This window comes from Notamacropus eugenii, chromosome 3, assembly GCF_028372415.1.
Source record: "Notamacropus eugenii isolate mMacEug1 chromosome 3, mMacEug1.pri_v2, whole genome shotgun sequence".
NCBI classification, from domain to species: domain Eukaryota; kingdom Metazoa; phylum Chordata; class Mammalia; order Diprotodontia; family Macropodidae; genus Notamacropus; species Notamacropus eugenii.
In genome coordinates, this window is record NC_092874.1 from 287,354,601 (window position 1) to 287,598,393 (window position 243,793).

The window sequence follows — 243,793 nt, forward strand, 5'->3', positions numbered from 1 at the left end:
GAAGGTCACAAGGACACTTATTTGAAGCTCTCGGATCTGCTAGGATGAAAGGAAGTGCTGAGCTCATTACTGTTCCTCTGGGTCGCAAGCCTGGGGCTGAGCTGGGAGAGGAAGTTTTGACGAAAAAAGTGTGGTCAAGCTTCAGCTCTGTGACCATCTGGTCACTGGGACCAACCAGCTTCTGCTACAGTGACTTTGGAGAGTTGTCTTCTGGGTCTTTTGATGTAGGAATAAAAGCCTCTTGGTTTTGATCTGTCCGGGGGTCTTACATTGTGCTTACAATGTGCTTACATTGCTGGTTGTTCGTGAGAGAAGATGGTCACAGGCTCATGGGTTCAGAGCTGAAAGGGACCTTTGAAGTCATCTCATCCAACCACCTCATTTTCAGATGAGGAAACTGAGGCCAAGTGACTTGTCCAAGATTATGAAGGCAATAATGGAAACCAAATCCTCAGAATTTAGCAATTTTTCCCTTGGCTACAGTGTCCATCTTGTCCAGCCTGTATCTAAATAGGACCACCCTCCTCAGCATCCCCTGTAAGGTGATCAACAGCCACCTTTGACTTGAAGACTCCTGGGCACAGCAGAGCTCACTCTTCCCTGAGGCAGCCCCTGTTGCCTTTGGATATCTCTGGTCATCTGGAGGTCTTCCCTGACATCTGCCCTTCTGCAAACTTCTCCTAGCACACCCACTTCTGCTCTCTGGGGCCAAGCAGAACTGGTCAGTAAGCACTTATTAAGCACCTACAATGCACCAGGGGTTGCCCCTTTTTCCTCTGCAGTCCATCAGGATTTGATGCCGGCTCTCACATTCTCCTTGAGTCTTCCTTTCTCCAAGCTAAACACCCTCAGTTCCTACAACTGGTCCTCAAAGGTCTTAGTTTAAAGACCTTCTTCATCCTGGCTGACCCTTTCCAAATACTCTTTAGCTTCACCATGACCTTCCTGAAATGTGTTGCCCAGCAAGGAACCCAACATTCCCGATGTGATCTGACAGGGGCAAGGGACAGCAAGACCACTTTGTGACTTGTGTCTTCTCTAAGCCTCAGTTTCCCCATTTGTAAAATGAAAGAGTTGAGTTAAATGACTTCTGGAGGCTCTTCTAACTCCTGATTTGTGATCCTGGACAAGTCCAGGGGTCAGTTTCCTTATCTGTAAAAAGAGGGGGTTGGGCTAACCCTAACTCTTCTAAATCCATGATCCTAAGTCAGTAACTCTACCTGGGTCTCAATTTTTTTTATCTGTCAAATAAAGAGGTTAAACTTACTTCCCTCCAAGGACCCTCTCAGCTGTAGATCTAGGACCTTATCCTGTCACCATGTTGATATCACCTCCTTAGTTCTGATTGCAGTCTTCCTCAATGCAGCCCATAGTCTGGTAAAAGCTAAGATCTCTTAGATCTTAGAACTCATGGCATAAACCACTTCTCTTGCTCCCTGACTCACTCCTGTTGGGGCTTTTCTCTTCTGGCTAAAGAGTTGTTGTTGTTTTGTTGGTTTTTATTCCTGAACTGTGAGCTCCTTCCTGAAAGGAATAATGGATTGTTCCTTGGAAAGTAAAGGAAGGAAGGAAAGAAAGAAGGAAGAGGTGAAGGAAGGAAATAAGGAAAAAAAGGGAGGAAGAAAGAGAAGAAGGAAAGGAGGGAGGGAGGAAAGAAGGAAGGAAGGAAAGAAAGAGGGAAGGGGGAAGACAAGGAAGGAGAGAGAAAATATTTTAAAGCAATGTCAGAAGTTTTCATGAAGTTGAGATTTAGTTCCATTTCTCCATTTCTTACTCTTAATTTTCTCTTCATGTCTCAGTTTTTGGCACAGTCAGAGGGAGCTTAAATGTGTCTTTTTACAATGAAGTCATTTTTGTAATCAGCTGGGGACAGTGAGGCTGGTATGCCCAAGGAGCTCAGTAAATTGCATTAGGAAAATAAATAAGAGGGAGGTGCCATGAAAGTCCATGCCTGGAGGCTACTCATCCTGGCTGTGGTAACTGCTGGGGGAGGAAGAGAAGGCCCCGGTCTAAGGAGTCCTGGATCCAGACAGGCAACCTGAGATGCCAGCAGGATCCCCTGGAGGGATGTGAGGTCACCATCTGCATTCTCACAATCAGGATGGGTCCCATCTTTGCAGAACCATCAGACCTTCCAGTGCCCTGTGCTCTTGTTGTGATTCTGAGGTCTAAGGGAATATGCAGAGCTATAATGGTACTAGACCTGGAGTGGGGAAGTCCTGGGTTCAGATTCTGCCTCAAACACTTACTAGCTGTGCTTCTGAAAAAAACTACTCTGGTGATTGTGGGGAAAATTGTGGGAAGAAAGGAAGGCAACGACGTAAGACTTGGGGACCAGCACTAGCCCAGGCAATTAACCAATCAGCAAGCATACATTAAATACCTACTGTGCTCCATATACTGCACTGTTTGCTGGAGCTACAGGTACGAAAGTTGGATAGTGCCTGCCCTCAGCTTACATTCTAGAAGAAGAGACAGGTTATATCTACACGCAATATATGCATACAGCGTAGGTGGGAGATCACCTCAAGTTATAGGGACCAGGCAAGGCATCCTCCAGAAGGTGGGAGGGAAGCCAGGAATTCTGTTGAGTCAATCAAGAGCATTCCAGTCCTGGAAGGCTGCTAGTTTAAAGACAAAGAGACCAAACCTGTAAAATCATCACCCAAATATCCCACTGTAATCTCTTCTTCCTCCCTCTCCCAGACAACCATCTCTTACATCAAAAAACAAAAACAGAGAGGAAACAGTTGAACAAAACAATCCAGGATATCTTTAAAAACTCTAACGTTATATGCACCATTCCACATCCATAGTCACCCACTTCTGTAACCATGCAAAAGATTTCTAAATCCAGACTTCACAAAAACTGTGGAAATTGGAGACCCCATATCCCTACCTGCAGCCATCCAGCTTCCCAACAGAAGCAGGAGGAAAAGTATTCAGCAAATTGAATTTAACTATGTGCAACTGAAACATGAACCCAAATTCCAAATCGACCACATGAGTTTGATGAATGAAACCGTAGCTTTTCTTTTCTCTTGACCCTTGAAGTAACCCTGGAGTACTTTGAAGAGTATGTTCATTGAGCTGATTCAAAGCAGAACAGAACTCAAATATTTTTGAAAATTTGCTGAACCGAAACAAGACTAGAACAATCTCATATTCTCCTCTCCAAACCCAAAGACGCATTTTTGTAACAATAATGACAATAATGATTGTAATAAAAGCTTAGCTTCTGCCCTTTATATGAATCCCCAGTGCAAAATCACATGAGGATCAGTTGAGAGAACTCGAGATGTTTAACCTGAAAATAAGGTTGGGAGGGGAGATAGAACTAGGAAAGGAGGTACGATGGGGTATATTTGAAAGTACAGAAAAGTAGCAAGGAGTCTCGTCCAGTGGCATCAAATTCAAATAAAAATGAATGGCTGCATGTTGACTTGGAAAACTACAAATTGACATTATCTGTGTGGTTTTGTATTTTTATTTATTTTGTTAAATATTTCCCTATTGCATTTTAATCTGTTTCTGGTTCCCAGGTATTGTGGACCAGCAGCTTTGTTCAATACCTCTAGCATAGTGGATAGGGCCCTGAACTTGAAGTCAGAAGGACCTGGATTCAAATCCCACCTCACACAATTCCTGGTTGTGTGACCCTAATCAAATCACTTCATCTCCCTGTGTTTCAGTTTCCTTATGTGCAAAATGGGGGAAGGATCCAGTGGTCTGGAAGGTCTTTTAATCTCTAAATCTATATTCCATTAGATCCAAAATCTGTTAAATAAGGGAGTTATACTAGATTGCCTCTGAGATCCCTTTCCAGGTCCATGATCACATGAGCGAGAGGTTGGAAGTTGAAGAGGGGGGAATTGGGGCTGAATGGGAAGAAATGCTTTCTAATAATTAGGAGTATCCAAAGGTGGAGTGGGTGCTTTCAAGGTTGAGTGGCCACCCCTCCTGGGAGGGCTACAAGGGGAGGGCAGGGATATTCTAGAGGGAATTCTTGGTCAGGGATGGTTGGAGTGATTTCTTAGGACTCTTCCAAATCTGAGAGTCTGGGACTCCATGAAGAAGACATTCAGTCTGTTTGTCCCCCAGTCACTGGGTGGAGGGGAGAGAGACAGAGACAGAGACAGACAAAAAGACAGAGACAGACAAAGACAGAGAGAGGACAAATGGCTAGAGGGGAGAGAGAGAAAGAGAGAAGATGGATGGATGGATAGATTGGTAGAGATGGATGGATAATAGAAGGATAAGACAGCTATATGCAAATATATACATTTATATTTTACACTCTCATATATATGTACACACATGTATTTTCACATACCTATATATGAACTTGCCACATGTATAAGCTTGCTTTCTTATTAGATATATGCATGTGTATAACATGTACATATGTATTCAAGGGGGAAGCTAGCAGGCAAGCGCAGTAGCCATTCGCAAATGCTGACTAGTACCCCACATAACCCCCCAGGACCAGAATAGGTGTGATCATTGGTGAGGTGAAATGAAACAAACAAATATGATATAATTGAGGGTGCACTGGACTAAGAGTCAGGAGTCCTGGATTCTTCAGTTTATTCCCTTACTGTTTGTTTATTGGTTTAAAAAAGAGTTTAGATTAGTCTAGAGCAGGGGTTCTTAAATCTAGGGTCCAAGAACTCATTTAAAAAAAAAAGGATGATAGCTATTTCATCATAATTGGCTTCCTTTATAATCCTATGTACTTTTTCTGCATTTTAGAACATGAGTCTTTGAAGGGACCCATATAGGCTTATCCAGACTTCCAAAGAGTCCATGACACACTAAGAAGGTTAAGAGCCCTTGGCTTAGAGAGTCTTTAAGGATCCTTCCAACCCAAAATATCTTTAATCTGTGAATATTATAGAGGTCAGTCCTCTGTCATCTACTCCAATTAAGAAATGATGTCAGATGACGAGGATCATAGATTTTTGAGTTGGAAGAAACATGAGAGTGCATCAAGACCAATTCCTTAATTTTGCACATGAAAAAACTGAGGCTTGGCTAGGTTAAGTGCCTGCCCATGCTCATCCAGCTAGCAAGTGGCCAAGGAAGGATTTGAACTTGACTTTTCCTGACTTCCAAGTATATCTCTCCATCCATGATGCCATTCTGCCTATCAAGCATTGACTAAGTCTTTGAGCAGTGAAAAGAGGAAGTGAAACACACAACCTTGATTGAAGGTTTTCTCCTCCATAATTTCTACATCTTTCACCGTCTTCCCATAAATCTGTCTTGGTTTCTCTTCAAGACAGGAATAGCACTACCCACAAGAGTGCCTTCTTTTCCAAATTGCTGGAAGCCATGGTACCCATCTTTCCGGGAGCTGTCCTGCTCTATAAATACTATGACTGTCTTGGTCCTTTTTATCCAATTGCCAGTAAGCCCTGACCAAGTCCTGCAAATACCAGGACAGAAATGGTTTCTTCCTCTTAAATTAGGTCTTTAAATAATGGACTTCTGTAGACTAAAATACTGATCACACACGTGGACACCAAATATTGTAACTGAATGTTAACCTAGGAGATACAATGGGTATCCAACTCAGGTCAACAAATATTTATTAATTGCCTACTAGTGCCAGTTAAGAGGAAGGAATACCCTGTGACCTACTGTGTGTGTTCCATGACTATCTTTGTGATGCCAAGAAAACCCAAGGAATGCTTCCAGTGGTGAATTTATGGGCAGATATGGGTAAGAATCATTCAGGTTAAGCCAACATGGATAGGTTGCATTGGACATCATTAGAGGGAACATAAATTTCTGAAATCATAGGTCAAATTGGAACATATGCTTAGAATTAGAGACCTGGGTATTTACAGATGTAAATGACACAATCCCTTCCCTCAAGGAGATTATACTTTAATGGCAGGGGGATGAAAGAGGGAGAGAATGATGCAAGAGGTAGAAACAACACGTTGTGGGGAAAGCATCATACATGGAGTTGGTTTCAAACCTTGTCTCTGACACCTCTTACCTGTGCAAGGTTACTTCTCTGACCTCAGTCTCCTTCTTTGTAAAATGAGGGAATTGGATTGAATAATATCTAAGGTTCTTTCTAGCTTTAGAGGTATAATTCTACAATGTCATCGGATGTTTTCAATGCCACTAGGAAGTACGTATTATGACTATTGTTGGTCGTATTTGCAAAATATAGACAAAATCGCTTAATGAATACTTGTTGGATGGGTGAGTGGATAGATGGGTAAGAACCTAGATACCAGGTTTGGAAGGGGCATTTGTCCTGATCTTTGAAAGGGACTATTGTAGTATATCATGTGTGTAGTGCTAGAAAGGCTCTCAGTGACTATCTAGTTCAGCCCCCTCATTTTAGAGTTGAGGAAACTGAGGCCCAGGGAGCTCATGTGATTTAAGATGATTTGGTGGTGGTATTGTTCAGTCTTTTTAGTCATATCCTACTCCACAGAACCCTATTTGGGGTTTCCTTGGCAGAGATACTTGAATGCTTTGCCATTTCCTTCTCTATCTCATTTTACAAATGAGGAAACCAAGGCCCAAGAAATTGACTGACTTGCTTAAGGTCTAGAAAGTACTAGGTATCCTAGAAACTAGCAAGGAGTTTGGCCTTTTGTTCTCCTTCTCAGTAGATCTGTATGAAGAGAATAGACAACTCTGGGGGAGAATAGGAGGGAAAGGGGTCATTAAAGACTTCTCTCTTGCCCTGCCCAAAGGCAGGGGGCTGGAACCAAGGACCTCTCCAGATCTCTGCCAAATTCTTCCCTGCTCTTTTGTGTGAGCTTCCTTCCACGGAGTCAAGAACACTTTAGAAACATTAAATCCCTCCTGTTTTCACTATCCATCTTAATCACATGTCAACCTCAGCCAGTGTGGTGGAGACATTTTCCCAAGGGCAGACAGTGGGTCAACTTAGGAATCAGTAATGGAATCCAGAAATCCTGGATGCAGTTCAGATCCCATGCCTATGAAGCTCAATTCTCAACTATAAAGCCCCAAATTCTTTGTTGTTTCAGGAACATTTCATGTTTGACTATCTTTAAAAGCTTTAGCTCATCAGTTGACTTTGAGGGGCTGTCCTGACTAGATTCTTCAGGGATCCACAAAGCAAATAATGTTGCCTGTATTATTTCAATCCAAAAAGCTTTTATTTATTTGTTTACTTTTAAAATATTTTATCTAAAATTTTGAGTTCCAAATTCCATCCCTCTCTCCGTTCTTGAGACAGTAAGCAATCAGATATAGGTTGTGTACATGTACAATTATGTATAAAATTTCCATATTAGTCATTTTGTTCAAAGCGACTCCAATAAAAGAAAAAAATGAAAGAACAAAAACTAGCATGCTTTAGTCTGTATTCGAACAATATTGGTTCTTTCTCTGGAGGAGGACAGTATGCTTCATTAGTCCTTTGGGATTGCCTTGGATCTTTGTACTGCTAAGAATTAGCTAAGTCATTCACAGTTTTTCATCACACAACCTTGCTGTTACTGTGTACGATGTTCTCCTGGTTCTGTTCATTTCACTATGCATCAGTTCATGTAAGTCCAGGTTTTTCTGAAATCATCCTGCTTGTCCTTTCTTATAGCCCAATAATATTCTATCACAATCACATACCACAGCTTCCAACAAGCATTTATTGAGCACTTATTACATGCAAGGGACTGAGTTAGGCACTTAGGTCTCTTTGAGGATCTCTGTAGGTCAAAACCCATCTGTAATTTGGAAAAATTCCAGCAAGATATCTGAGCATCAAGGAGATGAAGTGATTCATCTAGGGCCACACAGCTAGTGAGTGTCAGACACTAGATCCCAGCAAAGCTCCCTATCCCTCTAAACTATAGTCCATTTCAGACCCTGGGGAACCAAAGACACAACGCAGCCTTTGTCCCTAACAAGTTCACATTTTATAAGAGGATAAAACATGTAAACAGATAAGTAACTATAAGATAATGTAAGGAGGAAGAAAATACCCAAACTGGGGGATCAGGGAAGACTTCCCAGAGAAGGCAGCACTTGAGCTGAGGATTCTAAAAGGTAGAAAAAGAGCATTCCAGGCATAGGGCATAGCCAGTGCAAGAGCACAGAGGTGAAAGATAAAATTCCTGAGTCCTGGGGAAAGTAGGCAAGCCAGCTGGCTAGAATTTAGAGTGCTCTGAGATGAATCCTCTGAAATAGCCAGTAGGGGTAGGCTGGAGCCAGATTTTGGAGGCTAAGTGTCAAACAGACTAGTTTATAGTTTCTTCTAGAGCCAGTAGGAGCCATTGATGTTTCTTGAGCAGAGGAGTTATCTTTTTGCCCTGCACCCTTCCTCAACCTTCCCGTTCTTATTGGGGTAGAGGAAGGACATCTCCTAGAATCTTTGCCATCCATACATGATTTCCAAAACATCCCAGCATGGGGTTATCAGAGGCTCTATATAAAGACCTCCACTGATGGGGAGCTTGCTACCTCTTTGGACAACTCATTCCATTTTTGAGTAGTACTAATAACTAGGAAGCATTTCCTTAAATTGAATCTGAAATTTACCTCTTGGTAACAGCCAGCTTTTGTTCTGTGCTTTTCCCTTTGGGGCCAAGAAGAGCAGATCTATTTCCTCTCCCACATAATCTCCCTTCAAATGCCTGAATACAGCTGTTACATCTCCTCCAACAATTTTCTCAGCCAAACAGCAAACTAGAGTTTTAAGAGACCTTACAGCCCCTCTAATAAAGGTGCCTCATTTTGCAGATGAGGAAATTGGGGATCATGGTGAGAGTGATTTGCCCCAGGTCACACACATAGTACTCCCCAGAGGAGGGATCTGAACCCAGGCCCTCTGATTCCAGAAGGTGCTGCCTGTCCCACAAAACCATGCTGCCATCAGTCTAAGCCCCTCTGATCTGGTTTGGAGTCCCTTCCCATCTCATTCCCCCTTCTCTGGAAACACTCCATCTTGTTCACCTGTTCCCAAAAAGGTGATGATTTTAAGGGGTACATGAGTATTTCAGTTTTGGGCAGCTCCAGGGTTACAGGTTACAGCAGCATCCATCGCTCTGGATGATCTACTTTGATTCATGAAATTGAAGGTCTTGTATTGACCCCTTCCAGAGAACCATTCAGGGGTCAAGTTTCTAACAAACACAGCACTCGTTACTGTGGTACAGAAAAAAAATGAAAAATTACCCATAACCTAGAGTCTATTGCTAGAGGAATGTGACCCAAGTCTTTTGCCAGATCACTTGCTCTGATTCCTAGCTCAGGGTTCTTCCCTCTTAGACCAGGACTAATGATTTTCTAGCCTTTGAAGATACGAGAGCTTTCAACAGAGCCCAGAATCTTTCTTCCCTTTCCTTCTCAAAGAAGGTATAGTGTCTAAAGTGCTTTGCAAATCTTAATATTAGCTATTTGTTATTATTGCTGTTATTTTCATTTTCCTTCTTAGGGATCATAGGCTTCATAGCCTTAATGTTGGAGAACCCAAATCCCTTATTTAACAGATGAGGAAACTGAGACCCAGAGAGTTTAACTGACTTAAAACAGAATCAGCATACATTTAAGAGCTTAAGGGGACCTCAGAGGCCATGTAGTCCAACCCTCTCATTTGATAGCCCAGAGAGGCCATGTCACTGGTTTGAGGTCACGTGGGTAACCAGAAGCAGGATTTGAACTCAGGACCTGTGGTCCAGCTTTATGAGGCAGAGGGGAGATGCTTTTCTTTCTTGGTCCAACTACTATCACTGTCCTGAAATTCAAGAGACTGGCACCCCAGAGATTAGTGCCAAGTTCTCCCAGTGCCTACTACAGCGGCACCTGGCATTAATAAAGGCAAAATCCCTCCTTCATCTGGCCTGCCTTCCCATTGCTTTATTCTCAGATTCATTTTCTACATCTCTCAGCTGGACTTGGCCCAGAAGTGTCCAACTTACAGCTGTGCCCCAGGTCTCACCATTCCCTTCGGAGGGCAATAAAACCTTGTTAATCCATTATCTGTTTAAAATAAAGCATAATTTGGAACAGCTGCTGTCCCCAAGAAAATTGGTGCCCTTTTGTTCTCTAAGAGAAAAAAAGCCATGAGAAAATCCAGAACTCGTTAATTCAGTTTCTGTGGAGGTAGTTTTTATTTTTCTTTTTATTACTTTTTTGTATAGAATAGTGAACTGTAGAGGATGGGAACTAGGAGTAGATTATTCAAACTTTATTAGATGAAGGCAACATGATGTGATGGTAGAGTGAGTATCAGGTAACCCTGGGTTCAGAACCCATCTCTGACACTTGCTAACCATGTGACCTTGGGCAAGTCACTTCTCTCTGAGCCTGAGTCTTGTCTGATGTTAACTATTTATACATAACTCACTGGTTGATGGCTCTTAAGGAGGAATGCATTTCATGAGATCATGAATTTAGTGCTAAAAGGGACTTTAGAAGCTATCCGGTCCAACCCACTCATTTTGCAGATAAGGAAACTGAGTCTCAGAGAAGTAAAATTATTTTCCCTAGACTATCTCAATAATGATTTAGAGCTAGAAGAGAGTATAGAAGTCATATGGTCCAGCCTCTTCATTGTACAAACTTGAGCAAACTTGCAAAGCTCTTTATGAATATTACGTCAAAACAACCCTTTGAGGCAAGTGGTTCATGTTAAGCCCCTTACCCTCCTTTCGCTCCCTCCCTCTCTCTCTTTTTTACAAATGAGGAAACTGAGACCCAGGGTGGGCAAGGGACAAGTACCACCTCTAGGACCACATAGCTATCTAGTAAGGGAACAAAGAAGGGAATCTAAGGTTTCATCACTCCAAATCCAAGTTATTTCCATTTAGAACCACCTTGACAGGTTCCAAATAGATTCTACGTTATGGGTAATTTTTAATTTTTTTCTTTCTGTACCACAGTAACAAATGCTGTGTTTGTTATTGGTTAATGATTGGTTCTATGTGTTCATCCTTCATTGCCGAGAAGACTGTGCCATCAGAGAAATGATGACATGACTTGCACTTGACTTTGTTTTGAGTGAGGGAGGGCTGTGCAGGTCACCAGCCTCACTTCTCCTCCAGAGCCATCTGAATCCAGTGACCAGATATTCATCAGGATAACTGGAGATGACCCAGGCTGAGGCAACTGAGGTTAAGTGACTTGCCCAGGGTCACACAGCTGGTGAGTGTCAAGTGTCTGAGGTGAGATTTGAACTCAGGTCCTCCTGACTCCTGCACTGGTGCTCTATCCACTGTACCACCTAGCTGCCCCAATTGGTTCTATACTGATATGATCACAAGCCTTTGAAAGAATGACTTCTTGCTCCCCTTTTGCAGATAACTCTGTCCTGTTTAACTTATATTTGTGTAGTTGTATTATTCCACAAGTGTGTATCTGCCTGTTAACTTGGGGAGAGAACGGATAGGGATGCTGGTCAACGTATGTTGAGTTGAAGAAAGGGCTCTGTTTATGTTTATCCAGTTTGTCCAGTTTATTTGGCATTTGGTTTATTAGACAGAACTTTAAGTAAAGTGTTCAATTATGAGAATGCCACCTGGCAAGAGGAATGCCCATCAAATTTGCATGTTTTAAGAGAGGGAGCCCCCAGCCCTTGGAGTCTCTGAACCATCAGCCAGCCATCTGCCCTTTCTCATATGATGTTCATTGACCAACTGCCAATGTCTCTTAGCAGGAACTTCCTAATAAGATTGGCCTGTATCTTGAGGGAATTTGTTTTTCTTAATAGAAAAATTAGTAAGACCAAATGTTAATTTTAAATGCTGCTGGAAAAGAATGAGTCTGTGCCAGTTCCAATCTGGAGACCAGGGTGGGGAGCAGATTCTGACTGGGTAGGGAGAGGACCTTGAATGCACAGTTATGAGCTGCCCCAAGACCACTGTGCCCAGGAGAAGGTATTGAAATACAGGACCAATCTGAACTCTCCAGGTTAGTTGTTTCTTGTACATGACATTCTATTTCTTGTCTCCTTGCCTTTGCATGAGCTGTGCCCTATGCCTGGAATGCTTTCCTTCCTCACTTCTACCTGGCCCACCAAGGCTCAGCTCAGATACCACCTTCTAAATGTGTCTCCCACATAGAATGTAAACTCCTTGATAAGGATTGCTTCCTTGTCTGTATATTCTCAGCACCTAGGACAGAGCCTGGACTAGACTCTTAGGAAATGTTGGATTGATTGATAAGGTCGTTCTCCACCACTATCACTGCTGCTACCACCACCACCACCACCACTACTACCACTCATTCGTGCCTCTGCCTGTCCTCTGTTTATATTTAATATGGGATATGTTTTATATTGACTTTGAGCAAGTCATGCAATCTCCAGGGGACCAGATAACTCCGTAAAACCAAGATCCCACAGTGGGTCTTATCTTCATTGACTGTGAGATTTCTCACCAGAATTGTTTCCATTGATGACATCATAGATCCATTTTAAAAGCAAAACAAACACTAGCTTTATGTCCTCATCTGTTTTCATGTCTCCTTTCCCCAACTACGATGTATATCCCTTGAGGGCAGGGACTGATTTAACAGTGCCTGACTCAGAGGAAACCCTGAAATGCTTGTCCAATTTGGCATCAATCTGACCAAGCTGTAGAATGTAGAAGCAAAGATAAGACTCAGTGTTGGAGCCAGACCAGGGATTCTTCACCTTCTTCATGTCATGGATCCGTTGGGCAATCTGCCTGGTGAAGCCTTGGGATCCCTTCTCAGAAGCATGTTTTTAAATGCATAAAATAAAATACAAAGGATTACAAAGGAAACAAATCCTTATTGAAGTATAGGGATCCAAACATTTTTTGAAACCAAGTTCACAGACCCCCCCCAGTTAAGAACTCCCGAGTCTAGTCCTTTTGACATCATGTGGCTATTTACCATTTATCCTTTGATTTCTTTTTAAACATTTTTAAATTCACCCGAATTAGCCTGTTCCTTGTTTCTCATCTAACATATTAGTATGAATTAGTTGATGGGATTAGGCTCAAGAGATTAGGCCCAGCTTCTTTTCCCAAGAAGATGGACAAGAGTGGATGAGATTAAACAGGTACATTTCACTGCGGGGTAGGAACCTACTACTACTAATAACAGCGACAATAATTACAATAGTATTCAGAACAATCAAAAGGAAAATAAGATTATAACCTATCCCAAGATCATTTCTATCTGAACTCTACCAAATGAGATAAAATAAAAAATCTCACAATAAGAGATTTGTTATTTATATCTGTATATTTATATACTTAATATATACATATATACACATGTACAGTATATGTGCATATATATGTGTGTATGTGTACACACATATTATACACATGTGTACATGTTTTATATATGATACATATGTGCAATATATGTATATTTATTATATGTACATGTAATACATATGTATACATATACTTATACATGTGCTTGCATATATTATATATTGTATGTGTATATGCATATATACATATGTTATGCATGTGTATGTAATATGTTATATGTGCATATTGTAGGTATGTACATGTATTGTGTGTGTGGTATGTCATATATGTATATATTATATATGTGCATGTATAACATTTTATATATGTATATATTATAATATGCTATTATCCCCATCATTCTCTCTGATACCGGAGTTGTCCCAAAGATGCTTCTAGTCAGCCAACAGAAGATGAACAGACATCTCCAGTGCTTTCATTTGGTCACAAAAAGCAGTCATTTTATTCATTTGAAGAAATAACCATAAAATAATAATAGTGACAACAGTGATTTATCCTGGTTCCATTTCTATCTGAACTCAATTAAAGGAGAACAAGAGTAAAACACAGCCATAGTAACACACACAGTTATATGATCCTTTCTGGTTTGGGGAAAAAGAAAATGAAGGCTCTCATCAGAGTACCACCCAAGAAGAAAATCCTGACAACTCAGGACACATTGGTCCATGTTAGTCCTTGTTCTATATCCAAGAGCTCCAGAAGGTCATAGATTTTGAGCTGGGAGGGCTCTCAAAAGTCATCTTGTCTAACCCATTCCTGAACAGGAATTCCATCTACTCAGTCTTTAACAAAATGGTCATCCATCCTCCACCCAAAGACCTCTAATGACAGGGAATAGATTCTATCAGAAGGCAAGCCCTTCTACTTTGGGGACTCTAAGTCAGCAAGTTTTCCCAAGGACATCCAGCTTACATCTGCCTCTCTGTAACTTCAACGCAGGCCCGGTTGGAATGGACCCAGTCATGGGGCACAGCTGTTGGGAAGGAGGTGGTGTCAAGGACAGGCTTTGCCTCTTCCCCAGACTGGGCCTTGTCAAAATAACTGACAGATGTCAGCAAAAAAAAAGAAAAAAGAAAAAGAAATTAAGATGAAAAGGAGAAAAAAATCAAAGAAGGGAATAAAATGTCCCCAGAATGTTCCTGGATTTGCCAACCATCTGCTACAGCCTCCTGTCCCTTTCTAGTCCGGGTCCCCAGCAGAGAGTTCCAAGGTAGTCCTTCCTGCTTCCTTTGGGCACAAAATCATGGACTTACAGGCTGTCAGGGCTAGAAGTCTACTTAGAGGGATTGTAATTCAAAGTTTCCATTTCAGTGAGGCACCCTCACATCCCAGCTGCCTTGGGGGTTTCTTTACTCCTAGGCCAGTCAAATTTCAGCCGTAACAGACAGTGGTTGAAATGAATTAGCAGCGATTAGGACATAAACTACTGATGCAAATTAAAAGAAAAGTTCCTAGAATAATAGGCCATGGACTCATAGCCTGGAAGGGACCTCAGAAACCATCTGGAACAACCCCCTCATTTTACAGATGAGGAATTAGAAGCCAGGAAATGACTTAGGATTGGAAGATCATACATCTAAAGCTACAAGGGACCTCAAAGACAATATAGTCCAATCCCCTCATTTTACAGATGAGAAGAATAGGATCTGGAGGAGTTTAGTAAAGAGGAAAGAGCTTGGGATTTGGAGTCAGACAATCTCATTCTGACTCTGTCCCTACCCACATGACCTTGGCCAAGTCACCATCCAAAAGCCAATAGAGCATGGCAGCTCCACTAGTTCCCAATAGAGCATGGCTGCTCCACTAGTTCCCATTCTTTACAAATCATGTCCCCTGCTTGTAAATCCCAGCTAGGACCTCCAGGTTCTCTCTTTCAATGGGTCTCACCAAAATACACTTTGTCTTTGAGTTCTATCTTTGCTTTTTTAGCTACATGACCTCAGTTTCCTTATCCATAAGTTAAGTAGCTGTAGTGAGGCAACCAGATGAAGGGAAAAGAGTTCTGGACTTTCAATGAAAGCGGCTGCCTCTGCTACTGTTCAAACTTAGGCAAGCCCCTTCCTTTCTCTGGGATTCAGTTTCTTCATCTGTAAAACGAGGGCGTTGAATTAGATGACCTCTAAGACTACTTCGTAATTCAAAATCCTATGACCAATCCAATCAACAAGTACTTCTTAAGCACCTACTAAGACACCAGGCACTGTGCTAGCCCCTAGAGATAAAAGTGAAAAGCTTACATTCTGTTGGAGGAAACAAGTGCATATATAACTATACACAGCTTAAATAAAAAAATTAACAAATCCAAATAAATACAAGACGGTTAACTACAAGCTAGCTCGGGAGAGAGGGCCACTAGCAGGTGAGGAGAGATTAGAAAGAGTGGTAGTGCCTTCAACAGAAAGAAGGAAATTTGAAAGAGGGGAGAATCTAGAGGAGGAAGATAATGGATGTGACCACAGAACGGGCCCTAATGCTTTTGGGGAGATAGCGCTCATCCATCACTCTTATACCATGTCCAGACAGATGAGGAAACTGAGACACAAAGGGGTGAGGTGACTTGTCCAAGGTCACACAGATAAAGGTTCCAGTGACTCCAGTGTTAAAGTTTTCCATTGTATCCTTGTTGCCTCCAGGATTTTAAATAAATTTTATGCTGATTTTCTTTTTCTGAGACCATGTTGTTTCCTCATGGTTGAAGTAAGCTCCTCAAGGACAGGGATTATGTTAATTTTTATTTTTTTATCCACATTCCCTAGTCCATAGTAGGTGCTCAGTCAATGCTGTTTGAAATTTGGCTCCAAAGAAAGGATAAGAGATTACACGTCCCAACCCTTTCTGCAGAGGTGGAATGCTGCCTCTAACGTCACATTGAATTGATGGGTTGATTACTTTTGTTGAACTGTGTTGTTTTTTCTCATTTTTTTATTCTTTTTTTTTTCTTTTAAGCGACTGCTCTCTGGGAAGGAAAGGAAAGAGAACCATATTGGGAACTAGAGGAACAGGGAGAAAACTAGTGATCTCAATGATACAGGAAGATCTCAGATGAAGGAATCCCTACCAGTGATGTAGGTCAGCACCATTTTGCCAACACATAGCTTTTTATGGTACCTGGTACATTTTCCCAGAGCCAATTGAGCACCCAATAGTTGTCAGAGGCAGAGTTTGAACTCAGGTTTTCCTGGCTTCGAAGCCAGCTCACTGTCTACCTCAAACAAAAGCAACCAATTTTTATAAAGAAAAAAACTTGTCATTTCAGAAATACCAATGGAGCACACATCCATTCATAAGTTAGCCCCAGGTCTCACCACATAACCAGCCAACATTGGCAAGACCCTTGTTTCCCCCTGCTCCTTTTTTTATATGCCCAGTATTTCTTACAGTAGCTGGAACATAGCGAGTAATTGATAAATGTTTGTTGATTGACACCCCCAGTGTTTGTTGAATGAATTGTTATTCAATTGTGTTCAACTATTCATGACCCCATCTAGGATTTTCTTGGCAAAGATATTGAAGTGATTTGTCATTTTCTTTTCCATCTCATTTTTTTACAGATGAGGAAACTTAGGCAAACAGGGTTCAGTGACTTGCTCAGAGTCACACATCTAGGAAGTGTCTGAGGGCAGCTTTGAACTCATGAAGAGGAGTTTCCCAGTATTCTAGCCACTGAACCACCTAGATGGATAGACAACGATAGACAGATGATAAAACAATACTGCACATTCAGTGTGTTAGAGGACTACGAAACAAAGTGCTTTGTGAGATCCAAAAAGCAGCATTTTTATTAGCAGGAGAAATCAGGGCAGTTTTCTGGAGGAGGTGGTATTTGAGCAGGTTTTCAAAGATGACCAGGAATTCAGCTGGCAAAGGGCCATAAGACGTTGCATTCAGAGTCAGTCTGGTGTTTTTGTTGGCGGTGGTGGCGGTTTGTCCAGTGGGGAGGGTTGTATATGTTAAGTCTGAAATGCAGCCTCTTACGCTACTGACACGCCATGTTAATTTGTGATCCATCCTGGTGAAATGCTGATAAATAAGCAAATGTTTAAAAAAAATTAAGAACACCTTCCTCAGAGTTCTATGAGCATTGATCCATCCTTCGCTTCATTCATCCTGCAGTGTCTGGCAAGGTGCCATCCAGCTTAGTTGGGAAACAGCCTTCAAAATGCTTCCTCTTTTCCTTCCTCTGAGAGTAAACAACTGGATTCATTTTTATCATGTCCTTAACATGAGATTTACCAATTAATCTTAGGAAAGACCCAAGGGCAGTACCAGCTTGTTTAAGGCTAAGTCCATAAAAGAAAAACAAATGAGGAGTCTATTTTGTCCTTCAGTGTCATCTCTCTGCCTCAATCTTCTCAACGGGGTGGGGTGGGGATGTCTGTGTGCCAGTCATTCATTAATTAATTCATTTGTCTAGCAACCACAAAGCTGAATATGGAGCCCCATGTTAGGTTCTGAGGACGATGGGAAGAGTGGATGGTTTCTTGTCTTTCAGCCATTGGCTGCAAGGATGGTCTTATTGCAGAGATAAAAATCAAAAGATCATAGATTTAAAGCTGGGAGAGGCCTGTAGTCATCTAATCCAACTCTCTCATTTGACAGCAGAAGAAACTGAAGAAGTCTGGGTTAAAAGGTAATTTGATCTAAAGGGGGAGGGGTTGGGATAGCTACGTAGTGCCCGCCATAGTACACAGAGCCAGGGACTTAGAATCAGGACTCATCTTCCTGGGTACAAATCCAGCCTCAGACACTTACTGTGTAACCCTGGCCAAGTCACTGAACCCTGTTTACCTCAGTTTCCTCATCTGTAAAATGAGCTGGAGAAGGAAATGGCAAACCATTTCAGTATCTTTGCCAAGAAAACCCCAAATGGGGTCAGATGTGATTGAAATGACTGAACAACATGACTTTTTTTAGGTGAGCCTTGACAAAGCTCACCAAACTTTCCTTTGAATCCGTCTTAAAGGATTTGTATGGTGTGAAACAACAAGCCCCACAACTTGGACTCAGAGACTTGAGACCAAGTTATAACTAACTCTCCCACTTACACCACTTCAGGCAAGTCATTACCTCTGTGGGACTCAGTTTCTCTCTCTGTAAAATGTGGAGATTGAATTAGATCACCTCTTGGGCTATTCCCAGCTCTAAATCTTTGATTCTGTGACCTGGCTTCATGTCCTGTCACTGAGCCTTACTACCTGTGTGATACTGGGCAAGTCACCTGGGCCTTGGTTTCCTCATCTGTAAAATGAAGGGTTGGATTAGATGTCCTTTGATTAGATGTCCCTTCTAGCTCTAGCATTCTGTGATTCTGTCTCCAATAAGAAAAACATGTTTGAGGTTTCATATGAGATTTTTTTCTAAAGTTTGCCTGAAAACCCAATAGGTTACATTCTCCTGTGACATAAGGATGTAGTTCTTCTATTTGTTGTCAGTGGGCTGTGGAGGAGGGTAGCTTAAAAAGAGATAATAATAAAAATAAACATTTCTATGGTGCTTTTAAATGATCTCACAGCTGTGTGTGTAGCACAGGTTTGTAGGAAAGGAGGACTTTGGTCCATGCCTGTGATTTCTTCCATGCTGGCTTCTCTTCAAACGGAGGAGTTCCTTCCACGAATACAGATTGCCAAGCATTCTTCAGTTTGCCATTGTAAAGACCTGGGCGGGGGGCACTGAAATCTGAAGTGACTTGTCCAGGATCATACCTCCAGTGTGTATCAGGGCCAGAACTTTTACCCAGGTCTTCCTGAGTTCAGAGTTCTCCTTGGAATCCATCTTCCACACTGCCTGATTGCCATGATATGGGGTTAGCCCCATTTTGTAGATTACAAAACCGGGGGCCAGAAGGAAAGCAGTTTATCCATGGTCATGCAGCCAGTATTTATCAAAGGTGGGATTGGATCCCTAATCCTTTCTGACTCCAAGACCCACCTTTCAAATGCTCTCTACCAGCACATCAGTTGTGGTGACTCCCATTTTATAATAGATAAGGAAAGTTCAAGATGAGAGGGAAATTTACTTGCACGTGAGCATAAGGCAGAATTCAAACCTAGCTCTTCTGGACTCCAAGTTTGGCATATTAACCACCCCCTCCCTTTTTAAAGGAAGGATAGTTAAAGGAGAGGGGGTGGAAGAAGCTGTAAGGCAAAAACTTGGAAAATATGCCCCTAATAGTGGTCTTGGGGGGGAAGTCCCCCAGGGCTCCATGGAAGGGAGGCTTAGCTCAGGAGTCCCAACTTTAGGGAACAAGAGAGAGTTGCTATTAGATCTCGGTGAACAATTCTGGTTCAGACAAGCCTCAGCCCCACCATGGGGTCCCTCCAGCTTCAGACACAGGCTCTGAAACAAATATTATCACCCTGTAAAACTCCACCCCCTGCACAAATAGCTCCTTTCTCCCTGCTGAATGAATGAGGGTAGTTTCTCTCAATTTATGGGGTGATGCCAATTGGAGCCTTGGATGCTGGAGCAGCAGCCACTGAGTGGGATTTGTCTGGGCTCCTGCTCAGGGTGGGGGAGGCAGGAGGCTCTCCTTTCTACTGCAGTGGGTACTGGGGAGGGGAGGGTTGTCATGCTGGACAATCTCTTATTGTTCTTTACGAACCAACTGGTGCCCCCTTACCACCTCCCCCCAAAAGCAGACTGATTAACAGATCTCAGGCCCCACTGGCTGTTCTTTGCTTTTTGAGGTCCCAGCACTAACAGGGAACCCCCTCCTTCCCCCAGCTAGCTTTGCCTGGGATTTCCTGCCAGCAGGGAAGACAAATCATGCCTTGTAAAACAGTGTGCCCACTGTGCTCAGAGAGGTGATCCTAGGTAAACCCTTGGCCAGGTTGTGTCCACAGGTTGTTTTCTATTTAAAGTCCTCCGAGGGATACCAACGGGTTTGAGGGGGACTAGTGTAACCCACATTCAGTTGGTACTGGTTTTGGGGTGAGATGAACTTGCCCAGACTGACCCCATCCCAATGCACATCTCCTACTTCCACACCTTTGTATTGGCTGTCCCCCATACATAGAATGCACTCCGTCCTCACATGTCTCTTTGAAAACTTAGGCTCAGCTCATGGCTTTCATGATGTCTCCAGTTGATAGATTTCTCTAAGGCTAGTGGATAGAGTCTGGACCTGGAATCAGGAAGACCCAAGTTCAAAATCCTGCCCCAGACACCTGGGCAAGTTTCTTCATCTGTAAAATGAGGACAATGATCACACTTACTTCCCAGGATTATTTTGAGTTTAAAATAAAATACTATTTGCAGCATGCTCTGCAAACCTTAAAATACTACAGAAAGGCCAGTTATTATTGTTATAAATCTTAAAGCGCTATGCAAATAAATACCAGCTCTTATTTACAATTATCAAAAGCTGGAAGGGATGCCTTTTAGCCCAACAGCCTTATTTTACAGCCAAGGAAACTGAGACCCTGGGAAATCACGTGACTTACTCAAGGTCACCCAGTGTCAGGGGCAGAATTTGAATCCAGGCCCTCTGACTCCAGAGCCAGTGATTCCCAGTGATGTTTCCTGCCTCCCTTATATGTGACCCTGTATTCATTGAACGTAGGCAGGCCATAAATGTTGGATGCCTGGCAGTGTGCCCAGCTTCATTCCAAGCCCAGGGAGAGAATTAGCTAATGCCTAGTGTGGCAATGACTTTTCTCTTCATTAAGCATGGCCAGAGGTAAGGGGGTCTGTGAGCCACAGTCAGGATTCACTCCAAAACCCACAAAAACACACATGTAATTAACCATCAATTAACCATCTACCTCTGAAGAGTCATGGCTGTAGGGAGAAGCACAGAATGATCCAGGGGGAGGGGAGTGGGGTTCCAAACTAGCTGTTTATCCCAGGCTAGGTCAGTGCCTGACTAGAGGTTGCCCAACCCAAAGGTCAGAAAGCTGTGATTTTCCTTGTGAAGTGGACAAAAATAAATGCCTTTGAATCCAATTATCTTCATTTCCTCTTTGCAGAAGTGAAGGATTCTGGGTTTGAAATACTATGTATACTGTCAATCACAATTGGTTTTGCTTAAATCTTCTTTCCCCACTCTCTCTTTTAAAAATTTTTGTTTTTATAAAGGGTGGCCCATCCATGAAGATTCAAAGACAAGAGATGTACTCACAAATAAAGGTGACAAGAGAAGAAAAAATATCAATTCATATAAGAGTCTTCCAAAAGATTAAATCTGGAGCGCATTTTAGGAGTGGATGTGGAATCCCACTGTCCCCCTTAACAGTGATTGTCCATAAATTGAATCAATTGTGTTCAATTCATAGAATATTATGAGATATATGTTCCTTACTCCCTATTGCAGGGGTTCAAGTTAAGAGAGGATGTCAATGTACTTTACCTGTAGCTCCTTCCCAGGTCAAATGACAAAAATATTGCTGTGGGAAAGGAGGAAATTGACGCCCTCTCATTTTTCACATTTTTTCCCCCTTTTATTGTATGTTATTACAGACTCAGCCCCATGGAAAAGATCACTGGGACTGAATCAGAGGACTTGGCTGTGCCACATGCTATCTGTGTGATCTTAGGGGAGTCCCTGTCCTCAGTTTCCCTATCTGTACAATGAGGGGTTTGGACAAGATGACCTCTGAAGTCCCTCCCTCCTTGTCCTGAATCAAAGATTTGTTTCTTTCCTAGGAACAAATCCTAGAAAAGAAAAAACCTCCTAGGAGGTAGCATGTCAAGTTCAGGAAACTACTGAGAATCCAGTTTCATTGTATAGAGGGGAGTAATTTGAAGTAAGACAGGAAAGGGGAAGCTAAAACTAGGCTGTTGTCTTCGATGTCATGTTCAGGAATTGATATTTTATCCTAGAAGCAGTAGGGAGTCACAGACAATTTTTGAGAAGTGGAGTGACCTGGTCAGATCTATGATTTAAAAAGACTGGGGGGGGGGGAGCTGTAGATAGATTGGGGAGGGAAGAGACTGAAGGTAGGGAAAGCAATAAGGAGGCTATTATAATATTTCAAGTGAGAAATGATATGAACCTGAGCTAGGGTTGTAGCCTTGTGACTCAAGAAGGGGATGAATGCATTGCGTTCATTTTCCAGGTACATCCAACAAGATTTAGGAACCAGTTGGACATGGATGCAGTGAGGGAGAAGGAAGATTTCAAGGTAGAATTTTAGTTAAAGACACAAGTAGGCATAGAAGAAAAGTCACTGGGTTTGGAGTCAGGAGTCCTGAGTTCAAATTTTAGCCTCTGGTCCTCAGGTTTCTCATCTGTGGCACAGAACGGTAAGATTAAATATTTCTAAAGGTCCCTCTCCACTCTACAAATCTAGGATCATAACTCTAGAGCCAGAAGGGACCTCAGAGACCTTTAATTTTCCAGATGAGGAAACTGAGACCCCAGAAACATCAAGTGATTTGGCCAGGGTCACACAGGTAATAGGTATCAGAGCTGTGATTTGAACCCAGGTTCAAATCCAGCTTCAGACACAGTCTAGCTTAGTTGTGTGGCCCTGGACAAGTCACTTAACTTCTGTTTGCCTCAGTTTCCTCATCTGTAAAATGAGCTAGAGAAAGAAATGGCAAACTATCTTTGCCATGAAAACCCCAAATGAGGTCATGAAGAGTCAGGCATGACTGAACATCTAATAACATCTAATCCTAAAATCTGCTCTATGCCCGTATCCCATTCCCTCTCAGTCACTAAAGTAAAGCAGCTGTGGGATGGGACTGGGGCATGGGGGATGGGCCCAACTCCTCTGTTTATAACCTGTATGACCTCAGATAAATCACCTGATGGTTCTAGGCTGGTATTTTCATCTGGAATTCATCTGGAATATGGGGTGATTGTGAACTAAATGGCTTCTTAGGTTCCATCTAGTTCTAAGTTTGTGATTATATGTTGGGCAACTGATTAACAAGCATTTATTAAGTGCCAGGGACTATGGTGGGAACTGGGGATAGAAATGAAAAGATTGAAAGAATCCATAGTCTCGAGCCCATATTCTACTGCGTGCCACCCCGTTCTCTTATTAGATTCTTCTAGTTGTTAGAAAGGTTTTCTGGACATCAAGCCTCTTTGCAACTTATTTTCCATCGGGGCAAAACATAAACATAGCTAAGTATGTGCAGAATAGATACAAGGCAGCTTGGAAGGAAGGTAAGGCTTCGTGGAGAAGGGTGGTTCTTGAACTAAGACTTGATGGAACCAATAGCAGAGGTAAGGAAAGGAGTGCTTTCCAGACATAGGAGATGGCCAGGGCAAAGGTCTGGCGGTGATAGATGGTGTGCTGTGATTAAAGAAGAGAGAAAGCCTCTAAAAGGGTTTATTCCTCATTATAGCGCTGAACCCCCTCCCTCCCACCAGCCTGGGTTCTGGGAATCCCACCATTCTTGCAGTTAAGTACTTCAACTCTCTGTGGGAAGGCAACAGACCTGCCGCCATTTTAGTATCACCTTCACTATCACACACACTCCCACTCCCTGAATTCTCCCACTGGTTCCTTCTCCCTCAACAAGCCCCCATTGTGCCCCTGGAGTCATTAACACAAATCTGAACCTTCCTGTAGCTAATTGGAGGCTGGTATTATGGGACTGACCTCAGACAGAGGCTATTTATAGAAAAAGCCAGACTCAGTGCTAAGAAATCTCCCCCATGCCCCCATAATATCAGCCTAAGGATGTGGGACTCGCCAGCCTCAGTACCTTTTCTTGAATTGCTATGGGTGCCCCATTTATTTTAAACACTCTTGAAAATGGAGATGTGACCCATCAGCTCTCTGCAATAAGCCATCAGGCTCTGAAGTTGAAGGAGGTGTGTGGAAGTACCTAAGCATCTTAGCCAACTGGTTTCCCAATTCCTGTGGCAGCTGGTCCCCCACCGCCATGGGCCTGGCATTGCTGTAAAGCCCATCCGTCTTCTCCGGGCCCCATACGAGGTCTGTTTCCTCCCTTGTTTTCTCTAAGTCTGGCTGTGGTTTTCTCATCTTTGCCCAACATCCATTTCCTGAAGGCAAAGTGAAAATTAGTCAGGCTCTTTGGTCAGAGAAGCATCTCTCTAATCACCAGAAACAACTTCCCTCTGAAAGGCTCTTGTTGGGCCTTCCTCACCCCCAGATCCCCCTTTATCCCACCATAGGCCATAGAGAGTCGTAGAGAGAGAGCCCTGATTTTAGCATCAGAAGACCTGGGTTCATATCTCAGTTCTGCTACTGACTATGTGACCTTGGGGGAGAATAAGCTCACAGATTCAGTCTTGGAAGGGACCTCAGAGGATGAGTTCAATCTCCCTCATTTTATATTTGGGGAAACTGAGACCCAGAGTGGTGAAGGGACTTCACAGGAGCTGGAAGGGACCTCAAAGACTAACTTCTTTCATTTATATGTGAACAAAGAGACCAAAGGGAGGTTAAGATGACCTAGGATCAAAATATATGTGCATATATGACTTAGGATCCTAGAATCATGAACTTAAAGTTGGATGAAACCTCAGAAACCATCGAGGACAACCTTCTCATTTGAGGAAACTGAGGCAAAGGAGATGAAATGATTTACATGAAGTCATTTAAGTGGTAAATGGGATTTGAATCTAGTGTCTCAGACACCAAATTTATTCTTTTATCCACTGTGTCCTTATTGGACAAACCGCTTGGATTCTGAGCCTCAGTTTCCTCATCTGTAAAGTGAGAATCCTGCCACCTCTCTCACAGGATTGTTGAGAAGACTGTGCTTTGTAAGCTATATGAATGGGCCATGAATCTAGAGGAAGGAACCCACAGGGTCACCTAGTCCAATCCATTCCCCCATTTTACAGATGAACAAACAGCCCACAGAAAGGAGACAAAGTGACTTGACCAACTGACATCCCAGCATCTTGTTGTTGGAAGGACAACTCAATTCAGTTTAGTTCAATGAGCAAATTAAGCGATTCCTCAATTGCCCAGGGTCAGATTACTAGTAAACTTCAGTTAAGATTTTAAGTCCAGAGGCAGTGTTCTTTCCACAGTATACCACTATTATTATTATTAAAGGATGGAGATCGTCATGCCTCATCTTATAGAGGAGGAAATAAGACTAGCTCACACTTATATAACACTTTATATTGGCCATCTCATTTGGTCCTCACCGCAGCCCCAGGACATTGGTATTATTATTATCCCCATTTTATAGAAGAGGAAACTGAGACAAACAGACATTTGGTGACTTGCCCAGGGTCACACAGCTAGGAGTTTGAACCCACATCTTATAAGCTAGCTTTAAATAGCACTGTGAAGTTTGTAAAACATTTCACACGTATTATTTCACTTGATCGTCACAAGTGTTTCTGAACCCCTGTAGGTCATCAGCCAAATTCCATTTCCTATCCCCTCCCCACCACCTGATTCCTTGTTCCCATCCCTCTCAACTCTTCCACCCCAAAGTTTCAACCACTCTGGATGGTAGGCACTATTATTATCCACATTTTACAGGTGAGGAAACTGAGGCATGGAGTGATAAAATGACTTGCCCAGGGTCACATAGCTAGTGAATGTCTGAGATTGGATTGAACTCAGGTCTTCTTGATTTCAGGCCCAATGTTCTATCCACTGAACAAGACTGAGTCTTGTCCTCCATCTACAGGAAAATGAAGCCTCAGTGATGTTTAACATCACTTGAGAGTTAGCAGTTAAATTTTTAGGAGGCAAAGAAGGGCAGTGCAGATGATCAAAAGGATGGATCTGCTGTGGTATGAGAACATCCTAAGATCATCAGAGCTCCCATCTGAAAGAATGATGACTGAGGAGGTTGTGATCAAAGGCTCCCGGATGATTTAGGGGATAGGCTGACTTGTTTACAAAATGAGAGAATCCCAGACCCTAACAGACATCCTTTGGAGGTGGAAGGAAGCAGCTGAAGAAAAAATTAGGGGCAGTTATTCCTGTACATGGCAGGAGGTAAAAAATATATGTAACTTGTTACCCCCGAGAGGTTGTATGAGCTGAAAATTTAAATAGACTGAGGAGAGGTGAGATCCGTAATGGTGTACTGTGCTGTGTCTGGGCTTCCCACAAATCAACTGCATACGTACAGAATGGTGGAGATGGGGTGAGACCAACAGTGATTCATGGGAAGAAATTCTCGGGGTCTCGGGAACCACAGTTTAGTGCGAATCAGCTGGAAAAAGGTAGGCTGGATCATTTCAGGAAGGTGAGGATCCCACCATCCTCTGCCCTGGCTGGAACACCCTGGAGGCAACAACTGGCACATTTTTGTCTCTGAATTCCCAATGCCTAACATGCTGCCTAGCACATAGGGACAGTCGTTCGTCCTGTTACAGGGAACTCCCAAGTGAGGAAACTCCCTCTGTCATTGAAGGTCAGCATCTTCTCTGCAACTTAGAATCACAGAGAATGACCTAGAGCATTGAGGTTAAGTGATTTGTCAGTTAACAGCCAGTGGATATTAGAAGAAGCACTTGAACCCAGAGCTTGGTGATTCCAAAGCCAACTCTCTCTCCATTATGACCTGTTGTTGTCACATCCCTGGCACAGAGAAGATGGTTAATGAATGCTTTTTGATAGATTGATCTGTAAGATCATGGAAGATAGGCTTCATAAAGGCATTTTTGTCTTTTATATAGTCACAGTACCTGCCAAATAGTAGGTGCTTAATATTTGCTTGTTGATTGTGTTCAGTTTTGGGTGACACTTGATAGGATGATGATAGACTAAGGTGTTCAAAAGAAGGTCAAGGTCATCTGAGAAGTCCCCGACTTCCTCCAAGATCAGCTCAAATGCCACCTTCTGCAGGGAGCCTTGTCTCCTAGCCTCCCCTGGTCAACACTGTATGTACCTAGCATGTACCCCTGGGCTAGATGACCTCAAAGTTCCCTCCCAGCTTGAAATCCCATGATTCCCTGATCCCTGTTTCTGGAGACATTTAAAAAAAAATAAAACTAGTTTCATGTTGTAACAGAGATCAACAGGACACACACTTTCTTCAGTAACTCAGTCAGAATCACTTTCAGGATGGGAAGGGAGCTCAGTTTAACTCAATACAATTTGATTCAATGAGCTGAGTCCATGCCAAGCACTGGTCTAGACCCTGGGAATACAATGACAAAAACCCAAAATGTTCCCTGCCCTCAAAGATCTCCCACCCTTGTTCAACAAGACAGTCTACACAGAAAAGTCCAAACCAAGTAAATGCAAAGTAATTTCGGTGGGAGGAGGGAGAATATAGCCCGAAGGACTGGGGGAGACCAAGAAAGGTCTCTTATAGAGGAGTCGCTTGAGCTGAGGCTGGCAAAGAGTTTGTTTCTAAGAAGAGGAGGTGAGAAAGGAGGGCATTCCAGGCAGGACAGCCTGTGTGTGCAAAGACAAACTAACAAGCCATGAAATACCTTATTTCAGGAACAGAAAGTAGGCACTAGGAACAAGTGTGTAAGAAGAAGATCATCAAATCACTCTGGAAAGAAAGCTTGGGGATAGATTGTGATGGTTAGCGGAGTTTTATTTTGTCCTAGAGGCAATAGGGAGCCATGGAGAGTTCTTAAGCAGAAAGTGACATGTTCAGAGTTAGTAAGATGACCTAGTTCTATCTAGTTCAATCCATACCCATAGTGACCAGTGCCATCTAATTCAATGCATACCCGCTAAAAAATTCTTTCTACCTTTTTCTCTGTAAGGGGTTGTCCAGTCTCATTTGGTGTCAGCTGTCCTTCACTCTCATCTCCCCTGTGTTCTGAGTCTCTGTTAGGCTCAGCATGCTCCAGTCTAGAAGCAATTCTCCCAGGATGATTCCTTGGTCACATAGGGAAATAGAGACCAGTGTTTTGGGCAGCCCCAGCACTAATGCTGTTAAAGGGATGGATGTTCCTGGGAATTGGAGGTAGAATCTTCTCATTTCCACTAAAGATGAATCATCGTGACTGCTAATTTCAAACAGAATTAAGTGCTAGGGTAAGCAGCCAAGTCTCAGCAAAGTAAACAGCCCACTAAGCTTTTGGGTGAGCCAGAACACAGTGAGCTCTGCTTGGCAGTCACATGGTCAGTTTTTTTTAAAGGATCCCTTCCCCCCTAAAAAATTACAAGTCCAAGAGAAAATCAATGAGTAGAACTGGAAATTTATGAGCACACACATACAAAAAGGAAATCTAATGAGGGAATGTATTTGTATAAGAATATATCTATCACAGAGAGGCAGGGTGTGGGTCAAAGTAGAGTAAGAGCTAGCCTTGGGTCCGGAAGTCCTGAGTTCAAGTCCCATCTCTGACACGTACTGGCTTTTTGACTCTTATCCTTTTAATGCCCTACAGATCCTCAGTGTTCAAACAGTTACCTTTTGAAATGCCTAGTGTGAATCATGCATTGGAGCTACAAAGGTCCACAGTCATTTCAATGTTAAGTGTTATATGTCAAACCCTCCCTGCATCACCGCCACCACCATATTAGCAAATGAGACTATACATTGTGGATAATCAGCATCACTGGAGGAAGTTTCTACATCAAGAGTTTCCATATACAGATGAAAACAAATGCCCTCCCCCATCCCATAAAGTGGTTTTGTTTGTCTTGGGTAAAAAAAAAAAAATCAGACTTGGAGAGGGCACAGTATCTGTATTCAGGTTGGGGGTGGGGTGGTAATATCATATGGAGGAAAAAATCGACCTTGTTTTGCTTGGTCCCCAGAGGGTAATAATGAGAGAGAGGACTGCAAAGTTCAAGGGTGGGTTCTGGCTCAGTTCAACAAGCAATTATTAATCACCCAGAATATTACTGGATTAGAAAAAAACACTAAACGATACCTTGCCTTGGGGAGTTTATATTCTACTGGATATGTGCTTTCAATAAATCAATCAATAAGTATTTATTAAGTGCCTACTGTGTGCCAGACACTATGCTAAGAGCTAAGGACACAGAGCCAAAACAAAACTGAAGCAGTTCCTTCCTCCTCTCCCCCCCTCCTGCCCCATCTCCCCCTTATTCCATGCCTTGTACTACACTCTTGTGAGTACATAGCATCACAGTTTCCCTAGATGCTTGAGGGTGAGGACCCTATCCATGATAAAAAGGACAAAGATTCCTTTATTCAGAATTCAAATCCCACCTCTATTACTTATTAGCTCTGGAGTCATGGGCATACCACTTAACCATACTAATCTTCAGTTTCCTTGTCTGTAAAATGGTACTAATACCACTAGTGCCTCATGGGGATGCTTTGGAGATGGAGATCGGGAAATACCGCGTGTAAAACCATGGCAAAGGAATTTATTGAGGCAGTATGGCAAAGTGGGCTCCAGCCTTGGAGCCAGGAAGACCCGACGAGTTCAGATCCTGACTCTGAAATGTACTGCATGACCATGGGCAAAGTCCTTAGCTTCTCTAGGATAATAGTCCTTTGAGAATGGAAGGTCTGGGTTCAAAACTTACATACATATAACTGCGTGATTCATGCAACTCTGTGACCATGTCTAGCATCTCAGTGCCCCCAGGTGAGTCTCTAGGACTCTAATTCACAGATAATTCCTTTACACGTTGATGAAATCATACTAGCAGACCTTCCCCCGCTTACCCCATACTAAGATACTGATATCTTATAAGGCAGCAATAGTGAACAGAAATGCTAAATGAAGATTAACCCTTCTATTCTTTGACCATGGGCAACAATCAGATTCTTTGTTCCTTAATTAATTCAGATATTTTGTTGTGATGAATCCTGGACTGTAGAGTCAAAAGTCACCCTGGAGGTCCCCTAGTCCAACCCCTCCTAAGGAAGCAACTGAGGTTGGCAAATGGAAGTGCCATTTGCCCAGAATCACACAGGGAATAAGTCACCTCACTCCAAAACTCTCTCTTGGGTTAAATGACTTTCCCAAAATCACATAAAGTAAGCAACAGCCAGCATTAGAATCCAGAGCCTCTGCCTCTAACCCAGCACTCTTGGCATCATCCTGTAATATTCTCCTCCCAGCCCCTCATTTTTATAGTTGATCAAGCTACTTCTTAGAGAGGGACTTGCCCAAAGTCTGCCAAGTGACCTTCCACCTTCCAGGATGAATGGCATTTCTGGAAGGTGGTATTTTCTGTTTGAGAGAGGAAAAGGACATTAAAACACCTTCCCTGGTCTTGACTTCCTCTTCTCTCCAACATTATTTGTTTTGTGCTTGGGGGCAGGGAGTCTCGATGGAATTCCTTAGCTTCTGTCTTAGACCTGCTGTCTGTAACCCTGTAGGGGATTGGCCAGTCAAGTCACCTGGTGTTGTCTGTTGGGCTCCATGAGTTCTGAGGTTGAGGGCAGCAGCAAATAGCCTGAGACAGAGCTGAAGTGAAAATTGCTTCAGGTTGGACCTTATTATTCTCACCCTCTATCGAAGGCTTTTCAAAAGAAACAAGAAAACACAGGAAGGATTCAGCCTTCTCTGTTTTAGAAGCTTCACACCTTAGCGAAGCAGACAAATTATGTGTCAGTCTGTCTAGCCGCATCTGGAGATTTCTTCCCCATCCTCTGAATTTCCTGTAAAAATGTAGGTGTTGTTTTTTTAATTGCTGCATCTCCCAATTCTCTTTTCCCATTGATATTATAGTAGGCAAAATTGATACCTGGTCACCTCTGACAGTATGTACCTCATTATGCACCTGTGGGCCCCCACCTTTCTACCAAGCAGAGAGAAATAATTGGGGTATGAGGACCCAATCCCCATCAGAGCTCTGCCTGCCCAAGGACCAATTTGTCCTCCTGGTATGTAATACTCACAGGAGACCCACAACCCACTTCTCCCAGCCTTCCCTCTCCCTCACCACCTTTCTTTTTTCTTGTTTAAAAATCCAGATCTGGCCAGACTCATCCTGTGTTGGGATCAGAGTTTGGAGACGGCGGGGTAGCCCCTGGTTCCTGCTCCCACAGCACACTGGGGGCCTTTCATAGCGAACATCCCAGTTTATAGTTGTATTAAACACATGAGCTTTGTTTAAAAGAACCAAAGTCTTCTGTAAATGAAATGCTAATCTCCAGCTAAACATTTACGTTTGGCTCCAACCCTTTGAACCTGGGGAGCTGAGGTGGACTGCTGTTTCATACTTGAGTGCCAACCAAGCCCCAGGACACCTGCAAGTTACTGGATGCATGCCATCTTGAGCTGGACTGAATAGATGCCAGTCACTGAAACCCTCGGTATGCTGTGGGGAATATCCCATTGGCTTACCGACCAAGGTCTGGGCATCTTATCAGAGAAAACAAGCCAGAAGGAAAGAGGTTGTCTGTGCCGCTATTTTTAAGAAACCAACCACCCGTTTTATTTAGGTTAATTCTGAGGCCAAATCCTCTGAGATCCTAAAGTGGTGGCTGTTTTGGGTTGTTTAAGCTGTATTTGGTGCTTTTTTTAATAGCTCCATCATTTCCTGATGCCCTTATCCCCAAATTATAATACTGTTTCTTATAATAAAGTGAAGCAATTAGCTGAAATTAAATAACCATCCGCTAATCAAACTAATCATATTTGATGGTGTACATGCAGCATTGCAAAGCCATAGTCTTCCACCTTTAGAGAAACAGAGCATGTAAGTTTCATCCTCTGTTCTGTGGAACCAAGATTGAAATTCAGTATGCATCAGCCCATACAAGTATTCCCATGTTTTTCTAATTTCCTCATATCTATCATAAGTCAATTCCCTTCTCTGAGTCTCAGTTTCCCTATCTGTAAAATGTGCTAGTTGGACTAGATGTCCGGTATGGTTCCTTCTAGACCTGTGAGTTCAGGGCTGTAATCATCTTCCATGTGAGTCAGATATATGTTAGTCCAGGATATTCATAGATCAGTCTTTTTAGACGTTCCCCAATCACTGGTCACCCACCTTGTTTCCAGTTTGTTTTTGCTACCACAAATAAAGCTGATTTATTTGTGTTTATATTATATATATAAATATACATAAAACATATACATTTATCTATACGTGTATATGTACATATATACATGTATACACGTATTTCTCTGTACATGTGTATATATACACATTTATAAATAATCGAATATATAATATACTTTAATACATATATTTGACTGAATATGCATTGTTGTTATCACTGAGTCAAAGAGGATGAAAAAGTTAGCCATTTTTCTTGCATAATTCCAAGTCATTTTGCAGCTAGCTCCATTGCATCAGACAGTGTATCTGTCTTCCCAACATCCCCTGTAACATTGATGATTTCTGTCCATTATCACCTTTCTCAACTTAATGGTGTGGTATATTGAATGGGAGGATGTGAAGGGGTGGGGGGAGGAGTCAGGAAGACCTGAGTTTAAATCCTGCTCCCTCTATTTATCAGCCGTGTGATCTGGGTAATTCACTTCCTTTTCCTCAGCCTTAGCAGCAATAGCACCTTGTGGTGTACTTGTACTGCTTGGCAGACTTGAAAATGCTACAGAAATGGTTGTTGTTATCTTTATTAGCCACTTTGCTGGCAGGTGGGGGTAAGGGAGAGGAGGTAAAAGACTCAGTTGTTTTCATTTGCTTCTATTTCATTATAAGTGATCTAGAGCCTTTTTTCTTCTGGATTTCTGTTGTATGTTGTTTTTTAAATCCTGAGGGTATACCAGAAGATGGATTGTTTGTAGCCGTGGTGGGCAGTGAAGTGAGAAGGTAGTGCTTCCTCCTACCCCATGCACACCCATGAATCATCACTAACTTCTCCTGATGATCAAAATGAAAGACATTTTTGGAACAGAAGATAATTCTGCCTTGGACTAACTGACAGAGGCTTTTTGTAAGAGCAGAAGTGGAACAGAGAGGAAGGTAGGTGGCTGAGAGGGAGATTAAAGCCTTTGGATAAGAAAATGAGACTCTGGGATCAGCCTTGATATCCCTCTTCTCTGGGCGACATTGGATGCTCCCTTTGGGAAAGTAACCAACCTCACCCAAAGTCAAAGATAGCCCTTGGATTTGATTCCTAGCCAAAAGATTCATAGTCAGTCAATCAACAGACGGTTATGAAGTACCTGCATAGTGGCAGATGTTGGGAAGGAAGGAATGAAGAAAGGGAGGGCATTTGAACGCCTACTATGTGCCAGGCTCTATGGTAGGTGCTGGAGATAAAAGGCAAAGATGAAACCATCCCTTCCTTCAAGGAATATATGTTCTCTTTGAGGGAGATGACATGTCTTATACCCATCTAAGAATATATAGTACACAGGTAGTGGACTTGTAATATTATCATTATGACAAACACCCTCTGCCAATGCATGCCACCATCTAATCTACCTCTTAAAGTCCTAGAGAGTTACCTAAAATAGTGAAGTCAAATAGAAATAGAATAGAAACAAATAGAAACAACCCACCTGTTGATTTAGAAAACTACAAATTAACATTAGCTATGTAAGATTGTATTTTCATTTATTTTGTTAAAGACTTGTCAGTTCCATCTTAATCTGGCTGAGCCTTAGGGGAGCAGGCTGGCTAGTGCTGCTCTGAAGCAGAGCACTTAAAAGTGATCTCCCCAAGGTCACACAGCCAGGATGGATCAGAGGTAGCCCTGCTCTCTGTCCACCAAGCTTTACTGTCTTTTGTATAGATATACACAATACAAGGTTATTGGGGGATGGGGCAAGGCGGTAGCAACCTCGGTGCTGGTGCAAGCTGGGGCAATATGACAGCATGGCAGGGAACCTTCCCAGAGGGTGGAACGTATATGGCTAAGGGATGGAAGAGGCCAGGTGAAATTTACCACTTGTCGAAGATGAGGTTTTGGCAGGAGAACAGATACATAGTTCCAAATTGACTCCAGCTGTTTTACCACTACATGTTATTTGCCTGGTACCTCCAAATCTCTGGGCTTCAGGGAGATTGATGGAAAGCCAGCAGCAGCCAGTCTATTTGTTGGACTCCCAGCCACAGGATGGTGGCTTTCTGCTTCCTGTTTCCCCATCTGCTTGGCCCCACCCTCTCCCCATGACTTTTTAAAATCCCCTCTCTGTGGACTTTGTTGAACACTCAGCTTGTGTCTATGTTCAGAGCAGTATGTGGAGAGCTCCCCTTGCCTGCCCAGAGCTAGAAGGAGAAATCTCAGGACCCTAATTCTCCCTAATCCTTTAATTCCTGGGTGACTTGGAACAAGTCACTTTATTTCGTCTATGAAATGAAGAAAAGAAAACACCTGAGGGCTACCGAGAGGACAGGAATAGAAGAGAGTCACTGGACTGGGGAGTCAGGAGCCCAGGGTTCTGCAATATTCAATTCGGGATTTTTCCACATAAATTAAAGGATTATGGCAGGTGATTGTAGTTCATCTTATTTTGTATCTTTCTTTTTTTTAAATCAGTGACTTCCCAATTTACCTCCCCATCCAAAGCTTCCTGGGAATGAAAAAAAAGCTCAGCAAAGCTATATAGAAAAACAACCAAAAGTTGATTCATTTAAAAATTCATAGAGTCTCAATCCCTTGATTCCACAATGGAGCAGGACGAGGACTTGCCCGGATGTCTAGTGATCCAGGTTGTTTAAAGTCCTGACACTGCAGCTCATCAGCTATGGTACTGATCAAGTCTCTGCCCCCTCTCTGGGACTGTTTCCTCATCTGTAAAATGAGGGGGTTGACTTTGGAAATCTCTTGGTAATCTCCCAGCTCTTATAATCTACTATGATTTTTTTAAACTGGTCATTATATTAACATATAAAGTGCTTTACAAATATCTCATTTAGCATTCACAACAAGTCTATAAGTTTTATTTACAATTATTTAATAATATATAATTATAATTTGTAATTATTATTATTAACACAGTTATTATCTTCATTTTATTGATGAGGAAACTGAGGCCCACAGAGGTTAAGTGACTCTCTCAGGACCACACAGCCAGTAAGTATCTGAGATGAGATTTAAACTCAGGTCTTCTGATTCCAAGTATCTATCCACTGTCTAGCCAGTCACCTCCCCAAAATCATCCCCAGTAAAGAGTAACCATGCCATTGTGTCTAGTTTCAGAACTTGGCCCAGGGCACCATCCACTGCACCACCTATCTGCCTAATGTTTTATCAGGGTAAAGAACACCCAGTGAAGAAGTCTCTTACATCTGCAACTCACAGTCTTTGAGAGATACCTAAGTAACCAAGAGGTAAAATGATTGGCTCAAGGTCACATGGCCAGTATGTATCAGAGACAGGACTGAAAATCTAGGCCTGCCTGACCCTTGGGCTAGCTATTTAGTCTGTGTGTGTATGTACATACACACATACATATATGTGTATATATGCATATGTACATCTGTATATGATGCAGTTTAAGGGTTTCAGGAACCCCCCAAAGACCAGAGTACTGGACAGGGTCATCTGGAATGAATTCAAGCATTCTTTAAGTCAAGTTGGCAAAGGTTTACTGTAATGACAATGTGGTGGGCATTCCTTAAGGAACTTGCAACTTAGCAGGAACGATACTAAAGCTTGTATAGGAAAAGGAGTGGATTATCTGGCAGATATTCTAATTAGGTGATAATTTGCAGCCTTGGTCACAGGCATCATTCACTACTGGAAACCAGAGGAAGGGGCTGCTCAGGGGTGTATTTTTGATCTGTTACATCTAGCAAGATAACTTTGAGAGCTGATGTCTATAGCTTGACCTCTGAATTGAATATGATAACTTTGGGAATCAATACTTGATAATTCTGTGGTTATAAGATAGTCCTGTTTTTACAAGAGAATTTCTTCAAAGATCAGCTTGTTCTTGTGATGGGGAAAGACTGTTTTATTGGGGCCCACTCATGAGTAAATTCAGGGAAAGGGAGTTTGTCTTACTGGGGCCCACCCATGAGTTATTGCTGGGCATAGTGTCCTTGAGGTGGGGAGAGAACAGTCAGGGATAGTGTTTTGAAGCTAGGGAAAAATGTGATCTTAGAATTGGGGTCCAAGCACAAGCACTCCACCGTATATGTACACATATATACATCTATGTTAGCCATGATGCCTCCTCTCACAATTGTACCTCATGTTTTCACTGTCAGTGTTTTAAGGTTTACAAAGCCCCTTTCCTCCCCACAACCATCTAAAATAGAAAGGACACAGCTATTGTCTCCATTTTACAGAAAAGAAAGATGAGGCTCAAGAAAGTGACTTGCTTAACAGCCAAGTGAGAATTGGAGCAAGTGGGCTCTTTCCAGGGCCCTACATTGAGAGCTGGTGGACTATTAAGCAAAGTGCCCTGTGAGAAACTAAGCAATGCATTTCCTGTTAAGCTGGGGGACCTGAGGCCCTGTTCTCTGAGGCCATAAGGGTTTGGACAAGCAGTGAGCCATTAGCAAAGATGGAAGTGGTTTGTTTCAGGACCTTATTGGAAATTCAAAGGCAGCCCCTCCGGCAGTTTTGACCCACCATCCAAAAACTGGTGTGTGGTGGGTTTAGCTCTGTGTATTGCAGTCACCATTTAGACAGAAAGCGTCCTCCTTCAGCAATGGAAGGGTCCGTGGTGAAGGAGAGGGTGGGTGAGAAACATTCATGAAGAGCAGTAGAGGGGGTATGGGGAATGGCAGCCACAATGTGGTCCGATCTCAAGAAGTTGATCCTATTGCTCCTCTCAGCATCCGCTAGATAGATGCACAAAATCAGCAACAACTGATTTAAAGTAAATTCCTAAACAGTTTGTAATTAAAGGCTCACCTCACTAGAGGAGGAGGCCTGGGTTTGACTTCACTTTGTACAGGATGTTAGATGGGCAACTTCCATGATGCAGGCTGAGCCAAGCCCTGTGACACTGGACCACCAGGGAGAGATTCCAGGGGAGGAAGTCCATTCTTTACCAGCCTTCTCCCCTGAAATTTCAGGTTATCCCAAGGACACCTAGCACAATGCATGGCTGTTTTCTAGGGATGACCAACCAAGTTCTGGAATGGGAACCCAATAAAGTGGAAAACAGACTGGATTTGGAGTCAAGATCACTTCAATACCAACTGATTGTGTGACTCTGGGCAAGTTCTCACCTCTGTGGGACTCAGTTTCCTCATCTATCAAAAAATCACCATAATACTTGACCTACTTCCTTCACAGGATGGTTGTAGGAAAATGCTTTCACAAGATCTTAGCTCTATAGCTGGAGGGGATCTTAGGGGTGTTCAAATCTCTTCCCCTTATTTTATAGAAGAGGAAACTGAGTCCCAGAGAAGTAACATGATTGGTCTGGCTGGTAAGTGTCTGAATTGAGATACAAGCCCAAGACTCCAGGTTCTATATTCTATTAGTCTGCTTTGCAGACTGCAGAAGATTATCTGGAATGAAGTAGCAGGGAATCCCTTTAGTGTATGGGTTGAACTGAATGGCCGCTGACATCCTTTCTTACTCTTGAATTCAAAAAATCAATAATATGTAAATGTTAGCTGTTATTTACATACATACTTAAAGGTATGCATATATATATGCATGTACACACATGCATATATTGTATTGTATAAATATGCATACATGTGCATGTGTGTTTGATCTCCCCCTACTAGAATGTAAGCTTGCTGAGGGCAGCACCTCTTCCATTCTTTGTATCCCCAGAACTCGACAGGCACTTAATAAATGCTTGTGGATTTTTTAATTAATAATATATAATAAATAATAATAATTGTTTAATTAATATTAACAGTAATACTAATGAATTGGTGCTTAATATTTTGTACTTAAGGTTTATTAAATCAAATAATCCTTTCCTACCTGTAGTCACTTTCCAGAGGGTAGCAGCATGGGGCAGGTCACTTGAAAGGCAGACTAAGGTTTGAATTCTGCCTCTGCTGTTTACTATCAAGTCATCTCTCTAATCTGGGCATCAGTTTCTCAGACCCTCTGAATCTCGTGCTTCCCCCCACCATCACCACTACCACATTGCCTCAGAGGATCTGAGTTCAAATCTTGACTCTGCCATTTCTCTCTGTAAAGTGAGGAGGATGGACCAGGTGGCTTCTGAGGTCCCTTCCAACTCTAGGTCAATGACCTGATGAACCTTCTGACAGTACAGTCTGTCTCTGTGGACATGACTGTGACCTAATTGGAGAGACCAAATAGGAAAAGATGAGTGGTGCCAAAAGAATTGACTTGAGAGGCAGAGGACCTTAGTAATGGGCCCTTGTCCAGGAGGTTTAAACTGGAACAGAAAAGCCAAGATGATTCATTTATCTACTTGATTTTTTTTAAAGATTTTGACTCCTAGAAAGTTTTCCTTATTCTCTAAATCTTTCTGAAAGTCATCTGTCAGGAATGTGCCTAAATGATCCCTAATAATGAAATAACCCTTGTCTAGACATAGTGAAAATTTTTGAAAATTATGTTCTGGTATGAAGGGAATGGGAATCTTTAGCTTTTTACTGAATTCTGGGAAGGGAACCTTGACTTCACACCCACAAACAACCAATGCTGGCTGGTTCGGTGGTTTCTTTAGAAATAACGAGTCATTCATTCATTCAACAAGCATTTATTAATTACCTACTGTGAACAGACACTAGGGATGCACAAACAGGGGAATAACTCTCGCCCTTTGAGATAGAGACAGCTTTGGACTGTAATTAGGAGCTCTTTGGCGAGTTTGGGGCAAGGACCGGTTTTGCAAGACTCCATTTCCGTTGTACACCATCCCTTGAAGAGTCATGCCAAAGAGACCAGAAATCAGAGGTGCTCAGACACACAGATGGCACTCTTATGCTTCTGTACACACGATCATATCTTCACAGACACAGATCCTCACTTTCTCCTTCTGTCCACATATTCTTTCCCATCATATCTCCAAAGATGGAGCAACCTTGCACTCAGAATGTTTCCAGGAACAAGCGCTAGAGCCTGTTTATTTCAGCAGAGAAAGAATACTCTTGGAGAAGGAGTTAGTTTGCATAGACTGCCGTGGAAGGGATGCTGGTGGATTTCAGGTCAAAGGGTCTGAATTCAAATCTTGTCACCTAGCTTCTGAACCTCTCTGGCTTCATTTTCTTTATAAAATAAAGGGATTGGACTTGATAGCCTCTAAGGTTCTCTCCAACTCTAAATCTAGAAATCCTGAGTCAGACTTTGGATCATTGGTTTAATGGAAAGGCCACTAGACTTGGACAAGCAAGATTCGAATTTGAAGCCTGCTTTGAGACACTTTACAGCGTGACCCTGGGCAAATCATTTAACTGATCTGTGCTTCAAGGGTTGGATTAGAGGGCTATAAATTTATAAATTAGAGTTCCAAGGTCATCTAATCCAAACCCTCATTTTATTGATGGAGGAGGAAACCAGAGTCCACAAAGGTTCAATTCAATGTCTTGCCCAAAATTGCCCAGGTGGTCTTAATGTGTGGGAAAGCTCCACACCAGTTAGTGCTGTCCAACAATGAAACAGGATGCCTGAAAATCTCTAGTGAGTGGAGGAGAAAAGGCCTTCAAGGGTAGAAAAGTGGTTGTTAACCCCTACTCTCACTACCATTATCCTCCAGTATTATACCCATTCTCCCCTATCCTCTCTCCACCATGGAATCTGTGTATTGTAAAAGGTGTTTGGGGGGAATGATCTGCACCAACTGTTCCTAGTTCCTATCCTACCAACTGAATAAATATCTTTTTTGAAAGGTTTTAGAAAAAGAAAATGGTAGTAAGTTTCCTGCCACTGAAAGTATTGAAGTGGAAACCAGTTAGAGAAGCTGTAAACGAGAGTCGTGCTTTGAGTAGAGGGTAGAGCAAATGACCTCTCGACAACAAGTATTGAGTTTGAAGTGAAAAGGCTTGGTCCAAATCTCACTGCTATTTCTTTCTGCCATTGTGACCTCTTGAATAAGTCATTGTACCTTTAGGGATTTCCATTTCCTCCAGTAAAATAAGACACAATAGATGCTCCCTATGGTCCCTTGTAGCTGTAAGACCTATCAAAAGACAAAGAGCAGGAGGGAAGAATATACCCTTTAAAATGTTAGAGATGAGTATGATTTTGAAAGGTATTTGCAAGATCCTATGCCTTTGAAAATTTAATACAATGCTTTGTGTTTACAAGTGGCCTTTTAACTGGGAAGGCCAAGTTTTTTTTTCAGACAGCATTGAGTTATATCATATTCTTCTTTCCCTGTTCCAAATTAAAAAATAGAGGAATGGAGGGTGGTCATAATGGTGCACAAGACCCTGTCCCATGAAAAGCCAAAGCTGTAGACATTTAATCCAATCTTCATATTATCAAGGCAAAAGAGGGTAATATCGTTCCCTTGTGCCCAATACTTTCTTCAAATTACTAGAGAGGTAGACCCAGAACAGAGGGAAAAGGAAGGTGGGGGAGGGAAAAAGGAGGGGATTTTGAAGGACCAGTTGAAGGGAAGTGGGTGGTGGTGTAGAAAAAGCAGTGGATGAGAGAGAGGGAGCAGGGGAGTGATAGAGACAAAAACAGAGAGAGAGAGAGAGAGAGAGAGAGAGAGAGAGAGAGAGATGAAACTAATCAAGGCATGCCAGAGAGGATGCTGGGTTGTAGGGATGCCCACAGCATTATTTCATGGTCATGTCTGGGGAGCCCAGAAACCCCGTGGTGGTTGGAGAGGTCATTTTGCACAGCATCCTGGGGCCTCATGGGACTACCTAACCTGGAAGAGAAACCCTCAGTCTAATTGGTGCTGGAAGAACAGGAAATCTAATGACAGTCAAGTCCGGGGCAGTATCTCAAAGTCCCGGCATAGAGTTTCCCTGGGACTCTCTTTATCTTCCCCAGGTGAGACAGATACATCTGTAACAAGATCCAGGACAACCTTGAAAATCAGGGGCCCCTATCAATGGGAACTGGAGCCAGGATGGAGTTGTTCTCCTAGCTGGCATTCGGCCTTTACCAGAGATGGTTGCCTAGCATTCACTTTGTCTCCAGCCATCATGGGGGAGGCCTGCCCAATGAGGGGTTGCCTCTGAGGTAAATGGTACCCTCATTACACAATGCTGTCTCCACTTTCCATCCTCTGGGAGATGTGCCGTGTAATGGGAGGAGATGGGGCTATCATGTAATGGGGTCTGGCATCAAAGGGTTCATTAGTCAAGGCAGCAGGAGGCAGCTCATGCCCTATGGGGATGCCCTTGTTCAACAATGTTGTCCAAAAGGCAGCATAGGTCGGCACCCCCACACCCACCCTCCGCCACAAACCCTCTATATACAGACTGAAGGAACATTCTAGAACAGAAAAAGCAGCAGACCTGAAAGGTTCACCTTCCATCTGTTTATTATAACAATAACAAGTAGCATTTATTTACAAATATTATCTCATCTTTATCCTCACGACAACCCTGGGAGGTAAGTGCTATCATCCTCATTTTACAGATGGGGAAAATGAAGTCAGTTATGGTTAAACAGTGTGTCCAGATTAACACAGTTTGGAAGTTCTGAGGAAGATAGGATTTGAACTCAGGACTTTCTGAGGTTTCATCAATCTCTCCTCTGTACCACTAGCTGCTGTGGGCATGTCACTTAAATCTTCTGTGAAATGAGGGGATGGAATTAACCTTTGAGACCCCTTCTAGTCCTAGGTTTGTGATCCTAAAATCCTACTCTGGGAAAAAAAGTCCTGTAGGCTATTTATTGTTGTTGTCTCATCATTTTGCCTCTTGACTCTTTGTGCCCTGATTTGAGGTTTTCTTGATAAAGATAATGGAGTACTATGCCATTTCCTTCTCCAGCTCATTTTAAGATGAGGAAACTGAGGCAAGCAGACTAATGTGACTTGTCCAGGGTCACACAGCTAGTATGAAGCTGGATTTGAACTCAGGTCCTCCTGCACCACCTACCTATAAAGTATTCACAAAATATTATACCCATTTTACACAGGAGAAGCCTGATGCCACACAGTTGACAAGTATCCCTTGGCTGTTCGCCACAGTAGGTATTGAATATTTTAAAAGATTGGCAAAATCACTGGGAGTGAATTAGAGGATGAGGGTCAGTTTTGAGATAAAATGGAAATTTTAAGCTCCATCTCACCCCAACTCTCCAGTCCTCAAAAAAAAAAAAAATAGCCCAGTCTTCCTTTTGTGAGTTCAGTGTTGTTTTCAGGGATGAAATATGCCGATGGTTCCTCCAATCAGAGGCACTGGAAATTTCTCTCCCTAAATTTGACTTTCCCAAGGTCACACACGGTAGTCCAGGGGAGGCAGCATTTCTACTTGGGTCCTCTGAGTCCAAAAAGAACCTTCTTTTCACTGCATCCCACTCTCATGTGGGTTTAATAATCTCTGTGCCACCTATCTCTGGGGGCATATTAGAGAAAGCACTTTACAAGCTTTCTAGAAGTGTGAGCTACAGGGATATTTCTTTCTGTTATTTCAGAAGTAAGATGATAAATGGGAAGGTGGCATGATGGGAGACTCTCATATCCCCGTGTTTACCAGCTGATCTGCCTCTTAGATGTCAGGCACCCAGACAGAGGAAGCTCCAGCAGGACCTCAGACAAATACCTTAGGCCAGGAACAAGGCACGTCCCTTCCCCTGCCAGGCTTGGAATCTCATCCCTCCCCATTACCCATCCAGATGCTGATATTCACTCGACGAAGCATGGCAGGGACCCTGGGTCCCAGCTGTGGGATGAGCTAGTCAGCTGCTGCTGTCCTCCCCTCATTGCGGAGGCAGACAAGAGACCAGAGTATTATTAAGAGCTAAGATGCAGCAGATGTTTTATATCCATCCCAAAGTAGCAATCTGGTCTCCATGTTCATCCCGCCTTCCTGAAGCAGTCTTGTGTTCCTCTGGATTACGATTGGACCCCACTTCCTTCATCTCATGCTGAAGAAATGGGTCCAGATAAAAGCTCTCTCTCTCTCTCTCTCTCTCTCCCCCCATCTCTTCTCTTTCTCTCCCCCCCCCCTTCTCCCCAACTCTGATGATCCAGGAAATGCATCTAAGAGATACCTAATGATGACAAACTGGACCGACAATCTCCCTAGCAAACAAGTACAGATCCAGGGGCTAACTCTTTCCCAATAATTAAAACAGTACAACCCACTCCATAGAAAACCAAAGGCCACATGAGGACTTCCTTACAGATTTCATTAGCTTTGAGTGAGGTAGGGTCATTAATAATTTTCGAGTGGTAAGAGTTGAGAAATAATACTGGGTTCTTTGTGGTTGAGGATAAGAAGTAGAGGAGAGTCATCTTCTTACTGGGGAGGACTAGGCATTCCCATGTCTGCTCAACTGGGCAGAAATGCTGTGCCCATGGTAATGTTCTCTGGGGTCAATGAGCCTAGTACTTGGGATTTTGTCTCTCTCTAGGCAAACTCCCCTCTCCCTCTTCAACCCATCAGTAACTTAAAAGAGGAGTCTTCCCTCATGGTCACACAAGTAGTCACTTAACCCTGATTGTATCCAAAAAAAAAGTTCATCGTCTAATAGGGGAGATAAGCAAATAAATATGTACAAACAAGGTGTGTACAGGATAAATAGGAAATAATTAAGAAGGGGACGGCACTGGAATTCAGAGATGCAAACTCTCCTTGCTCATGCCTGTACTCTTGCAGGGTGGCTGTCGGGGGCATCTATGGTTTAGAGTGAAAGGAGGAAGGATATCAGGAGACACCTGGTGTTAGCAGAGGCCACTTGGAATACTGATAGGCCTGCTGCTGTGGCTCGGGGGCATATCTCCCTTGCTGGTTGACTTTCCAAGTAGCCACCAGTGACCCTTGGGATGGGCCACGCTAAGGTCTCTCCCTGCGCCAGTGGGTGCCAGAAGCGAATGGAAACAGAAGGGATAGGATTGACTTCCAGCAGGGTTGATCGGTTGCACAGCACCTGCCAAAAAGAGAGGAAGGACAGGGGGATGCTTGTTCCCTCCCAGGCAGGGAAAAGAAATAGGTCCAGATAAGGGTCAGCATTTTATCATAGAACATCCCATCACAAAAGAGCCAGAATGTTGAAAGTAGGACAGTTATTCTAAGATCAAATACAAATTCACTGGTTATTTAAAGCTCTTTATAACCTGGTCCATTCCTGTCTTCACAGATGAGCACTCTGTGACTTCAAGCAATTCTCTAGACTTGTCTGGGCCTCAGTTCTCCCACCTGTAAAAAGAGAGGATTAGTCTAAATGATCTCTAAGTCCCTTTCAGGTCTAAATATATGATCATTTAGGGGAAAAAATAATAATCATAGTTAACATTTAGATAGTGTTTAAAGGCAGTACGTTAAATGCTTTACAATATTATTTTCATTGATCCTTACAACAACTCTGGGAAGTAGATACTACTATTATCCCCATTTTACAGAGGAGGAAACTGAGGCAAGCAGGTTAAGTGATTTGCCCAGGATCACACAACTAGTACATGTCTGAGACTGTTCTTTCTTATTCCAGGTTCACTTTCTGTGCACAGTGTCACTCAGTCCCTTGGGGCAGCTAGGTGGTGCAGTGGATAGAGCACCAGTACAGGAGTCAGGAGGACCTGAGTTCAAATCTCACCTCAGATGCTTGACACTCACTAGCTGTGTGACCTTGGGCAAGTCACTTAACCCCAACTGCCTCATCCTGGGTCATCTCCAGTCATCCTGATGAATATCTGGTCACTGGACTCAGAAGGCTCTGGAGGAGAAGTTAGGCTGGCGACCTGCACAGCCCTCCCTCACTCAAAACAAAGTCAAATGCAAGTCATGTAATTATTTCTCTGATGGCATGGTCTTCTTTGGCAACAAAGAACAAACACACACACTCAGTCCCTTAAGCTTTCCAGGGTCTCAGTTTCCTTGTCTTTAAAACAAGAGGGTTGGAATCAGTTATCAGAGGGGTCCTTTCCAACCCTAAATCTATATTCTTATTATATTCGTAAGTCACTTAAATGCTCTGGGCCTCAGTTTCCTCATCTGTACAATGACAACACTGGGCTAGATAAGGGTTCCTCCATCTCTCAGTCTCTGATCCTATTCCAATGAACTTTCTGTGGCTACCTCCCCTTTGACAAAGTGTTCACGTAGCAACTGGTCCAACTTGAACCATCTTTTTAAGGACCACCACAACCTTGGGGAGGGACTCTCAGACTGCTCCATTATCCCCCCGACCTGTTCCTTCTTTTTGGGGGAAAAGTACCTCAGTCTAACTTGAGGAGCTGACATACCCTTGGGGAAAGCATTGGAGTACTTCCATGACTAATTGCATTTCTATGCCTGTCTAATAATAATTATGTGACGAACCAAGATTTTGTAATTACAAGTCAGACTGTACTAATTGGGGTGCTCTCACATCACTATTCGCTTCTTACTCCTTCTGCTCTGCTCCATGCTCTGTAATTACTGGGACTGGCCTTTTACAAATTGGCGATACTAGCCACAATATTGTTTGGGTCCTTCCCACTGCTCCTAGGGACTCTTGGGCCATCCCCGACCCCTTTTGGAAACTTCAGTGCATTGGAAGAAACCTTAGAGACTTCCTCAATTGACAGAGGAAGAAACCGAGGCTCAGAGATGGGAGATAATCTGTGCTCAGGAAATTAGGTCTCCTGGAGGGAGACTTTGTTTTCTTGGATTCAATCATAATTAAACAAGTAAAAATTTCTGTGTTGGCTACCAGAACTTCCCTGCCATAGCTGAGAAAAATAGTACTTGGTTCATTAAAAAAAAAAAAAAAAGACTAACTTTACCTTTAGGCAATTTACTTATGACTGTATGGCCTTCTTCCTTCACACAGAGAACTCTGGGAAGTTGTCCTCTATGTCCTAGAGAGGGCTTTCTTTCCCAGGAGACAGATTTAACCCCTATGGCGACCCAGGAAGCTCTTTAAGAGTTTATTAATCAATGAGTTATTGCTTGGCATTGGTAGAGGGAGTTTCCATACTGAAACTTCCAGGGAAACTAGGTGGAGGGAAGAGGGAAAAGAGACAACATCCCATTCTGGTATCTCTTTTTTACAAACCTTTTTACTTTCAGTATGTTTCCTTGACAAAACCTGCTTCTCTTGGAAAAATTCCTGGCACCAGAATCCAAGGCCATGGGATTCAAGACGTCTTTCTCTATGATCTCGGGCAAGTCCCTAGACCTCAGTTTACTTGTCTGTCAAAGGAAGAGGTTGCCTCTGAGGTTTCTTCCTCCAGTTCTAAATCTAGGATAATGTGAATAGCTAACGTTTATGTGGCATTGTAAGGACGGTCAGGTTGATCTATGTGATCTCATTTGGTATTCATGAATACCATGAAAGTGAAAGACAGCTGAGGCCCTTGTCCCATCTCTTTCCCTGTGTGCTTTCTTCCTCTCTCCCATTACTTATCCCCCCTCCCATCCCCCAAAGAGTCATGCTGGGCAAACGATAGAAACTCCAGGGCTCTGATTGAGAGAAGGACTGAGTAACTGGATTCACGGAGCAGAGCTGCCACTGCCCTGCTGGGGAGGAAAGAGGAGAGCTAACGAAGGCCTGGTCCACCTTTCCCTCCTGTAGGCCATTACCAAGACCCAGAGGCAGCGGGAGAGCTGCAAAGAAAACCATCAGCCTTGGTTACCAAGGAACCGTGCCAGAGGCCCTGAATTAGACGTTGTTCAGAAATGTGGAATTTCAATCCATCAGCCAGGCTGCACTGGGTACCTCTTTCCACTGATTTAAACAGTCCCAGAATTGGAGAGTTGAAAAAGACCTCTAGTCTAGTCCACCCATACCCCAAATGAAGGCCCACATTAGCACAGCCAACAAGTGGTCGTCCAGGGTCTGCTTGAAGACCTCCAAAAAGAAGGAATGCATGACCATTGAGTCAGTCAATTAATAAACACTTATTAAGCACCTACTATGTATCAGATATTAGTACAAAGGGATGGTGAAAGTAGAGAATATGTACTGAACAAACCTCCCTACATCCTTAGTTTCCTCTCCCCAAATCCACTGGGAATTACCCTGATGGGGAAAGTACCATACACAGAAGCCAAAGCTATTTTCTCTGCAGAGGTGTTAGTACATTCCACCCCACCCCAATCCTTCATACAAGTAGGGGATTATAAGTACAAAGAATGAAATGATTCCTATTCACAAGGAGCCTACAGAGGCATCCCATTCTATTTTTTAGACAGTTTTAATTATGTAAAAGGTGGTGGTGGGTTGTTTTTTTTTTTTTTTTGACATGTAGCCTAAACTGACTCTTTGTAATTTGTACCATTACCCCTAGTTTTGCCCTTTAGGGCCAATGTAGTTGGATTGTTAGAATGTGTGGAGTGGAGTATGGAGTATGAGAAAACTAGAAAGGTAGGAAAGGGGCAAGATTGTGAATGGAATTTAAATGCCAAATGGAGGAGCATATATTTGATCCTTTAGGTAATAGGGAGCTGTGCTTAGTGGAGAGGAGATGTACCCAAGAGATGTTGTAAAGATAGATAAGACTCATCAACAGACTAGAAATGTGGGTACATAATACAAGTGAGGACATAATAATGACACTGGACTTGTGGGTCTGGGGGACTAGGAGGATGGTGATGCCCTTGACAATAAGAAGGAAGTTTGGGAGACAGGAGAGTGTTAGGGGAAAGATGAGTTCTGTTCTGGATGAAGGTGTCCAAGAGACAATTGGATATATGAACCTGGAGCTCAGAAGAGAAATGAGGGCTTGATTATAGATCTGTATAGACAAGAAAATTGAACCCCTCTTACCCAATGAGATTCCCAAACAATATGATGTTGAGGGAGAAGAAAAAGAGGGCCCAGAACAAAATCTTTAGAGATGTCAATGGTTAGTGAGTGTGACCTGGGTGAAGATCTAGCCAAGGAGACTGAGAAAGAACTAGGAGATAATGTTGCCATAATAACCATGAAATAGTGGGGGGGAAAGGGCAAAATCCATGTTCTCTGGGAACATTCTAAGGGGAGAGATGATGCATATAGGAAGATACTTGTACTATATGAAGGATGGAAGCAGAACCTGGAAGCCCAAAGGCTATTACAATAGTCCAGATGAGAAAAATTGAGGTTCTGAACTAGTAGGATGGAAATGGAAAAGAGAGGAGAGATATTTCAGAGACAAAATCTGTAAAACTTGGCATTTTGGGGAGCAAAGAAAAATGTTAGTTGTCTCAGGACCCTGCCTGAGTCATGCACTTTGAAGTGGACAATGTCAGATGGACCTGAGAATTGATAAGAAGGAGAGACGTGAGTGGTCTCCCCCTTGTGATCGGAAGCCGCTTGAGGGCAGGGGCTGTCTTATTAATTGTACCCCCAACACTTAGCACAGTTCCCAGTCCATAGCAGGCACTTAGTAAATGTCTATTGAATTGGAGATAGAAGCCAAAATTAGAAAAATAGGAGAATCTGAGTGGTGTGCAATCAGTTCTCTCTTCCTGGACTTTGGGTTCTTTATCTGTAAAAGGAGGAGGTTGGGGAGGGGTCATGTTTATTCAGTGTAACCATAATTCCTTAATTAATTATTATTATTGTTAATAATAATTTGTTATCATTAATTAATTGCTTAATTCATTTATTAAACATGTTTAAACGCTGTCTGTGTCATACAGTGCGAGATGCAGGGAATGCAAAGATTTGTGGCACAACATGAAAGTGCCTGCTCTCAAGCAGTTTGCATCCTAGAACCAAGGAAAAGCTTCTTAACAATTAGAGCTTGACACTCTCTGGGTACCCTCTTCCCCCCCACCCCACTGGAGGTTTTCAAAGAACTCTTTTGTCTAGTATGATAGAGTGGTCTTGATTTCAACTTTGGGTTGGACTAATTGGGATATGTAGCTGACTCATTGATCATAGATTGGGGTGTGTGAAGCCATGTAGGGGAATACTTCATTTTCCTCATGTTTAAATGGAAATTAAAGGGAGATTAAGTTACCTATGAAGACAGTGGTAGCAGAGCAAGGGACATGAACCCCAGACACTCTGACTCTTGTGATTTGAAGTTTTTCTACCTACCCAGAGACAGTAAGATTCATCATCTTCCTGAGTTCAAATCCAGCCTCAAACATGTACTAGCTGAGTGATCCCAGGCAAGTCACTTAACCCTGTTTGCCCCAGTTTCCTCATTGGTAAAATGAGCCGGAGAAGGAAATGGCAAACCACTCCAGCATATCTGCAAAGAAAACCCCAAATGAGGTGACAGAGAGTGTCAGATATGACTGGAAAATAACTGAAGAGAGAGCCCAGGTGATCTCCAGGTTCTCCCTTTTTGCTCTCTTTCTCATTTAGCCTCCATCTCTCCCAGCTCCACCATAACATACAGCCTTCTTGTGATCGTAAGTAAGCGATGCTGGTGTTGCTCTTCAGCCCTATTGATGAACAGAATGGGGGTAGATTTCCTTGGGGATTTCATTCTGGAAAAGCAAGGTCATTTTCCCTTTCCCCTACAGTGATTGATCACTGCACTTAGAGGATTGGCCAGCATTCAGCTCTACTCCTTTGTCCTCTCCTGGTCAGAGCAAATCAGAGACTTCCCAACAATTCCATTAGCCTTGGTCTACTTTTCACTGTCCTCTTTATTGCTTGGGGAGGTGATGAATTGGAAAATCTATTCCTATTAGAGCTATTTGGCAAGCTTCTCTGGATTCTGACCCTGTTCTCCATCAAGCCATTTGTCCTCAGGAAACATACGCACAAAAATGGGGTTAAGTTGTAGGTTGGCTCCACTTGGCCAAGCTGCAAAGATGAGCAAAGGACAGGAGTCACAGGAGAGGGATCCAAATCATCACTAATTACTTACTGCCCAAGGAGGTGCTGGCCAAGTCACGTAGCCTTCTCAGGCTTCAGTTTCCTCGTCTCTATCGTGATGCAGTCATAGTAGCGTAGTGCTGTTTATACTGTACCAAGCAGTAGCATGTCACAACTTTACTGAACCTTGGTTTGCTCATCTACGAAATGGGAATAATACTAGTGGTCTCTACTTACCAGAGTTTTTGTAAGGTTCAAAGAGAAGACTTGCTCTGTTTGGTCACAAGGGGCAGAAATAAACATAATGGATGGAAGTCACAGAAAAGCAGACTTAGACTGCTTGGCTTAAGGAAAGTCTCCCTAAGAATGGGAACTAACCAAAAGTAGCATGGATAGGGGTCTCTCCTCAGAGATATTCATGTAAAAACTGAAGAAGCATTTGTCTCTCAAGAACAAGTTGAACTGGATCAGAACTTAACCTGGGATCCTATCCGTTGAATATGTCTTACAAATACTTTAATGTTACTGTTTCAACAGAATTAGTTTCTTTTTTATTCAATGAATTTGATTTTAAGCATTGAAAAGCATTATTCTGAGAAAAGATCCTAATACAAAATAAGCTTAGATGGTCCTGTGGTTCCTTCAGTCTCAGAGATTCTGTCATTCTGAGGCGTGAGATAACATATGGCAAGTTCTTTGTTGAAAATTGTAGAGGGCTATATAAATGTCAGCCATTATTCATGATCTGGCTGGGTCATTCCGGGTCCTGGTACATTTTTTTCTTGTTCATTTCCCTAGTCCTGGCTCTGCCACCCAAGTTGGAACTCTCGGCTTCCTCTCCTTCTCTCAAAGTCCTGCTGTCTTAGACTATCCAGCAAGGCTCATGCTTCCTTCCCATTTCATAGATTAGCAAAACATCACCTTCCCAAGCAGGAAGGAGGACAGTAAAAAGTAGATCAAGGCTAATGGAATTGTTGGGGAAGTCTCTGATTTGCTCTGACCAGGTTTGTGGGAACTTGAATGGGAACTCCTTTGAGTAAAACAGAGGATGTACTTCAGTTTCATCTGGATGAGAGTCAGCAGCTTTAATTACAGATTCCAACTTGCCACTTGTTCATTTTTGTTAGAGATTAGTGGTCTGGACACTACTGAATTAGAGACATCTAAGTAATATGGCTGAACTTAGAGTCAAGAAGAGTTGAGTTCATATCCAGCCTCAGACACTTATTAGCTGTGTGAACTTGGACAAGTTATTTAACCTCTGTTTGCCTCAGTTTCCTCATCTGGAAAGTGGGGGATAATAATAGCCTTTACCTCCCAGGCCTGTTGTAAGTCTCAAATAGAAATAATATTTGTAGAGCACTCAGCATAGTGTCTGGCACATAGTAGGCATTATAGAAATGCTAACTAGAAGAAGTAGGGAGGTGAACCTCTCCCTGCCTTGTTGTCCACTTCAAGAGTAAAAACGTGAATTCTTTTCTCAGAAAGAGATCTCAGATCCCCTTTCCTTTTGCCTATGAAGAAACTGAGACTAGATAGGCTAACTGACTTGTGGTCAGTAGTAGGTCCAGGCCACAAATCCCAGACTCTAACTTTAGATCTCATACTCGGTGCCACCTTGCTTCCACCTCTATTGCAGGTGGCTTCATATACGAGCAGATTTCATGCCATAAGGAGAAGAAAACAAATCATGAGACCAAATGAAATCATTAAGTCCTTCCTCATCCCTCACCCTCAACCGACTCTGAGCAATCCAGGCTTGCTTTTCATCATGGATTTCTGTTTCCTGGCATTTCATCGCATGATGGGAAATGAAAGGGGAAGCAGCCTGCTTCTCCTTGCATGCACCACAGGGGCTGTTTTGGTTTAAGAGAAATTGGTTTTCTTTCTGTCTTAAAGGAAAAAAAGACCTAGTAAAGTTTTAAAAGACTTTTTCAAGCAGTCCCTAAATTTGGTACTTAAACTCATTCCTGTTGCCTTTTAAAGAAGACAAATTAAAAATAGATGTCTGAAGAAGGAAGAAAAAATGGGGGGGGGGGGAGGTGGGAGCTCATGACTGAGCAGAGCCCCAGAGCCTGTAAATCATGCTTGAGTTTTTTCTAAAACCAGCCCCTGTCAAACATAATTTATATGTATGAGAGATCAAAGGAAGACAGGGGGGAGAAAGGATCCCAAAGTGTTTTGCCAGCGGATGGCAAACCTGTTATTCTAGGGGTAGCCTGTTCTGTAATTAAGGAAATATGTGAATTGGAGAAAGATGTTAGATTATAGTTATTTCCTCACATTGTAGAGTATTAATAATATCTGGGCGAATTCAGATCCTGTGAGCTGAGATTGAAAAGGAAAGACAACGGAATGCACTTGGGGGCAGAAGGTGGCCCACTACTGATTGGTTTCCTTTTAAGAGATTTCTGAAAAGCTCTCAGAATCCTAGGTGCATCAGACCCTCAGAGATTTATAGGCCTAACTCATTCACATTGGCCAGAACCAAAGTGGCCAGCCCTCTAGCCAATGGAAATGGAGTATTGTGAAAATTGGCTCTCTCCATACCAAATGCAAAGGTAAGATGGAGCTGATTTTATCCTAGGGTGCAAACATGGAGGATCCTCAGGGAACCTCAACCCATTCCTGCACCATTAAGTGTTCCTAACATGAACTAAACCAGTATCACTTTCCCCTTCCTGTCATTTCTCCACTGTCCTGCAGCCACTGGCCTTCAAAGTGAGCACCATAGTTTAACCCCAAGAAGTGGTCTTTGTTCTGACTCCAAGGCATTTTGTGACAAGCCATTCAGAGAGTAGGAAGATGGGTTGTATCCTATCCATCCCTCATTTCAATAGCCAATCATAGGGCTTGTCTCTAACATACCCACACCGACTCTTAATTTCTCACACACATTCCACTCCACCACTCCCCAATTTCCCCTCTTCCCCACTTTTGACCCAGGCACTAGCTCCTCAGGGCACTTGTAACCCGAACTAACTGTTCTCTACTGTCCAGGACTAGCACACTGCTGGTCATCCTTACTCCTGATGATTCCTTTTGCATCATCCTGGACTCCTCACTCTCCCCCCATATCTCATCAGCTCCCAAATCTCATTGTTTCTACCTTTTTGATAGCCCTTAAACACCAGTCCACTTTTCTCCATTCACATGGTCCTCACCCTAGTTCAGGCCATCACCACCTCTTACCTTATCTATTACAATAGCCTCTTACCTCAAGTCTTTCTTTTCCTAATTTTAAATGCAAGTCCAAACATATCATTCCCCTACCCAATAAACTCCAGTGATTCCTATTGACTCTAGGATAAAATGTTATTTCATCTTTTTTTCCATTTTCATATTTTATAATGTATATAATTATCAGGATCACAGAACCTGCAGTAAAATTTACAAATAAATGCATACTCATTGGGGCTGAGGGCGCCATGATCTTTTTTACTGATAGAATTGCAGAATCCAGACAATTTAGAGACCACTAGTATAGACAACTGGAGATGGAAGTAAGTGTCTTCTGAAAATCCCCTATTATTTACTCCCTGTGTGACTTCAGGCAGAGAGGACCTTCTTCTCCTCAGTCCTCAGTGTCCTATTCTACAAAATGAGTGAGGATAGACTAGATACCCTTGAGTGTTACTTCCAGGAATGATCTTTTGATCCTAGAATATCTGTGTCCTCCGTGTTGTTTGTCCTTCTTTCTTGAAGAAGACCATGACATGAGGAAGATGATGCCATGACTGTAAGTGAATTGAATTGAAGTGAGGGAGGGCTGTACAAAGTCACCAGCCTCACTTTCTCCTCCAGAGCCTCTGGGGTTCAGTGGCCAGATATAGATTAGGATGACTGGTGATGGCTCCCATGTCTTATTTAGTTTGAAAGAGATGGGTATTGAACTTGTGGTTTCATTGGCATAGGCAACTGGGTGGTCCAGTGGCTAGAGATCTGGAGTCAAGAAGACTTGAAGTTCAAATCCAGCCTCAGATACTAGCTATATGACCTTGAGTGAGTCACTCAACCTCTGTCTGATTCAGCTTCCTCATCTGTAAAATGGGGATAATAAGAGAGCCCAGGATTGTTGGGAGAATTAAATGAGATATTTGGAAAGCATTTTGAAAACCTTAAAATGTTAGCTCTATTATTTTTCACAGATGCTCCTAAAGAACCAAAAGAAAACCCCTTCCTCTTCTTAACAGTGGTTTATTGCTTTGAGGTAGAGTTATGGGATGGGGCATTTCAGGTAGCTATCAGTCCGCTAATAAGGAGGTAGGCTATTGGAAGTGGCAGCCCTGCCTGCCAACCAGCCCTGGGCTGAGAACAGTCTCCTCAAAGCTGGAGGTGAGGTTCCTAGGGGGGCTGGAAATGGAACCCCACATTTGCAATCTGGATCATTCCACTGAATAGCTGTGAGACCTGTTTCTTTATCTATAAATTTGGCATTTGATCACACTCTCCTGTTTTGCGTTGTTCTCTGTGCAGTGATGCTCATTGGTCCTACTTTCCCAACAAGTGTATGCATCCCTTCCAGAGGGGCAGGGGCAGGAATAAGCATCTATATGGTACCTACTATGTACTAGGCATTGTGTTATGGGTGGGGTGTGACATAGTTGAACTTGATAAGCCACAGTAGATTGAAAAAATTTGGTTTTAAGAATCTTCAGAGGATTTCATGATTTCCCTTAAGACGTGATATGATGCTCAGAAGTGATAATGGCAACGTTTCAGGGAAAGAAATCTGTGCTATGAAGATGTACAATAATGATCTCCAAGTTCCAATGAACAAAATTAATTCTCAGGTTCAAGCTGAAGAATATAAGAAAGGAACCAAGCATGTATTAAGCACCTACTGTATGCTAGGCACTATGTTAACCACTGTTACAAGTACCTCCTTTGATTCTCACGACCACACTGGGAGATAGGTGCTATTATAATCATCCCCATTTTATAGTTCAGGAAATGGAGCCATGAGGAGGGAAAGTGGTTGACCCAGGCTCACACAGCTAGGAAGTATCTGATGCTGGTTTGGAACTCGGATCCTCCTTAGTTATTCGCAACTATCCCTCCACTGTGCCTCCTAGAGGCCCCTACGAAAAGAATATTCCATTCTTCTGACCTGTCTTCCATTTCTGGTTCATAGGATATTCATTCATTACTATGCTAGGCATTAGTGAGGATAGAAAATCCTGACTGCCCATGCAGAGCACTGGCCCAAGTAAATTTTCTTTCCCCTTCTTCTGAGAGGGGTGCGTGTGTGTGTGTGTGTGTGTGTGTGTGTGTGTGTGTGTGTGTGTGTGTGAGACAGAGAGGGATAGAGACTCAGAGAGAGAAAGAGAGGCAAGTGGGGAGGAGGGGGGAAAGAAGGAGAAGAGGAGGGGGAGGGGGACAGAGGGGGGAAGAATGGGGAAAGAGAAAGGAGGGGAGAGAGGGGATGGAAAGATAGAAGGAGGAGAAAGGGGGGAAAGGGGGAAAAGAGGAAAGAGCACAAAGAAGGGTGAAAGGGCGCGAAAAGGCTCAAGAGGGCACTAAGAGTGCGAAAGGGCCCTAAAAGGTGCCAAAGAGTGGGGGAGAGGGGAGGAGAGAGTAAAAAGGAGAGAGTGTGGGGCAGGGAAGGCCAGTAGACCTTCCAGCATCTGGCTTTATGCCAAGGCAGCATCTTAATGGCTCACAGCATAGATTTCCTTCCCTGAAACATTGTTGCTATTATCACTTGTGAGCATCACATCGCATCTCAAGGGAAATCATGACATCCTCTGAGGATTCTTAAAACCAAATTTATTTCAATTTACGGTGGCTTACCGAATTAATATTAAATATTAATTTATATTTATATATATAACACATAAATATGTCACACACCACTCATAGCCCATTGCCTAGCACATAGTAGGTGCTCTATAAATGCGTATTTATCCCTCTGTGGAAGAGATGCAAACACTAGTTGGGAAAGCAGGACCAATGACCATTATTGCATAGAGAACAATGCAGAACAGGAGAGGGTGTGATTAAATGCTAAATTGTGTGCTCCCAAATCAAACCAATTCAATGGGAACAGAACTGGGGAGATATAAAGGTTTAAAAAATCCCTTGCTTCTTGCCCTCCAGAAACTTTAAATCTTTGGGTGGGGGAAGGAGAGTGGAGAATGTGTATGGCCATAAATGTAAAACACTTTTGCAAAGCTTAGAGCTTTATAGAAATGTTATTCATAATTTAATTATTAATTGTTCTTAATTGAAAATTATTATTAATTATTATCATTTTTAATAAATTTAACTGAAGGCTTATACCTGTCCTTGGGAACAGAGAGGTAATAGCTGAAATGATAAGGAAAAAGCTTCATGGGTGAGTTGGGACTTGTCATGGGCAAGATTTAGATATGTGAAAAGGCATTCCAGACAGGGAGCACAGCATGAGCAAAAGCTTAGAGATCAGAACTGGTGAGGAATCTGTGGAAGAGACAGGTGGAGCTGACAGGTATATAGAATCCAAACGCTTTGAGAAGAGGAATTGTCTTATTCTTTGTTTTGTAGCCTCAATGCCCAAGATAGCTCTTGGCACATATTAGATAATTAACAAATTATTGGTTAATTGATAAAGATGCTTTAAGGTTTGCACAGTATATTTTGGACATGACTTCATTTGATCTTTGCAACAACTCTGTGAGGTTTATGCCATTATCTTCCTCATTGTACACGTAGGGAAACTGAGCCTCAAAGAGGTGAAGGGATTTGCAGTAAGGGTCTAAGGCAGGATACAAGCCCAGGTTTTCCTGATGCCAAGCCCAGTGCCTTCCCCACTATATCCTTCTATGTATGAGAAGTCAGATTGAGGAGGGGAGAAGATTCTAATAACACTCTACTTATTGAAACATAGTTCTCACCACAAATATCTGCCAGTTAGTATGCCCATTGATAACTCTTCACTGGGCATTTCTCTTGGTGGCAAAGTAGAGAGAGCACCAGGCCCAGAGTCAGGAACATTCATTTTCCTGAGCTCCAATCTGGCCTCAGACACTTACTAGCTTTATGATCCTGCACAAGTCACTTGGCCCTGTTTGCCTCAGTTTCCTTATCTGTAAAGAGGGAATGAATGATAATACCTGAGTAATCCTCTAGGTCTGATGAGATCACCTATATTCAGCAATCTTTAAAGATCTATGCAAATTTTAGTAACTATCATTATTGCTATTGTTATTGCTAAGAACGACCCTTCAGGTATGGAGCTGAAATGCCAGTGTCCTTTCCCTTTGTAGGCCTTGCACGCCCCAACTCCAGTCTGCATTGTACAACCATCCTGCAGCTTCCTAGAGGCCACTTTCATGCTCATTTCTGGCCTCTCTACCATGGCTATATTGTGTGATAAATTAGGCCTGGATCACGGACCAAATTAGGAAACAGGGCAAAGATATTTAAGGACTCCTCCCCTGCATTTAGTAATCCTGAAGACGATCCAACTGCCCAGATGGCCCATTCAAACCCATCCCACCCTTCTTTTTGGCTGCCTTTCTCTTGGGTCGAGAAGGGCCTGGGTTGGGCTGGGGATGGGCAGCAGCTCAGGCTTTTGGTTGCTCAGCTGTCACCAGACAGACAAGAAAACAGAGATGTAGGGTTCTACCCTACACCAGATGGAATAGACTGCCAGAGGACAGGTTGGATCCTAACAAATTTGGAAGCCACGATTGGCCAATCCATGTGGGAATTCCGACCTGCTGAATTTCTGACAGATCTGGGCAGATTTATCCCACCTTGGCTAGTAGACACTAAGATGTTTGTTGACCAAGTAATCTCCATTTTACAGATGAAGAAACAGACTCTTAAAGGTGAGATGACCCACCCAGGGCCACACAGCCAATGTATGTCAGAGGCTAAATTCTAATCCAATCTCCAGGCTCTCACTGGGTCCAGCCCTTTTTTCTGGCCCTTGCCTGAATTAGAGTGTAATGTGGCTCACACTACTCATTTCTAACTTTTGGACTCAGTAAAAACCACACATCCTGTGAATGAGTTATTACCAATTTTGAGCAGGGACAAAATTAATGAGGCTTTGCTCTCCGAGAAGGGAATGAATTTCGTGACTTGTTTACCGGCATATTTGAGAAGAGCTCAGACAGAGTTTTGGCAATTTTCTGCTCACTGTAGTGTGGCCTGCAGTAGCTATGATGATACACCATCCTTACCGAGTGCCTGCTAGCCTCACTCTGCACATAGACACTACTCAGTCTTAGCATTCCTGAGTCAGGAAGACCTTAGTTCAAATCTTTCCTCTCACATCCACCTACTGTGTGCTCATTAGCAAATCTGAGCCTTCCTTTCCTCATCTGTAAAGTAGAATGGGTAATAGCTCTATCTCACAAGCTGGTTATAAGGGCCAAAGAAAGGAATGCATATAGGTATATAGGGGCCAAGGAAAGGAATGCATTGGAAGGTCTAAAGTACTATTCTGACTTCTGTGAACTGTGCTCTGCCTTTCTACCGCCAATGCCTGGCACACAATTGGTATTTTAGCAAATGCTTGACCTTAGGGAGGGACTGATTCAATTTTCTGTCTTTGTATTTCCAGCAGTTAGCACAATGCCTTGGAAAGTTTTGGTTGGGGTTGTTCCAGACCCATAACATCATGCGTGTGGAAAACTCCTTCTGGAGAGGGAGAGAGAGGGAGAGAGACAGAGACAGAGACAGAGACAGAGACAGAGACAGAGACAGGAGGAAAGGAGAGAGATCAAGGTCAGAATTCAAATCCAGGACTCTTCTCAATCTAAGACCAGTGTACTTTCCTCCACACCCCTTAAGGTCCTCCAATATACATTTCCTCTCTACCCCACCCTCTCTATGCTGCTCCTTTCCTCTAACACTTCCGAGGGTTCTCCCTATCAAAACAAAGTATATATTTCTGCCTATGACTTCAAAGACTTTCCAAGGATCCTCATGAGCTGTCTCACCCCTCTTCTGCTTTAGAGTAATATCTGCACTCAATGACTCTCCTTTTCTTCTTCATGTCCTAACATCTATCTCTATGTCTTTGAGCCAGCTCTTTCCCCCTGCCTGGAATGAATGCCCTCCCCAACCTGAAGATAAAAATCAGTAACAATGAGGGCATTTCTATATCACTGTAAGACTTGCAAAGCTCTTACCCAGTCCCTCCTTTTAGCCTCACCATTGCCCTGGGAGGTAGGTACTATGACTCAACCTGATTTTACTGATGAGAAAACAGCCTCAGAGAAGCTAAGTGATTTGCTCAGGGTCACACCACTAGTAAGTATCTAAGAAAGATTTGAATTCAGGTCTTCCTAACCCCAGGTACAGCCCTCTCTCTACTGTGGCACTGATACCTCTTTCCTCTTCCTCATCTGTTGAAGTCCCTCTCTCCATTAAAGCTTCAAGTCAGATGCCCCCTCTTCCATTCGGTTCACTAAGCAAACATTAAGCACCTACCAGAGATACCCAGACACTAGAGACACCCAGATAAGAGCGGCACAGTCTGGAAGGAGCTTATGCTTGGCTCCCTGAAGCCTTTCTTGACCTTCCTTCCCTCCTTCTAATCCTTTTAGCATCTTCCCTACATGTCTCCTTTTACCCTAATCTTGGCAGCACAGTTAATCTGTTCTCTGGCCTTTCTCTGAGTTAGAGTGTAAACCCCATAAGAACAGGACCAGTTGTGGACCTAGTACAGCCTCTCACACTAGATCTGAAGCATCAGCAAATGAATCTGGATTAAAAATCAAAGGCCTCTGGTACTGGGGAGGATGTACAATCTTTGCTTCAACATGGGCCAGTCTCTGAACAGTCAGGAAGATTTCCTGGTAATCATCCTCCCCACTCTCCAGAAATGAAATGTGACTGATTATGCTCCTTGGGGAAACATTCCAATTGGCTGCAGGCTTAGTTTTACCTGGGAGGCCAGAGAGAAGGCGATTGGAAACACATGTGGGACTGGGAGCGCACCAGTCAGGCCCAGGGCTTCCAAACTCTACAGACATTGAATCAAGTTGGATCTAACCAAGCCCTTGAATGAGGTTCTGACTGTGTCATGGCCCTCCTCAAATATCCACAATGGCTCCCACCAGACTTTCTTATCTTTTTCATGTAATTTATTACTGCTTTTTAGTAACTCTCCCTTCCTGTCAAACTAGTGGGCTTGTTTCTTCCTATCCAGGATACTGCAGGTCCCACTGCTGGACCTTTTCATAAATGGACCCCCTCACCTCTCACACAAAATTCCACCTTTCCTGTGTCTCCCAGTTACTAACTATCAATACCTTCCTCTCAAAGTTACTTTGTAGATAATGTTTTACTGATTTACTTGTAGATATTTTGTATCCTCAATAGAGTAGAAGTTTTTTGAAAGCAAGGATGGTTCATTATTTTGTCTTTGAATTCCCAGCACTTAGCACTAAAGATAAAGAGGTAGAAACTGAACCTATGAATTCAGTGGCATTTGATAAGCAAATTCCCCTCACCAATGCACACTGACACTTTCTGACTTGTCCAGGGTCACATAGATGGTATGTGTGAGGGATAGGACTGTTTAGACCAGCGGTGGGGAACCTATAGCCTCGAGGCCACATGTGGCCTTCTAGGTCCTCAAGTATGGCCTTTTGACTGAGCCCAAGTTTTACAAAACAATTATTAAAGGGATTTGTTCTGTGAAGTTTAGATTCCATCAAAGGCACACATTTGAGGATGCTGAGGGCTACATGTGACCTCAAGGCTGCAGGTTCCCCACTTATGGTTTAGACTGTCTGAATGAATGACTATGAGCAGAATCCCACCTCGAGACAAATCTCAGACATACAAGTTATGTAGAAAAATGTGACCTCTTTCTAGAAGTTTGTCCAAATCCAGAAGCCCTAATCAAAGCCTAGACAGTAGGGAGCATAACATATTTGAACTGGAAGGGACCTTGGAAGTCATCTGGTTCAAACACACCCCAGAGTCACACTGGTAAAGTCTTCATCTCTGGAATCTGGGTCTGATTCTCTATGTCTCTCAACATGTGTGCTTCAGAAAGGAAATCAATTCAATGAACATTTATAAAACATCAGTTATTTACCAGGTACTACGCTAGACACTGGAAAGACAAAGACAGATAAACCCATCCCTGAACTTAACGAGTTACATTCTACTGATGGAAGACAGTAGATCTGTGTGTGTATACATAGACGTGTATGTGTATGTGTATACACATATATGTGTGTATATACACTATTATCTGTTACATGTATTTTATATAACTTCAAAATATATACAAGATAAATACAGGGCAGGAGAGATGCTTACAATGAGATGAGCCTGCAAAGGAGCTAGGAAATCCAAAAGGCAGAAATGAGTAAGAAGGGCATTCTGGACCTTGAGGACGGACTGTGCACATGTGCAGAGTTGAGAGATGCAGTATCATGGCAGGAGAGCAGCAAGGAGGGCTGTTTGGCCGCAATGCAGAGTGCACGAGGGGTAAAGCATGGAATAAATCTGTTAAGATGAATTAGAAGCAGACTGTGAAGGGTTTTTAAAAATACCAAAACAGAAGAATCTGTGTTTTGTTCTAGAGGCATTAGGGGGCTGCTAAAATCATATTAAAGAATGATTTAATTAATAAGATTAGAATTGATAATCAAAATCATAATTAACTATAATTTAAAAGGTTTTTTTTTTAAAAAAAGAGAGTGTCAGTTGGGAACTACATGCAGAATGGATGAAAGACGGGAAAGCTGGAGACACAGGCACCAAACAGGAAGCTTTTAATAGTTCATGATGGGATGGGATTGGGGAAGTGACTATCCAAATGGAGGGAGGGAGGGATGAGCGATGTGATGGGATTTAAATGAACAAGCAGGTCAGCTAATTAGATATGGGGCGAGAGAGAGAGAGAGAGAGAGAGAGAGAGAGAGAGAGAGAGAGAGAGAGAGAGAGAGAGAGAGAGAGAGAGAGAGAGAGAGAGAGAGAGAGAGAGAGAGAGAGAGAGAAAAGCGAGAGGGAGAGGGAGGGGGAGAGAGAGAGAGAGAGACAATATGAATGAATGAATATATTGGAGACTTAGTCTGGATTCAACCTCGCTAAATGTTACCTGTTGTCTAGCCCTTTAATCCTGGTTATTGAGTATTTTGCTAAGTGATAATACTAAACTTCAATCCTCTCTTTGTTTCCTGTGTAGCTGGAGCTCTCCAACACCGCCATCCTGCACCAGATGAGGCGGGACCAAGTCACAGACACATGTCGGGCCAATAGCGTGACCAGCAGGAAAAGACGTGTCCTGACCCCTAACGACCTCAAGCACTTGGTGGTTGACGAGGACCACGAGCTGATCTATTGCTATGTGCCCAAAGTCGCTTGTACAAACTGGAAGAGGGTCATGATGGTGCTGACTGGGAGGGGGAAATACAGCGACCCCATGGAGATCCCTGCCAATGAAGCCCATGTCTCAGCCAACCTGAAGACCCTCAACCAATATAGCATCCCAGAAATCAACCACCGCTTGAAAAACTACATGAAGTTCTTGTTTGTCCGTGAGCCCTTTGAGAGGCTGGTGTCCGCTTACAGGAACAAATTTACCCAGAAGTATAACACCTCCTTTCACAAGCGATATGGGACCAAGATAGTCAAGCGCCAAAGGAAGAATGCCACCCAAGAGGCCTTGCGGAAGGGTGATGACGTGAAGTTTGAGGAGTTTGTCGCGTACCTCATCGACCCGCTCACCCAGAGAGAAGAACCTTTCAATGAACACTGGCAAACCGTGTACTCCCTCTGCCATCCCTGCCACATCCATTACGACCTCATCGGCAAGTACGAGACTCTAGAAGATGATTCCAATTACGTCCTCCAGTTGGCGGGAGCCAGCAGCTACCTGAAGTTCCCCACCTATGCAAAGTCTACGAAAACTACTGATGAAATGACCACAGAGTTCTTTCAGAACATCAGCATGGAGCACCAAACACAGCTCTATGATGTCTACAAACTGGATTTTTTAATGTTCAATTACTCAGTGCCAAGCTACCTGAAACTAGAATGAAGAGGGAAAAGAGAGAGAATCATGCCTGCTTTTATTTAAGATTTTTATTTGTCAAGATAAATATATGGATATTGGGTTATTTTGTAAATTAATATTTCTTTGGGGATAGTGCTGCGAGCAGCACAGTCTGAATTATTTAAAAATCCTCCTGTAGGGAAGGACAGCTCTCTTTGCGGGGTAACAAGATGGCGGTGTCCTTGTTCTAGAAATGAGTACTGCAATCACTGTTTTCAAAGGTCTAATTGTGTCCTGGTGAATTTCATTTAATCGTGCATTACATAAATTCTAATTAGGGTTATTTATAGTTATTTAAACATGGTCTCTGGATAGATTTCACTTTAGAGGCAGCAGAATCTTCATGTTTTGACAAAAGACGTCTATCCTTCATAGTTCTTTTAATTCTAAGGGCTCAGCTCTGGGCACTAAGCCTTCTCTGTATTAACCATTAGCAGAGTCGATATGTACCAGCAATTATGACTTTTATCGGTAACACAATTTTGCAAATTTCAGTAGAAATTAAAATGTTACTAGTGTACTCGGGAAAGAGGCAATTATCCTCCCAGCTCTGCAAAGGACAGATTTGGAGTGAGCTTTAAGCAGCATGGAGGTCCCTTGGCTTGAATGAAATGTGAATGATATTTGTGACCCAAGGAGGGTGATCACGGAATCCTCTTACCTGGATGTAACAGGATATACTAGAACCTGGGTTTACATCTAAGCTATGGAAGAGGCCAGCCTCTTATGGGTATCTCTGCCTGCTGCTTGATGTGAATGGATGGCATAAATAGCTCCAGCTGCAAAGATATTCTTGCAGATATGCACTCAAAAGGTTAAGACATAGTCCAAACCACCATGTTCTCCCCACGAGACAACAAAGCATTCCAGAATCTTAATTCATGTTGAAGTACTTCATGACCCATTTTCTCCTGGGGTATGATCACTTCCTACTTCTTATTCACATACTCCTAATTTTCACCAGTTCACATGACACTTGAGTGATGTGTAAAACACGTCCCTTTCCATATCTGGGCGATTGATTTTGGTTCCCCATGTTGATTATCCTGTATATAATAATATACTAAGAGTTTGGGGTTGGTTGCGGGTTTGGCGCATTTTTCTGTTGTTTGTTTTGTTTTGAGAGAGTATATAGTCAAGGGATGTGAGAAGATTGTTCTAATTAAAAAAGGTTAATTTATTCACAGAAACTATTAAAAATGTATTATAAAACTCCCAGCCAGCTCAGTGAACAGGGGTAGCAACACCTCAAAATGTCGTTTTATTTAAAGTTGAGTGAGCTATCCACCTGAGATGGAGGTTAATGCTATTTATAAAACATTATGGATCTTCTCTCAAGCTTTTAACTCCTGGAGAGATGGCCCAGTAAATAAATTCTAGAAAGAGAGAATACATAAGGGATGGGAGAGAGCATGAGAAGAAGTATGTATTTACTAGGCATGTTAGCCTTGAGCTATAAGCTGATTAAATAGACAAGCCTATGCTCCAGAATCAATCAGAATTTCGTAAGCATCTCTTCAGTGCAAAGCACTGGGCACACAAAGACAAAAATGGAAAAGCAGCCTTTAAACTCAAGGAGTTTGGATTCTACTGAATAAAGGGGAACAATTGCTTCCCAGCTTCTCATGCCCCTGTAACATAGCCTCAATTGTCAGCCAAGACTGGAGAATCAAAGTATCTCTCCATGAATCAGGGGGCTTTTTGGAGGGAGAAGAAAGCAGGAATTATCATTATTTTAAAAAATATGGTTTTGATTTAAGCCCCCACAATTTAAGTGGATTGAAACTTATAAAAGTGCAATGGCCCCAGAGGCTCACTACCTCTACATACAACCATTTCTCCCCTCCTAAAACTTATGGAACTTGTGGAAGCATCAGGATAGTGGGGAAAAGCCAGAGTGCAGCACTGGGCTCAAGTCAGGAAGCTGTTGGTGGGCTGTCCAAGTATCTAGGAGCGCCTAGCTTTTGTCGATGCCCCAGTGGCTTGACTGCCCACCCAAGTCTTACTGGAAAGTCAGTGATCTTGTGAGACTTATCTAAATCCTGGGCAAGTTCCCAGCATGACACCCCCCCACTCCACACCCCCAGCCTGCTTCAATGCCATCACTGTGGAGTGGGGAGAGATTTGCTGTTTTTGTTTGGCATTGAGAATGGAGTTCATGTCTATTCATGAGTTTCCAGCTTCCCCAAGACACTCCTGACTGGTTTTCTGTGATTGCTCAGTGTTAAACCTGCTCCCTGACTCATCTGTCTCCTCTCTTTTTCCCTGGGTCAGGAGCCCCTTTTCAAGGAGAGAATACCCTCAGTACATTTTTGATGGGAGGTAGTCTTCCTGCTAATGCTTTGTTTTACTTTGAACATATTCTTTCCTTTTTTTTTTCTAATGGTTTTATTTGTTTGTGTGTGTATTTGATCTGATTCTATTGTGATGTGGAAAAAAAAAATGTTCCCATGCTTGTGGTTAAAATGTCATTGGTGAGAATTGTGACTGAAAAATCAGATGGTCATTTGGAACAGAATGGGCTTTGGGGGTTTGATTTTGAAGCTTTTCAAGTATGTGCTTATTTCTGAGACAAGGACAGGCAAATCTTCCATTCCCTAGTTGCATTTCAAAAGCCTTGCTGTATGATTGAATGATGGAGATTCAAAAGGATGGCTCATGGTGAACTTTCCCCAATCCCACTCACCAGCATTCTTGGATCAAAAAATTATTCTTCCTATTATCTAAGGTATTTGAATCCCTGCGGGGGATAACCCCTCCCCCACTATGTCTTAGCCATCCCAATGCATTTCAGAAAAAGGTAAAGCCAACCAAACCAGCTTCTGAGAGGGCTGAGTGGGGCAGGCCAATGCCTTGCTCTTGACTCTCCCATCAGAGTTTAGCTAGGGGTTGGTTTCCTATAATCTGAACCTGGATGCATCAATCAATGGGCATACTGGAATCAAGATGGTACACAGCTATGAACAAATCACAGGACCATATCATAGATTTTAGAAATAGAAGGACCTCCAAAGTCATTGAGTCCAATCCAACAGAGGATGAAACTGAGGAAAGAGAGGGGACATGACTTGCTGGGACCACACAGTTAGTAAGTGTCTAAGTAGGACTTGAATCCAAATCTCCTTGAGTCTGTTTCACCACACTGCCTCCTTTCATCAACCAGACAATAGGGTCATATAGGAAGCAGATGTTTCCTTGACCACACAACTCAACTGAAGAGTTCTAGGGCCCTGAAACTTAATGACACAAGAAACTTAATGCCCTTAATATACTCAGTAGAAGGCAGATCTTATGCAATAATCACGCAGTAGAAAAATCCTAGTGGAGGCAGCAGATCCAGCTACAATCTGATCCACATACATGGTGGAAGCCTAGGGCTCTGCCTCCTCTCTCCCCTTCCTTTTCAATTCTCATCCATGAGTTTTCCATCAGACCCTAAGCTGCCTATTCCAAGGCAACCCAGGTAACTGGAAATAGCCCTAACGGCCCATCCACTATTTGCACAGTATGTTTGTCCTCCAGCCCATTTCAGAAAGCTATTTACCCAAGTCTTGCCCACTTTGACCCGAAGTGAGGTTATCCCCAGGGAGCAGGAACTCGTCTGAGTAACCCAGCCTGCTGCCATCCCTAGGCAAATTGATCATCTGCTGTGCTCTTTTCAGGTACAAAAGGGACTGTTGGTACCCCTACTCTTGTTCCAGAGAGTGTTATTTTCTTACGTGCATGCACAAGATAGAAGACTATGTTCATATAATTTAACATCTATGTGGGGTAGGATTTGTTTTTACCTATTTGTATGCAGTAGAAGGCTTGTAGAGAACTCTCCTCTGTGTCTTACTGTACTGTTCAAGAAAGAAACTGATTTTCCATTGCCAACAGACGCGTGAAATGTTCATGAACCTTCCTCAGAAAACAAAACAAAGAAAAGCCATTCAAGCCTGATTATTTTTCTAAGTAACTTCAATTAAATTGAAGAAAGAAAGATGTCTCCTCTCTGTATATGGTTTCTTTCTGTCTCCATAATAAAATGTTAGATGTGGAGGGGAGGAGAGGGGGAGAGAGATGGGGAGGGGGAGAGAGGGAAAGGAGAGGGAGGAGGGGGAACATTCAAAATCTTAATCCTGATGATGAAAGCCTGCCCTAATCTAGGCCTCGCTTACCTTTCATTCACTTCCTAGTGCACCCCTTTACATTCTCTCCATTGCAATATAACCAGCCTGCTGTCCATTTCCCATTTCTGACAATCCATCTCTCTCTGGGCCCTAAGAAGCTCTGAGCTGTTTCTTTACCTCTGCCTTAGAGAGCCCCCTAGCTTTCCTTTAAAAAAAATTCTTTTGCACTCAATAACAATAATAACTAGCATTTTAATGTTTAGAAAATGGTATACATAGATTATCTCATTTGAACCTCACAACAATTCTAGGTGCTATTATTATCCCCATTTTATAGATGGGGAAACTGAGGCACACAAGTTAAATGACTTGAGCAGGGGGACGTAGCTAGTAAATATCTGTGACTGGATTAGAACTCAGGTCTTTTTGACTTCAAGGCCCGTGCTCTATCCACTGTGCCATCCCCTAGCTTCAGCCAACCAGGAATCCAGGAGACCCATGATAAAGGATACTACCTTTCCCTGTCTTTAAAGACTCACTTGGGTGCTATGTACTACAGAGCATCTCCTAATCCTGCTTCTATCCATCCACCCCACCCCCCACCCCAGTTGTTGGTGTTTCTCAAGCTTTGGAAAATAACTTCTATATTTTTGTATTTACCCATCTTGAGATGGGCTGAATCCTCCAGAAATGTTCCATTTTTATTCCTAGTGCCTAGCACACAAAGTCCTAAATTTAGAAATGAAAGGACCTTTAGAGGTTGGTCCAAAATGAGGAGGTGCTTTAATGAATGTTTAAACTGAACTGAATTAGACATATATACATACCCACATACATATACACACGCTTCTTCACGGGTTCATTTAATGCCAGATCATGGAGGTCATTGGGAAATGGAAGGCATCCAAGTATTGAGTGAACCAGGAAACCTAGCTGTGTAACCCTGGACAAGTCATTTAACCCCTTTTTGCCTCAGGTCCTTCTTCTGGAAAATGGGAATAATAATTGCATTTACCTTCCAGGGTTGTCGTGACAATCAAATGAGATAATATTCGCAAAGGGCCTTGTAAACTTTAAAGTGCTATAGAAATGCTAGCTCTTATCATTATGTTATATTATAAAATAATTATGCAAATATTATATAGGTATTATATTACAAAATTTAATTATAAAATATTATCATGTTTAAAAAAACAACAACAAGCTCATAGACTCCAGGTTAAGAACCCCTGCTTGGCACTGCCCAGTTATCTCTCTTAGTTATAATAGATCACAAATTCAGAGTTGGAAGGGACCAGAGAGGCCACTTAGTCTAACTAGATCTCATTTTACAGTTAAGGAAATCAGGCCCAGAGATATGCATAAGATCAAAGGTTTACATGGGAAGGGTGACATTATGAGCCATTTCATCTAACCACGTTTCACTGGTAAGGAAACTGAGGCACAGAGAGGCTAGAGACTTAACCCCAAATACTGAAGTAGCAATGAGACAGCCTTGGTTTTGAGCTCAGGCCTTCCCGCTGCCCATATAGACCTTATTTCCATAGTTTTGCTGTGTCTGAAAGGGGCTGACTTGAAGACTTTTTTTTTAAGCCAAATAGATATAAACCAAATTAAGCAGATATGGTTTATACAAGGGAGGGGAACAGGAAGCAGAGGGAAACTGTAGAGACCAAAAATGACTCAAAGAGGGTGGGGCAAAGTGATAAAAACAAGGCAAGGGAAGAAAATGGAGAACCTACAACCATGAGGAGAGGTGAAAAGCAAGGGGAAAATCCAGAAGAAAGAAAAAAAAGCTCACAGATTCAAGCTAGGAACTCAATCCTAGAAACTCTTTGCAAATAGTCCTGAGAGGAAGCTTGGTCTCCAGAATACTGCAAAACCTGAGCTCAAGCTCAGGGGAACATAAGAAAAAGCCGTCCCTGGGTTTGTCAGAGTTGGATTATCCAATATTGGCATTAGAGAAGAATGGGTCATCTCACCTTCCCAGGACTGGCCATTGCTTTGATCACTCATTCTTCTGAATAAATCCAGATCAGGTGGGGTTAATGCCAATATCAGAAAAATCAACTAATGAACTGAGAATCAGCCCACATAGCATTATGAATGGAGGAAAGAAGGCATGCATACACAAACACACCTACACACAATAATAAGTCATTAATAATAACAATAGCTAACATGTACGTAGTACTCGGGCTAAGCACTCTACTGATATTATCTGACTTGCTCCTCAAAACAACCCTGACAGGTTGGTGCTGTGATGACCCCCATTTTACAGATGAGGAAACTGAGGCAAACAGTGGTTCAGTGATTTATTTGCCAAGGATCACACAGCTAGGAAAGGGTCTGAGTTACGATTTCAAGCCTGTGTTCTAATTACTTCACCACCACATATATACTGGCACCCACGCAAATAGATGAAAGGAGAGACGGAACATTTGAATATTTCAGTATTCCTTCCAGCTGAGTTTCTTCTCAGACAGGGAGTACACCCACATGTGGGTGGTTTACATCTATTTAGGTTTTTTTGGAAATGTCTTCAATGAGGCCCCTTCCAGAAACAGCAAAGCCACAATGACAGTCCCTGTAATTCATAAGATCATAGAGTCAGTGCTGGAAGGGACATGAAGGGTCACAGAATTCACTCTTCCTCATTTTATAGCTGGGGAAGCAAAGGCTCAGAGAGGTGAGGTTAAATGTCAAAGGTCACACAGCTGGTAAGTGTCTGGGGGTTAATACAGGAACCCAAGCCTTCTTGGTGAAGGATTTGAATCCAGGTCTGCAAAACTCCAAGTCCAGTAGTACAAGCTGGACTTGGCATCCACAGACCTGACTACAGTTACTAGGTGCATAACACTGGGCAAATTACTTCACCTTTGGTCCTCAGGGCCTTCAACTGCAAAATGGAGATGCTAATGCCTACATTTGCCTACCTCAAAGAATGACTACAAGGACTGAAAAAGATTCGGTTTGTGAAGTGCTCTATAAAAGTCAACTATTATAATTATCTTTGCACAGTTGGATCTAACACACACGCACACACACACACGCGCACACACACACACACACACACACACACACAATCTGGTTCAACATTACAGACACAGCTCAGGAAAGCTTGACTCTATGGGTGACCCCAATAACTTAGTTTTTTCTCTGAGCTGTGATCCAGCTACTTCTGGGTTGGAACATGTGGGTGCTGGCCAACTAGAATCTGTGGAGACTGGGACTCTCAGTGGCCCACATTCAAATTCCTCTCACCAAACCTTTCATTTCAAAAAGTCTTGAGGCTAAATCCAAGTACCTGCCATATACTGGTCATCATGTGATATTTTTTAAACCACAGTCCTTACTTTTTGGCAAAGTTTTGCTATAAAGTCATAGAAGTACAGTTGAAAGGGACATTTCAAAGTCATTTCATCCAACCTATTCATCTTCCAGTTGAGGAAACTATATCCCAAAAAGATGAGATGATTTGCCCAAGGTCAACATATAGTACCTGACAAAAGGTGGGATTTGAACTCAGCTCTTGTGACTCCAAATCTGGCGTGCTTTTTATTGTACTACAATATGAAGGAGATGAAAAATGTTAATAAAAGCTGGGCAAGATCAGGAAGAACTACATGCCAACTACAATTACAAGAACTTTCAGGGATCAATTTTCAAGATATCTAAAAGAAGGGAAAACACCAAAGATTTGGGAAAAGAATCACAAATTCTTTTATCTGACTGAAAAAAAAGATGACAATATTAATTACTACCCCATAAGCTTACTTTCTTCCTTACAAAGTCTTTATGAGAATAGCTTAGAGTCCATGAACTTTGTCCATTAAACACAGACACATAGATGAACATAAATAAGTAGGTAGATAGAAAGTTTTGTTTTAATATAACTGATTTCTTTTGTAATATGTATTTTATTTAATACATTTAAATGATTCTGAGAAGGGGTTCATAGGTCTTCCCAGACTGCTAACAGGGTCCACAAAAAAAAAAAAAAGGGAAAGAGTCCCTGCTTGTGGTATTCTTGTCAAATTCATGAAAAAGTGATGGTCACAAACAATGTTTTCATGCAGACTATTTGTTCATAATTCACAGGGTTGGTTGAGAGGTTGAATTGAATTTGTATTCAGATCTGTCTGAGTCAGCAAGGTGGGAGTAGTAGACAGTGAGCTGGATCTGGAATCAGGAAGACCTAAATTCAAATCCAGCCTCAGACACTTACAAGCTCTGTGACCCTGGGCAAGTCACTTAACCCTCATCTGTAAAATGGGGATAGTATAAGTTTCTCTCTTCCAGCATTGTTGTAAGGCTTAAATGAAACACTATAGAGGGAAACCACTTTGCAAACCTTAAAGTGCTATACAGATGTTAAATTGTATTGTTATTAATTTGATATAAGTGGGTTCATCATACCAAGTCATAAGTATTCATTAAGTACCTACTAGGTAGCAGGTGCAAAAACACAAAGAAAGGCACATTAGAGTTCTTCCTCTCAAGGAGCCCACAACAAATACAGCAGACAACACACAAGCAGTTGTGTAGGATGCATTCATTCATTCATTAATAATCACAGAATCTAAAGGCAAAAAGGGGTGTCGGAGGTCACCTAATACGACTTGTTCCTGAACAGGCATGCCCACTACAAACTACCCAACACTCCACTAATTAAGTAATATTTGCTGAACACTTGCGATGGAGGAGGTCCTGTGCTAGGCGTTGGGATTTGGCTCCTACTTCCAAGGTGTTTCTAATACTATAGAAAAGATGATCCTATACTATACCACATTTCTATAATCCTATATTATACTTCATTCCTATAATTCTATACTATATTCAATTTCTATAATTCTATACTATATTCTATTTCAATAATTCTATACTATATTCTATTTCGATAATTCTATACTATATTCTGTTTCAATAATTCTATACTCTTCTCTACTCTACTATACAGAAGATAATTCAGGAATAAGCCACAGTGAAGAATATGGCCAGCATGGCCAAGGAGAACAGATTGCATTTCTTCAGAATGCCCAGTCCCAAAAACTGGTCACCAAATGGGAGTTTTCAGCACAATCCTTCCCTGTGGTTCTGTGTAATTGTATCATGGAGAGATAATGGGAGGATTCTGGGAAGGGAAGGAATCTTTGTCTATGGAAATTTTTAAAATGTATTATATACATACACGTACATACAAAGTACACATGCATACAAAACATACAAAGTATACCTATATACAAAACATACAAAGTTCACAATATTTTAAAAGAAAATTTAAAACCACACAAGAGTATTTGAAGAACTCTAACTTGGAAGATTAGAGTTCTTCCACTTGGTCCCAAAGGACAGATCTAAGAGATAAATAGAGTCTCCCCTAAAGGGCAGACTCAGGTTTGATTTAAGGAAAACTTTCTAACACTGAGTTGTCACCATTGCTTCCCCTTTTGAGGAATCTTGAATGCTCTGCTTGTTGGAGGGGGCCTCTTAAGGTATCATTTTGCTCCATCAGTCTCTCACTCACAATCAACAGACACAAAGAGCAGTGGAAGAGAACTCTGATGATCGATTTTCAAAGTTTTAGATTGATTCCAAGAGATTTAAGACAATCATTAGTCAACATTAGATGAGGCACATAATACACTCAGACCAAGCTGCCCGCATCTATTATGCAGGATGGCCACATGAAAAGCCACATGAAAACCAGATTCCCTGGAGATGGTGAAAGTCCATTGTCACATTGAATACATTATTTGCTGATTGTATCAAGCCCAAGAATTGTAGCAAACTCTTACAGAAGCTCCTAACTGAAATCTACAACCACGTAAAAGAGTTTGGTCTAACAATTGGCTCTCTCTGGTGGCCCACTACCCTCCAAGGAAGCCAATTCTGTTTGTTCAATAAATACTTAGTAAGTGTTCTCTATGTGTTATGCGCATGGTGAGGATCTGGAGACACCGAGGCAAACAGGAACCAGTTCCTGACCTCAAGGATCTTATATTCTCTTGTAGAAAAATAACAAGAACACATAAGTATATACAAGATATACAATTTCAGCTTTAATGGAGGAGTGCTAACAATCAAGGAAAGAGGGATTCCGGAAAGGCCTCCCATAAGAGGTGACCCTTAAGCTTAGCATTGAATAGAAGGAGGTAAGGCTTCTAGGAGCAGGAGGAGGGGCATTCCAGGGACGAGGAAGAGCAGGTGATAAAAGTAGGAAATGGAAAGTCATGTATGAGGAATAACAAATAGGGCAGTGTGGCTGAAATGTTGAATGTATGAGGTTGAGTAACTCAAAGTAAGTCTGGAGAGATGGGTTAGAGCCAGATTGTAATGGGAACAAGTTTATCTGTTTTCCTTGTAACAGAAAGCTATTGACCCCCTTTAGCTGTAACCTCCCCTCTTCAGCTCAATCTCTTTTGGACACGTGGAATGGTAAGGATTACTTTGCCAGAGGAAAAGCATCGGTGTGAGTTGTCAGCAGTTAACCCAGAGAGAGTCATCTTTCCACCCTGGAAGTGTTGATATATTTCAACCCTGCAGCACAACAAAAAAAAAAGTCTGGTATTTAGAGGAGGGAGGGAAAGTAAAGAGAATCTCATTGTATTTGTAGTTAACCTAGACAATGAGAACTGGACAAGCAGCGTGAATGGACCACTGTTGCGTTCTCCTCATCCCTGATGGACAGCGATCTTTATCTGCCTGCTGTTCGCCCTAAATATCAATTCTTTCTTTGAAGTAAATTAGCTTGCTTTAGGACAACAGTGGGGATCTTCTTTTCAAGAGGGAAACTTATTTAGGACTTAAGTCACTTGATAAAACACAAGCTCTATTTGATTGTTCACCCAGAAACAAATGTGGATTACAAATCGAAAACTTGACACCTTAGTTTAGTGATTCCAAGGGTCACCTTTGAAGTTAGAAAAACCAACGTTCAAATTCTACTTGCTAGCTTTCACTTAACCCTTAGGAGCCAAAAACTAAGCAAAAATAAAAGCAAACTGTTTGCAAAGTATGTATCAAGTTTGACGTGAATTTGGCATCAGAATATCTGGTCTTGAATCTTGAGTATGACCTTGGGGAAAATCACTTAAACTCTCCAGGCCTCAGTTTCCTTATTGGTAAAATGAAGGGGTTGGATTAGGTGACCTCTAATGATCATTCTAACTCTGTGATGCTATGAGATATTATTTTAAATGTAATAATAACATTTCTTCCCTCAAACTTTATAAATTCTCACCTTATATCATCTAGATGAAATACTCATATAGAACCAGCATGGGGAGACTTTCATGAGTTGGTACAACATAAAGCAAGCAGAACCAAGAAAACCATCACCATAGGGACCACAATGATGTAAATGGAAAAATCACAACACATACAAAAAAAATCAAAACTAGTTGACATGAAATAACCTAATAATTGAAGAATTTTCTCATTAATTTCTTATAATGCAATTACCTAGAACCACAAGGAACCCCAAAGAAGAGACATGAAATGTAGTTCCTTCCTTTCTTTGCCAAGATGGGGTACTCTAGGTGAGGAATACAGCACATAATGTCAGACTTGGTTGATTCCCTGTTTAATTTTGATGAAATATTTTTCTCTGTTTTATACTTTGTTAGAAATAGTTCTGGGATAAAGGGAGGGAGGAAAGGGGAAAATATGTTAGGAAAGCAAAGTGTTGTAAAAATAAAAGATACATGAAAATTTTACAAACAAAATACCAGTATTGAACCCAATTCTAGATCTGGCTGTTCTTGTGTTTGTAGCCTACCACTCCTTCCTCCCCTGAGAGACCAAGGCTCTTAGAGCTTACATGTTTATAGTGTCTTGAATTTTGCAAATATTATTTAATAATAATAATAACAGCTAACCTTCATATAACAGTTACTATGTGCAAGCATTGTGTTAAGTGCTTTACAAATATTATTTGGGAGATAGGTGCTATCATTATTCCCATTTTATAAATGAGGAAACTGAGGCAAACAGAGGTGATTATATAATAGCACATTTATATAATACTAACAACCTGTGAGGCATTGTACAATTGTACAATTAATTATCTCATTTGATCCTCACAACCATTCTGGGAGGGGGGTGCTATTGTTATCTCCATTTTACAGTTGAGGAAACTGAGACAGACAAGGTTAAGTGACTTGCCCAGGGTCCCATAGCTAGTTAGTATCTGAGGACAGATTTAAACTCAGGTCTTCCAGACTCCAGGGCCAGAGCTCTATCCACTGTACCACCTAGCACTTAATATGTGCAAGGCAATATTCAATATTGTTAAAAGCCTTTGATGCCTAAATTCATTGAAGGGTTTTGAGAAGTCTACATACAAATTATAGGGAAGCCTGTCCATTCATGTTAACCAACTGTATAATAGATCCTGTATCAGGATCCTTGTTCTCCCATTCAGTAAGGACATCAACAATAGATGCAGAGGAAGAAGGGACCTCAGAAGTCATCTAGTCCCATTCATTATTGGTGGAGTTGTGAACTGATCCAACCATTCTGGAGAGCAATTTGGAACTATACCCAAAGGGCTACAAAAATGTGCACACCCTTTAACCCAGCAATATCACTTCTAGTACTGTATCCCAAAGAGATCATAAAAATGGGAAAGGGTCCCACATATACAAAAATATTTATAGCAGCTCTCTTTTTCTAGTGGCCAAGAACTGGAAATTGAGGATATGCCCATCAATTGGGGAATGGCTGAACAAGTCATGGCATATGAATGCAATGGAATAATATTGTTCTACAAGAAATGGTGGACTTCAGAAAAACCTGGAAAGTCTTATATGAACTGATACTGAGTGAAGTGAAAACACTGTACACAGTAACAGCCACAGTGTGCAATGACTGACTTTGACAGACCTAACTCTTCTCAGCAATGCAAGGATCTAAGATAACTCCAAAAGACTCATGATTGAAAATGCTATCCACATCCAGAGAAAGAAATATGGAACCTGAATGCAGATCGAAGCATAATATTTGTGTTTTTTTGTTTTGTTTTTTTCTTTCTCATGGTTCTTTCCATTCATTCTAATTCTTCAAAACAACATGACTAATATGAAAATATGTTTAATAAAAATGTGTATGAATTGACCATGTACTAGGGCATAAAAACCTCACAATTCAGTGCAGAAAGGCAGATCCTTTTCAGATCATGATGCAATAAAAATTATACATAATAAAAGGTCACAGAAAGATAGACCAAATTAACTGGAAATTAAATAATTTAATCCTAAAGAATGAGTGGATCAAAGAACAAATCATAGAAACAATCAATAACCTCCTTCAAGAAAATGACAATAATGAGACAACCTCCCAAAACTTATGGGATGCTGCAAAATCAGTTCTTAAGGGAAGTTTTATATCTCTGAATGCCTACATGAATAAAAGAAAGAAAGAGGAGACGAATGAATTGGACATGCAACTGAAAAAGCTAAAAAAAGAACAAATTGAAAATCCCTACTTAAATACCAAATTAGAAATATTGAAAACCAAAGAAGGGATTAATAAAACTGAAATTAAGAAAACTATTGAACTAATAAATAAAATTAAGAGCTGGTTTTATGAAAAAAAAACAATAGAATTGATAAGCTTTTGGTCAATCTGATTTAAAAGAAGAAGAAAACCAAATTACTGGTATCAAAAATGAAAAGGACTAATTCACCACCAATGAAGAGGAAATTAAAACAATAACTAGAAATTATTTTGTCCAACTGTATGCCAATAAATTTGACAATTTTGAAATGGATGAATATTTACAAAAATATAAATTGCCCAGATTAACAGAAGAGGAAGTAAAATACTTAAATAACCTCATCTCAGAAAAAGAAATTGAACAAACCACTAATGAACTCCCTAGGAAAAAATCTCCCGGGCTAGATGGATTTATAAGTGAATTCTATCAAATATTTAATAAACAGTTAATTCCAATACTATATAGACTATTTGGGAAAATTGGCAGAGTCCTACCAAATTCTTTTTATGATACAGATATGGTACTCATACATAAACTGAGAAGAGCCAAAACACAGAAAGAAAATTATAGACCAATTTCCCTAATGAATATAGATGTAAAAATTTTAAATAAGATATTAGCAAAAAAGAGTACAGCAACTTATCATAAGAATAATACACTTTGATCAGGTAATATTTATACCAGGAATGTAGAGCTGGTTCAATATTAGCAAAACTATTAGCATAATTGATCATATCAACAACAAAACTAACAGAAACCATATGATTCTCTCAATAGATGCAAAAAAAGCTTCTGACAAAACACAACATCCATTCTTGTTGAAAACAATGGAAAGCATGGGAATAAATGGATCCTTCCTTAAAACAATAAGTAGCATTTCTCTAAAACCATCAGCATGCATTATATGTAAAGGAGATAAGCCAGATACATTTCCAAAAAGATGGGGGTGAAACAAAGATGTCCATTATTACCGCTATTATTCAATATGGTACTAGAAGTGTTAGCTTTTAGCAAAAAGAGAAGAAAAGAATGAGAAGGAATTACAATAGGAAAAGAAGAAACTGTTATCACTCTTTGCAGGTGATATGATGATATACTTAGAGAATCCTAGAGAATCAAGTAAAAAATTTCTTGAAATAATAAATAACTTTAGCAAAGTTGCAGGATATAAAATAAACCCACATAAATTACCTGCATTTCTATATATTACTAACAAAGTCCAACTGCAAGAGATAGAAAGAGAATCCCATTTAAAGTTACTGCAGACACTATAAAATATTTGGGAGTCTATCTGCCAAAACAAACTGAGGGGCTATATGAACACAATCAACACTTTTCCCACAAACAAAGTCAGATCTAAATAATTGGGAAAACATCAGTTGCTTGTGGGTAGGCAGACCTAATGTAATAAAAATGACAATTCTACCTAAATTAATTTACTTATTCAGTGCCATACCAATAAAACTACCAAAAATTATTTTATAGAGCTAGAAAAAAATAATATCAAAATTCAGAACAAAATGTCAAGAATATGAAGGGAATTATAGAAAAGAAATCCTAGGGAAGGTGGCCTAGTCATACAAAATCTTAAATTGTATTATAAAACAATAATCATCAAAGCCACTTGGTACTACTGGCTAAGAAATAGAAGGGTAGATGAGTGGAATAGGTTGGATACACATGACACAGTAGTCAATGACTGTAGCAATCCACTATTTGATAAGCCCAGGGATCCCAGCTTCTGGGATAAGAACTCAGTGTTTGACAAAAACTGTTGGAAAACTGGAAAATAGTGTGGCAGAAACTGGGAATAGACCAATGTCTGACACTGTATACCAGAATAAAATCCAAATGGGTAAACTATCTAGGTATAAAGGCTGACACTATAAACAAACTAGGGGAGTAAGGAATAGTTTATTTGTCAGATTTATGGAGAATGGAGGAATTTATTACCAAATAAGAGACAGAGAATATTATGAAATGCAAAATGGATAATTTTGATTACATTAAATTGAAAAGGTTTTGCACAAACAAAGCCAATGCAACCAAGATTAGGAGGGAAGCAGAAAACTGGGGGAAAAAATTTAAAACTAGTATCTGTGAAAGAGGCCTAATTTCTAAAATATATAGAATATTATATATATATATACATACATATATATATATATAAATTTACAAGAACACAAGTCAAAGGATATGAACAGGCAGTTTTCAGAAGAAGAAATTGAAGCTATATATAGTCATATGAAAAAATGCTCTAAATTACTATTGATTAGAAAAGTGCAAATCAAAACAACTCTAAGATGCTACATCACACCTATCAGATTGGCTAACATGACAAAACAGGAAGATGATAAATGTTGGAGAAGATGTGGGAGAGTTGGAACACTAATTCATTGATGGTGGAGCTGTGAACTGATCCAACCATTCTGGAGAGCAGTTTGGAACTATACCCAAGGGGCTATAAAAATGTGTATACCCTTTGACTCAGCAATATCACTTTCTAGGGCTGTATCCCAAAGAGATCATACAAATGAGAAAGTATTTATAGCAGTTCTTTTTTTGTGGTTACCAAAAATTAGAAATTGAAGGAATGGACATCAATTGGGGAATGGCTGAACAAGTTGTGGTACATGAATGGAATGGAATGGTATCGTACTATAAAAAATGACAAACAGGAGAACTTCAGAAAAACCTGGAAAGACTCATATGAACCGATGCTGAGTGAAGTGAGCAGAGCCAGGAGACCCTTATCCGCAGTAACAGTCATTACTGTGTGTGAGGACTGTATTTGATAGACTTAGCCCTTCACAACAATGCAAGGACCTAAAACATTTCCAGAGGACTCATGATAAGTCAGAATGCAGCAGATTATTTTCTCTTTTGTCATGTTTGATTTTGTTTTGCTTTTCTCATGATTTCTCCCATTTGTTTTAATTCTTCTGTGCAACATAACTAATGCGAAAATTTGTTTAATAAGAATGTATATAATAGAGTCCATATAAGATTGCATGCTGTCTTGGGGAAGGAAGGGGAGAAAATTTAAAACTTATGGAAGTGAATGTTAAAAACTATATAAAATAAGGGGAAAAAAAGAAGTCACCTAGTCCAACTGCCTCATTTTCCAGGAGAGGAAACTGAGATCCAGAGGTGAAATGCCTGGCCCCAGATCACAGTCAGACCTTTTTCTATTCAAGCAAGATGCCTTGAAAACCTGAGGGAAACATCGAAGTGATCCTTTGAGTATCTTAACCCATCTTTAAACTCAGGGAAAAAAATTATACTGTGCTTTAGATTCTCCCAACCAGTTCAAATTTGTACAGTTATCTAGAAGGAATCCAAATCAACAATCAGGTGTGAAATGACACAGAAGGAAACAGCTGTTTTAGGGTATAATGTTGAATATGCGAAAAAGCTGTTAATAAATAAAAAGGAGTCACATATGTGCATATTTTTTAAAAACACATCTTTTTTGGCTTTCCTCAAATCCTCAAAATGTAAACAAGATTTCTCTATTAACCAAATGCAAAGTATTACAGTGAGAAGAACTGGCTTCAGGGAACATAGGTTCACATTCTACCTTGGAAACCACTGTCTAAGTGCCTTGGGCAAGTCACTAAATTTCTCTGGGCCTCAGTTTTCTCATCTGTGAAATGAGGGGGTTGGGTTAGACAGTTTCTGAGATCCTGAGATTAGAGTCCTGCAGCCAGTAGGTGCCAGAAGCAGAATTGAGTCAAGGTCTTTCTGACTCAAGGGCCAGCTTGCCAGCCACTCTGTACCAGGCTACTCCTCACTGTACGCATCACAGGGAATGTTTGTGGAACAATTAATTAATTTAATTCAACAAACATTTTTAAGCACCTACATGTGCTAAGCACTGGGGATACAAAGGTGGGGAGGACAGACTAAATAGTCCCCACTTTCTAAGACTTTATATTCTATTGTAACTGAATCGATTCATCAGCAAAGAGATGATTTTCTCTATTCAGGAATATTTCATTCAGGCTGAGAAGGGAAGTAAGAAACATTTCTAAAAATGGAACCCCACTTGCTAATTCACCACTAACCCCAAGCACAAGTTTGGCCAGCACTGGATGCAAATATCCAGGGATAAAGGATGTGGTTGGAGTGGATTTACAGGAGAACAAAGCCATGGTGTTTTAAAGCAGAGAATCACATTTCATATGTGGCTGGGTACTGAAGGTCACAAGACGAGTTTTGGCGCCTTGTTCAACTCCTGTGACTCTGCTGAGTCCCTTTTTATGGTGACACCTACTTCCTCTTACCCCTCAGGGCTCCCTTTTCAAGGTCAGAAAGCTGTTCAGTGAAAGTCAGTGTGAAAGGTTGGAGATGCAGAATCTCAAAGACCATCTATCTAACCCATACCTGAAGGAAACCCCCCCCCCCCTTCAACATCCCCAGAAAGTGGTTTTCCAACCTTTGCCTAGAGATCTCTAGTGATAGGGAGTCCATTCCACTTTGGGATGTCTTTAATTGTGTACTCTTTCAATTTAACATCCCTTTATTTCAAGAATGTTGGTGGCATAGTCAACTATCTTTTGGATGGATATGTTCAGTCATTTTTCACTCATGTCTTAATCTTCATGACCCTATTTGGGGTTTTCTTGGCAAAGATACTGGAGTAGTTTGCCTTTTCCTCACCAGCTCATTTTACAGGTAAGGAAGCTGAGGCAAACAGTGTCAAGTGACTTGCCCAGGGTCACACAACTAGGAAGTGTCCAAGGCCAGATTTGAACTCAGGAAGCTGAAGTGCTTTGTGCACTATGGCACCACCTAACAGTGCTTCCTCAAAGGGTTAACACACAACTAGCACAGTATTTCAGACAGGGCCAGACTTCATCTATTTGTTTCTTTCAAGACATTTGCTGACTACCTCTCTCAATGAGGACTAAGTTAGCTTTTGGGACTGTCATGTTGGATTGTTGATATATTGAGTGTGCCGATTATTTTTCTCATGAGCCTCTATCTAGAGTCACTCTTCTATCTTGTACTTGTCCTGTTGATTTCTCAAGTCCCTAGGCAAGACTTGACATTTATCCACACAGAGTTCCATCTTGTTTGAGTTGGTCCAGCAAACTATGAAAATTCCTAGTCTGCCAAGGTTTTTTATATCTTTAAAAAAGTTTTTATTCTGAACTTAAACACCAAAAGAGGAGAACATTTTCATACACAGTTGAATAAATACAAAGAGAGGATTCTATAGGACATCATGACTCTCCGTTGTATGTCAGTAGTTTTTTTTATGATAAATTCTACACATTAAGTACTTACATGTGCTAAGCATTGGAGATCTAAAAGTGGGAGGGGGGAAGAGACTAAACTGTCTCTGTCCCCTGGGAGCATACATTCTATTGTAACTGAATTGATTATACATCAGCAACCAGACCAACTACAAAAGAATGTTCTATCAGGCAGAATATTTCATTCAGGTAAGGAGGGGAGATGATTTTAAAATTTTCCTACTTATTTCCTACTGTTCTTCTTTCTGAACTTTTCTGTGCACTTTCTTTTTTTTATTTCGATTTCTAAATTCTCTCCCCCCCCAGTCCCTCCCTCACCCATTGAGAAGATAAAAAATATGAAACCCATTACATACATGAAGTCATGTAAAGTATATTTCTACATTATTCATGTTGCGGGAGGAAAAAACAAGAAAAATGAAGAAAGCGAAAAAAAGTTGCTTCAATCCATACTCAGAATTCATCAGTTCTCTCTCTGGTGGTGAATGTCACCTTTTACATATTTTGAAAAATGTTTCTTGGCATCACTACTGCTAACCATCCCTTTTTCCCACCTCGATTTTTAAAAAAGAAAGAAAGAATGGAGGAAAAAAATCCTTATAACAAATTAGCACGGTCAAGCAAAATCATTTTATTCAAGGGTCATGTTCAATAATGTAGGACACCTTGTGTTCTCACCTCTTTGTCAGAATGGGTAGTGGGGCTTCATCTTTGGTTCTCTGGGGACATGGTTGCCCATTGCTTTGAGAAGAGTTCTAAAGTCTTTCAAGTCACTGTTTTTTACACTATCATTGGCCTGGTATAAATTCTTTTCCTGGTTCTCTGTCAGTTCTTCCTACCCAGAATTCTCTATAGTCCCCTTCATCATTGCTAAAAGTACAATAACATTTATTTGCCACAATTTGGTCCCCCATTCCCCAGTTGTAAGGCTTTCCCTTAGATTAAGGGTTCTTTGCTTCCCTTCGCACACCATAATCCCCCTTTCAATATCCAAAGTTTTGCTTTGCTTGTAACTATTCCTTCCTCATTATTTTCCTCCCATGTAACCACTCCTATCCTTGCTGGTTCTTCTTTTGAGTCTGACATGTCAAATCATGTATGTTTTCAGCCTCCTTTGTCCTTTTTTTCCTTAGAGTTTCTGCTTACAATAGTTACAGAGGTTCCTCCTCCTTTTTTGGGAGGATGTCTGGATATGAAATAATTTTTTTTACTATTTGGAGTCTTCTTGGATTTACTTACCTGTCCAACTTCACTTCCTGAATAGGGGCTTTGTGACCCCTGCTATGCTGTTGGGAGTTACTGTGTGACAAGGGAGACAGTGGCAAAGGACCACCAAGCTTGCTGTGCCTACATCGAAGAGCTGTGCTCTATGAGCAAAGCAGAATTAAAGTAGCTTGAAAGAAACACTAGATCTGCAAATTTAGAGAACCACCCTCTTTGTTCCCAACCTGGGGTAGAGCATTCCAAGCCACAGTCAGACACACTGTAACTTGATTCTAATATAGTGACGTCATTTTTGTCCTCTTTAAAAATGAAGGACAATAACCAATCTACGTTGTTGGGTGGAGTGGTCAGTCATCTTGCCCTGAGTTACCTGGGTTTCTAACACTAACCTTACCTCCCAAGACTGCACCCCCACAACTGCCCAAATTGAATTGCCCAAAGAATTAGGTATTCGACGCCCTCTCTGGTGTCTTAGGGAACTCAGGGTCCCTGGGCCTAAAAGTTTCCCATTCTGTACACTGTACTGGTCACTGGAGCAACTAAAACTTCCTAGGTTCACACACCACCAGGGCCTGATGACCACCATGGGCTTTCTGAGGGGAACCCACCACTCTTGCTGCCTCCAGACCCAGAGTCCTGCAGGCTACTTACTACAGGTTTCTCTGGTTCTAATCTGGCTGGACAGAGAGGATACTGTCTTGGTTCAGAGATAGCTGGTGCTGCAATGGACAGTGCACTAATTCTGGAGTCAGGAAAATCTGAGTTCAAATCCAGCCTGAGACGTTTAATACATTTACATTCATTTACATTACATTACAATTACATTAAATTACATATACTTACATTATGTATAAAGTACTCAGTTTTCTCAACTCTAAATGTCAACCTAACTCTTGTTGTATCAAATAATTTATTTGTTAAAAAAGATTTTAATTTAAAAAAAACATTTAGCACCATGCTTGGCACATATTAGGTGCCATAGGTCCCTTATGCTTATTCCCTTTCCATCCCAATAGGGTTACCTGTGCTGTTCCTAACTTTGTTGATCCCCTTTCCTATTGCCCATGGGCTTTTCCCTTTCTCTTTATGTAGTTCTGGGGTGGAAGAAACCATTCAACAGAATTTCTCATTGGATTTCTTGACCTTGATTTGGTCTGGTACAAATTTCAGTTTGATATGTGAGAGCTGAGTGGAGTGTCTCTGATCAGGCAGCCATCCTTTCTAAAAATCATTGAAGCCTTTAGAACCAACTGGGTAATGAAAGGGGAATAGAACACTGGTAGTTGGGAGCACTGGAATTCAGATCCTGCCTTGGACATTTACTAGCTATGTGATGGCTGGCAAATATGTCAACCTCTCTCAGACTCAATTTTCTCATCTGTAAAACAGGGATAATAACAGCACCTCCCTCACAGGATTGTTGTGAGCATCTAATTAGATAATTAATGTAAATCACACTTCAAGGTTTAAAACAGTATGTAAATGCTAATTATAATTATTATATACCAGATGTAAAGCATTTTGTAAGCCTTAAAGAACTGTATGAACATTAACAGTAGTGGTGGTGATACAGCAGTTTTTAACAAGATATTGACCAATCATAAAATATAGACCCATAGTTAAAAGTAAAAAGAGAACAGAAAATCACTTGGGCATCTTTTTCAGAAGCCGATCACGGTGCCACTCATCCAGATTTTGCCTAGAGCTAATAATGAAATCCAATCAAGTCTTGCTAATTAAGTGTTCTAATGAATCATGATGCTCCCTAATCCACATTTTGGAGATTTGTTTATTAAACAATTTCAATTACTTACACGCCGCACCTGATTGGTGGGGTATGGGTGGGGGATAAGATTTTCTGTTAGCTCACACAAAGCATTTGCAAGTTCTTGTACAAGCTCCTTTCTCAGATATCAGATTCTGCTTTGAGGGTGTGAGCTAAGTGACCAAAAAGTCTGAAGTCTATCCTCATCCATGTGAGACATTTGCATGGTTGACCTAACAATGCAGCCTTGCTTTTCTCTCCAAAAGGATTGTCTGAGCTGATCACTGAAGAAACTAGGTTCTACTTCAGTTTATCAGTTTCCTTTGCAAAGGGACTCAGAAAAATATGCTCAGCCTTGGCCCTGAGCTCTCAGGAGGTCAAGGTGTTTGGTGTATACATTTCAAACTTTATAACTGCCCACAAAGGTAAAGAAAGAATCAGATAACCTCCAGAATAAGGTGCAAAATCTTAAGGAAACACATAGTATTTAATGGGGTAGAACCAAATGAATTAACAGATAAAGAAAATTATTTTATGCATTTTTTTTGTTTTCTTCTATGCATACATGTTATTTTCCTTAGTAGAATGTAAAGTCTTTGAAGGCAGGGATTGTTTTTCATTTTGTATTTCCAGGACTTAGCACACTGCCTGGAACAGTTGTTTCAGCCATGTCTGACTCTTTGGGACCCCACTTGGGATTTTCTTGCAAAGATACTGGAATGGTTTGCCACTTCCTTCTCCAGTTTGTTTCATAGATAAGGAGACTGAGGAAAGCAGGGTTAAGTGACTTGCCCAGGGTCCCCAGGATAGTACGAGTCTGAGGTTAGATTTGAACTCAAGAAGCTAAGGCTTTCTGATTCCAAGCAGTATAGCACCACCTAGCTGCCCGCCTTGCACATAGACGGGACTTAATGCACACTCATTCATTGAATAGAAAGTCCTTTGGTTTTGTCTTTTTGAGGTATGTAGTGTGTTCTGCTATTTTTACCTTCTCTCTCTCTCTTCCCATCTTGCACTCTAGAGTTCGCCAGCGCACACACACACACACACACACACACACACACACACACACACACACACACACACCCTCTGTGATGCAGTATAAACAGTCACTCTTCTGTTGTAAAATATAGAGCAATCTTTTCCTGTTCTGAAAATTTAGCCCATAGCTTTTTGTGCAATGATTTTTAGTTGAGTTGAATAGAATAATTTACTTTCTCCAGTTAATTACATTTAAATGGATGCTGTCAACTTGTTTGGGTCGAGAGTACTCGTATAATCTAACACTCATTTCAGGTGGAGAAGGCAATACAGAAGCCAAATTTGCATATATTTATCATATTTATTGCATTGCCCCGAAGGAATCTTCTAAGCTTCAACTAGTTTGAGATGCAATGCCAAGATTCTGCAGAGCAGTGGAAAGAGCCAAAAGGCTTAGTTAGATTCAGACCCTGGCTTTTCCCCATTATGGTCAGGAAGACCTTGGCAAAGTCATTTTCATCTTCTTCCCTCTTCTCCAGCAGATTACAACCTCAATCAGTTCCCCCTCTCCTCACTTTGAATCTTCAGTCTTTCCCTGTTGACTGCTTCTTTCTCTGCTACCTTCAACTATACCCACGTGTCCCCCTTGTTAAACATAAAACCTTCATGTCCTCCATCACCCACCATTTCATCAGGATTCCGTCCTACATCTGTCTCTCCTCCTTTACTCAGCCAACTCCTAGAATAAACTATTTACAGTCACTGCCTCCACTTCCTCTGCTCTCTCTCATTGCCAACCCTTTCCAGTCTGGTTTCCATCCTCGTCACTAGACTGAAACTGTTCTCCCCAAACAGCTGTGATCTCTTCAATGGCCAACTTGATGGCCATTTCTTTGGTCCTCATACTTCTCCACCTATCTGCTTCCTCTGACCACATTGTCCCTCTCCTGGGCGCTCTCTCCTATCTGGGTTCCCACGACACTATTTCTCCTGGGTGTCCACCAATTGGTCTGACTTCCCCTTTTCAATTTTCATTGCTGGTTCATCATCCAGATAGCACTCTTTTACTGTGAGTATTACTCTAGGTTCTGTCCTAGGCTTTCCTCAGAGTTTTAGACCCACATCACCAATGGCCAATTGGACATTTCAAATTCAATACATCTAAAACTGAACTTATTCTCTTCCCCCACCCCCAGTCCTATCAATTTGCTTCCCTCTTCCTGTCAAAGGCACAAACACCCTTGCCAGCCTTCCCAGGTTCATTATCTTGGTTTTATCCTGACTCCCCACTTTTCCTCCCTCCATGAATTCACTCATGATAAATTGATCAGGGCCAAATGAGGTAAACAGTCACACACTTCTCACCCCATGTGCTCTTAGCAGACATACAAAACAACAATCTCAAACACTTCCCATGTTTCCCTCTAACAAGTAAGCAGGCAGCCTCTGAACTGCAATGTCATTCTAATTAAAGACAAGACTCAGCATCCAATTTGCACAGTGCCCTGCATACAGAAGAAGCTTAATACGTTTTGAGTTGAGTTGTTAGGGCAATTTGACATAAATTAACCAGAAGGCAACATGTCAGGGATCTCTTTGCCCTTCATGATTTCATCTGTGTGGAACTCAGTCTTCCACTGATTTAAATCACAATTTACCTATAACTTTCAGCCTCTGAAAGTCACCTAGACCTCAGGGAAGTTAAAGAGCTTACTCGTTGTTATATAAGTAAGGGATGATATTTGCACCAAGTTCTGACTCCAATCAAGTACTGTATCAACTAATTGCATCCCGCTGCCTCTATCAGAATAGAACTCAGCCAATAGGCATTTATTTATTCAACATCTACCATGTGCCAGACATTGTACTATCTCCTCCTTCATCCCCATCTCACATGAAGAGGTGCTCTCACTCCTCACCAAAGCCCACACATCTACCTGCTCAAGGGATCCCATTCCATTCTATCTCCTCCAATGGATTGCCCTCTCTGTCATCTCTCTCATTTATTTTCAATCTCTCCCTTTCTGCTGGTTCCTTTCCTACAAACATGCCCAGGACTACTGCATCCTGAAAAAAAAACCCTTTACTTGATCCTTCTATCCTTGCTAACTATCATCCTATATCTCTTCTACCCTTTGTGGCCAAATTCCTTGGAAAGATGCCTACAATAATTGGTTCTACTTTCTCTCCTCTCATTTCTTAACTCTTCATAATCTGGCTTCCAATCTTCTCATTCCACCAATATGGCTCTCTTCAAAGTCAACCATGATCTTTTATTTGCCAAATCCAATGACCTTTTCTGAATCCTCATTCTTCCCGACTTCTCTGTAGCCTTTGACACAGATGATCACTCTTCTCTTTGATGTTCTCTTCTCTTTATGTTTTTTGGAATGCCACTCTCTCCTGGTTTTCCTTGTGACTGCTCCTTTTCTTTCTCTTTTGATGGATCATATTCCAGATCACACCCTCTAACCACAGGTTACCCACAGGATCCTCTCTTGGGTCCTCTTCTCCCTCTATACTACTTCGTTTGCTGATCTTATCAGTTCCCATGAATTTAATTACCATCTCTATGCTGATGATTCTCAAATCTAAATTCTCTGCTGTTCTTCAATTTCACTTCTCTAGCTGCCTTTCAGACATCTTAAATTAGATTTCCAGGAGATATATTAAAGCCAACATGTCCAAAATGAAACTCATCATCTTTTCCCTTAAACCACTGCCCCTCAGCTTCCTTATTACTGTCAAGGGAAATAGCATCCTGCCAAACCCTCCGGTTCACAGCCTAGGGGTCATCCTTGACTCCTGTCTCTCACCATCACTCCCATATCCAAACTGTTGCCAAGACCTATTGATTTCACCTTTGCAATATCTCTCCAATACATCTCCTTCTCTCTGACACTGTACTGATAGGATGCTTGTGTGCTTGGACCCCAATTCCAAGATCACAAAGTTATCAGATTAAATCCAGAAGTCAAGTTATGGATGTCAACTCTCAAAGCTATCTTGCTACAGACATAACAGACCAAAAACACACCCCTGGAAAACCCCTTCCCCTGGTTTCCAGTACTGAATGAAGCCTGTGACCAAGATTGTAAGTTATCACCTAATTAGCATATCTGCCAGATAATCCACTACTTTTCCTATATAAGCTTTAGCATCATTCCTGTTAAGCTGCAAGTTCCTTAAGGAGGGATATTGGCATTACAGTAAACCTTTGCCAACTTGACTTGAAGAATACTTGAGTCCATAAATTCATTCCAGATGACCCTGTCCAGTACTCTGTTTCGTGGGTGGGGAGGGGTCCCTGAACTTCTTAAACCATATCTAGTGGAGACCTTTATCACCTTACTATTGCCAGAGTCTGCTAGTGAGTCTGCCTGCCTCAAGTCTTTCCCTACTCCAGTCTATCCTCCACTCAGCTACTAAAGTGGTTTTCCTAAAACATAGGTCTAATCATGTCATTCCCCATTTAAACTCTAGTGGTCCCTTTACACCTCCAGCATCAAATATACAATGCTATTTGGCGTTCAAAGGCCTTCTTAACCTAGCTACCTCATCAACTTTTGTTTTTCTACATCTTAGTTCCCAGAATCAATCCAGCAATTCTAGCTTCCTTGCTATTCCATGAAGAAGACACTCTATCTCTCACGCTCTGGTCATTCTTTCTGTCTGCCCTCCCATGCCTGGAATGTTCTCACTCCTCATCTCTGCCTACTGGCTTCCCTGGCTTTCTCTAAGTCCCGCTTAAAATATCATTTTCTACAGGAAGACTTTCCCAACTCCTCTTAACTCCTTCCCTCTGATAATTATTTCCTATTTATCCTGTATATCGCTTGCTTGTTTTCTTCCCCTTTAGATTGTAAGCTCCTTGAAGGCAGGGACTTGCCTCTTTTTGTATCCCTAGTCCTTAGCATGGTGCCTGACACATAATAGGTGCTTAATAAATGTTTACTGACAACTACTGACACTAATAGACTGACACCACTACCTACAGCAACACAGAGATGAAACAATGAAACAATTCCTGCCTTCTAGGAGCTTATATTCTTAGGACTGTCATCTTTACCTAATACATTTCATTAAGCATTTTAGTATTTACTATGTGCTAGGCACTATATGATGCATTGGTGGGAGACACAAAGACCAAAAACATAAAATAGTTCGTGCCCTCCAGGAGCTTACTTCTTAAGACTAAAACCTTCATTCAATTCAGTTCAATAAACATTTCTTTAGTGCCTGAAATCAGGAAGACTCCTCTTCTTGAGTTCAAATCTGGCCTCAAACACTTCCTAGCTGTGTGACCCTGGGCAAGTCACTTAACCTTGCTTGCCTCAGTTTCTTCTATTGCAAAACAAGCTAGAGAGGCAATGGCTGCAGTATCTCTACCAAGAAAACCCCAAATAGGAGTCATGAAGCGTCAGACATAATTGAACATCAAGCACCAGCATTTAGCACAATGCCTTGAATATTCTAAGTGATTGCTTCCTAACTGAATAACTGAGATGTACAATCATTCAAGAGTTCAGCTTTCTTAGAAAGAAACCAAGAAGAAGAAATCTATCTATTGTCTGAACTATGACATGTGTGAGGGGCAACTTGGCATGGTGAATCAGGAGCTAATCTCAAAGACCAGAATACCTGGCTTCCAGTCCTACACCTGACACGTTGTGACTGGGTGATCCCAAACAAGTTGTTGAATCTTTGATTGTTTTATACAGCTAAGATTAAAATTTCCTAAAGAGCAAATCTGACCACATCACCTCCATAAACTCCAGTGGCGCCCTATTACCTTCAGGATCAAATATAAAATCTTCCATTTGATTTTTAAAGCTTTTCAGAGGTTGGTTCCTTCTAACCTGCCCAGTCTTTGTATACTTTAGACCTCTCTGCCTAATGAATCAGTTCTTGCTGTTCCTTACACAAGACACTCCATCTTCCAACTTGGTGCTTTTTCCATTGCCATCTCTCATGCTGGACCACTCTCCTTCCTTGTCTAGCCTACCTCCTGGTTTTGCCTGGCATCATCCTCCAAAACTCAACTCATCCCCCCTTCTACAGGAAGACTTTTCCAATTCTCCCTTTAATGTCAATATCTTCATTCTGGAATCATCTCCCATGAACATTGTATATGTCTTGTTTGTACAAAGTTGTTTACATCTTGTCTCCCCCTTTAGACTGAGAGCTCTTTAAAGGCAGGAACCATACTTTTGCCTTTCTTTTCCCCAGGGCTTAGTACAGTGCCTGGCATAAAATATAGTAGTAAGTGCTTAATAAAATCTTGTAAATGATGACCACAAGTTGTAGAAAAGGTCTACCTTGGTAGAAGGAGTTTCCCCATATTAATTAAGTCACAGGCCAAGTCCCAGTTCCTCTGATATGCTTGCATTTTATGCTTTCACACGACTATCCACCAAGTCAGTTCATAAATCTTGGATAGACACCACAAATGGATAAACTCCCCCCTCCTCCCTTCTTTGAAAATTTGGGAAATTGCACCAACAACCTGAAGTTTCTCCCTGAAACAAATTTCACCTTTTTCATTCCAATTTTTCAGTGATCCTATGTAACCATAAGTCATGAATGGTCACAGTCTCTGTATCAGAAGAATAAAAAGTTGTGGGCGACCCAAGGGGTAATGAAAAGACAGAAGGTGTCACAAATGGACCACAACATATTAGTAGTGACAAATGACACATATGAAGCAAGAAGTCAGGTGCAAGATATATCTAACAAGACAGTTGGGAAAGGAGGCAGGCCAGGCATGCAGTGAAACTGAGTGAGAACAGATGGGTAAGCTGCTTTGGAATGAAAAGCATTTATTAAATGCTTACTATGTACCAGTCACTAGGCTAAACCATGGGGTTACAAATACTAAGACTCTCACTGATCTCAAAGAACTCATGTTCTAAACAAGAATTCTTAAGCCCTCATTTGTGAACCTTTTTAAAAATATTTTGATGACACTATTTAAATATAATTGGTTTTGTGGATCACAAGAACAAACCTCAAAAATCTAAAATTGTTTTGGAAAGAAATGTAATAGGTTATTTGGTAGAGGAGAGTGAGCCAGAAAAGAGGTGTGGCTGTCTCTCCCCAAGATCTGGAAGATTTACATTATCTAGGATTTTGACAAAGTGACCCACACAAACACAGCTAAGCAATTTTTCTGAGAAGGCATCTTGAAAAGCAAGGTGTATTGAAATGGATTTGAGTAAATGTAAACATTCAATAAAATTTGGGTAAAGCCAAAGCATAAGGGGAACCTAAAACATAAGTTTGGCAAGGCCCTGAGAGACCCAGAATTCCTTATATCCCTCTCTTGCATTCTTGGAGAGCTGCTAAGGTCAAAATGACATTCTGGGTTCATTTTTTAGTTAGATTTAAACAATGTAACAAAAAGTTTTCCAAACAATAAAGTATTTCCCACAGTTTCTTTTACAATCCTAAGTACTTTATTTTCTGAATGTAAAAACATTCTGAGAAAGGGTCTTTAGGATTCATCATACTGACTGCCAAAGAAGTACATGATATACACGAAAAGGCTTAAGAACCCATGTTCTAATAGGGAGAGACAATACATATAGAAGACAGTGGTAGATAGGAAAGGATGTTCTGTCTTGGGAAGTTACAGGGATGGTATGTAGAGTCCTGGAAGGTTGGCTGATGCACCCACTCCAGAAGCAAAGATAGTCTGGCTTTGATTACAGTGCCCCAAACAAGAAGTGGGAGCAGAGAGGGACGTAGACCACATCAGGCAAGGCAGATAGCAAGGAGATGGCCAACATGGAAGGCATGGAACTGGCTGGGTATAATGGTCACTGTGAATTTGCATGGGGTCCCAGAGCTGAAGTTCCAAAGCTGAGTAAAGTCCAAAGGCATCCAGAAACCTCATGACTCAGCAAACCTCTAGGTTTCCTTGATCTTTGAAAAATCATGAAGAACAGGGGATCTCTAACTGCAAGATCGAGGGCAAATGTTCTCTTGATTTCACGAAAGAACAGAATTTTCGAAGTATGGGTCAGTGTACTGAAATTCTACAAATCTGTGACTTTCACTTATGGTGGAGAAAAGTGGTACAGATAAACATCCCTGTGAATCACTCCTAATTTTTTGTAAAGGTCTTAGGGCTTTAACCAGGAATTCCAGAATTGGGGGCAAATTCATTTAAGTGGGGATGGAGGTGGCAATTTCAGATATGACCACTCCCCTTCGTGGGATACAAACTTAACAAATCTATACTCGGAAAGGACTTCACAAACCACCTAGTCCAACTACCTCATTGTAGAAATGAGAGGTTAAATCTGGCTAACCAGATTTAGAGGTTAAGTGGGTCACCAGGCAGGTATTAAGTGGCAGAGTTAGAATTTGAACCCAGATCATTGACCTCCAAACCCAGCATCTCCTCTCTGCTGTGTTGGCACTCATGACAGAGATAGACTTTACAGAAAGATCATAGAAGTGACAGAGTGTGAGGAAGTAGGAGACCCATGAGGTCAAAGAGGTTAGGATAGAACTAGGTACTGAATTCATAATATGGAAGGAAGGACATGGAGGCCCACAGATGACAGGGACAAGGATCTGAACAGTCTGAGCTCATACATAACCAACTGACATTAAGGGCCAGGTACTGTGCTGGTACTATACAATGCAAAGACAAAAATGAAAGAGTCCTTTGCTCTCATGAAGATGACATTTTTGGGGTAAAGAAAACATACACATAAACTTCTTAGTCAACAAATATTTGTTTCTCTAAGAGTAGACAAAATAAATAGAAAATTAATACAAGTTAATTTTTTGGAGGACTGATTTGAAGCAGACATTTTCGGAATTGACTTTAATACAATAATTCATTAAGATCGATAGACATGGGATAAATCAGAGAAAATGAAGAGAGGGAAGGCACAGGAAGGAAGAGGGCTTGGGAAAGGTTTCCTATACAAGAGGGGACTTTCCAGAGGAGCTAGAAGGTGGAAATGAGGAGGGAGAGAGCTCTAGGTTCAGGGACAAAAACTACATAGGGAAGATAAGAAAACCCAAACTGAAGTGACCTCTCAACGTCCTTCCAGCACCAGATCTAGAATTCCAAAAACACTTAAGACAGTAATATGGGGTAAATTCTAGGTCTGGAGATAAAGGACCTAGGTCCAAATGTCAGTTCTAACACTGGCTACCTACCATTGTCCCATCTCTCTGGGCCTCAGTTTCCTCATCTGTAAAATAAGAGGGTTGGACTCTAATTTCTAACTCTCAATCTAGGATCTAATAATTTTTTTTATTACCTTGCTTATCCTTTACCTTGAAAGCACCTTATAAGCTACCCAATTTACTATTTCTAGCTAGAGCACTGGGCCTGCAGACAGAAAGACCCAAGTTCAAATCCAACCTACTATACTTTCTAGCTGTGTGGCCTTAAGCAAATCACTTTACTCCTGTCTGCCTCAGTTTCCCCAACTGTAAAGTGGGGATAACAGCACCTCCCTTATAGAGTTGGGAAGATCAAATGAGATACAATTTCTAAAAGGGCTTCCTGGTATATAGTAAGTAGGTGCTTGTTCCCTTCTCTTATAGATTCTGGGAGAAAGGAGTCTCCAGTATTTTCTTCCTCACATTTCAAATATCAGTTCTTGGTCCTGTGATTTTTTACAAATAGTTTCACCACAAAGGATGTTGTGAAAGATGTAAGATGAAAGATGTAAGATCTTATTAACATCTTAGAAAATGTGTTAAGGCCCAGATGATAGCTGATAAAAAAAACCCATGCTGCAAGATATTTACATTTTGCTGCATCAGCATTTAGAATGATTGCAGGAAGTTTTAATTAATAACTGGCAGTCTTAAAATATCTCCAGAACTGAACGAACTAGGGAAGGGATATTTTTTATGCTTCCTGTCAACTAACTCAGAGCAAAACTACAGTATCTGTTCATCTAAATGAAGAAGAAATTGAAATTTTCCCTCTCCATTTCTAGATAAAACCTACCACTTTAAGTATTCTAATGAGTTAGCTGAACCCTATTTGGTAGGAGGTGTTCTGCTTTGACTTTAGCCAAAACTGGGGGGCTCTTTTGGTCACTTTGACATAAAAATTGCTACATTTGACAGATTCCGGAAAGTCTTAGATTTCAGTACCTAAAAGGGAAGTTCACCCAGTAAAACATAACCTCATTGAGGGCAGGGACCATCTTTTTTTTTTCTTTTTTGCTTGTATTTGTATCCTTAGCCCTTAGCACAGAGCCTGGCTTATAGGAAGCACTTAGTAACTTCCTGTTGACTGACTAAGCTACAGATATTTTAGGCCTGAGTGGAGCAGAAATAGGAAAAAACAGATGAGCATTAACTGTGAGAAGAAGCTGTATATGGCCACATGTCATGCTTCCACTGGAATTTGTGCTTGGCCAAGTGACTACTGCAATCTAGATTGGCTTCTCAAATATGAGAACTAGTAGGTGCCAGCTGAATAATTTTCCTTGCATGGAAGGCTAAAATACAATATGGTAGCATGATTGGTCTGATAATCTCTGCTCTCAGAAATGGAATTGGACTTGATAAATTAAGTTAAAATCTGTGTACTAATAGATCTGTCATTCAGTGATTCTGGGGTCATGTGTAAATGTGGCCAAATACAAGTTACAGAAATAATCAAAAGCCACCGTGAGATATAGGGAGCTTTGTATTGGTTCAGAACCTAACAGTTCTAGTATGATTTCAAAAATCAATGGTGTGGACTTCCACTTCTGGAAACCAAGATGACACAGTAAGAAGTAACTAACTCTCACCCTCCATAATAGATCTCTGAAAGTACAGAAAATATCACTCCAGGAAAAACCCCTGGAACAGTTGAGACAGCAGAAAGGCAGGGTATAACAGTCTTGTAGCCCAGGAAGATTGCAGGATTAATGGGAAAGGCCGCTCTCACTCTGAGGGATGGAGAGTAGTATAGGATGGGATGCAGCCCAACAATTAAGCAGCAAGCCCCACTTCAGCAAACCAAAGCTAGATCCTGATCCCTATAGTGGTGGAACAGGCAAGTATCAACACCCTGAGTACCTCTGCATAGTCAGGGGAACCAGTAGACACCAGCTTGGGAAAACCACCACGTCCACTGGCATTCTCCAGCAGCCAACACTCCCGGTGCTTCAGCACAACTCTAGGAAGCACAACTTCAGGCTGGCAGACATCCTTCAGCAGCCAAACATTCAAGAGCAAGGCTCGGGTGAGAAGGCTTATGCCAGGGGCCAGACTCCCCACCCCCACCCAGAAAATTTTAGTGTTGCTGATCCCAGCTCAGCACCAGATAAACTGACAGATCTCTACAGCCTCCAGTTGCCAGCATCTGAGGACCCAGCACAGAAAGCCAGTGACCAGGTCCCGAGCTGAAAGCACAAGAAGCTTGGATCAGTGCTCCCTGAACTGCAGCAGGACAGCTCAACTCTAAAAGCCAGTAATTAGGCAAAAACCATGAGCAAAAAGCAGAAGTGGACAATGACCATAGAATCTTATTATGGGAATAGGGAAGATCAAGGCATAAATTCAGAAGAGGACAACATTGTCAATATACCCACATCTGAAACCTCAAAGGGGAATATGAACTGGTCTCAAGCCCAAAAAGCCTTTTAAGAAGAGTGCAAGAAGGATTTTAAAAGTCAAATAAGGGAGGTAGAAAAAAACTGAGAGAAGAAATGAGAGGTATGCAAGAGAGAGTCAATAGCTTAGAAAAGGAAGAACAAAAATTGACTGTAGAAAATAAAATGGGTCAAATGGAAAAGGAGGTACAAAATCTAATCGAAGAAAACAACATAATTAAAAATTAGAATTGGACAAGTAGAAGCTAGTGACTCTATGAAATATCAAGAACCAGTCAAACAGAAACAAAAGAATGAAAAAAAAGAAGAAAACATAAAATATGTCATTGGTAAAACAACTGACCTGGAAAATATAGCCAGGAGAGAAAATTTAAAAATTATTGGTCTACCTGAAAACTATGATGAAAAAAGGAGCCTGGAAAGGATCTTTCAGGAATTCATCAAGTAAAACTGCCTTATGGTCCTAGAAAAAGAAGGTAAAATAGTTGTCAAAAGAATCTAGTGAGCATCTCCTGAAAGAGATCCCAAACTGAAAACACCAAGGAATATTGTAACCCAATGCCGAAATTATCAGGTCAAAGAGAAAATACTGCATGCAGCTAGAAGAAACAATATAAATATCATGGAACCACAGTCAGGATTATGCAGGACCTTGCAGCTTCTACATTAAAAGATTGGAGGGCATGGATTACAATATTCTATAAGGTAAAGGAGCTTGAATTACAACCAGAGATCAACTACCCAGTGAAACTGAGCATAAGCTTTCAGGGGAACAGGTGGACATTCAATGAAATAGGACATTCCAAACCCTCCTGATGGAAAGACCTGAGCTCAACAGAAAATTTGATCTTCAAATACAAGACTCAAGAGAGGCATAAAAAGGCAAATGGGAAAGAAAAATAAAACAACGACGTTATTAATAAGGGCAAACTATATACATTCCTACAAGGGAAAATGACACCTGTAACTCTTAAGAACTGTATCATTATTATGCCATTTAAAATGGGTATACATAGACAGAAGGTGTGAGAATAAGTTGTCTTTGATGTGATGATAAAAAAATTCAATTAAGTGGTAAAAAGAAATTGTACTGGGAGAAGAGGAAAAGAGGAAAAGAGAAAAAGAGATAAGGGTAAATTATATCACATGAAAAGGCATAAAGAACAATTACAGTAGGGGGAAAGAAAAGAGGTAAATGAGCATTATTTGAACCTTACTCTCATCAGATTTGGCTCAAAGAGGGAATAACATAATCAGTTAGGTATAGAAATCTAACACCCTATGAGAAATAAGAGGGAAAAGGAAAAGAAAAGGGAGGGGGTAGATAGAAGGAAGGGCAGACTGAGGGAGATGGTGCTGGAAAGCAAAACTCTAGTGAAGAGGAAAAGGGAGAAAGGAGAGAGAAAAGCATAAACGGGGGACTGGGGAAGAAATAGGATGGAGAGAAAGAGACAGATAGCAATCATAACTGTGAATGTGAATGGGATGAACTCTCCCATAAAATGGAAGTGGATAGCAAGATGGAGTAGGAACCATAATCATACAATATGTTGTTTACAGGAAACACATTTGAAGCAGAAGGATACACATGGAGAAAATCTAAGAGGCTGGAGCAGAATGTATTTTGCTTCAGCTGAAGTTAAAAAAAAAAAAAAGCGGGCATAGCAATCCTGATCTCAGACAAAGCAAAAGCAAAAATAGATCTAATTAAAAGAGATAAGGAAGGAACTACATCCTGCTAAAAGGTAACATAGAAAATTAAGTAATATCATTACTAAACACATATGCACCAAGTAGTATAGCATCCAAATTCTTATAGGAGAAGTGAAGGAAGAAAGAGATAACTATATTAGTAGGGAATCTCTACCTGCCCCTCTCAGAACTAGATAAATCTAACCACAAAATAAACAAGAAAAACGTTAAGGAGAGAAATACAATTTTAGAAAAGTTAGATATGATTGACCTCTGGAGAAAACTGGGGTTAGAAAGGAATATAACTTTTTCTCAGTGGTATATGGCACCTACACAAAAACTGGCCATGTGTTAGGCCATAAAAAAACCTCACAATCCAATGCAGAAAGGCAGAAATATTAAATGCATCCTTTTCCGATCATGATGCAATAAAAATTACATATAATAAAAGGCCATAGAAAGATAAGACTAAAAATTAATTGAAAACTAAACAATCTAGTCCTAAAGAATGAATGGTGTCAAACAGCAAATTATAGAAATAATCAATAACTTCATCCAAGAGAATGACAATAATGAGACAACATACTAAAACTTATAGAATGCAGCCAAAACAATTCTTAGAGGAAATTTTATATCTCTAAATGCTTACATGAATAAAATAGAGAAAGAAGGGATCAATGAATTGGGCATGTAACTAAAAAAGGGAGAAAAAGAACAAATTAAAAATGCCCAATTAAATACCAAATTAGAAATTCTGAAAAACAAAGGAGAGATTAATAAAAGTGAAATTAAGAAAACTATTGAACTAACAAGTAGAACTAAGAGCTGGTTTTATGAAAAAAAAAACAATAAAATAGATAAACCTTTGGTTAATTTGATTTAAAAGAAGAAAACTGAATTACCACCATCAAAAATGAAAAGGGTAAACTCACTTCTAATGAACAGGAAATCAAGACAATAATTAGGAGCTATTTTGCCCAATTGTATGCCAATAAATTTGACAATCTCAGTGAAATGGGTAAATTTTTATAAAAATATAAATTGTCCAAATTAATGGAAGAGGAAATAAAATATTAAAAAAATCCATTTCAGAAAAAGAAATTGAACAAACCATCAATCAATTCCCTAAAAATAAATCTCCAGGGCCAGATGGATTCACAAGTGAATTGTATCAAACATTTAAAGAACAACTAATTCCAATTCGATACAAACTATTTGGGAAAATAGGTAAAGAAGGAGTCCTACTGAATTCTTTTTTATGATACAAATATGGTGCTGATACTTACACCAGGAAGAGCCAAAACAGAAAGAAAATTGTAGACCAATTTCCCTAATGAATATAGATGCAAAAATTTTAAATAAAATATTAGCAAACAGATTACAGCAACTTAACCTGATCAGGTAGGATTTATACCAAGAATGCAGGACCGGTTCAATATTAGGAAAACTGTCAGCATAACTGACCATATCAACAACAAAACTAGAAGAAATCCTATGATTATCTCAATAGATGCAGAAAAAAGCATTTAACAAAATACAACACCCATTCCTGTAAAAAAAAAACACTAAAAAATGTAGGGATAAATGGAATCTTCCTTAAAAGGATAGGTAGCATCTATCTAAAACTATCAGTAAGCATTATGTGCAATGGGGATAAGCTAGAAGCATTTCCAATTAGTTTGGAAGTGAAACAACGATGTCCATTATCAGCACTGTTATTCAATTATACTAGACAGGAGCCCTGGGAGCTGGTCTTAGTTATTGTTGCTAATTTGAAACATTCACCTTAAATCCCTTTCTGTCTCTGAGCCTCAAATTTCTCATTTGTAAAATTAATGTGGTGGAGACAGCATAGTACAATGGGAAAAACTCCAGATTTGGAATGAAAGGACCTGGGTTCAAGTCCAGTCTCTGCTAACATACTAGTGACCTTGGGTAAGTCAATTAATCTCCTTCGTCTATGTTTTCATCTGTAAAATGAGATTGTTAGATTAGATAATAAGTAATGTAATATAATGTGCTCATCCTTCATTGTCAAAGAAGACCATGCCATCAGAAAAATAATGACATGACTTGCACTTGACTTTGTTTTGAGTGAGGGAGTGCTGTGCAGGTCACCAGCCTCACTTCTCCTCCAGAGCCATCTGAATCCAGTGACCAGATATTCATCTGGATGACTGGAGATGACTCAGGATGAGGCAACTGGCGTTAAGTGACTTGCCCAAGGTCACACAGCCAGTGAGTGTCAGGAGGACCTGAGATGATAAGTGATGTCTTCATGGAAGAACCAGGTCTTGAAAGCTGAGTATGAATTTTGCAGTCAAAGAGGGAATTAGAAAGGCAGATAAAAGAAAGGCCTCAGCACCAGGGATAGGGATATCAGATTTTTAGCTTCTGTGGGAGAATGTCACCAGACGGACTTCAGCTGAAGAAGCAGCAGCATTTAGGACAGTCATTTGGAAGACTTTGACTATTACCAAAAATTTCATATGGTCAAAAATGCATACATATATATGTTTATATATATGATATACGTATATGTATATGTATTGTGTGTATATATATATGTATTTATGTATATTCAACTTTCCCACCAATTATATGTGTATTTGGGGGAAAAGTATGTCCTGAGAAAAGATGAAGGGGAAATCACCATTGATACATGTTGTATCAATTTGACCAGAGACTAAATTTGGAGAAAGGGAATCTCAAAGGAAAAAAAGGAGAAGGAGGTTGAATTTAATCAAAGGAGATACAATTTGTGAAAGTACTTAGCATTGTGCTTGGCACGTAGCAGCCACTATCTATTTATTTCCCTTCCTTCAGGTGAATGAGAAAGGCTGGATAAGGCTGAAGGAAAAGATCTCAAACTGAAATAGGCCTGGAATCAGGAAGACCCACGCTCAAATCCAACCTCCAATCACAGGCAAGGTGCTTAACCTTTCTGCCTCAGTTTCCTCATCTGTAAAATGGGGACCATAACAGTAACTACCTTCCAGGGTTGTTGAGATAAAATGAGATAATATTTATAAAGTGCTTTGCAAACTTTAAAGTACCATAAAAATGGTAGTTATTGTTATTATTATGTGATAGGCAGTTGACAGGACAAGAAAAAGTGTAGAGAAAAGTCAGGTGGCATTTTCAAAGACAGCAGCAGCAGCAGGAACCCGAAGAAGGTCAAGGCAATTTTGTTTTATGACAGGAGAGGGCTGTGCACATTTGTAGGCAGAAGGCAAAAAGCCAGTAGCCTGGGAGGGCTGGAGAAAAGAGGGAACCAGTCCTGGAGCTGTGGGGAGAAAACAAACAATTGACCTTGGACAGGAAAAAGGAGATCTTGTCTTCTGAGTCTGGTGAGAGACCTATCAAGGTGGGGATGTCGTAAGCTCTTAGCTGAGCCATGTCCAGTCCTGATCGATATCTAGTCATAGGACCCAGTTGCTGGGGAGGACAAAGTGAGGCTGGTGACTTGGCACAGCCCTGCCTCACTTCAATTCAATTGCATATCATGTCATCATCTTCCTCATGTCATGGTCCTCTTTGAGAACAAAGGACAAACCCCCACAACCACAACTAACAATAAATGCTTGCCGATAGGCAAGGGCCATATGTCAAGCCCTTTGTTGATAATGAGGGTGGGGATGGCGGGGGGGGGTGGGGGGGGGTGGAGGTGGGTGGGGGGTGGGAAGGTCTTGGAGAAAACCAAGAGAAGACATGTAATAATAGCCTTGAGAGGAAAAAGAACTAGTTCCCCGTAATGTCAACAAAAGGTTAATAAAAGGGTTGCCAGGGAGTGGTGCTAGCCCAAGTGAAGTTGGACGAGTATATCTGTGGTGGTAGGTCAGGTGTGACTAGTTCCATGTGATCATCCCCAATATACTCTGGGGCTTGGGGACAATGGAGGGGGGGCCATCCAGGTTGGGTAAGCATGACCTAATGACAATCAAGCCTGAGGGTCCAGAGCACTTTGGGGGACTAGGCCATTTAACCTGCCATTTCAAAGGCCTTAAATGCCAGGCAATTCCCATCCACCCTTTCTACCTAGGAATTACAGCTCATCTTCTCACAGCAGTACAAGGTTTATGTTTGAAGATGGGCATACTCCATTAGGAGAATGCAAATATCATCTAACCCTGAGAAATAAAGTGAGAGTTCTATAAAACTGCCTCTTCTCTCTTGCTATCTGTCATCTTTACTTATCAACCTGAAAGGTTTATCCCAAATGTAAATATTCAAGTGGATCATTTTCCATTTCTGCCCTGGCTGATAGAAGGTCTAGTATGGAACCCTTGCTACGTTCGCTGACAACCAAGGTGAGTTTTCACCAATAAACCCCAGGGCTGATGAGTGCTTTGGAAAAGACACGGATCAATCTATTTGTTTTAAGAAACAATCACGCCCCTCTTCTTCCCCTATGGTCACCTAAAAATCCCCCAAACCAACCACTAATCAGCTGCTGCCTACACAGCACCAGAGGTGTTGGGCAAATGTTTCACTCTGGTTTGTTCACAAAGATGCTGCATTAACTAGACCAGTTTTCACTTTGAACAATTTTAAAAGTACAACTTTCATCAGAGAAATTTAAAAATGCCAAAAAAGGAGAATGTAAATTTGGAAGGTCATTTTTTTAATTACTTCTTAACTTCATTAAAATATTTATATAAGATGAACATTTCCTTAAGCTTTTATTCACTTACCCTGTTTTACAGAAGGCCAAATCGGTGAACCCAGAATCTGGAAGACTTGAATTCAAATCAGGCCTCAGACACTTACTGTATGACCCTAGCCAAGTCACTTAACCTGTATTTGCCTCAGTTCCTTATGTGTAAAATGGGAATAATAAATAGCACCTACCTTCCAGGGTTGTTGTGAGGTTAAAATGAGATAATATACATCAAGTGATTTGTGAATTAAAGTGGTATAGAAATGCTAGTTAGTATTATCATTATTATTATTAAGATCCTTTTCAGCTAGGGTCTTCCCCCCCCCCAGATTTGCATATTAATTATGCATATGCAAGTTTTTAATGAAATCAGGCACTCAGTTTAAGTTACAAATTCACTTAGAATTTGGTTATCACCTTAATCTAAATACTAAATACTAAACTTGATCTTAGGAAGGTCACTTTTCTATAGAACTTCTCTATCTTGAACTCAGGGAAGAAAAAATGTTTCTGAGAAGCCAGAATAGATGTTATAAAACCCATGTGTAAGCACAATTACTCATAATGGTGCCCTCAAAACCTCCTCTAGAACCAACTTACTATTCCTTCAGACACTATTCTAGCCAACTTTTTGTCACCTGGTTTTCTAGCATGTTGCAGATTTGACTCAGAAAATCAGAAAGCAGGAGAGTACAAACAGCCCTAGCCACCATGGTGGTGACAGAAGCAGACCAAAGGTCAGACCTCAACCAGTTCAGCAATATGGAAGCGGTTAGTACAGCAAGAAAATACTCCACACACCTCAAGAGTCCCTGAGAGGCCATCTTTGCATCACAAATAATTGATATTCTAACCATGAATGCATTATAGAAAAAAAAGAGATTAAATTAGGTTGCATATCTCATTTAAGGAGGCTTAGACATGTTAAAATTCATTAGCAGGATAGTTTTCATAAAAAAAAAAATAACTACCTAAAACCTTTTCATGATGAATGGAAAAAAAATTTATAGTTACTTAGAAAATTTATTTATGGGGACCAACTCATTTCCCCCCACTTCTGGATGAAGCACTCTGGCAGTCAAAGCCCATTTTAAAGATTTGTAGTTAAGGTCTACAAAAATCTCCCTCTCCCTCTGGAGAGGTACCAATACACAATTTGCATAATGCCAGAAGAAGTAAAAGTAAGCAGAGATAGGTGTCCTTTCCAACCCTGAGGTACTGGTTCAACTTCTAGGTAAAGAAATAAAATCACTGAATTCACCAAGAGACAACCTGAGAAGAAGGAGAGACCAGAACCTATTGAACAATCCAATAGACAGGCGTTCTCATAGGAGGCCTTCATGTGGGAGGTCAGCCTATAGAACCCTAGTATAAAATTACATGAGGTTTAAATGGGTCACAGTCCATCCATGCCCCCAAGGATGTAAATAAAGATCACCTGAGGCTCTCCTGGAATCACCCTGAGGCTAGCTTTGTAAGAACCAAGGGAAGGGAGGGGAGACAAGATGACAGAGTAGAAAGATGGACCTGTAGAAGTTCCCCCATCAGCCCATAAAATACCTGTTAAAAATGACTCCAAACAAATTCTAGAGCAGCAGAAGCCACAAAACGACAGAGTGAAGGAGATTTCCACCCCAGAACATCCTGAAAAGATGACAGGAACGGTGTATCACACTGGGGGCCAAGCAGAGTGCAGCCTAGCATGGGCTGCTCAGTGCAGCAAGGACGGGACCCAGAATAAGCTCCATGGCGCCACCAGCAGCAGTTCCGAAGATTGCTCAACCCAGAAACACCACAGACAGCTTCAAAAGTCAGTGGGAGGGCTCTTTTGCCTAGGAGATGGGAGCAGGCCAGCAGCAGCCACTGCAGCAGTGGCAGCATCCATTTTTGGAGCCCTCCACCTAGAGCCCCTGGGGGAATTGAGCCACTGATCTGAATCTCAGCCCTGAGCCTGACCCTGGGGTGAGGAGGAGGCTGGTGTGGATGTTGGAGATGGTTGTGGTGAGGGAATTCTACTCACAGATTCTGGGCAGAAAAGTTTTTGGTTGCTCCCAGACCAGTGTGCAGGCCAAGAGAGGAGTAAACTCCTCTCCCTTGATTGTGCCACCTTGGAGGAACTGAGAACTTACAGGTTCCCAGAGTATACCCTCCTCTGGACAAAGGACTCAAAATCAAGTAACTGACTGGGAAAATGCCCATAAAAGGGAGAAAAAGTAAGACTATAGAAGGTTACTTTCTTGGTGGACAAGTATTTTTTGTCATCCTTTTGGATGAGGAAGAACAATGCATAAGATCAGGGGAAGTCAAGGCTTCTGCATCCAAAACCTCCAAAATAAATATGCAATGGTCTCAGGTCATGGAAGAACTCTAAAAGGATTTTGAAAATCAAGTAAGAGAGGTGGAGGAAAAATTGGGAAGAGAAATGAAAGCAATGCAAGAAAATCAGAAATATGAGTCAACGGCTTTCTAAAGGTGACCCAAAAAAATGCTGAAGAAAATAACCTTTAAAAAAAGGCTAACTCAATTGGCAAAGGAAGTCCAAAAAGCCAATGAGAAAAATGTTTTAAAAAGCAGAATTAACCAAATTGAAAAGGAGATTCAAAAGTTCACTGAAGAAAATAGTTCTTTAAAAAGTAGAATGGAGCAGATGGAAGCTAATGACTTTATGAGAAACCAAGAAATTACAAAACAAAACCAAAAGAATTAAAAAATAGAAGATAATGTGAAATAGCTCATTGGAAAAACAAATGACCTGGAAAATAGATCCAGGAGAGACAATTTAAAAATTATGGGACTACCTGAAAGCCATGATCAAAAAAAAGGCCTAGACATCATCTTTCATGAAATTATCAAGGAAAACTTCCCTGATATTCTAGAACCAGAGGGCAAAATAAATACCGAAAGAATCCACCAATTACCTCCTGAAAGAGATCCAAAAAGAAAAACTCTTAGGAATATTGGAGTCAAATTCCAGAGTTCCCATGTCAAGGAGAAAATAATTGCAAGCAGCTAGAAAGAAATAATTCAAGTATTGTGGAAATACAATCAGGATAACATAATATCTAGCAGCTTCTACATTAAGGGATCGAAGGACTTGGAATATGATATTCCAGAAGTCAAAGGAACTAGGATTAAAACCAAGAATCACCTACCCCACAAAATTGAATATAATACTTCAGAGGAAAAAATGGTCATTCAATGAAATAGAAGACTTTCAAGCATTCTTGATGAAAAGACCAGAACTGAATAGAAAATTTGATTTTCAAACACAAGAATCAAGAGAAGCATGAAAAGGTAAATAGGAAAGAGAAATCATAAAGGACTTTTTAAAGCTGAACTGTTTACATTGCTACATGGAAAGATAATATTTGTAACTCTTGAGACTTCTCAGTATTTAGATAGTTGGAGGGATTATACACACACACACACACGCAGAAAGAGAGAGAGAGAGAGAGAGAGAGAGAGAGAGAGAGAGAGAGAGAGATCACAGGTTGAGTTGAATAAGAAGGGGTGATATCTAAAAAATAAAATTAAGGGATGAAGAATATATTGGGAAGAGAAAGGGAGAAATGAAATGGAGCAAATTATCTCTCATAAAACAGGCAAGAAAAAGCTTTTTTCAATGGAGGGGAAAAGGGGAGAAGAGGGAAAAAGTGAAGCTTACTCTCATCACATTTGGCTTAAGGAGGGAATAACCTCACCCAATTTGATATGAAAATCTATATTACACTACAAGAAAGTAGGACAGAAAGGGACAAGTGGGGTGAGGGGGATGATAAAAGGGAGGGCAAATGGAAGGAGGGAGTAATTAGAAGTAAACACTTTTGGGGAGGGACAAGGTCAAAACAGAGATTAGAAGAAATGGGGGGGCAGGATAGGATGGAGGGAAATATAGTTAGTCTTACACAACATGACTATTATGGAAGCCTTTTGCAAAACTGCACATATATTGAATTGTTTGCCTTCTCAGGGGAAGAGAGAGAAGTTGGAATCCAAAATATTAGGAACAAATGTTGAGTATTGTTTTTACATGCAACTGGTAAATAAGAAATACAGGTAATGGGGTATAAAAATCTATCTTGCCCTACAAGAAAAGAGAGAAGATGGGGAAAAGGGAAAGAAGGGGTGTGATAGAAGGGAGGGCATATTGAGGGAAGGGGTAATCAGAATGCAAGGCATTATGGGGTGGGGGGAGGGGAGAGATGAGGAGAAAATTTGGAACTCAACAATTTGTGGAAATGAATGCTGAAAACTAAAAGTAAATAAACATAGAAAATTTAAAAAAAATAAATTTAAAAAAAAAGAGCGTACAGACATCATGAGACCAAAAAGTTTGAAAACCACTGATTATTCCCCTTATTTTATAAATGAGAAAACTGAAGTCTACATTGGTAAAGTGATTTATGTAAGATCACATAGCTGTTAAGCAGAAGAGGACTTGGGTCAGGTCTAACTCCAAAAAAAAAAAAAAAAGTATTTTTTTTCCTGCTATGACAGTAAAAATGTAAAACAGATATATGATAGAGTCCTTGAATATAGAGAGTTTCCAATCTAGATTTAAGTTCAACACATTTGTGTGTGAAGCATATACTCGGCACAAGGGCACTCTGCTAGGTATGCATGGGTAATAAAAAAGCAAAAGCAAAAAAAAAAAAAAAAAAGCCAACCTGGAGGCAATTAGTGATAAGAGCCAGAGGACAGGTACAAAGGGAGGTTTAGCACCTGTTGGGAGTGAGGGAGGAGACCTGTTGGTGATGAAAGAGCAAACAGCAGTCACCTGACATGGGAGGATTCCCCTTTCCCCTAGAGGGGTGCTCTATGTCACAGGGATTAGGCAGACCCCCCAGGGATTGGAAAGAGCTGGCACTTTGATGTCTTTGAGTTTCTACATCATTTCCTATAGAAATAGAACTGGCTGGATGCTGGTGGAGCAGCTGATGGACACTTCTGCAAGGGTGCTACATATTCAAGCTTCCAGTTTTCCTCTGGGATGAAGCCAAGTCACTCCAATGAACTGTTCCCAAGGTATTTCCAGGCTCCTTGTGGGAGAGAAGAGCTTCTGACCCAAGGCTGATCACTAGTTAGACACTCAGGCCCTCTTCTGATGTCTCTTCAAAGTGTGGAGGTGACTCTAGGCACTGGAAAGCTCTGCCAGTAGAACTGAAGCATTGGCTGGACTTGCCAGCCTGAAAACACTTCAGGTATTTGACCAGCAACAGTCTATAGTTGTTATCCAAGAACTAGTTTAGCAAAACCCAGAGAAGACAGTCACCTGAAGGCTGGATGCCAGTGACAAATGTTTTGCAAAGCTATTCACAAAACAGACAAACTATAAAAGGCTTGGGGGTGCAAGTGGAAAGGCTTGACCCATAACATCATGAATTTAAGTATCACAATCTACACAGGAATACTCACACAAAGAAATCCAAACATGGCCTCTTCTGATGGTCTCTCCAATATGCAGCCCCTAAATGCTGAGTACATGGTATTTTCATCGAATTGACTAGACAACAGACACCCACCATGGCAGGTGCCTGTTTTCCTTGGGTTCACCAGACCATAGGTGACTGACAGGGCTGGGAAGGAAGTCCAATTCACTAAAAGAACAAGACCCACAACTCCATTGACAATGAATATGGACTTTTTTTATGCCTCCTTAAAGACACATTTCAAATAAGTTTCCACTGCAATCTCTTTTCAAGAAACTTTATTCTAAAGGAAATCTTTTTATCACAGATCAAGATGAGTCAACAACATGAATATCTCCCCACACACACTAAAGTGTCTAATGATAAGTAATTAAAGGGTAAGTGTGTGGGTATTTTTTTATATTGTGGTAAAATAAGCACCATACGTAATAAAATTATTGGTTGGTTTCTGGACTAAACACTGTAATGTGTTGCTGATAAGGAAGGATATACTGATAAATTTTGTATATTTTTAACAAAATTGGTCACAATATGTTCAAATCTGTAGATAAGTTTATTAATGATAAGCACACATAGTGGTTTTTATTTTTTAAACAATGTACTTTCATTTTATATTTAGCTCAACCAGTAGATGATTGTCTAGTAGTCCATGGGTTGTAAATAATGTTCAGGAGGAGAGCGCTTTGTAAACCATAAAGTGCTACAAAAGGTGAGTTCTGGGCCTCTGGATGCATGACAGAGTAGAAAGAGGAGGGCATGTGGGGTCAGAGCATCTGAGTTTACATCCCAGGTCTGGGGCTTAATGGCCCACTTGGATCCTCAGTTTCCTCATTTGGTTGGAGCAAATGATCTCTGAGTCTATCGTTAGCTCCAAATGAATTATCCTGTACATTGAGGCCCCATCTCTTCCTTTCCTCCTTCATGCTCCTGGCCTGCTCTACTAATTAGGAAAAAAGAATGGAGGTCAACCTCGAGCCAAGCCAACTACTTATAGGCTGACTCAGGCACAGGATCCAAATGAGATAGAACTCCAGGTTTTGGGTTGACCTAAGGTTTTCATCAATGTCACCTGTCTGTGGCCCTTAGGTACACCAGTAATTAAAAGTGACCCATATTGGGTGAAAAAGGAAGATTCCCTGGAGCGGTGTGGGGGGTGGTCTGTGTATGTGGGGTAGGAGGGCACATATGTGATTCCCTCTTTGAACCTTCAAGGATAGCCATCACTCTGGAGCACTTAGAAGCAGCCTGACATCATGGAAAGAACACTGGATCCGACATGAGAAGTTCTGATGGCGTCTATGCTCTGTCCTGAACCAGCTGATCCTTGCAAATATGAGTTTCCTCATCTGTGAAATGATGAGCGATGATACTTGTATTAGCTGCCTCCCAGGATTATCATGAGGATCACAATGTGAGATAGTGCATACGAGGACTTTGTAAAGTGTGAGGGAATATGTAAATGTAAATGGTCCGTCTATTTTTTAGCAGTTTTATGCTAATTTTATGGGGAAATAAAGACTGGACAAGAGGCTTGGTGAATGAATGAGAAAAGAGCTGGTTGGCAAATACTGAGGTGTGGCATAATTTTTTTTCTGCTAAAAGTAGCCAAAATAAAATTTACTAGGAATTTCAGTTGACACACAAGTTCTAGAAATGATTACAGAACATATAACCCAAGTATAAACAAGTATTTTTCAAACTCTTTAAATAAGATCAAACTAAGTCTTAATGGATTTTTATAAAACCTTCTCAATTAAATATTTGTGAACTTCTACTTCCTCAGTCTTTCTTTTACAAGCATGTTCACTGTGTGACACCATAACCTTGTTAAGGAAAAACTGTAATGACTTCTCTTATCATCTATGACAACTGCATTATAAGGCAGAGAAGGGAAGAATTAAAGAGAAAACCAAAAGAAAACCTAGGACTGATTTAGTCCTCCTCCTTTTAAAGCACTCAACAGGAATGATTTCAGCAATAAAGTTATATAGAACCTATTACTTAAATAAAGCTAACCAAGATGTGAGCCACCACAAGCCGAATTCAAGTGGAATGCCCTCTTTAATCCACACTAGAAGGATAATTAGTATACAACGGATAGGGCCATTCCACTGCAGTTTATTGATTTGCTCTATTTTATAAAAAAAAAAAATGCTGCTCTTTTCCAATAATTAATCAGATTGGTCCAAGTATTCCCAACAGACATGAGTGATTCTTGGAAAAACAGGTAAAGAAAAACTCCACCCTAAGCATGTGTTCTGGCCCCTGGGTAAACATCAGCCTGTCTGCAGATGGGCAGCATTGGTAAGGCATGGGCAGATGTGCCACAGCCTTTTTTTGACTTCCTAAAGGATAAACTCAGGCTTTTCAATTGATTTCTTCAAAATATTTAAATCTTTCACTTGCTCGTCTGTAAACTGTACTCCTTTTTTCTCTGCTGCATAAATGGAACTAAACCAAGCATCCTCTTCTTTGCTGGAAGAATTTTAAATGGGGAAATATTTACAACCCCAGTAAGAAATCTGGACCCTTAGTAGACCTTGTGCGCAAACACCACACATTGCATCAACACTCTTCCTGATCTATCCTAATGCTGACTACTCAAACGGTACTATGATCATTATTAACCCAACTTTCCAACAAAGAAGAAAGTGGTTTTTCACACCATGTTGGGTCTAACAAACACAACTGAGTTCCTTCCTCTTGTTTGGTTCTATCTCTGGCTTTTGGAAAAAAAAGAAATCAATGACCCCAAATGACCTAATTGTTGTCCTCTGAGCCCTACCCCCAGCCAATCACCCTGCTCTATACTGGCTGGCCACCAACAGTGGTGGAATTGGAATCACGACATTGGCATCTCTGGGGAGCTCATGGGGCTTTATGGGGTGAAGTCCTCATCTCTGATAAGATATCTTTGGGGGACTGTTCATTTGTAAATTCAAACTCAGCTGGTGTAGAGGTGGAAGTAGTTAAAACTTTTTAAACTCCAAAAGGTTATTTTTTCTTTTAAATTAGAATTTTCATTGTAACCAAATTCATTAGAAAAGAGTCTAATCTCCCCACCTCCAACTTTCCATTACCAGTCAAACACCAACCAAGTGCGTTCCTGGGGTGTGTCTACTTACAATATTACTCATTTAACTCCCTTCATATTTTCTGATTTAATTAACTCCAGAGATGAAACTCATATCTGTTTCAATGTCAAATCATCCTTCATTTTCTCATATGAAAGGCAAATACCCTTCATTTTTATTTTCTATTCAAATTCAGTTTTTTTTAAAAAAAGTTAAGGCCATTTAATCCTATCAGTTCCAACTTAAAATTAACCCAGCCAAAGTGAGATCACTGTATTGTATTAAAGGTCTTGAAAAGGACTCATAAACCCCATCTTCTGTCTTTCTTCTATATGGTCTGAGGAATGGTCAGCAGTTCCACATTTCACTAGTCTCCAACGTCGCCATCTCGATCTCCAATGAGCCACAGAAAATGAAAGCTCAAGGCTAATAAGGCTGTTCCAAGCAGATCTCCCAAAGCTGTAAGATATGGGATGGAAAAGCTATCAGGATCCTTTCCTTTTCTCCAGAAGTGATGCACCATCCAGTCAGCAATCCACAGCAAGGTGAATACCTAGAATGATAAATCAAAGATTATTTCTAGGTGGTACAGACAATTCCTAGTCCATTAGAAGACTGCAAACAAGCCCAAATCCCGGACTTCTGCTGGCTTTCCCATGGGGGCCTAAGACAACTAATAGTAAAGAACTGAGCATCTTCCACGCAAGTAAGGTGCCAAGGACATGGCTGGGGCTCCCTATTCAGGTCTGGGTCAGGCAATCTTGATGCAAGATCCTGTGACTCAATTCAATACAGGAAGCATTAATTAAGTGTCCAACATGTACTGTTCTGGGTAGTAAGGATAAAATTGGATGACTCACTGACATTCTCTCTCATGAAATACTTATAAAGTAATATGACGAATATCAAGCTTACCTTGTCTAACCCTTTGGACATTTTAAAAGATCGTTCACATCTATCACCTCATTTTTACCCTATCTCCCAACAACCCAAAGAGGTGGTTAAAACAGGTTGGCTCAGTCTAACCTAAGGTTAACCGAACCCTAACCCTAAAGTGAAAGTTTGCCCAAAGGCACAAAGTCAGAAGAAGGGAAGGCCAGCTTCCCGCCCTCTGGCCATTAGCCTTGGCTGCTCTGTGCTGCATCTGTCTAACCAGTTATGTACATCTAGTCAGGAAGACATTTCAAGGCCACAGGGCTCTCCAACAAGCCCTGGCAAAGACACTTTACAACAATAACAACCTGTGATAACTGCATAAAGTTACAATAAAAGGGCATCTATAAAGGGGAGAGGACATGTTCTCCTGTGATCTGCCATGATTTATGAACTTAGAAGACATGCTGGCCTGACCCTCCAGTTAACTCCACAGTGCAGACAAAGAACAGCGATGTACTCCAACTACTCCCCAGGCAGGACCAGCAACACTGGAGACCAGCGTCTGTGCTCTGACTTCGTTCCCCCTCAGAGAGCCTGGGTGACCCCTCCTTGACTCCCTCTTACCTACCAGCAACTGTATTTTGCCATTCCAGGACTCTAACCTGGGCCTTCAATTTGCCTTCTGCCCCAGGGCTTTATTTTTCCCTCTTATCTGACCTGCTCTGGGCATGAACCTTAGACACCCTTGTTACTTCTCCCCTAGCTGCCAGGCTAATGTTTAGCACTCCCAGATCTTCTCCCTATTTGCTCCCTCTCTCAGTGTCTGTTCAAAGCTGGGTCTTCAATCGTTCCCCTAGGCCATAAAGCCTCCTGGTAACAAGACACTACCCTCCCCCCAGATCCTTCTGTCACTGATTACCACACTACTGTTCTCAGATAAGCCCCCTGCCCCTTATTTTCACAGGGGGCCTAACACACCCATCATCTCCTTAACTCCCTCCTGGTCCTAGGTTGGAGAGTATTGCTAGGTGCTAGAGAAATTTTTTTCTAAATGTTGACTGAACCACATTACAATTTCATATTATGTGACTTCATCCTGATCCTCCTCACTCATCTATCCTCTCATTCACCTCTCCTTGGCTCCCTAATTACACAGTCTGGAGGTAATTCCTGACAATCTCATCTCCTTAAATTCTCCCTCATCTCCCTCCACTATCAGGCAGACGTGATATCACCTGTTTCAGGAAGCAAGGTCTGATATCATCCAACAAGAGCTAGAGGACGACTTTAGCCCTTTCTTAATTTCTTCAGAATTCTCCTCAGTGTTTTGGGCTCTAACATGCTTTTGCCTTCTATTTTGTAAATTCATTATTTACATGTCCCTTTTCTCTCCTCTATTAGGCCAGAAGCTCCAAGAGAGCTTTGTAGTTTGGCTGGTATCTCAAGTACTCTGACGCAAGCTGTTAGGAGCCAAACCCGTGATGTCACTGACATAGGGAAGTCTCTACCAGTGCAGATCTGGACATTTTCTGCAGCTTAAGAGCCCTGGGACCATGAAGGATGGATGGCTACCCAGGTCCCAGAGCCAGGCCATGGTAGAGGCAGGGCTCCTGCCCAGGTCTTCCTGCCTTGGAGGTCAGTCCTATCCCAACACCCACAGCTCTTCCAAGGGCTTGGCATTTAAAAAATGGCAGCTAGCAGAGCCAAGATGGTGGAGTAGAAAGATGCACCTACTCTAGCTCTCCCCCCATAGCCCATGAAATACCTGTAAAAAATTACCCTAAACAAATTCTAGACCAGCAGAAGCCACAAAATGGCAGAGTAAAAGAGATTTCCAGGCCAAGACAGACTGGAAGGTGGACAGGAATCACACCTGAGTGCAGCCCTCAGAGAGCAGCCCAGCCTTGGCCATGCAAGCAGGACTCAGGGGCAGAATCCCCACCAACAGCTGCAGTTCCCAGATTACTCAAACCACAAATGCCAAAGACAGCTTCAAAGGTCAGTGAGAAAGCACTTTCACCTGGGTGAGAAGGGAACACAGTCTGGCCCCAGTAACCTAAGGGTGGCAGTAGTCACTGCGGCACAGCAGCCTTTTTTGAGCCCTCTGCCTAAAGCCCCTGAGGGAATCAAGTGGCTGATCTGAATCTCAGCCCTGAGTGGCAGTTGTGGAGAGGGAACCTGACTCTCAGATTCCAGGCAGAAAAGCTCTATCAAACTGGTCTCAGAGCGGAGTGGAGCCCAGCCTTGGCCATGCAGCATCAGCAGGAACAGAACCAGAACAGGCCTTGGGGGTGGAATCCTTGGCAGCAGCTGTGATTCCCAGATTACTCAACCCACAAATACCAAAGACAGCTTCAAAGGTCAGCGAGAAAGCTCTTTCAACTGGGTGAGAAGGGAATGCTGTCTGGCCCCACCAACAGCAGCCACTGCAGCAGCAGCATCCAGTTTTGGAGCCCTAGGCCTAAAGATGCTGGGGAAATCAAGCAGCTGATCTGAATTTCAGCCCTGAGTGGTGGCCTTGAGGTGAGGAGGGGTGCTGCCATAGTGGAGCTGGTGGAGGCTCTGAAGAGAGAATTCTAACTTGCAGTTCTTGGGCAGAAAAGCTTGAGGTAGCCCTCCCCCTTGATTGTGCCACCTTAGAGGAACTGAGAACTTACAGGTCCCCAGAGTATACCCTCCTCTTGACAAAGGACTGAAAAGTCAAGTAACTGGCTGGGAAAACGCCCAAAAAAGGGGGAAAAAATAAGACTACAGAAGGCTACTTTGTTGGTGAACAGGTATTTTCTTCTATCCTTTTGAATGAAGAGGAACAAATGCATACCATCACAGAAAGACCTAAAAGTCAAGGTTTCTGCATCCAAAACCTCCAAAATAAACATGCAATAGTCTCAGGCCATGGAAGAGCTCAAAAACGATTTTGAAAATCAAATATGAAAGGGAGAGGAAAAACTGGGAAGAGAAATGAGAGCAATACAAGAAAATCATGAAACATGAGTCAACAGCTTGCTAAAGGAGACCCAAAAATGATGAAGAAAATAACAACTTTAAAAATAGGCTAACTCAATTGGCAAAAAAGGTCCAAAAAGCCAATGAGAAGAAAAATGCTTTTAAAAAGCTGAATTAGCCAAATGAAAAGGAGTTTCAAAAGCTCACTGAAGAAAATAGTTCTTTAAAAATTAGAATGGAGCAGATGGAAACTAATGACTTTATGAGAAACCAAGAAATTACAAAAAAAAAAACAACCCAAAAGAATGAAAAAAGAGAAGACAATGTGAAACAGCTCATTGGAAAAACAACTGACCTGGAAAATAGATCCAGGAGAGACAGTTTTAAAATTATGGGACTACCTGAAAGTCATGATCAAAAAAAGAGCCTACACATCATCTTTCATGAAATTATCAAGGAAAACTGCCCTGATATTCTAGAACCAGAGGGCAAAATAAATATTGAAAGAACCCACCAATCACCTCCTGAAAGATATCCAAAAAGAGAAACTCCTAGGAATATTGGAGCCAAATTCCAGAATTCTCAGGTCAAGAAGAAAATATTGCAAGCAGCTAGAAAGAAACAATTCAAGTATTGTGGAAATACAATCAGGATGACACAAGATCTAGCAGCTTCTACATTAAGGAATTGAAGGGCTTGGAATATGATATTCCAGAAGTCAAAGGAACTAGGATTAAAACCAAGAATCACCTACCCAGCAAAACTGAGTATAATACTTCAGGGGAAAAAAATGGTCATTCAGTGAAATAGAGTACTTTCAAGCATTCTTGATGAGAAGACCAGAACTGAATAGAAAATCTGACTTTCAAACACAAGAATCAAGAGAAGCATGAAAAGGTAAACAGGAAACAGAAATCACAAGGGATTTACTAAAGTTGAACTGTTTACATTCCTACATGAAAAGATATTTGCAACTCTTGAGACTTTTCTCAGTATTTGGGTAGTTGGAGGGATTACACACATACACACACACGAGAGAGAGAGAGAGAGAGAGAGAGAGAGAGAGAGAGAGAGAGAGATCACAGGTTGAGTTGAATAAGAAGGGATGATATCTAAAAAAATAAAATTAAGGTATACATACATATGTATATATACATATATATGGAGGAGAAAGGGAGAAATGGAATGGGGCAAATTATGTCTCATAAAACAGGCAAGAAAAAGCTTTTTCAATGGAGGGGAAAAGGGGGGAGGTGAGAGGGAAAAAGTGAAGTTTACTCTCATCACATTTGGCTTAAGGAGGGAATAACATGCTCACTTAATTTGGTATGAAAATCTATCTTACACTATAGAAAAGTAGGAGAGAAGGGGATAAGTGGGAAGAGATCATAGAAGGGAATGTAAATGGGAGGAGGGAGTAATTAGAAGTAAACACTTTTGGGGAGGGACAAAGTCAAAAGAGAGAATAGAAAAAATGGGGGGGCAGGATAGGATGGAGGGAAATACAGTTAGTCTTACACAACATGGTTATTATGGAAGTCTTTTGCAAAACTACACATATGTAACCTATATTCAATTACGTGCCGTCTCAGTGGGAATGGGTCGGGAGGGAGGAAGGGAGAGAAGCTGGAACTCAAAGTTTCAGGAATGAATGTTGAGAATTGTTTTTGCATGCAACTGGGAAATAAATACAGGCAATGGGGTACAGAAATCTATCTTGTCCTACAAGAAAAAAGAGAAGATGGGGATAAGAGAAGGAGGGGTGTGATAGAAGGGAGGGCAGATTGGTGAAAGGGGTAATCAGAATGCATAGCACTTTGGGGTGGGTGGAGGGGAGAGATGGGGAGAAAATTTGGAACTCAAAATTTTGTGGAAATGAATGTTGAAAACTAAAAATAAATAAACAAACATTAAAAAAATTTTAAATGGCAGCTAGATTCATTGGCTTCACACTCCTACAGTCTCTCCAAAATCTCTCTCATATGTAATTTCCTATCTCAGAATCCTACTCTCAGCTGCTGCCCATTTGGATTTCTGCAATAAGCTCCTAATTAATGTCTCTGGACTCTAGTTGCTCTCCTCCCGGGCTCATCCTGGGCACTGGCACCAGATTGGTCTTTCTAAAATTCTAAAATCATTGCCCTGAGCTTAATGCCCCAAATCCTTAGAGGGGTCCCAAATCCTCACAATGTAGCTCAGAGCCCTCCTTCCAGCCCGATTCTCTCCCACTCTCCTACATAAGCCATCTGCTCTCTGTATACAGCACAGTGCGCCTCTGTCATCACCTCAGTCTGGAATACTCTCCCAAATCCTATCCATTTTTCAAAGCCCACCTCAAGTCTCACCTCTGTTCTTCCCCAAAGTCATCAGTGATCGCTTTACTCACCCACACCCAACTCCTATGACTGGTCTATACCAATTTGTGTGGTTTGGGGCATACTCTAATAAATGCTCACTGAATTATAGGTTTAATATTATTATTAAATTAAACTTGAAAGTATGTGGACAGGAAGAACTAGCATAAGTGAGCCACAGCTCTTGAGGCTTACAGTGTTTCAAATATTTCTCTTAAAATAACTAAATAAGACAAAATTTAAATGTTGTGATGAGAGAAGTCCTGGACTAAGAAACAGAAGACTTGAATTTCTGATCTTGCCACTTTGATTAAGTAGTCCTGGGATCTTGGATAATTCATTCATTCATTCATTCTCTGGGGGTTTTGGTTTCTTCATCGATTAAAAAAAGAGATTCCTGGTGAGAGGCTAGGGTAGAGGCCTATTACAGCCTCTATTCCGGACCTGAAATTCTGTGGAATTTGTACTGAAAAAGCACATCTCAAATCAAACCAGGGTTGGATTATAATTTTTTTGAGTTAATAAATATTCCGTTTATTCTTTATGAAATATGCATAACTTCTTTAAGCAAATACATCTTCTGAAAAGGCAACTCTGTAGTCTTGGCTAATTTAATTTCCAGGCTCCAGGTGTGTTGCTTGGAATTCAAACAAATAATACAGTAAAAGAGTGTGTTTGCTTTGGAAGATAGAGATTCAGCAGCAGCTTCTTCCATGAATTAACACAGGCCAGAACTTCCACACATGAAGAGTCCTTTAAAGGACTCCAGGGCTAATGTCAAGACAAACAACATATGCATCCTGTGGTATGGAAGGTTACTTTTGGAGATCCTGTCTTATAAATACAGCACAGAAACTCTTTTGGAGTAACAACATGGTGTTTTTCCTACATGCTAAGTATAAAGCTATCCTACCCCCAACTTATACTACAACAAGAGAAAACAAACCAACAGAAGCACCCTGGTTTGATTTCAGAACAAAAGCTCTACTTGGGCACAATTTCCCATTTCCAAATATCTGTTAGGGAGAACCTCAGTCCCTAACAGCCAAGCTTGCATCCCACTCACCCTCTGATATTTATAGCACACACTTTCCCAAATAACAACTGGGGAAACTCACTTGAAACAAGGCAGGAATAAGTATATCCCTAGTCTAAATTGAAGGGTTCTTAAAACCTATATCTCAGCACCTGCAACTACTTATTTGTTTGGTCACAGTAATGCCTAGAATATGGCAAATCAAAGATGTGGGAGCCTGTCTCAGGGGTGCAGGCAGCCCTGAGAAAGACAGAGTGAGACTTAACCAGCTGGTGGTTTAAAAAAAGAAAGAAGGAAAAAAATCCTCACAGACACATGTATACACTCACCCAATAACTCTCCAAAGGCATCCCTTTTATAACTTTTGACCTTATTAAGAAAGCCCTTGATGTTTACTTTTGAGTCATAGGTGGAGGCACCATGGGATCTGCACTGGCTCTGCTCTGGTAAGAACCCTGTTTCTGGTGTTTTTTCACAGTCTGGGCCCCCTCTAGGAATAGGCTTATACTACAACAAGCACCCATCTGGCCAGCGTGCTTTCCACCCCCATCCCTGTGTGGTTCTGTGCCTGTGCAACCTTTTACAAGAAGTCTTCCCCCATATTCCAGCTGTCTCCTCTCCCAGGTGCTTTGTATTTCTTCTTTAGATATTTTATTGGTTTCTTTGGACTCAGTCTGACCCCTCGTAAAATAGTGGGGGAACTTGCAGACAGCTGAATAGGTAGGAACACTGATTGAACAACCAATCACAGCTTCAGAAGACCGAGAAGGAAGCACATTTTCTTCCTCTCCTCAGAGAAGCAGCAGAATTGAGGTGTGGAATGAGGTGCCTTTTTTCAGATGTGGTCAATGTGCTGGGTTCTTTTGTATGACAAGGGAGATTTTTACATAATTTCTTATGGTATAAGAACACTGAATCATATTCATATGACATAATTTGTTCAGGTACTCACCAAATAATGGGCACTCAATTCTTCATCCCCGCAAAAAGAGTTGCTAAAAATATTTTTATACATATGCGGCCTTTTTCTCTTTCTCTGATTTCTTTGGGAACAGGCCTTCTAATGTCATTGCTAGATCAAAGGCTGTGCATACTTTAGTGACTTCTAGGGCCCAGTTCCAAACTGTTGGGGGATGGACATCATTGGGAAGTGACAAAGATGTTAACGTTAAAATGAACGTTAAAATGTAAGTCCCTTGAAAGCAGTGACTGCCTCGTGTTTGTGTCTCTAGGGCCTAGCACGATGTCTGACATGTAGTAAGTGCTTAATAATTGCTTCGTGAAATGACTTTAATTATCAAGAACAAAGCATCCTCAGAAACATGGTTCAACCTCCTCTTCTCGCTGCTCTCTCCTCCCTCCCTCCGAGAGGCCCTTCCTCACAAGCCCAAACCTTCCCCTCCATCCTTAGTGTAGGGAACAGTTAACTTCTCCTGATGAGGACTGTGAGATTTAAAGTCGGACAGGACTTTGCTGATTCAATCCTGCCTTCTCCTTTTACAGAAAGAAAAGAAAAAACAAACAAACCAACCAGGCTCAAAAAGGATGAAATGCTCAAGTACACATATGTTGAGATTCAAACCATACCCCTGGACTGAGCTTAACACCAAAAAAGAAGGCATCTCCATATACACAATAGAGTGAGAAAAGAGGATTGAACATGCAACTGAAGGGACAGCTCACTTTTCTTTAGAATGTATAATGAATTCAACAAGTAACTTTCAAAGTAGTCCTGCTTCTCTAGAATTCTTTTTAGACATCCTCCTCTTCTCTTCCATACATTAGTAAAGCTTCGTGGCTCTACTTTCTTTTTCCCTCCTTCCTTTTCCTTCCTACTTCCCTTTCCTTCTCTTTTCCTCCTTCCTTCGTTCCTCTCTCTCTCTCTCTCTCTCTCTCTCTCTCTCTCTCTCTCTCTCTCTCTCTCTCCTCTGTCTTTCTCTCTCTTTCTTTCTGTTATTCTATCCCTACCCCAGCCCCTCTCCCTCCCATCTACCTAATTTGGAACAAAAAAGAAACAAAAATACATAAATAAATAAAGCCCTGGTAGCATATATGTACGATTAAGCAAAACAGTGACCATGTTTGAAAACCTCTGTCTCAGTCTGAATCTTGAGTCCACCTCTTCTCTATCGGGAGGCAGGCAGAACGTTTGCTTATCAGTTCTCTGGAATCCCCAGTTGGGTACTGTGCCAATCAGAGTTCTTCAGTCTTTCAAAACTGTTTATCTTTACAATGATGTTGTTAATATATGAGTTGTTCTCCTGGTTCTGCTCCCTTCATTCTGTATTAGTTCATATAAGTCTTCTTGGGTTTCTCTGAAACCATCCCTTTCATAATTTCTAATGGCACAGTACTATTGCACTATATTCACATAACATAATTGGTTCAGATACTCATCAAATAATAGACACCCAATTCTTTACCCCCACGAAAAGAGTTGCTGAAAATATTTTTACACTTATGAATCCCTTTCCTCTTTCTCTAATCTGCTGGGGAACAGGCCTTCTAATGTCATTGCTAGATCAAAGGCTATGCCCACGTTAGTGACTCCAGGGGCCCGTTCCAAATTGCTGAGTCATTTCACAGCCACAGAGTCCATCAGTCAGACTGATTTCCCTCAGTCCCTTCAACAGTCACTTTCTTTTATTGTTATCTTTGCCAATCTGTTAGGGTTATTTTCATTTTCATCTCTCTTACTATTAGTGACTTGGAGCACACTTTATGTGGTTACTGATAGCTCGGATTTCTTCCTCTGAAAGCTGCCTATTCATATCCTTTAACCATTTATCTATTAAAGAATGTCTCCAAGGGCTCTTTTCAGCACCCCATGAATTATCCTTCCCCAAAGAGTAAAATTCTCAAAGAGAATATGGAGATGTTGGATACTTCCAGGAAAATGGAAATGAAGTAACCTGAAATATCTTTTACCAAGTCAGAATAAGGATCTTCTAGAAGCAAAGATGACCTAAAGTTCTCAGATATGCCAAAAAATTCATAGCAGCAGTTTTTGTGGGACTAGAAAAAAAACGTAAGTAAAGTATGTCCCACCAGCTAAAGAATGATTAAAGACATTGGAGAGAAGAATGCAGTGGAATATTACTCTATCTTATGAAAGAATATAATGAATTCAAAGAAGAATCAGAAGGCATAAATAACCTTATATAAAGGATAGTAAGCAGAACCAAGAAAATAGAAGTGACAACAATGTAAATGGAGAGAACAATAAGAAGACAGAACCCCCAAATTCTGTAGTTATCGTGATCACATTTGGCCCTTGAGATGATGGAGTTCCCTCCTGTCTTTATAGAGGTGGGTGAACTGGGGTCTGGAACACAGACAATCCTACTTGGTTGAAAGGCTAATTAATTTTTCTAAATGGCTCTTTAATTCTTTGCTATAAAGGATGGCTTTGGGGGGACCCAGGACAATATAATAGGAAATTAATGTGACATGAAAAATACAGGTTAGAAAAAATAGTTGTTTAAAGAAAGGACCAAATGTGAAATATCTCATTGGAAAAACAACTGACCTGGAAAATAGATCCAGGAGAGACAATTTTAAAATTATGGGACTACCTGAAAGTCATGATCAAAAAAAGAGTCTAGATATTATCTTTCATGAAATTATCAAGGAAAACTGCCCTGATATTCTAGAGCTAGAGGGCAAAATAAATATTGAAAGAATCCACCAATCACCTCCTGAAAGAGATCTAAAAGGAGAAACTCCTAGGAACATTGTAGCCAAATTCCAGAGTTCCCAGGTCAAGGAGAAAATATTGCAAGCAGATAGAAAGAAACAATTCAAGTATTGTGGAAATACAATCAGGATAACACAAGATCTAGCATCCTCTACGTTAAGGAATCCAATATGATATTCCAGAAGGAATATTAAAGGAACTAGGATTAAAACCAAGGATCACCTACCCAGCAAAACTGAGTATTAATACTTCAGGGGGAAAAATGGTCATTCAATGAAATAGTGGACTTTCAAGCATTCTTGATGAAAAGACCAGAGCTGAAAAGAAAATTTGACTTTCAAACACAAGAATCAAGAGAAGCATGAAAAGGTAAACAGGAAAGAGAAATCACAAGGGACTTACTAAAGTTAAACTGTTTACATTCCTACATGGAAGGATAATATTTGTAACTCTTGAAACTTTTCTCAGTATCTGGGTAGTTGGAGGGATTATACACACACACACACACACACACACACACACACACACAGCACAGGGTGAGTTGAATAGGAAGGGATCATATCTAAAAAAAAAATAAAATTAAGGGGTGAGACAGGACTATATTAGGAGGAGAAAGGGAGAAATAGAATGGGGCAAATTACCTCTCAGAAAAGAGGCAAGAAAAAGCTTTTTCAATGGAGGTGAAAAGGGGGTAGGTGAGAGGGAAAAAGTGAAGCTTACTCTCATCACATTTGGTTCAAGGAAGGAATAACATGCACATTCAATTTGGTATGAAAATCTATTTTATACTACAGGAAAATAGGGGAGAAGAGGATAAGCAGAGAGGGGGATGACTGAAGGGAGCAATTAGAAGTCAGCACTCTTGGGAAGGGACAAGGTCAAAAGAGAGAATAGAAGAAATGGGGGGCAGGATAGGATGGAGGGAAATATAGTTAGTCTTACACAACATGACTATTATGGAAGTCATTTGCAAAACTACACATATATAGCCTATATTGAATTGCTTGCCTTCTCAGTGGGGATGGGTGGGGAGGGAGGAAGGAAGAGAAGTTGAAACTCAAAGTTTTAGGAACAAATGTTGAGAATTGTTTTTGCATACAACTGGGAAATAAGAAATACAGGTAATGGAGTATAGAAATTTATCTCGCCCTACAGGACAAGAGAAAAGATGGGGATAAGGGAAGGGAGGGATGTTAAAAGGGAGGGCAGATTGGTAGAAGGGGTAATCAGAATGCAAGGGATTTTGGGGTGGATGAAGAGGAGAAAATTTGGAACTCAAAATTTTGTGGAAATGAATGTTGAAAACTTAAAATAAAAAAAAAAACTAGATGGAGCCTTGAATGTCATGTAGTCCAACCCCATAATTTTATAAATGAGGAAGCCAAAGCCAGAGAGAACTGACTTCCCAGCGATCAAATATTAAGTTAAAAGTACAGCTAGGTCCCCAATTCTACATCCATTCATCTTTCCATTACATCACATGCTCTGATTTATTTTGGATTTTTTAAAAACTACCTATTTTTAACATGCATTGTTTTTAAAAGTGAGTTCCAAGTTCTCTCCCTCCCTACTCCAATTTATTTTAAAAGCTGTTTGATAAAATCAAATATTTTGTATAGCAGTTCCAGCAGATCCAATATGTGATCATTAAAAAAAACAAAAAACAAATAAACTATCAAAGAAAAAAAAGGACCAGAAGCACAGCTGTGAATATCTGCTTGGTATGGGAATGTAAAATCAAACTTGGAAAAAGATAAATCACATTTTAAAAATTAAAATTACCTTTATTAAAACTGTGTGACCCTGGGCAAGTTACTTAACTATAACTATACTTATACTTAACTATACAGTGGCATGTGAATTACCTGGGACAAGGAATAATTTTGAATATGGTGCAAATCCTTCCACTGACATTAGGCTGACATGGAATATCTGACCAGATTGAGTTGGTTTCTCCATGAGAAATCAGTTTTCTGTCGGCCGAATACTAGACTTCATGCCATGCATGTGTGTTTCCCTTTACAGTCTTTTCTTGTGTGTCTGGTTCATGATTTGAAAAAAGAAATGGATATTACTTTAAGGAAATGTTGAAAAGTTGCAGCTCTTAAAAAGTACACTTCAATGACTATTAGAGATGTTGCAGTGACTGCTGGCATGAGGAAGTCATGCTTCCAGCATCCTTCAAGCCAAAAGGAAAACAAGATTGGTCACAAAGAAGCATAAAACATGTTGTCAAACATAAGAAGCAAAGACCTTCAGAGGGACCTGGAAGCTGGAAGGGATGTTATTAATTTATTCTACAGTGTGGAGTCAGCTTCTTAAAATTTAAAGAATGGCAAGAAGCCTAGTAAAAGAAAAATTCTGCTTGTTATGGATAAGATGGTACAAAAACTGGAGTGCCAAAGATTAGAAAAAGGACTTTTCTGACAAAATTCATTATTTCATTCAAGACGGTACCAAAACCACTGTCTGAAATCTAAGGGAGAGTATAAGAAGGAAGCTTCTTCATCAGACTAAAAAGCAGCCACTCTCCAAAAAGTTCCCTATTGATGGAATGATATATTCTGGAGGGAAAAAAAGAACTAAAGCAGAATTAGTCAGAAATTCCCAGGTAGAGATAGGATACCACAACATGACCTTGCACCATGCCACAAGTCAAGAGAGTTTAAGAAATATATCAAAAAGATGGTGACAAACGTGTCAGTGACCTGAGAACCAGTCTGATTTAAATGTCCCTGAAAATGGATATTCTACAAATTAGACTAGACTTTTAAAAATGTACTGTTTCTTCATATCCAAGATGATAAAAGTGTGGTCTATGATGGAGAATTAAAGAAAAGGGGTCAGAATCCAGATGTCACATCATGCAAAACAAGTGACAAGCGAAATGAGGGCATACAGCAGACAGGAAGTTGTCAGGTTTATTCTTCATTAATAAATGCAGTTCTTTCACATAGTCCCAAGTAATCCCCACACCCTGGGTGCAGAACAGGGGCTGGTATATATTGGTAGAGATAGGTTCCATATACCAATGAAGTCACAGAAATGGACCAAAAACAGATCAACCAGTAACAAAACAAAACAAATAAACATTCTAAAAAGAGACCAAATCTGACACAAACCTTTAGCTTTGCACAAGACACAGCTATATGAGTTCATAACAGATAAGTCAAGAAAATGCTTTCATGAGCTCCTTTTTAAAGGGAAGGAGCTGAGGGTATGGATGAAGGGGGCATCAAAAGGAGACCCAGAATCCAGGCCTCCTCTGGATCGGAAGAACCCTCAAGTCACTAACTCAATACAGAACTGAAAACATTTGTAGAACTGCAGACAGAGACCAGACTGATTTATACAGGAAATGGCCATACTAAATTAACTGATCAGCGGTATGAAGGCAAGGCCAAAAACATAATCCTCTTGGACTTCTAGAAGACTCTGGATACAGCAGCATGTAGAAGATTAGATACAGTGCTCCCCAATTTGTTATTGGTCACCTTGCTCAATATATAAAAAGAGGACAGGAGGCTGAGAGCGTGACAGAAACTGATAATTTAGAAACTCCTCCTGACAATGCTGCCAATGACTACATAAGTGTAGGCACGTGTGCACACACACATTATATACCTACAAAATGTTTGCTTTCTAAAAAAATGTTTGCTGACACTTTTTGTCTTTACATCATAGAGAAAGGGTGGGGAACCTGTGGCAGTCTGGAAGACCTAAATTCAAATCCAGTCTCAGACTACTTGCTTTTTGCCTCAGTTTCCTCATATTATAATATATAATATGTATAGATATTATATACATACATGTATATGTGTGTATGTATGTATGTACTTACAGATGTATTTCTATATAATAGCCCCTACCTCACAGGGTTATTGAGAGAATTCAATGAGATAGTGTTTAGCAAGTACTTTAGCCCAGGTCCTGACACACTGCAGGCACTTCATAAATGCCAACTCTCATTATAACCCCACCATCAGATGAAATTCTCCCTTTCGACAAAGAAGAACAATCAGACAAAACTGTCCAACATGGCGACCATATCTGAGAGTCATCCTAGGCATCCTGCAATTCTCTATTTCAAGGGAAGAGTGATGTTTCATTAGCTATTCCCTGAAACCTGATTTTTCTTTTCTTTAAAAATCATTTTTAGTGGTCTTACATCCAGTAAAGAGGTATCCCTTGCTTAAAGAATAAAAGAGAGAAAAAGAAGTTGGTCAAAGTGATCAATGACCATCTAGGGAATGTTCCAGACCCAGAGGGGGGATGTGGGGGCTTCCCGTTCTTCCTTGGGTCTTTCCCATTCACACTGCCATGGTCACAGAGTACACTGCCTCCCTGGCTCTGGCTACTTCACTTTGTATAAGCCTTCCTGGGTGTCTCTGTTTGCTTCATTTCTTATTGCTTGTAGAAAGAAATGAATTTTAAAATCTTTTCTGTCTCATAAAGACTCTTCCTTCAGCACTTCCAAACCTTTGTGATTTCATCAGTGGAGGTGGGAGATGCTCTGTACTATCAATACACATCCCAACCTCCCAACTGCACCCCTACCACCATCATTTCAAAACTTTAACCAACTTAGAGACAAATCTTCCAGTGAGGAGCCTCCCTGACCTTAGGCCCACATTCAAAACCTTTCTAAACTGACAGGCCCCTGCCAGAGCTGACCCACCGCCAATCCAGCCGTTTAGAATTCCAGGGGCAGGCCTCTCTCCACGCCAGCAGGGGAATATTTGTATACAGGACATAATGACAGTGTGGAATGCACAAGACAAACTGAAAAGTATAATTGCTCATCTGTTCTTCTTCCTTAAGACTAAGGTAACACTCTCCGAAGCCTTCTTTTCTACCATAAGATGTCACTTCCAACCACCAACAACAATATGAAATTGTGACAGTAAAGGATTTCGGTATTATTATTACCACCAACAGTAGCAGCGTTAATACACATCTGTACAGTACATAGCATAAACTGTTGTTGGTCAGTCATTCAGTCACGTCCAACTCTTCATGATCCCCACGGAGCATAGCATGTCGATACTGTCCATGGGGGATTCCTGGCAAAGAGACCAAAATGGTTTGCTATTTCCTTCTCCAGTGGATTAAGGCAAACAGGGTGAAGTGACTTGCTCAGGGTCACACAGCTAGTAAGTATCTGAGATCAGATTTGAATTTGGGATGATGAGACTTCCTGACTGCAGGTCTGGCACCCTATGCATTATGACATCACCTAACTGCCTCTAGTATATTTATACATAGTAGTACGTATAAAATACATGTAGCACCTGAAGCTTTGCCAGACAGATTACTCTGATGTTCACACAACTCTGTGAGAGAGAGAACGAACATGCAGGGTTTTCCATCCCCATTTCACCAACGAGAAAAGACAAGTCACACTTCTAGTAAGCAGCAGAATCAGAACTCAACTCCAAGTTTCCTGACTCCAAGTCATTGTCTTTGATAAGTGATAAAGTATACATAACAGGTTTTAGAGTTTTAAAGAATAGTTGTGGTATATGAATATAATGGAATACTATTGTGCTATGAGAAATGATGAACAGGAAGACATCAGAGAGTCCTGGAAACACGTATATGAACTGATGCTGAGTGAAAGGAGCTGAACCAGGAGAACTTCGTACACAGCAACAACCACAGTGTGTGAGGAATTTTTCTGGTAGACTCAGTACTTCATTGCAATGCAAGGACTTAAAAAATTCCCAATGGATTCTTGAGGCAAAATGCCTTCCACATCCAGAGAAAGAACTATGGAATTGGATCACAGAATGAAGCAGACCATTTTCGTTTGTATTATATTTTGTTTTGTTTTGTTTTATGGTTTCTCCCATTCACTTTAATTCTTCTATGCAACATGACTAGGGTGAAAATGTATTTAATAGGAATTTATGTGTAGAACCTATATAAGATTGTACGTTGTCTCAGGGAGGGACTGGGGAGGGAGGGGCGAAAGAGGGAGAGGGTGGGGAAAAAAATCTAAGATATATGGAAGTGATTGTAGGACACTGAAAACAAATAAAATAATTTAATAAAAAAGCTTATTCACAAATGCTTACAAAAATATTCTTTAGCTCAGATATCAGTGGAGTAGCAAAACTAGTTTTGTTATTTTTTTTTAAAAAAGAGGAAATATGTTTAAAACTGAAGTATAATAGTATTTTTTTTAACTTCTAGAATGTTCAAAACATAAGATGACTTCGGGTCAGTGAATGTTAGGAGTGTTGGAGATGTAAACAAACATTTTTCCTGTGGCAGATTTTTCTGGATGATGATTTCTATGGTTATTGCCAGAATTTTTAACACATCTGTCCTGTAAGATTTGATTGGGTGAGGTGAAAAGTCTTTGGAGTCATCTTTGCTAGCTCAGCAAGACTGTGAACCTGGAGAAAAGCTTTCACATGTCCAAAGCAGTATGCTGGAAAAGAGGATGGCTCCGCTTCACAAGTCTTGCCTTCATTTTGATCGGGTTTGACAAGGCTGAAAATAAGCCCTTTTCTCGATGCCTTGCTGCTCCTAGTTACAGCTGTGCTATTTTTCAACTAAGGCAGACAAGTCATTTCATCTTCTATGTACTGCTGCTCTGAAGCCCAATGCTCTCTCTTTTGCGTATAAATCATAAATGGAATTGGAGAAATGCCTCAATCCCAAAATTCCATAGCCTAAGTAGTAATAGCACTATCGTCCTATTCAAAGCACCTAATTATATCATGAAAATGCAGTAACAGAGCCAGGAGGGACACCTTACAAATTCATCTTACTCACTCCCTGTTTTCAGGTAAATATTACACTCATTCCCAGAGGTGTTTGCTTCATTACTTTTGTACTCAGGGCAAATTCTGAGAACTTTATTTTCTCTCTCCAATTTTCTTTCAACAGTTCCTCCCTCCCTCTCAATCCCACTTCTTTCCCCACCCCGACTACCAAAATGACAAGCCTGACACCACTTGCGAGAACTAGAGAACACAGAAAGCTAAATGAACCACTTTTCAGCTAGGCCCACCATGTTTAGGAAAGGCCAAGTCTTTATTTTTTCTTTTTTCAGAAGCACAAAGGCCAGGTTTAATGAACAAGGTGGGGCTAACAGCCTAAGTTTAACTGTTGTGATGGCCTAAGTTACATCCTCATACAGCTAGGAAGGTGAGTTCACTCTACACGGCTGGCTAGATCCTCAGCAACTAGTCCAAAGTTTTCCACATAGCAGGGACTCATTTCAATTGAACCAACACTGAGTAGGCATCTACTCTATCCCAGCCAATGTGCTAGGCATTGGGGGTACAAAGACTGAAAAACCACAGGGTCCTTGCTCCTGAATAGTGTATAATCTACTTTTGAGCTCACTGTTTAATAAAGATTTGCTATTCAATTGAAAGGGCAATCCCACCCACAGCTCCTCCTCCCTACTGGCAGTTGGTCCACACTATGAACTGATAGTCCAGCAGCCTCTCTTACAGGACAGTCCCACAGAGGAATTCTGGGCTTCAAGGATGCTTTTTCCCCAGAGTGGATGCCTGGCCAATGAGTTCTGTATGGAGAAAGGGACCCAGATCAGCGGCCTCTGCATCATGTGTCAGCCTGTGTGGATGCGTGCCCAGTATAACTCTCCAGGCTAATGGCAGCAGGATATTTATACCCCTAACTCCCCACATTTCATTCTTTGGGCAGAGAGCAGATGAAAGGGAGTGGGAGTTAGAAGTGGCAGGGACTGGTTGGTCTCAAAACCCCAGCCCTGAGAATATTGTGATCAATTCTGAACGTGCCATCCTAGGCCATGCCCTGACTGGAGCACAATCAGAGGAGGCCACAAGCCATGACACAGAGATACCTCCAAAGAGAAGCTAATATCACTCCCCACCCCCCCACCTTTCACCTTCACCCAGGCTGCTCTAGGCTAAACAGCCTCAGCTTTCCTATCACTTAATGATGCAGAAGAAATAACAGAGCCAGGGATGTTTAGTCTTTAAGTACTGAAGTGGCATTCATTGGAGAGAATCACTTGACCTTCATTCTTTCTGACCCCAAGGGCAGAAGGGGGAACACTAGATAGAGCAGGCTCAGGATGCTTTTAGCTCCAGAGGAAACAAGTCATGATGATTAGAGCCCCCTATAAGAGTCCTGGGCCACCTCAGGAGGCTGGGGATCTCCCAGGCAGGGCCTAGCTGCCCATTGTTAGAGATCTTGTAGAAAGGCTTCTGGCTCCTTAGAGGAAGGCAGCCTAGAACATGTGGGTTCAAGATTCTGGGTGAAAACTGCCATAATTAGCCCCTATCTCATCAGGCTGTCATAAGGATCAAATGAGACACAACACACACGCAGTAAAGGACTTTACAATCCAGAGAGTGCCAGATAAATGCTGGGATGTTACTCCAATTACTTTTACTCAGGAGGCACTGAGGGATATGTCCCAATTTAAACTCTAACTGGTCTGCTCTCACATAGTCTAGGTAATGTCAGGTTCTCACCCCGTGTCTAGTCATAAATTCTTGAATTTCACATCTGTAACAAATTACATGGTTCCTGTCTGGTCTGGTGACTAAAAATTGCTGGGATGGCTTGTTTCTCTGGAACAGTGGTTCTCCATGTGAAGCCCAGTAACCCCAAGGCCTTTCAGGGTGTTCGTGAGGTCAAATCGATTTTCATAATAATGAGACATTTTGATTTCTAATATAGTAAAAATCAATAGCTATAACCCATAGAAGCTAAGACTCTCTGTAAGGCAAGGTGGGGATGGGAAGGGAGAGAGACATTCCTCCATAATGTTTTAAGAATATAGAGACCAGAAAGCATGAGAACTGCTTGTTGTTCAGTGTGTTCCCAGGGACACATGGTCATTCTCCGGGTGTCAGACTGCTCTGAGCTAGGGAGGCGGCCACAAAAGACCCACGACACCTAGATGGACAGAGGTGGACAAGAACACCAAGCTTACTGTAGAGCAGGGCCAGAGGGCCTCTCCCAAATCTCCATGCTCAGAAAATAGTCATTTAGATTCACACAGAATGAACTGCCACTCCTCTTCACTCATTTTGTGGACATTTAACTTCCTAGCTCCTTTGCTAGCCCCTTGAAGGCAGGGATAGCCTGTTCTACCTCCCACGTACCCAGAAGATGACAAGTACAGCATGCGCACACAGCAGTTTGTGTTTAATATACATTTGTTGACCTGGATTTTTAAAATTTCCCCTCCTTTTTTCATTGAGATTACTGCTTGTCCCCCATATAGAATTACTCTGTATTTTAAATATTAAAATATAAGCATATGGTCATAGGAAAGGTTTTCACAATGAATTCTTCACAGTACTTTGTTTGGCCAGGATTTTAAAGCAGTTTTAAAACCTAATATTATGCATAAAATAGTTTCTGCCTAAAATAGGGAATTAAATATTTTATTCAGAAGTCATCTGAATTCACTGAGACACTATTATATTCAAAAACACTCTGTGGGAATTCCAAAGACTGAGGCTAAAAGAGGCTCCAGTTTTTACTTCTCCTGAGATTTGTTACATTAGACAGAATATTAATATGCTTCTTATGTATCCATAAAAAGGAAAATGGGAGTGAAATCCAGTTTTGTTTTCATAAAATGGATATAATTAATAAAGGACCATAAAAGACCAAAAAGACCATTAAAAAAAGGACCTGAATTACTAGGAGACATCTTCACACTTAGAAAGCCCAGAACTGAGCATTACTGTTAGGCATGGTTTTGCCTGGAAAATAGTCATTTTGTACCACATTCAGCCTATGGCATCTTTTTATTGAATTTGCTCTAAGAGTTTCATATTGCCTATAATAGATGTCTCTCTCAGAAAAACACAAATGAACAAACACATGAAGGGTTTGTAGCATAAAGAGTAAACAACTACAGGCTTTGTAGTTAAACATGGAAAATGAACCAATGGGGTCTACTGCTCCTTGGTTGCTCAAGAGACTGCCATCTGGCTCTTTTGATAGAGAAATAGAAAGGGCATAATGATCTTTGTAGTCCGTCAGACTTCCTAATCCTGGCAAAGTAAGAAGTCCTTGAGAAAGACCTTAGGGAGGAGGGCACACAAATGGAAGCGAACCCCAAAAAAAGACAATTGCAAGCTTTGCTTCCATATACATCTATGAAGGAAGGCCAGTGAGGTAGGACACAGTTGGGAATTTCAGATTATGTTTTCAATACAATAAATTAACTGGTTTTGAGAGGATAATCATGCTATACTGCTCACAAAGAAAGGAGTGGGCAGGAAAAGAGAAAAGTCAAACCAGAAGAGAATCACAGAATCACCAGTTTGGAAGGAAACTTCAGAGGTCATCTGGAATCCCCTCCATAACAGTTCTCACAAGTGGTCATGCAGCCTCTGCTTTTTAAAGCATTTTAGGGATGAAGAACTTCCTACTGTGCAGCATTTGAGGCAATTCTGCCCTTTGCGTTTGCCCAGCTGGGAAAAGAGCAGGAGCAGAGGGTCAAAGGGGTGGGCTCCAGAGCTGTATAAGCTAGTTACTTTCATATAAAAATTTTTGTTTCAGTCCAAGATAATGGTTTTAAATGTTTCAGTCCAAGATAATGGTTTTAAATGCAGCAAGCCGTGTCACAAATGCATACTGATAAGCGAGTGTATTGGATGAGAATATACCTCTACAAATCTCCTTCCCACTACCCCATTGGGAATTCAAAATGCATATCCTATTAATAGAGGGTGAAGCATAGGTAACTAGGTGACACTCAAACCATCCCTCTGTCCTTCATACAGTCTCACTGCCTTGTGGTCTGTTAGCCATATGGGAACCTAAAGACATTCAGGCAGTGTCTGGATAACTTGGGATAACCATTAACTCCGGGAGGGTCTTCACACATGAAACAGACCATATAATAGTCATGCTGTTCTCATAAGACCTCCACCCACCAGGAGGATTTATGTTTTGAGTGGCTTTTCCAGTAGCAGACATATATTTGACCCATTCCATCCATCCATAACCCTAACTGTAAATTTGTTTTGTTTCTGACTCTAACTGAAAGGGGTGGAGGTGCATGAAGTATGTAGCCAGGGAACATGGCAGATCAACTACTGAAAACAGAGATCAAATGATGGAATTTGGCTGAATTCTGGGCTGGCTCTTAGGCCTCCAGGTTAAAGCCCCAGAAAGGGACCTAGAATCGAAGGAACAGTGAGATGAGGGCTGGAAACAAGGGGCCTGAAACATTAAGGGCAAAATGTCAACCAGGACCCAAAAGATCCAGAACACAGCTGCCAAGGAGACAGGAGGCCCCACTGCCTCAGAATTAACCAACATTTGCAGAACAGAACCTCAGAGCTGTCTACCACTGCTGCCATCTGAGAGAATATCACCTCACAGCCTCTGTCACCACCAAGGTCAGCCACAGCAGCCCACGTCTATCTAGAAGAAGAAACACAACACCACCAACATGGCCCAACCCTCCCTCAGATCCTGGCAGAGGGGTCCAGGTAGCAAACTGTCTGTGGGCTTACTATCAACCCTCCTGGACTCAGGAAAGGCCCCCTTTCTGGGCTTGGAATAGAAAAGGACAAGCTATTGAAAATGGCCTCCCCAGTGGCATCCCGCCCACCCGTGGCAGTCCACCTTGGTAGGTGACTTTCTTGACCATCCTCTTACTATAGGATTCCAGTCCCCTGCTCTGAGTCAATGAGTATCCCATCAACTGGTACTTTCCCCATCTTATGGCCAGCCAGTTCCCATTCCTTCCCTCCATTACACATCAGATCCAGAAGGGCAACAATTTCTTTTCCTGCTACCCCTCCCCACAATTCTAGTGCCTATCTACCCCCCACCAAATATTACCCCATCCCCATGCTCTGCACACTCTAGAAACCTCACTCTATCCATAACAAATTCTCCTTCTTCCTGGATTTCAGTCACCTGGTGTTGATTTATCTGGTCACAGATTGTATGTATCAGTAAAACACAATGTTCTAGACAGCAGTCACTGTTTTTTCTGTGTTTGGATCCCCAGGGTCTAACATGGTTTTTCCCAAGGTAGCTGGGGAGACTTCCTCTACTAATCAATGCATCTACTCTGCAACGTCCATACAGATTGTTTGGGCCACTGAGATATTAAGTGACCCTCCCAGGGAACATGCAGCCAGTCTCTGTCAGAGATAGGAACTGAACTTCGGTCTTCTTGACTCCAAGGTTGGCTCTCTGGACACTAAAGTCAGATGGCTCTGAGAGGGTCTTGGTTTGATCTGAATCCCCTATCACTACTTTCCTCTTCCCCCATCCCTCAAAATTTTGAAATCACATTGGAACTCACAGAGAAAATCATCGTGCTTCCCTGAGGGTCTTTTAAAGCTCTCAGACCTAGACAATTTAGACAGAAAAAGCTCACTTCTACATCTTGAATCTCAGCTTCAAATCAACCCATCATAGTGATGCCAAGGTTGGAGCTGGGTGCACTCACTGGCATGATGGGACCACCTTAGTACTGGGCAATGTGGAGCTATCCCAAGCTGTTGGGAAATGTGTGTGTGTGTGTATGTGTGTATACATGTATATGTGTATGTAATGATCATATTTCATGTGATAACAAGTGAATATTTTTACATCAAAAAGCCTCCCAAAGGTGACAGTGAAGTGCACCAAGTACAACATGAAAAGCTTGCCAGTTTCAGGGCCCCAAATAAGATGTCACCATTTCATCAGCTTTCTGCTCCCTCTCTCCAGCCCCCATAAGTAGAAGTGAAAAAGATGCTTCTGCTCCCAGCTCAGAAGAAAAGCCCAGCATCATGAGTCTTGGCCTTCTGAAAGGTTTCTATTTAAACATTTCAAGAAAAGCCATAGAGTTTCAATAGCTCCTTATGTATGATTAGAGAGCTTTGGGGTTTTGGTTTTTTTATATTGCAGACTCAATTTATATTAATGAAAGAAAGGAATTTCAAGCTTAGCAAAAACACGAGGATATGTACTTGGCTTGCAGCGTCTCTGGGGTGGCTGGTGCTAAGAGTCACATCTAAGGCTTTTCTAATAGAACCAAGATCATGAACCCACCGAGAGAGTAAAATCAGGGGGAGACAGCAAGCTGAGTGATTAGAAGAGAGTGTCTCCATTGGACCACTGAGCTAAGTCCCTGCATCAGACGTCTGTTTGGCTGGAGCAGACGCTTCAGAAAAGACAGGACTGATAAAGATGAAGATCCTGAGCACTTAATCAACAATGATTTCTTGTGTGTCTCCCATGTATTCAACACCACGCTAGGCACTGGAAGGGACACTAATGAAGAACAAGTCATGATCTCAGTGAAGAGTTTACAGTCAAGCTGGGAGACAAAAGGAAAACACATAAAATCATTCAACTATGGAACTCACTAAAAAGGGCTTAGTGCTTCTGATGTGAATTGGAAGTTGGAAACTACTTCATAAAATCTAAAGAAAGATTTAAAAAGTAACCAAAAAGACAAATAGATGTGTCTAAAGTGGCCAGGCTGCCAGACTAGTTACCTGTGCTGTGTACCCATAAGCACCGCCATGGATTGGCAGATGCATGGAGAAAAGGCTGAGGGTATCAGAGACAGACGTTTCAACTCTACCCCTCTCAATCTTTCATTAAATAGGCATTTGATGCATGGCAAAGTAGGCATGATAAAGGCAGGTATGGTAAAGTAGGCATAGGTAAACTAGGTAAAGGGGCCAGTAGTTATTAATATGCTCTAGGTCAGGGGTGAGGAATCTGTGGCCTTCTAAATGCTTAAGTGTGGCCTTTTCACTGAATCCAATTAAGGCCGCAGTTTCCCCATCCCTAATGTAGGTAATATTTTTATAACAACTAAGTTTTTTTTTCAAGTCTGGAATTTCCCTCTTTTTCAGATTCTTTGACAAGTGACCTCCACGCCCTCCCAATTGGGCCACCTCTCCCATGAATCTCCTCTGTATATACCTGGCCCTGCTCAGTGGTAGTCACATTTGTGTTTTCCTTGGTATCACTTCTACTTCCTCACATGGCACGAAGGGACTGGGATTTCACAGTCCAAATGTGGTGATATTACTCAGGTTAATGGGGAAAAAAATGTGTTCAGCTTTTTTTCATTTTCTCATCTTTCTTTTCCTACTCTCATCCTTAAAGGCCCTTGGGCTGCCTTTTATTCATTAGGTCCTTTTACAAACCTTTTTTAAAATTGCTTTTCTCTGTTACATGAGCCAAGATGGCTCAGAACCTTCCACCGCACAAGCACATTAAGATTTTCCACATGAGTTTATACCACTGTTGTTCTCAGTTTTTACATCAATTGACTCAGCAACGTCAAGGGTTTGCTTGCTGAAGGAGCTCCTAGGCTCTTCTCTCTGTTGTGGTGACTGACTTACATTGGGCAATCTTAGGAAAGAATAATATGTGGCATTAGTTCTTTTATCCATTTTCTGGCAACAAGTTGTTTAAATGGGTCAGTTTGAAGCTGCCTTAATTGTTTACCACATATTCTCATTTCGATTCCTTCTTCTAATTTCAATTCAACAGAGCTACTATATGCAAGGCACTGCGTTAAGTGCTGGAATTTGAAACGGATGCTTATCTTTGTTCTACCAAGTCAGAAACATATGTGTATATGTATGTATGTATATATATATATGTATGTATGTGTGTGTATATATATATATACATACACACACATACATATACACATACACACACACACACATACATACACATATTTCATAAACAGTTCTCACACTAAGGACCAGCCACCTCGATAATATCCTGTCTTATAAACCCATCCATTTCACTTTTCATGATATTGCTTGGTGCTCCGCACATCCAGTGGCTCCCCATGTTCTTCCTGAGGAGAGTATCCATGATGCAGAGATAGGAGGTTTGTGGGGCCTTTTTCATTTGTGAGTCAATACTCCAACATTCCCCACCCCCGCCAACTTTTCTGCCTTTAAGTCATCAAATATTAAAATATAGATATTTGTGGCAGTTCTTTTTGTGGTGACAAGAAGCTAAACACTAGAGAGATGCCCATTAACTGAGGAACAGATAAATAAGTCATGACATGTGAACTTGGTGGATGCTCTCATGTTGTAAGAAATGAGAAAATCAATGGACAGTACAAGGGTTCTGAGTTACTGTATGGATACTAAGATTTTTGTTCCTGAGATCAGTTTCCTCATCTATAAATGAAATGACCCTGACATCCCTTATAGCTTTATATTCTAGTGACTTTTACCCTTTCTTAATAATTAGTCTTAGAATTCCCTTTGAGTTTCAACAAAGAATTCAGACTTCTCTTTGGACTAATCCCAGTACAAGGCAGGGCCAGTCCCCTATTTCACTGAGAGACTCTGTAGGGTGATGACAGTCAGATTGGTATCAGCCGGGGGAGGACCTCCAACCTTTTGAGTTCAAAGGCTTGGATTCGCTCTCCAGCATCACTATTTATTAGCTGTGTGATCTCCAGCAAGTAATTTCAATTTCCTCTGCCTTGGTTTCCTCAGCTTTAAAATGGGGACAATACTATCTATACTGTTGCATATCACATGAAAGTATCATTTGAAAGTAATGGCTTATATAGATAGCAACAATTGCTCTTGTTATTACTTTACCATTGGAGAGGGAACTCTGAAATTGTTAGTTTTAAGAGGCATAAATCAGTATCATCAAATCACAGACTGAGAGCTGGAAGGGACCTGAGAAGTCACTGACCCAACCTACTCATTTTGCAGATTAGGAAACTAAGACAAGAGTGGTGACACGATTTGCCCAGAAAACACAACTAACAAGTGTCTGAGGTAGGGCTGGACCATAGGTCTTCCTCACTGCCAGGCTGGCGTCCTCTGAGCTCTCCCTGCTGCTTCTCTCAAGGCCTGGAAAGCCTCACTTTTTCTTTGCCATGATATCCCAGGAGCCCAAGCCCTTTGTCTCCATCCCTTGTAAGAAACAGACTTAAATGTGCACAGTATGCAAAGGCATTCCTTTCTAACTACTTATACAAAACAACCAAACACCATATTCCTAAAGGAAGTTAAACTAAAGTTGAAGGTTTCAGCTCTTACCTGGAGCACAGCAGCAAACAAGAAGACAGCGATGAAGATGGCGGTCAGGGAAGTGTGACCACTTTTCATTAAGTGGATGGTATAGAGGAAAATTAAATGTCCAGGAATCACTAAAAGTAGAAGAACTTGGGCAGATTTGTTATTTACTCCTGCAAAAGAAAACACAAAGGCGTTGAAAAAGCTAAATCAGATTTTGGCTAATAATGATCAAAGGCAACGAAATTTTCTACTTCGGTATCATTTAAGCAGCACATTCACTTGGATGTCTTCCTCAGTATCACATGCCATTTTTAAAATTCATTTTCAACTGCTATTCATAGCCTCCTTGCTATTATAAAATTCTCCCCATAAAATCATCAGATCTCAAGTCTGACTGGCTCGTGAAGTTGATCAGATTGATCCACATGCCTCTTGTGAGGATATGGGGAGAGAAGGGAGTAAAGGGGATCCCTCCTCCCCTTGGGGAGTGACCGACCACCAGAATCTCACCCAATAATGCAGCTCTCATTCACCACATATCTCTATATTTCTGTGATCTTCTAGCACTGGAGAAGAGAGATGGGAAGCCCAGCACATGTGCTCTGCATGGTCAGCATCCTCTAGCCCATCAAAGCCTGAGCCTCCCCAGGCCCTTGTTTCTGCATGTCCAATCAAAGTAAATCACAGTAGGTAACATCTTTTTAGAGCTCAGCTCTGTGTTTATCACTGACTCTACTAATCTGTGCATGGGTCTCACCGTACTCTTTCTTCTTGTTATCTGCCCTGCAACACAGTTGACCCTTAACTGGCTAAGGTGAATGATGCAGCCAGCTTCCTCTAGAGTTTGCTCGGCATTCACTGCTCCTCTCTATGCCCTCACACTGAGCCATATGCAGTCTCCCAGAATCGGGGTAGCACAAGGTGGGCAGACTCAGGAGTGGCACATGGCTCATCCTCAAGTGCTCTATCTCCCCCGCTCCCTTTCCATCCTGACAGTAGACTCATAAATGGTAGGTCTGGGTTTATAACGAGAATGACAAGTATCTACTTATTGGCAAGATACAAAGTTTATATTTTTGCTTTCTGTTTCCTCCAAACAATGCCTAGTACTACATTGGCCACAGGAGTTCAGCTGGTGCCACTTGCCTGAAAGTCACCCAATCTTACACAAAATTCAAGACCAGGATCACCCCAAAGCACATACCTGGACCAAAGAAGGTTCGGCATGGGTAGTAGCAGCCTTTGGCTTCATCTGGCACCTCGCCTGGTTTGCCATGTAAATGGAGGTAGGTAGAAATTCTACTAGCTTGTATAGCTACTAAATTACCACCAATACCTAAGACACAAGAAAAGACACACACAGACACATGTGGTTATGAATGCTTCAACCACAGACAAAGCTTCAAATCTCTGTGAAACCCACCCAAAGGAGGCTGCAGAAAGCAATGGGCTTCATGTCAGAAGCCTTGAGCTGGGGTCCTGTGTGACTTTGTGGTGTGGAGGGAGGGGTAATTTTGCCTATCTAAGTCTCAATTTCTTCACAAATAGTTTTTAAAATAGGGTTGAAAATATCATTTGATTCCATCAAATATACACACACACACACATATAGTAAAGGAAAGCAAGTGACTTCTAACCATCAGATGTCCAACTGAGTCAAGTTTCTTGTCAATTTTAAAACAAACTAGATGTTCTTCTCATCTGCCTTGCTTGATGCTGAATGCTGTGGACCACTGGACCTTGCCATCTGCTCTGACACAGGATCCTGCAGAAGAGTTTATCCTCTTGGCTCTGGAAATTCTGCCCAGGGACAAAGCTCGTCAACAAGTGCCTACCACAATATCACATGTTGGGAAATTCCCAGCTATGCTTTGTGTTTTTTTGTTTTGTTTTGCCATCTACACTGCTGCTGTATGCATCCTTTCCCATGCTCTACCCTCTCCTCCTCTTTTCATCTCTGGAACTATAATCAATATGGTTACTGTTATTGCAAAGGGCACATTAGCTAACTCCTCCAGGATTCCACTAACCATCCCTGTCACTTCTTGAGCCAAACCTCTTTCTCTCTCATTCCCTATATGTACTGTCTCCTCTGCTCAGAATGGAAGCTAGTTAAAGGGGGGGGCAAGAATCATCTTAATTTTGTATTTAAATTTCCAGAGCCCAGCAGCATCCTCTGGCAATGCAGTGACTCATAAATGCTTTATCATTTGTTCATCAATCCCTCCATACATCTGTTCGTGATTCCAAGGCCACTACACCATGCTGCCTCTCAGATAAAATGCTTTTAAGGATCACCCTAAAAGGTAGATTCTCATTCTCAAATTTCAAGCCTGAGAAATAATGGGGAAAATCTATTATGAAATCAGTTTGCAAATTCTGAAAAGACTAATCTTCTGAAACACAACAGCAAAAAGAATACTCTAGCTTTAAGATATTTCTCCAAACTCTTTGTAATATTATCTATGATCAATCCTTTCAATCAGACAGGACAAAAATACATAATTAAAGGTGAATATACTATTTAATGGGGCAGCAAGGGGATGCAGTAGATAGACTACCAGGCCTCGAATCAGGAAGACTCATCCTACTGAGTTCAAATCCAGCCTCAGACACTTACTAGCTGTGTGGCCCTGGGCAAGTCACTTCACTCTGTTTGCCTCAGTTTCCTCATCTATAAAATGAGCTGGAGAAGGAAATAACAAACCTCTCCAGAATCTTTGCCAAGAAAACCCCAAAAGGGGTCATGGAAAGTTGGACATGGCTGGAATGACCAAACAACAACATAGCATATGATAGATCTTCTTTGAAGGAACTTACAAGCTTCAGAAATATATACAGAAGGGGAGAAAGAGCAACTAAAAGAAGGGAACTTTGATTTATTTCTAAAATTCCTATTACAAAACTAGCCGTTAGCAAGATTCCCAACCCCCACCACCCTGATTTGAGAAGCATGCTCTGGGTGAAACAAGGGCATTCCATTCTGCATACTCTGGGCAGGAGAGAAGCCCAGAATGTTCAGGGCATTATCCTTCCCCTCTCCTCAGAGTTTAGCCTTAATTAGATACAAACTTTTCCTACATTTTGAAAAGAAACATAGATTTTTAGAACTGAAGGAGATCTCATATATCATCTAATTCAACTCTCCATTTTCTAGATGATGAAAACTGAGACCCATGGAACTTTCAAGGTGAAGGGACAGAGGGGATTAGGAAAACAAGTTTTTAACTGTGGGAAGTGAATGAACCACATGGACTCCATCTTGTGACTCACTTCTGGAGCTAGCTCAGTTCCTTTTCTATGCAATTATGGGTCTAGTTCAACTTCTGTCTTGTGAGAAAACTATTCAAATGCAAGAACTGGGAGAAAATCTTATTGCATTGTTTGAACCTAGCCCTTCCTGGCTGGGAAACTTGACCACCACTTTAGAGACCTTTAACTGAGGACCTATATAGGTGATGCTGAGCAGAGGCCCAGTCAGATCCAAAGATTGATACAAGAAATTTTCTCACAATTGTACATCTCAAGCAACCCTATATGTCTTATCTGAAAACTGACCCCATACTGATCAATCAGTTATTGTTTTCATTCCTTTGACTGTTCATAGACATCTAGGGGGAGTGGAATATATCTTTTTCTGCTTTTAGGGAATTACACCTGTTTGCTCCCCCTCCCAACATGGACAGTTCCTAATCTTTCCTCCAATTAGAAATCAGATGACCTAATGTTGTATCTTGGTTTGTATTCTGTTAATTGTTTTATTTTAACTGGTCTTATTTGATTGTTTAGAATATATAAAAGCCTGCCTCCCCCCCAGCCCATATATGGGGTGCAGTGCCAAAGCTAAGGAAAATGACAGGCCCCGATTTGTTGGCAACTGGCAAGTGCTGCTTCATAAATCTGTAGGCTGGAAGCTAGAACATTGGTTTCCTCTGTCATTCCATCTTTCACCCACCCCAGTCACCCTTCAAGTCACACAGTTAGTTACTCATTGGCTGGGTTGGAACTAGAACTCATCCCCTTCTAGTAAGAAGACAACAGAGGAACAGATGATCCAGGCATCTAAGATAACTTCACTATTTAAGAACAGTCTAACAGAAAAGATGGAGATGTGACAGACAGGAAGCCTGAGGAGAGCTAACAAATCCCTCTATACCCAGCACTACTCATCTTCTTTTTTAAACACCACCACACTCCCCACCCCCCACCCCTAAATAAACAGAAAAGTAATCTTAACAGGAGGCAACAGGGAATACACCTAGAGGAAAAAAAATCTCTGAAGATCAGACCAGGTGGCCCAAACTCCTTTACCATCAGTGATAGAAAAAGGAAGGGAAGGCTGCTGTAGCTCCCTGTTGCTTCATGGTACCCACTGATGGAAGAAACACTTTAACCAGTCATTTTTCAAAAAGAACACTCTAGGTACAAACCAGAAGGCATGACCCAAAATGGGGTATCTGTCTACTTAAATTGGTTTACTTCTAGACAAGAAACATTGGGCAACAGTTCTAAAATGTAGTCAGCCTATTTGTCTATGCTTACTGTTATGCTGTTAGCTGAAAGGTGAGATTATGAATTAGCATGAGACTGTAGTTTTGGGAGGACCTGGAAAAATCATCTCTGCCTACAGCTGGGAATATAACTAAGCACTCCTGGACACTCAGAAAATGAGGGTCCCAATAAGGGGAACAAAGGTTCAGTGTGAGAGTCATTGAGGCACAGTCAGATGTGGGGCACAGACTGCAACAGCACTGTCGCCAACATTCACAGGCAGAAAGAGAGCCTGAGGCAGACCCTGGGCCCAGAACAACCATCCCAATGGAAATCCAAGGACTTACAAGTTAGGGAGATGCTTTTGGGTCATGGCGGCCTCATTAGGTACAGGTGGGGGCTCTGGAGGAGAAAGTGAGTCTGGTGACCTTGCACAGCCCTCCCTCACTCAAATCAAAGTCAAATGCAAGCCATGTCATCATCTTGATCTCATGGTCCTTTTTGAGAAGGAAGGACAAACACAACCTGTGAGTGAAGTAGCCTCTCCTCTTCTCTCCTCGGGCGCTCTACCCAGGGGAAGGTACATTTCCATGGCCAAAAGCTGCCTCTCCTCCCTTGGGTTTACTGGCTACATTTCTAGCTCAAAGAACAAGTCTTAACCCCAATTCACTCTGGAGATCATAGATTGGACACTAGGTCCCTGCCCACCCAGCCCAGAGTGATTGTAATTACTAAATAGTAACTTTCTCTTTTACCCAGGAACGTTGAGGATCTTCCCCTCCCAGTTTGATTTCTTTTGGTTATTTTTTTCTTTTCTTAAAAGGGACCATCCCTTGAGTAACTACTTAAAGAGACCTATTTATTGAATGTATCTCACTCAAAGTGAGAGTCTGATAAGACCTTAGCCTAAAAGAGCCAAGGTCCCACATTGCATGCTGGGCCATCTCCAGTCATCCTGATGAATATCAGGCCACTGGACCCAGATGGCTCTAGGGGAGAAAGTGAGGCTCAAATCAAAGTCAACTGCAAGTGATGTCATGGTCCCCTTTGAGAACGAAGGGCAAACACAACAACAAGGTATAAATGCTATGCCTAGAAAGATTATGGGGCCTTTACATTATATATTGTGTATATATATATGTGTGTATGTGTGTATAGATATATACATATTTATATATACACAAATATAAATATTTACTGAATTGAACTACACTGAATGGTTCCTGAACTATCATCTGTACCTGACCAACAAGTATCTTGATTCTGCAGTAACTTTCAGGGCCTAGATTAGTAACTTCACACAGCCTCTTTCAAAGATTCTAATTGAGCTATGTGCAAGAATGGAGGTTCACATCCCCAAAAGTAAACAGCAGCATGCCCAGGAGATCTGCTCAAAGCCTGACGACTCTATCCATGTGGCCAAATGCCGAGCAAAGCACTGGCAAGGAATCTACTTTAATAACACTAATCTGCTTAAACGTGGAAGTCAGAATCTTGGGGGTTTTATCCCATGGAAAACTGAAAACTACAGAAACAGTGACAACATGAACCTCCCTTGAAATCTTCCATTTTTTCCCCTTAAAACAGCGAAAGTCGATCTCTTTCTATGCCAATGCACCCAAAATAAAGCAGTTTAGAGCATTATGATACTTTCAAAACTGAAATGATAATTACTAGGTCTTAAACTAAATGTAGCTTCACAATTCCCTCATCATGTCTCATTTAGTAAACACAAAATTCATTAGCACTCACTTAAGATGATTAAAGAAGCATTTTCCCCACAAATATGAGAAAGCTACAAGGGAAAATATGAACGAGCAACAGCAGGATACATTTCAGCCCAGTGAGAAAGGCCTCCCTGATGACTGGAGCCTCCTGAGAGCCCCATGGATCCCATAAGTGGTGATGACTTCTCCATCCCTGGAGGGGCACAAGCACACTCTGCGGGGCTCAGCCATCTCCTCCACCTCTTGCACCACAGCTTCAAATGCCTTCCTTGATTCTTCACTCTGTGTCCCCTCCACATCCAGCCAGCTGCCAAGACTTGTCCATTAGACATCCACAACATCTTGCATCCATCTGCTTCTCTTTGCTCACATGGGCACCATGCGTACTACTCCAGGCCCTCATCCCCTCCCACCCAGACACTGCCAAGGCCTCCTGTCTGATTTCCCTCAAGCCTCTCCCCTCTCTAACCTACGCTACATAGAAGTGGTCAAAGTAACTATGCTAGAGGTCAGCAACCAGGCCACTCCCTTGTTTCAGAAGCCCCAGGATAAGAGAGAAACTCTTCTGTGTCTCTGAAGTCATTCTCAGCCTGCCTCCAGCCTCCCTATCCCAGTCCATTCCACATTGCTCCCCATAACCAATCCAATGGTCCAGCCCCATGGACCTGTTTGCTAGTTTCCTCAACACTAGTGAGGGTTACCACGTATATGATGCTTTGAGGTCTGCAAAGTTCTTCACATGCATCATCTCCTTTGTACAGATGAGGAAATGGAGACCCAGCGAGAATCCCTGACCTGCTCCACCTTGCCCTTGCCTAGGCTGCCCCCTCTGCCTCCTCAACTCCCCAGCTGCCTTCCAGGATCAGCTCAATGCCATACCCACTGTGAGCCGCTAAGATGCCAGGCTTGGGCTCAGGGAGACCTGTCTTCGAATCTTGCCCAGGACCCTCGATGAGCTAAGCTCCCTTGGCCTCATCTTCTTCATTAAGTAAAACAATAATCTCTACAGCTCCTTCAAGCTAGGGTGTGCTGGGATATGTTTAAACCAGCTCTAGTTCCCAAAATGTACACGACACACTTTTCAGTTTAATCTATATCATTAAGGTTTTCTCCATCACTTTCTGAAGTACAGACGATTCACAGAATGATCACTCGAGTCTTGGTTGTAGCATTTGCTGATGCCCGAGATGTAAATGCCCATCTTGGAAATTTAACAACTGGCTCTGAGAAGTCTGAGCTAGCTGAGTCCAGTTCCCTCCTCTCTAAGTTCTCTACATCTATGCTCCTAAGGCTCTCCCAGCTGCTAGGGCCCCTCTACTTGTCTACATTTTTTATTTACTCAGGTGTGTAAATGCCATTAGCATGTCAATTGTGGGTAGGAGCTGTTTCATTTGGGTCTTTGTATCCCTAGACTCTCGATGCTTTATAACCTGGGATTTGTACAGTATTTGCCGAAAAGATTCGTGTCTTGGGTAAGGACTAAGCTAGATGATCGTTGGTCACCTCCAACTCAAGGATTATGTGATTATGTTTCCAAGAAAACATTTCCACAAAGTTTGCTTGACAGCAAAAAGTTTACATAAAAATAAGTAAAAGAACAAATATATACCTAGAAAATGGAAGCTTCTGAGTATTAGCCAAGTTAAATAATGAAGATCCACAAATGGCTAAAGAAAATATTATTTGTTCTTATTTGGACCTTTTCCTTAGCTCCTGAGATTGTCACTTAAATTGCAGGCATTTGCCTTAGAAACTTAGTATTTTTCAGGTGGGGCAGCTAAGTGGCATAGTGGATAGGGTGCTGAGCCTGGAAGGCCCCTGACTTCAAGACTCATCTTCGTGAGATCAAATCCGAACTCAGACACTTACTACCTGTGTGACCCTGGGCAAGTCACTTAACCCTGTTTGCCACCGTTTCCTCATCTTTAAAATGAGCTGGAGAAAGAAATGGCAAATTGCTCCAGTATCTTTGCCAAGAAAATCCGAAATAGGGTCACAAAGAGTCAGATATGATTGAAATTACTGAATGATAACCACAGCTTTTCAGGCAAATATATTATTCTGGTAAAACTCACTTGATTTCTTTAATTTAATTTTTCATGCAATCCACATTCTATTTGTATAAAGACTATTCCACTGGCAGTAAACTATTTTAAAAGTTTTTGTTTTCTAAGGTTGCTTTCTGAAATGAACAATTTGAAATAAACTCTGGGTAAGAAAAGCAGTGTAATACAATGGATAATTTGAGTTTGAGAATCCTGCCACGGACACATAGTAGATATGTGACCCTGGGCTAGTCACCTAACTCCTTGGTGCTCTGGACAATTCTCAAACATCACAAGTTGGAGAAGTGGCCCTCAGCATGAGTGAAGGGAGTTTCCACATTGGGAGATCCCTGTACCAATGAAATCACAGCTCCAGTCGATAACCTATCCCTGTTGCTCATAAGAGAACACATGAGCGCCCAAGAACCATTCCCCATGGCCATGGAATAATTACCATATGGAGGAACCATCTGAGACTAAGAACAAATACAACATGTACCATCAACTCCTAAGCAGGCACTGGACATCTCGGGAGAGGCCACAGTACAGACCTGGACTTCTCCTCAGGCTCCCTGTAGTCCCCACATAAAGATCAGAATCCTCTATGAAGACTTCCATTGGAAGCAAAGAGCTTATTCAGATTGGTTTTTCAGTGCAGGGGATCTGTCACAAAAATGCAGGCTATGATAGTCTCCAGCTCATCTTAATGTACTCTGGGGATTATCTCATGGAATGTGCTCTCAGTGTTCTATTAGATAGAGAATGTTTCAATGCAAATGCAAAAAAGCATACGCTATTAAACTCGAGAATGTCTGTGCCAGCTGCAACTTCTTTTGTAGGGAATTTAAAATGAGAAATTGCTAATGATCAGCTGTAAAGCTTTTGTAAAAATCACAATTTGACTATTAGAATTTTACCAAAAATGTCATTATCACTTCTCAATTAAAATGAAGAAACATATATAATATATATATTACAATTAATAGCTACAAAGAAGTAAAAATTAAATTAACTGAGGCTTTGAAAGAGAATAGCCAAATTTTCCCAGATAAGTCAAAATCAAAATGAAAATAAACAGCAAACTTAGTGAAAAAACTAAATTTCATACGTACCATCATGGCAGCTGAGAAGTTTTTACCCTCCATTCTGTAACCTCTATCAGCTAATTCTTACCTTGCACTTCTTAGATGTTTCCAAAAAAATACAATAAAACCTTTCTGGCTTCATGACACATACTTTGTTCCAACTCCCAGCTGTGCTATTAGCATTTCTGTAGAGTTACCCAGCATTGAATGAGACAAATAGCTTGACCAAAAGGGCCGAAAGTGCCAAGAGCATCCCATAGATGAGCGACACCAGTGACAAGAGGCCGCGCAGACCAGACTACTAGCCCAAGACCCCAGGCTGTCCAGGAGCTCATTTTCAGGGCCTATGATTACGAGAAGCTCAATGACGGATGGTATGAGGAAGTTCTCAGCAGGCACATGTGGGAACAACTTCAAAGCTCAAATTCACATTTAGTTAAATTAAGAAATACGTGTTTCCAGTAAATGTTTAGTGCTGGCCCCATGGAAGATCATTCAGCTTCTGATAAGGGCTTATTTGGCCAGCTGCCCTAGGCTCACTTGGCAATTCACATGAAGAAATACAATTTTTCTCAAAAAAAAAAAACCCACTCACAAATTCTTACAATTGATCTGTATCTCAGAGAGACAAAGAAATCTGGCTACCTTATGTGTAGAACTACTCTGTTGCTGAGGATAAAAGAAATGAGAGAGGTTTCTGTCCTCCATACTTCCATAATGCCTGGGGGGGAGTAGATTTTACAACCTATGCTGACATAGTCATTAATTTCCCTAAAATCTCACTCTGACTATAACGCTCCCAAATACTTGCAGGATAAAGCACAAATGTCTTAACTTCTCATTCAAAGCCCTCTGCAACCTGATCCCAACCTCCTTCCTTTTCCATATATATTAACCCTACTTAGGTCTTTCACCCTAGATAAGCTAGTTTATCCACTGGCCCCAAACAGGCCTTGTATTTTCCCCACCTTGACACTTCTTTAGAATTCTGATCAACTGTAATACCACTCCCTACTCTGTCTATCCAAATCTAACTGTTCTGTCAAGACCCATCTAAAATCCCAGCCCTTCAAGTCCCAAGCTCCAACTCCAACTACCCCTCATCTGAATTGGTGATTCCTTAAATTTAATTGTTCTATAACTTACTGTCTGCACCAGTCAATCAATCATGCATTGCAGTGCATGATGACCTTCCTTCTATCCTTGTCTTGCCCTCTTCTATATTAGATTGTATGTTATTTCATTTTCATGCTTCTTGTTCCTCTAATTCAGTTATGAGCTCTCTGAAGGAAAGGTGACACCTTACACTTGCTGATTTTCCTTCTTGTAGCACAGCATGAAGCCCTCAAATATTTGCTGCTGAAACAAACACCTAAACTGGTAAATAGGAGTCAAGGTTTTCCTGTCCCACCCTCCCCCAAGCTGAACCTGAACACAGAGTCGGTTTATCAGGGCCCTTGTGATTTGTGGAGAATTGATGGAGATTTAATGGCTTATACCATTGACTTTGCTGGGCTCAATTCAGACAAATGAGTGCTGGGAAGCAGGGCTACCTACAAAACAAGGAAATAACAAAATGGGCAGATTGCAAGTTCCTTAAAACATACCCACCAATCTGGGCACTCAGAAGGACTATAGAAGAAGCAATGGACTCTTATTAAGGGGCTCTGACTAAGCCAAGCAGACACATTCCCCCTCTGCCCCAACATCCCTTTATCCCTATGACAAAGGTTCAATTGGTAGCAGCCTCCTTGCACAAAGGCGGAAACATTTTTGTTAGTATAACGGTCATGATTGATACCCAATGGTACCCCTTATAGCTGGAATAACTTGCTCTACTCAAGAGATCCACATTCTTTATTACTTGGGCAAAAACCACCAATACCAGTTAAGTTTAACTGTGTAATGATGTTTCTCTTAAAGCTGCTTAGACTACTTCTGGGGATTGATGTGGATAACCTAGGGACAATATCAAAAAATTATATACAGGAAGACGTGATTTAAAATAATTTAAAGGAAGTGGAAATATCAGTGTTATTAATGAAACTGAGGTCAGATGCGAAGCTAGTCAGTGTAATCTCTTGAGTCTTATGGACTGTGCCTGGCAGTTTCTGGGTCTGGTATAATTTTTTCTATCACTGACTGGCCATAAGGTTAGTAAGGTACTTTACACACAGAGTGCACTCCTCCAACCCTCACAGAAATAGTTCCTGAGACAGAAGCCACATCTACCCTCCTTTGACAGAAGAGGAGGCAGAAGCTTGGAGATACCAAGTGACTTACCTCAGGTCACAAATCTAGGAAACGTCTGGGGCAGGATTCCAACCTGGGTCAAGTACTTTACCTAGAACATCGCCCTGCCTGTCATGGAGGAAGAGTGACCACTTCATACTCTAATTTGCATTTCTCTTACTACCAGGGATTTGGAACACTCTTTCATATTGTCAGAAATAGTTTGCTTATATCCTTTGGCTAATTCTTTATTCAGTATAGGTTTTTAGTCTTATATCCCTCAGTCTTTTTCACAAACCATGAAAAGTTGATAGGTTAGTGATATGACTTGCAAGATGAAATGCTATTACCATGGTTGTTATTTCTATCCAATTAGAAGATATGTGCTGATTATGTAAAGAATATGGCTTGGTGGTTGCAGATTAGAGGGAATACCTCTCACAGAGCTCACTTCTACTTTCTGGGATCCAACCGACTTCTAAGGTGTAAATGTTAGCTCTGAAAATGTAACAATTGGCTTGAGCTGGCTCCAGTATAACCCAGTCTCTTAGTAAATCCACTGGAGGGGAAAAAGAATAATGATCTTACCCAAATCCCAGGCTGACCACACTCTGCTACTAGATAAACAGACACAGTACAGACAAGCTATACCACCAATCATATAGATATCCCACAGAAACCTTAATATTCCTTAATTAGGGAAACCTTAATTAGGGAAGATGGCTTAGATAAATCTTTACCATTGTTATCCAAGTTCAAGACAATTTCACAGTTTAAAAATCAAAGCAATAAAGCAGGACATAAATTGCATTACATTCATTTCCTAGCTAATGTTTGCTTAACACAGATGAAAAGGGCTCTCAACCGGCAGTGTTTTCTATTGTCTTGACATTGGAGGGTTGGCCTGCAAATATAAATGTCAATTTTAATTTTGATTATTAGACTACCTTTTCAGAAAGAATGTTTGAATTCTGTATAATTGGTTTTAGCATGCAGAAAATTCTGAAGTGAATTGTGAGTATAGGTCTTCGACTTCTACTCACCTGAACTTTTTAAAATTTTTGCAATAAAATAATGACCAAGAACAGTAAGAGTTCATAACATAATAAGTTCATAACTGCAGCAATCTCCATATGAATTCAGTTTAGCAACATGGTAACAAAAGATGCAAAAGATTACTTTCCACAAGAATAAAGATAAATTCTGGAATTTTCAATCAATAAACATTTATTAACTTACTAGGTGCCAGGCACTGTGCTAAGCTCCGGAGATACAAAAAGTGGCAAAAGACAGTCCCTGCCCTCAAGCCTCACAGAGCTCAAAATTTAACCACAAACAAGTTACATATAGGATACAGAGGAAATAATTAACAGAGGGAAGTCACTAGAATTAAGAGAGGTTGGGAAAGGATGAGGTTTTAGTTGGGACCTACAGGAAGCTGGGAGTGGTCAGCAGTCCAAACAAAAGAGGAAAAGCATTCCAGACATGACAGCCAGGCAGATAAATGCCTGCAGCAGAGAGATGGAGCATCTAATTCAGAAAACAGCCAAGAGACCAGGGTCACTGGATTGAGGAGTACATGGCAGAGAGGAAGAGTCTAAGAAGTCTGGAAAGGGGGGGGCGGGGCGCTAGGGTATTAAGGGTTTTGACTGTTAAAAAGAATATTTTCTATGTGATCCTGGAAATGATAGGCAGCCACTGGAGTTTACTGAGTAGGGGATAATATGGTGGGATCTGTAGGAAAATCACTCTGGTTGGTTGTTGTCCTTCGTCTTCAAAGAGGACCAAAATGACATCACCATGATAAAGTGAAATTTCACTGTGTCCAACTGTGGCTGATCACTCTAGTATCTAAACAGAGGATGAACTGGAGTGGGGAGACACTTGAGGCAGGCAGATCTACCAGGAGGTGATTTCAACAGTCCAGATGTGAAGTGATGAGGGCCAACACCAGAGTAGTGGCAGTGTCAGAGGAGGGGGGTGTTCCAGAGGTAAAATCAAAGGGTCTTGGCAATAGCTTGGATCTGGGGTGTGAGAAACAGCAAGGAGTCCAGGTTGACTCCTAGGTTGTAAGTCTACTAGACTGGGGAAGATGGTATTGCCCTCTACAAGAATGCCTGGGGTGAGCTGAGGAGAATGAGGAAGACGTAACCAGTTATGAAAAGGGTGTCCAGGGAAGCTGTGTTGAGAGAGGGACCCTGGTATCAGCAATAGACAGTAGATGCAGGAAGGGAGGTTTGTTGCCTATGGCATAGACACTCCACAAGGCACAGTGGAAGGGCCGAATGGTGTTTGATTGAAACTTTTGGGTGGGAGGGTTGAGAGAGATGGAAAGAAGGAATTGGGTGGTGGAGGATGGGGAATGGGGTTTGCCTATGAAGGATGTGACCAGGCGTGAGAATGTTCACCACTGGATGGAAGGTACCATTCCTTTTCCCAAAGGAGGATGGAGATTAGACTGGAGACAAGTACAGTATGAGGTAGGAAGCACACAGTCACATGACCAGATGGGAAGCCCTCTGAAGGCTAGAGAATAGGCAAAAAAGAGCACAGCTGGAGGTGGCAGTCAAGCCTGAACTACAAGAGAAAAAAGTCCCAATCCCAATCCCCTCTCTTTCCTCTCCCTCTTCCCCCAAGAGACAAGTGCAGCAGGTCAAAGGGAAGCCAGTAGTCTTTCACATCCAGATTGGGAGGTTGTCTTGGGCTGGCAGAGATGAGAGTCACTGTTTTGAGGCACATGGATGATGCCCAGCTTAACCACGTGCACCTTCCCTCAGGGCACAAGGCATGAGGTCAGAGGAAGAGCTGGCTCCTCTTCTCACCTGAGAAGGCTGGAGATGAGGTGGCAGCAGGAACTGGATTTTAACAACATTTTTCAAAAAATCTGATTTAATCAGAATGGATGATCTTCCCCCAAAAGCAGATCACAACCTCTCCTAATATTACTAGATGGTTTCATGAATTCTTATGTCCAAGAGAACTAATAAACTAATGGTCATCCTTCTGATGAATTCAGCCAGATGTCCTTAGATGACGGACATCTAGAGTCCATTATGAAGTCTTTTAGCTTGGTTGGACCTCCCTTCTACATAGCCTGCCAGAATGCAGGGTCACCTCCATGCCACAATGAGGTGCTGGAGGACAATCTCTCAAACTGCTTGAATTTTATTTAAATTAAATATATGAAACAATTTGTTAGATGAATTTCCCAGTGTTTTAAGAGAGCTGCACCTTCAAACACAAATGAGATAACTTATTGAATACAGGTAAGGAAATACTATCTAAACTGACATGCAATGTACATTTATCTAATGTCAATAGGTTTCCAAGCCAGAATCTGACTCAAATTGAACCCTACAGGATAACAATCATGATTTTAAATATAACAAATATTTTAACCATGTGGATCACTTCTGATCCCACTGCTCTCCAGGGTTACCAATGATCTCTTAACTGCTAAACCCAATGGCTCATTCTCCATCATCATTCTCCATAACCACTCTGCAGCTTTTGATATGGCTGCCTGAATCCTTCTCCTATATACACTTTCCTCTCTTGGTTTCCATGACAATGTTTTCTCCTGATTCTCTTTCTCCCCATCTGACTGTTCCTTCTACGTCTCCGTTTCTGAATCATCCTCAATTTCTTGTCTCCTTAGAATGAGTGTCTTACAAGGCTCTCCAGCTCTCTTCTGTTCTTTCCTTCCACGTGCTCCATTGGAAATCTCCTCAACTTCCATGGGTTCAGGTATCATTGTTAAAAAGATAGCTCCCAAATCCATATACACATCCCTAATCGCTTCCCTAATGTGAGTCACCTGTCTGTGTCCCTCTGAATGCCCCATAAGCTTGGGAAACAACTTGTTAAAACCAAAACTCTTTCTCCTCCCCTATTTCCTTGGGGAGTTGTTCCTTCTCCACTCAGACTTCCTTGGAGTGCAGAGCCATCTTCCCATGCACCATTATAACCTCAGAATCAATCAGGTTTCTTTCCCCTCTCTCATTGATCACATCCCAACAGTGGCCAAGTATTATCAATATTCCCTTCATATTTCCCACATCCACTCCCTTCTCTCCATTCACAGACATCACCTCTAGCCTAGACCAGCAATGGCCTCACTGGTCTCCCTACTTTGTCTCTCTCCTCTCCAATCTATCATCCTCTCAGTTGACAAAATGATCTTTCTGAGGCATAGGCCACCTCCCTCTTCTGCTGAGAAACCTTCAGTCCTTTCCATGTGTCTTCACATATTTGTCTTCATGGACCCTGGCTCAGAACCAGATTTGTCAATGTATCAAATACAAAGAATCAAAAAGAAATCCAACTCCGGAAATACAGATATCATTTTTCCCCATTTACTTTTACAGATTTCATATTAAGAATCCTTGGCCTATTAAATAAAATACCCATTCTGCAATCTGGCATTCAAGGCCACCAAAGTCTGTGTGCCACTCACCATTCAGGCTTATGTCACAACATTGCTCTTCATGAACTTTAGGTTCAACCCTCCATCCCCCTCTGGCCCTGAGCATCCCAACAGACTGTCCCCCACATCTGGGATGTCCTGTCCTTTCTCCCCATCTCTTCCTCTCAGAACCATGTCTCTCTCAAAGCTCAGATCAGGGGTTACCTTCTTCCTAGAGCTTTCCCTGGTCCTCCCTCCCCTTCCCAGCTAGCACTGCTCTCTCCCTGAATTTGCCTTACCACCCCCTGCAGAATGTAAAGAAGTTTCTTGGCAACAGGCTCTGCTTCCCTTGTCTATGTGTCTTGCACAGAACTGAAGCTTAGTAAGTGCTTTTTGAAACAAATTGTTGCCCTCCAGAACACCAAAAAGAAAAATGAGGCCTAGCTGTTTTCATTCCAATCCTGTGAACAAAAGACAGGGCTTCTCGAAGCACTGGATACAGTGTTCGTGTTCATTTTTTAAGGGAATAACCATTTCCTCTTCAGCCTTTTACCAGCACTTTGCCATCCCCACTTGTAGAATTAAATTCTTCTGACATGATTTCAGTCATCTAGTCACATTAAAATGTTTCATTAATCACTGACATTTTGCTTTTTAATTACCATAAACTAATTATGTGTCTTATCTCACTGGAATAAAACTTTGTAAGCTAGGTCTTCCTTTTGAAAGGTCTGCAATATCTGTTTAGGAACCTGAAGTAGCAAAAAAAAAAATGGATTTGAACGAGGCCATTTTTCAAGAGGATGCCCATAAAAATGGTTTTCCCTTTCTACTTATTGATAAAAATGAGATCTATTGCTACCCATGTTCTCCAGAGAAGCCTGGGGTTGTAGAGGATTTCAGGTCATCTAGTCCTTTCTCTAACCTGTTTTTAAAATGCACAGTCAGAGAAAGAGGTTACTCAACTGCCTTTTGAGTGATCTACATTGGATGTTCTCAAAGGACAAAAAAATCGACCTTTCTGCACTAATTCTGACCCGAGGACAATCCAAAACTTAAATTCTCTGCACCCACACTCTGAACCAAGGAAATCCTGCCTCACAAAATCACGCTCTATGTCTAAAGAGGCAGCTATGGTTTAATGGAAAAGCAAGAGAATTCGATCTGAAGTGCTCTTAGAGAATTGGAACAAAGCATCTTTGTTCCAATTCCAGCTCCACAATTTTCCATCCATGTGACCCTGGACAACATATTTAGCCTCTCCAGGTCTCAGTTTCCTCATTTGTAAAATGAAGAGGGAGGGAGGTTACCCTAAAAAAGAAAACCGAGCATAGTCCGATGATGCCAAACTGATACTTGGAAAGCATATTTCAAAGGTTTCGTAGAAAGGACAGAAAAGAAGATTCATGGATTAAAATTCTACAGGGGAATGTAGAAAAAAGAAATCTACCAGGGGAGTCAGTCCCCAGAGGACACAGAGCTTTCAAGAATTAAATTTTCAAGTGACAAAGAAAAAGAATTCTGATGACAAAGAAAAAAAGAAACTGTTTGAGGAAACCTAGGTGGATGCAGGGTGAACTCTCCGACCCACTGAGAAAATGTAAGAAAGGGCAGGAAACAGCGGATCAATCAAGAGTGCAGCCTGCTCCTCTGAGAAACGTGTCATGATTGCTCCATGCTAAAGTTAGCTGAGGCCAGCATGGGACTTTTACAATCACAAAAACGGGTTTCTTCATTTGTGTTTTCCTAAGGAAAAAAAATCAAGGGAAAGAAGATGACAAAAAAGGAAGGATGGACCCATGATAATCATGGAGGGAGAAAAGGGGTAACTGTTCCAATCTCTTCTGTTTTCTCTGCCAAGGAGAATGACCTTTGGGCACGAAAAGATGGAGCTCCAAGGACTAAAGGGAAACTGATACCCAAGACAAAGAGAAAGATGGTAGGAGCTGTCTAAATGAACTACTTCACTGCTTCTTGGACAGACTAGCAATTGTGATGGCTACGCCACTGTCAGTGATCCCAAAACTCTGTGGGGGACTAGAGGGGAATCACAGAACTGAAGAAGGGCAGGTAGTACCTAGATTTACAAAAGGAGGACAGAGAAGAATCTGCAGACCACAAGTCAAAGAGTTCCACTTCAATTCCAAGAAGATTCTAGAATGTATCTAAATTTATTGAGAGTTTTTCTATCACCTTAACTTCCAAATGAAGCCCTCCCCTCTTGCTGACCTAACAATCCATCCCTTGTAACAAAGAAAAAAAAATGAGAGGGAGAAAAAAAGTAACCAATGAATCCACCATGACCAACTATGTATGCACTATTTCACACCCACAGCCCCTGCCTGGGCAGAGAAGACAAGGAAGTGCATATTTCCTGAGTCTAGAGGGTTTTATTAAAGGAAGAGCTAGTGAACATAACAAAGCAAGGTGGGGATCCCAAAAGCCTAGTATGATGTCACCAAGCATAGCTCATGCCAGACTAAAATGATTTCCCTTCCATATAGGACTGCCAGATCCTTACACCAGGAGAACACTACAGACAACAGTTTACCTAGATTTTAACAAGCATTTGATAAAATTTCTCAGGCTATTGCTTTGGGCAAAATGGAAGTCAGCTAGACAAGGACACAATTAGATGGCTTCAAAACCACATTAATGGCCCAATTCAACCAAGAGTCACTAATAGTTTGATGTCATTTTAGAAAGAAGCCTCCTGTGGAATGGCTTCAGGGATCTGTGCTTGGTCTTTTGATATCTGACTTTTTTTTAAATCAAAGATTCAGATAAAGTCATAGACGGCATGCTAGTCAAAGCTGCAAATGGTACAAAGCTAGGAGGGATATCTAACACAATGGAGGATGTAGTCTGAATTCAAAAGAGTAGATTCTACTAAGGAGACATTTAATAGAAATAAATATAAAGTCTTTTCCTTGGGTCCACAAGATCAACTCCCTATGTGCAAAATGGAGGAGACACGACTAGACAGTAGCTCTGAGGGTGGGGTGGGTTACAAGCTCATCATGAGCCAACAGAGGGATATGGCAGCCAAGAAAGCTACATTAAGAGAGAGCTGGAGTTCAGCGCTCTCAGGTCATCCTCCTCTTTCCAGGTCAAACTCCTGGAATGGGCTATCAGTTCTGGATGTGAGATTCAGGAAGAACATCAATAAACTGGAGTACCTCTGGAAAGGAAGGCAACCAGGGTGGTGAAGGGACTGGATCCAGACATGGAAAACTCTCGGTAATGGTCAGAATGGAGAAGAGGAAAACGACAGTGGCTTTCCTTATGTGATATGTTATCTCACTGAGACAGCTCTCAACTTTAGGAAGTTTTGTCTGACATGAATCCAGAAGTGCCCTCTTTGTGCCTTCCCCCACCCCCATCCCGATCTTCCCAGTTCTGCCTCAGGGGCCAAACAGAATTAGTCAGATCTCTGTTCCCCCCACCCCCACCCCAGTCTTCTCTTCTTCATGTTAAACATGGCCAGTTCCTCCAACCAATTCTCACATGACATGGTCTCAGAGACTCTCAGCAAGGCTGGGCTGCCTTCCTGGGGATGTTCTCCAGATTATCAATATATCTCTTAAACCATGGCACCCAGAACAGAGCACAGGACTCCTGATGAGGACTGACAGGCAGAGGACAGGGGATGATCACTGATCTGTTGAAAGTCACTTAACCCCAATTGCCTCATCCTGGGTCATCTCCAGTCATCCTGATGAATATCCCGTCAGTAGATTCAGATGGCTCTGGAGAAGAAGTGAGGCTGGCCCTCCCTCACTCAAAACAAAGTCAAGTGCAAGTCATGTCATCATTTCTCTGATGGCATGGTCTTCTTCAGCAACAAAAGACAAACACACATGCTGGAAGTCACATCTCCACATCTTCTGGACTACCACATCCTCCTGCTGAGAGTCCACTAAAATCCCCAGAACCTGTTCTACAACTATGCCTCTGCCATCGTACACTGGTGATGTGGATTATGTCCCCAAAGGCCAACTTTCTTCTTATTAGATTGGTCCCAGTGCTCTGGCTTGTCACCATCCTTGTGTTAATGGTCTCTCCCTCCCACCTCCATGTCCTCAGAGGCTGCACAGAGGCAAATTTAGGCTTGTTCTTACTGAAAAGAAAACATACCTTCCTAACAGCTGGGGCAATCCCAAAGCAGAAAAGCTGGCTTAAGACCTACGGTGATGAAGAAATTCTCATTTGGATTTGAAACGAATGGAAAAGCTGCTGAAGCTCCTCCTAATTCTGTAATTCTTGGATCTTTAAAGTCTTTCTCAGCTTTAAATTTTATGATCCTAAAACAGACATATTCCAACCTTGCCTCACATTTCTTCCCATTCCATGCACTGTTTCATTCAAATTGGACTCACCATGTACTAAACAAACCCCAGGCACTCCTACCTCTAAACCTTTGCTGTACATACTGACAGCCCTTCCTTCAGGGCCCAATTCAAATATCGCCTCCCCCATGACACATTCCGACTTCCCCCAAATTCTGAATGATTTCTGATTTTCTCTCGTTATCATTTTATAGTCTTATAACTCATTAAATTCTGGTTTATATTTGTGTAAATGTTTTTTCTCTCTCTCTCTGTTGCACTATAGTTTCTTTCAGGTCAAAGACATGTCCTATTGTCCTAAGGATCACCCTTAGTCTAGCAGTACACTGCACACAGTAGGCTTCACTGGATGAATGATTTCTCTCTCACTCAGTCATAGAATATCAATCCACAGAAAATCACTTCCCTATTTAGAAAAGGCCCTGGTACTAGAATCCTAAACTTATGAGGCCCTCCCAGTCTTAAGGACATCTCCAGTATAAGATAATACATTCTCCATTCCAGTTTTACATATTCTCCTATCAGATTTTAGGAATCTTTAAACTCATTGACTTATGTAGAAAACTCTAACCTTCGTGGTATTTTTAATATTTTATATACATTTCAATACACTAGAAATAGCTAGGCAGCTCATGGGTGGACTAAACATGGGAGTCAGGAAGACCTGAGCTCAAACATGGCCACAGACACTCAGTAGCCATATAACCCCAGACAAGTCACTTAAAATCTGTTTTCCTCAGTTTCTTCATCTATAAAATGTGGATGGTAATAGCACCTACATCCCATCATTGTTTAGAGGATAAAATAAGATACTTAAAAAGTGCTTTGCAAACTTTAAAAATGATACATTTATTACTGTTATTAAGCTTTAATGACTATCAAGAGGAAAGAGAAATGGATGATTAGAGAGTAATGAAGTATCCATGTGCCCATACTCCAAACCGCCAAAAAGAATTTCAGAGATTATCAGTGTTTGAGGACAAATATGACCATTGTCCAAACAATCGATCCTTATTATTAAAGGTGATGTAACACTGGAGAATCATGAGGCTTAGTTACAGCAACATGAGAAACTTTTATTAAGCAGCCAGATCAATCAAAGTACTTCTTGTTGCCTAAACTCAGAGGAGTATTACCTATAACAAAATACAAGTATGATATAATAAATATTCATTTACTTCCTGGGATTTTTTTTTTTGTGGCAATGTGTGATTTTTTAAAAACAATTCTTATTCCTCCCCTAAATCATTCATATGTTCTATAGAACATCATCCATCCCATGATCAGGTCTTATTTTCACATCCCCACTCAGTCACTCAGTCATCCAGTCATCCACCCAGGCCATCCCACTGGCCTACCACCACTATCTACACAGCTTCTCTCCTTTTGGCTCAGCAACTTCCACACTGGCCCTCTGTATTCAGAGACCTCCAGAATCCACTCCCTTAGTCCAGAAGAAAATTGATCTACTCCAGGCCTAGTGCCTAGCCCAGGTGATTTGGTGACTGGGTATAAACTAGCCCATGGAGTCCCTTCTATATCTCCTGCTAGGCCTGTACACCAAATCATGCTTCCCTCTCACATCCAGTAATCCACCAGTCCACTCATGTCACATTACCCTCTGCTTGCGACCAGATGTGTATTCCCTTGACCTCAGGCTCCCCGAACCCTTTTTTCCTCCTCTTTCTTTGAACACCAACCAAACCCACTTTCATTGTATCTGGAAACACCACGTTAAATGACCACCTTGTACAGAAACTCACCACTCTGTGACTTCTCAGAGCCCAACCCCCTTTCCTTAGTTACCACTTCCTTCTCTTACCTTTCCTTATAAAAATGTAAGTTCTTTGAAAACAAGGCCTGTTTCAATTCTAGTTGTTTACCTGGCTTATACAGGGGTGGGGAACCTTCAACTTCGAGACTACATGTGACTCTCTAGGTCCTCAAGTATAGAATCCAAATTTCACAGAACAAATCCCCTTCATAAAAGGATTCGTTCTATAAAACTTGGATTTAGTCAAAAGGCCCCACCCAACGACCTAGACAGCTGCAGTTTCCCCACCCCTGGTAGCACAAAGTAAGTATTTAATGATTTTAAAAATTAATTTATTCCATAAAAGCTCGAATTCAAAACATAACCTCAAGCAACTTACAAATTTGCTGTCAATACAGAGTGGAGGTTCTTAACCTTTTTGTGTCAAGGAACTGGGAAGGCCTGTGGACCCCTTCTTAGAATCATCTATTACTGTTTTTTGTTGTTGTCCAGTTGTTGTCACCTGCGTCTGACTCTTCATGACCCCATCTGGGGTTGTCTTGGCAAAGATCCTGGCGTGGCTTGCCATTTCCTTCTCTAGCTCAGTTTACAGATGAGGAAAGTGAGGCAAACAGGGTTCATTGGCTTGCCCAGGGTTGCCCAGCTAGTAAGTGTCTGAGGCCGGATTTGAACTCAGTCTTCCTGGCTCCAGGCTCGGTGCTCTATCCACTGCACCACACAGCTGCTTACATTCATAATTAATGGAAAATCTAAATTTCACTTAGAGATGAATGAAAATACAGATGTAATTATTTTTATGGAATTTAAAGTTCCCATAGCATCCAAAGAACTCCTGAAGGAGAGAATCTTTATTCAGTTTATTCTAGTCATAAATATTCAATTCTACTATAGAATTTTTACATTTACCCACATCTCTTTGACAACAGAAACCGTATTACCATTTGTTATCATTTTCTTGCATATTTAGTTCTACAAGCCCTTGCCCTGAATGCTTGTTTCTACTTAACTAACTTTCACAATTGATCCAGCTGCCTTTTAACAAAATAGTAAGTGAAATACTCTACAACTCTCTTTTTAATAATTAATAGACTCAAAGAGAATACTTTGGCAACTAAAATCTACAAAACATTTGTTCTGGGGGCATTTTCAAGATTTTGGCATAAACACCAAATCTTAAGAAAACATACCTACATAATAACATTCTACTGTTGTAGAAGAGATCACTGGGTGGGGAGTTACAAGCCCTGGGTTCTGATTCCAGTTCTGCCGCTAACCAGCTGAATGGCCCTGAGCCCATTGCTAATCTCTCTTTGGCTCCAAGTGCTCCTCAGTAAGATAACAGAGTGATGTCCAAGCTCTCCAAGGCTGCTTCCAGCTAGGCAACCATTCTATGGTTACATATTTAATACTGTTTTATGGAACACACTTCCAAAGATCCTAATCTTCTCCCCTCTGAACATTATAAAGAATGGAAATAAAACTGTTAAAATGATTGCTATCACTTTTGAGTATAAAGCAAACTGATGCCATCTCACTCTTTACTGGACACAAATGGCATCAATTCCTGAAGTGGCAGAAAAAGTCATTGCAAGTCACCTTCAACCAACAGGTTTATGTGTTTCTGTTCAGTCTGATTGCTGCATGGTAATGATCTCTCAGTCTCTGGGTATGTATTTGCCTACATTCTGTATTTAACTATGAGCATGTATCCTCCTCCTAAGCAGAATGGAAATTCTTCAAGGACAAAGACTATCTCCCTTTTGTATTGTATATGTATTCCCACTACCTAGCCCAGTCATTAACACGTGGCAGACATTTCATAAATGCTCCATGACTGACTGAGTCTACAAAATTTGGACTGATCTCTGCCATAATTTGCAGATGCCCCTGCTACCTTGGCACTGCACCCCTGCTTTTTAATGTGTATCTTCATCATTAGTACCGGCCCAGCCTCAGAAATGGACGTGGGTTTTTACCAATGGAAGTAGCACTAAAGAAGGACTAAAGCTCACTTTGCCGCTGCCGCCTATGATCTGTTGCTGCAGCTTCTCAAATGATTTGTCTCCCCCATTAGAATGGGAGCTCCTTAAAGCTGAGGGTGTGCTGACATTCGGCTTATCCTTATGTTCAGAATAATACTTTGCACACAGTAGATACTTAACAATGCTTCTTCACTCACTGTCAATTGTTGACTTACTTTCCTTCATTCAATCATTTTACCTGCTACATACATACAAACCTGTCAGTTTATGTGTGTACACTAGTGAACTCATTCTCTTTCTCCCTCCCTCCCTCTCTTTCTGTCCTCTCTCTCTCTCTCTTTCTCTCTCTCTCTCTTTCACACACACACACACACACACACACACACACACACACACACACACACACACACACACACACACATACACACACACACACCACTAACTGAAGCCTTAATTGCCTCTCACTTGGACCTCACTGCAGTAGCTCAAGCGGGCTCTCTGCTCTCAACTGCTTCCCTTTATCATCCCTCCTTTCCACAACTGCTGGAATTAACTTGGAGCACTACTGTGACCCAATCATGTCCTGTCCAAAGTTTCTCATTGCCCCTCTACGTCCTTCAGGGCCAAACCTGATTTATGAGCTTGGCATGTGAGACCTTCCACAATGTAGCTCCACCCATCTTCCCTGCATACTGGAGTGATGTCACTTTCTCAGATTTTCCCAGAGTCCTCTGTCCAGATCTCTCCTTTGCCTCTATTATATGATACCTGGCGGCAGCCTCATTTGTTTGTATCTTGTAACTCTTTGAGGTCAACAATTGGAGAAGAACTCTGATTTAGCAAGAATTGCTGAGAAAATTGGAAATCAGCTAGTTGAAATTAGATCTAGACCAACACCTTTCATTCCTTTATCACTCAAATCAGCCCAAAGTGGATAAAATTGGAGAACAAGAGGAGAAACAGAAGAGGTTGCTCCACAGCTATGGATGGGGTAAAAGAGAGGGGGATCCTTTACCCAAACAAGAACCAATGGCAATCATAAAAGATAAAACTAGATAATCATGATTAAATGAAATTGAAAACCTTTTACATAAACAAAATTAATGTAAATAATAAAGGAAGTACTTGATTAGGCAAAAATTCTTAATGAGATAATCATAGACACAGCTCAGACATCCAAGACCTGGGGAATGAAGCCAGACATACAAAAGCAAAAGACACTCCCCCGTAGATAAGGAGGCTTATCTCAAAACCATGTACTTGGACATATCAGTGAAATCTAGAGGTCAGAGAATATGTGTGGACTTTTGAGTCACTTTCTTAGTGTGACAGGGGCCATCCCACTACTGTGAGTTGAATTTTTTTTACACTTAAAACCACGTGCTGGATAGAACATCCTCCTGAGGGCCCATTGGCCTGAATGGTGACTTCCTTACCTGGCCTAGGATTTTAGTCGGACTCCAGCAATGTCTCACTTCAGTCCCTGCCTTCCTGACATCGTTCCTGAGTGCCCTTACCTTCTCCTTTCCTTCTTCCAAGTCATTTTCCAACCCCCACAGTTCAGGAAATCAACTGTGCCCTTGTTTGCAGAGTGTCTGAAAGGGGTGAGTCTCTGAAATTTTCTAAACCAAAGTGTCCCTCTCTCTTTGGCCGCCACTTTCTTCATGTGGCATCACACACATAACCCCTTAGAATGAAAGATCCTAACAAGCTGGAATTGTCTTCTCTCTCATATTTGTCTCTCTAGGTTTTAATACCACACTTGGCTACAGAATAAGCATTTAATAAATGCCTTTTCATTCTTTCAATCAAAGCATATGAACAAACAGCTCACAAAAGAAGAGTTGTAAACCATTTACAACCATATTAGAGAGTTCTTCAAATCACTAATAAGAAAAGAAATAAATCAGACCAACTCCAAAGCTTTACTTCCAAACCAGCAAACCACCCACGATGGCAAGAGATAGAGATGATCGACGGTGATGGGCACACTAAGGCATCCTGGGAAGGGCACCCCTCTGAAAAATGCAGGTGAGGAGTTCTGCCAGCGGCTTTGCCATGGTCTACTAAGGGAAGAGGAGCTGCTTCTCTCGCTTAAAGGGACAGCACTTCATGTGCTTCCCAGCATGGAGGAGCAGAGGCCAGGGAGATTCAGCTCACAGTAGTGGGATGGCCCCTGTCACACCAAGGAAGTAACTCAAAAGTCTGCATATACTCTCTGACCTCTAGAGTTCACTGATATGTCCAAGTAGTCCTAGGGTAAAGAGAAAGCCTCCATATACACCAAGATACTTATAGCAGCCCTTTTTGTAGTAGTCAAGAACTGGACACTACGTGGATACCATCCACTGGAAAATGACTAAAGAAGTTTTGGTTCATGAATGTGATAGAAAACTACTGTCATAGGGAATGATGAATATGGTGAAAACAGAGAAGCATGGAAAGACATGTAAACTGATACACAGTAAAGAAAGCAGAACCAGGAAAACAACCTACACAAGATAAATGGAAAGAATGAGGGGACAAATAAAACTGAATTCTGTAAAGTTAAAATAGCTAAGTTTGGACCAACATGAAAATGCATCCCCATCTTCTTTTCCAAAAGGTAAGAAGGCAGGAAATGGACAGCCACTGATCTGACCAAGGTGTAGGTTACTGATCTGTTAGGTGATATAAAAACAAGAGATAAATTTTTAAAGTCTGAATTGGATTAGTTAATCAATATTAGTTAAGAATCTACTGTGTGTAATGAATATAAACAAGAAGTCCAGAAAAAGTGAGACACTGGAGGAAGAAGAGCTCACTTTTAAATGGGCGGTGTTCACATTAGATAATCTCCTCCAGGAAGAGGCAGGCAGAGAATGGAACAACCTGGAAGCTTCCCCAGTAGGTAGAGGAAAGTCAGTGTGGGGGTTAGGCTTAAGTTCACCAAAATAATGCGGAACTGACACCTTCTGTTTACAAAATAATAATTGGGGGCTGGTGCTCTGTGCTCACACCTCCAAGGAATATCACACTTCAGCTGTGGTGGGGACGCCTTTAAATGATCTGGACAACAATCCACAGGGTTTCTGGCACTCTGTGCTACATGAGCCTTCATTCTCCCTAGAAGACGACCCCCTTCTCTTCTGCTCCTGGATGCTATTTTACAGAGAGGCAGCACAATATGGGAGATAAAGGGGTGGTGTCAACTCAAGACATCCTGTGCTCATGGCTGATTTCTGATGCTGAAGAGAGTTGTGAACATAGACAAGTGACTTCACCTGTCCAAGATTAAGACAATTCTCCAAGCCTCATGCACTAGATATGGAAGGGCCACAGTCTCTGCAGGGGAGGGGGTCTGCACACAGATAAAAATCACAGATCCTCATCGTGCTGGTATATGCCTCAAGCCACTTGTGTGCTCATCATCACTGGTGACAAGCCAGCCAATTTCTTCCCACTATGGATCACTTTCCACTGCTCTCAGGTCACTGGCAATTTCAATTCTTCAGGGATTGTGTCATTCTGTGATTATCACAATGTAGTGTCTTTGGGAGGGCGTTCATATTAAAAAGATGAGTTTTATGTCAGGAAATGGCCTGAGATAATTGTAAACCCAAATAATTATGTACAAACAAAATATACACAAGATAATTAGAGATGATCATAAAGGGAAGGCACTCACATTACGGGAGACTGGGAAAAGCTTCTTGCAGAAGGTGGAATTTAGCTGAAACCAGAAGGAAATGGGGAGGGGAGGGTCAGGGAATGGAAGAGGGGCTGTAGAGAGCCCTAATCATGGGGGACAGCAGAGGAAAATGTCCATATGGATTAACTCAATAGAAGCCTGTACAACTGCACGCTACATTTTGAACAGATATTCTTTATCTACTTAGCTTTTCCAAGTAGACCTACATCTTTTGGGTTATGAAGTCCTGTAATGTTCTGGGATTTGAAGCAATAAACACAATGCCATTGCCACCTAGAGGGAGTTCCACTGTACTGGTCAACATCCCTGGCAGTGGGCAGTGCTGCCACCCAGCATACATCTACCTGTTCTGTGTCTATAATTATCCCCATGTTAGCTCTTGGACCTGTTTTCATAGGAACACCTAAGGTTCAGGGGTCACATACTGGTAAAGATATCCATCCCCCTTCAGTCATTCTTTGGCTCTCCAAAAGTCATCAGGATCAGCTTATAATCACAGCACAGCCTGATTTAGCCCCTCTCCTGTGAGCAGCAACTCATTCTGCTCCTTCTCTGGCTCACAAACATGTCTATGCCCTGTGTCCCCAGACATCCCACTTCAGTTGTCCATCCTTGTTCCACAGGCACTATTACCCATTAGCATAATTCTTGCCCACCCCCTTAGGTAAAGGTCAGCTTCATAAAGAGGTCTGCCTGTTTTTATTCTTGGTTAATCTCCTTTTCTCATAGTCTGAGTACAAGGGACACTTTCTGTGATGCTGGTCACATCCTCTGGATGGGGAATGATCCACAAGGGGCATCCCATCTCAACCCTTCCCAACACCTCATTTCTACTGATGGCTCAAGGCAGCTAAGTGACTGGTCAGATAACAAGAACTGGAGGCAGAGTTTAAACTCAGTTCTGCTGATTTGAAACTGAATACTCTTTACACTGAATTGCATTTGCCCCCTTCACCTTTCTCCCTCAAATATCATGTCTGCATGTCTCACAAGCCCATATTTCTAGTAACATGATGAGAGTAGACCTTGAGAACAATGAAGCCAAGGTCAAAACCTGGGAACAATAGCCCAGAAAAAGAAAAATCTCTCAAGATGCAGATCTTGAAGTTTATTAGACAATTACTCATTGAACAATTATACCAAGATTTACTAATAACCTTATTTAGTGCTTACCATTAATAACTGGAGTGTACACAACAATTCCAACCAAATTCGGATCTGATACTGTCGTGTCTAGAATAAGGCCCCCAATGCTGAAACATAAAACAGGAACATTTAGAAGAAAAAAGACACCAATTAAAACTTGCTATTTTTACAAAGAAATCCCTACCTTTTTATAAAATGTTAGAAGTCAGAAGAAAATACAAACTAAAACCAAAAGAAACACAACAGAGGCCACCAAGTTGATCTACAAGGCTCAAAAGCAGCCCATTTAACATCCTTCCTGTTTCCTTTGAAAGGCATAAGTTTATTAAGGGGAAACAGATTTCACACAGTTAAGGGAGCATGTGCCCAGACACTGATACAGGAAGTCTGGCTCTGCCATTTACTCCACGGAAAAGACAGGACCTGCAGAGGTGAGTGGCTTGCCAGGAAACCTTCCTAGCAGCCTCTACTGACACACTAGAACCTCTGCAGAATCTGTCTGACGTAGCAGAGGCCACCTCCACTGAGCAGGGATCCAACAATGTACCAATATTAGAAACGGGCACAGCCACAAAGTGGGCTGATGGCCAGAGCCCCAGCCTGGACTCAGATTCCACTCTGACTCTTGGCACTAATTCTCCATGAGACATAGTATGGAGCAGGGCTGGATTTAGGGTCAAGAATACCAAAGCCCCTCACCGCTAACACTTAACTATTCTTTATCCCTCCAACCACAAACAAGTCAAGGAACTTTTCTATGCCTCAGTACCTCATCTGTAAGATAGATGTCATAAAACCCTCAGTGGCTATGTCAGGCTGTAAGGCTGCAATGGAATCATTTATGTAAAGCACTTTTCAAACTTCACAGGTCTACACCAATGTAACTTACAAGATATTACACTGTCTTGAATTATGAACTTTCTAGATGTATCTAGCATTCCTACAAAAAAAGGCACCAGGTAAGATGTAAAGAAAGAATGCAAGGGAACACAAGGTGTGAGGGGACCAAGAGTCTGCACCAGGAGCCACGTTCCAGTGCTGCCCTGCCCTACATGAGCTGGGAGTCCTAGACCCACTTCTCTCTATGACCATGACTTGTAGCAAGTTCCACACCCAGAGGTCCCCATCCCAATGAAGTCACAGGCCTGGTCAAAAACAGACTAGAGATGGGGCCGGAACTTGTGATGTCACTGGCAGAGTGAACTCCCGGGGAGGAAACTCTATCTACTAATGCACATCAGCACGTGCTCTGCAACTTCTGGTCTTAGAGAGTTGCCAAAAGCACTAAGAAGCAAATGATTTACCCAGGGTCATACAGTCAGGCAGTATCAGAAGTAGGCCTTGAACCCAGGTCTTCCCAACTCTGAGGTCAGCCCTCAATCCTCTACATCAAACTGTCTTTGTACTTTTTTTTTAACATTTCCCCTCCTAACGTTCAAAAACAAATATGAAGTGAAAGTATAAACCTACCTTTAGAAGGAAAAAATGAATCAACATAAGCCCCCTTTCTCCTTTGCCTATTGAATGTGTCCTTTAAAGTCAAACTAAAACACTCCTTTGTCTGTAAAGCCTTCCCTGAAAAAGTGAGGATTTTTCCATTTCAGGATTTTAACCACCCTCGTTCAGCACTGGAGAGTTCTCTAAATTCCAAGCCAGGTAGCAACATTTTTACTCTTCCTAGCCACTTGGCCCACATGCCCACATTGTCCACAATCTAACGCTCACCTGCTTATAACCATTGCTGTGATGACGGGCTCCCAGCCTGAATGGAGAACGGTCCTTGTAGCCGGGTGTTTGGCAGCTATCACAATCCATATAGGAGTCAGAGCCAAGAAAAAGGCACCAACTAAAGGAGCTATGTAATAATATGTTTCTGAAAAGTAATAAAAAAAAACAGTGAATCTGCTTAATGTGTAGTTCAAAACATATTCAATAATGTACCTGAGAACGAAGTAGATGGATTGCCACAAAAGCCTTAAGAAAATCAAAATTTTAATTGATTAAATATCTTATATTAAGATTAAAGTATTTGGTGTCCCCTATGTAAGGTCCTGAAATGTACACTGAAATTCTAAATTACAGTAACTAAAGTTTTAAAATTCAATTTGAAGCACAGTATTATTACAGCCATCCATCCATTCCTAGAATGTAAGAGGCTCCCGGTCATCTTTACTGTGACCCTCCCCACAACCCCTCTGTCTGGTGCTGTCCTCTGCACAAAAGAGACTCTGAGACATGCTGGTACAATGAATGAACAACAAATGCTAGAAACCCATTATTGTAGAGGTTAAATTGAACATATTAGCTGTCAAGGTATAAGGTTAATTCAGAAAATTAAACTTTAAAATTATTTGAACACCAAACTGCATCAACTGGTATGGGGTAAGAAGCAAGAACGCACACATTCACTTCTCTGGAGACTTTTATTTCATCAAACTGACTTTTAGTATTAGCGCTCACCCTGTGTCTGCGAAAGGAAGGAAAATCATCGAGAAATTGCTCGGGAGAGGTGGCAGGGGGTGGGGGGAATCATTACATTTGATGACACTCTCAGTACATGGTGCTGGTCAAGTTGTTCTGCTTCTTAAGAAAGCCTTTCTGCAGTGACATCCCGGTAAATGCATTTTCATGTTTCCTTCCATTTGATGTCTTGCACATTCTATTTTGTGTAATTTTATCATTGATTTTTAAAGAATGAGAAAGTAATTTAATTTACAGTTCTCTTTTTCCACCTGATTCAGAGAATCATACTATTCAAAGGGAGCTCAGAACCTACCTCCAACCTGAATCACAAACCCTGTTTCAAGGTCACCCCATTTTCAGATGGCTCTAATCATTAGAAAATTCTTCATTATATAGAAATGAAATTTGCCTCCCTCTAAATTCCACCAGTTGGTCCTATTTCTGCCCTCAGATACCAAGCAGAAAAAGCTGAATGCATCTCCTACACAACCACTTTGCAACTATCTGAAAGTAGAAATGCGTTCCCTCACCCCTGGCCTTCATATTTTCTTTATGCAGGATAAAAAGCTCTAGTGAATTCAGCTCAAGACTGTCTGCCATGGGTGCTGCATAGTTCCAATCTTACTCTCCTGACTCTTATATGGGGCCAGTCTTCTAGAAATGGATCTTCACCTGGGGACCTATGAATACACACACACACACACACACACACACACACACACACATATAATTTCATTTCAGAATAATTCCTTTGTAATCCTCTATTTTTCTTAATGCATTTATAAACATTACTCTAAGAAAGATCCATAAGCTCCACCAGACTGTCAAAGGGGTCCATTTGAAAAAAAAAAATTTAAAGAAAGTTGAAAACTCCTGGCATAGAATCTATGAGCTTAACTTCTGGAAAATTCTGGAAGTGAATCCTTAAAGAGATGGGTGGTGAACACCAAGGAAGAGAAGTAGTAACTACATTAGACCACCATGGCTTTATCAGGAACAGATCATGCTAGAGTAAAAAAAAATTATTTTTTCACAATTTTATTAAACTAGTAGTGCAAATACAGCTCATACAAATTTCTACCAATCTTTTGACAATGTATCTCACGCTATTCTTGTGGAAAAGATGGAGAGAAACTGACTAGACGAAGACAATCACATGGATTCTGATCTGGTTGGATGGTCAGATACAAAGAGCTGTTAATGTCTAAATGTCAACGCAACAAATAAACAAATGAATAACATGTATGAATGAATGGTATACACATTTATTAAGCAATCACTATGTGTCAGGCTAAGTGCTTCATGCTGGAGATGAGAGTCCTTGTCCTCAAGGAGCTTCCACTCTGATAGAAGTGAGAGGGAGAAGGAAAAGAGATCTGGAAATGGCCAGGAAGTGACGTGGATTTGTCTGGCCCTGAGCTGTTTAACATTTTTTATCAGTGGTTGGATAAAGGCACAGAAGAGACACCCATCAAATTCTCAGACAGCACCAAGCTAGGAGGAACAGCTAACACATTTGGTGACAGTATCAGATCTAAAAGGGGCTCAAAACAGAACAAAACAGGGGCCACTAAACCATACCCAAGGATCCCCATGGGTGCACAGTGACCTAGAAAGCCATGCATGTTTATATGTTTCTATTTTTAATATCACATCACCACACATCTTATAGGAACTTCATTTCATCTGATTCAGGCCACACTCAGGAGTGTTGTGAGCCTTATGCAGCCCAGAGGCTCAGGCTGGAATCCTGGGCTGAATCTAATAAGAAGAAAATCCACAGGGCTAAATAGTTTTACACTTGGGTACATAATCAACATCACAAGTACAAAATGGTAGAGGCAGGGTCACAAATTAGTTGTTAAAAAGAAAAGATCTGGGGATATCAGTGGACTGCAAGCTCAATCTGAATTACCCCCAAGATAAGCTCATCAGGAGGGAGATTGCTTCAGCTTTGATACTCATGCCTTATCAAGGACCTCCATTACTTCCACTCTTCAGATTAGAGGGTATAACCCCAGCCTCTCTTCACTGGGCACCACTCTGCTTCTGGCATCACCACAGCCCTTTTTCAGTTCCCTTTTGTGTACTGTCTCCCCTCATTAAATCATAAGCTCTTGGCATACAGAGACTATCTTTCCTTTTTATTATTCTATCACCAGCACTTAGCCCAATGCCTGGCACAAAGTAAGCACATAGTAAATGTTGGTCCTAGCCTGGCCTACTCAGAGTCTGTGACACCTGTATGATTTCACTGATACAGGTATGACTTCTAAGCTCTCACTCCCTCTCATTTTAAATGATTCTTGCCCAAGTTCTCCCAAAGACCTCTCAGAGAGGATATACCCAACACAGTGAGGGCTTTCCTCAAGGTCTTTTGGCATCCAGTGAGTTCCCTGGTGAACTCAAGGATCTGTCCTTCACTCAGGCCACACATCCCAACAGCATCTTTTTCTGGTCATGCTTTTCTGATTGTATTCACTTTGTGCACATGGTTCATCTTTGCAAATCTGCTGGAGTCTACATCAATCATCATCTAATCAATCAATAAGCATTAAGCTCCTACTATGTGCCAGGCACTCTTTTAACTGATGGAGATCCAAAGCAAAAGCAAAACAGTCCTTGTCCTCAAGAAGCTTAAATTAAGCTTCAATCCACTGTTCCAAGTCCTGCCCCCTGGGCCCAGACAAAAGCTCTTTTCTACATGACAGTCTTCCAAATCCCTGAAGACAACTATCACATCTCCTTTACCCCTAGCACCCTTCCTGGAAGGCTTCTCAAAGCTGAGCATCCCCAGTTCTTTTACATCATCTTCACATGGGGTCACTATTCCTTCCTCTGCACATGCTTCAGTAGACCGATGTCCCTCCTGAAATGGAGCCTCCAGAACTAGAAACAATGCGCTCACATTTCTGGATAAGGATAACAAAGGATTTCCCAGTCAGGAAGAATGACATTTGCAAGTAACTGAGTGGAAAGGGGCATTGAAAACACGAAAAAAAACTTTGTCTAATTCAATCCAGTCAGTAACCTATTCTAATGTGAGAGAAAAACTTGGAATCATTTTTAACCATTTGATGTAAAATGGATAAAGAATAAAACCAATGACAAAAGAAACCATCTTTTTACCCACTACACCTGCCAGTGTTGAGTGAATGTTTTTGTTAAATAACTGAATTGTCCGAGTCTTTAGAGTTCACCACAACAAAAGAAACGATGGAATTAGTAGGAGGAAATTTGGTGCAATATGCCTTCCCAAAGTGTTTTACAATAATTCTGTTCTATTTTAAGAGCCTGTAAAATGGAACCTTCTTGATCCCATCAAATAGCATCACAGTATCAAGAAGAACATGCATAGTTAAACTATATCCAACCAACCAAATTCCATCAAAATTGTTATGGCTAGAATAAACTGGACAATAAAGAGACATGTCAAACATTGCTTTTCTTAGAGATAAGATTCTTTTCTAGATGACTGAACATTAAAAGAGGGGACTTAAGAGCCACTAATGATAAAATCCTGCAAAGAGATATCATTAACTTAAAACTAACCAAGACTATGGCACCAAATGAAAGCACAAAAGAGCCTCTTCCTTCGAAATTAGAAGCCCAGCAGAGGAGGTCACAGTTCATATAATAATTTGCATTAACTAGAAATCTCCTTCCAGAACACCGAGGGTGCTTATCAAACTCTCTGCAACCTGAAATATAACTTCATCATCAAAGGATGCAGTCACTAATCTTACTTGACCAATTTTCTTTGTGACAAAGACAAGTCCAGTGGGGGAGGGGAAAGGGGGTTTATAAAAAACTTGGCTGCCAGGTCAAGAATAAAAGGCATCAAAAAACGGTAAGGGAAAAAAAGCCTCTCTGCACTTCACTATTTAATGGGAAGTGGCATCAGAGCCTTGGGCTTGGGCACCATTGCTTTCAAGCTGCCTCACATTCATGTAGTCTCTGAGTGCCCATTTCTGAGTAGTCAGAAAGGGTATAATAATTCTTGAACTACCCACTTTAAGCCTCACATTCATTAAGTGCTGACTTTGGAACAAGTCTAGCACTGTGCTGGGGACACAGAGGCTAAATGAAAACAGCTCCTGACCTCACAGAGCTTCCATTTTTCCAGGGGATATAGAGCACGTACACAAATTAATGACACACATGATCATGTGAGGAGGGAGAGAACGCTAAAGGGGAATCTGAAAAGGTGTCCCATAGGTTGAGCCAGGGATCCTGAGAGGCTCAGACAAAGAGGGAGCATGTTCCAAGCATGAGGTAAGAGATGACCTAAGCATCTGGAAAGCCAGTTTGAGGAAGAAGTGGGTTGATGTGGCTAGAGAATGGAGAGGGCAGGACAGAGAGATAAAGTCAAGTGGGCCTGGAAAGGCAGAGAGTTGGTGTATGAAGGGACTTAGAAGTTAACTTGATATGTCCAAAGGGCTATTAAACTGCGCTTCCCCTCTGATCCAGCTATATCATTTCTATGTCTGTGTCCCAAAGAGATCATAAAAAAGAGGGAATTACAAAAATATTTGGAGCAGCTCTTTTTGTGGTGGCAAAGAAGTGAAAATTGAAGGGATGCCCATTAATTAATTGAGGAATGGCTGAAGAAGTCATGGTATAAGATTGTGATGGAATACTATTGTGTTTTAATAAATGGTGAGCAGGTAGACTAGAAAAACCTGGAAAGACTTGCATGCACTGATGCCGTGAGTGAGCAGACCAGAAGAACATTGTACATAGAAACAGCCACAGCGTGCGATGACCAACTTTGACAGAAATTAGCTCTTTTGAGCAATCCCATGATATAAGACAATTCCAAAAGCCTCTTGATGGAAAATGCTATCCACATTCAGAAAAAGAACTATGGAGTCTAAATGTAGGTGGAGGCATACTATTTTCTCTTTTTTGTTGTTGTTTTTTCTTTCTTGTGTTTTTTCTCTTTTGTTCTAATTCCTTCACAATATGACTAATGTGGAAATATGTTTAATATGATTATGCAAGTACAGCCTATATCAGACTGCATGCTGTCTTGGAGAGGTGAGAGGTGAGGGAGCGAGAAAAAATTTGAACTAAAAACCTTATAAAAGTAAATGTTGAAAACAATCCTTTACATGCAATTGGGAAAAATAAAATACTATTAAGTGGGGGTGGGTGGGAAGGGAGTCATGTCAAGAGGTCTGGAAGTAAGGGGGAGCCACAGAAGTTTCCTGAGGAATGGAGTGATATGATCATACTTGGGCTTTAGGAAAATTATTTTGACATCCCTATGGAAGATGGGCTGGGGAGGTAGGATTCCAAACAAAAGCTGTTGGAAAAGTTTAGGAAAAACTTGGGATGGTGGTTGTGGGGGTGGAAAGAAGGGGAAACACATGAGTTACATTATAGATGAAAACTGGCAGGATTTGACAACTGAAAGGATGTGAAGGGAGAGGTAGAAGAGTCCAGGATTGTAAACCCAGGTGAATAAAAAGATGTTGGTGCCCTCCTCACAACAGCAGGATCCAGAGCAGCGCTGTACTGAGGAGGGAAGACAAAAAGTTCCATTTGGGGAATGTGGAGCCTGAGACACCCAACAGGTGGTCTAGTGATGTTCACATGGGCCCGGCGCTCAGGAAAGATATGAAGCCGAGACACAAAAGTCTGGGAGTCCTCTGCATGGAGATGGTAACTGAACCCATGGGATCAGATGCAATCACGAGGAGAGGGTTTGGAAAGAAAAGAAAGAGGTTCCAGAAGAGAGTCTGGGGGGATATCTCCATCTAGTGGGCAGAAAATGGATGATGGTTCCACTGGTGAAAACCAAGGGTGAGGAATAAAGACCCAGAGGCGAGAGAGTCTCCTTGGGAGGGGAGGTGGAGGGAGGCAAGTGTCAGAAACAAATGAGAAAATAAATAAAACACTTTGTAACTAGAAAAAGTTAAGGTCTAATTGCTGAGATCAAGACAAACTACAATATGGAATCTCTGAACATAACAGAGGCTATATTTCTAAGCTTGACTTCACATCCCTCTTCCCGTGACATACAGCTCCTTCTGCCTTTCCAACCTGCTGAAAGCATTTCCCAGCTGTCACTGCGTGGGTTCATTAGGATCAAATTATTTCAGTCTGGAAGGGTCCTTCCAGAGCATCATTCATGAACTTTGAGATTCAGACTAAGAAATGTATTTGTGATGAATGAACAACAGTTTCCACATATTTGCTTTTCCTGTGTGAACATCCAAATCGATAGATGTTTAAATCAGTAAACCTTTATTGGACATCACGAAAGTCTGCTTTAGTACTTCACAAGGTGACAAAGTGGATCTGTCTAAGGTGGGAGGGGAAAGAGCTTTAATAATCCTTGTACATTTGGGAGTGATTCCCACATGACATCAGATAACGTTGGATTCTTCACACCCTACAACCTTAAGAATATTATGTTATGGCCATCAAGAACTAGCCTGAGAATGGGCAGTCCTGAAAACCACCAGAGGACTAGCTGAAGGCTAGTCATCACTTCAGTTAAGTTGGTCTTTTTACATTAATCCTTCCTAAGTGAACATGCTCAAACATCTTGGTTTAAAAAAAAAAAAAGAAAAGAAATTAACTTGCCAAGGCAAAATATCCCCTGTACATACAAGGGCAATGCAACCATGATCCTGTCTGGGAGTAAGGGTATGGGATGATCTCTGCCACTTACTAGGTGCTTGCCCATAGACAATTCTCAAATCCTCAGTTTCCTTATCTGACAAATCAGGACCTTCCCTTTCTAGTCCTAATATCTTCTGATTCTGTAGAAAAATGAAATTAACGCCAATACAGGAAAGTAGAAATTACTGGAACGAATGCCATTCAACAAAAGTATTTTGTCTATGGATAGTCAGCACCACTTTTTAAATGCTTTTTAAGATGAGCATCTCTGGGCTTCAGCTAAAGCATCTCTAAATTCCCTTTCCAGATTTGAATCCTAAGATAAAACTATACTAATACCGATGCACGTTCTCAGCATTACATATACTGGCACCTCGTCTCATAGAAGAAATTGGGTTATAAGGCAGAGTACTCATAAGAAACAACTTGACCAGAAATGGAGGAATCGTACTCTTGCCAGAACCCAAGTTCACCCTATGGGAGGTGTCCCCTTCCCATATTCACTTTTCTTCCATTTGAGTGGTCGAGAAAAAGGCCATGGTCTCCCACGGCATCCTGGCCCACTTCCAGTCATCTTGATCTGTATCTCTCCACTGGCTTCAAATTGCTCTAGAGGAGAAAGTGAAGCTGGTGACTTTGCACAGCCCTCCCTCACTAAAATCCAGTCCTTTTGTAAGTCATGGCATCATCTTCCTGATGCCACGGTCTTCTTCAAGAATGAAGGACAAACAGCATGAACAACCAGCTAGATGGGCCACAGCAGGAGGACCCGGTCTTGGACCCTTCTTGGTCATGGGACTTTAAACAAGTCATGGAACACCTCAAAGCTGAATCAGTTCCCTCACTTGTAAAAAAAGAAATAGCAATGCCTCCGGTGCCTGCATTCCAGAGTTCTGAGGATGAAATGGGAAAATGCAAGATAATCAGCATGGAGTGTCAATGAGCCCAGAATGATGCACTAACCTTTGGGTTCTCTCCACGGCAGCTCCACCAGCCAAGTAAGGACATGGAGCGCCACCTACAGGCCTTCTACGTCAGCCCTCACCTCTAGGTGAGGAGGCAGGGGAGGGTCCTTGTGACTTTATCAATGGAAGGAAGTCTTTCTCAATGAGGAAACATCCCCTGCCCATACTGTTAGCCACCTCTCCCAGCCTTGGTTGTAGGGAGTTTCGAAGGTCTCTGAGAGAAGAGGTACTGTGCCCAGGACCACGCAGTGCAGCAGTGCTGAAGGCTGAATTCAAACTCAGGTCTTCCTGTTTGCCTACCTCCGGACCCTCTGCACTGCACTGACACTCTCAATGTCTCAGTATTCTGTAACCAACCCCTCCTTCCACCTGGGACCATAGCAGAGAGAACCTAGAACGTGAGGAATCTAGACTGTATTTACTTAAGAGTGCTATGACACTAATGCATGAGATCCGTTCAACAACTAGGTTTTTACATTCGATGTCCAGGGTGATCAATCAGAAAGCATGTATTAAGCACCCACTGTGTGCAGATCCCTGACAACCTCAAGGAACCCACATTCTGACTCTCCATCCCTTACATTTCAGGGAGATGGCCACTGCCTCCCAAAGGACAGAGATGAGAGGCTCAAAGTTCTTGGGGGGGGGGCTCATTAGAGGACATAGCCTCAGCACCAAATGAATACCCTTTTTAACCTAGGTCCCTTTCTCTATCAAGTCATATGGGCAGCCTCAGATCATGTGGATGTAATTTTTTTTAACTGAATCTAAATACATTCTCCCCCTTAGTAAACCAGTTGGAAATCATTAGTTAAGCTATGTAGTTCAGTGGGGGGAAGCACTATATCTGGAGCAGAGGACTCGAGCTTAAACCCCAGCCTTGCTACTTCTGACTTGGATAACTTCATCTCCGTGGGTCTCAGTTTCCACAAATGAAAAATGAGAGGACTATATTAGAAAGTCTTTAAGATTCCCTCCAGCTTCAATCTTAAGACAGGAGGATTTGCTGATGAACTTCAGAAAGTATTTACAGAAGAACAGTTTAGTTTATTACTAACCAAACAGCCCACCACGTTCAGTTATTTCCTGTAGAGTGTGCTGCCCATTGGCCAAGGGAACAGCTGAGGGGACTCGAGCTCAACTGGAAGAAAGGAGATGTAGCCTGGGGTCCTGGCTCTACCACCTTCTAACATGTGAATGTCCCTGTTGGCCTCAGTTTCCCCATTTATGAAACAGGGATATAATACTAATACATTTTTATTTTAAATGTTTTATTTTCTGTTCAATTCCAAATTATCTCGTTCCATCTACCAACCTCCCCCACCTACTGAGAAGGCAAGAAATACAACACCCAAAGACACCAGAGAAAAGGAGAATGCCTCATAAGTACACAACTAGGCACAGGAGCTCTTTTTGCAGTAGCAAAGAACTGTAAATTGAGAGAATGCCCATCAACTGGAAAAACATTAAATCAGGTTAATAAATCACTTTATTTAGAACAGAAGCAGCTAATTTTATGAGTATCTAGCTTAGGGATGATATCATTATTACAACACATCTTTATCTTACTGTGTTTTAAGAATACTTACCAAGGCAGGCATAAAGACCCTGACTTATCCAGGCTAATATGGCCAGAGTAATGAGGTCCCCGAAACTGGCAGCAATCGGAGTGGCCACATTGTCTGGGTTGATACCAGTCTTCTTTGAGCCAACTATGACACCAACCATTATTATACCTAAAAGAAATAAGGTCAGTTTGTCATTTATATCAAGACTCCTATTCCTGTGATTCAAGATTGCTATGGGTGCGTGGTAAACTGAAATATGTGCATTCATCACTGGAGATAAACAATCAATCTTCCTCAATTAGATAACTTAAGCAAAAGCTGCAAAGAGAATGTTTGGGCAAAAATGCCTCCTAAAGACTCCAAATGAGGTCACTGTGGAGATAAACATTTTCTTTCATCCTTTATTCCCAAGATGTTATATAGTAGGAGACAGTTACTCCATAAATCTGGAGAAATAAATTAAATGCATGCAGATGCTGAAAAACAATATTCAGATGGAAAATTCAAATTTGCTACCATATGTATCTTGGATTTAATTTATGCAAGGGCCTCATGGTCCAATATTCTCATGCCAAACCTCAAAAGAAAGCAGTAATTGGGAGCAACAAAGAAAAGTGGGTCATGTTTACATATGTGAGCAACTGGGGGGAAACGGTAAGAAATCAATCTGTTTATACTGATCTAAATTTTGAAATATTCAGAACAAGGAAGTAATGATGAATCCTAGGCAAAACACATGCAAAGATCTTTGAAAACTCTATTTTAAGATACTCACCTTGGGGAAATAAATCATCAGCCAGAATTACAAAAGAATCCCCATAACTAGAGGGTTCAAGAAGAGCCTGAGCCACTACAAGAGGGATTCCTGTTCAGGTACAGGTGGGATGAGGTGACCTATTGGGTCGCCTCCCACTCTGAGACATGAGGACGAGGCAAAAATGACTAGGGGACGCTGTGACATTTGCACCTTAGAGTCTTGTGGTTAGATTAAGTCTGACACAAAGCAGCTCTCTGCAGATAGGGCATATTTAATAAATGGCTGCCTGATCAACTTTAATAGATACTGAAGAAATGTCATGATCAACATATGACAGAGTTTTCTATGGGATCTAGATGGAAAATTCAAGAGAGCGCTCAAATTCAATTCATCCCTCAGACTCTTCCTGGCGGTATGACCCTGAGCAGGTCACTCTGCTTCTCTCCTTTCCAGATTCATCTATAAAACAGGAGGTGATATGAGCCCCTCTCTCACAAGGTTGTCATAAAGGCTCCTTGCTGTGAGCTGCAAACCTTCAAGTACAATCTCTATAAATGCTGATGGCGGCAGTTGTTGCTGCTTCTGTCAGATACCAAACCACCAGATGTGACCACTGGAAAAGTTTGATCACATGCCCTGTCATCATCAGGGTGCATGTGGTCACTCACAGATCACAGCACAGGCCAGGAGAGTAGTAAACACCTCTCCCTAGATCATACCACCTTAGAAGAACTAAAAAATTGTAGATTTCCAGAAATTATCTACAAAAACAGCTGCACAAAAAAACCCCTAAAGCTTGGGACAGTGCCTCCCTCCACTCCAGAGGCAGAGACCCACTGTACCACAGAGTTCAAAGTCAACAAACAAGCTGGGAAAATGAGCAATCAGCAGAAAAAGATCCTAATGACACAAAGTTACCATGCTAACAGGGAAGGACGAAATACAAACTCAGAAAAAGACAACAAAGTCAAAACTGCTACATCCAAAGCCTCAGAGAAAAATATGAATTGGTCTCAGACAATGGAAAAGCTCGAAAAGGATTTTAAAAATCAAGTAAGAGAAGTAGAGGAAAAATTGAGAAGAGAAATGAGAATGATCTGAGAAAATCATGAAGAAAGAGTCAACAGCTTGGTAAAAGAGGCACCAAAAAATACTGAGGAAAGTAACACCCTAAAAACAGACTAGGCCAAATGGCTTGACCAATTTCAAGAGCTTAAATGGTCTCTATTTCAAGTCTCTCCCATCCATCTTCCCCACAGCTGAAACACCATTCTGGGCTGTCGGTCTTGCAGTCAAGAAACTCCTACAACTACAAACTCTGGATCTAGCTTTCAAAGCCTCTTACAATGGGACTCTAACCTACTTTTCCAGCCTTATGACATATTATGACTCCCCTGGACTGGCTCTAAGGTTCAGCCAAGCTGGCCTCCTCACTGTTTCTCAGCTGGAAATACTCATCTCTTCCCGCCAGCCCATACAGAGGCTGTTCTCCAGGGTCAGGAACACACTCTTCTGCAGCTCAAAGTTCAGCAGAAGGGATGCCTCTGCCAGGAGGCCTTCCCTGATTCCCCTCATACTGGTCAGTGCCTTCTTCCTCCTGCAATATCTCACAGAAAACATGCATTGAATTTATGTGGCCTATTTTCTGTCTATTGACAAGTGTCTATGTTTTTTCTCCCAAGAAAAGATAAACTTCAGTTTCATTTTGGTCCGTGTGCCCCTAGTACCTACCACAGCACTTAACACACAAAGAGTTTAACAGAATGTTTGTTGATTGAACAGTTGACTGATCCACTCCATCTGTCTTAGTCTTCCTAAAGCAAATTTTTGTCTCCACTATAACTTCCAGCCCCCCTATCCGCCATGGCTCTCTCTTCTCCCACTCCATCATAGCCCTGTCTTTATAGCCAATCAATTCAACTGACTATCTTCATTCCCTCCATTACCACTCATGCATCCAGCCAAACTTTGACCCCCACCATGCACTTTCTCCAGCGCTGCTGAACATGCTGTATCACTTTTTCCTTTCACTACAGACTCCCAGAAAGAAGTGTACCCATTTGCTGCCACTGTTTCCCCAACAACTCCACTCTTCTCAATCCCTCAATCTGGATTCCAGGCCCAGAACTTTAGAACAGCTGGTCACACAGTCCCATACTATGCCAACAATCTCTAGATGGCTTGATCTGGTCCCATTTCTCATCACTCAGTCCCTTTGACCTCTCAGCAGCATTTAATATTCATAGCCACCCCATCTTTCTGGAACCCTCTGGGATAACACTTCATTCCTGGTCCTGCTCCTAGCAGTCTGACCAACCTTTCTTGGTCTCCTTCGGTAAATTTTCTCATGTCTCTTGTTCCCTCAAAAGGACATTTCCCAGTGCTCTCTCTTGAACTCTCTTTCTTCTCTAACAATTTAATGATCTCCAGATTACACTTGAATCCCAGGAAGCTGGGAAGATCTCCAAAGAGGCAGATGATTCCTGAATCTAGATATTTTGTCTAATCTTTCTGTCTCTTCGCAAAATCAGGCAGAGATTGTCAGTTGCCTACTAAGGAATCCCAGCACATGATATAAAGAACAGTAATGTGGAATCAGAAGTGCAAAATCATAGCTCAGCTACTTACTGTAAGACCTTGAAGAGGCATATCATTAAATCTCTTTGGGCCTCAATTCCTCATCTATAAAATGAGCAGTTGGATGAGATAAACTATAAAGTCTTTTCCTTATGCAGCTAAGTGGTCAGTGAATAGAGTGCCAGTCCTGGATGCGGGAAGACCTGAATTCAAATTCAGCCTTAGGCATTTACAAGCTGGGTGACTGGGCAAGTCACTTAACTTCTGTTTGCCTCAGGTTCCTCAATGGTAAAGAAAGGATGATAACCATACCTTCCTCCCACGATTGTTCTGAGGATCAAATGAAATGAGACCAAATGTGAAGTACTCAACATAGTGCCTAAAACACTTGTTATCAGTTATTTTAGTCATGTCCAACTCTCTGTGACGCCATTTCTTGGCAGAGATACTGGGGCACTTTGCCATTTCCTTCTCCAGCTCATTTTACAGATGATGCAAACAGGGTGAAGGGACTTGCCCAGGGTCACACAGCTACTAAGTGCCTGAGGCTGGATCTGAGCTCTGGAAGATGGGTCTTTCTGATTTCCAGTCCAGTGCTCTACTCACTGCACTTCCTAGCTGGCCCCACCTAACTCAAAGTAGGCACCTAATAGATGTTTCCTTCCCTCTTCTAAATCTGTTACCAATGTCTTTAAATTTATCAAGTCCAAAATAAAATTCCTTATCTTCCCATTAACTACAAACACATTCAGATCTCCTGTATCCTAAAAAAAAAAAAATCCCTCACCCCAATGTCTCCTCAAGTTGTGGTTCAATGTCTGTCCTTCAGTGCTCCACTTTTGGAGATACTGTGGCTGGCTGCCTTTCTCAAGCCTTCTTCTGCTTCCTGCAGTCTCCCTGCTAAGCCCGTCCCTCCAACTCTCCAACCCAGCTTTCTCCAGAGCTGCCTCCACACTGTTTGTCACAGCTAGCCTCCAATATCTGCCCCTCTCTGGGGGTCACGGCTTTCTCCTAAGCTCTTCCCACCTGCCCAGCCTCTCCTGATTCAGCTGCACTGGTCCTAAGTGTCTGTCTCACAAGCTTCATTTGTTCTTTTGCGTCCTTTGCAGATTTCTTCAATTTCCACAGATGTAATCATGAAGTGGATGCAAATCAACTCAATTCAATAAGCCCTGTGTGCCAGATATGTGGGTGACGGGCCACATCTCTCCCCTGAAATCTCCACATCACCACCTGGTTTCTGCACATCTCCCCTAAATAATCAATGATCACCTCAAATTCAATAAGCCCAAAACAATTCAATATTATCCCTCTTTCCCCTGCCCCTCCCTCCTCATCCTGTCCCTCATCTCAACTTCCCTATTTTTATTGATAGAACCACCATCTTCTGGCTATCAAGGTTCAAAATCTTGGAGTCATGTCTGATTCTTCCTTCCATCCCCCAGAAAATCAGCTATCAAGTTCTGTCCATTCCCCATGCCCAATATCCATCCTATCTGCCCCTTCTCTCCAATCCCACAATCACCATCCTAGTTCACATATGGCCTCTAACCTAAACAACTCAACTAGAGCCTTAACTGTTCTCCCCATTCCCAATCTCTTGACTTTCCAGCCCATCCATGATACAGACACCAAAACAAAGACACAAACTAAATGAACTTTGTCACTCCCCAGGGCATAAATTTTCCTTGACCTTCCCCTCCCTCCAATGATTAAAATGTTAACTTTGTAGAGTGGCATTTAAGAGTTGCTACAATCTGGAAAAAAATTATTTTCCACTTTTAAGTTGTGAAGTTTGCAGAGGCTACCTAAAGTGGTTTGTTTACTTCTGTGTTCATTCAGCCCTGAAATCTTTTAGGTTGAACCTTGTTGATGACTCAAGGACAAGGAGATGGCAAATATTTTTAAATACATAAAGGTATGGCTTTGTGGTCTTTACTGAAAACTGTTTCTTTCCTAGGGACTTAATGAATAAAAATAAATGTAACTCCACAGTTAGATTACTTTTAAAGTTCTTTCCAACTTAGATTCTATGATTCAAAGCAAAATTCTGTTTTAATGGCTTAATTTTTGAAAATCAGGGGCCTTGAGAATTCTGTAGGCAACAGCATATTGTGGGAAGCATACAGTCACCTACTATCATCACAGAAAAATGCTTCAAAGTTTTTGTAAAAGTGAAACTTTTTTTTCTTCTGCCACAGGAACTGTCCTTGAAACTGTGCAGAATTCCTGGAATCCTTGTTGTAACTCAAATACACTTTGCCAGGAAAACCTCTGGACATTTTCCATCAAAGCTTTCTCAATTAATTTAACTGAAATACCCTATCAGGAAATTCAATGCTCAGAGCATTTTCCTGAACCTTTATCAGGACTGTCACTCCTGCCATGAAGTGGTCCAAACTATACTAGACTACTTACAGCCAGCTGTTAAATTCCTAAAAGCTAAAAATGGACATTTCAAATATGGAAAAAAATATAATTTGAATCACAAATGAAACAGATATGAATTATTAATCACTGTTTAAAAAACCATAGGCATTTACAAAGCAGTTTCTCACCCTGCAAGAGGGAAGCGATGAAGGCAGTGGCCACACTGCTGGCGCACAGTAGGATGGAATGATCGAGGCGGTATCTCCCTTCTGGAATCCAGCCCAGAATGATAGCTGCCACCGCAGCCAGAAAACCAACCACTGTTGCCTGAACCTGAGGAGGGGAAACAAGATTCTATTCAAACAGGACACTCTATTAAGTGCCTGCATTCATAAGTACTTTTCTTAAAGTCATAAATCTCTCTCACAGGAAATGAAGAAAAATGATTGTACACAGGACCCCAGCTACATAATCTTTTAAAGCAACTGCTAAATCTTAGTTTAGTATTCTTGAACATTTTTTTAAATCCCCCCCAATCCAAAAAACGGATGTAACTTTGGCTTTGAAGCCAGAAGACCTAGATTACACTAGCTGTGTGACAGTGAGTGCACCTTCACCTCTCTGAGCGTCAACTTACTGACCTGTAAAACAGGTTTAATAAGACTTGGGTTATCTACCTCAGGATTGTTTTAAACACAAAATGCAATAATGAATATAGAAAACTCTGTAACCACAAAGAATTATGTAAATATGAGCTATTGCTATTCATGACCAGTAATTATGGGAAATCTATGATCAGAAGGGAGATAAGACAAGCTTAGAGGGAGAATAAGGTAAAAGAAATGGACAGCTCACACACTGCCTTCTAACCCGCAAAATTGACAAAGTTCTAAAGGAAAGCCCAAGGAGGTGGGTGGAAGCTCCGTGAAGGATTTAGGGGAGATATGAACAAGAATGAGAATCATGAAGGGACTGCAATTGACACCAAAGGAGAATGGAGCATGTCCACTTGGATAAAACCAAGAAAACACTGCTCATTTCTTTGCCTCCTTGAGTCCTTCATCAGCTTCCAAACTCCCTTCAGAAGCCAGCTCCTCACGAAGTCTGTCTTGATCCCTCCAATAGTGACATTTACATATCTGTGCAAATGTTGAGACCCCGCTCTAGGTTAGGGATGGTTCTTCATTTTGTCTTTCTATCCCCAGGACCTACCACATTATTCTGAACATTAGGGCAGGGGGGCTGTGAGAAGGAGTTTCTAGACCTGTCATTTGAACAATACCAGTACTAATCTCAACCAAGGCGATTCTGCAAAGAGTCTTTAGAGAGTGGCCTGGGACACATTTGCCCACAGTCACAGTCACACAGCCAGCCTGAATCAGAAGTAGGCCACCAATGTTGGTCATCCATCATGCACTATACCATATCTCTTGCTATGCATATTATAGGCACTTAACAAAAACTTCCTGAATTGAAGGATACTATTACTGACTACACTGATTCTCTCATATTGTCAGATTTGGCCAAATGCCAAACAAAATCAAAGAATTTCAGAGCTGAAAGAAACTTTAGTAATCATATGATCAAACACTCTCAATTTCTAACTCAGGATACCAAGGCCCAGGATCTTTAGATAACTTGATCAAAGACAGGTGGGCCCCCCACTAGCTCCTCATTTCTCCTTCAGTGTTCCCAGAAGCTGTGGCATCAATGATACAAAAGTTTGCTTTTTTGTATCCCAAAATGGCACCAACTGGTTTTGAAAAGCATTGTATGAAAACACTTTTAAGGAAAATTGACCTTCATCCTGTTCTGTTTAGGTGAATACTAAAATTCCTTTGCACTCTTCAAGCTCACCCTGGCTAGGGGTTAGGTAAGAATCTGAATGTTCCAAGTCCCTGGAGCTGCTGAAGAGGGAACAAAGCTTGGCTGTGAACAACACACACCTGGGTAACCTCAGGGTCATGATGAACTGTACTGAAGGCAGTCACTTGCAGGGGAGCGGGGAGAGGGTCAATAAGGACCTACCATTGATTCAAGCAATTAAAACTGGAAAAAGGAGTTTTGAGGTGAGAATAAAAATGGAAACAAGACATCTGACATCATGTTTTCACTTTGCAGCCATCAAGCCAGTTCCATTCTATATTTAGGACTTCATTGGTTGAAGGAAGTCCCATGAGAAAGCTCCTCCACCAATGCAGTGCATCTCTAGTCTTAGAGTCTGGAGCATGAAATCATCGTGTGACTTGTCAAAGGTCACTGAGTTGATATACATCAGAAGAGGGACATGAACCCAGGTCTTCCTGACTTGGAGGTCCTGTACTTAAGACACACAGACACAGACAGACACAGATGTGTGTGTATGTGTGTGTGTATGTGTGTGTGTGTGTGTGTGTGTGTATCTATCTAACCGCAAAGAGATCTAGATCTAAATATCTATATAGTTATGTATCTACATAAATATAGATATATACACATAAAAGGACAGATAGCTGTTCTGGTACACTGGTATTCCTAGAATATTAGGATTACCCTTGGAAGACCAATCTAGTATTACATAGGATGCAAAGGGTGAATGAGGCTGTAATCCAAACCAATGAAGAAAATACCCAGACTGATCACCAAGGAAATGACAGATCCACTGAAGGAATCCATCCACAGAATCCATTAGCCCTAACTAGTGAGATAAAGTAGATCAGCTAACCTAAATAGATTAATGCTCAGAGGTCATGAGGGTCCATTTAATGAATCTTTGTCAACATATTAAATTGTATTTCAATCCCCTAAAATAATTAATGCAAAAGATAAAGAACTTTATTTGCATTAGTGATATCAGGTCCTACAATTGGAACTCTTACTGAAATACTATATGCAAATCACCTACTTACCTGTTTTAGTGCCAAGTTGCCTATAATTAGATTCCACTTTTCAATGGGGGAGTCCATCTTCCCAATATTTACCTGTTAAAAATTATATTTTCATGCATAATTCTGTATACATAGCTCTGTAAAAATGAATGTATTTTACAATTAAAACTCCACATGAAGTCTTAAAATCTAAGGTAATTATATAGCAAAAAGTTCACTGTGCCAAACACACAGTATGTAACATTAGAAAATATTACTGTACTAAAAGGTATGTAAAATGCAGTTTAGCAAAAAACATTCTCCATCATGCTATGATGCAATTTAGCTCTAAAAACCCTACATACTGATCACTGCTAACTCTTTCTCTTCCAATCATTTCTTCACCTGCTAACTTCCTACCCATCCTTTGACTCCTTCCTTATGAAGCCTTTTCCCAGGGACCTCAGAGAGCAACACATGCAGTAAGTATTGCCATGCCTTTGCCACTTATCCTCATCTTAAATTGGAAGTTACAGTAGAGTAGCTTTCTCCCATGTAACCTTAAAATCTAGCATCATAAGGTAAGGATTTTGTTTCTCAAACGCCTGAATAATAACAACTAAGAGCACTTGGGGAGCAAACAAAGCAAATTCCCTACAATAACCCCATGGGATAAGTCATCTATGTATTACGTTGATTTAATAGCTTCCATCTAGTTTAACAAGCATTTATGAAGTGCCTACTCAGGCAAGTCACTTCACCCTGTTTGCCTTGGTTTTCTCATCTATAAAATAAGCTGAAGGAAATGGCAAATCACTCCAGTATCTCTGGCAAGAAAACCCCAAATGGGGTCACAAAGAGTAGGACATGACTGAAAAAAACGACTTAACAACTGCATGCCAGACGCTATGCTGGGTGCAAGGAATATAATAACAAACCTCAAAGAGGCTGAAGATCCATGATTAGATCACAAGCACCATGAGGGCAGAAGCTATGTCTTACACAAATGTTGTTCCTGCTCTAAAAGCCAGCATGGTGTTTTGAACACCTTTAAATGTGGTCAGTAAGGAAATCTGCTTCATTTGATTACTGAAGGGTTATGAAGTTGTAGCTGTTATGTTTTGTTTTGTTATTTTATGTGGGGGGGTGGAAAGTAAGAGATTTCTCCAAATGCTCTTTAATGGAAAATATAATAGAATTAAATGTACGTTTCATTCTATACCTCTAGTCCATCACCTCTGTGCCAAGAGGTGGGAAGCATGATTCATCATCAGTCCTGTGGCTACTGATCAGTCTTCTAGAATCATGATTAGTCACTGCATTAATCAGATTTGTAATCTCTCTGATTTGTTTTTCCTTGCAGTAAAGAATTTGTTACATAAACCATTCTCTTGGTTCTGCTAACTTCACTAGCTAGCAGTCATATAATTCTTTCTAACTTCTCTGACGCTAATCCTTTCATCATTTCTACTGCACAATAATACACCATTGCATTCATATAACACATTTCATTCAGCCATTTCCCAAATGATGGGTATCCATTTGCTTTGCTACCATAAAACCACTGCATTATGTGAGTATATGTATTTTTTTTACTTATGGATCTTTCTTTGACTTCTCTAGGATATGTGCTTAGCAGTAGTATCACTGAGTCAAAGGGGATGTACAATTTAGTAATGTTGGGGATGTAAAAACTGCCTCTCAAGTCTTATTCTAGTTGGCTATTAATATATCTTTTTTTCTAAGGAAAATAATTTTTAAGATTGTATACTTTGGGGTCAGACCCACTTCAACTCCTTGATGCCTTGGTATTTCAACAAATTTCTTTTGTCTGAGTTTGACTTTAATTGACCAGGGTGAGGCTCAAACTAGAATTTTCTCTTAACAATTTTTAGCAACCACAAAGGGATGGATGCTATCCCTGGGTGAGCCCACCATCCAACACTGCAGCTGGCACTCAGACTTTTTTCTAACTGAAGATCATAGTGGACTCTCTCAGCAGTCAGTCAGCCATGAGAATTAAACTCCCCAAATTCAGGGGAGGATAAGGAGAAATAAGTTTGCAATCAAAATTGGAATTCTTTCTCATTTATGCAGGAAGAAAAGAAGAGGCACTCTTGGAAGAAGCAGGGATGAGTAATGGTCTTGCTGTGTACCAGAGGGGTGCCAAAAGGTGAAGGGATCCCAGTATCTATATGGGATTGGGAAGGAGAAGGCCTCCTGCTGACTCCCAATTAGGCAAGCTATTAAAGCTTGGGACATGAAAAACCTGCCAGTTTATGTCCACAACTCAAGTGGTAAAGTTCAACTTGGATAATTGTGGACACAAATTTGGCCAGATAAATATGGGGCCTTTGATTATTGCCAGCTGCGCATGTGAAAAAGTAGACTTGGAAAAACTAGAGCCCAGGGGGGAGAAAGACAGAGACAGAGACAGAGACAGAGACACAGAGAGAGACAAAGAGACAGACAGAGACAGACAGAGACAGAGACACAGAGATGGAGAGACAGAGAGACAAAGACAGAGGGAAGGAGAGAGCATGGCACTCTTAAGAAACCACTTTAGTAGGCAAGGAGAAAAGAAGGAAGTAAAAATTTGGTGGGCTGACACAGGAGTGAGGTAGGTTTGATGGGTCTTCCACTTCAGACATTCTCTAGTGCACACAATACCTTTTACCTCAGAGAACTTTGGAGGGGAATACCTCATTACTCAAAAAAAAAAAAAAATGCTGTGAGACAGTCCAAAAGGGGAATTTAGAAGGGTGGAGGTCTCAAACGCAGCTCTTCCAGCTATGGGTATTAGTAAGCAGGGACTTTCCCTGACTTTTGATTAGGCTTTCAATGAGAGGTAAAGAGTAAAAAAAAAAAAAATTATGAGATTCTTTCTCTCTGCTTTCACAACCCTGGCTAGGTTGGAGACTGCAGAGATAAAGACAGACAAAAAAAGGAATCAAATCTTTTTCCTGGTTTGCAGAAATTTATGGCATTATAGAGACTAAAAATTGTAACTGAAATGTAATAGCTTCACTATAAACTTCCAAATTACGGTGATTGCTAAAACACTTGAGTGGATTTTGAAGGTTGGAAGCTAGGATTAAGATTACTTGCCAACAGCACTCTCCTCTCTCTCCTTCCTGGAGGGCATAGATGTATTGTTCCAGTAAAAGGTGATTTCCCTACTTAGAGAAGAAGCAAATGATTCAAGAGAATTCAAATGTTTAAGTAAATTAGTAGCAAATAGATCATGAGTAAAATATTAGACTAGAATATGGTTAAGAAATAAGATGAGATGGACTTAAGAAAACAGTATAGCAAAGAAATGAGGAATCAGTGTGTAAAATAAAAAGTTAGTTTCAAAGTTTGTTGTTGTTGTTTGTTTTCAAAGAGGACCAATGACATCTCTGGGTGATGTCTTAACTTTCGCATTAACTGGATTTAAGTGAGGCAGAGCTGCACAAAGTCATCAGCTTCACTCTCTTTTCCAGAGTCATCAAAGTCAAGTGGCAAAGTCACTTGACAAAAGTCAGGATGTCTCAAGATGGCCCAGGACGCAATGGATGACCTTGGCGTCTTTGATGTCTGACCAAGTTCTAAGTAACGCATAGGACCTGCTTCAGCCACCTTCATGGCCATTGGAACAAAAAGTTCTCCTCCACCCATTTTGCCAGGGGAAATCTTGGGGTAGACATCCCCTAACCCAATGACAGGTTAGAGGCCTGTCGGTTCCCCTCAACCTGTTTTCGCCCATCTGCTAAGAGGAGATAGTTTGACCAGGGTATGGTTGCTGAGCAAGCTATAGCTTCTTTGAGCCACAGGTGAGAGTTGAGTGACACCAAAGGTGAATGGGCAGCCCTAAGAAGAGATCTCTAAACATGGAGTGTCCCCCTGACATCTTCTCTAGGTCCTGGGTCCTCTTCTCTAACATCTCCCATAAATTCAGTTGTTCTATCTCTACAGACGACTCTCAAGTGTGTGTGTGAACATTTATATAGCACTTACTTTGTGCCAGGCACTGCACTAGTCACTTTAAAGTCATTATCTCATTTGCTCCTCACAACAACCCTGCAAAGTAGACACTATTCTGATCTCCATTTTACAGATGAAGAAATTGAGGCAAACAGAGTTAAATGACTTGCCTGGGGTCACACAGCTAGTAAGAGTCTGAGGCCAGATTTGAACTCAGATCTTTCTGATTTGATGCTGTATCCATTGCACTCTTAGCTTCCCCCAATACAGACAAACACATACCAGCCCTAAACTTGCTTCTAAACTATACTTAAGCATCACTACCTGTAGGTTCAGTCAGCATGTCAAATCCAACATGTTTAAATGTGAAATGCCTGTCCAGCTCTGCAGTACAGCCCAACGAACAGACAGCTGGTCTTGCAACCAAGAAGTGTCACTTCTGACCCCCACTGGCTAAGGGGCCCTTCAGTGCTCTGGAGGGCTCTGTCTACACTGTGGAGAAGGTTCTGACCTCCCCTGGCAGAAGGAGCTTCTGCACATTGAAGTGACCTATGGTGAAGGAATCAGATTCAGTCCCCATCCCTGCTGTCCCCGCCATGCTCCCTCACTAAACTTGGTATTTTTGTTGAAGAAGATACTGCCAAATCAGCTGCCATCTCAATCACAGAGACTGATCTCAGAGTTATCTTAGACTCTTCTCTCCCATTCCCTTCATTTCATCAGCTGCCAGTTTTAGCCTCCTGTTTTATCTCCCTGTTTTTCTCTTCCAGTTTTATCTCCCTGACTTCTCTCTTATAAATCCCTTTCTCATCCCACTTCAAGGACCTTAGTATCTGTCACCTGGATGACTTCCCTGGTCTCCAGGCTGCCAAGCTCCTCGTTACCTTCCCAAGGCCCCAGGCTGACCACATCACTCCATCATCAAAAACCGTCAGGGGTTCCAGTGCTTCTGAGGCCTTTTAAAGTCCTCTGCTTAGCATATAAGGTCCACCCCAGGTGGGCGTAGCGATCTTTCCGTCCTTGTTCCTACTGGTCCCCTTCACACACTGATCTAATGGACCACGCTGGACTTGGCTGTTTCCCCAGTTCCTATGGGTCTCTTCCTACAGTATCTTTGCCCATGTGCCATCCTGGGTAATTCTCTCCAGAAATGCCTTCCATGTGAGAGGGACTTCAGCTGGGTTTGGGGAGCTGAATTGAGTTTGGTTCTTCTGCTCATCTCTAGAGGGCAGAATTAGGCCTGGCACAGAGAGAGATGACAGAGACTTCCTCAGGTGGACGCCTCACTGGAAATCTTCAAGGAAGGCTGGCAATCACTCCTGAGTGAGGTTATACAAGGTATTCCTGTTTCAGATTCAGGCTGGACAAGTGTGACTTTTGACAATGAGTCTGCCATAGGTCCTGAATCTTCTCTCCCTATTTACACACACACACACACACACACACACACACACACACACACACACACACACACACACTTGATTCTTTAAGTATCTAGAAAACACTTTCTGATTTTCTCATTTGTTCGTTTCTCTCTTTTCCTCTCTGGTCTTTCTTCTGCAGTCATTACAGAAGACATTATAGTCATTACGCCTTCCCTAGTTTTTCTCTTTTTTTCCCCTCTCTTTCCTATTTGTCAGTTCCTGATTATTTTTTAGCACTCTCCTCTCCCCTTCCTAATGAATGTTTCCTTTTGTCCCTACAGAATTATCAGAACTTTCTAGGAAACATTTTTTGGCTTTCTGGAGCTGCTAACAAATGAGTCTATGTGTATTCTTGGTATAGATGTGGTTTGTAATAAATGGTTGTTGAAAAATGAATGAATGAGTTCAATTTTTTTTCCCCTCATTTCTAACAAATTCAGCCACTGATAATTCACTATGCAGTGTCCTTAGTTTCCCCTTCATTAAGGGAGGGGGTGGGCCTCAATAGCCCCTGATATGCCTTCCACTCTCCCCACCTCACCTTTAGCATTCTGCTTGGAAATGACCATTTTCAAGGTCATGTCCAATATGCAGGACTCAAGAGTCTTTTTTGTATTTTAGGTAGAAATTGAAAAAGATGATGATCTTCAAGGTTCTTTCTAGCTCTTCAGATTTTCTGATTTTTCTGATTTAGGAGTTTAGTAATTTTTAAGGGCAGTCTTGGGGATCTCTGCCTTTTGTCATGTGAATTGTAAGTCAGTGCATCCTAGTTAAGAATATGATTTTAAAGAACACATATTTTGAAAGATATAAACTGCCTTTTCATTCGAAGGCATGACAATATGTCATAAATCTCCTGGTCCCTTCAACTGAAATATTAATATCTAGCTATATTTAAGTGAAGCTTCTAAATGTTAAATGAGAAATGCAAAAGCTGTTTAGCTTTTGAAACAGAGGCAGTCAAATTCTCATGGAATATGTTAGTAAAAAGGATTGGACATTAGAGGAAAGACTAACAATGAACTTAAAATTCAGAGTTTTCTAGCAGGAGGGAACAGACTCTGAATAAGAAATGATGAGGAAACACAAGTGGCAGTTTCAGCAGAGGCAAAAACGGAGCAGGATATTGGGAAGAATAGGACTTCAATTTTGTATGGTCTGAAAGTGAACTTTGCTCTGAAAAATACAATTAAACACACAAACATTTAGGCAACCTGTTAACTTTGCTAGGAAACTCAATATACCTCAGAACAAATATTTCTAAAAACAACATTCTTGAGTATTGTCCAGCTGCTGCTGAGATCACCACATGGTTGGACTAAAGACTCTGATCCAATTCAAAAGAGGTCCCATGAGAATTTTACTCCAATAAACGAGGACCTACTCCAAATAGGATAATTTGAGTAAATGCCCTAAAACCAATTAAGGGTGAATTTGTCTTAACTTTTTTTTAACAGTTTGAAAGCTTTTTGCCCAAATATATTTTTATTATTATATCAGCCAGCCTCCACTGAAATCCTATTCTGATGCTTCATAGTGAAATGGACATGTCCCAGGGATTTCCAAAGCTTTGCTAGGAGATTGTAAACTTTAGTAGGTCCTAGATGCAGAGGATCTAGGGTAGGCCCCATGACTGAATGGAATATGTCTGATGTCTAAGATCTAGACTGACGTCATTATGGAAGCCTCACTAACAAAGGGCTGCCCATCAGGTGAGGAATTTTTTCAGCTACAGCAACTTATCTCTAAGGCATACAGGAACGGGGTACTACCCACAGTAATGAAATCATGGATTTCTTGAGTACACAGCAATCTTTCTAGCAATATCCACCAGGCTTTTGATTCCCTGCAGGTTTCTGGAGACACAGAAGTATAGTGTAAAGAAGACAGTATACAGTCTTTAGCACTCGTCAAGCTGCCTGACCTGCTTTTCATTTCATTCAGATTTTCATAACTTATCTGGTGACTGAAAAGCAACTGAGCTAGGGAAAAGGAGAAATGAGTAGTTGGAGATGCAGACTCTACTTTTTCATCCCTGTGCATCCTTCGTAGCCTAAGAAAAAAAAGAATATGTATGGAAAGCAATCTTCCCTGGTCAGTATATTTTATTCAAATGTGATGTTTCAGAATAATTTTTATTATTACTCTGGACTTGAAAAACCCCTACAAAAATGAACATTTCTACTTACAAAGACCAAAGAGGATTATATGTTAAACCACAAGTCTATTACATCTTGATTTTTTTAAATTATATAACTCAACATTTATCCCTGAGACATCTCAAACTCAACATGCAAATAACTAAACTCATTATCTTTCCCCCAAAATTCTCCCCTCTTCAGATTTCCCTATTTTTGTCCAAGGCATGACTTCCCCTCCCAGTCTCCCAGGTGCTTAATTTTGTCATTATTCTGGGCTTCTCAGTCTCTCCCTCATTCCACACATCTCATCAGTTGCCAAATCTTGCCATTTCTACCTTTACAACATCTCTTGCATTCATCCCACTTCCTCCACTCACTCAGTTAGCTAGCACCATAGTTCAGGACCTCACTGGTTCTCATCTACATTTTGCAACAGTCTCTTAATTGATCTCCATACCCAAAGTTTTTCACCACTCTACTCTAACCAACATTTAATTTTCCTTAAACACTGATATGACCACATCATTCCTCTGCTCAGTCAAACCCAGCAGCTTCCTATTACCTCTGGAATAAAATAAGAAACTTCTCTGTTTGGCTTTGAAAGCTCCACAAAACCTGGACCCAGTCTATCTTCCCAACCTCCTTGGTCAGAAAAGCAGACCTAGGTCAGAATTTTGAAGACCACTCAGAGGTAGGGGGTTTGAATATATCTGATGAGCCAGTAAAGGAACCTGAGAAAGAGTAACTAGGCAGGTAGGAGAAGAATCAGGAGAGTGTACTCCCAGGAATATTCAGGGAGGCGAGAGTGTCAGGAAGGAGAAGGTGGTCAGTAGTGGCCATACAATTTGGCACTTAAGAGATTTCTGGGAATCCTGGAGAGAATAAATTCAGTTGAGTAATAATGGCAGAAGCCGATCGTCAAAGGGCTGGGGGGCTAGGAGGAAGTAGAAGCAGTGACCTCACACAGCTTCTTCAGGCAGTTTGGCAGACAAAGGGAGGAGAGAGAGAGACAGATGGGGCAATCTTTGGGATCTTCACCTTTGGTCATGTGAATTGTGAATCAGTCTGTCTTCGTCAAGAATAAGATTGATTATAAACAACACATTTTGAAAGCTATAAACTACCTCTTCATTAGAAGATATGACAATATATCATTAATCTCCTGATCCCTTCATCTGAGATATTAGCATCTGGCCATATCTAAGTAAAGCTTAAAAGTAGATTGAAAGGATGGTAATTTAATGAAGGTTCCTTAAAGAAAGGATATTGTGGGCATGTATGAGGGCAGTAGGGAAGGAGCCAGTTGATCTATGGGATTATATTCAATTCTACTTATAATATGTCTTTGTATATAAAACTTTATATTTTGCATTTTGGAATACTGTATTTCTAGACTTTCTCTCCTTTTTTTACAAATGTCTCCCAAATCTTGTATGTTGCTGACTGGCTCCTGCCTGGGTTCTTGAACTCTGTTTCTGGCTGTGAACAATATTTTTTCTTTGACTTGGAAGCTCTGACTTTTGGCTAGGAATTTTCATTTTGGAGTTCTTTCAAAAGATGATTGGTGAATTCCTATTTTTACTTTGCCCTGTGGTTCTAATAAAGCTGAACAGTTTTTGTTTCTTATATTTCTGGATGGTTTGCTTTTTTTGATCATGGTTTTCAGGGAGTATGGTTCTTAGATTTTCTCTACTTGACCTGTTCTCTGTGTTAGTTGTTTTTGATAGTAGATACCTTATATTTTCTAATATTTTTTCTAAATTTTGATTTTTTTCTAATATTTCTTATCTCATGTAGACACTGAAATGTTTGGTATATTCCAATTTTCAGAGTCTTTTACTTCTATTAGGTTTTCTATCTACTGTTTTAAGTTATTCATTTTCATCCCAATTTTTCCTCTAAACTTCTTCCTTCACTGATAATTTCATCTTTTATTCCTTGCTTAATTTCTTCCAGGTACTTTCATAGTCCTCGTGATCAAGCCAACTTTTCCTCTGTGACTCTGGTCACGTAGGCGTTAGGGAATCACTCTCTCTTGGGTTTGTCCCTTGTGTACCCTTGGATCCATGATATGTCTTCACAGTATTTGATGTCCTTTTTTGATCACCCATATTTTCAGGCCCATTTCCTGGTTTGGAATTTTGTGCTAGGGGCAGGCTTCACCCACTCTTACATTCTTGGGTGGAGTGGGTAGGTCCTGTTTGGGCCTTTCCTTGATTTCCTGAGCTCTTGCTTCTGGCTTAGCTTCTAAAACTTAGCCCTGTGCCTGGCCCATAGCAGGCCCTTAATGAAAGCTCACTGAGTAGACAGACTTCAGAAAAACCTGGAAAGACTTATATGAACTGATGCTGAGTGAGGTGACCAGAACCAAGAGAACACTGTACATAGTAACAGCCAGTTTGTGCGATGCCTAACTTTGATAGACTTATCTCTTCTTATCAATGCCAGGATCTAAGACAACTCCAAAAGATTCATGATGGAAAATGCTGTCCACATCCAGACAAAGAACTATGGAGTCTGACTGCAGATCGAAGCATATTAGTTGCTCTCTTTTTTGTTGCTTCTTCTTTCTCCTGGTTTCTCCCATTGGTTCTAATTCTGCTTTACACATTACATGCTGTCTTGGGGTGGGGGGAGGGGGAAGATGGGGAGAAAATTTGGAACTCATAATCGTATGGAAGTGAATGTTGAAAACTAAAAATAATTTTTAAAAAAAATAAAAGTTCATCAATTGTCACCTGTCTTCCACTTATCCTGGTGTATCTTCACTGGCCTCCCTGGTGCCTCAGTCTTCAGGGCCCTCTTGGAAGGTTCAAGTCAAAGGGAAGTGAACTTCTGGCAAGGCTGGAATGTGAGGCTGAGGCTGAGTGTGGGGGTGCCCTGGGTTTATGACCACCTTGGAATTTTGCCATTGGAGCATTTTGTTCTTCTTGTCCCTGGTCTAGAGAGATGTTTCAGGCTTCTAGGGCCTGCTGGAGAGGCTCTAGTCTCTGCTGATAAACTCCCCAGATTATTTAACTTGGCTCAGGTCGCTTTATCTCATAGGACTCCATCTTAAGGGATTAGCAGGTTCTTTCTGTTGTTTGCTGGGCAGCTCTTGGTGAGATAATAGAGTTTACAGTAACTTCTCTATGGCTGTTACAGTGATTATTATTGAGTTTGGTATTTTTTAAGATCATTGCTTGAGGATTTGTTGAAGATCTGGGTTCCCTGACAGTCAATTCCTGCTGCTATCTTAACCAAAAAAACTGATCACTCTTTCTACATACAAATTGAAATCATATATCCTTTGGCAGGTAAAATTCAATAGAAATTTTTAATGGTGTTAACCAGTATATTTCCTTAGGCAATCCCTTTAGCATCTCAATTTATTAAATGAAAATGACTGTTAGAATTTTTTTTAAATGTAGCGCTATTCTCTCTTGCCTCAAGTTTAATATAAACAGTCTATCCTTTTAAAATTCCCGTCATCTTTCTCCAGTTTCCATCACCTGTAGGAAAAACCTTATAAAAGTAAATAATAAAGCCAAAATAATACAATTCTTACCCTTTTTTAAAATGAGGAGCTAAGGAACCAAAGCTCTAACAAGTTACCAAGGTGTAGTTAAATTTTTTTTTTGTTTTATTGCTGCTTTCCTTTTTTTATATATTAGTCATTAGTCTTTAGGGATTATTCCCCATGTAACTCTACCTTGTAACAAAGGAACACATTTCAACAAATCCAACTAACCTGATAGCATACACTGCATCTGAAAACCACAGTCCTGGACCCCACTGACGGAGAGTAGAGAGAATCGTTTCATTCCTAGTCCTCCAATACAGAGACTATTCATTATAATCTATCACGTCATTGAATTTTAAAGCCTTTGACAGTTTGTCAGATGACACTGTTGTCCTGGGGAAGCTAGGTGGTATGGCAGATACAGTGCCAGGCCTGGAGTTCATCTTTCTAAATTCAAATCCTGCCTCAGACACTTACTAGCTATGTGACCCTGGGCAGGTCACTTCACCCTATTTGCCTCAGTTTCCTTATCTGTAAAATTAGCTGAAGAAGGAAATGGCAAATCACTCCAATATCTTTGTCAAGAAAACCCCAAATGGGGTCACAAAAAGGTGGACATGACTGAAAAGTGACTGAAGAACATCAACAAATTGCTGCCATTAAAATGTCTACTTTTTTTATAATAATGATCATCAATATTAAATAATGTCAAATTTCCTTGTAACATGGTTGCCTACTCCCAATTTCACTTAATTAGCACATTTCATCCTGAGTCCCAGATGTCCTAAGTAGTTTTCTGGTCCCCAGAAACATCTTCCCTTGGATGTTATACTGAATAAGCCTAAACTGCATAGTGCAGTTCTGAAGGAATCTTCTCCTAGATCTGCTGCAGAGATTCCTAGGTAATTCTGCTAAACTCTTCCAGTAACAAGACCCAATACAATTTAGTACAACCACCTAAATTTGCTTTGCCAGTAACTAGCTCATGTGGTAAGAACTAACTCAAACTTCCTGCACCTAATCATATTAACAAAAAAGCTCTACGAACAATTAGTTAGGAACCTATAATTCACCTGACAGTTCAAAGAATTTCAATTTTTACATACCACTTCCTCTTTTTATCTTTACTCAAACTGTGCATCTGATAAAGATAATTTCATCCACAGGCTGAAGGAAAAGGGCCTGACTTGGAAAATGAGCCCTCTTGTCCCTTAATATTATCAGATGTAGGCTTTGAAAAAGGGGGTTTTTAAATTCTTTACAATTCAACGTGTTCTTCTCAGGTCTAGAGGCAAAACTAGAATGGGTGGAAACTACAGAGCAGCAGATTTAGGCTGAGCATAAGTGAAACCATTCTCACATTCAGAGAATCCAAAAAGGCAAAGGGCCTGGCCGCCAGAGGCCAAAGAGATTCCCCATCGGGGCTGGCTAAGCATCAGGGACAGGACAATCCAGAGGGAACGTCTGTCTGCTCAGGCTCAGCTCAGCCTACAGGATCTCCCAGCTCCCCTCAAACTAACTCTGAGATCCTGTATTCTGCATGTGGCCCGTGATGCTTTAGTCTGTCCTGTGATAACCGTGATTCAGAAGTTAGGAAATTACTTACTGCAGTTGACAATCTGGATGCCAATGTCATTTCCAAGTTTCCTTTGAGACCGAGAAGTGCAGGAACTAAAATAAAAACTTCGGTCACGTTTTTAAACACCTCCCAATGCTGTAAGGAAAAGAACAGTTCAGATTAAAGTTTCCAAAAAGTCACATTTTACAGTCTACATTTAATGTGCTACGGAATGAAAATTAAATTCTATTTTTAAATTGTTTTCAATTCCACTGTGGCTAGCTGTGCATTTTGTATAACCAGTAGAGTTCAGGCCTTCTGCTCTATTCTCTCCACAAGCCTGGGTTTATGTTAGCAAGCCAGCTGATAAGATGGCAGACCCTACTACAATGGTGAAAATGGAACTAAATGGTTCTCATTTCACCCAATCTCAATGGGAGGGTGCTACAAGTTCTCATTACTGAACTACTGCTTTATCTTTTTATGGCTTAATTTTATCAACTGCAAAAAGGAAAACAAGCAATTTTTTTCCCTCCCTCCCATTAGGATGTGAGGTTTATCAAAGAAACATTTTCACTTTCCCACTGAGTGTGCAATTTTATCAAACCAAAAACAAAGGTCAGAATGATTGTAACCCATTTTACATCAATAATTTGCTATCGCCAGCACAGTGTTGGTGCAGATAACTGTGAATATGAAATGTGAAACCTGTAGAGAGGCATAATTACCATTGTGCAGAGTATAAGGAAGTTAGAATTTAATCTGAAAATCATGCAAAACAATCAAAGAAAAAGCAGAGTAAACATGGTTTGTAATTACCCGGACACGTTGTGCTGTCATCTAACAAAATTTTTAATCCATGAAACCAATGTATCACAAAGACGAGAGCTACAAGCATGCAATTGCTGACCTCTTTAGAAGTCAACGTGGTCTCTAGCTAGACTACTAGGAAATTCTGTTCTGCATTAATGACCAAGACAAGTTGATAGAGGTAGAGATAGTTAAAGAACTATGAAACAACTGGCAAAGATGGCAAAATAAAAAAAGGAAAATCACAATTGTTGGAGGGACTGGGGAAAGAGAGACACCCCTGAGGGAACTGTGAATTCATACAACTATTCCAAAAAACAATTTGGAACTTGCCCCAAAGAGCCATGAAACTACATACTGTGATCTAGAAACACCACTTTTGTTACCTATTCCCAAGACATCAAAGACAGAGGGAGAAGACCCACATTATAAAAATATTTATAGCAGCATTTTTTTGTTGTAGCAAAGAACTGGAAACAAACTAAGGGATGATAGGTGAACAAATTATGGTATATGGACATAATGGAATATTATTACACCATAAGAAGTAATAAGAGCCATGGTCTAAGCACCCTGGAAAGACACGTATAAATCATGACACTGAGTGAGGTGAGCAGAACCATAAGAACTATTTATACAACAGTCACAAAAACATAAAGGAAACAACTCTGGAGACTTCAACACTCTGATCGATGCATGAGGACCAAACAGCTCAGGAGAATGATGATGCTGAAAGCTTCCACCTTCTTGGCAGGCAGGTAACGGATGAGAGGTACAGGTCAGGCATTTATGTTCAGTCATGCCCAATGCAGAAATTGGCTTTGTTTGACTCTATTTACCTGTTACGAGGGCAGACTCTTTATTGGGAACAGACGAGGGGCAGAGGAGGTCAAGTAGTGATTATGGGGGTGGGGAGGAGGATGGGGTGGGGGGGTGATACATATAAGAAATAGAAAGAAACGGACTCCAATGAAACATCTTAAACATACACAGAAGAAAGGAAGTTCTGGAGTAGGCACAGTAATGAGCCTGAGTAACCCAAGGAAATTTCTAAGGCTACACAAAGTAGAGAGGGTACAAGCCTGTATCAGTGTGGCGCTTGTCTCCATCAAAGAGTTCCCTGTGCTAAAGGCCCCATCCTTACAAAAAGTCCCAGGAAAAGTTACCAGTCACAGAGTTTTCCTCCACCTGAGGACAGGTGCTTCCTACCTTAGCGTGCAGAGGAGTTTCTAGCAAGAAGGCTAGTGTGAGTGTGTGAATGGCTTAAGAAGGCTGCAGAAGCAGAAGAGCAAACAAGACAAAAGAGGTCATTGCTTATCTCACTGACTCCTCAAGCTACTAAGGACACCAGGAGAGTCTCTTCATATAAAAAACTGAACTGGCCTCAGCAAATGGGCAGAGATAGAATAGGAGATAGGGTCCTACCTGACCTCAAAAGCATAGACTTTGGGCTCTAGTTTCCACCAAACCCAGAGTTTTAGGATAAACTTTAAGGGGCTTCTATGGCCTCTAGGATGTCCTTCACCTAGAACTCCATAGGGAGGGCTATAGGGGGGAGGAACATTTCCTCCCCACCACCATCTCCTGGTTTCCTTGTCTTTGTATCCTCATGCCCAGCACAATGCCTGGCACATAATAATGTGTGTTTGATAAATGTTGATTTATTGATTTACCAAAAACAAAAGTAAAATAAAACTAGAGTGTAACTGTTTACTCAGCTGAGGAAATGTATATAAGTCAGAAACAAAACATACATTTTGAAGAAAAACGTGCTATTTTTCCATGTGACTCTGAAATATGAAACAAGGACCGAAGGATGGCTAGCTAGAAGGGACCCTGGAGAGGAACCCATCCCCCTTGTTTGAAAAATGCGAAGTGATATTCCCAAGGCCACAGAGCCAGCATAAGACACAGAATTGGTCCCAGGTCCTTAGACATTTATTTACCCATGACTTTCTCCACTAAATACAATTACTAAGAAATGGCAAAACCACAGTGAAAGAAACTAGGTGATTGTGTCTTGACATATTGTGTTTAGAAAACTATAAGCAAAACTCTCCTAGCCTTGGTGTTCTTTACTTCTGCCTACTCTTTGAAAATATTGTTGTCTTGACCTTATGAAGCTCAAACAAAACATTTCCCTCAGCACCTACTCCTCTAGTTACCACATCAGAAGAACTGGCCCTATTCAGAGTTCTAGTCTGAGAAACATAACCCTGAGATTAAATCATTCAAACAGGAATCCAAGGATGATAGAGAAGAATTTACAACTTCTCCTCATAGAAAGAGGGTCATTAAAGTGAATTTGCCCAATCAACACCTGAAGCTCAAGAATCAGCAGATTACATGCACGTGTCTTGGGAACATTCATGTATGTCCTTTTGATTCCTTTCTAGAAAAACAGGGAATTTAATTCAACCAACAATTAAACACACACTGTCCCAAAGCCCTGTGCAAGGTGTTGGGGATACTGACAGATATAATACACCCTGATTGCAAGGAGCTTAGAATCTAATAAAGGAAACATCAAGTATACCCAACCTTATGCTATGAGGATAAGTAAGATAACAAAAGAGGAGGCAGCTTCAGAGATGGGGTGGTAAAGAAATGGAAGAGAGCACAATCCCTTTCATCTGTGAAAGTCACAGACAGAAAGGTGGTGAGTGGGATCTCACATGGGCTTTAAGGGGAGAAAGGTAACTAACAAGGGGGAAAGAAGTAGGGGTCCAAGCAGCTTTGGGGACAGAGGAAAAAGATGCAAAGCTGAATTTTAGGCATGCTAAGCATGAAGTGTTGGAACATTCAGGCAGAAGTATCAAGCTCTGGGAATACTAGGAAGAGACTGAATGGTCAATCTAGACTTGGGAATGATCTTTATAGAAGTGATAGCTGAAGCCTTGAAAAGAATAAGATCACAAAGAGGGAGAATGTAAAGAGAGAAGAAAAGGGACCCTAAGTTAGAACACTGGGGAACATATCCACTTAAGGAGCAAGATCAGATGGCCTCAGTTTCCTTAACTGTAGAATGAAGATAATAATAGCACCTACCCCTTAAGGTTATTGTGAGAATCAAATGAGTTACTGTTGGTATAGCACCCTGCAAACCTTAATGTTAGTTAGCTATTACTAAGAGGAAACAATATGTACAAAGACCAGAAAATATAAAATACATACAAAGTCAATACAAATTTACTGTCAGAGAAAGATCACTGAACAACTATGACAGGAGGTGTCACAAAAGGGTACATGCGGTAAGAAAAAACACATGAGCTGAGCCCTGAACAGAGCTAGAGATCCTAGGAAGGATTTGAGACCTGGGAGGCAACGTGTTCAAAAGCATGGAGGTGGGAGACTGAATATTGTGCATGGGAAACAGTAATCCAGTTTATCCAGAATATAGAATGCAACAGGAAAAGTAATGGGAACTAAGGCTGGAGACAAATTGTGAAGGGCTTTCATGAAAAAAAAAAAAAGCAAGCTTGTATTTGACCCTAGAAACCAAAGAAATCCATCCCTATGCTGTGGGATGATCTGTTCAGCAATTCTGTAGTAGACAGCAGAGAATAGAAAGACTAACTGCCAGGAGACCCTGGGGTCACAGATCTACTATTATAAAGGCTGCCTAGTCCAGATGAGAAAAGTGAGATCCAGGGAAGTCAGGTATCTTCTTCCAGACAACCCAAGAAGTAAAAAGTATAAGAGGTGAGTGACCTTGAGGATGGTAAGCCTTTGATGCTCAAGGGGTGGAGGTGGTAACAGCAACCGCTGTCTATGGGTTGATCGTGTGAATCTGCCCTGACAATACAAGTGAAGTCAGGAAGAAGGGTTTCTGGGGTTACGTAAAATCTGTTTTTGACACGCTGAGTTTGAGATGCCTCTGAGACATGGAGATAGAAATGCAGAGCAGATAATTGGTGATGCAAGAAAGAAGACCAATGACATCACAAGGGTGAGCTGGATTTAAGTGAAGCAGAGCCACACAAGGTCCTCCAAAGTCATGGAAGTCCAGTGGCAAGACAAAAGTCAAGATGCAGGTAATGGCCTAGGATGAAGTGGATGACCCTGATCTTTCTAAATTAAGATCTTTCCCAAGCCTCAGTTTGTCAATGCCCTTTCAGTAACTATGAGCTAGGTAAGAATTGAGAATTGGTCTAATTTACCATCAATCTGGGAGGGTCCTCAGGAGAAAAAACATATAAAAAGAAAGAAGAGGGCCAGGACAGAGCCTTAGGGTAAATGATGGCAAACTCAAATGGAAATGGGGCCATTAACTCATACGTAAGGATCCTTTCAAGGACACACTGACTTAGAAAACCACACATGCTTACATATATATAACTATATATATACTTTTTAAAAATTAATATCTCAACATACTAAAATCAGAGAAGAATCAGACTTCACTCTGGTCCAGGTCATACTTGGGAGTGCTGCAGCCATGTGTCTCACCCCTCTGCCTTAGGGCAAAGTCATGCACATGGAGACATGGAGGAGAATCCAAAGCAGTCACATGGCAGGATAATAACCAAGAGAAAGTTAGATTAAAAAAACCCAGAGAGAAAGACTATGCCAGAGGAAGGGTGAGTCAACAGGGTCTACTGTTGCAGACAAATCACCAAGAAAGATAAGAACTGAGAAAAAGGCACTAAATTTAGTAACTAACAAACATTTAGTAAACTTGAATAGAAGAGTTCCATTTGAATGGCAGCATCAGAAACCAAATTGCAAGGGGATGAGGATGAAAACAATTGTAGATAACTTTTCCTAGGAATTAGGGAGTGAAAGTGAGTAGAATTAATGAGATGATCCTTTAAGTGTGTGGCTGGATCAAGTGAAGCTTTAAGTAGCCAGAAAAAAAAAAAAAAGACAGCTCAGCATCAAATGTCACAAACTCATCGAAAAAAGTTGAAGACAGAGAAAAGGCCCCAACACGTATCTGGTGATGTGAAGAATGTTCATTAATCATGAAAAACGCTGTTTCAGTAACGCGGTAACGATGAAAGCCTCTCTAGTCCATGAAAGCACAAGGCAGGAGTGAGCAAGGGATGACTTAGCGGAAGCAGAAATATCAATTACTCTGAGGATGGGAGTGAGGAATGGAGATAGCATGGCAAGACTTAAAGGAAGGCTTCTTATTTTCTTTTTAGGAAGGAGAATGAAACTAGGCTTAGGGGAAAACTTACCAGAAAGGAAAAGACTGAACTTCATAAAGCTGAAGATGACTGATGGAACAGAAGTGATTAGAATTCTGAAACTAGTAACCTGCTCCCTCTTTATTAATAGAAAGCAATTTTGAAATTAGTACCCACATGAGTAACATCTCATTAGTAGAACTGAGAGTCTAAAGAAAACAGGAATATTACAAAAGACAAAAAAGCAGAGTCTGGTGAGATGATAAGTTCTCATTTTTATTTCATAAAAGGCATTTACTTAAATCATACCAAATAACTGTAAAAGGCCTAACTTTTGACTAATATGAAAGGTGGCAGCATCAAAATTGAAAAAAATTATCAGCCTCAAAAAAACTCAGTGCTGGTGGGGCTGTGGAGAAACAGGTGGTCGCTATTGACAAGCATATTTATAGAAATGTCTGTACCTTTACAATTTCTTCATTTTTTTTATTCTGTTACTTATTTTTGGGTGCTACATTACCGTTTTCATGGCCAGAATCATGTTGGTCTTTCAGGAATTCTAAAATTTAAAAGCTCCACTGAAGGCAGCTAGTTTATATTTTACCAAAGCATAATATTCTGTGTATTTTGCAAGGTGATAAATATAACTTACAGTAACCTTTCAGAACATCGCTAGCCAATAATATCAACCCCAAATGTCTTAGTCTTCTGTGATAAGATAGATCTGGAAAGCCAATAAATGAAAACGCAAAAAGGTGAACACTCACTTGTACTATGTCTAAAACCATGCCAGCCGAAACTGTTCCAAAACCTGCCAGCAGAAATGGCACCAGGATTTGTAAGGCCATCGTGCCACTGGACTCCTTTGGCAATCGATGATTCCCTTCCCCAATGAGATCTTCATCACCATCACTAGACATGTCTTCATTTTTTAACATGGCAGCTGTCTCTGAAGTCTCCCTCACATCACAGTAATTATAGTTAGCATAGTCATCATACTTTGGGCTACAGCTTGATGGAACATGTCCGTTATTGCCATGAAAAGATTGCTCAGAGAAATGATGGTACTCCATGTGTTGATCTGTTCTTATGTTAAATGCCTGTGCTGAGGCTGGCAGGCCATCTTGCCAAATGCCATCTTGACTTTTATGGTAAATGACAGGCACCATACTCAACAGAAAGCTTAAAAATGTGTCAGGCTGAAATGTATTCAAATGGAGGGTCCAACTGATCGATCTTTCTCCACTGATGACTGCACCGCTGGGTCTGTTTGTGATAGCTCTTCCTTTACTATTAGTCATATTGTTGTCACAATGCCCTTGTCCCTGTGCTCCGTAGGTCTCAGCACACATAAGAAAACAGCAGGTGACTCAAATACAAACAGGGTTCTAAAGCAAAGAGCAGACAAAAACCAATGGCTTCAGTGATCCAAAACGTTTGGTAGTTTCACAGACAGGATTTGACCTGGAAAAGGAAAAGAAAAAAAGCAGATTCACCATCTTGCTCCATGGGCTTTTACATTAAAGAAATGGAATATGGGCTAATTTAAAAACACACACATACACACACACACACACATACACACACACACACACACACACACACACACACACACACACCACTACTTAGAAAATCAACTCTTGAACTTTAGTAAATTTTAAAAGGCATTCAAATATAATTCAAGCCTTCAGTTTACCAGTTATCAAAAAAAAAAAAAAAAAAACATCCAACTTTGTTGATGAGCCTTTCACTAGAGATCTTCATTAATCAAGTTCAGAATAACAAAAACTTTAAAATCCTGAGGGGGAGGGAGCTCAGAATCACAGGATCTTCTAATTACAATCCTCCCTTAAACATGAAGCCACTCTAAAAACATTGCTAACAAGTGCTCATTCACCCTCAATACAAAGACAAAAGGCAAAAGCCTCCTCACAACCAAAGAGCTAAATTCACAAAATGCACTAGATTCACTTGTGTTTGGATGATCCAATCTGAAGGAAGGACCAGTGAAGAAGAACAGTATGATAGCATCCATGGGTGATTATGACCTACATATCACCTTACACCGAATAAAAAACCAAGGAAATGCCTTTATTAAACTCCCAGAACCTCCCCTAGGTAATAATGGGAAGGGTAGACATTCTAATATGGTAGCTCAGACGGGCAAAAGAACAATTAATATTTTTTGAATATTTGACTAACCAAGGACTCCACAGTCCACACCCTTTTTTTGTCTTCCTATCATTTGCTATATTGAAAGTTCCTTGAATTCCTTTTTTCTTTGCAAAACTAAGTCACACGTAGAAAGTCTGCTCCTATTGCAATTTTCACAAACTATAGCTTGCCAAAGAGAGTAGATTCTAATCCTCAAGTCTGGCAGCCAATAGAATATAAGGCATTTACGTACTACAGTATGTCAGGCAAAAGCAGGATCACAATGGCATCAGAGTGTTTAGGGTACAATGCTCCATTTCAGGCTACCAAAGCTGTACTACAAAGTACATGCACCATAAGAAACAGCAATATTAAAGACTGAAAAGAATTTGAAAGACTGCTAGGAACTGATGGGAAGTAAAAAGGACTAAGAAACAATGTACACAAGGACAACAACAAGATAAATGAAAACACAAAGAAAATGAACCATCAGTTGTCTAAGAGAAAAGATGAGAAAATGCATTTCCCTCTCTGCTACACATACTCTAGGTGTGGGGGATATTGCACATACTCAAATAATGTTGATGTGTTGGTTTTGCTGAACTCTTTTTTTTCTTTTTTCTCTTTCCTTTGTAATAAGGAATGACTCACTGGAGTATAGGGTGTGTGTGTGGTGTGTGTGTGTGTGTGTGTGTGTGTGTGTGTGTCCAAGATTAACACAATCCACCAAGGTGCTATGAGAAAGAGACAGGTTGGGAAGGTATTTAAATGCCACAAAGATTTTTTATTCAATCCTAACAACACTAGGGAACTAGAATTTTTTTTTTTTTACTAGAATTTATTGAGTAGGAGAGTGATCCCTTTGGCAGCCATGTGGAGGACTGACTGGGGAAGGCAGTGGTGGAGACTAGAGGCAGGGAGACCAATGAGGAGACAACGAAAGTAGTCCAGGTGAGAGGTGAGGACAGTCTGCACTGGGGTGGAAGATTGAATAGAGAGAAGGAATCTGAATGAGGCATATTAAGATAAAAATGACAAGACTGAGCAGCTGATTGGATACCTGGAGTAAATGTGAATGAGGAATCAAAGATAACCAAGGTTACAAACCAGGGGGACTAGAAGAATGGTGGATGGACTTGATAGAAATAGGAGAGTTTGGAAAACGGATGTGTTTGGGGTGGAGGAAAAATAATTAGTTCTATTTTGGATATGTTGGGTTTGACATTTGGCAACAAATAATTGGAGCTGAGGGAAGGGAAGAGAGTTAGAGGTACAGATCTGGAATTCATCTACATAACAGTAGCTGAAGAGATCACCAAGTGAAAGCATATACAGAGAAATGAGACCCCAGGACAGAGTCTTAGTTAACTCACATTCAGGAGTCAGGATATGGAAAATTAACCAGCAAAAGAGACTAAGAAGAAGCAATTAGACTCACAGGAGAGGCTGGAGAGAGTAGCATAGCCAGTAAGACAGGGTAGTAAACAGTGTCAAACACTGCAGAGAGACCAAGAAGGATGAGAACTATGAGAAGGCCACCATATTCAATAACTAAGAGATCAAGATCTGCAACTTTGGAGAGTGACTCTGGATGAATGATAAGCTCAGAAGCCAATCTGTAAAGATAGGAGAAGAAGAGAAGAAATGGCAGAAAGAAAGGTAGACAACTTTTTTCTAGGAGTTTTTGGATGTGAAAGGGAGGAGAGATTATAGGACAATGAAGAGTTTAGAAGGATGGAGACGACCATTTTTTGAGATAGTAGTGAAGGAATCACTAGAGAAACTGAAGATTGGAGTGGGGATGGGAGGCAAGTGGAGACGGTTGTGGAGGCAATGTTCTGGAGAAGGTGGCATTAGAATACATGTTCAAGGGTGCATCAGTTAATATTAAAAAAAAAAAGATGTATTTGAATTGGCTGCTTCCATTAGTTCATCATCACTAAACGTCTTCAAGCAGAGGTTGGATGATCACTTAATGGGAATGTTATAGAAGAACTTGCATCCTCTTGATATAGCCTAGACCTTGAGTCCCCTTCTATGACTCTATAAATGGATGAGAATCTCTCTGAATCACTACCAATACTAAAGAGTTATACTTAGGCACTATAATAAAGACAACTAAAGGAATGTTAATAAGAATAAAGAAATTAACATCTTACAGCTCCCCCTGTCCCCAGGGAGGTGGTACAGTAGATAAGAGTGGTAGGCTGAGTTCAAATCAGCCTCACACACTCACTAGCTATGTGACCCTCAGCAAGTCACTTAACCTATTTGCCTCAGTTTTCCTTATCTTTAAAATGGAGATAATAAAAGTACCCACCTCTCAGGATTGTTGCAAAGATCAAAAAAGATAATAATTATAAAGCCCTTAGCACAGTGCCTGGCACATAGTATTATAACTAATAATTTACCTTGGATTATATCAAAAAAATGTAAAAATATTAATGCCACAACTGTTACTTGAAATTAAGAACAATCCATTGTTCTTTACAGATTCACTAGACCCGAAGATTAGGGAAATTTGACCATCCTACTTTCAAAGGAAAAAAATTAGAGTTCTGACCCTGTTTAGTGTAAATTCTATTATCATCAAGGTCTTTCTTCTTAGGAAATGGGGAACAGAACAACAAATTAACAGGAAAGTAGACTTCATGACTAATAAAAAAATAGCATTGTGAGAGGTTTAATCCTAAACGAACCCCTAAGATACTGGACACCTAAGCTCTCATAACAAGCATATTGTGGTCTGTGCTAAATTAAAGTTTCCCTTGACTTAGTCTGGTAAATCTACACTACACAGGAGGAAAGTTCCAGAGAAGAGATGCTCTTGGGGGGATGGGACAATAATCAACAAACAGCGGAAGGAAAGCAGAACTATTCCTTCCGTTTCTGTTTTCTCTGCTAAGAATGCTATTTGGATTGTTCAAAGTTTGTTGTTGTTTTGTTACTACTGGTCCTTCATTCTCAGAGAAGACCATGGCATCAGGCAGATGCCATGACTGGCAAATGAACTGGGTTTAAGTGAGGGAGGCCGGTGCAAAGTCACCATCCATACTTTCTCCTCTGGTGCCAGTGGAGAGATATAAATCAGGACGACTTGAGATAGTCCCCAGATTGTTCAAAAACAAGGGAAAGTAAGAAGATAGCATTTGACTGTACTTAATGAGTTTAAGAGAGAGAGTCTTGGAAAAAAGCTTGGAAAAAGACTGATGAAGAACTGTCAGTGATAATCAAAAGATCACAGAGCCCAGACAAGGTACTAAAAAGCCTACCTGCTAAGAGAAGAATGAAGATTCCGCAACCACAGACCAGTGAACTTGACTCTGACCTGGCAAAATTCCAGAATGAATTATTTAAAAGGGATGGTTATTTTCAAGTTATGTTAGATAATCTTATTTTTTTTGAAAGGATGGCCAGAGAAAGGTTCTAGATAACATTTATCTAGATTTTGTCAAAGCATTTGACAGTCTCTCAATTGATTCTTGAGGACAAGTTGGAAAGATATGGTCTAGATAACAGTTAGGTGAATTAGTACCTGGTTTAATAGCTAGACCCAAAAAGTAGTCATTGAAAAATAGCTCAATGTCAATGTCAAGGGAAGTTTGTACTGGCATTCCATGAGGATATATCCTTGGTTTTGTGCTGTTTAACATTTTTGTCAATGATTTTAGTGAAGTCATGCTTATAAATTTACAGGTTACAAAAATAATCATAGCTAATGTGTTGATGTCAAAATCCAAAAATATCTGGGTCAACTCTAATAAAAGGAAATTTAATAGGGACTCATTAAGTAATAAAGTCTCACCTTAGAGTTTAAGAAACCAAATTCACAAATATAAAATGGGAGACATGTGGCTAGGGAACAGTACATCTGAAAATCATCCGGGGATTTCAATAGACCACAAGCTCCATATCTGTCAACAATGTAATATGGTGTTAAAAAAAATAAAAATGTGATCCAGGCTATGTTAAAAGAGGCATAATGGTCTACTGAAACAACCCCAAACTCTGTCCAACCTGAACTCTATCTGGAACATCGTGTTCGGCTCTAGATACCACATATTAAGGACACTGATGAAAGAGTGTCCAGACGAGGATAAACCATTGAGAAGATATCATAGGAGAAGAGACATTGAACCCCTCTGAAAAGAGAGTAGGTCCAGTATTTGAAGGATTGTTACTTTGGTCCCAAAGGTCAAAACTAGGAGTAATGGGTGAAGGTTTCAGAGGCAGATTTCAGTTTGATGTAAAGAAAAAATTCCTAACAATATATAGAGTGGAACAGGTTTCTTTGGAGAACATGGGTTGCCTCTCATTAGAGGTCTTCAACCAGAGGCTAAAAGACCACTTGTTAGGGAGAAAGGATATTTGTTCTGTTGTCCCTTCCAATTGTCTGATTCTGTGTTCAACCTCAAAACACCGAACAATTCCATCTTACGGTCCCTAACAATAACTAAATACCTGGAAGTTAGGACACTTGAAACATTAAAGCTCTTAAAGCATTTGGACTCTGCAGGTAGACATTCACTTTTCATTTTCTATTTAATTGCGTTTTCTTATGAGTTTCTGTTTTCAGTTAAAAATATGTAATAAGGAAACAGAGAGTATTTCATATACGATTAAATAGCATCCAGAGATGCCATACTTGGCAAAATGATATATTGAGTTGTCTTTGCCTATAATAAATTCATTTATCTCTTCTTGGTGCTCTACTTTAAATAATACTAAGAATTTCATTTTACAGTTTCCCCTTAAATTACAAGTCTCTAAATTCAGGGCAGATGTCTAATAACTTAGTTCCTTACAGGAACCCAAATGTGGTACCACAAGGATTGGAGTGCTCAGCTTAATTGGTGTCCATGAATCTAGTTGTCCTCCTCTCCGTTCTACCTTCCACAGCCAGTAGCTGAACTGATATTCCTAAAACAAAGATCTGTCAATTCCCTCCTCATGAAGCTTGGGTGGCTCCCTTTCCAATCAATTCCAAACTCTTGTGGTTGGCACTGAAAGCCCTTCACAATTTAGCTGCAAGCCCTCCCACTTTCTGAGCTTTATTTGTTTTTCCCTGTATGTATGTGACCCTTCATCTCCCAGATCAAATCCATTCTACTGGCTGTCTCTCTGTCTCCTCCAAAGCTGGCCTCAAGGATTGCCTGTTCTAGGCCTTTCTTGACTTACCCAGTGTTAGCTGTCACTCCCTCTCCCCTAAATAAACTTCTGTCTATACTGCGAATCATCTATATAAAGCTGTGTTGCTTCCCCTCAATTGAACACAAATCTTTTGAGGGCAGAGACTATTTCATTTTTGCCTATGTATCACCAATGTCCAGTACACTGCGTAGAACATAGTAAGCCCCTAATAAATGCTTGTTGAATTTAATTAGCCAATATTCTTTGATAATTTTCAGTTCAGAATACTGGGGTCCAATTTCTAACGTCATCAATTTCCTCCAACAGTTAATATTTCCATTGGATTTTTCCAAGATCAAAGTTCCATACAATGACTTCCTTGAATTTTTTTTCTATTACTCTCTACTTGCCAAACTTCCCTTTAATAGAGGGAGGCCTATCAGCTGGTCAGTGCCTCAATATAGATCTTAAAATCATATTCAACTTCTTTCTCTTTGGTTCTCCCAGATTCAAGGGCCCAAGGTCTCCCAGTGCATCGTGGGTCATCTCCAGTCATCCTGAGGAATATCTGGTCACTGGACTCAGATGGCTCTGAAGGAGAAATGAGGCTGGTGACTTGCACAGCCCTCCCTCACTCAAAACAAAGTTAAGTGCAAGTCATGTCATCATTTCTCTGATGGCACGGTCTTCTTTGGCAACAAAGGATGAACACATTCCCAGACTCAATCTGACACCATATTATGCTGCCTTTTCCATACCACTACTGCTAAGACATGATACACTGGTCCCTCTATTCTAATGATCAGGCTTAAAACTATGGTAGAACTCTAAACAGCATCTCTTTTTCAGTAAGTCTGAACCCTCCACCACTGCTGCTACTAATACCATCCACCAACTTCCCTCTTTGAATCACTGATTTCCTCCTCTGGCTCCTGATCATACTGGGTGTGACAATGAGACATCATTATCTCATACTGGTCCAACACCCTCTGCTAGTCTGACCCTCACTTGCCTACTTACATCAAAGATCACCACCATGTTTCTGTCACTCAGGTCTGCCACCTAAGAGTCACCTTGGATTCTTCTCTCTCCCTCACTGCTCCTCCCCCAGATCCTGTCACTTTTTCCCATCTCTCCACTGCTCACTCCCAACCAGCCTCGATGAGGCCTGGGCTACCACCAGAGTCTCATGAGGGCTCAGTCACAAGTCTCTTCCCTCTCCAATTAAAACTCCACACAGCTGACAAACTGATCTTTCTACAGTACAAGGCCAATCATGACATGTTGCTACTCTCCATTGCTCTGAAACCAAAATATACATTCCTCAGTTGAGCCTACCTCCAGCCTCTCTACAAGGATGGTCCCCTTCATGGAGTAGGAACTCTGGCTGCACTGGCTCACCTGTGGGACCCCATCTATGTCAATCCATCTCCCACATGAAGGCCTCTACACAAGCTCTCCCTCCTCGCTTCCACCTCCAGAGAAAGATCTTTCCCAACTTATTTCTTTCCTTCCCCCCATCAATCACTATGCATTTCCTTTATCAGTTTCCTGTATTTCCTGATCTGTGAACATCACGGTTCCCTCCCATCTATCCCAGGTAGTGCCAGGGCCATTGGGTCAAGTGGTTTATTAGGTGGTATCTAGTACAAAGAAGATATTTAATAAATGCTTGCTGATTAACTGGTTGGTCTATGCTGGCTTCGAGAAAGCAGACACAATCTGTCACTGAAACCAAATGCAAAGTATTGCCTGCATCGAAAAAACTTACTTGTCTTCTATAGCCTTGGAAAAACCCAGTCAACTCCATGCCATGAGGAGAAACTGGAGTGGGACTTTGATGGAGGTCCATAAAGTTCTCTAATACAAATCTTTGCCTATTTGGCTTTATTCCCTTAAATGGAAATCCCTTTACTTAAACTAAAACAAATCAGCATGAATCAGGAACTTACATGGACTGAGTATGAGCCATAATGTTAAATTTCCCTAGCAACTCCTTATATGGGAGGAAACCAGAAGAATAGTTAACTTTGGCTACTTTTAATTGCTTTATGTGATCTAGACAACACAAACACTAAGGCTTGGTAACTAGTATCTAAGCACTTACTGTGGGCCAGTACTACACTAGAGAGGGGGAGACAAAGCATGAAACAGGCTCTACTTTCAAATCATAATGGGGGTGAGTAGTACATATCAAAATATAAATACAAAGTAGTTAGAAAAAGGTGAAAGTTCAGGAGAGAGGCCCCTAGCAGTTGTGGGGAGGGGAGATCAGCAAAAGTTTCATGCAGAAGATGGTGCTCAGCTGCATCCTAACGGAAAAAACAACTCAAGGTGGCAAAGGGAAGGAGGGAGTACATTCCAGGCATGGGGGATGGCCAGTGCAAAGGAATGGAGATGGAGCTGGTGAGTGAGTGAGGGGCAACAGAGGAGGCCAGGGTGATGGAGTCACAGAATAAGGGAGGCCATAAACATAGGTTGGGGCTAGGCTGTTTAGGGCTTTAATAGCTAAGAAAGGAGTCTCTACCTCATCCTAAAGACAATAAGCAGGAAGCCACTAGCATGGCTGGAATAGGGGAGGGATGTGGTCAGTTCTGTTTAAGTAAAATTACTTTAGTAATATAATATTTAGAGAGAATATTTAGTAGCATGCAGTTTTATATTTAGTAGTATATAATATATATCTATATATGTGTGTGCATATATATGTATGTGTATGTGTGTACACACACATTTAGTAGTATATAAAAAGGATGAAGTAAAGTAAGGAGAGATTTGGGTCAGAGAGCCCAGTTACAGGTCTGTGGCTACAATAATCTAGGCCAAAGGTGATGAAGTCCTGAACTTTAGCAGCTGGGTGAATGCAGAGAAGGGGTCAAATATAAGAGACACTGCCAAGGTACAAATGGTAAGAACTGGTAAGAGACTGGCTATGGGGGGAGAGGGTCTAGAAGAACAGTGGGGCCTTGGGCAGAGAGTGAGAAGTGTGGAAGAGGGAGGGCTAGGTTAATGAATCAACATTTCCCAAAATCTCTTCAGAAAGTTGCAATGTCATAAAATAATCAACCCTAAAAACTCTGCTTAGGAATGACTTCTATGTCATATTCTAATAATTCCTGAGGAACTCCAAATAGCTCAGAAGCAAAGACAATGAATAGACCCAGCAACACTAAATATACACATCCTACATTATGCAAAACAAGCAGACCAAAAAAAGTTTTTCAAAATCACATTAAAATAAAACCAACTAGACTTGGTCCTAGAAATACTAATATTGAAGTGGCATATCTTACAAGGTAAGGTTAAACTAAAAGATTCCCCAACTATCTTATCCATCAAACAGGAATATAAACTAAAGTTAAACATGATTATACCAAATTTCATATTTCTAGTTTTTATGATCAAATTAAGGGAAATGAGCAGTATTGGAGGAAGAAATAAATGCAGTGTTTGTCTAAAATTAAGTGGTTTGTTGTAATGGACTTGAAAAGTAGGTTGATTAGGGTTTCTTGGGGCAACATGACAGCAGACAGTTGATCTATGTGTTGGGTTTTTTAGACTAAACAGTCAGCTCTGGCCCTGTGTAAATTTAGCTTTGCAATGAAGGTAGTTAAGTAGTTACCAAACACATGAGTCAGTTTAAAAATACATAAGTGGTTTTATGCAAAGTAGATTTAGGGCATATTTTCTTATGTAAAACTATCTCAATCACAACAAAACTCACTGAGTTATCTCTTGTGGTTTTCCTCCCAGTACCATGTCGGTTCTTAAGGAACCAAGTCCCATAGCTTTGCCACAACTAGGAATGAGGTCAGAAATTATTCACAGGATATGTCATTCAGACATCTTACAAAAAAGTCAGATACTTAAGTTCTGTCTTCCTGAAAATGCCAAGTTCATTTCATTGTGCAATCCAAAATATAAAACCTGCCCTTTAATGAACTTAAAATAAATGATGCAGTTTTCTAGAATGAATTTCCCAAACTGGAGGAAAAGGGAAACCAATGGCATAATATAATTAAGTTGAGAAAACGAGGCACAATCATATTTTTTTTAATTTTCTGATAATTCCCTCTATGAATACATCCATAAGTCCATCACATAACACAACTCATCTGTAATTAAATAGATATAGGTAAGTCTATCTATGAAAAGATAGAAGGAAATCATAAGAGGCCATTGAGTTCAAATGCCCCCTTTTTCTACAGAATAGGAAAGTGAGTCTCAGAGAAGTTAAATTCCTCACCCCTGATCCCAACACTAAAAAGAAACTGAGGCTGAATTTGAACCCAGGCCTTCCTGAATCGAAGGTCAGCCTTCTATTAAAAACATACCACACTTCCTCTAATTTATCACATTTAAGGTATGTGAATCTTAGTTTCAAGATCAGCATAACCTACCATTTTCAAGACTGACACTTCAAACATTTAAATAATTACAAACTTCTCAGTTTTATAGATGAGGACATTATGTCCAGAGAGGTGATGCTACTTCCCCAAAATCTGTGGCAGCATTTAAACCTGAACCCAAACTCAGGCCCCCTAACTCCCAATCCAATGATCTTCCATTCTGTTTCTGTTTCCCAAGCTGTGTTCTGTATATTGTTAAAGGAACTATGAAATAAATCCCAGTGCTGGGGATACTTTTCCCTCCAAAAGATTAAATATGTATTAATAAATACTTAGTATGTGCAGCGATTTTTCATATGGTTTAATTTCATCTATTTTGCAGTCAAATTTCCTCCAGACCAATACTGATGGCTTCTGTTAATATTTTTCGAGTCCCACAATGTTCTATGATCAAATCAGTCTGCCTTCCACTGTGCTCATCCCACAGTCTCTTCCCTTCTCCCTACCCCTCTGAAATCTATTTCCTTCTGCTCCAAGGACAGTATCCCAGAAGTCCCCCAAATTACAGCCTTTCATTAGGTATGTGATAAAGAGGCACCTGCTCTCAGGACATATTTCATACTGAAGGTTCTCTCAGGCAGATTCTGACCAAGGCTTCTGTGCGTCCTGCCACGTCCAGGGGAAGGAAAGGGCATCCTCCTTTTAGAAAAGGCCACGCCCCAGGATCAGGACTTTCCCTCCCACTCCTATTACTTTCCCAGCTGTGTCCCCTTCAGCACAGCATGTACACTCAGTTCAGGTACAACCACTATTTTTACTACAGTTCAAGGGAATCCCAGAGTACAAACTACAGATTAGGTAAATTATATGTACACACAGACTCAGGTTACTCAATTACCTCGGCACTCCAGAGACTATCTATTTCACACCCCTTCCGATCATCTGGCCGGATACTGAGGCTCTGCCCTGACTCAGGGTTCAGGAGGGCGAGGCACCAAGTCCAAGTTCAAATATCTGGCCCTGAGCCACACCCACCCAGACTCAGCCTATCCCCAGGGTAGGCTACTCTGCACTTCCAGCATCCTAGGTTGGGCTTTCCTCTCTCAACACCCGACCTAAAGATGCCGGGCTCCTGTCAGGACCCTGGCCTACAGCATCACCAACTGGCCTAGATGATGAAAGTCTTTATTGATTTCCAAACTCTAAAAACATAGACATTTCCTGTAACTATTTCTTTCCTTGACACATTTATGGTTTACTACATCCGCTTCAAAGAGGATCCACCAGACTTTGGAGTGGGTGGATTATTGTTCCAAGGGTCAATGTAAAGTACTCTTAATTCTTTTGTATGTGTGTTCGTTCGTGTGAAAAATTTCTGGTTTTAACTCTCCAAGCAGGAAGTGTTTAAAAAGGTCAATATTAACTGCCTGTACAAACTTGTTTCACTCGTGCAATTTCATTGAAAAATATCATGATATACTGAACATTTTATATATGAAACTAAATTTGTTTGCTACATTTGTCCTAGTGATTTTATCAATCAACTAATCAATAATCAATTATTAAATGCCTTATATATACCAGGCACTGGGTACTCTCACAGAGTTTACATTCTAAATTAAAACATGACTACCTTTAAGTGATTTTTTCTATTCCTTATTGTGCTCTGCTCTTTGAATCAGGAAGACCCAGTGGTAGATTCGAATCTTGCCTCTGATGCATCCTAGTTCTAGGGCCCTGGATAAATCACTTAACTTCTCAGGACCCAGGCCAACTCTCTAAACTACAGATTAGGTGCTAATCTAATCTGCATTACAAGGGCCATTTCCTCATTTGGAATTCCCTGAACCAATGAAAACTCAAAGGGAAAAATGAACCCCAAAACAAACAGATATAGAGCACTTTAGGTTTGCAAAGCACTTTCCTCATACTGACTATTTAAGGCAATAGTACCACTACACATGGCACCTTTATAGGTTTTGTTACAGTTGTTAATGGGAGGGGTAATAGTCCTATTATACCTGAGCACCTTTTTATATTATCTGTATTAAATATTTATATCACCTTCCTCCAAAATCAATGGAAATTTAAGGACTACATTCTATATCAACTTATTATCAGTCTTTTACCAATTAATCTGCTTGCAAGACACCAGAATGGCATCCATTAGAACCTGAAGAGAGATACAAGATCTAGAGGTGAACCTGAGAGGTCATTGGATCTATCAAGTCCTGAAATAAACTGAAGGCATGAGTTGAGGAATAAAGAGTCTTTAATTGAAATAACCAAGAAGCAAACCTACCACCCTGGAAGGTATCCCACCAGCCAACTCACTGAGGAAGAGGAAGTCTGAGGTAGCAAGGCCTGGTCATGAGATTCCAGCCACCCATGGCAATCCAAGTGAGGAAAACCACTTCATTCTGGCTGGTTTGCCCTTCATGCCATGAATCCCTAAGAAAGGGGCAAGGACATCGAAGGCTGTGATCTGGCTCATGCTGGCTTTACTTACAAGGAAAGTTTCTAAGGTTAGACTTAAGATATGATTTGGTTCAACCTAATGGACACTATCTTAAGTGTGGAAATGGTAAAGATGCTACTGAAATTCTGACACTTCTAGAAAGATATATAGATCAATTAAAGTACATTCGGTATTGACAATTTTCTCTCAGATTCAACACCTTCATTTTGCAAATGAGGAATCATGCTTCAGAGACATGAAGTGACCTGACTAGCCAAGGTCACATAAGTAATACATAACAGAGTGAGGATCTGAACCCAGATTCTCTGACCCCAAATTCAATGTTCTTTCCATGATGTTACACATAGTTTTATTTAATATTTTAGAGATAATTTGACTTTGTATTTTTTAAAAAATAAGTGAAAGCAAAACGAAGTTACATCCTCCTCCAAGTTACCATCCCCAGACAGTATCTAATCCATTTTAGAAAGAGACACATCCTGTTTGGTCTTCAATGAGCTTCTCATGTATACTAGTCACTGAAAAAGCTGTTCTGCTCCTTTGATTAAGCTTTAATATGAAGCACTACAGGTCAACATGGCCTCCCTATAATGCCTGATTTCTGGAGTTTGTAAACTTCTGATCCTAAAGAGAAACAATTCAGCCAACACATGTATATTTTAAGTGCCCACTACATGACAAAGTACTGGAGAGCTCAGAGGAAGGCCAGCTGGAAAAGTGGAATGCCTGGAAGAAGCAATGGCGGCCTGAAGAAGGCAAGGGGCAGAGCCAGGACAGAACAAGCAGCCAGATGCAACAGGTATTTGAGAGACAGAAGCAAGACCATGACATTTGATCGAATGTGGGTTTTAAGAGAAAAGGAAGCATCCAAGATTATAAAGGAGTTCTTAAGTGCAGGTGACTAGGAAAATGGCACTGCCAAGCACAGGCATAAACCCCAGGAAGAATTCTGTTCTGGAAGGGCCAAGTGGGTGGCAGGTCCAGTATATTCCAGTGTTAGCTACAAACTGGAAAATCAAGTATAGACAAAGGTCAGGGCTGTGACTATTGATGGAGGAGTCATGTGCAGAGAGGTAACTGATGAGAATGCCAAGGACAAAGCGTGAGGGGAAGAGTGAAGGCCAAAGACAGAGCCTTGAAAGCCACCCACACTTAGGGGCTGAATGAGAAGCAGTCATGAAGAAGCTTGGGAAACAATGGGCACAGACAGAGGAGATCACAAAAAGAGGCTCTGTCACAAGAGTCAAGACAGAGGAGTATTGTAAGCGAGGTTTTAGCTAAAGTAGAACACCAATATAGGTTCTAGGGCAGGGGTGAGGAACCTGCAGCCTTGAGGCCACCTGTGGCCTCAAGGTTGCAGGTTAGGGCTTTAAAAAAAAGGTAAAAATGTTATGGGAGAGAAATTTCCCTAATGGAATGTTTTTAAAAGTTTCCACATTTTAAAGGGTAGAAAAAAGAGAAAAATAGAAAAAATGGCATCATCTTCTGGATGCTAAACCTTGGGACTTCCCATGAATCTTTGTAACTATTTACACTCATCTGCCTTCACTAAGTCCAAAGTGAAAGATTAAGTAATACTGGAAAAGGTTTGCCTTCCCACTCAAATGTTACCCTGGCATGGTCAGCTTTCCCCAAGCTTGTTTACACCTCCCTTATCGGAATCTGATAGTCCTCCAGGACACCACCCTCACCTGAGAGGCCTAAGAAGCCAGCAAAAAGTCCACAGTAGTTTGGAATGAAAGTTCTTCTTAGTGATATCAGCACCACTAGCACCCCTCAAAAACAACAAGGGGGCAGACAGGAACACTCATGGTGTAGAGGAAAGAATTTGGAATTGTCCTCCCTGTGACTAAATGCCAACTATGCTACTTTCTAGTCCTGTGACCTTGGGCAAGTCTTTTAACTTCTGGGAAAGCCTCAGTCCCCTCATTCATAGAATGAGGGGATCACAGGTTCCCAAAGTGGACAATACTACCCCTGAGGGGTACTGAACCAATCCAGGGGCTGGTAGTAGCCCTGCAATTAGGGGGCATTGAATAAAAATAAGGGGGTGGTGGAAGCATAAGGAAATAAGAGAAGCTATAACTCATCAGTGGTCTAGTCTGCTGACAGGTCTTAATAAGCAAGTATTAGCAAGTGAGCATGTTGTATATTGTCGCAAAATCCAGCATGCATTGGCAGGAATACGTGTGTGTAATGACTTGCTTACAGTATGACACTGTACAGTTACATTGCATTATCAAAATTTCAATGCAGGAAAAAATCCACAAATTTACAATAAATTACTAAATTTAAGATGCATCTTTTTTTATTATATTTTCTTGAAATGATGCAAATTTTAAAAAAAAATTAAAGGGTTAAAGAAAGTAGATTGGGGTGGCACTGAGTAATTTTTTTTTCAAAAGGGGGCTGTAGGCCAAATAAGTTTGGGAACCTCTGGTCTAGATGGCCTAAGGTCTCCCCTAGCCATAAACTCTATGACTCTATTCTGTAAAATAACAATTCTTAAGATGACATTATTGACATTCCAATTTCTTTAATATCCATTAAAAAAATGTGATATCGGACTCTGGGCAACCTGGACTTACACCTGAGTATCTGAAAATAATCATAGTGTATCAGGAAAATTGAATTTTGTTCTGGTTTCAGTAACATTGGAATATCTGAAATTTCTATTTTTACCCATTCTAGTCAGCAAGGCTCCACAGCACTACAAAACCTTTCCTGACAATGTATCACAAGATCACTGATTTTTAGACTTGGACAGTATCTTAGAGGCCACTCAGTCCAAGATCTTCATTTCACAGATGAAGAAATGTTCAAAGTGTTTCAAAAACTGATCCAAGATCACTTAGTCTTACGTGGCAGTACTGGGAGCCAAAACAAAGCCAGAGTCATAGGTTTAGGAGAGAACCTCCGAAGCCATCTCCTGCAGCCCACACCCCAAAAAAACGCACACAGGGCAGAGGAGTGATCTGGTTACGGTCACCCAGGCAGGATGACGGGGCCTCAGAGGAAGTACTTCAGCCCCAGTCTCCTTATTCTCAAGCTTCCCCTGGTAACCCTGAGTTCTGCACACTTCCCACTGAGCCAGAGGACCTTTCTGCTGACCTAGTACGCTTTACTCATAGTTTCCCTGGCCACTTGGCAGAACCATGTTTTGAAAGAAATACTTTTTCTCCCTTAGTGTCCAACTCTTATATTGCAATCTCATGAAATCATGGTTACTATAACACTACAATTCTTTCTTGGACAACAAATCAACATTGTTAAATTCTCATTTGTATGCTGTCTAGGGTACACAGCATGTGGGATTGTGGAAAGAACACAGAGAAGGGCTCGTGAGACCATTTGTGATCAAGTCAGAAACATGTGATGCCATGGATAGGCCTGAGTCTGGAGTCAGGAAGACTTGAGTTCAGATCCTGCCTCACATGTTTATTAGCTGTGCGAATCTGGGCAGGGGAGCTACTTAATTGTGATCTTCCTTGGTTTTCTCATGTGTAAAATTGGGATAAAAACAGCACCTACCTCCCAGGGTTGCTGGGAGGACAAGTGAGATAGTAACTGTAAAGTGCTCAGGACAGTGCCTGCACACAGTAGGTGCTTACTAAATGCTTATTCCTTATTTTATGTCATTTTCAATAAAATAAGGATAACCGTCTTCACATTACCTGTCTCAAAGGGTTATTGGGATAAGCAGCTTGTAGACTACAAAGCACTATTTAAATATAAGCTTTTGTCAAGAAAGGTACTGTGGACCCTGAGTAAGTCACTTTACCTGTTTGTCTCCATTTCCTCCTCTGTAAGATGAGCAGGAGAGGGCAATGGCAAGTCACTCCAGTATCTTTGCCAAGAAAATCCCAAATGGGGTCACAAAGAGGCAAACATGACTGAAATGACTGAACCACAACAGAATTTAATCATCCTGTTGGATCCTAGTTTGGATAATGTCATCCAACATGTCCCCTGTCCCTCACAACTTCATATCATTTGCAAATCTGACAAGAAAGCCACTTAGGTTTTCATAAAGTCTGCGATAAAAATGTCAAGCAGAGCAAGGCTGAGGTCAGATTCCTAACTGGAAACTTCCTTACAAGTTAACACTGAACCATTAATCACCAGTCTTGGGGCCTGTCATCCCTTCTAACAGCACTGTTGCAGTACTAGTATATCATAGCTACAACACCTCACCTAATCGAGAACTCTAGTTACCTTGTCAAAAAATAAAAGAGGGGGTGGAAATGGGGTTATCAATCAATCAGTCAGTCATTAAGTGTTTAATATAAGCCTACTATGTGCAGCATGGCATAGTAAATAGAGACTGTCTCGAAGCCAGAAGACCTACATTCACATTTCTCTGACACATAAATCTCAGCGCTTGCCTCAAGTATAAATGACATTAAATCTTCCCCTTTTGCCCAGGGCTGGCTCCTGGGCAAAACTCTCTAACATTCAGTTTCTCTTTCGTGCCCTCTGTTATAGGTCTGGCTCTCCTTTCTCCAAGCCCTCACAGTTGGTGGTCCCTGATCCATCCACCCACAGGCTTTGAGGGTACGAGTGATATGGAAAGAAGTGTGACAGGCTTAACTGTGCACCCTCAGGTCTTCCTCCTCCACTTCTGAGCTATCTCCTGATCAAAGCTCCCAGGGGATCTGATCTGAACTGGGTGTTGAGGAACTTATCTTATGTAAATAATTTACACTAAAGAAGGAATGACTATGAGCTTCTAAATTCTTTCTAAATTGTGTGCATTTTTTAAAAAGTCAGAAAAGTGACTCTACTTCTGATTCTGACTATCACATCTATAAAGCCCCACCAATAACACCACCACCAAGTCTCTCACTGGTCCAGGGGTGGAGAACTTGCATCCTCAAGGTTATATGTGGTCCTCTAAGTCCTCAAGTGTGGCCCTGCGGAGTCTGGATTCAAAGAGCCACACTTGAGGACCTAAAGGGCCACATGTGGCCTCAAGGCCACAGGTTCCCCACTCCTGTTAGATTTTCAAGCAGTACAACAAAGTAAAATGTTCGATAAGAGTGGGAGAAAATATTGTTAGATTTTGTTGTGTCTAAATTGTACCTAACACTCTAATATTGTATCTAAAATGGTCCATCTTCCTAGAGACTCAGACCCTTAGTCAGCACACTTAAGCTGTGTGTTAGGCCATCTCTCCTTCTAAACCCAAGACTCTCTAAAAGCAGTGCTTTTTCCCCAATAGCTCTAGCAGGAGCTGGGGGGGGTGGTGGGGAGGGCGCACGGGGAACAGGAGGGGGTAGGGATGGGGTCATATCAGAGAGAAAGAAACCTTTATTACTCAAGGACTGCTATTTTGAATGTTAATTTTAAAATTATAATAATTTCATTAATTCCAAAAGCCACCAAGAAGTAGGCTGAAATTGTTATCCTTACTTCACAAAAGGATTAAATATCATTTCTGTCGTCATGATATTTGTTACAAGCAGACCGGGATTAAAAGTAAAGTTCCCTTATATGTCAGTTACTGATCTACATCTCATCCCATAAAATTGTTCCATTTTAATAATGCCAAGAATTGTAGCTCAGGCTGCTGGGGAGAGAGGGGTGGTGCTGAGTAGATCAATTACAGGCAACACTGGCTTTAAAAGCAGACCTAGGCCTACTTGGTATGACTGCAGGGCATCCAGGATTCATGCCCCTCCAAATGCCTTCTTCCAGAATCTTGTTGACTAAAATAATACAAATTATAAGTATACGCACTGAATTTAAGGCTTTGTCACTGTTCTAAATGAAAATAACCCTGGGAAGAACACTATTTTAAGTCTTGCCAGTCATTTTCACTAGACTCATAGGTCCTTCCCTGAAAGTATGTTTTAATGACAGAACCTTGAGAACCTAAGGAAAAGGGCACCAAATGAACCCTAAGATCAGAAAGGAAGGGTCACCAAAGAGGGAGACTCCTGGCGCCGAGAGAGTCTCTGGAGGTCAACACAGTGAACTTGGGGCTTTGGTTTCAACTCATCCTTTGGAAAGTTATTTCACTGCTGAGACTTTTGTCACCAATAATAATAACAGCTAACACATCGTGATTACTGAGTCACCTTCCTGCCCCTATATTTCCAGATAAAATGAAAATAGAAATACTTTTCCTCTCCCCAAATCCCATAGAATGGGCCAAGTGAAGTGGGACGATTATTTTCAAAGTCCCCTCTAAAGCCCTTCTGAGAAGCATGGCAACATGATGCAGAAGGAGAAGGCCAAAGTCAAAGAAAAGGCCAAAGGAGGGAGCATGTGCTTTGGACATCTCCTTCATGTAATTCTACAAGGGGTGTTTACTGGGCTGTGGCTGCTGCCCATGCTACAGCTTCTTGGAGACACAGATGAGGGTTACAAGCCCCTGAAAAGGGCTTGGCAGCCTTCACACCAGAGGTACTAGTCTTCCCTGAACACACCCTACTAAAGTGCCAAAGATTCAAATGCTACTACAGAGAGCACGACCCTGATGGGCTGTCCACACTGTCCCAAAGCCAAATGTACACTTGCCTAAAGACTGTTTTACAGAGAACTCACACATGGTGATCAGAAGACACGATACAAGGACACTCTCAAGGTCTCTCTAAAGAATTTTGGAATTGATTACGTGACATGGGAGACACTGGCAGAGGACTGCCAGCATGGCGTTCCCACGTCGGAGAAGGTCCTGTGTGCTCTATAAGCAAAGCAGAACTGAAGTAACTTAAAAGAAGTGTGAGATGTGCAAATTTAGAGAATCCACCCCAAATGTTCACACAGACTATTTGTGCCTGACTATTTGTGGTAGAGCATTCCAAGTTCATATTGGTCTGATCAGCCACAGTCAGACACACGGAAACTTAACCCCAACATAATAAGGTCATTTTGGTCCTCTTCAAGAATAATGAACAACAACCAACCAACCGGCAAAGGATGGGTCTCTTCTGCTTCAACACCTCTGATAGGCTGAGCACTCAAGGAAAGAGCATCTGGCCTGCACATTCTCATAGGCAAGGGCCATCTCTCTGCAGACTCTACCTGGCTGCACAGGCCTCCGGTCTAGTGAGATTCAACACCAGCCAAGGAAGTGTTGGGCACCTCGGACACTTACTGACCTACCTGTGTGACCCTGGGCAAGTCAACTCACTCCTCTCAGGGTTGTTGTGAGGATCAAATGAAAATGACGTAGGCAAAGTGCTTGACAAACCTTAAAGGTTCTATCAACTCTGGCTAGTGCTGCTGCTATGACTATAAAGCCAGCCAGGTTATCTGGATATAGAGTTACATGAGTCATACATTCCTTACCAAGAATGAACAAACTGTAGTGTATGAATGCAATCTAATATTACAATGCAGTAAGAAATGATGACTATGACTGATTCAGAGAAACATGGAAAGATCTTACAAACCAATACAGAAAGAAACAGAACCAAAACTAAATATACTTATTACTACAATGAAACAAATGAGGCCAAAGGAAGTGAAACACCAGTGGGGGCCCTAAAGAAGACATCACAAAACCTCCATCCCTCCTTAAGACAGAGGAATAACTACTCCTGGGATAAAATGATGCATGTATTAACAGGCATGGTCACTGTGCATACAGGGTTTTTGTTTAATTGTTTTTCTTTATTATGAGTTCAGTCTCTAGTGGGAAGGACCGTATTTCAAGAAAGAACTAATTTGGGGGAAACTAGGTGGCACAGTAGATAGAGCACCAGCCCTGGAGTCAAGAGGATCTGCATTCAAATCCAGCCTCAGACACTGTGTGATCCTGGGCAAGTCACTTACCCCCAATCACCTCCCCTAAAAAAGGAACTGATTTAAAGCAAAAGGCATATACAAGATTTTCTTCTAATCCATCTCTAATTATGAGCAATATTACAATAAATGATCCTTCAAATTTAGGAAGAGATATGGTTCCCAAACTCATATGTTAAAAGATTTTTTTCTTAAATTAAAAAGAAAATACAACATTTGTTTGGCTTTCTTAAATTTTGTTAATATTTATAATTACTATGACATCATGATTATTGGAATTAAATCTAAAAGCAGAAGCCTGCTGTGTTTGGACAACAGGTTGGCTTCAGTGATCACTGGAGTCTCTCCCAACTCTAAAGTTCTATATGGTCAGTTTTACACATACTTGCCATGCCTCGAGTTATATTGATTTCTGTATTTGAAAAACCTAAAATTGGAAAAGAATAGAACAGAAAGGAGTCTCAAATAGCCTGTAGAATGTTTTGCAAGAAAGGTTCCAATAGCACTTAGTCATAACCCACTACAAAAGAGGAGAATCAAGTTGACTAGCTGACCTGATTGACAGCTTGCTTGCCGTCATGCAAAAACAGACTAAAAACCAGAAGGGATGTTTGCTGTCTGACTGCACCCAGTCAGGCTCCTCTGCTGGGTGATCATCTACCTGCTGACCCCTGAGAGTTGGTGTTCCTCAGCAATCTGACCTGGCCCTCTTCTCTTTTTTCACTACATTTTCTCTCTGGAGACCTCATCAGCTCATCAAGCTTCATCTAATGGAATCTATATAGCCAGTCCTGACCTGTCTCCTGGATGTCAATCATACATCCCAAATTTCACAAGCAAAGTCCAAAGGATACCCTAATCGGCTGAGGGCTACCCATCTTCCCAGAAGCCCAGGTCTGCAGCCTTGAAATTATTCCCAGATCTTCTTTCCTTTTCCTTCACTTTCCATCTTTAATCAGTTGCCAAGTCTTGTCAGTTTTATATCAAATACAGCATCTCTTGAATCAGTCTCGTTCTCTCCACTCTCAGTTTTTTTCTACCATACATAGATAGGGCAGATGCAGGTCTTACAGCTAAGGTAAGGGAAGCTATTTTTCTAAATGAAAAGCTTTTGGTTTTTAAACTAAAAGAGCACAAGCAGAGCCCACTCTTCTCATGTGGAAGAGACCATCAGTGCAGCTAGGCAGGGAGAAGTTCCATAGCTCTGTGGGGAGCCAGGTGGGGGTAGGCCAGGTGATGTTTGATGGAAACTCCTCATCCAGCTGAACCACACTGAACAGTCATCTAAGGCAAAGATAACATGCCCAGGGCAGATGAGTGGGGAGCAGACCCCGTGGCAGCACAGCCAGGAGATATCAGGGTCCCAGGAGCATGGGTGATGTGAGCTGTCCTGCCTTGCAGGTGACTTGACTACACATGTAAGCTCCTCCACATATGTGTCTTGGCCAACCATGTCCCCTCTGGGCATGTTCCTTTGACCTACATGTCTCCACTCTTTCTATTTATTGATGGTGTGGGAATCTGTGGGAAAATATGCTCCAAGTTAATGGGATAAAGATTTCATTGTTACTTGTCTCACTACGCCTTTCATGAAATACCTTTACGCTGAATTAATTATATCCTCTGGCTAACTATTAATGGTAAACCTGAGTGGAGACTTGTGAGCTGTAATTTTTAGCAGATATGGACCCTGAGAGTTCCTTAAACTTGGGGGAAAGTTTTTCTGGGGAATCCACCTGAGAATTAGAGAACAGTACCAAGGTAGCACCAAGGTAGATTACCAATCATTCTCTGCTAGTATTTACACAAAGATTTAAGGTTTGCCAAGGGCTTTACATATGTTAACTTGTTCAAATCCCACAACATCCTAGGAGACAAGTGCTACAATTAGCCCCATTTTATAGATGAGGACATTGAGGCCAAGAGGTGAAATGATCTGTCCAGGATCACCCAGTCAGTGTCTGAGGTCTTCCCCACTCCAAGTCCCAAGCTCTATCCATTGGGCCACCTGGCTCCCTCTGAGTATTCACACAAATCATGCCCAATATCTGGAATGACATCCTCCCTTATCTCTGCTCAAGTGGCCCCTCCTCCATGAAACCTTCCTTGTATGATCCCCAAGATCACTCATTCAATAAACATTCATTAAGCACCTACTACATACTAAGCATTATGCTTAAAAAAAAATAAGAAGCAATGCTTCCTGTCCTCCATACCCCTGTTCTTTGAACGGTCATTATCCATGCACACACTGAATCACCCCAAAGGGAATGTTCATTCAGGCATTGTTATCTTTTCATCCCCAGTACATCCAAAGGGCTCAATAAATGTGTGCCAAATTACAGTGGATTAGAGATCACTGAGTCCAAGCTGATAAGTTTCTAGAGGAAGCAAATGGGGCTCAGACAAGGAAGTGATTTGCCTGGAGTCACAAAAGTAAGCAGCAAGGGCGTTATTTGCAGCCAGATCTTTTGACCCCCAACCCAGCAGCCTCTGTGCTGACCCAGAGCCTAGAATCTGTCTGTTCTGATTGTTCAAATACACAAGAAGAGGAAAAAGGAAAATGTTACATAATGAGGGAGTCGTAGAGCCCAAGACTTGGGGGGACCTGCTCCTCAGTGGGGCAGGAAGGCTGAAGCTATGACACAGACTGGGTTTTCAGACTCTTTCAAAGTTTCTTCAGTTTTGCTGATTTTTTTGTCTCTTTTTTTTCTTTAAAAAATAGAATTTGTTATATCAGATAGCTCTCTGGTAGGGGGAATGGTCACTGGAAGGAATTCTGGTCATGTTAAAACAAAAGAGAGATTAAAAAGTTTCAATTTTTTTTAAACAAAAAGAGCTAAGCACAACAGCAAGAGATAGAGAAATCCCATTTAAAGCTACGGTAAACACTATAAAATATCTGGGAGTCTACTTGCCAAAACAAACCCAGGGACCATATGAACACTATTACAAAACACTTTTCACACAAATAAAGTCAGATCTAAGTAAGTGAAGAAACATCAGGTGCTTGTGGGTAAGCCAAGCTAATATAATAAAAATGACAGTTCTACCTAAATTTATTTACTTATTCAGTGCCATATCAACCAAACTACCAGATAATTATTTTCTAGAGCTAGAAAAAATAATATCAAAATTCATCTGGAAGAACAAAAGGTCCAGAATATCAAGGGAACTAATGAAAAGAAATACTAGGGAAGGTGGCTTAGACCTACCAGATCTCAAATAAAGCAGCAATCATCAAAACCACTTGGTACTGGCTAAGGAACACAGGGTAGATCAGTGGAATAGGTTAGGTATGGATAGTCTGTTTGACAAACCCAAGGACCCCAGTTTCTGGGTTTCAGAACTCACTATTTGACAAAAACTGCTGGGAAAACTGTATAAAGTGTGGCGAAAACTGGGCACAGATCAATGCTTGACACCATACACAAGAATAAAATCCAAATGGATACCTGACCTAGGTATAAAGACTGGTGCTATAAACAAAAAGAGCTAGGGTATGCTATCTGCATCTTGCCCAATGCTTGAAGAACAAATTAATCCGTGTCTGATGGTCTTTTGGCATTGGCCACTTTCATTAAGCCTCGAGAGCCTAAGCCTTGGTCACAAGGAGGGCAGCACCAGAGACCCCAGCTCCTTTCCCTGTCATACAAAGTAAGGTTCAGAGAGACAGGGGCCTCCAAGGCTCCTTGTCCAACCAGGAGCAAAGTGAACGCCAGACAGAAGTGACCTACCCAACCTCACTCCAGTACTAAGTGGCACTGGACATCCTCAAACCAGGTTGGAATTGGGAGGCTGAGGCTGGAAGCACAGCCCAGTGAGACCTCAGACAAGTCTCCGAAAGGAGAGGGCTGGACGAGATGCTCCCTAAGTCCTGTCCAGCTACAAAATCAATGCTCCCATGATTTTCTGACTCCTTACCAAGTGCTCCTTCTATTAGATCAACTGCCAGTCAGGTGAGGAGATCGATCTGCCTGGGATGGGACAGATGGCCAGGTAAGGCGATTCACCTGGGATGGGATTCCCAGCCAGGTGAGGCAATCAATCTGCCTGGGATGGCACTGCCAGCCAGTAAGGTGATCAGATCAGCTTGGGATGGGACAGCGGCCAGGTAAGGCTCCCACCAAAGAGGGAGGAGAGCTCATGTAGCTCTCCAGCCAGGTTAAACAACCACTCCCAGTATTCAGGCAAGAGCTCTGTATCCGGGAGAGGCAAATCCAAGGATCCGCCTTAGGACTTGTTATCCAGAAGGGAGAACAAGAACTTGATAAGTGCCACTATCTATTCTGAGGCCAAGAATCAGTGATTTATGAATCTATGCCCCGTGGCCCTTTCCACAGAACCACCCAGCTAGGCCCAGTCCTCCCTCCATTACTTACTCCCTGTGTGACCTTGGCTAAGTCACGTCCCTTCTCCAGAGGTCTCCCTACCCATAAAGCGAGGGCACTGGACTCCCCGGTCCAGCTTGGTCTGTGGCCCAAGAATCCTGAGAGAAGGTCCTTCTTTCTCTCACAGTGGGGGGATGGGGCAGAGGCAGGGTGGTGTCAGAACTGAGTAGAAGCCCAAAGTTCAGTCCCTTTGATGCTACAGATGAGGAGACTGTGGCCCCCAAACCAGAGAAGGACCTTCCTTTGGCCAAGGAGCCAGCGCCAGACTTGGAGTCAGGGGGAGCTGAGTTCAAATCCAGCTTCTGCTACTGAGGGCCGAGGGAGGGTCTCACGCCCTGGTCAAAGAGGACGAAGCTGAGGTCCCCCCACATGCGGACAGGCCTTCTAAGGGCCAGGATTCAAACCCAGTGCTCCTGGTCGCAGGAGTCACCTCCTTCCCACCCAACGTGCAAGTCACGCAGCAGCCTCTCTGTGCCTCAGTTTCCCCCTCTGGATTCGATGGCGCCCAGGGTCCCCTCCCACTCCGTCATGCTGTGACCACGAGCTCTCCCGGCCTCAGTTTCCCCCTCTGTAGGATGGAGGGAGGGGCGGGTTGAGGAAGGTGGTCTCTGGAGTCTCCACGTCTAGGATCGATGGGCCTGGGGCAGGTCACGTGACCGCTCTCCGGCCTCAGTTTCCCCATCGCGGTCCCCTCCAGCTCCAGACCCCCTCCTCGGCTCAGCCTCAGTTTCTCCTCGGGGCCCTACCTGGGAGGCGCTGGGGGGGCCGGCCCCGCCCCCGCACGAGTCGCCACCTTCCCTCCATCCTCCCCCGCGGGGGCAGCGCTGAAGGCTCCGGGGTGGGGGGTCGGCGCGGCCTGGCTGCTGCCCCCCGCTGCGCCCCGCTCCGCCGCCGCCGCCTGACAGGTCCAGGCTCCGCGAGCGCAGCCGGCTAGAAAGAGGGAGCGCGAGCGCGCCGCGCCCCCGACCCGGCCCGAGCGCGAGCGCGCCGGACACGCGCAGCCCCGCCCCGCCTCGGCCTGCCCCAGGGCCCGGCCCGGCCGCGCGCAGCCCCGCCCCACCCGCGCTCGCGCTCGCGCCCGGCTCCGGCCCTCCCCGCCCCGCCCCTCGGAGCCGGGGGCCGTGTGCGCACGCGCGGGACGCTCCGCTCCGGCTGCCGCCGCCGCAGCTGCAGCCGCCGCCGGCGCTGGCCTGGGAGCCTGGAGTCCCCTGATGATGTGGCGCCTGGGGCGGGGCGGGGCGAGCACCCGGCCCTCAGCCACCCCGCGCTCCCGGAGCGCTGTGCGATGGGCAGCCCAGCCGGCTGGGCCTCAGTCTCCCCGCCTGCTCAGTGAGGGTCTCGGAGACCGCTGCCAGCCCCCCGCCACCGCTCCGATTCCATGACGTCATTCTCCCTCCAGCTCTCAGTTTCCTCATCTGTAAAACGAGAGGGTCAGCCCCACGGCCTTGGAGGTGCCCAGTCTCCGCTCCTAGATCCCTTGCCCTCTCGGGTCCGCTCCTCCTCCAGCCTCTGCCAACACTGGCCGCGAAGGGTCGGAGGAGACCAGGGGCGTTCCTGGGGCTCGGGGGCAGCGAGCCTGGCCCGCCTGCCCTGCCCGGATAGGTGCCAGCCATGGACAGGTTCTGTTACGATCGGTTCGGTGCTGACTTCATGCCTCGCTTCCTCCCCTTCTGAGGGAGTCGGCTAAGCAGACCTTCAGCCACGAGCACTCAGTAAAGCTCCTGCTCTGTGCCAGGCTCTGGGTACTGCGGGGTGGGGGTCCCACACACCGGGAGCTGGTTCCTACCTGGTGCTGGAAGCGGGAGGGATCGGCGCACCTGGATGGGGCTGGGCAGGCACACTGAGAGCAAGGGTAGATCCCTGGATGGGGCAGCGGGTCGGGGAGTGGGGCGGGCTGCGCACTAGGTAGGTCCTGAATGGGGGGAAGGATGTTCTGTGGGGCCACACCGCTGTAGAGATGGGAGGGGAGGAGTGACTCAGTCCAGGCAACTCTCCCCCCAGGGTGAATCCCCAAACCTAATTAGTTCCCCTGGAAGTCTGTGTCCAGATGGTCATTGTTTCTGATGGTGAGTCAGGTAGCGGTATGGCACCATGCCCACCCTGGCAAGGTTCTGCTGTCCTACTGGATGGCTGATTGGGGTGAAGACTGAATACAGATATCTGAATCAGAAATGGCTACCAAATCAGTAACTAATTTTTTCCCACCTTTGAGATCTAATTAGTTTTCTCTTTTTGTTGTTATTTTAAATAACCAAAATTCCTTCCAGCATCCCTCTTGTTCCTCCTTCCCAGAGAGCCATTCCATATAACGAATAATTTTTTTTAAAGAAAAAAAGGGAAAAAAATTATAAAAACTAAACCAAACATCAAAAGAGCCTGAAAACATATATAAATTGTCAATTTCATCTTTGGCAATGCTGTTTGGTGCTCTGCTATGTCCAACGTCTTTCCTAAAGAAGATGTTTATGGCATGCAGTTTGGAGGCATCTTAGTAGCATACAATCCTTTAACCTCTTTTGTCTCTTAATCCAAAACCATCATTTCCATCATAGTTTTCAATAACCTTCCCTGTGCTCACTTCCCCAGAGTCTCCTAGTATCACACGTAGGTGGACTTGTTTTGGAAGAAATGATGTTCTTCTGGAATTTCTTTTTATTTTTGTGGCACTCTCATAGCTAACAAAATCTTCACAGTCACATAACATGTGGTAACCAAAAAAAATTAGAAATTTCCCCACTGATTGGGGAATTGCTGGGGGTTGTTGTACATCCTTCATTCTCAAAGATGACCAATGACATCAGAAGGGTGATATCTTGACTTGCAACTGAGTTAGATTTAAGTGAGGCAAGGCTACGCAAAGTCATTAGCCTCACTCTCTCTTCCAGAGTCATCAGAGTCCAGTGGCAAGAAATACATGAGGACAACTGGAGATGGGTGACCTTGATCTTTTTAAACTAAGGTCTTTTCCACATCTCAGTTTGTTTGGGACAACACCCATTCATGATTAGAGACTTGGTAAGAGTTGAGACAAAAGAAGGCCTAGTTTGCCTTCATGAAAGAATCCGACTGGGAGGGGAAGACCCTCAGAGCTTCTGCCTAGAACAGAAATAATTGCCACATGCACTCCCTGTGAGCCATCAAAAAATAAAACAAAACAAACCATTGGCAAGAGAGGACTGGGCTGGGATCCGTTATTGATCATTTAATGAAAGTCAAAGTGATTTGGGTTTAAAAGCATATTCAACTGGAATCACCATGGGTTTTTTCAATACCTGTTTTCCCAGAGCTATATTTCAAGAAATCATTAATGAAAACTGCATACAACAAAAAGTTAATTATCCTAGCTTTGGGGGAGGGGGGCAGAGAAGATAAAATAGAAAAATAGGAAACTGAAAAAAAAAATCTAGCTCCCAAGCCCCAAAATATCTTCCAAAATATAAGAAACCAAAAATTATATTCCTTTGGATAGTAGAAGGGTATGACTCTCCAAGTGGGCAGATGTGCCACATGTGATGACGAAAGGAGAAAAAACAGCATTGCTCAACTCAAACTGCCAGGTTGGGTCCCCAGACTACAGCTGCTATAACTCAGATTGCTGTTCATCCTTCATTCTCAGAAAGGATGGATGACCTCACAAGAGTGATGTCTTGACTTTCAAGTGAGTTGGATTTGTGAGGCAGAGCTGTACAAAGTCTTCAGCCTTACTCTCTCCTCCAGAGTCAAAAAAATCAAGATGGCTGGCGATGACCCAACTGGGGGGGGGGGGGGGAGGAGAAGAGAGGAGGTGGGAAGTGGTATATGGATGTATTTATATATCATTGTACCATAAGAAAAAGCAAATATGAAAAATTAAATGATAAAGAGCTGGAGGCCCTTTAAACTGTCCTAGGCTGAACAATAGACAGGGCAAAAACAATGAGAGTTCCCTCATTTGTAAAGGAAACATTCCAACGTTTGGACTCTGTCACCCCACTTGTGGTTTTCTTGGCAAAGATACTGGAATGGTTTGCCATTTCCTTCTCCAACTCATTTCACAGATGAGGAAACTAAGGCAAACAGGGTAAAGTGACTTGCCTAGGGTCACATAGCTAATAAGTGTCTGAGGCTGAATTTGCACTGGTGAAGATGAGTCTTCCGGATTCTAAGCCCAGGGCCCTATCCGATGCACCATCTAGTTGCCCCACCTCACACCTTAGGGACACTATTAGGGGTGAGGTGGGGGTGAGGAAGACCTCATTATTTTCAGGTGCACACGAGTGACATAATACCAGCCAGGTTGTGGTATTAAAGCCTCGACAAACAAGGAAGGATCCTCTTCAAGTGACCTTCAGGAGCCTAGCTCCAAAGGAAAGATTCATCCAACAGAGAGGCTACTTCTAGGTGTAAACTTTGTGTGACCATTGCTATGTAGGAACTGAGCTAAGTTTTAAAGCTAATCTCCCCCTGTTCTTGTTATATCTTTGAAGTAAATAATTCTTTGTGAAAGCTTCCCAATATTATCTGGTAAATGGAAATGGAAGTGCTAGCCACTGGCCCCCTAAAAATGGAAGGACCTAAAAATGGGAGGTGACCACCGCTGGGGGCTCAAGCCCATGGGAACAGAAGAATCACCTGTCCTGAGACAACAGAGCCAGAGCATTCAGGTTACAAACCTAAGCATTGTGAAAGCAGGAACTGTTTCTTTTTGTTTCTGTATCCCCAAAACCTAACACAGTGCCTGACATGTTGTCCTTGCTTCATATACCTGTTGACTGATTGATGTATCCCTCCTGTAAAGAGCGTTGGGGGACTGTGAGGGTAGAAAGTTGTTGGTTGGGTTTGAGATTTTCCTTTGTTACAAGGAAGGATTCAGTGGGATGCTATATAAATAATAGGAGTTTTTAAAAATAATAAAACCATTTAAAAGAAAGCCAAGAAGTGTCTTTCTGGGTCTGAGTATCTGCTTATTCTCATTGTGAACTCTGCAAGATGAAATGATCAGGTGCTTCATGAAGTGACGTTTGTTGTTGCCTTTGGCCATGAAATAAGACCAACGCTGTTGATGCCTTGTTTGTTTGTCCCAAGAGAATCTGGGAGCCATCCCCTCCATTTACCAGCAACTTCCTTGTGTCTTCTGTCTTTATTTTACTACCCAAATGTCAATATTCACATGGCTCAATTCTTCCAAGATTGTATCAACTTACTCTCACTGTTAAATGAATGTTTGGTGACCACTCAAAAATTAGGACCATCTAGTGACACCCCACTCCTTCTGTCCCTGCTCTCTAATAGTCAGAGAAGGGACCTGTTATAACTGTTGTTCAGTTTTTTTTTTTAATCATGTTTGACTCTTCATGACCCCATTTGGGAGTCTCATACCAAAGATATTGGAGTGGTTTGACATTTCCTTCTCTGGCTCATTTTACAAATGAGGAAACCAGGGTTAAGTGACTTGCCAAGGATCACACAGCTATTAAGGGTCTGAGGCTGGATTTCAACTCAGGTCTTCCTGCCTCCAGGCCTGGCACTCTAACCAACACACCACCTAGCTGCCCAAAGAAGGGTACCTCATGTAACTGACATGCTGTTTACTTTTTTGTGTTTTATAGATTGCTCTGCCCCCAAATTCACCATCTAGTGGCCAGCCCGATAGGGATGAGCTGTCTGGACTCAGGCTGTATCAGAATCAGCCTTTTCCTCCAATAATCAAGTTTTTCTGACCACAACTTATGACATCTATTTGACTCCAACTCAGTTCTCTGTCCAGGGGTGTGAGAGTTTATGATTAAATTGTCAGCGTCATCCTTTACACTTCGGAAATGAGCAGTCTCTATAAATCAGAGCTTGATTGATTCGTTTGTTGATTGACTCTAGACTGAAAAAAGTGTTCATTCCAATTAAACTTAAAGTTTGTGTGTACATACGTCCCTCCCCCAACCCGTCAGTTGTTCAACATTTACCAGCACACCCCTGTTTTGTTCCATAAACATTGCTGGAACACAGCAGAAGTGCAGAAGACTCAGAGGGATAATGCCATGACCTGACTGGTGGCCAATGGCAATAAGAAAAACTGGCATTTATATAGCACTTCAAGGTTGGCAAACTGCCCTGTGTTCGTCCACCATTTCACTGGAGCCTCACAACACCCAGCTCTATCCATTAGAGGACCCAATTAAGGTTTTGAGAGAGGGGGTTGGTCATAGAGATAGAAAAAGTGACAATCAGGCAATTAATTGGATATTTAGGGTAAGGGAGATTAGGAGTCCAGAATAATGGTCATGTTATAAACCTGTGAGACTAGCAGAATGGTGGTAGGAAAGCTTAGATAAGGGGAGGATTTGGGGAAAAGATAAAGACAAGGGGGTGGGGGGCTGTACACAAGTCCTGAGATACAAAGCAAAGTAAAAAAACAACATGATCCTTGAAAGAGCTCCCATTTGAATCGGGGAAACGTTATGCAAATTATGACTGGAGGAAAGGAGCTGACATTTAGGGTTTTTTTTTTTTTCAGCTAAAAAAAAATGAAGAGGAAATTCAAGTTGAACTGCCTCAATTTTGTTATTGGGGGTAGGGGGAATGGAAGAGGCTTCCCCTTAGGGGAGGGAAGAGGAGGTTTGTAAGTGTTTGTTTTGGGAGTGAGAATGGAAATCAATTAAGGAGAAATACAAGGACTGCCTTGCCACGACATACGGAAATGAAGAAAAAGGATTACAGAAAAACCCTTTGGCTTGCTCACAATCTTTCACTTCAGGAAACTAATCTCTGGAAGGTATCAGTTTCACTTGACAACTCCTCAGGTTTTTTGTCAGAAAGGGCAAAGTATTTCAAACCAGGGAACATGGAACTAAATCACAGGTTTGCCACCATCTTCCTATCTGACCTCAGGAAAGTAATTCTACCTCTCCAAACTTCAGTTTCCTCCCCTGTAAAATGAGGGCATCAGAATAGATCAGAGATGCTTAACTTTGTTTTAAGTACTAGCCACCTTTGGCAGCTTGGAAAAGCCTCTGGACCCCTTCTCAGAGTAATGTTTTTAAATGCATAAAATAAAATACATAGGATTTCAAAGGAAATCAGTTAAACTGAAATAGTTCTCAATTTTTTTTAAGTTCACAGACATTTGGACTAGTCTCAAAGATCTCTTGCAGTTACAAACTATTATCTTATGAGGAAGTTGAATTAGAGGCTTAACAAGGTTCCTTTCATTTCAAAATCCTATGATCCAAATTTTTCCATGTTTGGGGATCTCTGAAATGTATTGCATCCTCTAAGAATGGGAAGAGTTTTCTGTTAATTAACAAATTTTTAAAAACACACAAATCTCTTAATAAATGTTTACTATATGCAAGGTGCTGTGCTAAGGTCCATTATTGTCATTGCTCATTATTGTCCTCTGGTTGATTAATATTGGAGGCTCAGGTGATAGTATTAGGAATCAGAACTAGAACCCAGGGAGGGAAGTAGCCAGCCCCATCTCTGGGCACACAGCTATAAGTATGATTGTGAGTTGGTAGAGTGACCCCAGAAGGGATGCTGCACATACAGATACATCTAACAGGACATAGGGAGTCCTAGTAGCATTCAGTCCTTCTTGACAGGTCCCAGTGAAGAGCTCTAGGAATATTTGAGGTGAGAGAGATTCCTGGAGAATTAGGGAAGGCTATGTGAAAGAAACTGTGCCTGAGTTAAGTCTTCAGAGAAGTATTCAAGGAGAAAGAGGAATGGAAAATGCATTTCAGCCATTGAGAATGCAAGGAGATTGGGGATGGAGTGCAGCATTCAGGGAGCTGCTAGTAATTCAGTTTGACATGAAGGTCGACCACATAAGTAGGTGAGAAAAGTGAAATAAGGCTAGGAAGGTATGTTGGAACAAGTGCAGAAAGCCTTAAATCACTATTTGCATTTTCTCCTAGAGGAAAAAGGACGTCAAGCTATTGCTATGTCAAGAAATAGTATTCATAATAATAGCATATTCAGCCATTGATACTCATAATCAGTGAAAAGATGGGAAAAGGATCAAAAATAATTCCAAAGGAGACATTTGTGAGTTAAGTCTTAGGGAAGACCTGTAAGGGAACACTCTCACACTGGCACAGTGTAAATGAACCAGTGCTAGAGGGCAGAGAACAGGGTACTTTCTGTACTTTTTTTTTCTTTCTCCTATTTAGAACATTTTGCTAGTTTGAACAATCTAATTGCAAACTGTTCCAAAGACATAAGACATTGGTCTCACTAGAGTGCAAATCCACATTTCATGCAGATCTAATGTCTGGATTCACTTTGAAGATATACAAGGATAAAAATTATATCTTATTTTCCTGAGAAGTTTGGAAAAGAAAATAGAAAAGATCAATAGAACCACAAACTGTAAAGAATAAAGATGGTATAGGCGCTCTCCTCATCACTTCTAAGGACACAAAGTGAATGTTTCTCAAGACTCCAGATCCTCTTGTTTTCCTCTCATTGCATTCTCTCCTTTAATGACCTCCTCTGATCCCACAGTTTCTATAATCACACATGTGGCTCTCAAATACATCATTACATAAATTCCCCAGTGCATTCCTACCATCTCCCATTTTGAGAGAGCCATCCTCCTTCCTCCTTCCTTTTGCTTGAGCAAAATGAATCAACATACTGAAAAATTCTGACATTATATGCAATGCTCTATTGTTGTGTGTCCTTCCTACCCCCCCTGCAAAACTGCTGGAAGAGATTCCTTCTCATATCTCTTCTTTGGGGGTCAAGCTTGGTCTTTATATCTTTTTTTAATGAGGATCTCTGAAATGTGCTTCATTCTCCAAGAATGGGAAGGATGGGGTCTCCCAATCTCATCCAGGCTGGAAGTGCAGGGAATGCTCACAGACCCTCAAATCAGTCTGATCTGCATAGGAGCATCAACCTACTCAATTCTAGCCCATCTTAGGCAACCTGGTGGCTTCCTGCTTGAAGTTCACTACAGGAAAACCAAACTTGGCATTGGCTTAACACACTCTATCCTGAATTTACAAGATTGGACAGCCTCAGCCTCCCCAGTGGTTGGGTCTGTGTCATCATACCTGGCTTGGTCATTAGATGTTTGCAGTGTTTGCTTTTAATTGTTCTTTCATCCACTCCAAACCCACCAATGCCTCTGTCCAGCCATCATCATGCTGAAAAGCACTCCCAGCTCCAGTCTTCTCCTGGGTCTCCTTCTAAACAGTAGGTGGTTCATCAAACAGCAATCAAATCTAATTGGTTAATGTGATTGGAAGTGGACTATATTAAGATGAAGGGTTGAGTATCTACACCAGTCCACCCATAGCTTCACACTATTATTTCAAAGAATGGATACCCCACTCCAGCCCAAGCTTCCATCGGGGTGGGGCCTTGAACAAGAAAGTGAGTCCAATCTCATCATCAGCTATGTCCTTAAGAATTGAACTTAAAAGTCAGGACTGTGTAAGAATGAGGGAGCTCTGAATCTCCCCAAAATATTGGTTATTAATCATCATTTCTCTTAATAGGAATAGGAACTAGACCTAAGATTTCATGGATACAGAAAATTCCTAAAAGAGAAAACTCCAGCAATTCAAATCAGCACTTTCTTTGTAATTCATAGTATGAGAAATGCAATGACTCACCCAAGGTCATGTTGCCATCAGAGGTGGACTTGAACCCAGGACTTCCTGGCTCCAAGGACATCTCTCTCTCCACTTTACCAGGTTACCTGGCACATAATGGGTGTTTAATAAGTGTTTGATGATTAACTGATTCTTGGATGGGGCAAATCTTGGAGACTTGACCCAAGAGAAGTGAGTGTGAAAAATAACTCAGATTGAATGAGAGAGAGAGAGAGAGAGAAAGAAAGAGAGAGAGAGAGAGAGAGAGAGAAGTATGGCTAGAAAACAAGAAAAATGTAAAGAGTGAAAATAAGCTGGAGGCAATATCTGGCCCCAATTTTTCTTTTTTCATGTTGTGACCCCTTGGGACAATAGGTTTTGCCCTAGAAGAGGCTTTAGAAGTCATCTCATATAAATTCTTCATTTTACAGAGGAGGGAATTGATGTCTAGTAAGGACTTGACCGAGGTCACTAAGTCGTGGAAGACCTGGGGCCTCTGAACTCCACTCTGAAATCCACTTTTCTTTTCATTGTACTGCCTTAGGATCATAGAATTAGAGCTGGGATTTTAGAAGACATCTCTAATTTTGCAGGTGAGGATATTGAGACTCAGAATGGTAAAGTGAATTGCCCAGGGTCACAGGTAAATCATAGGCATAGAGCTGAAAGAAACCTTAGAAGCTATCTTGTTGCATTCCAGAGGTGCTGGGAACCCAAAATGCAAGGGTACAGGGACCGGGTCAAGCCTTCCAGTTCAAGTAGCAAGTTTTATTTGTGATACCAAAACAAGTAGACTAGATCCCTAGTGAGTCTGTGCATTTGATGAGGATGAGATGGATATTTTTATACAGAAAGACTGTAGGCAGATCTGGATGGGATCTAGGAGTGGCAGGTAACCTGGAGTGGGCCAGGTACAGACATGAGGGCTTCAAAGACAGGCAATTAAAAGGATTATTGACTAGGATGGGCCAAGTGCCTCAGGTGAATGCCAGAGATCTGGGTTCAGAGGCTTTGGGGTCCAGGTCCCAAAGACATGGTCTTTTCCTTTTAGGTTTTGAATCCCATCCCATCAGTCTCACCTAACTCACTCATTATACACATGGGGAAACTGAGGCCCTGAGAGGCTGTGACTTGTCCAAGGTCCTAAGTGATGGTAGTAGCATTCAAACGCAGTCTTCTGACTTCAAATCCTGTGGATTTTCTGTTTTGTTTTGCTCTTATTTCATCCCAGATTTAATGGGAGTACTCAGTCTATAAACATTTATGAAACACCTAAAATGGGGCAGGCACTGTGCTAAACTCTAGGGATACAAAGAAAGGTAAAAGACAATTCTGGTTCTTAAAGTGCTCACAGTCTAACGGGGAAGAAAATATCAATTACGTACAAACAAGCTATATAGAGGATAAATTGGAAGTAATCTACTGAGGGAAGGCACTCTAATTAAGGGAGATAGGGAAAGACTTCCTGTAGAAGGTGGGGTTTTTGAAGTAGAAATGATGAATTAATGAAATTTTAATTATACTTCTTTTTTTGCTTGGAGGAAAAAAATAAAAAAAGAAATGCAATTGACTATGTAAGTCATAGGAATGCAGACAACCATATGCCTGAGTAGCCTACTTGTGGCTATTCAGATTATCAAACCACCAGGATTTCTATGTCCCTCTAAGAAAATTCCGTTCTTGTTTAGGAAAAAAAATCTTGTGTTTCTGGACCAAACTTAAATTTGGCCTGAAACCCTCCTTTAAAGAAATCAATATAATAATTAGGAACGGTAAGTCAATGAGTCTGGAACAATGTAAAGAACACTAGTGTTAGACACAGAGGACCTAGGTTCAAATCTCAGCTCCGCCGCTCACTAGCTATGCTGAACTTAATTGCTTAGCCTCTGTGGGCCTCAGTTTCCTTCTTTGTAAAATGAAGGAGTTAGCTCAGATGATCTTGAAAGTCCATTCCAGATCTAACCCTTATGACCCTTTCTAAAATAAGGCATTTTCACTATATTTATACCTTAATTATCAGTCCCTGACTATATATTTCCCAGGAGGCAAAAGTATCCTGATTTAGCATCATAGACTCTGGGAGTTGGAGGGGACTTGAGCAATTGGGAAGATTAGGTAATTAAATTAATTAGGTAATTGTTCCAAGGGCCGTAAGCCAGGGAAATAACAGCTGATTTATTTGAATCCTTATCAATATAAATAATCAGTCTGGCTATTTTTAGGGAGATAAAAATCTAGCCTATAAAAGAATGAAATTGCCTACTGGAAAAGAAGTGAGAAGATTGTAAGCCCTAATTCTTGCTAACTAACTTATGAATCATCTTGCACACTGGGGGACCCGCAAGTCTTATTCATTATAGGAGCAGCCAGGGGAAGAACATTCTAGAAGAAG

The 243,793-nt window shown here is 41.4% G+C and overlaps 2 protein-coding genes and 1 long non-coding RNA gene across 11 annotated transcripts in view; 2 read left to right on the plus strand and 1 right to left on the minus strand.

Moving 5' to 3' along the window:
• The window catches only part of CHST11 (carbohydrate sulfotransferase 11), a 398,541-nt gene extending 335,584 nt beyond the window's left edge, over positions 1-62,957 (plus strand). For all 6 annotated transcript variants that reach the window (XM_072655793.1, XM_072655797.1, XM_072655791.1 and 3 more), the window contains one exon: positions 61,864-62,957. In XM_072655793.1, the coding sequence (XP_072511894.1) occupies positions 61,864-62,718 (855 nt within the window). In that variant the 3' untranslated portion in view covers positions 62,719-62,957. The remainder of the gene's footprint in view (positions 1-61,863) is intronic.
• A 45,246-nt stretch (positions 62,958-108,203) lies between these two features.
• SLC41A2 (solute carrier family 41 member 2) lies at positions 108,204-233,716 on the minus strand. Of its 4 annotated transcripts, none has more exons than XM_072655800.1 (11): positions 233,610-233,716; positions 206,336-207,032; positions 199,675-199,782; positions 187,078-187,149; positions 184,378-184,522; positions 178,507-178,653; positions 168,582-168,729; positions 166,884-166,963; positions 139,134-139,265; positions 137,951-138,099; positions 108,204-111,569 (listed from the first exon to the last, which is right to left on the minus strand). In XM_072655800.1, the coding sequence occupies exons 2-11, from the start codon at positions 206,918-206,920 to the stop codon at positions 111,384-111,386; spliced, it is 1,752 nt and encodes a 583-aa protein (XP_072511901.1). In that variant the 5' UTR covers positions 206,921-207,032; positions 233,610-233,716; the 3' UTR covers positions 108,204-111,383. The 4 variants fall into 4 exon arrangements, with proteins under 4 accessions (XP_072511901.1, XP_072511899.1, XP_072511902.1 ...); XM_072655798.1 differs by lacking the exon at positions 233,610-233,716 and adding an exon at positions 232,570-232,763; XM_072655801.1 differs by lacking the exon at positions 233,610-233,716 and adding an exon at positions 231,815-232,763.
• LOC140534600 (uncharacterized) lies at positions 232,968-236,732 on the plus strand. Its single transcript, XR_011977389.1, has 2 exons — positions 232,968-233,535; positions 234,709-236,732. It is a non-coding gene; the product is annotated as an uncharacterized lncRNA (long non-coding RNA).
• The last annotated feature ends 7,061 nt before the right edge of the window (positions 236,733-243,793 follow it).

Bases quoted from the DNA above. Each gene is read 5' to 3' on its own strand.
- SLC41A2 (XM_072655800.1), bottom strand. From the start codon at position 206,920: ATGTGTGCTGAGACCTACGGAGCACAGGGACAAGGGCATTGTGACAAC. The intron at 138,100-139,133 runs GTATGTGCTTTG...TTTCTTTTGCAG, and splicing joins CCGAACCTTCTTTGGTCCAG to GAGTAAATAACAAATCTGCC. The intron at 111,570-137,950 runs GTAAGAGCTGAA...TTATCATTCTAG, and splicing joins TGTTTGCTGCTGTGCTCCAG to GTATTCACCTTGCTGTGGAT.